This window comes from Lacerta agilis, chromosome Z, assembly GCF_009819535.1.
Source record: "Lacerta agilis isolate rLacAgi1 chromosome Z, rLacAgi1.pri, whole genome shotgun sequence".
In the NCBI taxonomy this organism is placed as follows: Eukaryota; Metazoa; Chordata; class Lepidosauria; order Squamata; family Lacertidae; genus Lacerta; species Lacerta agilis.
The window spans coordinates 29,333,546-29,613,052 of record NC_046331.1 but is presented as its reverse complement, the minus strand read 5'-3'; the positions used below and the strand labels follow the sequence as shown (position 1 = coordinate 29,613,052).

Genomic DNA, 279,507 nt, shown 5'->3' with positions numbered 1-279,507 from the left:
GCCAGCCTGCGTGTTAATTGCTCCACACCTAACATATACGGTAGCATCCTCTTGATGTGGAAACACCCAGTGGTGATTATGAGAGAGTCTGTGTCCATGACAGAAATCCCTGGGACCTGATGACTGTGTACTATTGGCATGGGGGGGAAACTGTTACATGGAGGAGTTTCCATGTAGCAGAACCACTGGAAAGTGACTCATGCTATTGATCAAGCAGTGCATAGCCCACTCTTTAGGGAGCCCAGCATTAAACGTGAGAGGCCCTCACTGCTTCCTGCAGTCATAACATGGTGGCACTTCTGCATTCAACCCCTTGCTTACTTCGGTGGGGTCAAAGAAGTGAAATAATTTGGAGCCCACTTAAAGAGCTTCTTTTCTCCCTGGAGACATCTGTTGACTCTTCCCTGACCCCTGACCCTGTGCTGCACTTGGCTACTTGTATCATATTAGCTGCCTTGTAATCTGATTTTGGGGATGTGGTGAAATTTTGGTTACCGTGAAACCTGTCGGACTTTCTTTTCATATGTAACATAATCGGGGGTTTTGCAGCTTCTTTGTTAATGTGTATATATAAAATATAAATATATATATATATACATAAAAATATAATATATATGTATACGTTCCAGGTGTGTCTTTGTGTGGAGCAGAACATTGGGCATTTGGGCTAAAGTGTGTGGTTATATTTCGGGTGCAGACATTTCGTCCCCTGGTGGCAAAAGGCATGCCCGAGATTAACCAGTGTTAAATGTGACTTGTATGGGGACACACACACACACACACACACACCCCTTCGCCAATTGGTTCTCAGCACTTCCTATGTTCTTCTGCCCACTCCATGTTGGCAGGATCGAAGAGGTAAATGGACAGCTCTGGGTTTAAAGCAGCTTCCTAAATATCCGTAGCATCCTTCTTGTTCCAGACTCTCTATCCCCAGATCAGAGCAGCCAATTTAGGAGTGTCCTCAGAGCACTGAATCTTCTTTTTCCTTCAAAGAGGTCTTAGTGAGTCCTTAACTCTTAGAATAGTATTGGGACTTTTCTCGTCATTGAGCTTTCCCTGGAGTACTGTGCAAATTTCCTTCTCCTTTCCCTCCTTCCCTCAATATTTCAACTATTATGCTGCTGCCGTGGCTGCTGTCCCCTCTCCAGCTTTCAAGGAGGAAGAGAGGGTCCCAGTCCAGCTCCCAATCAAGCCTCTGCCAGCTCCATATGGCAGAATAAAATACACACACATACAATTAAGTTTTAAAAAGGAGAAGGGGCAAGAGATTTAGGGCCTGCTGGAAAAAGCTCCCTGACCCACCCTGTTCTGATGTACGTACATGTAGAATTCCTCTGCAGGAGACGGCATCCACCTGCTTCCCCACTTGTGCTGAGAAGCTCTACATTGGTACACATGGAACTGCTCCTGACATGCTTTGGATTGTAGAAGCACAGCAACCAAGGGTGAGAGGGTGCTGGCAGTAGCAGCTGGTGTGCAGGGGCAGCAGCGCTTACATGACCTCCCATCACTGGAGTCACTAGTCCTTTCTGTCAGAGGTGAGGTGGTAGGGATTTTGGCACAGTACTCCCTTTCACATGTTTTCACCATGCACTTCCCATCCCATCAATTCTCCCTCCTAGAACGGCAGAGTGATGCAGGTGATGGGACCTTTAAGTATGTGCCACTGCCTCTCCACACCAACCGCTACTGGGTGCAGGGCTAGCCCAAGCACACATCCTGCTCACATACAGGGGTGTGTGGTTATCTGAATTCCCCTAGCATTGATACCTACCTGAAGCTGTGTTCTCTGCCCACCTTAAGAGAGGCTTGCAGAATTAGCCCAAAGACCTATCTAGTCCAGCACCCCATCTTACGCAGTGACCATCCAGGTGCCGCAGGGAAGCCCATAGGTAAAGTGTGAGGAGAGCTGCTGCACAAAATTAGCAACTCAGGGTTGCTCAAAGCGATCTCTTTCTGGGTACTTTGGAAAGTACAGGATGGGCGGGAGGGGCAGGGAAAGCATATGTCTCTCCCAATAAATGAGAGCCAGTTTGGTGTAGTGGTTAGGAGCGGCAGACTCTTAATCTGGGGAACCGGGTTCGTGTCTCCGCTCCTCCACATGCAGCTGCTGGGTGACCTTGGGCTAGTCACACTTCTTTGAAGTCTCTCAGCCCCACTCACCTCACAGAGTGTTTGTTGTGGGGGAGGAAGGGAAAGGAGAATGTTAGCCGCTTTGAGACTCCTTCGGGTAGTGAAAAGCGGGATATCAAATCCAAACTCTTCTTCTTCTTCTTCTTCTTTTAATGTGCTCTCCATAGCTGGATCATTATTTCAGAGAAGCTCCTCATATAAGAACAGAATGAGGGCAGAGGATTCGTTTTGGTCTTTTTTGCAAAGTCTAGTGTACCTTTTCACACATCAAGAGATGCATGCTCAAAAATCCCCACCACCAGTCTCAGAGCCCTGTTCATGCACACGTAGGAAAGCCACAAAGGAGAAGAGGGATTGGATCTTGCCAGCAGAAAATGAGGCAGAAACAGCCTACATGCAGGCTTACCTGGATACAGGAACAGGTGTTGGTTTGTTCCTATGGGAAGAGCTCTGCCTTTCCCTCTCTTCCCTCTTGTACTGACACATGTACAGTCTCAAGATCAAAAGATGTTACACACACACACACACACACCATTTCATGTTCCAGGGGGGGTTATTTGCTATGCTTGCTTGTATTTCCATGCACTGGTTATTTGCATCCATATTTTTGTTTAGTGCTTTTTTTAAAAAGGCTTTACACACAAGAGGGAGAGAGAGAATGTGCATGGGTTTTGGTTACACTTTGACAACCTCTCGCAGAAGGAGGGGCATTTGGAACCATGACTGACAGAAGAGCCATACTATCAACAGGGTGCATAGCCCTAGTCAAAGGACAAGAGTAGAAAGTTTCGGGACTGATGCAAGGGTTGGTCAGCTGTGCAAATCCATCTCGCTTGAAGTACAAAAACACTTCCACTTAAGCTTGATCCAGGGGAAAAGATTATATGTTTCATAGACATGTTGAGTGTGCCTCCATCTCAGACTCACTACTGAAATGTACATTACTCCATGTATCCTTCCTTGATTTCCTGCTAGGATGAAGGTGACTAATGGGTGCCCAAAGATGGGTGGTGTCACTAAAAGCTTTTGGGCATTTCTGGCTCTGCAAGTGTCAAATCATACCTGGCATCGCCAGGTAACAGCCACTGCACAAGAAAGTGGATAAATGATTTTACTTGTCTCTAATCCAAGAGAGGAATGATGGGAAATTTGTTTCACTTTGCATTTAAAGGCAAGCCTACCTGTTTCGCACTTTCTTAAACAATATGAGTATTGAAACAGCCATCCTTCAAAACTTGTACCTCTCTGAATTTTGCTATGTTGTTCTCCAGCCTTGCAATGTGCACTTGCAAAATGCATTTACTAGGGTAAAGTTTGCATTAAAATACCCATATTGGTGAAAGTAACATACAAAAGTGCATTATTTTAGGGAAAATGGCACGGGGGGGGGGAATGAGTATATCAGACAAAATTATGTACAAATGTGTATATTAGGAGAAATCCACATTAAAATACTGATGAATTTTCATGGCCTTTTTTAATGTCTTAGACGGATGTGAAAAGTGAGAACTGAATTTAAGATTGGAAAAATGAAAAACCAAAATTGACTTATTTGCCCATCCTAATCCAAGGATGAACCCTCCTCTCTCTCATATCTGAAGAAGTGTGCATGCACGCAAAAGCTTATACTTAGTTGGTCTCTAAGGTCCTACTGGACTATTTTTAAATTTTTTATTCCTTCTCTCCATTCACCTAGTTCAGAGACAGGAAAACTCTGGTGCTCCAGATGCTGTTTGAAGTACAAATTCCAGTATCCCTGACCACTGGCCATGCTGGCTGAGAACGACCGGAGTTGAAATCCCATAGCACTGGTTAGTCACACAGGTCCCCCATCCCTGAACCAGCTGAACATTCCACCTTGCTTAATGTACTGTCCCGTGTATACACTAGCCAGAGCAGGTATGGCAACACACACACACACACACACACACACACACACCCCTAGACCAGCCAGGGTTAGTTCTTGAGCCCACAATTGTCTGCAATCCCATCAGAATGCCACCACCATTCCTTGGCCACAAAGGAGGAACTGCAGGATATACCAGGAAGAAACCTCTTGAGCCATATTAGGCCAGAGAAAGACATATGGTAAGGAGTAACTCTCGATCCTGTCAGGCTGTTCTGAAGGAGAACTTTTGCTTAATAAAGATTCTTGACCTGATTAACAGGGTCCTGTCCTCACAGGTATGCAGGTGTTTGGGGATGCAGATGGCGCTGTTCCTGGGTCACATCCCTGCTCAGTCAAATATTCTTGGATGGCATTCCCAAACCATCCAGGATTCCAGGCACTGTTTGGGCTGTGGCTGCCATGCAAGCAATCAGGGAAAGGAACTTTGTCTTCCCTGGATGAGACATTGGCTGGCTGGGAGGGAGGGAGGGAGAAGTGGTGCTCCTGCTGTTTTGGGGAATGAGATGCTCTGATGCCACCTAAGCCTGGTTGAACATAAGTTTGTAAAATATTTATAAAGTTGGGAACATATGGTGCAAACCCACACAAAATATAAAACATTTTCTTCTTCTTTATTCTTTGCTCAGGGCTTTCTCCCATGAAACATTAATCTCTGAGATGAGGCGAAGGATCAAATAGCGGCTGCTATTATTGGGATAAATCCATGGCATTTTCAAAGGCTGTTTGTAGGGCTGAGCTCAGAACAGCAGCAAATGAGGCTCCTGTGCTATGAAGAACCCAACTGCACATTTTGAATAGGGGTGGCAAGATGATAGGGGTCGGGTGACTTCAACCCCTTTCTCTCTGGTTGGGGGTGGGCACAGAAGGATTAATATAGAAAAAGCCAGGAAACTTTGAGCCACCTCCAAACTTTCTTTCTAAAAGTAAGAGGTGAGCATAGGAATATAGGAAGCTGCTTTATGAGACAGACCATTGGTCCAATGATCTCAGGAATGGATGTCTATACTGTCTGGCAATGGTTTTGCAGGGTTTCAGGTAGGGACAGCCCTATCAGGAAATGCTGGGAACTAAACTTGGTAAGTTCTGCATGCGAGACATTCTCTACCACTGAGCTGCAGCCATTCCCAAAGGTGGCAGAGGGATCTCTTCCCTTTGCCCATCTCTGCTTAAGCTTGGGGACTGGAGGTTTTTCAGCAAAAGCAAAAGGCACTCTAAACAACCTCTGGGGTACCCATTATTTCATGGGTTCCTGGCAAAAGGCCTGGCACTGACTACAAGGAAACCTTCAATTTTCACTCCTAAGATTAGAAAACTGAGGTGTATAAGGGAAAGTTGTCACCTCATGCCACTGCAGAGACCTCTCTCGGTGTCTTTGTTTGTATATGCCACATATGAATGTTCACACATTACATTTATTGAGTGCACAATTTGTGTACCTGCATACGAAAATAGTTATTCATATGTAGCATTCAACAAGTGTGCACAACAGTTGAACTATATACATAAGTGCAAACTCTTTCACACAAATACTTTCGAAAATTCTTTCTAGTAGCACCTTCAGATATCTGAAGAAGTGTGCATGCACACGAAAGCTCATACCAGGAACAAACTCAGTTGGTCTCTAAGGTGCTACTAGAAAGAATTTTCGATTTTGTTTTGACTATGGCAGACCAACACGGCTACCCACCTGTAACACGAATACTTGTACATGTGTAAAGACAGGTGGTACCTGTGTTAAGTGTAATGTGTGAACAAGCCTATCATGTCAAGCTAAATAAAAATATGCTCTACTACTGAGCTACTGCTACTCTTTCATTCCACAATGGAGCTCAAGGCAACATGCATGAAGTTTCTATGACTGAGTTTTCAGCATCTCCATGCCCTGGAAAGTCAATGTAGACAATACAGAGATAGAGGGGGAAATGTTCGGACTCAAGGCAGTTTCATATGACCTCCTATAATATCTAATTCATCTCAGGCCCTTAAAGCCAGCTTCCCAGTTACTATGCATTCTCAGTTTGGCATGAATGATTCAACTCAATCTGTCTCTGCTCTAAGGAGGGCATGCTTGTTCTCATTCTTCTGACATTCTGAAGCAATGCATTTTTTGCAATTGGCTGCTGTTGCCTTGCAGAATAGGCCAAGCAAATCACAGCCCTCCAACAAAGCTATTGAGGGACATCAGAAAGCAGCCTCCTTTTGTGTGCAAGTGGCAGCTTCTGTGTTTTGGACCCAGGCCAAATGCTGGACGATGGGCATAGCAAACAGCATGCTGCTCACTTAAGTGCCAGAGAACATGCTTTCCTTCTGAAAGGAAGGTCCAAGTCTCATTTCCTGGCATCTCTTCTGTAATGGATTTCAGGGACCACAACCAAGAACTGCATAGAACAATGACATCCCATCATTGTCTGTTTAGTCCTTAAGCTAGCTCCTAAGACTCCACCAGAAACTGCTCATACATTTGCAAGCCTATTTTCAGAAACTTAAAAGAGCTAAACTTAAATAAATAAATATCCTTAAGAGGTGACATGCAGCCCTACACCTCTGGCTCCTGCCTTAAACTCTCAGAATGGAAATCTCTAGTACAGGGGTCAGCAAGGTTTACCTCACCTGGGCCGGTTCACTCCAGCGGAGATTCCTCCGTGGGCCGGATTGTGAGCGCATGCACCTGTGATTTCCAGCGTCTGCACAGACACAATTTTCAGTGCCGTGAAAGCGAGTCCCCGCACCATGCTGCGCCGGTTTGGTGCAGCGCACGGGAACTCATTGAGCGGTCAGCTCGGTTCGGGGCAGCTCAGGGGACAGTTAAACAACCCCCGTGGGCCACTTGTGGCTCATGGGCCTTAGGTTGCCGACCCCTGCTTGCCGACCCCTGCTCGATTAACTCTTCTTACCTAGTACGTACTCCTTCCTTTATCCCCCTGTTCAGTGGCGGGCCCAACAGAAATGTTGGAGTTCTCCGGTGACTCCATTTCCCCTTCACATATATACTATCTCAACAGTAGGAACTTGTGCTTTTGACATGGGGTGAGCAGAGTTTCCTTGGTTCCATCTGCACACAGCATGGGCACTTCCAGGCTGTCACTATTTCGGGGTGGGATTCCATCACTTGTCAGCAAGCTCACATTGTGCAATTAATGTTGCTGGCACAACATACCCACTTTCCCAAAAAATATTTTTGTGGTAAAAAAATTATAGGGAAATTCATTGGAGGTGAGTGCATAACACTTGCTTTGATGCAACATCATCTAACCTCCCCAGAGACAAATAAGGATAAATAGCCAACATCATCTAATCTCCCTGCAAACATTAAAAAAAATGCTCAATAAATAAGTCATCTGGAAGCACCCCATACTGTTAACTTAAGAATGCAAGAAGAGCACTGCTGGATCAGGCCAAAGGCCTGCATCCTGTTCTCACGGTAGCAGACCAAATGCCCCAAGGGGAAATCGCAGCACTCTTCCTTTCTGTGATTTCCAGAAACTGGTACTCGGAAGCATTGCTGTGTCCAACAATGGAGGCAGAACATAGCCATCATTGCTAGTAGTAATCAATAGGTTTCTCTTCCAGGAATTTGTTTAACTCGCTTTTGAAGCCTTCTAAGTTGGTGGCTATCCCTCATGTGAGAGTGAGTTCCATAGTTTAACTTCTCACTGCATGAAGAAGTCCTTTCTTTTGTCTGTCCTGAATCTTGCAGCATGCAACTTCATTAGAAGTCCACAAGCTCTAGTGTTTTTAGAGGGGGGGGGGGTTCTCTATGCACTTTCTCCTTGCCATGCAAATGTTTACACATTTCTACCCTGTCGTATCCTCCTCACTTTCCCCCTAAACTAAATAGATTGAGAAGCTGCAACCTTTCTTCACAGGGAAGTCACTCCCATCATTTGGGTTGACCTTTCCTGAACTTTCTGTTGAATGATCCATATAGCACTGAGCATATGGCAGCTTTTTATATATAAAGCACAGCTCTGCGAGTGGAAAAAACCCAGCCTCTTCTCTGTGTTGCACCCATAATAGTTGTTAATTTGTCAAAACAAGTCCAGTTCCAAATCTGCCCACTCAACTTGGAGCGCACCTAGCTTGGAGGAGGAAGTGAAGAAGACTGTGAGGATGATACAGTGAGGCTGATGTCAGTTAAAGGCATTGCTCCTCTTCAATCCCTCCTCTGTCTTCCCTGTGGCTTCTTCACGTCCCTGGTTTTTAAATCTTCTCACACACTTTGACTGGCTTTCTGACAGATGCCCCCACTGGGCTTTTGCAATGGAACAGAAGGACTGGGCTGATGTTTGTTAGCAACAGTTTTTGTCTAGGGGGAAAAAAACTTGCTGTGGCTTATTGCCCTGGCAGGAGAAAGCTCTTTTCTCTCTCTCTCTCTCTCTCTCTCTCTCTCTCTCTCTCTCTCTCTCTCTCTCACACACACACACACACACACACACACACACACACACACACCATCAATCTTTGATGGCAGCAGCTTCAGGCTCAAGTGATAAACCCCACTGCTTGCTTCTGCAAATGTTCCAGCTGCAGTAAAACAGGTTTGGAATTCGACCACCAAAGGGGTGGGGTGGAGTGAGAATAGATGGTGGCAGGAAACAGCACGGCCCAGTTCTCCTGGTCAGTATTAGAATAATAGGATTGAAGAATTTGAAAGGGGCATAGGAGGTCATCAAATCCATGAAAGAATATGCAAACTGTATGCAACTTCCCTGTTGTATGGCTGCCCAGCCTCTGCTTATACACCTCCAGTGAACTTGCACCTACACCACCTCCCAAAACAGAATCATAGAATTGTCGAGTTGGAAGGGACCCTGAGGTTCATTTAGTCCATGAGTAGACAAACTAAGGCCTGGGGGCAAGATCCGGCCCAATCGCCTTCTAAATCTGGCCCGCAGATGGTCCAGGAATCAGCGTGTTTTTACATGTGTCCTTTTATTTAAAATGCATCTCTGGGTTCTTTGTGGGGCATAGGAATTCGTTGTTGTTTTCTCCTTCCAAAATATAGTCTGGCCCCCCACAAGGTCTAAGGGACAGTGGACCGGCCCCCTGCTGAAAAGTTTGCTGGCCCCTGATCTAGTCCAACCCCCTGCAGTGCAGGAATCTCAGCTAAAGCATCCATGGCAGATGGCCATCCAATCTCTGATTAAGAACCCCCCAAGGAAGGAGGTTCCACAACCTCCCAAGGGAGTCTGTCCCACTGCTGTCAGAAAGTCATTCCCAATGTTTAGTCAGAATCTCCTTTCTTGTATCTTGAAGGCATTGGCTTCGGTGTTAGTTTATTCCACTGTTGGAAAGCTTTCAGTGTTAGGAAATGTCTCCTCAACTTGGCTTTCCCAGAAATTTTCAACCGGTGGTTCTTGTGGCATTGATCATAATGTGTTCCTAAAGCTAATGCTGCTTCCTAAAAACATAGGAGGTGTCCATTAGTAACCTTACCTGGCCTTAACTGGTCATTACATTATACCACCTTCCAACTGGGTTGCTTTCAAGGACATTTCAGGATCCCTCCCCTTGCTCTTTAATTTACCCTTCTGGAGAAAGCCGCATTTCGACAGCCCTCCTTGATGTCTGAGTGCAGGCATCTTGATAGATCTAATCACCATCCCCAACCTAAGCTGCTGACCTAGCTTTCTGAAAGGAGGGGGTCCAGTGCTTCTCATTCACAGCTATTAGCCCTGCTGTCAGATAGGATTGCGCTCATGCAGGCCCACCCAAGCCATAGAGCAGGGCAGCCGAAAACAAAGGTAGCGATGGAATAGTAATTAAATTGCCATTAGATGGATAGCAGATTGTCTGGCAGCTGACAGTGAGTGAAAATGTTCCGTTCTGTCATGTTTTATCAGCATGGAAACCATTTGCAAGTTGCTCTAATTACAACCCTAATTGCCAATGTGATTAGGGGCCCTGCAGCTGTTCATTAAATGCATGTCACCCTCAGCCAGCGGGCTGTGAAGGGAGTATTTACTTAATGGAATTGAGCGCAAGGTGAGGGCAAGGAAGCCACGCCAAAGGAGCGAGTTGTTTAAGCTTCAGGATTCCACTGTCAGGTTTGCCAGGAGAGCCTGCTGCCAGGGCTCAGAGTGCCTGGAAATGTTATCACTGTGCAATTCACACAACCTGGGGCCAGCACTATGGTGGAACTTGTGCAAGGCGCTCTCAGGGTCTATCCACCTCCTCCTCTTCCCAGTTGCACCCAGAAGCCCCTGTTCAGTATTCCACCCAGTCTGCTCAACCCCATTCCCCCTACATCTTAGTTTTCCTCCCCACTTACACTGAGCACACTCAGTCCTTTATGAGCCGTTTTTGGTGAATCACTTTGCCTGAAGTGTTAAAGCTTTCTTAAAGCTTTCTAGTACTTCTAAAGACCTTGGTGTTCCCCGAAGCCTAATGATCCATGTGCTTTTTGGCTTTTAAAAAAACCCCAACCAATGGCAGTTGTATCCTGGAAAGTGGAAATAGAGGGAACAAGCCAGATCTGCAACAAAATGTTGCAGCTGTGGTATGCTTCTGCTAAGGATTCTCCGTTCCATTTCTTCCCCCCTCCCTGTTCTTCACCATTTTATCATCACCAAAAGTCAGCATTAAGTTTCCACTGAGCAAGACCAGTCCCCACTGGTCTTTTGTCCTACCCCCACATCCACACAGTCTGTTTCCTACAGATTTCCTTTGTACTCTGACAAATCTTTGGGTTCTCCCCCAAACCTGCTTCTCTGTGGATAGTGCTGTTTCGGCTACCTAAGGACTGGAACTCACAGAATTTGGTTTCCTGTTGGTATACAGAGGGTGGTATTTCATGAGGATTCTACGACCAGCATTTCCTGTGCATTCCCCCTAAGCTGGGAGCAGAATCCAGCAGCACTTGTTCCTGGCTGGCAAGAATTTAAATAAAAAGATATACCGGTACATGAGTGAGAGAGGTGATTCTGAAGAAAGGTAATTAAAGCTCAACGTTTGCCCACAGCAAACGAAGCAGGACTGTGCAATCAAGTTGCAGTTGGAAATATCTGATGTCCCACTAAGTTATTTTGCCCAATTTAGAACCATCTGTTCAAAAGACTCAATGCCACGCTGTGCAGGGGATTCCCTGGAAAGCACTCGCACTGCAATGGAGAGGTACAATCACTCTGCTCCTGTAGGCTGAGAGGGCAGCAATGTACACTTGCCCCAGGACTCAGAGCGCCAACCCATGACTAAAGCAGTTGGTTCATCACGGCCCACATCCCTGGCTGGGAACTCACTGCCTCAGCTGCCAACTCAGACACTGGCGCCATCTTGAAACCAAAGACTCTGGGCTAACTGCTTGCTGCCCCCCCCTTGCTCAGGCCACTTCAGCCACCCTTGTGCCCATGTGACCTCATCACTTGCCTTCCCCCCCCCATCCCATTCAGGCCGCTTTGGCCATCATCCTGCCCTTGGGGATTTCCTTTGCTGGGTGAGTGGACTTCTTGGACAAAGCAGGGTAAAAAAAGAGTGCCAAAACTGTGCTCCAGGCCATTCCAGCCGGAGGGGGGGGGGGTGAGCCCTGGCCCTACAAATCATGATGCTGCTTGCAGAGGTAGGCTGGAGAGACAGCAAGGAATAAAAGAGCTGCTGGCAGTCTCATCATGGCCAAGCAGATGCAGGCACAATGCTGCACACTACACAAGCAGTGAGAAACTCCAAGGGGTGCCAGCTGGCTGTTGGGTGCTTAGGAATCTTCTGCACCCAAAACAAGGCAGGATTGACCTCCCCACATATCTGATAATGCTGCATGGGGAGGTCAATTCAGCTTTCTGCAGGGCTTCAGTGTTCAAAGAAAAGCTCCCAACGGGAGATATTTCTTGCCCATTTGAACCAGGCACGGTTGCCTCCTGTGTGTGAAAATATGAGGAAGGTTTATTCTGAGGAAAATCCTGCCCTTTGCAATTTTTTTTATCATAGGTAGGTAGGTAGATGCTTGATTAACTAGGGGCACGTTTATCATTTATCAGGTTTTAACACTGATTAATCTGACTGGACTGGTTGACTAGACATTGCAGGGCAGAGCCACAATACTCAAAATCCCAAAGGCTGTCACATAAATTATGTAGCAAAATGGATTTCCTGAGCCTAGGACCCAAATCATAGGTTCAAATGACGAAAGGGGATTTCGGCTGAATGTTAGGAAGACTTTCCTGGTGGTAGGAGCTATGGGACTGTGGAACAGACTGCCTCAAAAAGTTATGGATTCTTATTGGGGTTTTTTTTTAAGGGTTTTAATAAGAAGGTGGATGGCTGCCTATCAGGGATGTTGTAGGAGCAGGTTTTCTGCACCAGGAGGGGCTTGGATGGATGACCTTTTAGGTCACTTCCAACTTCACTTATTCTCCATAGCCCCGCTTTCAGGGGAACACTTTAAAATGTAGCTACATGTAGAAAAAACTTTAAAACAGGGCTGACTGCTTTAGAAACAAAAGGTTCACGTGCTGGCTGTTTAATCTGGATTTATTAATTTGCCGTGCAGTTTTCATGCTCATGTTTGCATCCCTGGTTTTGTACATCAAACAGTTGTTTACAATACATGAGCCATGAGGTGATTAAAGACTCTTGTAAATAAATCAAGAGACAGAGCTATTGTCTCAAGCCTTAAGCTGCTTCCACAGCGACACTTACAATCTGTTTTTAAATTTAGCATGTCTCTATTATGACATCACACTGATCCAAATTATGCACATCCCAATATTTCATGTTTATGTGCGCTTAGGAATGGCACACCCACCATTTTATAGGGTGAAAAGAAAAATGAAGATTAAAGTACATAAAAAGGAACAAGGACTATTGCGAGGAAGGCAGCTATTGAACGGACCATTCTGAAGAGCAGTAAGAGAGGTGATTAAATGCTGCAGGGAGCCCCAATACTGCCTGTCTCTGAAGCAAAAAGAAAAAAATACTCAACATGGAAACAAGCATGAGAAGTTAATTAAGCCAAGTCAGGAAAAGGTGCTAATTACCCCCAATAACAAGCTGCAAACACACAGCTCTCTTAATTGGGAAAAGAATTACTCATAACACAAAACGCATGACTCAATTATTGCAGGACACTGCACTGTGTGCTAATGATGCCAGACCCAGCATGGAAAGGAGAAGGTTAGATTTGGTCTGTTTTTCTAAATGCGTGTTTGGGGATGCGGGGTGGGGCGGGGCGTGGGGGTGATGCCACACACAACGCTTAGATTCCTGAAGCACTGGTAGCCATTTTACTAGATCCAAGATGGCTGCTGTCTAGGGCAAGGAAGGGGAAACTGTCCTTAGGAGTTGACCTGGCACAAATGGTGTTGCCATCACTACATTTTACTGCAGTGTGGGGATCCAGTGACCGCTCAGCGTACAATGAAATAAAATGTGGGTGATTTTGTGGGGGGTGGATAATATAGCAGGGTTTAACATTACCTTATTTAAATTTACACAGCAGCAAGCGGATTGCTGACTCGTTTGAGTCCTTTTAAATAATTATATCTTCTACCTTCTACCTTCCTGCCTTCTTGGTTGTTAAGCCCTTTTGTCCCTCGCAGTTAGTCCTCTCTTAGAATGTTGGATTTGACTGACATATCCCACAACATGTTGAATTCCAAAAATGGGACTCATGTCTTTCTATCCGTGCTCCTGCACGAGTCACATGACCCATGTGAGATAATAGAGCCCAAAAGGCACACTTGGGGGGGGGGGCATGGTCTCACATTGCCCAAAAACATTTGTTTTGGAGTGCTGCATGAGATTGCGGCTCTGAAAAGCGCTTTTTTGGGGTGGGTTGGAAAGACCTCAGTGCAAAATCGTGGCGTCCCAAATGGCTGCTGTGCTCTCAAAGGAAAAAACTTGGATATCCTGCTTCTTCCAGGACACTTGCAGGTTATGGGGCTGGTATGCACATAGCTTTGCATGCTTACTGAATGCTTAGACAATGGGCAACTATAGCCACAATGTGAATCGTATATATTTGTGGTACTCCGAACCCTCAAATGTCTCAGAAACTTGGAAAGGAAGGTTGCTGGTTAATAAGGCAAAACCAGGTTCCCCCAATCATGACCTTATCTTCTTGACCAGGGGCTAGGAAGCTGCTATTTAAATGGGGGGTTTAAACCCTGGTCTCCCAGACACTTAACACAGCACTCTAACCACTATGTCACACTGTTTTTATAGTGGATTATTAAAGCTGAAGGCAGCTTCCCAGTGTTGCAATGCCCAGATGATACAACCTGCTATCTGTAAACCTGTCCAAGTCTGGTGATCTCCAGAGGCTTTTCCCTGGAAGGTCAATTAGCACAGGTGAAGCAAGTGGTGACTTGTTTTGAGCATAATATGCTTCTCAGCTCTGATATGTTCTTCTCAGAGAGGCTTGCATGGCACCAAATCTTACGTTATAGCCAATGTGGTGTAGCAATTAAGAGTATTGAGCTATGGTTGTGTACACATTACTGTTAACTCCAGAGTGCTCTCACCACTGGTGTTTGAAGTGAGGTAACAGGACATTAGCCAACCCAGGGCCGTCTCATCATAGGAGCTGTCCCTTGACTTTTTGGATGCATGAACAGTCTCACTCTCACTCTCTCGCACACCCTGCAAGCCGCTTGCCCTTCAAAAATCTGCTGGGAAAAAGGAGGGAATCTTTAGTTAAAGGAGGAGGAATGTGCCCCTGAATCCCCTTCACTGCCTTCACTTGGTTGAGGTTAATGAGATAATTACTCACACGTTGCCAGCTTGTCAGGCCCCAACAACGCCAAGTTCGCCAATTATGAAAGCTGAGCTTATGTCACACTATTTTAATTCTACCCCTCTTGCTTGGATGCCCTTACACACAAACACAAAACACACAAACTCCTTTTGTCATGCAGATGAGGCCATTTCTTTCCCACAGTTAGGTCAGGGAAGCAGGGAGAGCATCTGAGGGAATAAATTAATGATCACTGGGTTGGGGTTAGTTATCGTTAATGTCTTGAGGTTTTCTCTGTGCCTTCCTTTCATGCTGGCCAGCTAACCGTGTGATTCAATTATGATCTTCCCCCCATGAAAGGAGGCCTCCCCAGCTCACTTCCCACCCAGGATCAGAAAGGTTTGCTTCTGTGCCTGGGAATGCTGTGCCATTTTGTCATTTTCCTCACCTCCCCAATACACAGGTGAAGACAAAAGTCTTTGGTCCACATGAAGGAACTAGGGTTGCCAAGCCTCCAGGTCTGAAATGCATACCCTCCAACATTTCTCTGATGAAAATAGGGACGTCCCATTCCATAAGGATAATTTTACTATTTATACCCCACACATCTTACTGGGTTGCGCCCAGCCACTCTGGGCGGCTTCCAACATACATAAAAACATAATAAAACATTAAACTTTTTTTGTTAAAAAAAAAAACTTCCATATTAAAGTCGCAGAGTTCAAGAGAAGCAGAGAAGGGGGTGCTGGATACTGACACCCCCCATGCAGCTTCCGTTGGAAAAGGTGCGTGGTTTAAGCAGTCTGATCGCCCCTTCCCTTCCCATTGTGCCCTGCCCCTTTCCCTGCAAGGGTTCAGGTGAGTGCAAAACGCCTTGGGGTGCAGCAAGCTTTGGGGACGGAGCTGGTGGGAGGATGCAATGTGACAGTCAGTTTGGTCTGTTGGTTGTTAAGGCTGCTGCTGATATAAGTGTTAAGTAGTAAATGCTCTGATGGAGTCATAGAATCATAGAGTTGGAAGAGACCACAAGGGCCATCCAGTCCAACCCCTTGCCAAGCAGGAAACACCATCAAAGCATTCCTGACAGATGGCTGTCAAGCCTCCGCTTAAAGACCTCCAAAGAAGGAGACTCCACCACACTCATTGGCAGCAAATTCCACTGTCAAGAAGTTCTTCCTAATGTTTAGGTGGAATCTTCTTTCTTGTAGTTTGAATCCATTGCCCCGTGTCCGCTTCTCTGGAGCAGCAGAATACAACCTTTCTCCCTCCTCTATATGACATCCTTTTATATATTTGAACATGGCTATCGTGTCTTTTTAGGACTCACTAATATCTAATATATAGTTTATATCTTTTGTAACCTTAAGTGTGTACTCAATGAATCTGACAGTAAACTAGTTTATTTTGTTATCATTCAGATTCATGTGTATTTTTCTTTTAAGAGGGACAAAAGGGATTAACAACCAAGAAAGCAGGAAGGTAGAAGACATAATTATTAAAAAGGACTCAAACGAGTCAGCAATTCGCTTGCTGCTGTGTAAATTTAAATAAGGAAAAGCCCTGCCCCATGCCTGCCCTAAACAATGTGAAGTTTCAGTTAATATTTTGACAGGTCAGCTTACTTGCTAGGGAAGAATAATGGGAATTTTATGGTGATATTCATATATCCTTTATATTAAAAGACTCGATATTTTCTCAAAATTTCCTTATCTAATAATTTCCACGTTTTATGTGTTCTTTCACACAAACAATTCTGGAGACCTAGCTGAATCTAGCAGGAGGTTAAATGCTTATTTCTGTGTTATTTGTTCCCAGAATAAACAAAAATAGCGTGCAAGCCCATTAACCCAGAAAATCGCATTATTATTTTTTTGCATTGTATTTTCACGTGCTGAAATTTGGTACAGTATTCCAGCACACCGTCCCGTCCCCCCCCCCCCGAATTAAAATTTAGTGTTGTATATCAATTAAATTTAGCACAGTGTATCAACTGTAAAGTCAAAGTTCCATCATTCAACAGGCACTACATTCTGGAAGGAAAGTTAGAATTTGGGATAGGAGCACTGGCAGTATATTCAGGAAAACTATCACAATAATAATAGATTCATGGAATCTCACATTCTCAAACTTTTATTAGCATATATGAATCATAGCATTGTAGAGTTGGAAGATATCACAAGGGTTATCAAGTCCAACACCCTGCAATGCAGGAATCTTTTGCCGAATGGGGGGTTTGAACCCACAACTCTGAGTCTCATGCTCTACCAACTGAGCTATCCTAGATTGCTACGTCTAAATGCACCCCTTATGTAATCAAAACGGCATCATCAATGATACATCCATATCAGCAGGCTATGAGGAACACCATGGTTTGGAGACATACCACACACAAAATATTTGCGCTCGGGGAGTCCCAGTGCGGTGGGGTGGGGTGAGGATCAGAACAGCTGGATGAGAACCAAGCATGCTTGGTAGGCATTGAATTATGCACCTGGGGGGGGGGAGGAAATGGAAAACTGGTAGTGGTGGTAGTGGAATGGAATGTCTTGAAAAACAGCATGGCTGTCGGTCTGGAATTCTGAACATGAGCACTCCTCCACACCACCATATTTTGCTGCAGTTCTCATTTATAGGTTGCTTCTTTCAGAAATATATGAGTTGGGCAAGTAGGGGGTGCCCCCCCCCCACTCCAGAAATCATATTTGCTGCACAGCCAGTGCTCATATTACTGCTGGATATGCAGGGTGGGCACTTAATGAAATTGTGCCCTCTGCTGTCAGGGCAGGGCAGAATGGTGCCTCAGAGCCTCAAAGGAAAGCCAACATTTCATTAAAGAAAATAGTATACAAGCAGCGAGCGCACAGGCATGGCTGCACTCAGTTGTGACGTTGCCAAGACTTGCTCTAGGGGCCCCCTGCTTCCTCCTCCTCCAGATGTCTCCCAAACTGGAATAAACTCTGGTGGGGAGAAGAGATTCGTGCTCCGGAACTGGGGGGGGGGCAGAAAGCAGGTGTGGGCAGGGCTGGTGTGCATCCCGGGGGCATGGTGCGCTGCCCGCAGGGGTGTGGCGTGCATCCTGGGGGGTGTGGTGCCCAGCGTGGGCAGTGGGGGCAGCCGCAATGACACCCCACCAGGATTGTGCTGCTGGGGGCAGTGCGCTACCCCCACACCCCTCTTCCTCTGGCAGTGCATCCTGATCCTGGCTGTGAGCCTTCCACCTCTGCTTGCTTCCCATAGGAGGGGGCTGGTTCACCGCCTCCCAGACCTTGTGGTTGGCCGGACTGCATGAGCGAGCGCACATGTGCACATGCGCATGCGGAGGAGGGGGGCTTCTCTATCTCCCACTCTTTCCCCCAGCCCCACCCCTCCCCCTGCTTTCATACCTCCTCCACCACTCTGCCTGCAGTTGGGAGCCGTGGTGGTGGCAGCGCCTCTCCTTTCTGAGCCAGCTTTTCTGGGTGCCAGGCGCAGGGCCAGCAGGCGTACCAAGCTCCAGCCAAAGTCCCACAACGTGCCCATCACAATGCCCACAGCGCAGCCATGGCCGGAGAGGCCGGAGGGCGGGTGGTGAGGCTTTGGATTGGCTGGTACCAATCAAAGCCCAGCTCTCTTCCTCCACAGGGTGGGGAGAAGCCAAGAGGAGGAAGGGAGGAGGTGCCAGGAGGAGGGGGGGAATGCCATAGCCCAAACGATCACGCCAATCCAAGCAGTGATTCCAGGACCGTCCGCAGGCCGGATCCAAAGGGCAATTGGGCCTGATCCGACCCGCGGACCTTACTTTGCCAACCCTAGGGTGTTCTTCGGCCTGTAACCACTCCTCTTCATCCAGCCGGTCCCTGACATCTGGCTACAATGACACTCTGGCAGCTGCTCTCCAATGTCTAAGGCAGGAGGCCTTTCCAGCCCTGCCTGGACATTTTGCATGCAAAGAATGTGCTCTGCTAGTGCACTACAACCCTCCCCTCATGTTTTGTCCTGAAAGGGGTGGGAGGTGGGGATTCGAACCAGCAACTCTAGAAGCATGCCAGTGTGTTTGTGCCTGCTTTAGCAGACGGCACCACAGAATTCTCTGGAGGGGTGGGGGGGTTGAGTCTGCTTAATTGAACATGCTGTTTCTGGGTCCCAGGTTCTAGTTCCATCACTTAGGCTTGAGAAAAATTAACTCCTTACTGTCACTTCCATAACATCTAGCAGCCTCTGAGCTGGCTTTGAACAGCTAAAAGCATCAGCAGGGAGGCGCAGCAAATCTACCACAAATACAATTTTGTACCCAAGAGGAAGCTGCCAGGCACAGAATTGAAAACTAGGTCAATTGAGTGTCCTCTGGCCTATTGCTGCAAGGTTGGAGACCTGTGTTTGATATCCTCCATTAACTTGAATCTTGGCCAATTTGCAACATGTTCATGTGAGGTTTCCTTCCTGAAATGTCTAGGAACAAAGGTGCCCTCTTTTCACTGAAGAACAACCTGCTGGAACCTATGGTTCAACTGCTGACTTTGGTGAAAGGAAAATTGGAAAGATTAACAAGCCACTTTTTGCTGCTGTAAAACCTAATAGTGAGCAATGAATTTGTTTAGTTTCTGCACCAATTTCTGACACAACTTTCAATGAATAATTTTAATGCACATGCGTTATGATTTTTTAAAAAGAAATATTTATTTGATGCAAGTATAAAAACATAGAAAAAGAAATCTTCCTTTGGAAGAGATAAACTGAAGTTTGTCTTAACTATGGTTGATGAAAAGCAGGAAAGCTTTGCAAATTGTGATTTGAAATTGGCTTGTTTCCGCCAACCATCATTAAGATCAACCACATTTTGTCTAGCTTGTTTAAAATGATATGGCAAGGTGAGGCAAATAAAAAGTGGTAGCAAAAACTTCCCAACTCCTCCTTACAGCTACACCAGGGGGAGGGGAGCATCCAAGCCCAGGGGGGCAGAGGGTAGGCTTATTTGCATAATGCTAAACTATGTTTTAGGATAGGAATGTCAAAGATATTCATTAAGTTTACATTAGTGCATGAAGTTGGGGTTTTCCAGTGCCCTGAAGTCTGCCATGGAATGCTCTGATTTGCTCCACCATTTTCTAGGGTGAATTGTTATGTTTGGTTTCTGTTTTGTTTTGAACAAAGCAGCATGCACTCCTGCTAATGTCTCCGTTGTTGCAACTTCCAACTGGAAGGACATTCCAAGCACATATTTCTTGACAATGATGTCAGTGCAGTTCTCTTATAGCCCCTTCAATAAAAACCTAACTAACATGTTATACTTTGATACAGCTCTGGTCACTAGTAGGGTCCTTTATTTCCTTTTCTTGCCTTCTCCCCCCCCCCAAATTTGTTCTATGCATAGTTCTTTGGGGCTGACTGGAAACGCAGCAGAATTATTGAGTGAGCAGTGACTGAACCTCTTTACCGTGCCGATAATAGGCCAATTTACAAAGCGGAAAACATCTGTTCCATTAATAATGGGATGTTTGCCCAGCTACATTACAGGTGCATGACTGAAAATGTTGACTTTGCAGCTAATGGACATTTTGCAAAGCATTTTACATTTACATGTTGAGTTCCAGAGCTGGTTGTAGTGACCCAGAAATCCCCAGTCTTGATTAAACCTGCTGCCTCTTGTGTTGTCAGCAAGGGGATGAATTTTAATTCCCCCAGGGATGCCATACTTTTTGAAGATGTTATGTGGGCTTCTTATTAAATTGAGGATACTGAGGCATGGGAAGGAGCAGCTGACCATGCTTCATGGGGGCGGAAGGAATGAGCTTGTCCACAAAGAAGTAGATAATTCTCTTGTGTGAGCATCTTGCTGTGAGAGTTGCTTTTGCGCTATCGAAGGACATCTGCAATAAGTGTGTATGTCTATCTCCATATTTTTCTTGGAAGGAATATTGGCAGTTCTGTAGTGGAGGGGAAATGTGGGGGAGAGAATAACTCCAGGCCTTTATTATCTTTTACTTCTTCTGCGTAATCACAAGGATAACTGACAAAAACCACCTTGCTCTGGTTAATGAATGGCTTTCAAGTTTTACTATTATTTGTAAGAGATTAGCATAGAACATGGGTTGCCACGCCTTTTATGCCAGAGGACGTATTTAGAATGGGTGCCATGCAGTGCTATTTTTCTAGAAAAAGAGGTGCCGGAACTCACCATGAACGCCTCCCTTGTTCTCTTATACTGGCAGTCACCAGCATGATTATTGCCAAAGAAGCTCTATGGCTATGTGTGTGTGTTCCCCTTATTTTGGATTTCCCCCCTATTAGATATTTTGAGAAGAATTGTATATTTCTACAGCCTTGTCCCGCATCTTAAGTGGGGAGGGTTAGCACTGATTAGCCAGCCTCATCCCCTCTTTGGTTCGCGATGTTGAAGCAAGTACTTCCATGTCCTTTGTAGTTTTCTTCCACTGTGTTTAAAAGAAGAAGCAAAAAAAGCTCATATTCTCTGACTGCTGAGTTTCAGTCTGAAGGACAATCTTATCCAGCTTCTTTAGCCCTTTCTCATTGGATTTAGCTTTGTAGATCCCTTATCATCTTCTTAGCATCCTTTTCAGTTTGTCAGCATCCTTCTTGAATTTGATGCTCAGGTGAGATCAGAGGAATCCAAGTGCAGTCTTGGCTTTGGTGGGCATTCTTGAGTTCTTTCAGTTCCCATTCAAAAGGCTGCTGGGAAGGGTTTATGATCCAAACATCAGACAGGACCCCATTCCTTCTTTCCATTTTGAAAACGGCCAGCGTCGCTACTCCCATCTGTCCTGGCTGTTATCTACTCCACCTTTGATCTCCTCTGTTTGGTTCTCCCTCTTTGTTCTCAAGAAGGATGTAGGTGGTGTGTGTGTGTGTGTGTGGTGTGTGTGCTTTCCTTGCTAGTAAAGCAGTCACAAAATTGCAGTGTTAACAGAACAGTTTTACAAACACAGAATATTGTTTGCACAATACCACAAGCACCACAGGCATGAGATGCGGGTGGTACTGTGGTCTAAACCACAAAGCCTAGGGCTTGCCAATCAGAAGGTTGGCGGTTTGAATCCCTGCGACGGGGTGAGCTCCCATTGCTCAGTCCCTGCTCCTGCCAACCTAGAAGTTCGAAAGCATGTCAAAGTGCAAGTAGATACCGGTAAATAGGTACCGCTCTGGCGGGAAGGTAAATGGCGTTTCCATGAGCTGCTCTGCTGGCCACATGACCCGGAAGCTGTCTGCGGACAAACGTTGGCTCCCTTGGCCTATAAAGCGAGATGAGCACCGCAACCCCAGAGTTGTTCGCGACTGGTCCTAACGGTCAGGGGTCCCTTTACCTTTACCTTACAAGCACCACAAGCAGTGAGAAATTCCAGCAGTTGTCATCTGATGAAGTTAGGTTTCCTGTGGAAGGCGATCACTGGAGGCTTATTGTCTCTTTGTGATATTTGCGTATGTGCACAAATATACAGCTTAAGCTTTGATGGAGAGAGACACAGCTTGAAATTCCAACAGATAGCCAAAGCCCACTGCTCCCACAGCAGGGGCCCTTCCAGACTTCTGTATTTCAGTGGGTGTATTCTGCAAAGTGTCACTGATGAAATAATAGTGCATCAGTGGTGGGTTTATTCTGCACTGTCCACATGTCGTTCTGGTTTATTAATTATTCTGCTATGTTTTTCTGCATTATTGCAGTTTGGAGAGGTACTCTTGCACACCTCTGAACATTTGCAGCATGAAATGTTTCAAGATTTCAGCAGGAAGGTAGGAAATTGCTGCTGTATAACTTTCTTTCAGGGTATCTGAAGAAGTGTGCATGCACACGAAAGCTCATACCAGGAACAAACTCAGTTGGTCTCTAAGGTGCTACTAGAAAGAATTTTCGATTTTGTTTTGACTATGGCAGACCAACACGGCTACCCACCTGTAACTGGAACTTTCTTTCAGGGTCTCGTTTTTCCATATATATTTTTTAAATTGTGAATTGAATCAAACTTTCCCGAACTCCCCACCAAGAATCTGATTAGCCCTGTCTATGTCTAGCCTCATTCTGCTCAACGTGCCAAGTCTGGACCTGCTTTACCTGTTGGAAGTTCACCTGCCTGAATATGACTCTAATGCATCTGCTGCTAGGTCACTTAATCAAGAGATGCTGCAAACGTAGCTCACTTTCCTAAAAGCTCAGAGCTAGCTGGGGCAAGAGAGGCCAACTTGGTTATACTACACCATCTTGTAGCCCTGTTGGAAGGTAACCATCATTTTGTTCTTTAAGTGTGAGAGAGCAGGTTTAGATTTGGCCATTTGCCAGGGAAACCTGGGCTCAAATTCCTGCTCTGGCTTGAAGGCTGCTGGAAGGTCTTGAGCCAGCCATTGTTTCTCAACCCGACCTACTTCTGCAGGATGGCGGTGTAGATTTATTACATTTAAATCCCACCTTTCTTCTATGGAAGTCAAGGGTTTCCCAGGCAATCTCCCATCTGGGAACCAACCAGATAAATTCAAGCCAGCCAGCTTAACACTCTCCAGATCTAGTAATAAAGGCTGAATGAAGATCTTGGGGATTTTCAAGTATATGTAGGAGATCTCAGAATGATGGAACAGCTGCAAGAGAATCCCAGAAGACCCCCAGGTCACACCCAGAAATGTCTGGCAGAAGCAAAATGCCCAGCACCCTCAACACTATTTAAAATTGTTTAATTCATTCACACCCTTCTTTCCTTCTACTAAGGAATTCATAATAGTGTTCATGGGTTTTCCATATACTCTCCTATCCAGGCACTGAGCAGACCAAATCTCCTTAGCTTTGGCAAAGCTACTTGTATCGTATGTCTCCAAAGTTTACAGACCGTACCATGGGATGAAGTGGGTCAATGGCATGTATCTCTTCCAGTGTCCCTTGGTCAAATGGCAGGATACTAATGTGATAAATAGAGCAAATGCATTGTAAAATTGCTTATCTGAGGGCGGCTTAGAATTGGTCAAAGCCCAGCAGCAAAGTATGCCAAGCTTGAAAGGGCAATGCTCATAATTGGGGGAAACAGTGCTCTTAGCTGCTGCAAGAAAGCTCAAAAATTGCATTTGTCAAGGGCTGGAAAAGCACTGAATAAACACACATTGGAGTTTATTAAAAAGCCAAGACTGTTCACTGCCGCTATCCACATGGTAACAAAAGATGGGGTGGGGGTGGAGGCACATTCTCCCTATGCCTAATGGAGATCACGAGAGCTCAGGGCAGACAGAATGAAAGGAAGAATGGTCAAAATGTTGAAGCAGCACATAGAGGAACCTGGCTGTGGAAATGTAATTACCGGTACTTGTATGTGAAACTTATTTCTTTCGGTTTCTTTCTTTTTTTTATATAAAATTGCATTGCTTTTTTATGTATAGATATAACAACAATGCATCAACAAAAGGGACAAGAAATAGAACTCCCATTCCTGCCCATCTTCTTCAGCAACTGTTTGGACATTTCATGCTGTTTCTTCAGTCCACAGAGCAGCTCCATTAGTCCCACAAAATATCCAGTCATGTCAGGTCAATCCTGTCTTGAAAGACTCATGGATAGCTGGCAGCCTTCTGACACCAGCCTGCATATTTATATAAACTAACAAAGCAAAACTGCATTTCACCAAAACCAGCAGAACTGTCCTGATTTCGCAATGCTCGCTTCTCGCTTTCCGTTAGTCTATCATAATTCTAGGGAAGGTGGTGCCATCACACAGTAATGTTTTGCCGTCACCATTCTTGCCACTACTACTAATAATAAAAAATGTTATTAAATCTGTCTTCACACATACCCTCCAACATTTCTCTGATGAAAATAGGGACGTCCCATTCCATAATGATAATTTTACTATTTATACCCCACACATCTTACTGGGTAGCCCCCAGTGGTGTAGGAAGGTGGGGGCGTTGAGAGCAGCACGCCCCCTGTTCCAGACGGTTCCAGACGGGGGGGGGTGACACTCGGCGCCACCCCCACCCCCCGGTGACTGCCAAGCTGCCGCCCGGCACCACTTCCGTGCAACGGCTGCTCGCGCGGTAACTCTCTGAGCCTTACATGTTGCCGCACGGACGGGGTGCCACCCGCACCTGGCATCCGGGACGGACTGTGCAAGTGCGGAATCCCTCACAGACTGCGCATGTGCGCACTTGCACAGTCCGTCTCGGATGCCAGGCACGAGCAACCACCACTCGGACGGGCTGAGGCAGCCCACATGTGCGGCTGCTTGCGCCCGGCAGCCCGGACAGACTGCACTCCATAGCAGGCATGCGTCATGACGTCACGATGCACATGCGCTACAGAGCCCCCACGTTTGCCGCTCCGAGCAGCAAAGCGGCTCCATACGCCACTGGTTTCCCCAGCCACTCTGGGCGGTTTCCAACATATATAAAAACATAATAAAACATTAAACATTTTTTAAAAAAACTTTCCGTATAGAGGATTGCCTTCAGATGGCTCAGGGGTCAGATAATTCCATACCCTCCAACAGTTCTATAATGAAAATATGAATATTGTCCCTGGAAAATATGGACATTTGGAGGGTCTTTCTCACTAACCTGAGGGAGGGGGCCATTCCAGCACAGAGCAGCTTCCTTTGTTATACTAACAACCAATACATAGGCCATTAACTCATGAAGAAGCTTGCCTAGCTAGTTCAGCAATGGAGACCTCCTTTGGGTTTTAACCCCTGTTGGAGCCCAGACCCCAAGAATTACAAAGGACTCAGGAATCATGCAGGCACCCCTCACCCCCCCCTCACAATATAAATGCCCCAACATTTCCAGATAAAAAGCACCCTCTGGAGTCTGCAAATTTTATTTTATTTGTTTATATGCAGCTTGATCAAAAGAATATCTCTAAGCAGTTCACTTAAATCATTTTAAAATGTTCATTTAAAAATAGCAATAAAAATAGATATTAAAAACAGTAGACATATTATCAAAATATAGATATAATTCAAGTTGTGGCTGTTTTAAGGGCAAACTGGAGTAGAAATGGAGTGAATAATATTTCTTGTACACTTGTGGTCACTTATAAGAAATGAAACATAAATTTCTACTTTTACCAGTCTCTTAATTGCTGCTCAGTATCTGCAGTCGATAACCTTGGATCATACAGATAATTTGAATTCCTGTCATCTTCTGTTTAAATTCTTCATTGATTTCCTTAAAGGCACATTTCTAGTCTTTATTATTGTGCATTTTCTTGTTTCTTAAATAATGTATTCAACTGCTTTATCTAACAAAATTGAATATCTGGGTAGGCTCACCTAATCAAGAATTTTTTAAGCTGGTGGCATAGAGGAGTCGTGTAGGGAGGATTTAGAGGTGTTTTATCATTTTTCTCCCTGTCACTTTTCTGCTCAAAATAAAACACAAGCTGCTCTCCTCAGGTACAGGGCTAGGTAAGGGCTATTAGGTATCTAGTGTGATACTCAGGGGTGGGGGAAGGCTGCTGGAAGGCAGCTTCAAGCAGAAAATGTGTATTGGGGAAAGAGTTAATACTGAAACTGAGCCGATTAGAATCATAGAATTGTAGAGCTAGAAGGAACTCCAGAAGTCATCTAGTCCAACCCCCTGCAATGTGGGGGTGGGAGGTCTCTTATCTTGAGGTCCAAGAGAGAAGTCTGAGGAGGAGGGGGGAGTTGTTGTAAGGAGGCTACAACCTAAGAAGCACCAGTCTAATTTTAAAAGTGCTTTTAAAGTCAGCAAAGAGGCCAAAGGTACAGGGATAGCCTGGGAATCTGGAGTTCCCTTGCTCAATCTCTTATAACCCCTCATGCAAAACCCTCTCTGCAAAACAAAACAAAACAAAACAAAATTAAAAAAAATCCTTCCAGTAGCACCTTAAAGACCAACTAAGTTTGTTCTAAGTTGGTCTTTAAGGTGCTACTGGAAGGAATTTTTTATTTTATTTTGTTTTGACTATGGCAGACCAACACGGCTACCTACCTGTAACCCTCTCTGCAAGCTGTTTTAAATTGTTTTTAATATTGTTTTTAATGGTGGAACCCACCCCTGGACTTTAGGGTGAAAGGTATGTAATGAAGAAGAAGAAGAAGAAGAAGAAGAAGAAGAAGAAGAAGAAGAAGAAGAAGAAGGAGGAGGAGGAGGAGGAGAAGAAGAAGAAGAAGAAGAAGAAGAAGAAGAAGAAGAAGAAGAAGAAGAAGAAGAAGAAGAAGAAGAAGAAGAAGAAGAAGAAGAAGAATTTCACCCAAACTTCCAACAGCTTAAGCAGGACAATTATTTTATGCTACCACTTCTTGTAGTCCTGCTGAAAGGTAACAATCGTTTAGTTTTTAAAGTGCAACATAGATGTAGTTTTGGCGATGGACATAGGAAACCTGGGCTTAGATCGCTGCTCTGACTTGATGGTTGCTGGATGGTCTTGGGCCAGCCAACCTACTTTCTTCATCCCACAAAAAAAAAGAATAATTGCAGCCTTAGGGGGCTGATTTATATTTTAAACAAATTCTCTGGGCTTCTGCAATGCATTTTGCCTCACGTGTGTGTGTGTGTGTGTGTGTGTGTGTGTTTAAGCATGAACAGAAACCCAGAATTCTTATAAACAGGCAAGCAGCGAAAAAGCTGTATTGGAAAAACAGGGCTGTTTTTCACTTCTTGGCACTTCTCTTGTTCATAACTCCAATAACCTTCTGAAAACAGTTTAATAAAATTACCTGCTCCTGGAATCCCCTAAGAGTAGGAGGGGCACTGTACTGTTTCGCTGCGATGCTCCACCATCTCCATATGTTGATTTGATTAATTGCAGAGAGGGGGGAGGGTAGGAGAACTAAAAAGCAAGAATGCGAGAGAAAGTAAAAACAACAAACAACAACCACTGTCAGCTCACTTTTGCAAACAGGCACTGAGCTCCATATAAATGAACTACTGGCAGGCAAGAGTTAGTCTTCCAAGACCAGCAGTGGGAAAACCTTTTTATCCTGTTGAGGGATGCATTCCCAGGTGTGCAGACATGTGTCCAATTTGTGTTGGGGGGCGGGGCGGATGCCCATATATGCCAGTGGTGCAGAGGGCTAAAGTCAGAGACCAAGGTGGAGAGAGCCATCCCTCCCCCACCCCTCTTTCCCTCCATCCAGCAGGCTGCCAGGTGAAAGACATGTGGCTTTTGCTAGTCTGATTGCTTGAAAAGAACCATAGGACTCTACAGTAGGTTGCCCACCCATTCCCTAGACTAGGGATGGGGAACTTCAGGTCTTGGGCGATGGGGTAATTAATCCCTCTGTGCCTCTCAGTCTGACCCTCAGGACTTTCCTCAGGTGACACACTCTCTCCCCAGGTAACACCCCTCAGTGGTCCCACTCCACAGCCTCTGCCAGCTCTCTTGTCTGGGCTGGAATAAGTTTACCTTTTTGACCAAACAAGGAACAGTTCCTTGAAGTCCTGGTATGGCTTTAATTTCATCACTTCAATGCGAACAGACCCTCCAAGTGTCCCTATTTTCCAGGGACGTCCCTGATTTAGAGAAGCCGTCCCAGTTTCTGATTTGATCCTGGAATGTTCCTCTTTTCCTTAGGGCATCCCTATTTTCACTGGGGAAACATTGGCGCTTGAGTGTATGTGAGGTGGCCTAGAAGCAGGCAGAGGTCAGAGAGACAAAGCCATGCATGGTTTCTGTTTGAATCCAAGGCTGTGACTGTGGGAGAAGCAAGACCTTCTCTGGGGTGTTAATACTGTGAGCCCCTCCATTGTAGGCTCAGGCTGTATATATGTGTAAATAAACCATATATCATAAAGACATCACAGTCTCTGCTGTCTCTCATTCCGAGGAAATTGGGACCCCTGGAATCTCACACCACTCTAAGATTGGAGTGCCATGCAACAGAATGCATTTCACACTTATCTGCTTTTGCACTTCCACAAAAATTGTGACTTCAACCATCATCCTTGAAAACATCAACTTATTTAAATAAATAAAATAAAAGGTGTAGCCCTTGGAGACTACTTTTCATCTGGAAATGTTTAGGCATTGGAATGTGTGGTTTTCCCTTTTATCAGTGTTGGTCTGCCTTAGTCAAAACAAAATTAAAAATTAAAAAAAATTCCTTCCAGTAGCACCTTAGAGACCAACTAAGTTTGTTCTTGGTATGAGCTTTCGTGTGCATGTATCTGAAGAAGTGTGCATGCACACGAAAGCTCATACCAAGAACAAACTTAGTTGGTCTCCAAGGTGCTACTGGAAGGAATTTTTTATTTTTTATTTTGTTTTGTAAGTATATTTGTTTACTTATAAGGGCGTGCTCTGCCCTAAGGACGTGCTCTATGGGGAGCTGGCTTCAGGCACCAGGTCCATTGCCAGACCATCTCTGAATCACAAAGATGTCTGCAAATGATAGGCAGATAGGTTGTGCATCCATGGCAGTGACTAAAGAAGGAATAACAGCTGAGAACAGCCCAGAGAGAAGAAATGCTGTGCAGCAGCACAACCAGACACCTTCATCTGCCACAAGACATGTCTCCCCTGTATCCCTCTTTACAGCCACAGTAGGAGTTGTATCCTTCCAACAGTTTGACTTCAGACCCAATGGTGCATTCCTCCATTGTCTCCGGAGACAGACAGATGCCAACAACCCGTAAAGGAGGAGGAAATCTTTTAGCCCATCTTGCTGGGGTGTCTACTAGTATGTTACAGTTAGCTGAGAACCTACATTTCCCATGCACAAACATTGCAGATTTATTACAAATTTCTTTTTCTTGTTTTAAAAAGTTTAATGTGTGCACTTGCCTCAAGTTCCTTTGCAATTAATGGGGGGGGGGGAGAGACATAAGCTCTAGGCTTGACAGTGCAGCCCTATATATGTCTGCTCCATCGAAAGGAAGTCTTGTTAGTTCAACGGGGCTTGCTCCTAGGTAAGCAAATATAGGATTGCCATTTAAAAAGTGTTGGTTTCAGGGGGATTTTATTTGATTATTTCTTTTTCAGTGGCAAATAGCAATACATTAACCAACATTTCACTACACAAGTCAACGTATACCAGAAAGGTGAACTATTTCCCCCAAGAAATCAGCCTTGAAATGTGGATGCAAAGCAGCCCTAATCTGCATAAACGTTGCATCCATTTAAGCATTTCCCACACTTTCTCTTAAGAACACAGGCTAAACTTGGCAGGCTGTCATTATGAATAAACAGGCCTATGTTTAACCTGGATCCAACCCACAAACACGTGATAAGAGTTTGTATAATGTCTGATTTAACAGATGCTTCTCCCATTTGCAGTCTTGCCAAAGTGCTTTCGCTGCTTAATCTGGCCAAAATAATCCATCTGAATCCAGTTAAAGCGTCTAAATCCTCTTCCCTGTGATCATCTTTGAGGGCTGGGAACCGTTCCCCCCTCTTTGCAGACACTTATTGGACAAATCATTTACTTCCCTTAAATCTGTCATTGATCAGACTGAGCCAATTTGGGTGCTTAAGTACGACAGGACCAATTTCTCCTCCTGTGTCTCATCTCCAGAAACTGCCAGCAGAAGATCCCTTCCACTTGGTGTTGGAAAGTCACCACCACTCCATGCCAGAGAGAATACTCAGTGTTGACTGAGTAGGTCAGGGGTAGGCAACCTAAGGCCCAGGGGCCAGATGCGGCCCAATTGCCTTCTCAGTCCAGCCCACAGACGGTACGGGAATCAGCGTGTTTATACATGAGTAGAATGTGTCCTTTTATTTAAAATGCATCTCTGGGTGATTTGTGGGGCATAGAAATTCGTTCATTCCCCCCCCCCAAAAAAAATAGTCTGGCCCACCACATACTGTAGTTTAGACCACAGTGCCACCCGCGTCCCTACCCCAGACTAGAGGCAGCATTAAGTGCATATTTGCATTTAACATATACTTTTCTAAATTAACTGGGATCGCAGCAGACAGGGAGGGGAAGTTTAAACGTTACTTCTGTTGGTTTGGTCCTGTTGCAAATTCCTCTCCAGAAACTCTTATTTGCATTAGGATGAAATCTCCCATCAGCATGAAATAGCAGCTGTGGAGCATAGCTGTCAACTTTTCCCTTTTCTTGTGAGGAATCCTATTCGGAATAAGGTAATTTCCCTTTAAAAAGGGGAAAGGTTGATAGCTATGCTGTGGAGGTTCATAAGAACCACAGCAAAGGAGGGCAGGGTTAATTTTTTTCCTCCACATCTGCTGTTATTCCAAGAACTATCACACTCAATCAGCTTCTCTCTCTCTCTCTCTCTCTCTCTCTCTCTCTCTCTCTCTCTCTCTCATCTAGTTATGGGTTTGTAGGTGCTAAGTTCTTGGGTCCAGTAATAGAATTTAATTAGGGCTTGCATGTTAAAATTGCGTGTCAGACTACCAGTTGTCAGAATGTTAACTAGACCCATGTGTATTACAGTGGTACCTCAGGTTACAGACGCTTCAGGTTACACACTCCGCTATCCCAGAAATAACGCTTCAGGATAAGAACAGAAATCATGCTCTGGTGGCACAGCGGCAGCGGGAGGCCCCATTAGCTAAAATGGTGCTTCAGGTTAAGAACAGCTTCAGGTTAAGAACAGAACTCCGGAACGAATTAAGTACGTAACCAGAGGTACCACTGTACTGTGTATTAAGCGGTGTGTTTGGACCCACTCCTAAGACTCAGGAATTAGCATGTGTGGAGGGCTTATGAAGCTGGACAAACTTCCTGAACTGTTTATTAGACACCTCTTTAATCCTAGGGAATCAACATGAGTTAAGTGTTAATTGAGTCAGACTAATTTACCTTGAGGTAATAGCCTGGGATAAGGATCCATTAGAACCATAAAGGATTAAAGGAGTGGGGCCTCTCCCTATGTTAGAAAAGACTAGAGCTTAGCCTCAGCAAAGTTAGAGTAAACTGCACATAATGTGACCTAGGAAGGCAAGCTGCAGAGCAGGGATTCTTCTGCGTCTTTGGGAGAAGCTAGAAGCTCTTGGGACGTGAGTGCTGTGAGCCCCTGCATCGTAGGATCAGGTTGTATATATGTGTGAATAAACAATATGCCATAAAGTCTCTGGTGTCCTTCATTGTCCAACAGGAAACAGAAACCCCAGATAAGCACCTGGAACTTCCCAGAATCTTGCACTGCTGTGGATATTGGGGTGGCATGTAACAATATAATACACACATTAAATGCAAGGAAGTACTCAATGCCTCATCTAATTTGGAATCAAATAAATATGTAAAATGTTTCCTGTGCTCATGTGGGGGGAGGTATGTGGGTGTGGATGTGGATCTGCAGGACAAAACGAGAAGTAGGAGCTCAAAAATCCATTTGGTGAAGGATCCACTGCACAATGTCTGGATATAAGAGCTGAGGCTATGTGTGCATTAAAAAAAAAAAAAAAAACCCACCGATCAGCTTTCTTTTCATTTTGCTGTCCCCTTTCCTTCACTCACTCCATGCACTGCTGACACCAGCCTGGCTCCTCTACTCCTCATCCATCTTTCCATGTTGCGTTTCGAGGAAAAGGATCAAACCATGACAAGAGCATGGTTTAGACACCGCGGTAAAGGACTGATCTCCTTCCTGACAGCTAATGCCATCAGGGACTGTCAAACAGAGTCTTCTATGAAAAGTGTTTCTGCTTCTTCTTCTTTTTTAAAAGTCGTAAGGAAAGGAATGTTCTGAAAAACGAATGTCTCCTGACATCCAGTTATTTTAATGCTTTGTCTGATTTCTCCTCCCGTTAAATATTCATTTAGCTATGTTTCTTACACAGTTGTCATTGTTACTTATATTCTGCATTAGGTTGAATATTATATTATGCATTCGTATTCTGCCGCGTTGCTGTGCCATGCCTGTACCTGCTCCCACAAAAGGTTAAAAGCAGTTTTTGCAGGTGTGGTGATTTAGTCTTGGCAGGGGTAAAAGGGTTAAACATCCCTTACCCTTTTGTCACAGCTAGACCCCCCCTCCCGGATGCTTTAAATAAATAAAAGGAGATTAAAAGGTCAGAGCATCTCACATGTTATGCTTGATTTGACCCTAAGCCTGGAGACCAACATCCTTTCAGATGGAGAAATGAACTAATGTAGAGTTGGGTACAGCGGCAGCAGTTTCTGTCACCAAACCTTGCACAGGTTCCATTGCTGACCGGTGCCTAATGGTAGGCTGAGAGAGGAGAGGCTGGCCGGTAGTAGGCAGAGGCAGAGCCAACAGCAGATGGAGTCAATTCTCCTTTTGCCCACATCCTCGTCCCTGCTGAGTGCAACAAAAAGATTGCAGAGGAGGAAGCTGATTGGCAAGGCTACCCACCCCCTGTGGACTGGCTTGTAAATAGGAATGCAGGTGGGCTTCAAGGAGCTGGGACTGAAGTTAGTGGGGCACTGGCCCCATTTTTGTCCTAATGGCACCTGCCTTCACTGACACTTTTGTTACAGAATGTCTGAAATTAGCCCATGCACCCAAGCCGAATCCCAGTGTCCGCTGCTCCCCAGTGCAGTTGCCAGAAAAGGAAAGGAACTGTGCCCTTTGCTGCAACCTCCTGCCCTGAGTTCTACAAAGACAACACTGAGACGAAGGAGAAGGAGGAACCTAGCAGCTAGGGACACCTCCTGGACAGGCTGTAAGCAGGAAGGCAGGCAGGTGGGGTCTGGCTAAGGGCAGACTGAGGTTGGTGGGGCAGTGGCGTGATTTGCCCTAAAAGACCACCCTCCACTGCCTCTGAGCATGCTGTGATGGGTGACTGATTTCGTGTTGGACAGTCCAGACTGGTGTGCACCACACTAATTGCTCATTGCAGACAACCAGGGTTTTGCCTCACTGCATAGATCACAAAGTGAAGCAGTGCAAAGGTGCCATGTATTAATTATCAGCTGAGCACACTAGCCAATCCCAGCTTATGTATGCATATAGCATCTTGACTTCTGAGCTGGAGCTGACGTGTCGGTTGCTAAGAGCAGCACCAGCATCCTTGTTCTATGCCTTGGTTATCTTTAGAGCCATGGCTATGCCAGTCTGGCCCATACCTCTGGCCCCTATTCGGCTTGTATTGGCCTCACTCTTGCCTCTTGGGAACACACTTTTATCTAGGCACCAAGAAAGGAAGGTGGACCACGGGTAATGGCAATGGCAAGGTGTCATGGACTGGATGGATGCAGAGGAATGATGGGAGGAACCAGCTCGGGAACTCTCAAGGAAAGAAGGCTACCATTAGAACCCAGGGATTGGTGGTGGGGCAACAATGAGTGGTCATGGGGGAAAGGATTGGGAAGAGGAGGTGTTGGAAGCTGAAGAGGTAACGGGGCTTAGTGAGCTAGGAGAGTCTGCGGCAGAGAGAAGTCCAGAATCAGAAGCTGGAGCAGGAGAGTAGGAAGAGGGACATTAAGAGGCAGAGATGGGTCAGGCTGGTGAAAAGTCATGGGTGTCTCTCCTTTCCCTGCTGTGACAAGCTCCCTTCCCACCTGGTCACCCACAACCAGGAGAGGCGTGAAAAGGGCGGAGGAGAGGCTGACTGCACACAGGCGCAGTTTCCGATCGCTTGCAAAAAGCCCTGGAGAGGAGAACACTTAGATGGCTGTGAGGAGGCAAAGACTTCCAGTCTTGGCAACTGATTTCATGGAGTAAAGAATGAGCTGCTGTGCTCATTAGACCTGACACTCAGAGAAGTCTGTGGAGATCATGTTTTTGCTAATGAAGAGTTAACTCCAACTTTTAACTGTGTGATTACTGACCAGCAGGCTCCTGTGACACAAGGACATTCAGGAGCGTTTGTGTCAATGGCTCTAGATTGAGGGTGTGCTGGACTATTGCTGAACTGAGGCAGCCTCATGATTGCCATGGATGCCATGAAGTCCCAAGCCAGCCCATTTGAGGCAACTTTGGCATGGATATTGGAGTCCCCCAGCACCACCGCGTGAGGAAGGTAGTTTCTGGAGAGGCTAATTGGCAACTTAAATGCCTTAAATTGCATCCCCTGCCCATTCCACTCGTAAATGATGCTAATAGTCCAGTCATTGGTTCTCCATAACATTTGTGCTTTCTAATCAAGCTGCCAACACACATAAATGGGCACTTAATTAATTTTGATCTTAACATTAAACTATTACCTCTGCTCAGTCTTCGGGGAGAGACATTAATAACCCTGGTTCAGAAGCCTCCTCTGTGCCCAATGGTGGAAGGAGAGCAGAGTCACCAGGCACATCCAAAGCAGGTGCGAAGTGCCCAGTACACCATATGAACCGGCTGTGAGATCAAAACCTCAGTTCTAAGAGCCACACCTGATGTTGGAGAAGGTGTGCAGTGTGTTCGCATTTCTGGCTTCCTGGTGCCTTTAAGCATAGGGATAGTGAGCCAGTGGCCCTGTGGATGTTGCTGGACTACAAATCCCATCATCCCTGACAGCAGGCCAAGCTGGAAAGAACTGGTGGGAGTTGGAGTCCCAGCAACATGTGCAGAGAGCAAAACGTTCCCCATGCACGTTCTGGCAGCTTTTTGAGAAGGAAGCACTTGGGACATCTTCAGGCGGAGGTTACCTCTGAGAAGGAATGGTCAAATATATCAATTTCAGTTTATCAAAGCTTTTTTATGTTTCCAAGCTTAAGTTCAGTCCTCCACATTTCTGCACCAGTTTTTCTTTTTTTCAGTTCTTATGAAGATGCACCAGCATTTTTGTGAAAAGTTCTCCTGCTATGCATAATTTTATATGCAATCTGACTATAATACACATTTTTGCAAAGCAATTTCCCCTAATATAATGCATTTTTGTAAGTTATATCCACTAATATGTGCATTGCCATAGTATATGCGTTGTTGTACATTGCACTGCAAGCTTTACATTAGAATAGATTTTGAAGGATAGCTATGTTTCAGTTCATAAAGTCTTTCAGAAAATGAGAATTGGGCAAGTTGTCCTTCAAATGCAAACTGATTTGCATTCCCTACCTTCCCCTAGGTAAAGGTAAAGGGACCCCTGACCATTAGGTCCAGTCGCGGACGACTCTGGGGTTGCGGCGCTCATCTCGCTCTATAGGCCGAGGGAGCTGGCGTACAGCTTCCGGGTCATGTGGCTAGCATGACTAAGCCACTCTGAAACTCACTTACAGATAGTACCTAACACCACAGAAACTGGCATTGATATGCCCAGGAACCTCACCAAAACACTGGAGAGGCTGCATCTCTACAGGCACATACCTCCACATGTGGTGGGAATGCCCCCAAACCCAACTCTTCTTGACAGCAATCATACAAGAAATAAACAAAATAACTAAACAGGTACTAGAAGTCACCCCAGTGCTGGCCTTACTGTACATCTTCCAAAATAATAATGCCCACTATAAACCCACTATAAACTCATAAACCACCTACTATCAACAGCCAGAAACATCACAGCCAGACACTGGAGGGACCTGTCAAGAATAAACATGGAACACTGATATCAAGTAGTATGGAAAACAGCCTTACTAGAAAAGCTAACCAGTTGACTGAAACTGACATGGGGAGATATAGAAGAAGATGCCTTCACTCCAGCATGCCTCCCCTTTATCACACACACAGCCCAACAAGACAACAAGACAAACCCACTGAGAGCATATGATTCGATATGGCTAACTTAACCCAACAACCCCCCCCTCCACACAAACAAATCCCACTGCAGCCAGCCAAAGCCACCCCAACCTCTCTCACCACCAAGGAAACATAACAAGCGAATAGAAAGAGAACCTACCCAAGTAACACTGACACAAAAATCCAATGCATACACGAAGTAAAAGAACATAAGCTTTACCACCCCCACCCCCTCTCTCCTGTCCCCCCCTCTTTTCTCCCATCCCTACACTGCATATAACACCAATGTCTCACAAGAAATGTAACTGATCTGTAGAAAACGCAACCTGAAGAAAGAGACAATGCATGTGCTTTGAGGAAAACCTTTAATAGTTTTTTTTAAAAAAAAAATACACATTTGAACCTGATCCAGTCACAATGCCCCCCACCCCATCCTCAGAGTCAAGTCTTTATTTCATATCAAGCATTTTGCTTTGGCATTTTAAAATTGTAAACCACCTTGGGTCCCTTGGAAGAAAGGTGGCATATGAATATAATATAATAAATTAATAAAAGTTTGTCCCAGCTCTGGAATACTGTATATGGCCTCCCTGATGCTATGTGCAGCTAATCTGTATGCAGGATCCTGGGTGCAAATGGTTTGAAAATGTAACTTTCAGGGGGTCTCTTATGTTTGTTTGGGGCCTGGTATACTTTTGACGAAACCCATTTGCTTTGCATTCAGTGCTGTGAAGAGCTCATTAAACCTGGTAAACGATCAGCGCTGGGAAGATAATTAGCACCCAATAATGGAATAAGAATAGATTACAGAAACAATAACATTTTGCAGTTCATCTACCGGAAAAGAGAAAAAGGGGGAGGAAATGAAAATTGCAGTTTTTCTGTTAGGTAAGTCGAGAGCTTGTATAATCTCTCATTACTGAACATTAATGAGGATTGACGGAGTCCTATTCAATTCCAGAGATAACCATCAAATGCTTCTATATTGGGAGGACGGCTCTGCTCCCACCCCTTCCCCCCACCTCTAAGAAAGATCAGGCAGCATTAATACCGACTGAAAAGAGAGAAAGGAGGAAGATAATGCATTTCATTTCTCCAGTTGTCATCGTCATCAGAGTTGCCTTATGCTTCGCCATCCTCCCTCCACCAGTGAAACAGAAAACGTTCTGGCAAAGGCATAGAACATACATTTCTTCAGGGTGAGCCAGCCAAGAGACATTACCAAGATGTATTTCCCCCTTCCTCTCATCTCAAGATAATCTGTCTGCAACGAGCTACCATGGAGAACTCTCAGATCCAGGGGTACAGATGTTTCAGCTGAGCTCAGGGACCAAATGCACACCTCTAGGAAGGATCGGCAAATGTGTCAGTTTGGGTTTCCTCTCCCTTTCTTGCACCAGAAACCCCCACCCACCCATAAAAAGATGGGCTTTTTTTACAATAAGGAAAATGGTAAGAGAAATGCACTGGGAAATATGGGGTAGCAGCTGCCAGATGCGATGTTGTGTAACCTCTCTGCAAACAAATCAAAATGAATGCTCAATGGACAGGTGATCTGGAAGCATAGTTTGGTCCTTTTACTGACTCCAGGACCTACCAGAAGATGCCAGGAATTAAACCTGAGACCTTCTGCGTGTAAAATACATGCCATACCACTAAACTACTATGATGAGTTTAAGCAAACATATGAAAGTGTGCTATACTGAATCAGATCATGGACCCACTTGTGCCAATAGTGTCTACTCTGGATGGCAGGAATCTTTTCCAGTCCTACCTGAAGACACTAAAGTATAGCTAGGGTTGGAAGAATCTGTCATTTTCAGTTTCTCATTTTTCCAGTTCTGTTCTCCATATCAGTTTGCATATATGTTTTTTAAAAAGTCATCATGAAAACTCATCAGCATTTTAGTGACATTTTCCTACTATACAGTTTTATATGCAATTTTGACTACACATTTTTTGCAAAGCAATTTTCTCTAATATAATACATTTTTATATATTGTTTTCACGAATATATGCATTTATATGCACACTTTACTCTAGCACATGCATTTTTATTTTTTTACACTTTCCTTGGCTGGAGAACTGCATTGCAAAATTTGGGGGGCCGAGAGCATTTTGAAAGCTAGCTGTGTATTGGTTCAGTTATTGTTTCAGAAAATGCAGATGTGTAAGCTCACCTTTAAATGCAAACTGAATCAAATTTCTTGCCCATCCCTACCCTGAAGGCATCTCTAATCTAAGAGTGGGGAAGTGGCAGTGCTCTATCTGATAAAAGGAATGGATTCTAACCTGCTTAGAAGTCAATATGTTTTGGGACCAAGTCACACTTTACATGGTCCAGGCCATATGATACATGTTGATATTTGTATGTCAGGAACCATCCAGCAGTAAATCACATGGCGTAGGAGACGTTAACTCTTTATTAGGGGGGGGAAACCACAGGATGTGCTCAGCAAATCTTCCCTGTAGATTTTGCATCCTATGAGGCAGTTGCAAAGTCCTCCCACAACTGCCTTAGTCTCTTTCTATCCAGGGTTTTCTCTAAGCAATCAGAAACTGTGTCTGCACATCACCAATCTCTCCTCCGCTCTTTTCATGCCTCACTTAGTTCTGGGAGATCAAGGGGGAAGGGAGCGTGTTGTAGCAGGAGGGGGAAACACCTGTGACTCTTCACCAGCCTGGGTCCTCTTGGCCTCCCTCCTCTGACTCTCCAGCTTCTGGACTACTCTCTGCCACAGGCTCTTCCTGCTCACTCAGCCCTGTTACTTCTTCAGCCTCTGACACCTCCTCTTCCCAATCTTCTCCCTCCTATCACACATGCCAGTCCCACTGCCAGTCCCCACGCTCTGACCCTTCTTCCCTTGGGGTTCCCCAGCTGGATCATCCCATCATTCCTCTGAGTTCAACCAGCCCATGACATTGTAGCAGTAAATCCTGTAAATAAAGTGTGAAGCTCCAATGCATTCTATTGATGGAAGATAAGGCTATCAGCTATGCTCTGCCTCTGTTGTCAGAGGCAGTATGCTTTCGAATACCAGTTGCTGGAACTGAAAGTGCAGAGAGTGATGCTGTGCTCAGGTGCTGATTGAGGGCTCCCAACCAGAAGAGGCATCTGGCTGGCAACTGTGAGAACAGAGCATTGGGTTAGATCGAGCCTCTGGCCTGATTTAGCAGGGCTCTTCTTATGATGACAAAGGAGAAGGGAATGTAGATCTCAGTATGTGCTTAATTTGCCCACCAAAATAAAACGGGGCTTAATGAATATGTGTTATTTTGATGGGACCATGTTCTTACGTTTCAACTGTTTTAAAACTGGATTGTCTTTTTTTTAAAAAACAAACAAACCAAAATTTCATGCATCAGGTGCCGGTTCAAACCCCGAATGAAGTTCTGCCCAATTTTGCACTGTTTCCAAAATTTTCATTCAAAGTCTCAAGAGCAGGAATGGTTGCCTATGAAGTATTTGAAAAACATACCCAACACCATCCAGAATACATATCTCAAGCATCAAATCAATATAAAACACTTTGCATTTAAGTGCAATTCAAGATACGTTGTGGCCAAAAAAAGTTTGAATGTTTGATTCCCCCCACCTTAAAAAAAATATGTTTGAGCATTGCCATTTTTTCCACAGAGTGGTTTTATGCACTACAGGTCTGAATAAAACTCGCAGAACATGCTTTTGTCACTGTTTTGAGGTATGAAACATAGCCGGAGGACTTTTCCACACTTACCAGATGGGCTCTGTATGTGTGTGTGTGTGTGTGTGTGTGTGTGTATAATTACCACCATTAAGAGTGGTATAGCTACTGTTTTTTCAGGTTTTCTTTCTGGTACGCTGTCACATGACATCATATTTATTAATATAATAATCTGGAAGAATGTGCTTTTTTTTTTTTTTAAAAAAAAGAAGCTTTTTCTTCTAGCACCAAAAAAAATCCAAATTTTGTGAAAAATCTGGAATGGATCTTCAGTACTTTCATTTGAGTGGCATGTATACAAACACTGTCCTGGTTGTTTTTTTGTTTTGTATTGGTGAGTGTGTTTTGGGGACATCTGTTTCATGCCACTTCCCTCTCACTGGTGTGGGCTTTGCAAGCTCAGTTCAGAGGAGAGATGTGGCAGACAGAGGCGAGGGTACCAGATCAAAGCACTGCTCAGGATAGCAAGCGTTATCTGCAGATAAAATTACATCACAATAACCAGGTTTGCCAAAGCTCGGACAAACACGCTGTTCCTCTTAGAGCCGTGGGCATTAAATACAAACAGGGAAAGATATGAAAAGGCTATCCTTGTGTGCATACTCTCATAATGCTGGAGGGATACCTGCGTACCTAAGAGGTGTGCCTACAACCGCGGACTTTCTCAGTTCAGACACAAGCAACCAGTCGTGTAGGAATCAAAACTCAACTCTCTAATAGTCGCCACGTGTGACCACAGGTACAGAGCTACAGATTCGCTCCATAAAATGTTGGCTCAAACGGCAACTACATATGGTACGTCGGGGGAAGCCCTTAATCTCCTCCCAAAAAACCTGTTTGCGAAATGCGCAAGGTGATTTCGTGAATAGATAACCATCACCACCTACTGGCCGGTACAGGAATAGCCATAAAAAAGGTTAGGCTACTCCGGGCTTTGTCTGTTTTTTGTAACAACAACAGTCATTGCTGTTCACAAGAGGTTTTGCTGGGCAGTGATTGTGGGGGAGGCAGCAGAAGCTGGCAGGGAGGAGGGTGGTCATGATCTCCCCAATCTCCCTGTCTGATTCTTCCTCCTACCCTGAATCCTATATTGGAGGGCAAATGTCTGCAGTCTTCTGTATTTATTGAGGTTCCCTGTGACCCTGCATGAATTAGAATAGTGCACCAAAGAGTGCAGAACTCGTCAGCACATCCCTGTTCTTCCCCTTGCCATGGGAGAATCAATACCTGAAGAGGATGTAATTTTAACTTCGCTGGATTGCCAGGCCAGTAAACCTTCGAAACTGAAATATAAGTTTCCCGAGGAAAAAAATCCTGCAGCAAAATTATAACATGAAAGTTTAGGGAAACTGTTCAGTGGTGCAGTATGGGATGTGGTTGGCGCTGTGGTCTAAACCACTGAGCCTCTTGAGCTTGCTGATCAGAAGGTCAGCGGTTTGAATCCTTGCAATGGAGTAAGCTCCTGTTGCTCTGTCCCAGCTCCTGCCAACCTAGGATTTCGAAAGCATGTCAGTACAAGTAGATAAATACGTAGGTACCAAAGTGGCGGGAAGGTAAATGGCGTTTCCATGCACTCTGGCTTCCATCATGGTGTTCCGTTGTGCCAGAAGCGGTTTGGTCATGCTGGCTACGTGACCCGGAAAGCTGTCTGTGGATAATCGTCGGCTCCCTCAGCCTGAAAATGAGATGAGCGCTGCAACCCCATAGTCGCCCTTGACTGGACTTAACCGTCCAGGGGTCTTTTTTACCTTTTCCATGCAGAAGCTCCCATTCCTGCCATCTTTAGTCAGAATGAAATATCAAGTAGCAACTGCTGAGAAAGGCTTCCTCCTGAAACCCTGCTGAACCACCTGCCAGACAGAGCTGAAGACATCAAGATGGAAAGAGGCTGATCTGTGTCCATTGACACAGAGGTTGATCTGGCAAAAGGCTCATTTCTCTGTGTGAAATGTGGGTGCTCTGAAATATTACGGAACTTCAAAGATGCAGTTTTTTTTCCTAGTTGTGGCATAGGAAGTGCAATCTTCTGTGAGTCTCCACCTCCGGGCATTTCCTTGCTGATGTGATTAGATTCCTTTCATAACCAGTTATTTGCATAGATGAGCTGGCCGCAGTTACTTCCGTTCCGCATAGGCACTCAGTCTGATGCTACCTTTACAGACGGTGGGAAGAGGAACAAAGGAAGCTGCCTTGTACTGAGTCAGAGAAGGTCAGTATTGTGTACACTAACTGGCAGCAGCTTTCCTAGGCTTCAGTTCCTACTAGAGATGTCAGGGATTGAACCAAGGACCTTCTGCATGCAAAGCAGGTGCTCTGCCAATAGTCAGGTGCCAGTCATTTAGACTGGGGGTTGGTGGCTGCAGGCCAACTTTGACAACCTGTCCTCTGTGCAGCGTTTCCCAAGCACCCGACAACCAGTTAAATGTTGGGTGCTTGGGAACTACAGTGCAGCCTGTGGACCACGGGGATCAGCTGTGCAATGGGTTTCCTTACAGGAAATTTGGTTTTACGGCCGATCCAGCAGGCTTGAAGTCACTGCCCATCAACTGTTGATCAGTGGCTTGAACTCAACCCCCTCACCCTGACTTTCTGTTACATCTCTGCTGTCACATGAGATCAGTTGTGGGGAAGGTGGGTTGTTGTTCGGAGGAAAGCACCTCCCGAGCCAAATCGGGACCCATCCCAGGCCAAATTTGGCCCATGGGCCAAAGGCTCCTCACCCCTGATTTAAGCTTTTACAAATCCAAACCAGCTCTCTCACTGGTGCCTGTCTGGGAGCTGTTGAGAGGCTAATGCAAATGTTGGCCCAGCAGTGTAATGTGCTCCTGTGGTCTCGTTGCAGTTAGCAGCTAAGCTTCTGCATTGTGCATCAGCCGAAGCGTGTCAGCATTCCTCAAAGGGAGCCCCACGGGGCACACCATGCAGTGCTCCAACCTCTAAATGCGCTCAACGTGCTTTTTTTTTTTTAAAAAAAAGGCCTGTGGGACCCAGGTGCTCACTTGACTTGCACTCAATCAACATAAGCAGAACTGACACTGATTGATCACCACTGAGTGACACTTCTCTCCCTTCCGCATGCTAATGAGAGAAAATCAAAGTAGTGCTCAAAGCAGGCTGCAGCAAAAGGTGGTGTTCCTGCCTGGGCCCCAGACGCAGGAACAGTGATCACATTTCACTGAGGCTTGGTTGTCTGTCTTGCACTGAGCTGTGGAAGAGGCTGCTGCTTTTATAACATAAGGTTTTCCTTTCTTTTCCTTGCAAGTATAAAACCAGCATAATGCTCTTGCATGGATACAGCAGTTTTTAAATACCGTACTGGGATGTAAGAAGGCTTCGTTTCTTTTTCCACAGTTGTTGCCTGCAGAGCTGTTTCCATTCTGTTGCAGTTTGTATTCCATCAAAAATTAGATTATTTGTCTTGCTGTCCGACAGGGCAAAATTACACAACCTACACGATTTACATAATTAATTAATTACATAACTTAGGTTGTCATTATGTTATTCCATCCCATTCATTTCAATGCAAAGGGAAAGCAACACAAATGCAGGGTAAAAGTAATATATTATGTGTCATTTGGGGACTGATAGCAACAACTACATCAAATACTGATCGTATTTGCTGGATTGGTTCCCATTCTGGAGGCGAGATGAATAGGTGAACACCAGCAATTTCCACTCCCATTTAGATTTCTGCCGTTCTCTGACATCCCAAGGAACCACTCGCATTAATAGGCATTGTCCATGTGAATTGAAAACAGAAGTCTTTGCAAAAAATATTGCTAGCCAAAGAAAAATTGAAAAGGAAAGGAAACAGATTGAAGATACCTGATACAGAGTGACAGCTAGATTCTGATCCCTACTCAGCCATGAACCTCACTGGGATACTGAGAAGCATAATTTACCCATTACAGAACTACAATTCCCAGCACCCTTAACAAACTATAGTTCCCAGGATTCTTGTGAGGATGTGCTTAAAATGAGCTTTGGATGCATGATGCATACACAGGCTAGTGGGGGGGGGGGTGCAAGTCCAACTACAACTGGAAGGCCCTGGAAGCTGCCCTGGCGTCTTTGAAGAAGGGTAGATGCAAAAATATAAAGTATGTTGACCCAGCATTTAAACTCTGCCCATGTAATAGCTTATATTTGGCCAACAAATCCAAAGCCAAGTTGCAGCTGTATGTAAATGATTCCCCTGAATTCAAAGTCTCTCTAAAAACTCATTCTGCGCTTCTAGAGGGAGAAAGCTAATAAAAAGGAGCCTAAAAGAACTCTTTCGTTGGAGCTGAAGACTACCTCCTGCAAATGTTGATTTTATATACCGGTATGTTGATTCTTTCCATTCCAGCGCTTGCTTGCCCCATCCAGGTAAGTTGCAGTGACATTAGTCTCAGGAGGGTGGCTGTGCCTCACTGCAGAACTGCAGTGCAGAACTGCATACATACACCTTCCCTCTGGCACGTTCCAGATCTTTTGTGCCCTGCAGCTGAACCTTACTGTTTACTCCTTGAGTTATTTCCCAGAAGTGCACATGTCCAAGGATCCTGCATCTGTGTCTCCAGATTTTTATCAAGCACACACAGATAAGGCCTGTCCATATTTCTGGACTCTGATTTTGTTGTCTCTTATCTTATCTTTTCTCTTTTCTCTTTTCTAAACTGCTTCTGTTCACCAGAATTTGGAGTTCCCTCTAACAGATTTTAAATGTGTGTTTTCCCCCCAACATCATTTTCTTATAGTGCTGTGATTATTTTTCATCCTTCTTTACATTTTTTAAATGCCCCCCCTTTTGTTACTCCCCTTCCTCCCATCGACTCTTTAGTAGACAGTTGTCGGAGGATTTATAAATCAGCAGCTTGTCTTGGAAAGAGTCTCCTTCTGATCCATGCACAAACCCATATTTTTACAACTTTCCATTTGTGCAGTGAACAGCTCCCTACATTCAGACAAGAAGGTTTTAACAAGCTCCAGGTCCTTCATTATCATAATGAATCACTCCTCAGTTGGTAAGTCACTCACTTTGTTTGTCTCCATTGATTAATTATCAATTCCTCGTTGGCAAGTTGTGAGACAGCTCGGGGATCTACTTCTTGCATCAGGTCATCCAGCAATTTGTCCTTTTCCAAAGATTTCTCAAAATGACCCATAAACGCAGGGTGCCTCCAGACTATCAGTATTTTGCAGGACAGATTCAAGTGCAATTACGTATACACACTTTAAATGGCACCTCAGGTTAATGCCTGAGAGCGAGTGGGATTAGATAAAAATAATAATCCCACCACACTGGTGTGTTTTTGCAGGTGAAATCTGCAACATATTAATGCAATAACAGTGCATAGCTCAGTTGGTAGAGCGTGAGACTCTTGACCCTAGATGACCCTAGTGTTGGGTTACCAGACGTCTCCGTTTCCCGGGGACAGTCCCCAGATTTGTGAATAAGTCCCCAGACAAATTCCGTCCCCAGAATGTCCCTGGATTTCATCCAATGTCCCCGGGAAACTCAGCAGCGGCAGTCTCAGCAGCCCAGAGCAGTTGTTGAATGAGCCAGGACCAGTCATGGGCAGCATGGTAGGGTACCACCACTCAACTAACCTCTGGTCAGTCACATTGCTGCTACTTAGTATGAGGAAGCAGGGGGGGTGCAAAAGCAGCAGCAGGGGAACAGGATTGGTTCTGCTGCTGTGTTCACACCTTGCCACTGCCTTGACACTTGCTCTCTACTTCCTCGTAAGCAACAGAGACATAAATGACCAGAGGTCAGGCGAGTGGACCGCCATGCTGTCCATTCCTGGCAGGCCACATTGTACCAACACTTAAGAACTATAAAGACCCTAGAAATTACGGACATATCAGCCTAACTGATAAATCATCCAAACACGATGCAAAGAATGTCCTTCTAATATTAGTGACCTGGGCAGAAGAGAATCCTATATGCTGAACAGTAGGCTTGACTCCAGAAAAGCAAGATGATTGTTTTACAGTATTCCACTTTATAACTAAAATACAGCAAAAGGCAGCCCGGCTGCATTTATTGATCTAAGTGCAGTTTTGATTCTATAAATAGAAGTTGTCTCTAGGAGAAATTATTTTTTAAAAGCAAATATTGATTTGAGACTTCCTTTCTAAAATAAGGGTGCTTTGTGTAGAAACATGTCTGACAGTTCAAACAGGATGGAAATGTGTTCTTGCAGAGATTTCTGCATGTAAATGAGTTCAACAAGGCTGGATTTTAAATCCATTCTCTTTTCATTTTTATTTTAAAAAATATAGTTCTACATTTGTATATATATTAAAAAATCCATATGCCCAAGATTCTGGATAGACTTGTAAATGTACTACTTTGTGTTGATGATTTTATTTTATTTTTGACATCTTAAGACGGCATGAGAAAGTTTTTGAGACATTTATTGCTTTCTGTACAAAAACGATTCTAGTTATTAACAGTGCTAAATCCAAAGCAGTGGTCTTTGGTAAGAGAAAAAACTTTGCACAAATGGTAAATGCTCTAAAGCAGGGGTGGCCAACTTCCAAGAGACTGCGATCTACTCACAGAATTAAAAACTGGCAGTGATCTACCCCCTTTTGCGGGGTTCAGGTCGAGGTTGTTGAGCTTCTTTAGGAAGGAAAGCCATCCATGTTTGGGGGGGTTCGGGTCAAAGTTGAGCTTTTTTTTTAGGAGGGAAAGCCCTGTTTTGGGGGCTTCAGAGCAAAGATGTAGAGCTTTTTTTTAGGGGAGCCAAAGCTGCGGAGCTTCATTGGGAGGAGCCAGTGATTTACCACAGACAGACGTCCAGTGATCTTCCAGTGGATCATGATCTACCTGTTGGATATGCCTGCTCTAAAGAAATAGAGCAGGTGAAATCATACTGCTGTCTTGGTATATAGTTACAGGTAGGTAGCCGTGTTGGTCTGCCATAGTCAAAACAAAATAAAAAGTAAAAAAATCCTTCCAGTAGCATCTTGGAGACCAACTAAGTATGTTCTTGGTATGAGCTTTCGTGTGCATCTGAAGAAGTGTGCATGCACACGAAAGCTCATACCAGGAACAAACTTAGTTGGTCTCTAAGGTGCTACTGGAAGGATTTTTTTTATTTTTTATCTTGGTATAGCCTATAGCTTTTCTGCAGAAACCAGTTGCTTGCATATTTACGGTAAATTGCCTTAAATAGACTCCCAAAATTTAACTTCATGGGATCAATTTGCCCAATTTTAAATGCCTTTAGAGCAATGCTAATTTTGGGAGCAGAAATTCAGGGCTTTGTAAACATCACAGCAGTCAAAAGCACTTCTGTGCATGTTTTTAGATGTATTACAATCTACCCCTGCTTATTTAACTAGAGCAGAGTAAGTGTTGAAGAGATCTCTGGCCTACTGCATGTTAGCATGTTTAATTATTGGTGCAGAATAATTCAAATTATTCTTCATAAGATCTGCCTTGAGGGTGATAGTTTTGGGTAAAATTCAAATTTACTACTGCAATATAAATTCTCAGCGCAGGCATTGAATTCACTTGGAAATGTATTTTTTATTTTATTTATTTAAAACACACACATGCACATATATACTGCTTGTAAAAACAAACAACCTTATAGCTGTTTACAAAAATATAAACTAAGACATTAAAATGTGGGTTGGTTTTTTCTTTTAATGAAAAGTAGGTATTTTAAAATATTCAAAAGATGAGTAAAATCAACAGTAGCTAAAAAAAGAAATAAAATATATGTAACTTCTATAGGTCTGGATAGCCTTGCCTAAACAAAAATGTTTTAAGCAGACACTGAAAAGCATGCAGCGAAGGTATGTGTCTAATTCAATGAGCAGGGAGTTCCAAAGTGTAGGTGCTGCCACTCAAAAAGATGTATTTATTACAAGCGTGGAATTAGCATTATGTGGCATCCATAACAGTGCCAGTTCCACAGATTGAAGTGGTTCAGTGGGCATACACTGGGCAAGTTGATCCCACAAGTAAACCAGCCCCAAGCTGTTGAGAGCTTTCTTATCCTACTTAGCAACACCTTGCAGGTCCTTGCAGAGTGTGGGGGCAGCCAGGTACACTTGCCCTGGGCCTTGAAGTGCTGAAATCAAAGCTAGCATTATTAGTATTTGACTGTCACCTGTTTAGGAGATTTCATACTTGACGATGGTGGAGGATGTGTGTGCATGTCCCATTGGTGAAGTGTTGGTGGCATTCGCCCTTGTTCTGATAGGAAATTCTCAGAGGGGGAGGACACAAAACGAAAGGTGGTCGAGGAGGGTCTGTTGGGGGGGGGTGGAGTGAAAAATGTCCCTATTTTCTCCTGAGGAATGTTGGAGGGTATGGGACCTGTTCCTAGAAACACACCACAAAATGAAGTCTGGATGAGCCCCTAGATAGATTCGCCTTTCAATGTGAACTTAACTGAATTTCTTCCTAATCCCTAATCATGTGAAATAAGGAGGGATGGGGCGTTCTCCTTCAGCTCTCAGGTAAGCCAGCCAGGCTGTTTGGGATACTTGCCTTAATTGTAACGGCCAGCAGACGGCAATCTAAAACTGTTCAATAAATTATAGCCATCGCCCTCTCATTTCATTTCACATTGTGCATTGGAAGATTGCATTTTTGTCTCCTCCTGAGTGTGCATTGTTCTACAAGTATCACACTAGAAGTCAACTTGCAGGTGGCTGGAGGTGGAGGAAAAGGAAGGATCCAGCAGAAATAGCAGTGGAAGGACCTATCAAAATGATATATGCTGAGGTTTATGCTGAGGTTAGGAAATGTGAATAGAAACAAGGCAACGGTTGTTTTTCACTTAGTATTTGTGTATCACCATGAATGTGCTTGGTCAGGGGTCAGCAAACGTTTTCAGCAGGGGGCTGGTCCACTGTCCCTCAGACCATGTGGGGGGGCCGGACTATATTTTTTTTGGGGGGGGGAATAAATGAACGAATTCCTTTGCCCCACAAATAACCCAGAGATGCATTTTAAATAAAAGCACACATTCTACTCATGTAAAAACACGCTGATTCCCGGACTGTCCGTGGGCCGGATTTAGAAGGCGACTGAGCCGCATCTGGCCCCCAAACCTTAGTTTGCCTACTCATGTGCTTGGTGCTTTATGGAGTATAAGAGGACAGGCCCCCATCGACACCCCTATCTGAATGACAGCAGAAAGAAGATCAAAAAGGGACTTAGAATTCTGAGCACATACGAAGTGCTAACTGGTGGTACTTTCACAGAATTACCTCATCATGTGGCACCCACATTTCCTCAGTAATGCTTTTAGCTGCACAGTCTCAATCTGAAGTCAACTTTAATTACTATGGGCGGAATTCAATGCTGCGCTCTTCTCATCATTTTGTCTGAGCAAGCATTTCCATTTGCCAGATGGCACAATCCCCCGCTCTCCTTGCCCTACACTGGGCGAGGGGGGGGGCTTGAATAAAATATTGGGGGTGAAGAAGGTTAGAATGAGAAATAATGGCTAGCCCAAGGTCACCTAATGACTGCATGGCCGAATGGGGATTTGAAACCAGGTCTCTCCAGTCCTCAATCAACAATCTGACACTGCATTGGCTCTCGGGCCATGCAGCTCTTGATGGGCACCCTCAGTCACAAATGCAACTTGTGTGGAGGCACTAGAATGCTATTTATCTACTTGCACTTTTGACGTGCTTTCAAACTGCTAGGTGGGCAGGAGCTGGGACCAGGGTCCATAGGGGCTGGTGGCGCTGTGCACCACAGCGCCGGGCCCCCCAGGGTTGCCCCCACGAGCCCGCCGGCATACCGGGTGCCCCCTCCCCAACCCGCCTCCGCCCCCATGGGCGGGCGGGCGCTCACTCGCTCGCCAGTGGGCGGGCGGATTGCAAGCCGGCCGCCCTCGCCTCCCGGAGCCCCAGCTGGAGCGCTGGAAGGGCGTGCAAAGCCGCTCCAGTGCCACGCCCCTCATCCCCCGCTCACCCACGCCCCCTCCCGAGGGGCGGCCAGCACGGGAGGGAGGCAGGCAGAGAGTTGGCACGCCAGGGGCGCCGAGGGATTGCCGCTCCACGGTGGCCGATCCCTCTAAGATGGCCCTGGCTGGGACTGAACAACGGGTGCTCACCCCGTCCCGGGGATTCGAACTGCCAACCTTTCCATCAGCAAGCCCTAGGCTCAGTGGTATAGACCAGGGGTGGCCAACTTCCAAGAGCTGCGATCTACTCACAGAGTTAAAAACTGGCAGTGATCTACCCCCTTTGCGGGGGTTCAGGTCAAAGTTATTGAGCTTTTTTTTAGGAAGGAAAGCCCTGTTTTTTGGGGTTCGGGTCATTTTAGGGATGCAGGACAAGGTGCTGAGCTGTTTTTTAGGGGAGCCAAAGTTTTTTTTAGCTTCTTTGGGGGGAGCCACTGATCTTCTGGTGATCTACCACAGACGTCCAGTGATCTACCAGTAGATCACGATCTACCTATTGGACATGCCTGAAATATATAATTAGCTGTGCTTAATATGCATTACCCTGAATATTTAATAAAATTATCAACATTTATTTAATTAGACCCACTGGTATGATGCTCAGTTCATCAAAATGCACACACCAGCAATATCATTATCTGTAAATTCTGAAAATGCATGAAGAGTTTCAGTACAGTGGTACCTCTGGTTATGTACTTAATTCGTTCCGGAGGTCCGTTCTTAACCTGAAACTGTTCTTAACCTGAAGCACCACTTTAGCTAATGGGGCCTCCCGCTGCCACTGCGCCGCCAGAGCACGATTTCTGTTCTTATTCTGAAGCAAAGTTCTTAACCTGAAGCGTTATTTCTGGGTTAGCGGAGTTCTTAACCTGAAGCGTATGTAACCCGAGGTACCACTGTACTAATTTGGCAATGCGTTGATCAACAGTAAATAGTGTGACTACATATTATGTCAACCTTGAAAGCACTGAATCTTCAAGAATACTCTCGACTTTTTTTTTCTTAACCTCTTAGTCAACATGCCCTCCAGATTTTGCTGCCCCCCAACTCCCATCATTCCTGACAACTGGCCATGGTGCTGTAATCCAAAAAATGTTTAGCTGTGATTCCTGCATTGCAACTGTACAATTCTGTGAACCTCTAGAGCAGGCATAGGCAAACTCCGGCCCTCCAGATGTTTTGGGACTACAATTCCCATCATCCCTGACCACTGGTCCTGTTAGCTAGGGATGATGGGAGTTGTAGTCCCAAAACATCCGGAGGGCCGGAGTTTGCCTATGCCTGCTCTAGAGGCCCACAATTTCCCCATCCTTGGCTGTCATGAAATTCAGATACAGGTAGGTAGCTGTGTTGGTCTGCCACAGTCAAAACAAAATAAAATAAAAAAAATTCCTTCCAGTAGCACCTTAGAGACCAACTAAGTTTGTTCTTGGTATGAGCTTTCGTGTGCATGCTGAAGAAGTGTGCATGCACATTAAAGCTCAGACCAAGAACAAACTTAGTTGGTCTCTAAGGTGCTACTGGAAGGAATTTTTAATTTTATTTTGTTATGAAATTCAGAGGCAGCAGGTGGTGCTCTTTCCACAGAGGCTGTGCAACACTCCAGGGAAGTCCCAGCTAGCTGCCAGGATGAGCTGGAAAGGAAGAGCATTTAGAGGACTGAATAGAAATCTGTGGGCAGGTCTCAGAGAGAGGGGTGAGCTCCTCCCCACCCTGCAGCCCTGCCACCTGGGGATCCAGCGTTGGCATCATCTGAGGAAACAGGAATGCGTAGGGAGCTGTGTCATTAAACCCTGTAACCTGTTTTGAAAGGGAGACGCGTTCTGCTGGCGTTTCTGGCTGACTCTGTATAATGAAAGATACTCACAGGACTTCCTTGGGGTGCTGGAAAGGGAAAAGGAAGGGAAGAGCATCTGCTTTGTCTGCAAAAGTTCATCAGTGTTTCCAGGAGTCGCTTCTGCTGCCTGTCCTGACTCTTTCCACATTCACCTTCCTTCCATTATGTCGTTGGGGTTGGGGTTTTCCAAACACAAGAGCTGTAGTTTGGTCCTTAAAACATGAATCCTTTGAGGTGTAGGAACCTTTTGTTTCACGTGCCCTAGGTAGCTGTTGGACAGAGCGTCAAGATAGGTCCCTACGACTCCCTTGTTTGTTCCAGAGGTTGGGAAAACCAGGACCACCCAAAGAAGCCATCAAGTCCCTTTATTGGATTGTTATAAATGAAAATTATTATTATTATTATTAATAATAATAATAATAATAATAATAATAATAATAATACAACATAAGCAGCCATCAAGTGTATGATCTGAAACTCCAAATTCCCAAGCACCGTTTTGGAATTCTGTTCCATCGCAAAAGCAAAAATGCAAGACAATGAACATGTATCTTTATTATGATAAACTATTTTTGGGTGGAGGTAAAAGGCACCCATTGTTACCTAAATAACCATAAGCTTGAAGGAAGAAAGGGGTGGGACCCAAATATTGTCACACTTCTCCCTTGTAGAAGCCTCAGTGGGGGCTGACTTTTAGTAAATCGGCAACGTACAGCACATGTCTTCCCTCAAAAGACTCCTGAGAACTGTAGTTTGTTAAGGGTGTCAGGAATTGTAGCTCTTTGAACTACGGTTCCCAGGATTATTTGGGCGAAGTTATGAGCTTTAAATGACCTTTTGATGTATGGTGTATATGCCCTGGAGTCTCCTTATGAACTGTATCTTACAAGGAAGACCTGCAACAAAGTGTTGCAGTGTAGAGTGCTCCTATTCAGGGTGCCAGCCAGCCACGCCCCCTTTCAAGATGCTCCATTCCACACCCTGTTATTCATTTCTCTCTGGATATTCTATCTCACTTGTCTGCATTCTTCTCGTCACTGTGGAATGTCGCTGTGATAAAGCAATAAGCAGGATTTCGGAAACGGAGTGCAAAGCAAACCACTCACAAGGCACGGGATGGAAACTTTAATCTGAGACAATCTGCAGGGTGGAGTTGTGGAAAGAACTCTACGTGGAATAAGCAAGACTTAGTGAGCCCTTCTGCTTTTGGGGTGTGCCGTAGATACAGGATAGAGGGGGTACTTTTAGACTCTGGACTTGGTGGTTCCACAATTATTATTTATGCATTACATTGATATAGCACCTTCAGCCCCCCAACACATTTAGGAGGCCATAGGTTGTTTAACTGCCCAAGGCCTGGGTGAAGAGGCACCTAAAGACACGTAATGAAGATGCAGCCCAGCTGCAGGCGGAACAGCAGGTGCCTCCGAGTTCTGACACAGAAGCATCACCTCTCAGGAGGGGCCAGGTGGGCCCAGGTCCAGGGGGGAGAGTTGCCACGGTGACAAGGACCCACCCTCCTTTGTGACATCTCTTGCTTCTCCTTTAAAAGCCACTGACTTGCAGGCGGCCATTGTGGGTTTGTAGTGAGGCGTGGAGAGAGAGAGAGGAGTTAGTGGCGGTTGGTGGTGGTTGGTGGCGATTTAGAGAGGAGTTTGGTTTGTTGTCATTTTTTCCATTTTCTTATTTTTATTTTTATTTCATTTATTACTTTTATTTTATTTATTTTTATTTTCTTTTATTCTTTTGTTTTAACACTTTTATTTTATTTATTTTTATTTTCTTTTATTCTTTTGTTTTAACACTTTTATTTTATTTTTTATTCTTTATTTTAATATTTTTGTTCTTTATTTTTTATATTTTTGTGCACATCTGTGCATATTTTGTACATATTTTGTACATTTTTATTTTGTACATAGAGTAGTTAGGGTTAAGTGTAGGGTTAGGGCGGGGGTTAGGTGTAGGCTTGGGGCAGGTGTTGCGGTTGGGTTCAGATTTAGGCTTGGGTGGGCATTTAGATAGTTAGCTACTTTAGACAGGAGGGTGGGATCTTTTCCTGGACGAAATGTTCAGGCTGTAAGTAGCATTCCTTCCCTTTCTCTCCATCTTGGGGTTGTGTGTGTGTGAGAGAGAGTCGTGGGGTCCCCTGCACAGCCTTGGCTCTCTGGAGAGGCCTGGTCTTTACTCAATGAACTGTTGCAACAGGACTTCCAACTACCACATAGAAGAAGCAGAAAGAAGCCCATTTTACCCACAACACCTTTTAATAAAACATCACACATATATCACATTTGTGTCACAAACGGGGAGGTTTTTTCCGGTGGAAACCTGAGTATCAGGTTTGTCCCTGTCCCTCCCTTGACCCCCACCTTACACCCATTCAGTAAAGCAAAGGAAAATCTATATATCTGTTCCTGTTTCCCAGCCTAGTTGAGTACCCCCTATTGTCCTGGCCAAGTCCCCAATCCATGTAGGTTGGATCCACTCTTGTCCTTGAGATGGCCCCCTGTCTGGCACTCAGAGACCAGGAGGGCAGTGATGATCACCCAGGCAGAAGGGTTGCTGTGTACGTGGTCTCATGCTTCAGGGATGATGGCTGCCCCTAGCCATATCCCAAGTGCCGCCCCTGGTGCTACAGCATCCTTCTGAGCATAACAGCATTGGAACAGTGTCTATCTGATGTTGGACTGCTTTTATATGAATATTTGATGGTTTTCCCGCTGCAACAGTAGGCGAGACTACGACCAGATATCTTATCTTCTTCTTCTTCTTCTTCTTCTTCTTCTTCTTCTTCTTCTTCTTCTTCTTCTTCTTCTTCTTCTCCTCCTCCTCCTCCTCCTCCTCCTCCTCCTCCTCCTCCTCCTCCTCCTCCTCCTCCTCCTCTTCTATCGCTCGTAGCTGAGTAACATTGACTTCCATGAACAGTGAGTTTTAACCGTGAGTCTGTGAGTGACTGTGGAGGCCAATTCTGGATCCACATGTCCTTCCACAGTGGGGACATAGTTTTCTGGGCGGAAGTTGATCACAGTGAGGGTTTGCCAAGCGTACCTTCCTCTTAGCTCGTTTCTCCCTTGCATCCTGAGTTGAAATGTCTTCAAAGCCCAATAGGCTGTTCTCCTATTGGAGCGCTCGCAGGCCAGTGTTTCCCAGCCATTGGTGTTTATACAACATGTTTTTAGATTGGCCTTGAGAGAGTCTTGAAACCTGTTTTGTTGGCCACCAGCATTAAGCTTTCCATTTTTAAGTTTGGAATAGAGTAGTTGCTTTGGAAGACGATAATCAAGCATCCGAACCACATGGCCAGTCCAGCGAAGTTGGTGTTGGAGAATCATTGCTTCAACACTGGTGATCTTTGCTTCTTCCAGGACACTGGTATTAGTTTGCCTGTCTTCCCAAGTGATGTGCCACATTTTTCAGAGACACCATTGATGGAATCTTTCAAGGAGTTGGAGATGGCATTTATAAGTGGTTCATGGTTCACAAGCGTACAGCTGGGTTGGTAGTACAAGAGCCTAGACTGAAACACAAAAGACTAGTTTCAATGGACCAAGAACGGTTTTCATGGCTGGTTCTGACTTTCCTCTTTTGCCAGTGAGAATTCCTATTTGTAGAGCAGAGGTCATGGCTGGTCGGCAGTTGCAGTGCCTATGTGCTTTGTGCTGGGGGCTGTTTCATGGCGTGCATTGGTTGCTATTGGAAAGTTATTTGGATAGTCTGAGCAGATTGGTGGAGCTCTACCCAGGGGCGTTCCTAGCCCCTTGGCTGCCCGGGGCGGGAAGCCAAGAGGCACCCCTGGGGGCGGGGCGTCGCCCTGCGCGCGCGGCGACGCCCCGCCCACACGGGGTGCCGGGCGGGGGCTTTTGGAGCGTTTTTGGGCTGCAAAGAGTCCTGAAGCCGCTGCTGTAGCACCCCATTTGTGCTACAGCAGCGGCTTCAGGACTCTTTGCACCCAAAAAGCCTCCCCAAGCTCCCATCCGGCATCCCCGGGGGCGGGGCATCGCGGCGTGTGCGTCGTGACGCACGCACACACAGCGACGCCCCACCCCCGGGGGGTGCCGGGCGCGGGCTTTTGGAGCCTTTTTGGGCTGCAAAGAGTCCTGAAGCCGCTGCTGTAGCACAAAGGGGGTGCTACAGCAGCGGCTTCAGGACTCTTTGCAGCCCAAAAAGGCTCCCCAAGTTCCCGCCCGGCATCCCCGGGGGCGGGGCATCGCGGCGTGTGCGTCATGACGCACGCACACACGGCGACGCCCCGCCCCCGGGGGGTGCCGGGCGCAGGCTTTTGGAGCCTCTGTAGCCCGCGAAAAGCCGCTGGAGGGCGCGGGGGCTATTTTGGGTGCTGCCGGGGCAGAGCCGCAGGAGCGGCCAGCGAGGGGGGTGACACCCCGACTCACTGGTGGCCCCTGCGGCTCCACCCCGGCAGTGCCGAAAATAGACTAAAAAGAATAATAATAAAAAAATTATAGAAAAAAAGCCCAGTGGGCGGGGCAGCCCCCCATGGGTCACCCCCAGCAGGGGCGCTGCCCGGGGGCCCCCCGCCCCGCCCCCCCCTGCGACGCCCCTGGCTCTACCCTTATTTACTCTTTGGAATAGAAAAGGGAAAGGACTGTGTCAGGATGTGTTTTGTGGGGACATTTGCTGAAGTGAAGGTGTCGATTTGGGGTACAGTCGGAGGGGCGTAGGGTGCCTGCTAGAGGGGGAACCCCCCCCTTTCCATAAATTCCGGTAACAATGTTAATGAATGACCAAAGCTCTCCCCTCTCCCTGTTGATTTCCTTTGCTTCATGAAATTTATACACTGCTTGACTGCATGAATGAAGGGGCCAGGCTCTCTGGGTCCTGGCATGGCCGTAGCTTTTGAAGCCAGAGCACTTGGGACCTCCTTTCTCTCTCTGCCAGCCCTTCATGCTCTGGGCTGCCTCTTTCAGGCTCTGATGATGCCCTTCAGGTCACTGAAGTGCAGAGAGATGGAAGGAATTGGTCACAGTGGGCTGGCAAGGATATACGTATTTCTGTTCTGTCAATTCGGTGGTGGTTCCCGGTTTTCTCCAGACGCCCCTCCTCACACACAAACACCCCCTAAGAATTGGGGCTGCCAACATCTGAGCCAGTGTGGGATAGTGGTAGACTTGTAATCTGGGGAGCTGGGTTCGCGTCCCCGCTCCTCCACATGCAGCTGCTGGGTGTTCCTCTTTCAGGCTCTAATGATGCCCTTCAGGTCACTGAAGTGCAGAGAGATGGAAGGAATTGGTCACAGTGGGCTGGCAAAGATCGATTAGGCTCCACATACGTATTTCTGTTCTGCCAATTCGGCGGTGGTTCCTGGTCTACTCCTCACACACAAACACCCCCCCCCAATAATTGGGGCTGCCAACATCTGAGCCAGTGTGGTGTAGTGGTTAAGAGTGGTAGACTTGTAATCTGGGGAGCTGGGTTCGTGTCCCCGCTCCTCCACATGCAGTTGCTGGGTGCCCTTGGGCTAGTCACACTTCTTGGATGTCTCTCATTATTAAAAATTTATAAAAATTTCCAATTAAAAGCACAAATATTACAAGGTCGAACATTTCATTTCCCTACTCCCTCCTCTCCCACCGGAGGGAGCAATTTACCCTTGCCCCCCTCTCACAGGAGCCATTAAAATCATTTTAAATTCATCCCCATTCAATATTCTAATTATTGCTTATTCCCGACCCCCCTACTGGGTCAGGTAAACATACATTCAATCCTATTCCATGACTTCACCAGCCCCCCCCTGCTGATTCCATAATCAAATATAATTTACAGTTTTCCTCTCTAATCTTTAAAATCTAGTTTAAATGCCTTTTCTTTCCTTCTAAATAATTCAGTATTTAACATATATATTCTTACCTAATTCAGTAACATTTGTCCTCCTTAGCTTCTTTATGCTTCTGTAATTTTTCTAATCACACTTCTTGGATGTCTCTCAGCCCCACTCACCTCACAGAGTATTTGTTGTGGGGGAGGAAGGGAAAGGAGAACGTTAGCCGCTTTGAGACTCCTTTGGATAGTGATAAAGCGGGATATCAAATCCAAACTCTTCTTCTCCTCTCCACTCATCTCTTCTAGGATCAGGCGCCTTTTCAGCTGTTGCCACAAGGTGGCCCCCCAGCAAGGCCCAGAGCAGCCCGTGGCGCCAGGTGAGCAAGTGGCAGGCATGGGCATGGGGGGGGGCAACTAGTCAAAGGATGCAAAGATCCAGATGGCCTCATCCGAGCCCAACCCCCCCCAGCTGCCAACCTGTTTTGTGGGGTCCAATGAAGGAAGCAGGGGGCAGGGCTGCGGGGCATGGCTGGGGGGGAGCAGTTGTCAGCGGGAGGGGCACCTTCCCTGGGGTGCCCCATTCTGGGGAAAGGAGGCCAGGATTGGCCCCCAAGGCCTGGGGTGTCCCACCCCTGCAGTAGGACTTGGAATCCAGGAGAAAACTCTTGGAATAGCCTTGCCAGGTACTCACCTCTTCCCACGTCCTTCTTTTTGCAGTTCTGCTGCGGTTCCCCATCCCTTCCCCAGAGGTGAGTATCGGAGAAAACAAGAGCAGGGACTGGATCCCTCAGACCTGCCCCCCACTGCACGGGCTCTTTGCCCCCCACTCTGCAGTCTCAGATGCGGAGTAGCCCTCCCCCCACTCGGAACTGACAGCCTGACTTTTGCATTTCAGCTGCTGGAGGATGAACAGCTAAAACTCCTGGGGGTCATCCAGAGCTGCCAGGCAGCTGAGCTCCGAACACTGAAGTGCTCCAAGCAGGAGACGGCCAAAGCCATTCTGGTGAGTGATGGGTGGTGCAGAGCCGTCTCATTCATAGGGGCAGGTGGCGCGGTGCACCAGGGCGCCAGGCCCCCCAGGGGCGCCCCCGCGAGCCCGCCGGCATACCGGGCGCCCCCTCCCCAACCTGCCCCCGCCCTGAGGGGCCTGGCACTGCAAGCCAGCCACCCTCCGGAGCCCCAGCTGGAGCGCTGGGAAGGGCGCGCAAAGCCCCGCGCTGCTCCAGCGCCACGTCCATCATCCCCCGAGGGGCGGCCAGCGCGGGAGGGAGGTGGGCGAGTGGGGGATGAGGGGCGTGGCGCTGCAAGCCGGCCACCCTCCGGAGCCCCAGCTGGAGTGCTGGGAAGGGCGCGCAAAGCTCCGCGCCGCTCCAGCGCCACGCCCCTCATCCCCCGCTTGCCCGCCTCCCTCCCGCGCTGGCCGCCCCTCGGGGGATGATGGACGTGGCGTTGGAGCGGCGCGGAGCTTTGCGCGCCCTTGCCAGCGCTCCAGCTGGGGCTCCGGAGGGTGGCCGGCTTGCAGCGCCACGCCCCTCATCCCCCGCTCGCCCACCTCACTCCCGCGCTGGCCGCCCCTCGGGGGATGATGGACGTGGCGCTGGAGCAGCGTGGGGCTTTGCGCGCCCTTCCCAGCGCTCCAGCTGGGGCGCCGGAGGGTGGCCGGCTTGCAGCGCCACGCCCCCATCCCCCGCTCGCCCACCCCCCCTCCCGAGGGGCGGCCAGCGCGGGAGGGAGGTGGGCGGAGAAGCGGCCCACCGGGGGCGCCGAGGGATCGTCGCGCCAGGGCGCACGATCCCTTTGAGACGGCCCTGGGGTGGTGTGAGGGACCCCCGCGGGGAGGTGGGGGGAAGGAGGGACTTTAGGGAGGAAGGGCTTCTGCATCTGCAGAGAGGACCACCCTGCCGGCTTAGGGCATGGGGTTGCCATTCCCCTGGAAAGCCAAGCCTGGTGTTTGGGGTTGGAGCTGTCCTCTGGAGGCCCTGGAAAGAGCTGGTTTTCCTCCTCTGTTCTCTTCCAGGACATCTTGCGGCCCTTGGAGCACTCCAGGGTTCGGAGCCCCCTGACCCTGGCCCTTGCCTTGGAGGCCCTCCTCCAGCTAAGGTGAGTGGGGTCTTTGGCATGGGTGGGGGGAGAACTCCAGGGGGAGTTCCGGGTGGGAAAGAGCAGGCAGGAGGGAGAAGGGGGCAAGGGAGACTCGGAGGAGGCAGGCAGCGTCAAACCCTCTCCCTTTCATCTCTGCAGTACTATGCACCCCAAATTCAGCAGCGATGTGCTCAGTTTGATCCTCCATAGGACCTTGGAGGCAGTACTGGAGGGCCCAGAAAAGGAGGAGGACCGAGAGGTATGTCCTTTGTCTTGAGTTCCCTCTTTCTTCTTCTTGGTCACACACTTGCAGACTCTAACCCTGCATTCAAACTCTCCTCTCTTTTCCCGCAGAATCTGAAGCAGCACTACCGGCTCCTTCTGGGAAGTCTCCTCATAGCAGCGCCTAATCCTGGCACCCTCCTCCAACTTCTCACTGTAAGTGTCCCGATGGCATCAGGGGTGGTTTTAGGGTTGCCCCCTCCCTGTCCCTCACCCAGCGGACTGCCCTATTTCTGGCGCACAGAGCCTGTTTGGCCCCCCCATTTGGTCCAAGACCAAAGCTGGCAAACCCTCATGGGCCAGAAGTGCCAGGGACTCCGTGGTGGGGGCAGTGGGGGCCACTTTGGCCAGACTGGCCCCTGACTGTGAGGCGCTCTTTCCTCCTGCAGGATCTCCGAGGATACGCCCTGGGGGAAAGCGGCGAGGCTCAGGAATTAGCGGCCAGAAGCATTTCATTACTGCTGAAAATTGCCCGCCAATACCCCCGCCTTAGAGTACGTACCTCGCTTTCTTCTATTCGTTTCTCTGGTTGCTTCCATCCCTCCAAGAGCACATCGCCGAGTGATGCAGCGGTGTGTGTCCCTGGAGCCAGGATGAGGCCAGAGGGTTTTCCTGCCCCCTTCCTGCTGCTGCTGCCCTTCCACCTCTGCCCAGGAGGTTGCAGGACCCAGGGAGGTCCTCTGGAACAAGGGATTGGGCCCAAGACAGAGCGAGGCCTGGCTTTCCTGGCTTGGCGCTGCTTCTGTGCTCTCTTGCTCCCATCTGACCCCAATATTTCTTTCCTCTGCAGATGACGGTTATTCGGCCGGACCTGGCCTGCTTCCGGCTGAAGCCTAAAGAAGGTAAGCCCCAACACCGTGGAGACAGCCAACTCCCTTGTCCCTTCTTTGCTCAAGACCCACCTCCCTGGTCTTCTTGCTGGGAGTGCTGCAGAAGCTGCTCCCTGCCTGGCAGGCCTTTCCCACCTGGCCTGGGAGGGCCGCGTCCGGACTGACTCCAGCTACATTTCCAACCTGGGACTGAAGGATGGGTATAAATGTGGAGAATAAAGGCCTGTGGGAAAATCTAATTCTCATTCTCATTCTCTTCCATCCAGACGACATCTTCATTGAAGAATTATAGGAAGAACTATATTGGAAGAATTATATTGGAGAACCGCATTGCAAAATTTGAATAAATGTACATTTTGGATCAGAGCTGTGGTTTGGTTTGCGTATTGTTTCTAAAAGAGCAGCTTTGATAGATTTGCCTTTACCCGGGGACTGAAACAAATTTCTCCTGCTTCCCTAGGTAAAATGCTGCAAATATTCCGCTCTAGTGCCCCCTTTTATCTCATTGAATGCGATAAGTGGGAAGGACAAATTTTATAATCTCAGAGAACAGTTTCCATCGCACACAATTACCGTACCTATTTTCACACTTGAAAGGCAGGTGAGCCCTGTCTAACTTTGGCCTCGGGGATTCCTGCTATATTTCATGTCAACATCTTTCCATGTTTTGCCTCAGCTTGCATTTTTTCATCCATGCCTGTAGCCCGTTAACTGGAATCTTCTGGGGGGGGTGTGGAAATGCCACGGAAGGGCGCATCCAGCTACAAACTCAGTGGTATCACAAGAGGTTGGTGGACTTTTTGTACACCAGTTCCTGTACGCAAGAAACTTTGGAGGTTATTTCCTGTGCAATGACTTGGAGGAGAGAAGTGCGGAGCAGTTGCTCACCAATGGTGTGTCTGTGTCTGTGTGTGTGTGTGTGTGTGTGTGGAATTAACCAATCATACATTAAAAGAGGATTATCTGAAAACAATTTTGCTGGAAGAGAAGCTTTCAGAGACAATCCAAAAGTCGGTCATCGCCTACAAAATAATTTTGGTGCAACTTAAAGGTAGGCTTCCTTACAGCACAATCCTCCAGTGAATGTGTTGAGAATCCTTTGTAGAGAACCCATCTCATCCAATGCCCTACTGGCTCATTGTCCTGGAGTTTGCAGGGTTTCTGTGTCCTTATTTCTCTTTCCTCTTAATCTATGGTTACCAGACGTCCCTGTTTCTCAGGGACAGTCCCCGGATTTACGAATCTGTCCCCCGACAAAATCCATCCTTGGAATGTCCCCGGATTTCATTTAATGTCCCTGGATTGATATTTTAAGTGTTGTAGATTTATTAGTAGGGAATGAATGTTGCGTGATTGGTTCAACGGCACATATGGGGACTTCCGGCAAGGCAGCGAGCAGCTCCTGAAGCCAGCCAGAGCCAACTGCGCTCCTCCAAGAGATCAGGCGGGGGCCCAGAGGAAGGCCGCACAACAGAAGAGACCACAGAAGAGAAGATATTACTTCTTAATTTTCTTTAAAAATATATATATATTTTGAAATAAACTTTTTTCTGTTTTTTAAAAAAAGTTTCCCCGGATTCTTTGAAAAAAATCTGGTAACCTTATCTTAATCTCCTCACCACCACCTCTGGTTGTTGTTTTTATTATTATTATTATTATTAATAATAATAATAATAATACCCTGCCCATCTGGCTGGGTTTCCCCAGCCACTCTGGGAGGCTTCCAACAGAATATTAAAATACAATGATTCATCAAATATTAAAAGCTTCCCTAAACACCTATGGGCACAAACTCCAGGAGGGGTGCAGTTTATGAGCATCTTGGGTGAATGAAGGGACTTAGTACCCTGTGGGAACCCCCCGCTCCCCACAATTGCTGGTGGAGCAGCAATGGCAGAGGAGATTTCCACAACAACAAGACCTCTGGGGGCCTCCATCCGTGGTCGGCAGCATCTACAGAATGGCAGAGAGACCACAATGCCACCCATGTTCCCCAACTTTATAGAGAAGTGATAATATAGGATACAGCTGCAAAGCACCAAATGCTGACAAGGCCCTGCCCTAAAATAGTTATTTTTCTGAAGTGTAATAATAAACTAAGTTCATCTTATGACCCATCAGCAGTCCCTTTATGTATGCTTTTGATATATCAAGGATCTGGTGTTACCGGAATATGTGCAAATGGTGATGTGTTTTGTTGTTAACAGCTGCTCACATAACAATGTGCTACAACTGAGAAAGAGCACACACACACACACACACACACACACACACACACACACCTCTAGTTAGGATAGGGCTGTGGGAGTAGGCTCACATACCAAAATTAATTACCATAATGCAGGGGTCAGCAAACTTTCAGCAGGGGGCCGGTCCACTGTCCCTCAGACCTTGTGGGGGGCCAGACTATATTTTGGAAAAAAAATATGAAGGAATTCCTATGCCCCAGAGATAACCCAGAGATGCATTTTAAATAAAAGCACACCTTCTACTCATGTAAAAACACCAGGCAGGCCCCACAAATAACCCAGAGATGCATTTTAAATAAAAGGACACATTCTACTCATGTAAAAACACGCTGATTCCCGGGCCGTCCACGGGCTGGGTTTAGAAGACGATTGGGCCGCATCCATCCCCCGGGCCTTAGTTTGGGGACCCCTGCTATAGTGGCTACTCGCAGATGTCCCGTCTATTGAGCATTCACCCTCGTTCACACGTTTGTGGGGAGCTCAGATGATGTCATCTATTGAACATTTATTCAGTGCATTTCCTCCATCACCTTCTTGTTGCCGAAAGTCCCAATTTGGGTGGGTGGGTTTGTTTGTTACATTAAGCGCTTTAAATAAACTTTAGTTGTGCCACTTTAATTTGCTGGTATGTGACTGACTCCCGCTGAAAAATGGTGACTGTCTGGAAGTGCCCGCTGAATGAGGGAAGTTAGCAGGTTCTGGGGAGTTACAGTGTTCCTTCTACCATAGAATTTTGTCTAAAAATGAAGGTGGTTTTCAACATTAGAGCATTTTCCCTTCACGGGGCAGGTGAGTACCCAGCAGGTAGTGTGTGTGAGAGAGAAGTTTTAGCTTTTTATTGCTGCTCCACATTTGACCATTCATTTAGCTGTTGAACCATTTCCCCCACCATTCAAATTAGACCGCAGTAGTCAACACCAATATGTATTTGAATTTGTGTACAAGAAGCAACTCCATTCTTTCCCGTTCATACCAGCAGGCATTCCCCGTTGTGTCTGCTGCCTTCTTGGTTATTGATTCTACGATGCCAATTAAGTACTGACAGGGCATGTGTGCAAAAAGAAAAAAAAAGGAAAGGAAAAAAGCTGTGTACGCACCTTGTCTTTTAAAAATATATATATAAACACACACGCCACTCAAGAAGTGTGCTAAAGCACATAGTCAGGCAATTGTATACCAGTTGTTGTATATTTACTTGTACAGTGGTACCTCAGGTTTAGAACTTAATTCGTTCTAGAGGTCCGTTCTTAACCTGAAACTTTTCTTAACCTGAGGTACCACTTTAGCTAATGGGACCTCCTGTGCCGCCACCGCACAATTTCTGTTCTCATCCTGAAGCAAATTTCTTAACCCAAGGTACTGTTTCTGGGTCAGAGAAGTATGTAACCTGGAGCGTCTGTAACCTGAAGCATCTGTAACCCAAGGTACCACTGTACTGTTTTCTGGTTTTGAGCAACTCTAAGGGATCAAAAGTGAGTTTATCTGAGCTCCTGCCCCACCCTGCCTAGCATGCTGGAAAAGAAATGAGAGCATTTGTAAATTCTCAGCACGTACCATACTTTTCAGATTGCTGCTCAATACATCAGTTATAAGTGACATTTGATCCACTCACCGAAAGACATGGAAACAAATGAGAGTAGTGTGTTCAAGATGGTTTTCTCCAATTTATTGGATTATCCCTGCATCAGGTAAAATCTGAATTGACAAAGCATCGAGATTGGTGTTGTCTGAGGGTAACGTCATGTGAATGACACATATTAAACAGGAGTGCAAATAGCTACAAACACACAATAAATTCCAGGGGAGACAAACTCTGAAAATCCTACTAGCTCTTTTTCTTTTAGAGGAGGAAGAGATATAAGAACTTTAGGAGTTTGGAAATGCCATGCTTCTGTAATCAGACACATACTTCCTTGGGAATAATAGTTCATTGATGACAGCGGGGTGTTCTTCTTCAAATTAAAGATGCCTACATTTTCTAGGAAGGAATCCTCAAGACAGTTTCTAGCTTCTTTTCTGCAGTTGGGGGCGGGGACAGATCTTAAGGGGAAGTTAAGTTCACACATCTTTCCCACCACAGCTTCCCAAGGCTGCCTTCAGCCAAAAGCTGAGGTGACAGGGTGCAACCCTATAGTTGCTTTCTGCACACATAGCTCAGTCCTGTGCATCTTTACTGTGCATTTAGTCCAACTTGGGTAAATGGTTTTTAGGCTGTGTCCACACTCACATTTACTGTACAATCATAGTGCTTCCAGTGCTGGGTTAAGGTTCACATGACGTTATTCAAAATGCATTGTGTATCCTGTATTTTGCTATAAAATATTACTGTTTGATGTTTTCCTTTCTAAAACAAGCTTAACACTGGCAGGCGTCCTTAAGCTCTTCCTAATTCACCTGTAGCCAAGGTGTGAACACCTTTGCATTGGGTAAAAGTATCCCTGCCCCATCAACACAAATCTGACACTAATGAAATCATGATAATCTGAAAGGATAGCAAGCACTGGGTGGTGGACAACTTCTCTGCACCCTAAGGTTTTAATGTGAACACAGACTTATATTCTCAGGTGAAGTGTAAATAGTTTGCAATCAAACCTAAGTTAATGTGTCTTTCAATCTGAAATGCACTTTTTTTTTTTAATGCAAGTAGTTAGCGAAGGGGTGCAGGACCAGGATCGGCATGTATAGGAGCCTAACACTTCTCTCCTGGTGAAAACCACACACCTCTCTCTCTCATGTTTGCCTTTGGCAAAAGCGCAGGTGTTTTAACTAACTCTCCCGGTGGAAACAATGGGAGAAGTACAACTATCTGTGGTGGAACTGTGCACGTTTTCTTGTGCACGTTGCTCTTCACGCGGGGCAGAAAGCCAAACAGAGGAGAATTCCCCCACCCATCCATTAATGTACATTCGTTTTGGCATTCGTGTGTGAGGAACACGCGCCCAGTAAGGCTTCGCCATCCTGACCGGAGTGGATGGAGCTCCATTCAAGGAGGACTTTTTTTTCCTGAAGTGACATAGTATCGGATCCGGCTGGCTCTGAGCTCCGGCGAGGGGATGGTCGCGCTCGTGGGCCTGAGAGAGCAACTCACGAACTGAGGCTGCAAAACAAAACTGATGATGTCAGTACAGCCTCTCGCTTCTCTCTTGCTAAGTCTGCTACCACCGACAGTCGGCCGGTTCCAAAATAAATCTGCTCGGGAAAATAGGAGAGCCGCCCCTTCTAATCCCTTGGGGTTATACTAGCAGCTCCTCCTTGGGGTTCCCCGTCGAGGCGAGGCTGGTCAGGCTCGAGAAGCAGCTCAGGAGAACTCGACTAGCCTACTACTGCCTCAAAGTCCCGGGCAAGCGGAGGAGGAACCGGAGCGCTCCTGGGAGGCCCCGTCGGACGAGCGGCCGTCAGCTTCCTCCTTGTCTAGAAAAGCAGCAGCAGCCTGGCGCCGGCCGACCTCCAGTCAGCAGATCCACTCCGAGGGACGCCCGGACAGCGGCGGCTCCTCTCCAGAGGGCAACAAGGGCAACAAGATGCCCTTCTGGAAGCGCACGGTGGAACCTCGCCGGCTGCTCCCCTCCGCTGCCGTCGCCCCTCGCTTGGCTGCTCTGCCGCTGGCCCAGCTCCACGACGTGTGCGGTCTGGCGACGCTGGCGCTGCTCCGGCAGCTGGCCGATCTCTGCGGGCACTCGGCGGCGTTGCTCGCGGACCTAGAGGGTCGCTTGCTGGAGCTCTCCCGCCGCGCCCACCGGCTTCGAAGCCGCCTCTGCAGAGTCCACGGGCTAATCCGCCCCAGGGCGTCTCGAGAGGCAGGTAAGAAAGAAAAGTCACCGCCCGCCCCGTCGAGGCAGGGCCACCGCGCTCTTTGGGAATAGCACGTGGGCCACTCCCAGAAGGGCGCGCGGATTGTTTCCAAGGCGGAGAAGGCGGGAGGGATTTGCTGTAAGGCAGCTACATACACCCCACTAAATGCAATGCAGCTTACGCTAGTGGTGAAGACTGCGAGCAGGTTGACCTGCATGCGCCTGGCCGGTGTGCTCTCTGGGTAGCAGTCACTGTGACGGGCAACTTTAATACTTCTCTCCCTCCCTAAGTTCTCTTATCTTAAAACCAGACTTGCGTCGGACCGTGGTTCATCCACACTTTCCTTGTGCCCTGCGTAGAAAGCAGGCAGGGTCGGGCAGGGCTCAGTGTTTCAACCACAGGACTCCTTGAAATAGAGGACTAGTCCTCTCACAGCCATTTGAATGGAGGACTCTACTCAGTAGAGTAGAGCAGGTGGCTAGTCTGTGCAAGCAATTATCTCTCTTCAGACCCTGAGAGTGTGGGGGTGGGGGTGGCAAGGAAGGGGTTAACTCTCAAAAGAGTCAGATGTCAGTCTCATTCCTTTCTGAAACCCACCATTTATGTCCTGGACATCCTGTGATGAAAAAAATAGGCCCTCTTCCCATGTTCAGAGGCATTTTAAAAGAAAACAATTATCTCTTTTACTAGCTTTTTCTTACTAGTTTGGAAATGCAAAGGCTTCCAATGCTTCAATCCACACTTATGGTGAGGAGGATTTCTTCCTGACTTGTAGCTGTAGTAGTAGAGGAAAGTTGAGAGTGGGGCTTTCTAACATGACAGTGGTGGTGGTTTTGCTAACCCTGCTTGCTTGCTGCAACTTTGCAGCCACACTCCACCTTCATTGTCAAAGGCAGTAGTGCTTCTGTTTACCTGCTTGTGGACAGATTTCCAAGAGGCTTCTGGTTGTCTACTGTGATAACGAAAAGCTGGACTAGGCAGGCATTTGGGCTGGTTCAGCAGAGCTCTTCTTATATTTTTAAAGATAGGTCACGTAGCCAAAAGAGGATGATACGCACAAAATTTAAAATGATTCGAAACAAGATGCACCTGCCGGGGGGGGGGGGTTGCTGGCAAAGCAGCAATTCTTTACATTCAAGTACTGACACATTTGGCACGTTGAAAACACATGGCTTTCCCCAAAGAAGAATGAGAACTATAGTTTACCCTTTCATTGAGCTACAAGTTTGCAGAACCCCTAACAAAGTACAGCGCCCAGGATTCTTTGGAGGAAGTTATGTGCCTTCTTGGCTGATAGCAATAGCTGCTAATCCATAGGCATTTCTGTAGAGAGGCAGGATCCAAAGGCCCTGGGCAGCAGGATAAAGGTAAAGGTAAAGGGACCCCTGACCATTAGGTCCAGTCGCAGACGACTCTGGGGTTATGGCGCTCATCTCGCTTTACTTGCCGAGGGAGCTGGTGTACAGCTTCTGGGTCATGTGGCCAGCATGACTAAGCTGCTTTTGGTGAACCTTCCCACCGGAGCGGTACCTATTTATCTACTTGCACTTCATGCTTTCGAACAGCTAGGTTGGCAGGAGCAGGGAGCGAATGGGAGCTCACCCCGTTGTGGGGATTTGAACCCACCGACCTTCTGATCGGCAAGCCCTAGGCTGTGTGGTTTAACCCACAGCGCCACCCGCGGGCAGCAGGATAATGATGTGTGAATAGAACAATAGTTTCTAAGTCACAGGAAGTAATAGCCCACTTTATCTGGTATTGAGGCCTCACCCACTTCTGGGTGCCAAATTTTAAGATGATGAAAACAAATTGGAACAGGTTCGGAGTAGGCTAGTGAAGATGATCCGATGTAGGGAATATAAGAACGAAAGAAGAGCCCAGCTGGATCAGGCCAAGGGCATATCTAGTCCATCATCCTGTTCTCACTGTGGTCCAGCACATGCCTTCAAGAAGCCCACAAGCAGGAAAATGTCTCCTGTGGGGAAGGGAGCTGCAGGAACTGGGTATGTTTAGCCCAGAGAAGGGAAAACTTGGACTGTTTACATATTGGACTTTTACTCTGGCTCCAATGCATTCCTGCTGTTAGCATTTGAATCCATGTACACGTTACACAGGGCTGATGTGTCCCTTTTCACCACTTGCGGCAAAATGGGAAGATCTTGCACAATTTTGGGTGAGATCTTGCCCAAAATGGACATGCTCTTGCCCCCCAAATCAGCACTGTGATGGCAGCAGACTTCTCCCATGGGTGTTTGGGGTGTGTGTGGCTTCTGCTGCCTGAAGCAGTAGCTTCACCCTGCCTAATGGCTGGGCTGTGATGTTACTCATGATATTAATAATAAAATATTAAATTTATAACCCACCCTTCCCCTGAAAGGAGCCCTGGGTGGCCAGTAATATGTAAAACATCTTAAGCTTAAAACAGTTCCAGCACAGATGCAGACTGGGAAAGATCTCAGCTTCAAAGGCTCAGATTAAAGCTACCTTGTAGTTTCTGGGGGAATATTGTTGCATGCATGATACTTTTCTTCTCAAACCAGCATCTTACCTTAAAGGATAGCTTAAGCCATGTTCCCTTTATAGCCATTGCACTTGCGTGGGTGGCAGCATATGCTGAGGTGAAGGCTTTGTGATAGGAGCTCGGGGGGGGGGGTTCAAGGGGGGAGGTAATGGGCATCAGGTGACCACCTGCCTTTCCTGTGGTGTGTACAGCAGGGTGCAAAATGAGATTTGAAATGCAGTAGGGAGAAATGACCATGCTGTGTTTTAAACTACTAATGTGTTCATAGCCTTGTATTCTTATTCCCCCGAGGACAAAACGGCTGGTACATCTAACTTTGCTTAAGCTACGGAAAGGTAGATTCTGGTTGAACGTTAGGAAATATTTCAAGAGGAATTTGACAGTGGAACCAATTGCCTAAGGGTGTCCCTTGCTGAAGGTCTCCAGCCAGAAGCTAGAGAGCTGTCTGCTAGGGAAACTCTAGCAGAGCTTGACAAAATGATCTATAAAAACCCCTCCAACTGAGTGTGTTGTAATTTACAGTTTGTTGTCTATTCCCCTTCCCCTTCCCCTCAATCTATTGTTGGTTTCTGGTATGTTTTCCACTGGGCTTTCTGACCAGAGGGGTTTGAAAAAGAATCATAGAGCCTGTGTTTCAGATTGCTCAGCAAAGGTTTTTTTTAAGGGACCCTTTAAAAAGTATGCCTTCTTGGAGAACAGTTCCACTGTAACTCTGCAAGGTGTTTTCAACTGTTCTGACAGTGCCCAGCAAGCTCTCCTGCTGTTGCCATTTGCTTCTCCATCTGCTCTGGGCTGCCATTTGCCCCCCCACATGTCGAGTGAGCCAAAAGCATCTTTTAGGGATGAGCTTTTACTTTGTAGACCAAAAAGCATTTTCTTGTGACTTTGCATTATTCCAGTACTGTATTGAACAAACTACACCAAGTGTACAGTGGTACCTTGGTTCTCAAACTTAATCCGTTCTGGAAGTCCATTCCAAAACCAAAGTATTCCAAAACCAAGGTGCACTTTCCCATAGAAAGTAATGCAAAATGGATTAATCCGTTCCAGACTTTTAAAAACAACCCCTAAAATAGTAATTTAACATGAATTTTACTATCTAATGAGACCATTGATCCATAAAATGAAAGCAATAAACAATGTACTGCAGTCACACAATCAATATATTCAGTAGCTGAACTGGGTTCCACACAGTCACAAAAACAAAACGAAAAGAGCCGCAAAAACAAAAATGCAAAATAAATAGCAAAAACAGACAGACCTCAGCATAACACTCAAATTGGAAGTGTGGCACTCAGATTGGAAGCCTAACACTCAGAATGGAGCATGTTTGGTTTCCAAAAGATGTTCACAAACTGGAACACTTACTTCCGGGTTTGCAGTGTTTGGGGTTCCAATTTGTTTGAGTACCAAGGCGTTTGAGAACCAAGGTACCACTGTATTTTAAAATGTACTAGAGTGCGCAATTGGATTTCCCATCACACCTCTAATGCTGCTGTTATTTTGGTCATGATCAATCTTCTTGCACCAATGTGTTTTTAATAACAGTTCCATAAAAAGATCAAATCGGTGTATTGAGAGATTAAGTCAATGGAGTATCACTGAAGTCATAAGAGTCACACATTAGATGGTTTAGCCATTTAACTGGAGTTGAAAGCAAACATTGAATAAAGAGTTGAATGGACCTACAAGGTCATGGACTTATGGGTCTATTCCCTGTGGAGGTATTCTTTCTCAGCATTTATTCCACATCTGCAAATGGGATAAAAGTGGTCTGCATACTTGTGAACTATGCCTTCTGCTCTGAAAAGCAGGTCCCCCACGGATCCCCAATTTTCACCCTTACAGAAACTTGTGAAGCAGGCTAGGCTGAGAGAGGCTGGCTTAAGATCGATCATCCAGTGAACTTCATGTTTGAGGGGGAGATTTGAACTCAGGCCTCTCTGGGCCTGGTCTGGAACTCTACCACCTTACACTATTTTGGCTCACCGGGAATGAAACTACGCCCAAAGAGAGATCAAAATATTTTTGATCAAAAATTCATAAAACTAAGCAAATAATTCAAAACAATTTTGTGACATAACCCTGACCCCACATTTATACCACTTTAAAAATCATGGCTTCCTCAAAGAATCCTGGGAACTATAGTTTACCCCTCACAGAGTTACAATTGAACACTGCAGCTCTTGAATAATATGAGCTGCTAAATGAAGCACACAAGTGTTTCTTGTAGATGTAGTTGCTGGAGGTAATTTTCAGTCCCTGGGAGACAGCTATTTTTTAAAATGGCGGCAGCCAATTTGAATTTCCAACATTCAAAAGCTTCTGAGGACATGGCTTTCTGGGGGAAACAAAAACATTGCCACCTAAGTTATCTTTCCTCCCCCACCTCCCAAATAAATTCACCTAACCCAAGCAATATTGCCAAAACAAAAACAACCAATGGGTTGTGTATGTGAAACTGGCTTAGAAGTGGCTCATGTCATTCCAGTCCAGCCTCAATGCAGGACTAACCCAAACATTTTTGCTTCCTGAGGTGAAGAGCATGATGGCCCACCCAAATATAGAAGCATGATGGACTGTCAAATCTTATTTCAACAGGGCTGATGGGGTAGTATGTTCCACTACACCTGAAGCAGTAGGTGAGGTTAGAACAGCCCAGGACAGGCCATGTGGCAACACAGCAGAACAGATGTGTAACTCAAGGGGAACAATTGGGAGGCTGGTGCTTCTCCCTAGCAACTGCTACCTGACGTGATCACCTCATTCTGCCTAATATAGGTGTGGGAAACCTTTGCCCATCCAGATGTTGGAGAAGGAATGTGTAGCTGTTTCAGTTGCATATGCTTTGACTTAGACCAGGTGTAGGGAATCTTTTGTCCTCCAGATTATTGCTAGACTGTTACAATGCCCATCGTTGGCTATGCTTGCTGGAGCTGATGGGACTTGCCATTCAGCAACATTTGGAGGGCCAAAGGTTCCCCACATCTTGCCTAATGGTAGGGCCAGCTCTGTTTGATTGAAACCTGGATGTTATAAACTATTTCTAGAAGCAAGCAGTGATGTGCCAGGGCTCAGGCCAGGCTGTGCATGTATAAGACCAAATGTCTGTTCTTATAATTGGATCCTCCCTTTTGTTTTTCTAGAAGATATGGGTGTAAGAGGTTTGGGTTGATTCATAGGTTTTCAGATTCAGAAAGTTATGAGTGGGAGCAGAAGTGAAATCTAAAGCAAGAACACCATTTAAAATTGGATCCAACATACAGGAAGGAACTGTTTCTACACAGGGCAGAGAGTGGATGAGTTTACAGCTTTGGACTGTGGCTTTGGGAACAAACTGGAGGAGATTTTTAAATTGTTGGAGTCTGGGAATGAACTACAGGAAATGGGAAAGTGAATCCCTTATTCCCCTGAGCCTGCATACACAGTCCACTGCAAAACTGTGAAGTCAGCCATGTGGAGACAGGAAGCTGGATTGGAGAGGATCCATCTGTAAAATGGGAACAATGTCAAACAATTTCACAGGGTAGTTAGAGAATAAAACCATACAAAGACTGCAAAGCATGTAGGACATGATCCATCTTAAGTTCCAGCACTTTAAGTCCTTTTCACTTTGGTTGGAAAACAAGCTATGTGCTAAAAACTCACCTACATAAATCAATGAGACTAGGCTATGTACACAACCATACATTTAAGGCACATGATATCACCCAGAGAATCAGGTAGTTTGTTTTGGTTGCTGGGAACTATAGTTCTGTTAGGGGTAAACTACCATTCCAATAATTATTTGGGGGAAGTCATGTAGTTTAAATGTGCTTTAAATATACAGTGGTACCTCTGGTTACGAACTTAATTCATTCCAGAGGTCCGTTCTTAACCTGAAGCCATTCTTAACCTGAGGTACCACTTTAGCTAATGGGGCCTCCTGCTGCCGCCGTGCCACCACTGTGCGATTTCTGTTCTCATCCTGAGGTAAAGTTATTAACCCGAGGTACTACTTCCAGGTTAGCTGAGTCTGTAACCCGAAGTGTTTGTAACCCAAGGTGTTTGTAACCCAAGGTACTACTGTATTGTGTGTACGCAGCCTCCAAAAGTATTTCATTTTGGTTCAGTCAACCCCACTGTTGAAACAGGAGTTTCTGGGGCAGTGGACAATCTGGAAGACCCAAACCATGCCTCCCCCCAGTACATTCTGTATATGCTTAAAGGCACTCTTTTTCCTTATTGTTTTACATAATCTGAGCCTTGGACCTGTGTGAGAGACCCTTTATTTCTCTAAGAGCCCTCACACTTTTTAAAACGCTTCCCCAGACCGTGTCTCTCCCTAGGTTTCACCGACGACTAAAATGAATCCTAAAGCGTTCAAATAGGAGATGTCTTTGGGGTACCTCAGTGCTCCACATTCGAAAACCTCTTGCCACCTTGGGATCTCCCACCCCGGGTTCCCAAACTACTGCAGCTTGCCTTCCCTTTTGGCAACTGCGTGGCACCTTTGGCTTCACTGCCCAGCCCTCTGTATGACAGGAGAATAAGCAACCCGTTCCCTCTTCCACAGGAAAACCTTTGTTCTTTCCCCTCAGTCACACCTCTTGAGGCACTGATGCACTGCCAGAGTCCACGAACGTTGAAACACAAAAAAGTTTATTGAGGTAACTTAAATAACATGGATGTTCAGGTTTAATGCGGTTACAATTCTTCTTTTCATGTACGTTAGCTTTGTTACAACATAGCAAGGATAAAAACCTTCCCTTCCCTTCCCAAAGCCTAACCTCTCACGAGCTCTCTCTAACCCTGCCCAACTGCCCAACTGCCATTCTCCCCTTTTAAAAGGTAGAAAAGCCCCGCCTCTTGCGAGTGAGCTGCCAGTCACCTAGAGTGGGTGTTAACTCTTAATGTGCTGGGCACCTGACCATACCCAGACTCAGGGTTGATCCGTTACAACCTGCTAAGCAGATTAGGGGATAACCTCTGCTGAGCACTGACTCAAAATTCTTTCTTTACATAATTTATATTTCTCTTTCAAGAAGATACCTCCAATCAGTCAACAGCTGAAACAATAAAACTTGGGACACATGAAACAACCTATTCAGTTTAAAATAAAACAACATCAAACAAAACATCCATAAACCAACTCTATAAAAACACCTATCTTCCTTTTAGAAAAAGATGTATTTGTTTGCATGAGGGAAATGAACCAAAACGAGACTGCTGGATCTGTTTGGGAAGGGCATTCCAAATGTGAGGAACCTTTGCTGTGGGCAAAGCCGGGCACGATGTTATAGACCTATCTCCCATCTTTTTAATTATTTTATTACTCATTGTGCAGCAGCTGGTCAGGAATGGATCACTTTGATTTTGATCAGAGCCAAGGGAGCGGCGGGTGTTTAAACTCCTGGCTGTTATCCTAATCTAATTCACCCCTCTGCAGCTCAGTGTTCAAACACCACATGCCTCTGAATACCGTTCACCAGAGAACAACAGCTGTTTGCGATGAAGTCCTGCTTCTGGGCTTCACAGCAGCATCTGGTTGGCCACCATGGGAAACAAGATGCTGGACTAAACAGGCCTTTGGTCTGAAATTGCAGGGCCCTTCTTGTGTTCTTGCTTCTTTTCTTTTAGCTTTGAAAAAGATGGAATAATTTTTTTGAGTACAGTGAAATAAAATGTTTGGTGTCGGAATAAAATTAGCAATCCATAATGCATTGTGAGGCTATCCTGGGTGAGTAGCACTTTTAAAATAAATGTTTTTAATTGGTTTTTTTCAAAAGGAACATGAGAACATAACCCCTATTAACATACATTTACCTTCCCACCCTCCCTCAAAGCACAGAATCCTATGGGAAAACGTTACTGCAAAGTTTCAAATGTGAGTCCACCGTATTTGATGTTCTGTTGAGAATGTGATGAAAAGATGCGATGCCTCTATAAAATCATCCTCTTCTCTCTTTCTTGCTAAGGCTTTGACTTCCTTGGTCAGTTTTTCTGAATGCGCTGCAGTCCAAACTTTCTGTTGCCATTGTGATATTTGCAAATGCTCAAAAGGTTTGGGCGACAAGTTGTTGAACTGCTACTAAAAGAAACATAGGAGCCAACTCCCAGGGGCTGTGGGGCTTTGGCCCCCGCAATAAAATATCTGAGCCCCCTCCCCCCCCTTGATGGGCATTGCCATTCAAATGGTGAGTGTGCACCGACCGTGTCATGTGATTGATTATGTGGGGTGGGGTATACCTAGGCACCCCACAATATTTTATTCAAGTTGGCACCCCTGAAAAGGAATCAATACTTTGTATCTCAAACTGGTGTTTTCATTTTTAAATGTTGTTAACAATAATAAAGTAGGGGGTACAGACTGGGTGGGTGGGTGTTGTGAGGGACCCTTCGTTACACTCCAAGAGCCCTCACACTGTAAAACGTTTCCCAGACCGTGTCTCTCCCTAGGTTTCACCGACGACTAAAATGAATCCTAAAGTGGTATTATGAGAGATGTCCTCAGGGTACCTCAGTGCTCCACGTTCGAAAAAAAACTCTTGCCACCTTGGGACCTCCCGCCCTGGGTTCCCAAACTACTGCAGCTTGCCTTCCCTTTTTGGCAACTGCGTGGCACCTTTGGCTTCACTGCCCAGTCCTCTGTATGCCAGGAAAATAAGCCACCCGTTCCCTCTATCACAGGAAACCCTTAGTGCTTTTCCCCTCAGCCACACCTCTTGAGGCACTGACGCACTGCCAGAGTCCACGAACGTTGAAACACAAAATATGTTTATTGAGGTAACTTAAATAACATGGATGTTCAGGTATATTGCGGTTACAAATTTTTCTCTTCAGGTACGTAAGCTTGGTTACAACATTAAACAGGAATAAAAGCCTTTCCTCCCTAGCCTAAGCCTAACCTCCAACCCGCTCACCCTCAATCCCTGACCCACAACAACCGCCCAACTGCCATTCTCCCCCTTTTAAAGGTCGAAAAGCCCCGCCTCGGCGATTGAGCTGCCAGTCATCTAGAGTGGGTGTTAACTCTTTACGCTCTGGGCCTCTGACCATACCCAGGCTCAGGCATGATCCGTCACAGGTGTCTCTTAGCAACTCTGAGTACAGCTCCCAGCAGGGGCGTCGCTGGGGGGGGCGCTGGGGGCGGTACGCCCCCGGGCGACAGGGGCCACAAGCGGCGGGTGGGGGCGACAAGCGGCGGGTGGGGGCGACAAGCGGCGCCCCTCCCGCCACTCCCCAGGCAACGCCGGTCACCCCGGGAGCAGCAGCGCTGCACGGATGGGGTGCTCCCTCGGCCGTGCGCTGTTGCTCCTGGGGCGACCGGAGCGAGCGGCGGCGCATGGGGGTGACAAGCGGCAGCCCCTCCCGCCATTCCCAAGCGCTGCCGCTCCCTCCGTCACCCCAGGAGCAACAGCGCACGGCCGAGGGAGCACCCCGTCCGTGCAGCGCTGCTGCTCCCGGGGTGACCGGCAGCGTGGGGAGTGGCAGGAGGGGCCGGCGCTTGTCAGCCCCACGCGCTGCCGCTGGCTCCGTCCCCCCGGGAGCAGCAGCGCACGGTGTGTGCGGTGCTGCTGCTCCTGGGGCAACGGAGCGAACGGCGGCACGTGGGGGGGGGCAAGAGGCAGCCCCTCCCACCATTCCCACGCGCTGCCGCTCCATCCGTCACCCTGGGAGCGGCAGCGCACGGCCCGACGACGGAGTGCGCCTGCGCGCGCAGGCGCACTCTGTCATCGGATCGCCGCTTCCACAGCCTCCTTTTGAGCCGGAGAGCTTAAAAGCGAGCTCTTCAGCTTAAAAGAGGGCTGCAGAAGCGGCGCCGGCACCCCCGGAAACGCCCTGGGGGCGGAGCGTCATGACGTCACAATGTGATGTCACAACGCCCCGCCCCCGGGGCGTTTCCTTTGCCGCCCCGGGTACCGCGGAGCCTTACTCCGCCACTGGCTCCCAGGATTACTTGGGGAAAACCGTGACTCTTTTAAGTGGTGTCATATTCCCCTGTATGCGAAAATAGGTACTAGCAGATTGAGTGGACGAGACCAATAGTGGGTTCAATGGTCAAGAAGGCAGTTTCTACACATGCCGTAGAGAGAATTGAGGGGCAGGTGGGGCTCGTCAACCTGGAAAGGTAGCCCATCTAGGAGAAGGAAAACTCTGGTCCTAAACTTCTGTGGCCTTGCAGGATATCTTCAGGAGAAGAAAAGGTTACACAAATCTGGAGTGGAGTCCCTAAGGCAGTTGGATAGCGCCTTGTACGCCTCATTCCAGCAACTCCTGCAGCCAAGCTGGTGCCAAACATAATTGCTCTGCTTTTCTTTGGGCCACATCAGCGAGGCTGAGAAGCGGGTCCATAACCTCCACACACACCGCCCAGCCTTGCGCCCCTGGGGCGGTCACTTGCGGTGCTGCTAACATAGAGAGGTTTGACTTCACCCCCAGAGGTGCACTCCCCTGTTTCTCAAGACAGATGGATGCCGACAAAATACTGCTTTAAATGTATATTGCAGACAGGACTCAAGGGGGTCTCAATTTGCACCAGTTGTAGAAAAGCTGTTTTGGCACAGAGGCTGATGCCCAACAGATTCTCACCCTAACCCTTGCCCTTGACATTCTATGGAAAAGGAGGGTTTCTGTACTTGAATTGGAAACTAGGTACTGCCAGTCCTAGTCAGGAGGATGCCTTGTCCCTCCTGAAGGCCAGAACGAACACATTGTTACAGGATGAAGCTCTCCCGCTGCTTAAAAGGCCTTGGTGAAGGCAGGATGCTGCGAGGCGGAAAAAAGGTGCTGACTTTGCTGATTACGCTGTCTCTTTATTTTCCTTCCCCTTGTAACTGTTTGAGTCAGAGTGGAACTTTTGGCTCTGCATCCTGGGTGAGTTCTGCATGCCGTGAGTGGATGCTTGTTCTGGAGAGATTCGCTTGCTTTCCAACCTGCATGGCGCGGGGGGGGGGGGATTGTGTTGGGGGTGGGAAAGCAGTTTAAAAAAGCAGCAGCCTGACACTCTTGCTTGCAGCAGGCTGTGCTAGGATGTGGGGGGGGGGAAGCAAATTTGGGAATCTCCCTAGCACTGCTGGTCCCAGGATTTGAAGGCCCACCCCCCTGGCAGAGAGGTCATGAATGGACCCCTGTAACATGCAAGGAACAGAGGTGTGCAGCATACACAGAAATGCCTTTTAGATCTTTGTGGTGCCCTGTTTGCATAGGGATCAAGGCTGTAGCTCAGTAGCAGAGCTCATGCTTTGTGTGCAGAAGACGCAAGTTCAGTCCTTGGCATCGCTGGTTTAAAAAGATCAGGTGATAGAATTTTCTCTGCCCAAGACCCTGGAATACTACTGCAGTCGTCATAGGCCAGGGTTCTTCGATCTTGGGTGCACAGATGTTGTTGGTCTATAGATCCCACCTTCCACTGCCAGCTTGCCCAATGGTTAGCAATGATGGGTGAGTCCAACAACACATTGAGACCCAAGGCAGAAAACACTGGTGCAATCAGTACTGAGCTAGGTGGACTCAGAGTCTGCTGCTTCCTCTGTTCCTCTCAATTCTGCATTTTTGGATTATGTTATATGTGCTTCCATAAAATGGAAAACTATATTAAGCAAAGCTGTATATAAAACAGTACAGGTATGTTAGGGGGAAATGCACTAATATGTTGATGACTTTTTGGGTAAATAAAAACAAACCTATGCAGAAATGTGGAGGACTGAATTTAAAACTGGGGTGGAAGAGGAATGTGAAACTGGGAAAAAACACCCATGTGAAATGAACATACCGGTATTTGTCCATCCCTTCTACCATTCCAAGAACAGCCTCTCTTTTCTCCTTCAAGGCATGACTATAGGGGTTCAAAGCTGGCTGGAGCCCTGAACAAGAGCACTCTTGTTTGGGGATGGTGATACACTGCAATATTTGGTTGCAGGTCTCTCCCCGGCATGTCCCTAATTTATTGCACATCCCACCTACAAAAGAAGAATCCCACCATCTTCAAAATGGAATTTTGGCTGAAAAAGCACTCCTCCTCCTCCTCCTCTTGCACCCCACTTCAAAAAGAACAGCTAATTCTGCATGAGTCAATCTCCTTTGGTCCTAGCACTGGATTCAGAAGCCTGTTCTACGCCTTCTTTGAAATAAACTGTTTACTGGTGTTTAGTGGCAAAAAACCAGCCGTTCAGTGCCCTCTGACTTTGCAGGCTTGAGTTCTGGAACAAACAAGAGGGAATAAAGGAGTCAGCTGTATTTTCCAAACATGGTCTATACTATGGGTGTGCAGCTTGAATTAAGTTACTTCCAAGCAGGATGTAGCTTGAGTTCAAGACAAATTTTCAGGCTCATGCTAACAGCAAAAGGATCAAAGCAGTCAGAATAATGCTTTGGATGTGTGCATTGTGGGCTGAGGGCTTATCCACACTTAAATTTTGCTCTGCTCTTTCCAGACACAGGTGAAAAGCAACAAATGGCAATTCGGTTTTTTTGTGGATTGCTGTTTGCTCTGATTCAGCTTTAAAGAGCAGGTTTTTGCGGGAAAAGCTCCAGAGCAAAAGAAAAAAGAGCTTTAAAGTGTGGACTGTGCCTGGAAATCATGGAGGAAAGATAAGTGAGGATAAGCCCTGAGTGTCTCCCACAATAAGGTTCAAGACAAAGCAACTCAGTTCAGCAAAGCTTCCTCTTAATTTGAGTGCTAAGCCACACTCTGTAGTTCTTCATTCTAGGCAGCATCTCTGGTTCTGCAAGCCTGGCTGAGAGATCACAGTAGTGACTTGCAGGGGCTATGCAAAGCTCTTTGCCACACAGCTGAGGTCCTTCCAAAAACACTTTGATTTACAAAGCGCCATTAACTGAAGCAAAAATGTTTTGCTCTGGATTTAGGAAATTCAGCTCTTAGGCAAGCTTTGCAGATCTTGAGATGCTAGAGAAAAGCAAGAATTATCGCCTCCTGCATGAAAGCACCTGGTTGCCCGGGTTATCCTTGGTGGCCCTGTTCCAGATCTGAGAAACAAAACCTCCATGAGCAGGGCCTATTCTGTGGTGGTACCCTGTTTCATGGTTTTAATCTGCTTCCTGCATTTTAATGATTTGGTGGTTTGTTTGTTTTTGAGGTTTGGTATGTAAGCCGCCTTGAGGACCTGTGGCATAAGGGAGTGATGGTATTTAAAATAAATTATTGTAAAATATTCCATTTGTCAAATGTGGAATGTTCTCCCCAGGGAGGGTCGGTTGGTTCCTTCCTTTAGGCACTTTTCTTCTTCTTTGGCGATCACTCGTAGCCACGTAAGATTGTCTTCTGTGAACATGGTTTTAACAGTGAGTCCATAAGTGACGGTGGAGGTGAATTCTGGATCCACACATCCATCCACAGTGGAGACATAGGTTTCTGGGCAGGAGTTGATCACGGTGAGGGTTTGGCAAATGTGCCTTCCTCTTAGCACGTTTCTCCCTTTCATCCTGAGTTCGAGCTTCTCCAAAGTCCATGACACCTTTGGTAAAGGCTGTTCTCCAATTGGAGCACTTGCAGCCAGTGTTTCCCAGTTGTTGGTGTTTATACTACATTTTTACTTATTTTTTTGTGCCTTCCCTTGAAACATTTCAAAAGGCACAGGAGGGCCTGAACTGGGGGAACACTTGAAGAAGGCTAAAGGCTGGAAATGCTTCCTTATTAGAGAGGAATTTGATTTTTGCAGATTTTTTATACAAATTGGACTGATTCCCATTTCCCAGACCGATGCAAACCACAGGCTGTTTTATTCCCCAAATGCTCCAATGAAGTTCTTGAATAAATAAGGGTGCAATACAAACTTGCCTTGTGTTGGGCTTGGGAGAGGCAGGGGCATAGCAAAGGGGGGTGTAGGGGGTGGTCCGCCCCATGTTCCATAATGGAGGGGGTGAAAAATTATCAAGGAACAATTACTGCCCTACTAGGGCGGTTCATAAAAAACTTTTTTTTAAATGCCTGCTCCAAAGGTCTTATCTTACTATACTAGGGATTGTATAGCTATATATGAAATTTCATGCATATCGGTTAATATCTTGACCCTCCTCCACCAAAATAGCTGTTTACTTGGCTGTCTTCCTTTGTCGTGAAGGCTGAAATTTCATTTCAATGGAGCACTTACTGTTCCCAACCCTAACCCTGTGGAAAGCCATCTAATTAGACTTTAATTTGATTTTGAGATGTTTTTTAGGAGGTAATTTAATTATTGTTTGATTTTATACCAATGTTATGTATTTGAGGTTAGCCACCCTGAGCCCAACTTCGGCCGGGGAGGGCGGGATATAAATAAAAAGTTTATTATTATTATTACTTGTTATTATTCCTTTGTAAGAAAATATAAAATAACGTAAAACCATGTTTGCGGGTGAGGTGGAATCAATGGGGGGGTTGACAAGAAATTTTTCACACTGGGTACCACCTGACCTTCCTACGCCTCTGGGGTGAGGGGGCTTGTATTGGGTGAAGGTAGTTTAAAAAGCAGAAATGAGGAACCTCAGGCATAGGGACCAAATGCAGCTATCTAGGCCTCTCTGCCTGACTCTTGGAATTGGCAGGCCACATCCCCTCCCTAGGCCACACCCCTTGAAGGCCCTACTAACTACCTCCTTGAATGTTTTCACTTGGCTGGAATGTGACCCTGAACTCTGGTCACATTGAAGTTGGTGAGAGAGAGAGGTCTGTACAAAAGCAACAACTGCATTAGTTGCTCAGCTCACTTATTCCTCTGGCCCTGCCCATTTTGTGCACGTGTACATATGGGTGCTTCTTTTAGAAATAACTACTGTCATTTTCAGTATGCTTCAAGTCTTGTGTCTCCCAATATCCCTTACTGAAGCATGTCATGCTTATTTTTCTATTTGTAAGGCAGGGGACAAAACAAATCTGCAATAAACGTACTACATGACTTGGTGCTGTGCTTGCAGCTCCGCCCAGAAACATGTTTTGTTATCCGTGGCTGGCTGTGGATTCCAACTGGAGGGAAGCAAGATCTTTCCATCCAAGTGGAATTTGTGGGGGCCAGAGGCTCGTTCCCAAGCAGGCCAGGCTTAGCCGAGCAAGAAAATCACTTCCAGATTGCAGGCTCTCGTCCAATGGGCAGCCCAAGGGGTGTGGGTTTTGGCAGAGAGGAAGCGTGCCTTGGCGCTGAGACAGGAAATGCAGGACTCTGGCTCACCACGTGTGGGCTTGCTTTGCCCCAGAGGAGGGGTCTCCAATGGGTCATTTTTCTTTGGGCCTGAAAGGTCACGCACCTGCACTGCGCAGCCTCTGCCTCCTATCTCTGTGCTGTGAAGCCCTCTGCTGAGAACAGCGTGGTAATCCGAGAAGGCCAAAGGCTGTCACTGGAAATGTTGATGTTGTCTTCATTGTCAAGTGGAACAGTTCTCTCCATTGCTCTCATGCACATATGCCCATTTGCATGCAGTGCAAATCAATGGAGTGTCAGTTTCATTTCATTTTGTGATTTCAAGCTCTTATGGGAAGAAAAGATAAAAAACGATTTGCAATTGGAAATACGTGGGAGAAGTTGGACTCTCTAGGCTCTGTTTCAGCCTTCCTCAGCCAGGTACCCTCCCAATTTTGGACTGCACTCCTTTCAATCCTGACCATTGGGTAGAGCTGATGGGAGTTGTAGTCCAGCAACATATGAGTGCCGCCATTTCCACTATAATCTTTGGCGGAATTCACAGGCTGACTTAACTAGGACACTGAAATAGCTCTGTCGGTAGAGCGTGAGACTCTTGATCTCAGGGTTGTGGATTTGAGCCCCATGTTGGGCAAAAGATTCCTGCATTGTAGGGGGTTGGGCTAGATGGCCCTTGTGGTCTCTTCCAACTCTTACGATTCTATCATTTTATTAGAGTGAGTGATGTACAAATACAATAAAATTAATTTAATTTGGGGTGTGTAATCAGACACGTGTAAAAAGTGTGATTGCAAAAACCAATAATATAATCATTTCTATCTCTTTGATGTGCTTGAAATGTGTCTGCTTCCTGTTCCATGTGCCAGTCTCCTATTTCCACACTGCACCACCAGGCAGAGATGGGTGGCTGGGCCTGGCACCACCTGACTTCCCTGGCTTGCATCTTCCCGCCTGCTTTCTGCCTTCCCTTCCTGCGTGGGTGTCTGGAAAGGAGTGTTTGCTCCTTTGACAGCCACCTCCCCCAGCCCTCCTGTCTTGCCACGCCCCACAGCGTAGCTTTCCTCCCAGTGAGCAAGCGAGTGTCGGGCTGCCTCTCTTCCCTGCTTCAGGCTGTAGCTGAATGGAGCAGAGATCTTGTGATGGTCCAGTCCTTTCTTGGCGAGTGATAAGGATGAGCACCATGGAACAGAGGTAAATCTGCAGAGGAGGACCTGACTCCTTCAGTAGCTTGGGTGGATGCTCCACTGAGGTACGCTGAATTATTTCTTCTACCTGTGCCTCAGCAGTCTGGACTGATGGAATCATAGAATCGTAGAATTGTGGAGTTGGAAAGAACCCTGAGGATCATCTAGTGAGTCCAACCCCCTGCAATACAGGAATATGCAGTTGTCCCATTCGAGAATCGAACCTGCAACCTTGGCATTATCAGCACCACGATCCAACCAACTGAGCTATGTTTGTTCCAATTCATCAGTAAACTTTGGGGTTTCCAGGGAAAGCGGCTGGACATACCTGGGATAGCTCAGTCGGCAGAGCATGAGACTCTTAATCTCAGTCTTGTGGGTTCTAGCCCCACATTCAGCAAAAGATTCCTGTACTGCAGGAGGTTGGACTAGATGGCCCCTGGGGTCCCTTCCAACTCTACAATTCTATGATTACACAGAGGCGGAACACCTCTCAGACCTGTGACTTGGCATTAAGGGACAAACGGAAGTGTGGATGGGAGTTCCAGGGATTCAGACCAAGGTTCTCTCCCTGCCTTACCTGGAGATGCCAGGGATTTGACCTAGGGCACCAGACTCAGCAGGGGAGCGTGCTTATCATAGGCTGTCCCCTCAAATATTTACTCAGCAGCCGAAACTGGTAGCATAAACAGTTTCCTTGTAAAGCTGGCCACACTGGCAGGGGTGGACCTACATTTTGGGGGGCCCTGAAGGTTGGCACTGTTATGGGGGGCCCTTTACAACCAGCAGCAAGGTCTGGGTAACCAATGAGGTTGTTCCACGACATAACACCACATTTTTTTTTTTAAATAGTAACTACTACAACTAAGATTTTGATTGAAGTTGTACTGGATTATCTCACGTGTCCAAGTCACTGGTGTGAATAAAAAATTCCCTATGCCTTATAGTTTTTGAGTTATGGGGGAGGGGAAAATTAGGGAAGTGTTATATACATGCATTAGGCACTTTTTAAAGCAAAATTTTAAAGCAATGTGGGCTAAAGTCATTACTTGGGCCTCTCCAGGATTAGCGTCCCCGAAATTTAAGCTTCATTAATTTCATAGCAGATCTTCCCCTGAAAACTGGCATGCATTCGCTTTCTTTTCCTTTTTCCTTTGTGAAAGAAGGTGTAGCATTGGTGCCCATCTGACAAACAACGTGTGGCACAGTTATCAGATCCATGCATGCACATGTATTATTTTATATGATGACAACTCAGGTGCATAAATTGCGCACTAAAGTTGCGAATCAGACTATGTAATAAAATACTAATACTAGTAACAATAATGGTGTTGGTTGGCTTTTGACTATAAATGAAGGAGGTGCTTTTTCCCCTTAAATATTTTCTTGATTTACAAAAGTGTGTGCAATGTGTCTTTCGTATTTTTTCCATGTAACATTTTTACAAATCAGTTTTGGTTGTTGAGACATTAGGGAGAGAAGGGGGAAAGAGGTGGGTGGTATGGGGGAATGGGTGAGGTGGGGTGACGATGTTTCTATTTTCCTTAATATATGTAGGGTTTGGTGTCAGCGTTGATTGTGTAGGTTCTCTGTTGTTTGCTTGTGTTTCTTTGGTGGTGAGAGAGGTCAGGATTGGCGTAGGGTGTGATTGTTCATTTGTGGGTTGGCTGTGGTGATCGTTGGTTTCCTGTGTGAGTGGGGTTGGTGGGTGTTTTGGATCAGGTTAGCCATATTGATTTGTATGCTGTCCGTAGATTTTTGTCATTGTCTTGTTGGGCTGTGTGTGTGATGAAGGGGAACCATACACATACTTCCACATGTGGTGGGAGTGCCCCAAAATCCAAACATTCTGAAGGTGCTATTTTATTGACAGCTGACTCCATCAGGCTTCCGCTTCAAAATAGGAAAAAGATAAGAAAAAGGGGTCTTTGCACCAGGGTTGGGAAAGGGATCTCTGCCTGAGATGTTGGAGAGCTGCTGCCAGTCAGTGAAGACAATACTGAGTTAGATAGACCAGTGGCCGAATGCAGATTTGGTTGTATACTTTGATTAGTTTGCACAGCAGAGGGAATTTCAGGAGACAGCGCCATGATATGGCACTCTGCACTTGAGAAAATTCCCATTTGGACACAGACTGCTATCTTCTTTAGACACTAAGCCATTTGGATACAGCTGTGTTGCAGGAGAGTTGCCTATGTCATCACATTGTCCCTTTGTTGCAGATTGTTGCATCTGGCATTCCTTCTTTTGTAGCTTTCCTGATTGAAGTTGTATAAGGCTCCTGTTTACATCCATTGCGCTCCTACCATCGGTTTGGAAAGTGGAGTGCACACATTAACCAAAATCCATACTTCTTGTTTCTTATGAAATACTGCATTTTTTAATGAGTTCCCCTAACAAACCAGTTTCAATCCGAATTGAGAAAAATGATGACCTTGCTGTCTTTTAGGTTGGTAATGTGCACGCAGGCTAAGAGTCCTACAAAGGTTAAAACGACAACTATACAGTCCCTGCCTTCAGGGTTAAAATGTAATAGTTACAAGACAATAGCAAAATGGGAGGGAGGAGGAAATAGGAACACAAGCAAATCCGGGAATGAGTTCTTCATAAAACACATTACTATCAGGAATCATGGGTGTCCACAGGGTGATGCGGTGTGTGTGTGTGTGTGTGTGGGGGAATCCCCCTTGGATGAACCACAATCTCCAGATTCCCTGGTTTCTTTCTTCCTTTCTATATCTGTAGAACCTGAGCTATATTTAGGCAACAAGTTACAGTCACTATTCTTTTCATTTGTTTGTGAGAAACCAGCCAGTCCCTGTCCCCCCAACACACACACTTGCAGATTTTTATACTGGGACGCAGGTGGTGCTGTGGTGTAAACTGATCGGAAGGTTGGCGGTTCGATTCCCCTCGATGGAGTGAGCTCCTGTTGCTCTGTCCCAGTTCCTGCCAACCTAGCAGTTCGAAAGCATGCCGGTGCAAGTAGATAAATAGGTACCGCTGTGGCAGGAAGGTAAACAGCATTTCCATGTGCTCTGGCTTCCGTCACAGTGTTCTGCTGCACCAAAAGCGGTTTAGATATGCTGGCCACATGACCCGGAAAGATGTCTGTGGACAAACGCCAGCTCTCTGGAATCTTGTGCTTGAACCCTCAACTCTGACATCAAGAGTCTCATGCTTTACCAACTGAGCTATCCCAGCAGTCAATAAACGATGATGCTTAATGTTTCCATTCTCTGTTTAAAGTGAATCTGTATGTAAGCCAGGTGTGGGGAACCTTTGCCCCACCAGATGCTGCTGAATTACAACCCCCATTAGCCCCAGCAAGCATGGCCAGTGGCCAGGGATGATGAGAATTGTGGCTCAGCAGCAATCTGGAAGGCCAGAGGTTCCCCACATCTGCTCTAAGGCTAAGCATGTGAAAAGGAAACAGCTGTGCCTTGCTCCCCCCCCCCAAACCAATGCACTCTCTTACTTTACTCTGTCTCCAATGTCTCCTCTCCAGCTCTAGTTTGCACTGTTCAGATAATTAGATTGTGACCTCCTTGGGACAGGGACCTATTCTCTTCCACTCTACAAAGCATCACATAAACGGATGAAGAAAAGGCAAAATGGTTTGAAGCACACTTAGGATATTTTGAAAATAAATTCTTTTTGTTTGCTGGGCAGGGAGTGATCTAGAAAGGCCGCAAAGCAGGGAGAAGCCCCCCACGGATTCACTCCCCTGCACACACAAACTCCTTCAGCTCTGCTAATTGGAAGACTAAGCAAATCCCACCTTTTCCAAGTCTTTAAACTGTCCTGATGATGCGAGAGAAAAGTGGTTTGGAAAGAGGAATGGGCAAGACCTGCCAAGGGAGATGAAAGAAGAAAGAATTATGGGGCAAAACGGCTTGCGCTTGTCTGGGGCAGGAACAGTCCGTGCTAGGAGCCAAAGGCTGCGCCAGAAGCATCTTGTAAATCCCACTTAATGGGTGGTCTCTCTTTTGTGCGTGTTTGTGTGTGTGTTTTCCTATCTTGCCAGCAACAGGCTCACGCCATTAATTGTGTCTATAAAAGGGTTACACACAACAGCTTTCTGCTCAGGGATTGCTTAAAGATGCAGAATATTTTGGGGCTGGGATGTGGGGGAGGAGGGCTGGTTCCAGATTTGAGAAGGCCCTCTGGTGCCATGTGGGTTTACATTCCAGTGGCAGGTATTTATTTATTTACTTATTACATTTCTATCCCAGCTTTAGTCCAAGGAGCAAACAACATTGCATACAAGGTTCCCCCCCCCACCGCTCTAGTCAGGGAATCCCCTCACAAACAACAACCCTGTGTAGTAGGTTAGGACGAGAGTGGCTGTGTACAGGTACATACCATGCATTTGACACACATTTAAAGCACATGGCCTTCCCCAAAAGAATCTGGGTAGTCTGTTAAGGGTGCTGGGAACTTTAGGTTTGTGAGGGGTGAACCACAGCTCCCAGGATTTTTTTTTTTGCAGGGGGTAGGGAGTCATGTGCTTCAAATGTATGGGGTGTATGCAAGCAGTGACTGGCCCAAGGCCGCTCCATGAACTTCATAGCTGCGTGGAGATTTGAACCCTGGTTTTATGCGATTTCCTGACATAGTGTTGCTATGGGGCATTGTTGGAAATTAAAATGAGAGCTCCAGACTCCCGGGGGCCAGGCAGCATTTACATTTCCCACAAAGCCCCTGATGTTGCATTCTGGGGGTGTGGACAATGCCTAGCCAGGATCAGGAACTAGGGCGGGAAAGAGACCACACAACCCATCTTGTGGTGGTGTTGTGGTTGTTAGGATAATTGGATTTTGTTGAATGTGTATCTTTCAGAGAACGTTGGGGAACCTTAGGCCCAGGAACGAAATGTGGCTCTCCCAAACAACTCTCTCAAGGCCACATTTCTCACTGGCCCTGGAGGATAAGAGAGGGATGTGTGAATATGGGTGTGGAAAATAACCTACTATACAAAGGCAAAAATGGCATTCATTGCTCCACCTACTTTTGCCTCTGGCCCTGCCCATGACTGGAATGTGGCCCATGGGCTGAAAGTGATAGCCCCCCTGCCCCTGCTTTAAGGGCATCTCCCTTTCTGGTTTGAAGAAACCAAGCAGAAGTTTTAAGGAGGCTGGCCTTGTGGAGAATTAGGCCTTCAAAGAGGCCGCAACACTCATGAATAGTACTTAATAAACACCATCAGTTCTAACAGCAAACTCAGTTGGTATGTGCTGACAGAATTGTAGCCAAAATGAGGCCACTGGGAAATTAAAAAGAGAGGAACAAGCATGGTTGCCCCGTGTTTTGCCAAAGAACAAAAATATGGATGAGCAGTGAGGGACAAAATTTTTCAATGAAGACTGAGCATTCTCAGTTAGGGAAGAGGCAGGAAAACAGGAGAGGCCAAAGAAATGGAGTATCCGTTCAGAAGGCAAGGCTGGCTGAAACTTTAGCAAAAGTAATCCAGCTGCTTATTTGTCTCCCCCCTCTTCCATCACCACCAAATTTAATTCATTCATTCATTAACCTTTATTTATATAGCACCATTAATGTACATGGTTCTGTAGTAAAAAAAAAACCAACCCCCCCCCCAGAAATGATAATTACCTTAAAATCAGATATAAACAAAAACTTACAGTGCCTATATATATATATATATAGGAACAAGTCCTCTGAAGCATACTTAAAGGATGAGTGTAAGAAAGGGTACTGACATATTTTCTAAGTGCCCTCCCAATTTTAAAACCAAACACCTGGGTAAATAAGAATGTTTTTTGCCTGGTGCCTAGAAACAGGCAACAATGGCACCAGGTTTGCTTCCCTGAAAAGAGCATTCCACAAATAGGGAACCACCACTGAAAAGTTGGCCTGTTCTTGTTATATTTACCAGTAATACTTATTGATGCATGTTTCCTGGAGTGGCAGTGTTGTGCGATAAACCTGTGGAAAGGTAGCCTGCACCACATAGCTGTGTATCTTCTGTGTATCAGTAATTTATTATGGTACTCATAACAATAAAACAGGAGTAGAAGTGAAAGAGAACACTTATGACTAAAGGTAAGGCATTAAATGAGTTTTGAAAAACAGGTAAATCGTGTGGCATAAAAATTAAATAAACAAGAGGCTTCTGATAAATTATGGCTCTGTTGTCTCAGGCCTTTGATTTTTGTGGAACTACAGTCAATAGTGGTGACTACTGTGGAGAGCCAGTGTGGTGTAGTGGTTAAGAGCGGTAGACTCGTAATCTGGGGAACCGGGTTCGTGGCTCCACTCCTCCACATGCAGCTGCTGGGTGACCTTGGGCTAGTCACACTTCTTTGAAGTCTCTCAGCCCCACTCACCTCACAGAGTGTTTGTTGTGGGGGAGGAAGGGAAAGGAGAATGTTAGCCGCTTTGAGACTCCTTCGGGTAGTGAAAAGCGGGATATCAAATCCAAACTCCTCTTCTTCTTCTTCTTCTTCTTTTTCTTCTTCTTCTTCTTCTTCTTCTTCTTCATACCTCAGGTTGCAAACGCTCCGCATTACGTACGTTCGGGTTGTGTACTCTGCAAACCCGGAAGTGTAACACGGAGCGCGGATGCTTCTGCGCATACCCGCGCAGTCTGCGCATGCGCAGAAGCATCCTGCGCAGTCCATGCATGCGCAGAAGTGTGGTATTGCGCTTTCGCGCATGCACGAAAGCACCGCCCGGTTTGTGCACTGTTCGGGTTGTGAACGGCACCCCAGAACCAATTGTGCGAGCAACCCAAGGTACCACTGTATTGAAAATCCAATCTTTTATTTTCAGTGAGGCAACTAGGAAGAGATAATACAAAGGCAAGAAAAGTTCTGTTACATTTACAGCAGGGACAGGGAGTCCCTGGCCCTTCAGGTGCTACTCATTTGCAATACCCACCATCCCTGCGGGGCTAGGGTTGATGAATGTGGGAGTCCAACAACATTTGGAGGGCAACTGGTTCCCCACACCTTATCTATAGAGCAGGCATGTCCAACAGGTAGATTGTGATCTACCGGTAGATCACTGGACGTCTGTGGTAGATCACTGGTAAATCACTGGATTCCCCCAAAGAAGCTCAACATCTTTGGCTCCCTAAGAAGAGCTCAACAACTTTGACCTGAACCCCCAAAAAGGGGGTAGATCACTGCCAGTTTTTAACTCTGTGAGTAGATCGCAGTCTCCTGGGAGTTGGCCACCCCTGCTATAGAGCTCCAAAGGTAGCCCTTGCAAGCTGACTTTCCTAGGAGTTGCCCACCTGTTGCCTGGTATTCAGGTAACACACACACAATGGTGGAATCCTCATAACCGTTAATAAATGTTTTTAAGTGTCAGGGGTTTTCCTCTGTGCCCTTAAGCATTCACAGGCTCTGTTAGAATCATGCCTCTGCTTGGTACCTGGAGAGAAAAGGCAGCCCACCACAGGCCCTCTCTGGCAGGCTAGGCCTAGGAGCAAAACTGACAACAGATCCATTGAGCTCCATCACATCCGAGATCCAGGAAGACTTAATTCTCAGAGGCCCTTTCCCACCGCCACCTCACTCCCCTCCCCTTCCTGGCAACACTTCTCTAAAGTACCAAGCACACTGCCCGTTGGCAGCTCACCAGGCAGCCAGCGAAGGCTGTGTGCACAGAAGTATACACAGGGCATTGGCTGCTGGCACAAAGTGTGGCTTCATTGAAGGGTGCTAAAGCTGGCTTGGGAGGCTCCCTTGCACTCTGCCCTGCTGAATGAGCCAAGTGTGCTTGCCCAGAGAATTGGCATTTTGTGTGTGCGTTGCTTGCCTGTTCAAGTGAAAGAGAGCAGCGCACTAGAAGCCTCTTGTTCAGAGGCCCCTCTCTCCAGGGTTCATCGCAAAGCCAGGAGCAGACATTTCTCCTGAAGATGCACCCAGCTGGGAAGTTGGTGCAGGGCAAGAAAGGACTCCAGCGGAGAACGGAGTGGGGCAGCACCAAGCGGTAGATCGGCTGCTGCTTCATAGGTCGGTTCTGAAAGGAAGCAGTTACCCTTCAGGGATGCAAGCAGGTGAGAAGCACCGAGGCACACTCTGTGCTAACGGTATGGCTCCTGTGAGGGGAGAAGCACTTTTTCTTCTGGACGAATTATAGAATACTGTAGTAGAGTCGGAAGGGAAGGGTCATCTAGTGCAATGCAGGGATATTTTGCCCAACATGGGGCTCTGACCCACAGCCCTGAGTTTAAGAGTCTCATGTTCTACTGACTGAGCTATCTCAGCACTTCCCATTTTGCAACAGGCAGAAACTCAGCAGGTGAAGCCTCGACAGCATTGCTCCCCCCCCCACTCCTTTACTTCAAAAACATTTTAGACTTCTGCCTTTCCACTATTAATTATTTTGCTGTGAAGGGGAGAAAATGTACCTTCTAAATTTTGGTGTGCATGTTAAAGGCAGAGAAAAGGGAGTGGAGAAGTTGGCAACCCATGTCTTTGGAAGAGTTTCTGTGTGGCAGTAACCCCCCCACAGATCTGTGGCTGGAAAGAGCAGGCAAAAGTTAAATATGGATAAGCCACCACCGGTGCTACCTGATCTGTGTGGTTTTTACTTATTTCAATAAACTGCATTGAATGCCCACCTCATTCTGGTGATGCATGAATTGATAATGTTGGAATAAAGTGCAAGACAATACGGAAAAAGCTTGATCACAAATGCAAGGAGTGTGTGGAACGAGTCTTAACCTCCCAGGAATCGGCCTTAAGCCGCTGCTGCCACCTATAGGATGTCATGAGTATAGATAGTGAAGCCTGGGAGTGTAGAACGAGAACATCATTAGGTTAGTATGCGGCCATGTCCACACCTTGTATTTAAAGCACATTCAACGCACATTTAAAATGCATGCTTCCCCCACAAAGAACCCCCGGAACTACAGATTTCCTCTCATAAAATCACAGCTCTTGGTACCCTTAGCAATGCACACTTCCCATGATTGTTTGGTGTGGGAAGAACCATGTGTGTTGAATGCTCTTTAAATGTATGGCTTATGTGCAGGTTTGGATGCGCAGGTCTGTTGCTGTTTCGTTGGATCAATTTGTACCCAGTTCATTAGACCTCCCTGGAAAAGTCTGGCTGGTTCTGTCAATAAACTGAAGGCCAGGCCACCAAGATGAAGGATCAATTTAGAAACAGTCCATGGAGATTTATTAATAGGGTTAAATTCAGGACTGTGTTTATTCCCACTTGATACCTTCTCTCTATATCCCTACCCCACCCTGACTGGCCAGAAAGGGGCGATAGGGTGCTTTTGCACTGAGGCTCCTTTTAGCTGACTTCAGCTGCTGGCAGGTTCGTAAAACAACCATTGCTGGCTCTGAATTACACCTTATGTTGAGGAAGAAAAATGGGTTTAAAGATAACTGAAACTACAAAGAGTTTGTTCTGGATCTTGCTGTTCTGTTCCTATTTTAAACCACTTGGAATTTGGTGAGAGAGAGAGAGAGAGAGAGAGAGAGAGAGAGAGAGAGAGAGAGAGAGAGAGAGTTTACAATCAAGCGGTATAGACATTTTATTAAATAAATAAAAGTTGGGATCAATTTGCAGGACGGCAGGAGAAAGTTCCAGAAAGGAGGAGTTGCTGGCCCCTTATGGGAAAGGCTGCAGCTCACCGGTAGAGCAGCCGCTTTGCATGCAAAAGGTCCGAGGCTCAGTCCAGAGCTGTCAACCTTTTTTTTTGCATTGGGAAACAGCCATAGCTGTCAGCTTTCCCTTTTTTGCAATGGGAAACGGCGCTGGAATAAGGGAATTTCCCACAAAAAAATGGAAAATTTGACAGCTATGACTCAGTTCCAGGATGGGAATGTCCCCAGCAGTCAGCACTGAGCTAGATGGACCCACTGCTCTGACTCTGTATAAGGGGGCTTCTTCTGTTATTTCTGTATCACTGTCAGCGCATGGGGCACTTTACAGAGTACAAGGGGACAAGTCCTTACCTACCTGAGTAGCTTACAACCTGAAATTTGAAACTGGGATGGGGGGGAGAAGGGGGGGTGAATGCCCCCACATTTCATGGGGCCACCCTCCCCCCAAAGCAGGAGAAATTTTCAGTAACTTACAGGGGGTGGGATGGCTTGCTGAATGTTAATACTTTTCAGGGTTGGCAGTTTTATACCATAGATCAGTGTTTTTCAACCACTGTTCCGTGGCACACTAGTGTGCCGCGAGATGTTGCCTGGTGTGCCGTGGGAAAAATTGAAAAATTCAAGATAATTACTTTATATATAGTCAATATAGGCACAGAGTTAAATTTTTTAACATTTTCTAATGGTGGTGTGCCTCGTGATTTTTTTCATGAAACAAGTGTGCCTTTGCCCAAAAAAGGTTGAAAAACACTGCCATAGATCATGCATGTGCAACCGGTCGACAACTTTGGTCAATCCAATGGGTAGATCACTGCCTGTTTTTTTAATAGTGGGAGTAGATCGCAGTCTCTTGAGAGTTGGACATGCCTGCCATAGATGAGCCATGCTAAAACCACTTAGAGGCTTCTTCAAGCAGTGGCAGAGCAGCAGCCCAGCGGTGTTATTTGTGAAGCATAGAACTGTAGAGTTGGAAGAGACCTTGAGGGTCATCTAATCTCACTTCCACATAACCTTTGTGCAAGCAAATCAGAACAGAAGCCACAATTTCGACTCACCGCTCACAGGTCTGCAGATTATGTTCAGCTGCCATTTGAAACTGCAGTTACAGGTAGGTAGCCGTGTTGGTCTGCCATAGTCAAAACAAAACAAAATAAAAAATTCCTTCCTGTAGCACCTTAAAGACCACACGAAAGCTCATACCAAGAACAAACTTAGTTGGTCTCTAAGGTGCTACTGAAAGGAATTTTTTATTTTATTTTGATTTGAAACTGCAGTTTGCCTTCAACTCCTGCAGGTGGCACTGTAGGAGAGCAGCTTTGTCCAGCTTCTAAAGGCCTTCTAGGCCCGCAACATCTGTATCTCACATATCCCAAGCCTTGGACTGGAATGTGGTATTTTAGGCACTTAGGAAAGAAATGTTCCAAATCACCTTCCAAATGCACCCACTTTTTCAAGGGTGCAAACAATCCTCTCTATTTTTTTAATGGTGCCATTGTGGAGCTGGCCAGCAGCTAGATCGGCCCTTTGTGTATATGTGATTTTTTGAGGAGGCAGTGGGGAAGAGATGGGTTAAGATCTTGCAAGCAGCCTTCTTAGAAGGAACTAGGGTGGCCAAATGCAAAAGAGGACAGGCAAGGAATTTCAGAAGTTGTATGTGTTGGAATTCTACAACAGCTGCTACAGGCACAGGAGCCCTACCTTGTTTTATATCTTGCTTCCGTAGGCTAACCCTCTCCCCCACATTTTTCTTCATTGGTCCAGGTGCTTCAGGAGCTCCACCAATCTTTTCGTACCTCTCTCTTGTTATCCCTCTTTCTTAACAAAAGAGCTTAAGGCAAGTCTGCTACCGTGTTTCCCTGAAAATAAGACACTGTCTTATATTTGTTTTCCTCAAGAAAACACACTGGGTTATTTTTTGGGGGGTGTCTTATTTTAACTGCTCTGTGTCGGTACGCTGCATAGCCATGCCCATCCAGGCCGTCTTATTTTCGGAGTATGGCTTATTTTCGGGGTATGGCTTATATTGCGCAAATGCATAGAAATCATGCTACGGCTCATTTTATGGGTATGTCTTATTTTCGGGGAAACACGGTAGATCAGACCAATGGTCCATTCTCACAGTGTCCAGCAGTGGCCAACCGTGGGAAGCCTGCAAGCTGGACATGAGCATAACAGCACGATGCCTTCCTGTGATTCCCATCAACTGATATTCAGAGGCATAACACCTCTGACAGTGGCTAGTAGCTGTGGATAGCCTTATTCTAGTTGATAGTCTTATTTTGAATTTGTCTAATCCTCTTCTAACGTCATCCAAATTGGTGGCCAAGACTGCCCACTGTGGGGGAGAGTTCCATAATTTAACTACGTACTTGAACTGGTTCTCTGAAAAAGGATCAGTGAGGATGGAGGACCCCAACTCGCAACTGGTGGACCAAGCATGTAGTACTTGGGAAGCCACCTATGGCTCTGCTGTGGCTGGTTGCTAATCTCCAACACAGTTGCGGGGAACCTCAAAAAAGTTTAAGGAGCTGTGTTGGGCTGCTTGCAAAGGGTTTTCAAAGAGTCCCATGCTATGGTTTGAAGTCCTGATAATCGGGTCCGCACCTCTCAAATTTGGTTCGCCAGGATTGGGAAAATTAAGAAGCAAGAAATAATTTTGTATCAAATTGTGGCTGTTAAGTCATGGGTGCAGTGTCTATATGATTTCAGCTCTTCGTGTAATCAGCTCTGGGTAGTGATTCAGCATGCTAGCAAGGATATGCTAGGAGTCAAGTCTAACAAGAACAATCTCCTTTATTGCAGTAGGAACTTGACTGACAGGAGGGAAAGGGCGAGCTCCTTTTATACTCTCAGGAACAGGAGTTGGGGAAAGGATACATTTAGATTTTGGCGGGACCCAATCAGAGTAAGGATCCAAATTGTGCCAACAAGTTAACCAATAACAACTGTCACCGCACCCGTTTGAATCACCCTGGAGCGGGAAAGGTAGTTACAGAACTAGCAGTGAAACTAATGTATGCATATTAAACCAATACATAACACCGGCTTAGGGTTATGTGTGAGCCCAGGCCAGCAACTTAACAATAATTTGTTTACTATGGTTAAAGGTAAGCTCATTGATCAAGGTTTTTAGTTGGTTTATACACCTTTGTTAACATAGTGTTATGTGCAAACTCAGACCACCTCCTTTAACTATGGCAGGCGTCAACAAGGTTTATCTTGCCTGGGCTGGATCGGTCCAGTGGAGATCCCTCTGTGGGCCAGATAGTGTGCATGCGTGCACGCCCGCAATTTTCGGTGTCTGCATCTGCACAGACGCGCTTTCTGGCGCTGCGGAAGCAAGTCCCCGCGCTGTGCTGCACCAGTTTAGCGCAGCGTGCGAGCGAGCAACTCAGTTCAGGGGCAGCTCGTGGACAGGTCAAATGACCTCCGTAGGCCGCTTCTGGCCCATGGTCCTTTGGTTGCTGACTCCTGAACTATGGTTAAGGAGCTGTCACTTGCCAAAAGCTACAGAGCCACAAATGAATAATGGCGAAAGATTCAAACTGCTGGTTTCGTTGCACTCACTGGTATTCTGTTATGCAATAAAGCAAGGTTTATGTAATCATTTGCCAGACACCTCAGCCATAACTGAGTTTATTAACTGGTGGTTTATTAACAATGGTTCACAACCATGGTTTAGCGTTATGGGCAAACCAAGCCAATGTGTCTTTTTCAGATTGCAGCCTTCATTTTGTTTCACTGACATTTGAGTATGGCTAGATAGCTGGCCATTCTAAATCCCAGAGATGTTGTCTATGGTGAGTGGTGAACACCCATTCTAACTGGATCTTTTCAGCCCATCTAAACAACAAAGAAGTTTGTTGGCTTCAGGGTGTGGCTCACCTACTGCAGAAAGAAATTGCTCCTCTTTAGGTCACTGCTATTCAACTTGATTTGCAAATTCATTCACATCTGGTAGAAGGGGACCACACCCACTTTGGTAGGATCTTATGCTCTTTTGAGTGAATCCTTTTCATCCTGCTTTGCATGGGAACTTGACACACCTCTCTCTTGCATGATTGTCTTGCGGAACCATCAGGATGATTGCTAATTTGAACACCCAAGAGGGTCTGTAAGGAAGAAGTCTTTCAGGTAATTGGGCCACCTCACGAGAAGAGAAGACTCCCTAGAAAAGACCCTGATGTTGGGAAAGATGGAGGGCACAAGGAGAAGGGGACGACAGAGGATGAGATGGTTGGACAGTGTTCTCGAAGTGACTAGCATGAGTTTGGCCAAACTGCAGGAGGCAGTGGAGGATAGGCGTGCCTGGCGTGCTCTGGTCCATGGGGTCACAAAGAGTCGGACACGACTGAACGACTGAACCAATTGGGCCCAGAAACAAACTGGCAACCATTGCAGCTGTTTTAAAATGGGTTATATGAGATCTAAACAGAACCACAACCAGTAATCTGGCTGCCGCATTTTGGACCAAATGAAGTTTCGGAGGCTTCTTCAAGCCTCAGGGATCCAGCTACAGTATCCCTGACACCTCACCACCCAGCTTTCGCTTAAATAAATCCAGCAAAGGAGATATTTGCTAGGGTTTTTTTATTATCATTTTTAAAAATTGCATCTTGCCAGGGGCCCTTGGGATAAGACTGGAGTAAACCCACATCATTAAACACAAACAGCAGGGAGGAGCTGCAACTAACTCCAGTTTGCTGGCACGTTTTGCTGTTTGACATGCATGCTTGCGCATGTGCATTTGCTTGCTTGCTTTACTGACATTCAAGTTTTGCATGTATGTGTAAAAACAAAACCTGAAAAACAAAGTGCACTGGAGCAGCCCACAAACTTATCCCACTCTGGTAGCAGCCAATGGTTAATAGGGAGGAATTATTGCTTCACCACTTTATCTCTTCCCTAAAGCCTTTAGCTCAGGGTGGGCTTATACAGCTTCAGATTCTTGCATGCAGTTACGTGGTAAAGTTTCTGTAGTTTAAAGCAGATGACTTGTGACTCCGCCTCGGAGTATTCAGAGATGCTCTGGCCTATGTGGTAAGTGGGGAGGGCCCATTTACTCTTCGTTGCCTGGAGGACACAGGGTGGGTGAAGGTGGATTTCATAATGTGAAGATAAGGAAGCGATAATACACGAGGTCTTTCCTGGTTTCTGTGACCAGGATCTAGTGGGGTAGAAAGGAAACTGAAGCCCAGCTGTTTTCAGTGTTTGCAGCTTTAACTACTTACAAAAGCTTTGCTACGCTTGAGAGGGAGTAAGAGCTTGAAGCAATACAATATTTCATTTTCCTGGCTTTTGCGCTATTGTGTACGGATCAGGATTTGCAGTATTCCTAACCGGCTGATGAATGGTGTGTAAAGAGCACACCAGGAAACTAAGGTATGTCCAAATTAGCAGTTATTGTGTGGTCTCATTTTGCTTTTTTTTTTGTTCCTTGCTGTCCTGCTGTTAAATACTCCTGTGTTTACTATTTGTGCATGTATCCTCCCTTGCGGAATTGCTTGCTTTGATTTTGCAAAACAGCTGTTGCTAAAACAAAACAAAAAAATCAGCGAGGTTCTAGGTGAGTGAGTCCCAAGGCACAAATTCATTGTAGGATGAAGGGAGAATGGCTGATAGACAAACTAGATTGAGCGACAGCTAGAGGTGGTGGTGGTGAATCTGATACAGTTTGAATTCAAAGACAAATTTACCAAATGTGCACTTTCTGAAACATTCCAGGGTAGCATCCCAGGGACTGACCATAGATAGTGGAGTTTTCTTTTGTGACTGTAGTTTGATGTTAGAGCACCCGCTCTGCATGCAGGATGCCCCAGGGTCAGTTCCTGACATCTCCAGGTAGATCTGGGAATGTCCCCTGCCTGGAGAGCTGCTGCCAGTCAGTGTAGACCAGGCACCCCCAAACTGTGGCCCTCCAGATGTTTCGGCCTACAACTCCCATGATCCCCAGATAACAGAACCAGTGGTCAGGGATGATGGGAATTGTAGTCCAAAACATCTGGAGGGCCGAAGTTTGGGGATGCCTGATGTAGACAGTACTGAGCTAGATAGGCCAGTGGTCTGACTCAGTATAAGACCGCTCCCTGTGTGTTCCCATGAAGCTAGAAGCATTTAGATGGATGGGTGGAAGCATGCAGTAGGTGGAAGCATGCCAGTCCCTTTAGACAAAATCAGTTTTCTGATTTGACTGGGATAGCTCATTTGGTAGAACATGAGACTTTTAATCTCAGGGTTGTGGGTTCGAGTCCAACATTGGGCAAAAGATCCCTGCATTGCAGAGGGTTGGACTTCATGACCCTTAGGGTCCCTTCCAACTCTATAACTCTATGATTCAGCATAAGGTGGCTTACTGTTGTTTACTACCCTCAATTCCATGCACATTATTGACACTGTAAATTCTCGGGAAAGTGTTAAAAGCTTTCATGTGGGAATACCAAATAAATAAATAAATAAATAAATAAATAAATAAGTTGAGGCGCTAGGCAGGTAACAGGAGGAAACCCGTGTCTCTCCAGATATCCTTATAGTACAGTTCGCTTCTCCCATGCTTGCTGGAGCTGATGGGAGTTTGGGTCCGACAGCAGCTGAAAGTTCACAGGTTCCCCATCCATTGTTTATGCAGCCCTCCCTATGTCCTTGCAAGTTGCATGATTATCAATAGAAAACTAAACAAGAGTTGATGTGCAATGAGTGCAGAGACCAGGCCTGTCACTCCAGGGAGCAACATTCCTTAACTTTGCAGCCAGTGCAACAGGCAGCACCCCATACCTCAGCGATAGGTCAGAGCCTGAGCAAGGCTGAACAGCTTCTACTTCAGGTGCTGATAATTGTGTCTGTGTCCTTTTGGCATGCACCTAAAGAGGAAGAAGCTGTGATTTTGGGGGATTCGTGTAGAGCGGACATGTCCAACAGGTAGATCGCGACCTACCGGTAGATCACTGGACGTCTGCGGTAGATCACTGGTAGATCATTGAACAACTGTGGCTCCCCTAAAAAGAAGCTCAACACTTTACCTCCTCCCTGAAAAAACTCAACATGGGCCTTCCTCCTTCCTAAAAAAAAAGCTCAACAACTTCGACCTGAACTCCCCAAAAGTGGGTAGATCACTGCCAGTTTTTAACTCTTGGGAGTTGGCCACCCCTGGTGTAGAGCAGGGGTCGGCAACCTAAGGCTCATGGGCCACAAGCAGCCCACAGGGGTCATTTAACCAGCCCATGAGCCACCCCCCAAACCGAGCTGCCCGCTTGGCGAGTCCCCACACACTGCGCTAAACCAGCGCGGCATGGGGACTCGCTTCCACGACACCGGCAATCATGTCTGTGCAGATGCAGGTGCCAGATATTGCAGGGATCTCCGCTGGAGTGAACCGGCCCAGGCGAGGTAAACCTTGCCGACCCCTGGTGTAGAGTAAAACTGGCAAATCAGCATTCTTGCCCAGGTTTACTTGGAGATGCCAGGGATTGAACACGGGGCATGTTTGCAGGCCAAGTGCATTACCTTCCACTTAGCTACAGTCCTTTTAATACAGGGAAAGAGGAACCTTCATCAGCCCGCATTGCCTCATGGCAATCTTCTGCCAGTGCCAAAAAGGCGGGTGCAGCAGTGCAGGGGGTTTCATTCAGTTGGCTTACATACCAGCCATGCAAAAGTGAGAGGTTTCTACCCATGCCAGGACAAGAATTACCATAGCTCTTAAGACACTTTTTGGCCAGGATATGGGGCAGGGCCAGTGAGAGGTGTCATCTGGGGAGGACCTGTAGGGCAACATCCAGCCCTTAGTTCCTCATCGTTGTTCTAAAATATCTAATATTTTTGTGTGCGCGCGCACCTGACTGCACGTGCTGAGCTGTTATCTGGCTGTCATCTCTGTCACCTTTATGCACCTGGAGTTTTTCCAGAGGCAACCTGGTCACAGAGCATTTGGGTGGTGGGTGCAGATGCTTCTGTTTTGCACTGCATATGGTCCTGCCACCTCATTGGAAAAAGCTTTGCAGAAGGTTACAGACCGCAGCAAAGAAACTGCAAGTCCTGAGACCATCCTTTGCAGAAAGATTTAAATAAAAGAGAGGTGAGTACTCCTGGGGGAGCTGATATGCATGTCCCTGGGGTATGCACTGCTTGTGGGCTTTCCATAGGCAACTGGTTAGCCACTGTGGGAACAGAATGCCAGGCCAAACAAGCTTTTGGTCTGATCCTGCAAAGCTAGTATTGGCTTCTTGCAATCTCTTGAGATCCAAAGATCCCAACTGGAAGTATTTCCACAAGCTAACAAAAGGCAGGGGTGTGCCACTTAACAGAGGAGAGGCAAATTGGGCTTCTGATTTTTAATCGGTTTTATTGTGCACGTCATGCAGAGAACTACTATTATTGGGTGAGTGATAATACCTGAGTTTTGATTTGTTTGCAGGAGGTTAGCTGTGCCCCAGTTACACTGTTATAATAATAAAATACTTAAATCCGCTTTTCAGACTTAGCAGTATGGTAAATTGGAGTTTCGTTATGTTTTTAGTATGTGTTTGGGAATATGATCTGATTGTTAACATGTCTGACCTCATCTTATTGATGTGGTATGCAAAAGTCAGGCCAAGGAGCCTGGAACCTTGCAGTCTGTGCAGAGAAATCAGATTGTGAGAGGAGTCCAGCTGGATCCAACTTGCCCAAAAACCTATGCCTGTGGGGAACCCACAAGCAGAGCATGAAGGCAATAGCTCTCTCTTTCCATTGCCCCCCTTCCAGCCACTGTTATACTGTGATGTTCCTAGGGTTCCTGCCAGGTGTGTCCCTGGGTGGCCATGCAGTCAGTCTCTCAGCTCCTTCACTGAGTCCAGACTTCCCTTAAAATACCTGTTGATGGTAGCGCTCTCCCTTTATGCTCCTTCTCAAGTAACCTTTGAGTCTACCCTGATCAGAATACAGACATGTTAAAACAACCTTTGCCAATTGGGGGCTGATGGGATTTGCAGTTTTAGATCCTACCTTAAAAGGACTAAGTCTTGTATGCATTTGCATTTTCCCTCTCATCTCATCTCCTCTTTCTCTCTTCCTGCTCCAGTCCTCATTTTCCAACCTGTACTCTTCACCTGTCACTCTGACTCCACCCAGTGGAGCATCGCACTTCCTTGTTTGTCCATCATTATTCCATTCATTCTTCTTTCAAGCCTGTTATTGGCATCATCTGTCTCAAGAGACAATGGAGAGTGTGGGGTGGGGTGGGGGTGGAGGGTAGTGAAGACAAAGTCACCTCCCTGGGGTGCAAGCCTGGGCAGTGTGCAAAGAGGTCCTGGACTGCCCAGATGATAAGACCCCTCCCTCGCCCGCCTTGCTGGTGTGGTCCAAAGGAAAGCAGGGCCATGCATTTGACACCAGCTTGGCTGCAGGAGTTGCCGGCCCACCCTTTCGAGCGATTCTACTCCACTCAGCACAGGTTCTGCTAATTCAGGATGCAGCTACAGCAGCATTCCTGACATCCCATCTGGTCTCCATTGAAATATCTCCAGCGAAGAAGAGCCCATCACATAATATTTGTTGCTTTCGTTTTTTTGGGCAGCCCTTGATTGCCTTGCCCTTCGTTATTGGCCATGCACATGGGTGAACCAGCCCCATGAACCAGAGCTTCATGCCAGAACTCAACAGATAAAGTATGCTTGCCCATATTGGAACCTTTTTACAACAATACATGATACTTCCACATGTCAACTTATTGTTGACTTTGTGCTACCCATGCACACAAGATTTATTTTTGCAGCGTTCCCACCAAATTACCACCACATAGGTTGCACACACACACACACACACACACTTAATCTAAGCCACTGAGTCCCATCAAGGAAAAAGGCAATGTATAAATAAATAAATAATCTATATTTTGCACTTCTGGTGGGGGGGGGATTCTACTATTCCCCCCCCCATGGAAGCAGTGAATTGGAATTAAATAAGAAAATGGCATTTAAACTTCAAATAAATAATAAAACGCTAATAAATCTCGAAATAAAATAAAATGGCATATGCACGCTATGGGCAAAATATGTGTGAATGGAACTGACAAAAACCTGCCTGGAAATTACCATGTTGCCCTTGAAAGGTTGAACAGCATTGGGGAGAGTGCTATTGAGAATGTGCAGAGTGTTCCCCTGCCCCTGAACAACAACCAAACTGCACAAGTCTGGGATCTGAAGTTTGTAGGTTTGCAATGTTAGAGAGGCCTAATACCTGTCTTCTCTCACATTAGAAGTCTAATGCTGCCAACGCCATCCCATAATCTTCCTAGCTCTGCGTTTCAAGGCGATTAAATAAATAAAAGGAAATAAAATTTGTGCCTCCTCTTGGGTGCATAAACAGATCCAAGGGTGTTTCTGTCTGCACTACTCATTCCCAATTGGCATTTTATGGCTGGGCAAATTACCAAGCAAATACCTCATCCTGTTTTATTAAAGAAGGGGAGGAGGAGGAGAGCAGTCCCGCACTGGGGTTTCCTCCTCCTCCTCTCTCTTCTCTTGTTTAGTTGTGTCCGACTCTTCATGACCCCATGGACCAGAACATGCCAGGCACTCCTGTCTTCCACTGCCTCCCGCAGCTTGGTCAAACTCATGTTTGAGAACACTGTCCAACCATCTCGCCCTCTGTCGTCCCCTTCTCCTTGTGCAATCTTTCCCAACAATCTTTCCTCTCTCTTCTAGCTCCTTTTAATGTCTGCCTGCCTGACTTTTGTAAACACCTGGTCCCTGGGGTGGCATAGCCAATCTCCTTTATCTCCCCCCCCCCAATGTTCTGTGGTTAAAGAAAGCCCCGTGCCACTTGAATCCACTCTACTGCCCTTGCTAACTCTTTTATTTTTATTTTTACAGGCCTGGCCCCATGTTTTTCAGGCAGCATGACCCGCAGAAATATCCAATATGCGGTGCCCAGATTACTGCCTGGGGTTCCGTTTAGATCTTGCATATAGCCCGTTTCAGAATAGCTGTATTGGCTGCCATTTTGTTTCTGGGCCCAGTTCAGGGTGCTCATGCTGGCATTTAAAACCCTAAAGTACTCCATCCCTAAATACCAGAAAGACTGCTTTCTTCCTCACAGACCCTCTACAGTGCTAAAATAAGATAATCTTAGTAATTCCTCAACCTTCAGAAGTGTGTTTTTTTTGGGGGGGGGGGAGGGCAGTTGTTGGCCCAGGAGAGAGCCTTCTCTGTGGCAGCCCCTATGTTGTAGAATTCCCTCTCCACACCGATGCGTCCTTCATTGTACCGCTTCTGGCAAACGCTGAAGACACAGCTCTTCACCCTGGTTTCCGACAATTTATTACTTATTTATTTTATTTGTTAAATTTGTATACCGCGCTTCATCCGAAGATGAAGTGGTTCGCAATATAAAAATGCAAAATGGTAACACAACATACATAATCATCACACTGATACACCTTATTTCTATTTTTGTAAGTTGCTTTAAACTGTTTTTTTTAATATTGCATTTTAATTGTTGTAACCTTCCCTGGGCCTCAGGATGAAGAATGGGTAGATTAAGAAGAACAGGTGGTGGAGGAGGAGGAACACAGGTCATTCTATCTCCATGCCATGACAACATCTCTGTTTTGTTCCTGCCTGTCAAAAAAGCACACATAGGAAGGGCCAGTGTGTTGTTTTTGAAGTTGTTAACCTCACAAATCCAACAGAGTCTCTAAGATGGTTGAATGGTGCCTGGTACACCTCCTTCCGGCAACTCCTGCACCCACGGTGGTGCCAAACCTATTGCTCTGCTTTCCTTTGGACCACACTAGAGAGGCCAAGAGGGGGTCTTGCCACCTGGGTAGTCCAGGACCTCCATGCACACTGCCCAGGCTTGGGCCCCCAAGGGCACTTTGGTCCTACAGATGCCACAGTCTGACTTCACCCCTGGAGGTGCACTCGCATTGTCTCTCAAGACAGATGTCCATAACTTTATTCAGTGCTGGTGAGACCTAAGGAAAATGATCCTCTTGGCCTGTGCAGTCCAGGGCAGGACTGGGGAATGTGTTGCCCTCCAGATGTTGTGGGCTTCCAGGACCAACCAGCGTGGCTCAATTGGCTGGGGAGGGGGTGGTGGTGCTGGAAGTGGTAGTAGTCCAGCAACTTCTGAAGAGGCCACAGGCCTCACACCTCTTCTCCAGGGACTTGCCCTGTGCTCATGTTCAACTGTCACACCCTGATCCTTTCTGTTCCAGAGCTGGGTGGGAAGGCTGCATGGGTGCTGGGAGCATGACGGGGAATCCCACTGCCCAGCAAATTTAGGGCCTGTGCCTTTAAGAAGGGCCTGGTCGGGAGAAACAACTGCAGGAGACTGCTTTGCCTGAAGCAAATCTGGCTTGAGTTAGGGAAGGCAGTGAAAAGGGGTGAGCTGCTGCAGCCCCCTCCCAAGCCCAGGCAGTGAGGTGGGGAGCAGCCTGCTCCGGGTGGGAAAAGGGCCTGGGAACTGTGCAGGTTCCAGCGGGGGCTTGTGACTCATTTGGGAGATGGACAGCAGTTCCACCCCGCTTTGGGCTATGCTCATCTGAGGCTTCCCAGAGCGGCAGCGGCAGCAGCCAAGTATGTAAAACTGCCTGCATTCAGTGTTTTGGGTTCCACCCCCCCGTCATTCCGTTTCGTGCTATGCTTTTGGGCTGTGATGCCGCTGGCTGTAGGGGAGCGCAGCAGCTGGAACTCCCCATGCGGGCACTGTGGCCCTAGGGGCATGGGAGGGCCGGAGGGAGGGGAGGAAGGATGGTGCTAACAAGTCGTGGCCATATGCCCTTCTGGAAAGGATTGCATGGGAGCCCGTGGGTGTCCTGCAGGGAGGAATTGCTTCCAGAAAAGAGTGACAACTGGGTGATGCCTCCCAAATCTTCAGGCAGGCAGGGGCTAGGTTTGTTTGCGTGAATGTGAATGACTGATTAAAAAGGGGGGGGGAGTACACTCTGCATATGCTTAGAGACAAATCTTTTTTTTTTAAATCATAACTTCAAATGTTTTAGCATTAAAACCAGACCAGCACCCCTAATGAATCCCTGCTCACAGTTGAGCCCTGGGCTCCCATCGATTTTATTTTCCTTGTTTGCGAGGAAGAGAATTGGGTGGTCCTGGAGAGAGTGAACTGTAAGGAAGGCATAATGAAGGGAAAGGGTTGGCCAGTGGTGGTTTGTTTGTTTTTGTTTCCCCCCTGTCTTATATGACATTTGTACCCTCGGTTACTATAGCAGTGTTTCCTCAAAACTTTTCTTTAAAATCAAACTCTCTCTCTCTCTCTCTCTCTCTCTCTCTCTCTCTCTCTCTCTCTCTCTCTCCCCCCCCCCCCCCGCGTTTCTCAACTTGTCGTCCACCCAACCCCACTCTGCCAACCTGCTCCACCAGGGATTGGCTGGGAGTATTGTATGGTTGCATGCAGCCTGGTGCACACACCCTCCTCCTGCTGTGAGAAAGATGCCCAGGTGGGGGATAGCTCAGTGGCAGGGTCCCAGGTTCGATCCTTGGCATCTCCAGCTAGGGCTAGGAAAAATTTCCCGTCTCAAACCCTGGAGAGTCACTTCTCCTTGGAAAACAAGGGTCCATTCAATAAGGGGTAGTTTCCTATGACTTCCATAGAAGCTCCTTCTCCTAAGAAGTTTCCTTTGCTCTACCGAACACAATGCTGGGACAGTGGAACAGCGGGTGGAGCAGAAAGCACCTTTTGTGGCTGGATGCTATCCTTATTTGCAACCATGTGCCCCTGGGATTAAGAACCACTGCATACAATTTTTAAAAATGTAGTTATTATGTAAATTTATATCACTTCTTACAAAAAGTGCTGACGGCAGCTCCCATAAATTTAAAACCAAATGATGGGCAAATAATAATAATAATAATAAAGGAGGAGGGAGGGGTGTTCACAATACCACAGAATCTAGGTAGCTTCCCCTCAAATACACACAGCCAGTTGCAGGTTAGTTAAATCCGGACAGAAAGGTATATTCCCTTCTAATGTTTATGGAAAGCAAACAGTTGGACTTGTGCTGATTACTTAGCAAGATTGCTTAATGCTGCTATTATCACTTCCAAGTGCTGTGATAAATGGTTGAAAAGAAAGTGTTCCCTTCACCACCCTGTCCCATCCTCCAGAAAGCAATTTGAAAGTTATAGATCCCACCTTAACCTAATTGTGAGAACACAGCAGTTTAATTACATAGTTCCTATCCTATGTTGAAGACACACCTCTTTATTACGGCCTTTGACAATATATTGTTGGCATGTCTGCCTCAGGAGACAGTGGAAGATGGCTCCTTTTCGGGGTAAAGTCAGACAGTTGGAGAGTCACAGGGCCTGCTGCAACAATATGGGAGAGACATGTTTTGTTGCAGCTAGGGCAGATGAAGGCATCCGGTTTTACTGCTATAGGTGCACCACGGCATTTCTTGTCTTTTAGGTGGGCACCCTAAATCGTTGAGCATTGTGAAGTGTCCTTTTCAGCTGACAAGGTCAAAGGCCTTCATCGGGTCTTGTGAAGGCAGTGCACAAAGGGCATCTCTTCTCTCGCTCTTTCTCCTGAAGCTGGTGCAGTGAGGAAATCAAATTGACTATTGAGCTCTGAGCTCTAAAGCTGCATTGTGACTCGGGATAGACCCTGTCAGTGAGCGACTGAAATCTGTTGAGAACTGCAATGTCAAAGGCCTTTCCCACAGTACTCAGCAGGGAGATTCAATGGTAGTTGTTACAGTCATGGTGGTCACCTTTTTCTTACAGAGGGTCACCATGTTGGGGTCATGCATGTCTTGTGCATCCGTTTCCCCAACGTTTTGTGAAGGTGCATCTTGAGGGAGGAACTGAGACTGGCTTTCAACACTTCTGTTGGGATTCCATCCTGTCTTGGGGCCTTTATCACGTGCCTGAGAGTTGATGTCATTCTTAGGCTTGTTGAGGGAAAGAGGGAAACCCAGCTCTTCCAAGACAGGCAGAGTCTGGATGCTGTCAGTTCCTGTGCTGGAGACCTTTTTTTCCTGCTAGTACAGTCAGTGGCATAGCAGCGGGGTGTGTGCTCCCAGTGCCACGTCTCCGAGGGTGACAAGGCATGCGGTTTGCCAGCACTGCCACTTCAGCGCTGTACGGACAGTTCTGGGATCCTCTGCCCACGGCTGCAGCTGCATGTAGAGGATCCTCCGTTCGCGGCTGTAGCCGCAAGCAGAGGATCCCGGCACAGTCCGTATGGCGCTGGAGCGGCACCGCTGGTAACCCGCTATGTACAGCGCATGTGCGGTGTCGCTACGTACAATTCATGCGTCGTACGTAGTGACGCTGCGCATGCATGCTACGTAGCGACATCCCGCCCCCGGGTGCACATCATGTTTGCTGCTCTGGGTGCCCAAGCGGCTTCCTAAGCCACTGAGTACAGTTCTTGATAGTGCTCTGCCCATTGGCTCATTTGCTTTCTGCGGCCTGCGATGATCTCACTAGACAAGGTTTTCAGCTGTGCAGTTTTCCTGACTATTGGTCCAACGGCTGTCTTCATGCCTTTGCCACTGTCAGCAAAGAGTTGAATGTTCTGACACAGCTGCAGCCAGAAGTCTTTGGCACATCATCTGGTAATCTGCTGGGCATCACACCTTGCCTTTCTTAGCGCAGCAGGCATCTTCTTGCAGGGTGCGTTCTTGTAGGTCACAAGAGCCTCACACTTTGCTGTGATAACAGGCTCCATGTCCTTAATGCCAGCTTCAGACCAGTTGAGGAGCCTGTATATACACTAAAGGTAAAGGTAAAGGACCCCCGACAGTTACGGTAAGTCCAGTCGCAAATGACTCTGGGGTTGTGGCGCTCATCTCGCTTTACTGGCCGAGGGAGCCGGCGTTTGTCCGCAGACAGCTTCGGAGTCATGTGGCCAGCAGGACAAAGCCACTTCTGGCGAACCAGAGCAGCATGCAGAAACGCTGTTTACCTTCCCACCGGAGCAGTACCTATTGATCTACTTGCACTTTGACTTGCTTTCGAACTGCTAGGTGGGCAGGAGCTGGGACCGAACAATGGGAGCTCACCCTGTCACGGGGATTCGAACCGCGACCTTCCAATTGGCAAGCCCTAGGCTCAGTGGTTTAGACCCGCGTCCCTAGCACCACCCACGTCCCTCTATATATACTAGGGCCCAGCTTATTCTTAATTTGTAATTTGTTTTCAGCTGTTTTTAATATTGCATTTTTAAATTGCTGTGATCTTGTCCTGGGGCCTTATGGTGAAGAATGGGCAGCAAATCAAATAAATAAAAATCCTAATAATTAATCTGGAGCAAGGTGTACATATATCTCCAGGGAAGTGCACTGTAAAAGAAAGGGTTAAAACCCACTCTTTGCTGAGCTTCACACACCCTGTGTTTGCATTTGCAAAGGGGTGTTTAAGGCAGATTAGCTCATCTGGTTTTCAAGCGGATCTTGAAAATGCATTGAGTGGGGGATTCTAATGCAAATGTGTGCTGAGTGAAGGGTGACACTCTTGCTGGATTATTTCCTCAAGAAGAAAAATGGGTGCAGCTAACTTTTTATTTTTCTTGATAGGTTCCTTTGCATGCCATACAAATATCCAGTGGGAGCAGCATTTCCTGCTTTCATGATGCAATAAAGTGGAAAACTCAGCCTGTTAGAACATCTGCTTGGATCTTTTAAGGCACAGGAAGCTGACTTTTCCTCTCCCCCCCCCCAAAAAAAAGGGAGTGAGCAATCTTTGCAGGCAGTAATGCTTGGGAAGGTGCTACTTTTGGTGAAATATAATGAAAGAGCTCTTACCAGCTGCCAATAACACTTAGCTAAAATGGCAAATTTTAGCTGTAGATGAGACAAGTCCCAGCAGTGAAGATGCTGCTGTCAATCATCTATGCCATGGCGTGTGGCCAACCTTCTAAGCAAGGTTTGCATACTGTGAGAACTCAGAATAAAAGACCATAGTTTAGTTGTATGCATGCAGAAGGTGCAGCACCTCCAGATAGGGCTGAGAATGAACTCTGCCTGAAACCCTGGCCTGGAGAGCTGCTGCCAGTCAGTGTATACAGTACTGAGCTAGATGGACCAAGGGTCTGACGCAGTATAAGCCAACTTCCTATGTTCCCATCTAAAGATCCTAAGCAAGCTGGAGACTGGCTACAGCTTATATTTCAAATGAGCAAAACATCCTGGTTCAAAAAAATAAAATAAATGGTCATGGGGAAGTCTGAATGTGCATGGAAGAATGTGACCCACCCACCAATAATATTGAGGACAACCCTTTGCCCTTTTCTGAAAACATTGGTTTGCGGAAAGCACATTTTGACATTTGAACTAATCAGACCTATCCTATGCATGGAAAAGTGTACATTAAACAGGCAAGGAAGGTGTTAATAAGTTCAAGTTGTAAAATATGGTGGTTCTCTCTCTGCCCCCTTTCCATTTCCCCCCTCTTCTATGTCTCCGAAGCCATCTGTTTCCAGTCCTTCTCCTTCCTTCTCTTTGACTCCTCTGCCTCTACAAATAAACCCCTATTTGGACTATTGGTAAACATGTCCCCAAGTGCTGTCCTAAGGAAGTGTTGAACGGAGGATATAGGATGGGATTGGGGAGGAGGGGGGGGGGACTGTGTGTGTGTGTGTTTTAAAGATAAGCTGCCTTTCAAAAGGATCCCCTCCCCCAAGCAATATCATTAAAATATTGAAAAGTCAATACAATCCAGTTGCACCTTGGAAGTTGAATGGAATCCGTTCCGGAAGTCCGTTTGATGTCCAAAATGTTCAAAAACCAAATCGTGGCTTCTGATTGGCTGCAGGAGCTTCTGATTGGCTGCAGGAGCTCCTACAGCCAATCAGAAGCCACAGAAGCCCCGTCGGACATTTAAGTTCCAAAATAATGTTTGCAAGCCGGAACACTCACTTCTGGGTTTGCAGCGTTTGCGAGCCAAAACATCCAAGTTTCAGGACGTTCAACCAACCAAGGTACGACTCTTATCTAAAAAGTTTAAAACCAAAAGAAAAGCCATTTTAAAAATTATTAACCCATACCAGTAGCAGAATTGTAGATTTAAAAACAGGGAGCAACAACAGTTTGCAAAATTAGCCTTTCATTTCAACCAGAGGTAGACTGAAATCAAAAAAGTTTTTAAGCAATCAAGGAAGGAGTCAGGCCCAGACATACCTCCATTGGGTAGGCAGGTTCCATAAATATATATGGGGTCAGCTTTGAAAAGGCCCTGCACATTTTAAAGGCAGTGGAATATTAATCAGCCAGAGGCCTGGTTGAAGAGGGACATTTTTGGCTGGTGCCTAAAGGTATGCAAGGAAGGTGTCAGGTTAACCTCCCTGAGGAGAACATTCCACAAGTGGCTCTCCAGAATTTAAGAGTGTGTGTGTGTGTGTGTGTCTTTCCTAGCTTGACCCGGAGATGACCAAGGACTGAACTGGCATGTTTGGCAGGCAAAGCTTATGCCCATAAAGCTTATAGCCTTTCCCCATTAACAGTTGCCAGACAGGCAGAAATTCAACAGGAGACACCATCCCCATCAAGCAGCACCGGCTTCATTTCTGCCAGCCATGTGCCAGTGTGCACACAGCCAGAGCAGAAGCACAAGAGCAAACATGGCAACTTTAAGCCTTGTCTATGAGGTCACGAGAACCCAGCAGAATTCTGCCTCCAGGGACCTGAGGCTGGACCTGCAGATTCCCCCCCCCCTTCCAAACACAGGACTAGGTGTTATCTTTTGCTCTTTGTGGATGTTACTTGACTTTCACACATCTCAGTTGCATGGGCATTATGGGGGCTCGAAGGCAGCCAAGTTCTGCAGCAGTTGTGTGCCACTTTACTTGGTGGGCTTGGCTTGCAGATTTTTGGCTGCTGTTCTCATTGGGGTGGTGTGTGTCACCTTGAGGGCTTGTGCTGCTGGCATGGCACTGCTGCCTGGGCAGGTGGTTGGGTTTCCATGCACATGCCCATGGAAATGGGCTCCCTCAGCAGTCAATGAAGGAGCTTCTCTGCCAAGGGATGCTGAGTACTGATCCAATTTGTCTCTGTTTCCATAGCAACTTTCCAGTGCTTTATGGTACTCTGTCTTCTTAGCACAGATGATAGTGGGGAATTGGCTTCTGTAAGTGAGGCACAAAATAGCTTTGGGGTGTTTTTTTTTTCCCATATAGACTTCGGCTTTTCAGAAATAACTGGCATCAAAATTTCAGGTTAGGCATCTCCAAGCCTTCCTGTCAAAGGACCCTTTTCTGTCCTTATCTTTCTGTTCTTTAACAGCCGGTATGTGCTGGAGTCTACTCTCTGCCTCCCACATACAGGCAGCCTCTCTCTTCACCCTCCACATCCCAATTTCATAAATCCAAGAGAGAATTTGATGGATTTTAGTGAATGGCAAAATGGGGAACTAACAGTGGTTTATAAAGCAAGGTTAAATGAATGCAGGTGGGTTTTCTAGGACTCTTTGTTTCCTTCTCATTCTGTAAACTCCTCCCTGCAGTTCGACTCTCGGGGTCCTGAAAGCACCCTCCCACCCTTGGTGTGAAAACCTTACTTAGGAACAGAATAAGTTACTTTATAGGAGACCAAGATTATTTGTCTGTCCAGCCCAGTATCATTGGTTGACTTGCAGCGGTTCTCATGGGTCTCAAGCACAGGTCTTCATCTGATCCTTTCAACAGGAGATGCCGAGGTTTGAGGCTAGCACCTTCTACATGCAAAACCATGCACTCTTGTCACCAAGCTATGGTCTGTTACATACACACTGTGTGCAGGACTGACATTTTGATTCAGCTCATTGCTGTCTCCTCTTGTAAAATGCCTCGGGGTGTTTCAATTTTTAAATGAAGAGTGTTCCAGAAATTATTTATAAGTAAATAATCCACTTCTGGCCCAGAGGGAATGTCCAGCAGTTACTGATACAGCATCTTGCATCACTGCTACACATTTTAAGCAGTATCGTACCACTTTAAACAGTCAAGGCATTCCCCGAAGAATCCTGGGAAACATAGCTTGCTAAGGGTGCTGAGAGTTGTTCAGAGACTTGTGTTCCCCTCACACAGCAACCATTCCAAGAGTTCCCTTGGAAGAGGAATTGATGGCTAAACCACTCTGAACAGGAAACCGACCATAAATAGTTGCCCCCAGTTCTCTTGCACAAGTCCCTTCTGTTCCCATCCCTGGTTCTGTGGCTGGAGCAGCTGCTTCACCTGCAAAAGGTTCCGGTTTTAGTCCCTTGCTTCCCTAGTTTAAAGGATGTCAGTACTGTAGAGCAAAACACCTGCTCAGGATCCTATAATGTTGCTGCCAATCAGAGTAGACGTTATTGAGTTGGGTGGACTCAGTATAAGGCAGCTGCTTATGAACATAGGGAGGTTGGATGCAGGCATAAGCTGAAATGGCCTGTAGCCTGGTTTCCAGGGTTCAGTCCCAATGGCGTTTTTGCCCTCTCTCTGGCCCATAGTTATGACCTGAGGAAAAGGCAAATAAGTTTACTGTGGCTCCATCTCCTCATTCATGTCACTGTGTATTTTTATAAACAACAGGTGAACAGGCAATAACCACAAGGGAGGAGAAGGTGAAACAAATCCAGATTTTTTTGGGGGGGGGGTCTGGTATGTGGGCCTTAGCTGCCTGACAGTGTCTACCTCCAGTGCTGGGCTTGCCAGTCCTTATCTCCAGGTAAAGGTAAAGGGACCCCTGACCATTAAATCCAGTTGCGGACGACTCTGGGGTTGCAACGCTCATCTCGCTCTATAGGCCGAGGGAGCCGATGTTTGTCCACAGACAGCTTCCAGGTCATGTGGCCAGCATGACTAAGCCACTTCTGGCGAACCAGAGCAGCACACGGAAACGACATTTACCTTCCTGCCGGAGTGGTACCTATTTATCTACTTGTACTTTGACATGCTTTTGAACTGCTAGGTTGGCAGGAGCAGGGACTGAGCAATGGGATCTCACCCCGTTGCAGGGATTCGAACCGCCAACCCACAGCGCCACTCCAGATAAAAGGATCTAATAGGGCTGGGAGACACCTAATTCCCTATAGAAGCTTCAACCTGATCCTAGATGTGCCAATAGCATGGCTTCATATGTTCACGCTAGGGTTGCTGTGTAATGTAGGATTGCCCTGTGTTTCAATGTAAAATGCTACATTCTGTATTGATAGTGTTTTGTCCTGTATTTCAGGCCTTCTCTCTCTCTCTCTCTCTCTCTCTCTCTCTCTCTCTCTCTCTCTCTCTCTCTCTCTCTGTGCCAAGTTAGGTATCCTCTCTAAATGCATGTGTTTGAAAGGGTGTGTGAAAGGTCATGTATTTAAACTCTGAGTAGCCAAACACAGGCAGATTTACAAATTTGTGTGTATGTGTGTGTTTACACGTACCCGTGTGACAAATTCCAGAGGGGCCACTCAGTTAGCCTGCAATAAATTGTAATGGATTGCTTTGAAGTCACTTCAGTGCCGGATGGAAAAGAAATAGCCCGCCAACTGCCCTGCCCTGTATTTTGCCAGAACAAATGTGGTAGCCCCAGTTCATGCCCACTATAAATGGGTTCCTACAGGCGAACATACCCAAACCAGTAGTGCAGCTATCTTGGGGGGGGAGTGAAAGGAGCTCTATCTAAGGCCTCCGGTCAGAAATTGCTTCCCCACTCTGGTGTAATATAGTGGTAGCTTCTTGTTTTTTAATGTTCTTTTTCTCAGTGGGTTAGGTAGAGTGGCACTACTTCTCACTGGGCTAGTGAAGCACACCCAAGCTATAGTTGTATGGTTACTTACCTAGGAACTGAGCTCCCTGAACTCAGTGACACTTCTGATTAGACATGCCATGTGTGGGGTTGTACTGTTAGTTGCTAATTGATGGAGTTTGTGGAGGAACTAGGAGATGTGTGACCTTGGACCAGAAGCTTCTGGGCACTTGCAGCCTCACTGAGTAGAGTACCATCAGCATCATCCCTGAGTTACATCAGTAGCACATATTTAGAGAAGGCTTCGGAGCAAGCAGGATATGCTTCACAGCTCGCAACCACTCCTCCCTTCCCAATCTGCCCATGTTGCCTTGTCTTTTAGGGACTAAGCACAGAATCCAAAAAGGGTTCTGAACATTTGTTCCAAGCTTTGACTGAGCCAGCAGAGTCATTTCTTTTTATTTTTAAAAAATAAACCTTTGTAGTCTTATTTCTGATCTCCCCCCCTCCCAACTGGCAGGTCTCCTGCTTGATAACAGTTATTCGCATGTTGCATTACTAAACACTGGAATTTGCTCCCACAAGAGGCAGTGATGGCCACCAGCAAGAATGGATTTAAGAAAGGATTAGACAAATTGGTGTAGGATAAGGTTTTCAATGGCTACTAATCCTGATGGATATATTCTTCTTCCACAGTCAGAGGCAGAATGCTTCTGAAAGCCAGTTGCTGGGAATCACTAATGGGTAGAATGCTACTGCACATGAGTCCTGCTTTTAGGCTTCCCACAGGCATCTGGTTGGCCCTGTTTGATGTATCAATTGCTCAATTTATGGGGGACTGCAAAATGCGGGGGTTTTGCTGCAAAATCATGCAAAACAACTGCAAATTTTTGGCCCAGGTTTGGAGGGGATTCAAAATGTACCGGTAATTACCCTCATCTGGTTGACAACTGTGAGGACAGGATGCTGGACTAGAAGGGCCACTGGTCTGATCCGCGCAGCCCTTCTTAGCTGCTCTAGAGACGTGTGAGCTGGGCAGCAGCATTTTGATCGACTAAAAACCTCCCTTGAGTAACTGGCACTTTTAATTTCAAAACATTATCCTTATTATTAATAGAAGTACTTACATAAACTGCAGATGGCAAGTACTGTTGTAGAAGCAGTGTTCCATCCTGTGTGTGTGTGTGTGTGAGAGAGAGAGAGAAGGTGATGGTGGCAAAATGCCTCTGCAAAGAGGATGCTTGCAAATGACAATCCCCATACATGAAATACGTAATGAAAACAGTAGCCCTCCAGTTGTTATTCAACTGCAAATGGAGTCCAGCAACATCTGGAGGGCTGCAGGTTCACCACCTCTGATCTGAAAAACAACAACCCAAAATATGTTATGTGTTTTAGAACTATTGCTCCCCCCCCCACTCATATACAAACTCATTTAGGTTCACTGTGCCGTCCTAGACATACTTATTCAGAAACATTTGCCAGTCCTATTTAGGATTGCAGCCTCTGTTGATGATCAGCTGACCAGCTAAAACTCATACAGTTTAATTGGCTAAGATCTCTTTGATCAGGCAACAGCTTTACATGTCAGATAAAAGGGCAGGTTTGGTAAGAGGAGGGTGATAGAAATAGGTTCAAAGTCTTAGCAGTGGTTTCTCCATGGCTGCAGTCCAAGGCAGTTCATGTGCATGCTCTGGTTTGTTCTTGTGGGGTGAGGGGTTGCATTTGTGTACAAGGTTTCTGCCTGCAGGTTTCTAGCGGCACATATTGCTTGTATGCATCTGTGGCAATTTAGAGGCACACAAGTGCTTATGATTATTCATCTCTTTCTGTGGACATTTGCTGTGTGCACATTTCAGACAAGATACCCACAGACTGTACCCCCCTCTCTCCCCCCCTCCCCTGCCTCACTGCTTCCCAAAATGTCAAGAGTTCCTTCCAACCAAATAGAGCATTTTCTGTGCGTTGCTTTATGTGTGCTGCTTTTTAGGTTAGAGAGACCCAACACAATCTGACACCCTGTGTATTGTGTTCACTGACCTGCCACGTGTACATTTTGCAGGGCACCCTTGCCTCCCAGCTAGCACAGGTTGACACATTAGAGGAGTGTGCTATTTATCACCAGCAACATGCAAGTTGAGCCTCTCTTCTCCTCCACAGGCCCCCCCCACCCGTCTTTGCTCACAGAAGTGCTTCCAGGGTCCGAATGGAGTCTCCATGGGAGAGATGACTAGGGACTCTCTGCACATGCTCTGGGGAGCACTCCTCTCAATGATGATCACTTTCCAAAGGCCCTTGGGTACTGAGCATTGTTTGCCTGCTGCAGAGAACAGTTTCCGAAGGCGACCCCGCCACTGCTTGGCCACCGGGTGGTCCCCTCTCCCATTGAGGCTGCGCGTGGCTTTTTGCACACGCGTGGGTGTGCGGGTGCCTAGTCTCCTGTCAGACTGTCAGGCTTGCGAAAAGATCCGGAGGGAGGAGGCTTGGGAGAATATTTTATTCTCTCCCCCCCTTCCTTTTTTGTGGTTCTTCCCCCCCCTCCTTTCTTTCACAGCCCGCCCGCGGGCGGGGGCAGGTGGTGGCGGCGACGCTGTTGCTGCGGCGCCTGCAGCTGATGCAAAGGCGGCGGCGGAGATGCGAAGCACCCAGAGAAGGGCATGAGCTGAACAGCCGCCGCCAGTCCCGGGCAGAATCGGCGCGCAGGAGCGGCGGCGGCGGCGGCGGCTGGCTGTGCTCGAGCCTTCCTCCCGCCGAGCTCCGGAGCCTGAGCGATGCTCTCCTGCGCCCCGGAGAATCCTGCAGCAGCAACAGCAGCAGCAGCAGCAACAGCAGCGCACCGAGATGGGCAACTCCCCGCCGGTTATGCTCGGCAAAGCGCCCCGCAGCAAGCGACCCCCGCGCACCGCTGCCGTCTCCCCTTCCTCATCCTCTGCCCCCACCGCTGTCGCGCAACCGGCAACAGGTAGGGTTGAGACAGAGATTACGGATGATTTGAGCCTATCAGGTTTTTTGCTTCTCCCTGGAACCTTTGCAGAGGGATGGATGGATGGCTTCAGAGCCCACCACCACCCTGCCACTGCCAGTAACTTGCTCTCCGCGTCACAGCTCAGCACTGCAGGGAGGTTTTAGAGGCCGAGGCTACAGCACTTCACAGGATAAGGAGCTCCTGGGAAGCGGGAGGAGGGTTCACACGTGCACTTGGGTAGCACGGGCACGGCTTTCGAAACACGTTGAGCTTGTGCACGTGCGGTGCCATCAAGGATGGGGCAGGCAGACTTTTGGGGAGGAAGGGTCGGGGTTCCACTAAGCTGAATGAGCCAGGAGGGCTCCCAAATGTAGCAGAGCTGGCTTGGCCACTGAAGTAAGTGAAGTAATAATGCACATTACTCTCTTCCTCCCTCTAAAAAAAGGAAATAAAGCCAAGAGCCTAAAATTAGATAGTTGCACATGTGTGTGCTTGTGAAAGAGGGAAATCTGAAGTGGCAAGATGCTAAAGAAAAAAATCACCATCCTCCTCTTGCAGGTGATTTTCCCCAAGAAGGCTACCTGTCAGGGTTGCAACATTTCTTGCACCGGCAGGGAGGGTTGGGCTTTATGACCTTTAAAGACCCTTCCGACTCTCTGATCTCCTTTCTCACCCAAGCAGCTGTCTGAATCTCAGGTGGCAGGTGAGATGCTCCAGGCTGCAATTCTAAGCTTGCTTACTAGGAAGCTCCTTGGATAGCTCAGTCGGTAGAGCATGCATCGTGGGTTCGAGCCCCACGTTGGGCAAAAGATTCCTCCATTGAAGGGGGTTGGACTAGATGACCCTTTGTGTCCCTTCCAGTTCTATAGTTCTGTGATTCTATATGAACGCAGCGTTGCAGAGTGCATTTATTGTATCTTAAAAGGCTAGTAGAGAAAACATCCAAAGGGGCTGTATCCATGCAGGTCAGAAAAGGTGTGTTCAGAAGATCTCTCTCTTTTCTATTTGCATCATGTTGTGTTTGTGATTAGACTGGCATAGGTTCTTCAGGTGTTGGAAAGACATGTACTGTATCAGGTTCTTTCCTCACCCCCACCCCATTTCCCTTTTCCTCCTCACATCTTTAAGGACAGGTTTACACAGGTGCTCCCTGCTTCATGAGCTATAGTTGAACATGTGAACTGGCTGCATTGAGGAGGTTGTGTGTGTGTGTGTGATTTATGTTTTTATGTTTACTGATTGTTTGCCTGTGCTGACCAATCACTTTCACTCACACACATCCGTGCCATCTTTCAATGTACGTGTACAAATGCCTCCCTGGTACTTAGAATTTAGATCCTATTTTATTCAATGGGATGGGACTTCCTCCAGAGTAAAACGTCCGTAGAATCCAGCTGAAGGGGCAGAACTAATGAAGAGAGCATCCCAGGGCTGTGATCCTATACAAACGTACTGGAGGGTACCGGTAAGTCGTAACTGAACTCATTTGGACTTCTGAGTAGACATGCATAGGGTTGTTCTGTAGGGGTTGCAAAAACCCTTTGTGAACTTCCCTGGGAGGAAGCTGCATTGCACATAGTAGGATTTACTTCTGAGAAAATGCATGTGGCACAAATGCCCTTCTTCCCCCTTCTTTTCTCCTATGCACATAAAAGTCTGCTGTATGAGGCCAACGGCTCAGCTAGTCCAGCATCCTGTTCTCATAGCGGCCAACCAGAATTAGCAGCTGGTAGAACGTAGCCAATATGGCCAGTAGCCTAACCTACCTTACAGGGTTGTTGTAGGGATTAAATGAGGAGGTAGAGAACTATGCATGCCACCTTGAGCTCCTTGGAGGAAAAGGTGCAACATAAATGCAATAAACAAACAAACCATTGTTAGTTTTCTTGTCCCCCACTTCCTGCATTCGCTGCCCCCTTTGCCCCATCTTCCCTGGGTGGACTGCCACTTGGCCACACCAGACTGTCCCCTTATCCCTAATCAATATACCCCCAAAGTATTTGTCTCTCCAGAGGAGATAGCAGGTGATGAAACCTGATGCTAATGACAGCATCAGGATTGGCAGGAACTAGCTGCTTACCGGTATTTTGATGCGTTAGATGCATGAAGGACACCCTAAATCGGCAAGTTTACACATACATGCCACAACCTTACCCAACCAGGTGTCTTCCAGATGTTTTGGACTATAACTCCCATAAGTAGTCCAAAACATCAGAAGTGGGTCTGAACTGGCAGCGATTGACCAGGAAAGAGATATTGGAATGGTAATGAATATCTTTGAGGATGATGTCAACCCAGTATGTGGCAGCTTCAAAAAAAAAGATGAATTCTCTGTTAGGGGTAAGTAGGAGAGACTATGAGAATCTATGGTGCAATTGCCCATGGAATATGTATTGGTGCTGACCTTTAAAGCCCTAAATGGCCTCGGTCCTGTATACCTGAAGGAGCATCTCCACCCCCATCGTTCAGCCCGGATACTGAGATTCAGCACCGAGGGCCTTCTGGCGGTTCCCTCATTGCGAGAAGTGAGTTTACAGGGAACCCGACAGAGGGTCTTCTCAGTAGTGGTGCCCGCCCTGTGGAACGCCCTCCCATCAGATGTCAAGGAAATAGGCAGCTATCCTATTTTTAAAAGACATCTGAAGGCAGCCCAGTTTAGGGAAGTTTTTAATATTTAATGCTGTATTGTTTTTAACACTCGATTGGGAGCCGCCCAGAGTGGCTGGGGCATAAATAATAAATTGTTGTTGTTGTTGTTGTTGTTGTTGTTGTTGTTGTATTCAATTGTATTGCATCCTCAAAAAGGATATTGTAGAGCTGGCAAAGGTTCAGAAAAGGGCAACCAACATAATAAAAGGCATCGAGAAAAGGTTACAACATTTGGGGCTTTTTCGTTTGGAAAAGAAGGTAAGGAATGGACAGGTGGGGTTTTCCTACCATTACGTGTCGTGATGGTCATCAGCTTGTATAGTTTTAAAAGGGAGATGGGCAGATTTGTAAAGGATAAGGCTGTCCATGGCTGTTACTTGTGATATCTGTGCAGTACCTCCAGTATCAGAGGCAGTATACCTCTGAATATCAGCAGCTGGGAAGAAGAAGAGGGCAGAATTGTGCTGTTTCTCTCATGTCTTGCTTCGAAGGCTTCCCATAGGCATCTGGTTGGTACCTGTGAAAACAGGTTTCTGGGTGAGATGGGCCTTTGGTCTGATCCCACAGGGTTCTTTATAACGTTTGCTTATTTATTTAATTTGCAGGTATAGATTACTTTTTACCACCAAAGTGATCCAAAAAGCGTTGTCCTTACATTCTGCCAGATGTTGTTAGATTCCAGCTCCTCCCTCAGCTTCTTCCAGCGTTGCCAAGATTGCCACAATCGCTACCTCAGCGCAAGGGAGTAAGACCTATTGCAGGCTGTGGGGCTCACTTCTGGGTAAAAAAATATGCACAGGATTGTTCTGTAAGGCTGCCATCTTTTTCATATATTCCCTAGAATTGGGTGGTCCGATGCATGCAGCCCTCGAGGCATTTTTTGGCTGCCCTCAGCAACATTTCACACACACACACAGCCTTTCCAAAGCTGGGTAAGCGCTTTGGGATGGAGACATGAGGGCTCTGACAGGGTCCTAGAGCCCTCCCTGCCTCCTAAAATCTAGTTAACGCTTTCCCAATTTACCTGGCTTTGGGAAGGCAGCAGGAGGGGAGGGGGGATGAGAGCAAATTTTGGCCTCGCTCCCCACAACCCAACAAGGGAATGTGCAGCCCGCGGGTTCTGTGTTGAAGCATTCTTGCAGCCCACTTGGTATGAAAAGTTGGACTATCCTGTGCTAGAAGCAAGCTGCACAGGATCAAGCTGTAGGCCACTGAAATGGAAGAACAGTTTGGCAGATTTGGTTAAGGAAGGCTGAACTATGGCAGCAACCTGTGTCACGTGTGGGGAACCTTTGGCCCTCCAGAAGTTACTGAACGACAACTCTCGTAATTGCTGGCCATTGACTGTGCTTGCTGGGGCAGATGGGAGTTTTACTTCAGCAACTTCTGGAGAGCTTGAGATTCCTGACACCTGGTCTATGTGAATGAAGCAAGAGAGCACCATTTCCTTTCTTATCCTGTATTAGCAATGCACATACTGGGCACAACTGTGCTATTTAACCCATACATTATATTAATATTACTTGCTGCTGCTGCTGCTATATTGGAGGGAGGTGCTGCTATTGCTCATTCTGGAGACCTTGCCTTGTATCAGAGTAAATCAATTGTCCATCCTATGAAATCAGAAGCAAGCACCATTTGAGTTCACCGTGGCTTACTCCCAGAAAGCTATGCAGAGCATTGCAGTCATTGATTGCATGGCTGATTGGGGATAAACCCTGATCTTCCCAACCAGCTGTGAACATGCTAACTGTTCCACCTCTCTTTACTAGCTCAGTACAGTATTCTGGGATTGTCAGCTGAACCTAATAAACTGGGTGTTACGCTACTATCCATGGGGGACGTTGGTGGGGGTTCTGCTGCATCTAATGCTAGCTCTCCTTAGAGTAGACTCATTGAAATTAATCCATTCTGGTGTTGTTGTTGGTTTTGGCATTTCATTGCTCACATCCTTACATCCCCTCCTGAGCCTTCCCCATTCTGATATCCTTTAAATGTTTTGGATTACTTATGGGAGTTACGTATTTGTGTAAACTTGCCAATTTATTATGTCATTCATGCATCTAATGAAGTTGAGTGTAGTTCATGAAGCTTATGTCATAATAAATTGGCTAGTCTTTAAGGTGCCACAAGGCTCTGTCCTTTGTAGCACAAAGCACATTTTGCAGCTCAAAGAATTCTAGGAATTGCCCTTTTGCCAAGGGTGCTAGGAGCTGTTGCTCTGTGAGGTAACTACTGTTCCCAGGTTTCTTTGGGGGGAAGCAACGTCTTAAATGTGTTTAAATGTGTAGTGTGTTTGCAACCTGTGCCGTTTTCGCAGAACCCTGTTCTTTCACTACCCAGGAAAAAAATGGAGTCGATGGGGAATGGGCAAAAGTGGGATGAAAGGGATACCTCCAGATTAGATGCAATAAGGACAGCAGTACAATTATCTTTTTAACAGTTGTACGGAGGAGGAGGGAATTTCAGTAATGCCTGCTTATCTTATCGTGTCAGGATGCTCTGCAAGTGCCAGTGAACCTTAACGTAAGATCTTCAGCCAACTGAAAAGCAAACTTCAGCTTTCAATCAGAAAAGCAAACAACCTTGCAGAGAAGTCTAGGGTTGTGCCCTAGGTTTGGACAAATATTGAATTCTGAAGGGGGGGTGCCTTAAAAGGATTGTGGGGTTCTCCAAGGTTAAGAGGGATTTGTATAAAGCACCCTGAGTTGAAGCAGAAAGCATCCCCTCACCCGCCCCCATGTTTGGTGTACTTAGAATTTTTAAAAACACTGCACTGTATTTGGTAAAAAACGAAACTAATGTGTGGGGAAGGGGCGGGGGAGCTCCCGTGTGACTGACAGGTCTCGTTTGCAATCACAGGGAATGATTTTACCAGGACTCTCCAATCCCTGTGCTCCGAGGGAGGGAAATTGATGGAAGTAAATATAGCCTTGATTCACGTGGTTTTCTTTGCTCTTTTGCAGATTTTGTCTCTTAGGAGTAGGAAGGAACGTTAGCAGAGTTCTGCTGGAGCATAGGCTTTTCTTAATTAATTTCCTTTGCTTGCCAGCTTCCAATTCTCTGCTTCCAAATCCTCCCTGTTCTTTTGCTCCTTTTGAATCTGTTGTGCCTTTTTTTTTCCTTAGTAGGATCATTCCAGTTCCTCCCCACAACCATTAGAGTCCTCCTTTTTCACATTCCTCTTGCTGTTGTGGTGTTTGCCTGAATTCAAGCCCTTGTCTGTGCTATACATTTAAACTGCCGCAAAGAATCCTGGGGATTGTAGTTTGTTGCAAGGAGAACCCCACCACCACCTCGGAACTACATTCTCCAGAGTTCCTTGGGAAGAGTGATTGGCTGCTAAATCACTGGGAATTGTCACTTGTGTGAGAGGAATGATTCTCAGGACCCCTAACAAACTACCGGTAGCTTCCAGAATTATTTGTGGGGAAGCTATGACCATTTCAAGAGGAATGATACTGCATTAAATGTACTGTGCAGAATGGCCTGTGTGTTAAGTGTTGCTGGTTGTTTCATATTACTAGGCAGGTCAGTGTATATCCTTCTCCTTTATAGAGTTTGCTCTAAGTTTAGTGTGTGCTATAGTCTTTTAGTGATTTCAGTTTATTTTATAATCAGCTATACAAAAACCTGTAATTACTACTATTTATTTTTAAACAAGTTCAACGTGTGTGCATGTGGTCCATCAGTGATGATTATATCACGCCTCTGAAAAATGTCTCGGAGCTCTACTCCTCCCCGTCCCCGTCCCCCATCCGCCTGCTTTACTGGTTATGACTATTCACGAAGCAGTGTTGATGATAACACAAACAGAATAGCACTGAAAAAAGGGGGTGGGAGTTGTCTGTACACTTTCATAGCTCTAAGCGCTGTTGGACTCCAACTCCCTCCATCCTACAGCATCCTAGCATCTCCAGGTAGCACTGGGGGAGACCCCTGCCTGACACCCAGAGAGCTGCTGCCAGCCAGTGTGGACAATACTAAGCAAAAAGGACTGGTTGTCTCGGTACAAGGCAGCTTGCTATGTTCCTGTACCTACCTGCCTTCCTCTTCCCAGTTTATGCAAGAGAAGCTGACAGGTGGTGCATTTTTTTTAAAAGCTCTCTTGAAAACTCTTCCATGCAATGAAAATAATGGCCTGTGGTTGCCATGGGGCCCAAGTGATTGCTTTCAACTCACCATTCAGGGGGCAGAGGCAGCAACTGCAAAGTGAAAGAGGCAGGCTGATGGACAGCAAGGCCCAAGCTGCTTGGCTGCAGGAGAGAGGGAGACCATGCTCCATCCCACCCCCAGTGAAGGTGATAGAAATGGTTGGGATGAGAGAGAGCTTTGAAGCCCATGTTAGTCAACAGTCTTCCATGGTACTTTTCTTGGCATGAAACGATCCTCTTCGGCAACTCAAGCTGGAAAAATATCAGGAGATGTTTAAATGTTTGGTGCTGATGCTGAATTTTGATAATATCTCTATGCGTTCTCCCTGAAAGTTGGGCTCTGGTGCCAAGGCCTTTTCATTCCTCACCCCAAGCCATAAGGCTGAGCAAAAATGCTGTCTCCTCCAATTGTGCCAAACAGGGGAGAGCATTTCAGATGATTTGGGGAGAAGGATTATTTGCATGGTTTGAGGGGAAGAGTTCAGTGAGTGGTACTAACAGTGGCCTTTTCTTTAGTAAAGTTGGGTTTGCCAGCACCCTGCAAGCCCTTGGAACGATGCAATGTTGTAATGTTGAGGTGTTTGCATGTTACATTTAGCGAGGGTTCAGCATCCAAACCTATGTACACAAATACACTCGTATAGTTATTCACATGTTACCTTCATTGTGTGCACAGTCCGCATACACAATAGCTGAGCAACACGTGTACACTGTCTCACACAAACACCTGTGCATTTGTAGTGGCAACACATACCTGTGTTCAGTGTAACGTATGAACAGTTCTATAGTTCTATTCCAGAAGCGTTGGGGGTGAGGGAAGAAGAGAAAGTGATAATGGCCACCATTTAGTCATTCAGGTTGGTACATGTGGTTCTTCTCTCCCCCCACCCACCCATTTTATCCCCATAAGAACCCTGTCAGGTAGGTTAGGCTGAGAGATTGTGGCTTGCCCAAGGTCAATTGCTGAGTTTCATGGCTGAGTGGAGATTTAAACTCTGGTCTCCCAAGTCCTAGTCTCACACGCTGGTGTGGCAGGAGAGGATGGCAAACGTGGCAGTAAAATTCAAGGACAATCAGTGTTATATTTTGGGAATGGTTCATGTTCTTATGTAACTGCATTGTTTTATACTTTCTGGACCTCCCACGATCATATTAGAAAGTAGTTGTTTTCTATGTTATAAATCAGGCACTGCTAGGAGTTGCTTTCCAATGTATTTCTTATCCACAAAAAAATCAGTGCGACGCAAGCAAATTTCCCCCCTGAAAGTGTGGCCCAGAGGGAGAAAATTGAGAACCACTACTCTAACCCTTAACAAACTACAATTCCCAGGATTCTCCAGAGGAGGGGAGTCATGTGTTTTAAATTTATGGTGTGAGTATGACTTCAGTCTCCTTTTGTTTTTTTGACAGGCAACTAACTGCCATGGGTTTATTTATAAGGGTGTGATTAAATTTCCCTGAAACCAGCCCTTATTGCTGCTTCTCACCCAGTTTCAATTTCTCAGCTGAAAATGTCCAGTTCAGCCCTGGTTAGCAGTGCTGGGCATATTCTGCAATAGTTACCGGTAAGTTCAGAATTTGCCACTGGGTGCAGCTTTCAGCACCTAAAACATCTAATCTTTTACTCAATTTAAAACAAACAAATAAACAGGTTTCTTGCCCTCATGGCTATAGACATGGGCTTGCGAACGTGCAAGCGATTCCTGTTGAAATCTTGAGAGTCGAGGGTGGGAATAGCAGCAAGCAGGATTTCCAGTGGTCGGGAGATAGGGCTTTCACAGGAAAAGGAAATGGGGTGAGGGGTGGGGAGAGAAGTCGATGGGTGGGGTGGGAGGATGATTGGGATAATACAGCCGTGCCTGTCTGTATGTTCAACACTGGAGATTGTTGTCCTTCGCTGTGCATCTGTAGCCTAGAGCACATACATCTTGTTATATCAAAACTCATCTCTGCAGTGGAAGGTTGATAGTGGTGGTGGGAACTCAGATAAAGAACCCTGGGGGCCATGCATGGTTATCTATGCAGCTGTGATGATTCTGGTATTACTCTAGCCAGGCACTTGCAGGAATAGTTAAATTTTATTGCAAGAAAGGAATCTGAGCAGTTGAGTCTCACAGCCATGGAGAATAACAACCTGCAGCCCAGCTCAGGCAGATCCATTCAGCTGAGTGTTAACTGCCATATTCTAGCAAGGAAAAGCCAGGTCGTGTTAATTATTGCATTTATAGCTCAGCTTTTGTCCAAGGCTGGTACACATAGGTTCTCCGCCTCCTCGTTTCTATCCTCACAACACCCCTCAAGGATTGGTTAGGCTGAGAGACGTGACTGGCTCATTGTCGCCCAGGGAGCCACATGACCAAGTGGGGATTTGAACCCTGGTCTCTCAATTCCTAGTCCACCACTCTAAAACCACTACACCACACTGGCTGTAAACATCCTGGCTCTGGTTCTTGCAAAAGCAGTAGGGTCTTGCTGCTGTTAGCTTGCAAGTTGTTTTGAGCGAGGAAAGATGGAAGCTGCCTTATTCCAAGACAGACCATTGTCCACCTGGCCCAGGTATGGTTTACTCCTTAGCTGGGGAAACCTGTGACCCTCCAGGTGTGATTGGACTACAAACCCCATCTTCCATTAAGGGGACTAAAGCAACACTGTTTTCAGTAAGCTAACGGAACCCGTTGGGAGACAATAGACAAAAAAGTAATGTATTCTTCCCTCGCTATAGTTCTCTCAGGCTTTAGTCCCTTCCTGCTTTTTCTTCACTGTTGGGTTGTGGTTGTTGTTGTGGTTGTTGTTGTTGTTGTTGTTGTTGTTGTTGTTGTTAACTTTCATGCTACAGAAAAGCCACTTCTGGAAATCTAAAGGAATTTAAGTGGAAGTTTAGTGCTCGTTCCCACTTTAATTTTTTTCAAGGGGGACAAGTGGAATCCATTTGCAACCCTGTTAACTTGGCAAATCTCAGGAGTTTTGCATTGTAGTTCCATGTGACAGAATTTAGGGCAGTATCTCAGGATACAGTTCTTTCCTGCTGTTCAGAATTTAGTGTGACATGGTGGTGTATTGATCAAAAAGCCAGAGTGCCATAATGCAACAAAGTACTGCAGTATAAAAGGAATGTTAAAAACTGGGACAGAAGAGGTAGCATTGTAACCAGCAAACGTAGCACAGTAACCCACATATCTGAAAGCTGCCTAAGTTAGCAGGTCTCCAGGGTCTTGGACAAAGGGAGGTATTTCCTGTTTCCTACTAACAGATTCCTTTAGGTCAGATCCACATTATAAACTTAAAGCACCCGTACCATCATGGAGCATCCATTTGGGTGCTGGGAACTGTAGCTCAGCAAGATCTTGGCAAACAACAGTTCCCAGAATTCTTTTGGAGGGAGCCACGGGTGTTGTAGTGGTGTAAGAGTACTTGAAATGGATGGTGTGGATGTGACCTTACCTGGAGATGCCAGGGCTTGAACATGGGACCTTCTGCATGCAAACTTTCTACTCCACATCAAGTGACATTCTTGAGCTTGAAATTATACTAAAAATGGAACCGTCACATTTCAGAAGCAATGTTTATTTTCTTTCATTTTAAAGAATGTATGTCACACCCCTCATCACTAGTGATCTCGGGGAAGGTATCAGCAGTTTAAAATGCACTAAGCAATAAAAGTGAAATACAATTAAGAATCTTGGCTATGTCGCTCCTCACACAGCATGCACATACACAGCCAATTCAAAAGGCTGGACTGAAGAACAAAGTCTTCATTTGGTGCTGAACGAGCAGCCTCAAGGCCCAGGCAGTACTATTTGGAGAGATGCATTCCTTCAGATATCCAGATCCTTAGCCATTTAGCATTTTAAACTTGGAACTGAGACTCTGAACTGGGCCTGATGAGAACTGTTGTATATATGCTTTCCTGCAGACATGCCCATTAATAGTTTGGCTGCTGCATTTTGCAATGTCCATGAGCAGTCCTCAAGGGCTACCCCACATGGAATGAACTGCAGTAATCCAACTGATAGGTAATTTGTGCACTGATCTTTATGGCCAGGCATTCTCTTCCCAGGAGTGGCTGTAGCTGGTGAAAAGGCCAGAGCTGGAAAAAGGCACTTTGTACCACTAAAGCCACCTGGGCCCTAGTTACAGAGGGGGAAACCCCTTCAGGATATGTACCTGATCCTTCAGGGGGCGTGAAACCCTCTCTCTGTGTTTCATCAACCCAGGAACTACCAATCTGCAGTATCTCTAATTTATCTAGGATTGACGTAGCTTCAGTGTTTTGGCCTTTCTCCATCTCATTATTGCCTCCAGACACAAACTTCACCAGGTGGCAAGGAGAAACAGAGCTGAATGTCATTTGCATATTGACATAGTTTTCTTCTATGTGTTGTAATTGTATATCTAGCCTGAATTAAGACAGACAAAACCTGAAGTTATACACTCTTCTTGTTCAGGTTATCAAGCATTATCAGTTTCTTTTCTCTTTGGACTCTGTCTGAAATATTTAAATGACTCTGCCAGCAAGAAGGTGCTGGAGGAGTGGCCATGCCTTTGGCTCTTCTCATCTCATTGTTCTACAGTGAGATGGTGGCTTGACATGCCAGCCAGTCTGTAAGGGTTTCCCAAACAGCATCCATCTGTTTTTGGACTACAACTCCCATCATGCCTAGCCAGCAGGGTGGTCAGGGATGATGGGGACTGTAGTCCAAAAACAGCTGGAGAATCCACATTTGGGAATCCTATAAAACTGTTTGTTGGCCAAACTGCGGGATGCAGTGAAAGATAGGCGTGCCTGGCATGCTCTGGTCCATGGGGTCACGAAGAGTTGGACACAACTGAACGACTGAACAACAACAACAAATAAAACTGATGCTGGCAAGAAGCAACAGGATATGGCTTTATTGATTGGAGCTGCACTTGTCAATGCTCCTTGGCTGGCCACTTTTCAGTTGTAGACTTTCAGGATCAGCCCAAAGATCTAACAAGATGATTTAAAATATAGCACAAAGTACATCTTCCTACAGTGCTGAAGAGCTCAGAATATCCTTCAGAGCTGTCAGAAAGGAACCATATGTTACAGCTCATCTTTGTTTCTCCCTGTGATGCTATTGATGATGGTAGCTAAAGTGGGTACAGCAATGAGCACAATTATTATTTTTTACTTTACCTAGTTGGACAATTTCTACACACTCTCCTCTCTATCCTTCATCCAGGCAAGGAACAGGCACGATCAGAATTCAAGGAAACCTTTCAGCCAGGCAAGGTTGCTCAAGAAGGACAATATAAGAGATGGGTGCAGCCTAGGGCCAGATAAAGAGGCCTGATGTGGCCATCTAGGCCCAAAGTTCCCCACCCCTGCTTTATAATCTGCAACCAGAAGCCCTCAAGCCAAATCTGCCTTCTAAAGAGATTCTTCTGGTTCCTCAGCCTCCAGCCCTGAGGCATGTTTGGAAGGAGTAGCAGCTGTGGAAAGGGGACTTGACAGTGCTGCCTCCTTTGCAAGAGGAGAGGGGAGCCAGGCCCAACACCAGGAGGAGGGGGGAAGCCCTAAAGAGACCATCCTTCTGATCTTAGAGCCATTTCCCTAAAGGTGTGTAAAGTCGAGTAAAGGAAGCATTTCGAAAACAAGGTCCCACTTGGCCTACAAGTCTGTGTGCAAACACAGGCTCATTCTCTCTTTTCCCAGGGCCTTGTCGATAGGAAGGAAGGAGGGACAGGCCTGCGACAATGGGCCAGCGGGAGTTGACTCAAACAGCCAATTCCTGGTGATTTCCTCTCCCTGCCGAGGGGGGCTGGAGAAAGTGGGAAAAGGAAGTTCAGCCGAGGAGGACTCGAGGCAGGAGGATCGCTAGGAACAAAAGGGGCAACTTCCTAAACTATTTGCAGCCTTGGCATGGCAGGACAATCCGCCTGAAGAAGCAGCCGCCTTGCAGATTTCACCTTGCTGCTGATTTCAGAACTGGATTAGGCCAAAAGACAGCAGGGGTGGGTGGGTGTTTGTTGCACAGACCAGGGTGCTGTGAAGGCATCTGCGTGTGGTGTGGATGCCCCTGTGGGTGCTTTGACACTGCTGGTGCTGCGTGTGGGACCCCAGCGCTCATGGAGAGGGCAGGATCCTTGCTTATGTCCTTGCACAGGGCAGGTAAGGCACGCCGGTGGGTGGAAGGGGGTGTCAACTGGAAAGAGCTTTGATGTGCATGGGGCAAGGTGTTGAGTCTTGTTACCTCACTGAATGCAGGGATGGCAGCACCTGCTGCCGAGGGTGTTGCTGGCTTTGCGCTAGAGTCATTGTGAATTTGCACCCAGTGGGGAGCTATAAAACCCCCTTTATTGTTGGCATCTTTCTGTCTTGAGAGACAATGGAGTGTGCCTCCAGGGGTGAAGTCCTGGGCAGGGCCGTAGCAAGGGGGCGGCCTGACCCATGTTCCATAATGGAGGGGGTGAGAAATTATCAAGGAACAATTACTGCCCAACTAGGGTGGTTCATAAAAAAACTTTTTAAAAAAATGCCTGCTCCGAAGGTCTTATCTTACTATACTAAGGATTATATAGCTATATATGAAATTTCATGCATATCGGTTAATATCTTGACCCTCCTCCACCAAAATAGCTGTTTACTTGGCTGTTTTCCTATGTCATGAAGGCTGAAATTTCAGTTCAGTGGAGCACTTACTGTTCCCAACCCTAAACCTGTGGAAAGCCATCTAATTAGACAATTTGATTTTGAAATGTTTTTAGGAGGTAATTTAATTATTGTTTGATTTTTATACCAATGTTATGTATCTGATGTTAGCCCTACTGAGCCCGATTTTGTCCGGGGAGGGTGGGATATACTTGTTATTATTCCTTTGTAAGAAAATATGAAATAATGTAAAACCATTTTTTCAGGGGGGGGGGGAATCAATGGGGGGGTGACAAGAATTTTTTTGCCCCTGGATACCAATTTACGTTGCTACACCCCTGGTCCAAGACCCTGCTCCCAGACTAGGTCACAGATGTGTGTTGGGCAGCACAAGCAGGGTGAAATGACAAGATACACAGCAATCTTCCAAGGCTTTGTTTTGGACACAACTGCAACACACAGCAGTGTATTAGGTACAAAGGAAGCTGGCTTCTGCCCCATCAGGCCATTGGTCTATCTAGCTTAATAATGTCTACACTGACTGGCAGCAGCTCTCTGGAGTTTCAGACAAGGGTTCCTTCATGCGAAACAGGTGCTTTAACATTTGAGCTATAGTACTTCTCTTTTATTAAGCACATGTGCTAATTTATGGGTGCAGGTGCAAATTTAGGAAAAAAATGACTGTAATTGAACTAGAAATACAATACATCTTCCGTGAGTGGGTGACCAATTGACCTGTGTTCTTGCTCAGTCTGTAATCGAAGTGCAAGGTCACTGCTCTCCCTTATTATTGCTCGTTATTTTTAGACTGAGCTTTGACTAGATAGTCCTTCAAATAGAGGACTGTCCTCTGCAAATAAGACACATGGCACGCTAATACTGAGAAAACTAATGGGATGTTGTTATCAGTACAAGTCTCTTATTAGGTGGGGGAAGGGGGCAAGAGATTTGTGTCTTCTCCAGGCATTCAACTTTTTGCATGCATATCTGGTACTCATACATCAACAGTGGCACAAATGCACACGCTTGTTTGCTTTGTATCTTTTCTCATGCAACAGCAAAATGGGATCTATGAAGCTGCCTTTGTTTTTCTGAAAAAACAACAAAGCCAAAAATTAAGTTGTTGTGTTATCTATCAGTATTGGGCAGGGACAGGAACGGTGGGTGGGAACAGTTTGATAGGCTTGGATCCCTGACAACATCTCTGCTCTTCTTCTGCAAGAGGACAGAGTAAGATAGGTTGTTTGAAAGATGAGATTGCGGGTTTGCAAGGCTAATCACCGGTGCTGAAGGGGATTTCAGAATGGAGAGGTGGGTTTTCATGCTTTCCCGGTCAGTGGAAACTCTTTTTCAATGTGGTAGGGGACATCAGGTTCAGGGGCCAAATGGTGCCCCCCCAATACCTCTTTCTGCCCTGCCCTCAGGATTCTCCCCAGGGCATGCTTTATGCTTCCTTTAAGTGCTTTTGCCTAACCGGCCTTGAACTAATGCCTCTGGCTTGTCTGGATGGAGGATGGAGAGGTATTGGGGCGGGGGGGGGGGGGAGAAGAGTTTAGAAAACTATGACTTTTTGTGTTGCTGCAATGTACCCTACTAAACAAAGGTAAGAGTCATCCTCTTTGTTATATCTACTTTGCCTCTGGCCCTGCCCACCCCTCACAAATGGCCATATGCCCTCATGAAGCAATGCGGCCCTCAAGCTAAAAAGGGTATCCCCTCCCCCACTTATTTCTGAAGACTCTTTCCAAGTATATAGGTTGAACAGGTTTTTTTTTGGGGGGGGAATAACCTGGCACATATGAAGCTGCCTTGTTTATTAAGTGACACCACTGGGTGGGACATCTTGCCTGGTGCCGTCTGCTGTGGTAGCAGCTTTCTCGGCTGTTTGTCAGGAGTCCTGCTCTTCACCTGCTACCTGATCCTGTTTTTAATGGAGAGCTGCTAGGGAACTGAACCTGGGATCTTCTTCACGCAAAGCACACACTCTGCTACTATCAGTGTTCAAACGCCAACGCCGTGGCAGTACCAACCCCTCTCAAGTGCTTTCCCCCATCCATTTCCTCAAAATGTAAAATGCTTCGTTCTCTTTGCCCAACCTCAGAAACTGTTCAACCTGTTACTCCCAGACTCGGTTTTGCAGGTACAGGTGTCCACCCTTGGGTAATTTTTTTTTAACGGCTGTTGCTAGGTTAAGGAAATCTCAGTTTGGTTATATGTATGAGCTAATAAAGCAATTAATTGTTTCAGCCATTTTCAGACCTTCACGTAAACATCAAGTAGTTAAAAATGTGGGTGGTCTCCTCTCTCTCTCTCTCTCTCTCTCTCTCTCACACACACACACACACACACAAAAGCCCCATCTCCAATGATCCCTTACACATCAGCGCAGCTTGCTCAATTCCCGGCCTTTCCATGTTCAGTGGGACAGGTCTCCAGGAGGCATTTACTGGCATCCACCTGACTCCGCCATAGTGCGGAGAATTCTATGCGCATTCAAGTGAATGCAGCTAAAAGGCCCACACAAACTTTCCATGCTCTACATGTGAAAATCAGGGCTGCTGTGCACAGGAACCGACATACACAGAGATTTTTTTTGGGGGGGGTTGTGTGTGCACCCCTACCCCTATCCCCACCTTTTAACTATTTCATGTTAAGGCAGCACCTTCAAATATGGATATAATGTGATGGACATGTGCATTGATTTTAGTAGGCATCACCTTAGAAGATGTATTCCCTCCTGTCATAATTTCTCTTTTAAGAGGATGCTTTCCAATTGCAGTTTTTACAAGAACTTGAATTTTACAATGTTTTCAAAAAATAAAACTAGTTTTAATCGATCATTAAGAAAACCAATCAGTTACATGCACAGGTTGGGTTAATAGCTTCGCATATTGTAAAATGGTAGAAGCATTTATTTCAAGTTCCTGGCAACACCTTCAGCATTTTAAGAACCTTTGTGTGACTGAAGGCCTAGGGTTTTGCAGAGCGAGATGAGCGCCGCAACCCCAGAGTCGTCCGCGACTGGACCTAACTGTCAGGGGTTACCTTTACCTTTACCTAATGCTCTTCTAGGCTGCAACAACAGAAGTAGAGTGTCCAGATCAAGGGAAGTAATAGCAACACTATTCTGCCTTGGTCAGACCACACCTGGAGTACTGTGTCCAGTTATGAAGGATTATTAAGAAGGATATTGGCAAGCTGGAATGTGTGCAGAGGAGCGCAACCAAGATTATTAAAGGCCTGGAAACCAAGCCTTATGAGGAACAGCTGAGGGAGTTGGGTATGCTTAGGCTGGAAAATACGAGACTGAGAGGATATACAATAGCCATCTTCCAAGTATCTAAAGGGCTGTCACACGGAAGATGGAGCAAGCTTGTTTTTTCCTGCCCCAGAGGATAAGACCCAAACCAATGGATTCAAGACACATATAAGAAAGTAGATTCCAACTAAACACCAGGAAGACCTTTCTGATGGTAATAACTGTTCAACAGTGGAATGGGGACTCTCCTTCCTTGGAGGTTTTTTTTAGCAGAAGTTGGGTGGCCATCTGTCATGGATGCTCTATTTGATATTCCTGGATTACAGTGGGTTGGAGCAGATGACCCTTGGGGTCCCTTCCAACTTTACTATTCTGTGATTCCATGGCTACCATGCAAACTGTTCAGTTGTTACCTTGCAAAACCTACTTTGCTTTTTTTTTGCAATGCAAAGTGCTTGTTTTCCACTTCTTTTCTGTGTAGAACAGATGTTATCATAAATAGCTCATCCCACAAGCAAACCTCCCCAAGGGCTGCCATCATATGTGTGTATAGGTTGGACTTTCCTTCTGAGTAAACATACTCTGCATTGTGCTGTAATTAGGTTCCACTCTCACAAAGTTGGCAAAGGAGACATTCAGGGACCCATACTAGAACAGAAGGGGCACTGCCCAATCAACCTCATTTGCCCTGCCTTCCTACTTAAAATCACTCCAGGGTGAAGTGCTGCATGTCATTTTCATCCTATGTAGTCTCAGTTTGCCCTTACAGAACTCATCAAGGAGGAGGAAGAGGACAAAACTAGAATTATTTGGTTCTGCCTGTCATTGGCTCTGGCTCCACCTACTTCTGGCTTCCCAATAGACCCCCAACCACTACTGCCTGTAGGACTGTTGCTATTCTGTCTGTCTGTCTTGATCCTCTGGGAACAGTGAACTAGAGCTCACGCTTGACATCCCTACATTGTGTGTGGGGGGTGGGGGTGGTCCAGTAATCTTTTGCAAATATCAGGCGCCCTTTTTTTCCTCCTGAAATAGATGGATTACCTCTTCCTTGTAGGGATTCCCTGCCTGCTTGTCCCTGGCTGAGGTTGTTGGGAGTGCGGTTGCTGCTTGCTTCCAGCCAGCCTTGCATCACAGGGAGAAGGCAGCATTCCTGGTAATTCCAGCAACACCAATGAGGTCATTTGGGCAGGCGGCAGGCTTCACCATGCCATTAAGTTGTCTTTCTACATCTGATGTCACCTCTCAGACTGTATCATGGGCCTCTTTACTCCCACTCTGGCTTGCAGGTAAATTGTGTGGAGGTCAACTGCAAAGGTATCTGGATCAAGGGAGAAAGGGGTCCCTGGGGGACAGGGGTGGTGTTAGAAGGAAGGAAGCAGCCAACTTGGTCCCCATTGAGTCACCTGTAAGTCACTCTGGGTTGTTTTTGACCAAGGCAACTGGGAAAGGTAATAAATCATTGTCATGGCTAGGCTAAAGATGTGGCCAGCTTCATGCTCCAGCTTCACGTATGAAACTGTGCTATACCATTGGTCCATCTAGCTCAGTATTGTCTACACTGACTGGCAGTGGCTCTCCAGGGTTTATCAACCCTACCTGCAGATGCGGAGGATCAAGCTCAGGGCTTCAGGTGCTCTGCCAGTGAGATAATGGTTCCTGCTAGTGCATATCGCACCCCAACCCTCAGTTCACCCTAACCTCTTGAAAAGTGCTGGATCCTTAAGTGAATCTTTGCTGTTCCCTAAGAATTCTTTTCTTTCTGCAGCCTTGCCATGTGATATATCTGGAGGCTTTTTTCTTCCCTCCCTGTTCTTGAGGTCTTGGAGTCATGCGATTCGGAGGGCGTCTCTGAATAAAGCAAGCTGGAAGCTGGAAGCTTGCTTGTTTTCTTAGAGGAAAAAAGCTCTGAATAGCTTGCAAGCCTTGTGGCAGATGCCTGCATGCTAGAACAGTAGGGCAGGTGCTGGATACATTGTGATGGGGGAAAATAGGGGGAAATCAGTGCAATTCAGTTGCTATTCATCCCTATAATATAAGGCATGCAGATCAAAGGCTTTGGTTTTTCTTGGGGGGTGGGGTGGGGGTTGAGGGAGGGGTGAAGTGGTTCCTTTTTCATTAGCAATCTAGAAGGAAAGAGCTGGAGATCTCAGATCAGCCAGAAAAGGCATTCTGAATAAACATCCTAGATGCAGGCTCCGTGAGGACTGTTGCATTATTTTCCAGGTTATCTTGAATGAAAATTGCAGATTGCCAAAAATGATAAAAGGTTTCCAACTAGCTGGAAGCTCTCTGGGGAATGCTAGATGTTGCTATGGAATTAGAACTGCTGGCCTGTGTTGCTTGCTTCTGCAGCCCCATGGCGTGCCTGCTCAATCAGCCCCCTTGCAAATAGATGGATTACAGATAGGAGACAGAAAACACAATACCTGGGTGTGGAGTGCTCTTGTTCAGGGTGCCCAGCAGCCATGTGTGCCCTTTCCGAGACATTCCATTTCTATTCCCTAACTAATCCCTTCCTGCAGCCAGTCAGCATTCTGAACCTATTCTCAGTCCTCCTTGGGTTATTCAGGGTTTCCCCCTTACACACACACACACACACACTGCTGCTGCTTTGACTAAAGCTGTGTACACACCATATATTTACAGCATGCCCTCGGAAAGAATATGCGGAATTATAGTTTACCTGTATAAACTGCAGTTCCCAGCACCCTAAACAAACTACAGTTCCCAGGATTCTTTGGGGCCTCTGTGAGAACAGGATGCTGGACTAGATTCCCGATTCCTCAGGGCTTTTAACTGTAAGAAGAAAGTGGTCATATGCAGTGAGAGGGGCAGAGCTGAGAACATCTTGCCCTGCCCCCTGCCCCCCTAAAAACCTGGAACTAGCAGTAGACTAATGCCGGAAGGTCAAAGCATCTGAGAAAGAACAGAGCTTGACACTGGTGGAGAAATATACCAGGAGAAGTGTTGAGGGGGGCAGAAATGTGCTTTAAATATATGGTGTGTCTGCAGCCTATGTAAGAACTGGCACTCAGAGAACAAGTTTGCTGTTGCTATACCTTTGCCAACCTGGTGTTTTAACTACAACTCTCACAAGCTGACTGGGATGGATGGGAGTTGTGTTCTGAACCATCCAGAGGACACTAGGTTAATGATAATAAAGACAACACAAATCAAACAGAAAGTTTTAAAATGCTCAAAATGAAGTGGTTCGCTTTGCTCAAAATGAAACGGAGCCGGGAAGAGGCAGTATGATTTTGTGCATGGGGCAGAAGGGACTTTTAACACAGCACTCCTGGTTTTTAAAAGAGGTGCGGAGGAGCCTGGAAATTGTCTTGATTCTGAGCAGCACCCTCTTTCACGTTGCGAAGGGAGAAATCATGCCAGGCACATGGCGTTCATGCCACGCTGAAGGCTCATGATGTCATTGGAGCATGTTGCCATTGGCTGAACAATGATCCTGAGGGCAGGAGGATGGGTTACTTAGCAACCTGCTTTCAGAGCAGCTTCACCCTGTTGTGGGTGTCACAGGAGGTCTGTTCTGCAGGGGCAGGCTGGCACACGACAGCTGTGCTCTGCGCCCCTCCAGGTTGTGTGCCTGGGCACGGCGCCATCCTGTCGTGTCCCTTTAGGTGCCTCGCTCTCAGCCGTTCCACTCGTCTGTCGGAGCTGTGGTTTGCCACCACAGCCAGCAGGTGGAACTTATGCGCCTCTCAGACAGGCTATTAGCAAGCTCTTTGGCCGCCTGCCCTGGCTGAGCTCTGGAGCAGCACATGGTGTGCTCAAATGATGCTGTGCATCTCCCACGCTCTGCAGGTCTGGACTGCAGGCCTGTGAGGCCAGCACACATATGCACACATGCACAGAAGTGCACACTTCCTGCTAGTGAACTTGCCATGTGCATGTGTGTGTGCACTGTTCCACCCCGTACTTATGTGAAAAGATCTTTAGCCAAGTCCATTAAAAGGAAATGTTCTTTGGGAAGGATTCCCCCTCCCTTTATGTTCCAGTTACTACTTGTTCAGTTTATTCTGAGAGTGTCCACTTCCCCTTATCTTTTCTCCACCAGCATCAAAATCTGTTCTTCTTCAGATGCTTTGACCTTCTGGCATTAGCCTAGTGCTGGGCTTTTTCGTTTTGGAGGGGAACGTTGGGCAAGTTGATCTCAGCGGGCTCCGTCTTACTGATTGTGGCCTCTTTCTTCTGGCACTTAAGAACACAGGAGCCCTTCTGGATCAGGTGAAATGGCCAACCTAGTCCAGCATCTTGTTCTCACAGTGGCCAACCAGATGCCCATGGGAAGCCTGAAAGCAGGACCTCAGCAGAACAGCTTAGAATATTGGAATTGTAGACTTGGGAGGGACCACAAGGGTCATAGCTCACCTAGTCCAACTCCCTACAATGCAGGAATGTTTTGGCCAGTGTGGGTCTTGAACCCATGACCCTAAGGTTAAGAGTCTTCATGCTCTACTGACTGTGCTGTCTCTTGGTCTCATCCCTTGTGATTCCCAGCTACTGGCTTTTGCTGACTGCCAACCTAGCAGTTCGAAAGCACGTCAAAGTGCAAGTAGATAAATAGGTACCACTCTGGCGGGAAGGTAAACGGCATTTCTGTGCGCTGCTCTGGTTCACCAGAAGCGGCTTAGTCATGCTGGCCACATGACCCGGAAGCTGTATGCCGGCTCTCTCGGCCAGTAAAGCGAGTTGAGTGCCGCAACCCCAGAGTCATCTGCGACTGGACCTAACAGTCAGGGAGGGGTCCCTTTACCTTTACCTAGTCCCTTGTCTCTCCTCCTGGGCCTGATTCACTTCAACTCTTAGAATGAGCCGATGAGATGCGGAAGAACGTTAATGCTCCATCTTCTTGCTCCTCCAACTGTTTGCTCACTCACGGTGGGAAGGTGAGCAAGCAAGCAGTTCCAGGAGGCAGGGTGTATAGCTCAGTGGTAAGAGCATCTTCTTCAAAGGTCCCAGGTTCAATCCCTGGCATCTGCAGGAAGGACCTTGTGGTTTTGCTTAGCTGGGAAGTGTCCTTGAGCTCCGCTTCTCGCTGGTCTGGATGGAGCATACAGCATGTCTATAAATGCAAAATTTATATTTGTCGTTCTAACCACTTTTAACTCTGGTGATGAAAAAAGGTTCACCACCAGTGAGCTAGATGGACTGTTTGCTTTACTTGTTATAAGGCCACTTCCTCTGTTCCTAAGGGGGGGGGGCAAAGCTAGAGGGCATAGAAATTGAAAGTGGGTAATAGGTGGCCACTTTTTACTATGCAGCAGAAAATCCAGGATGGCTCCAGGGCCAATCAGATGGTGGGCGGGAGGGCAGGATAGTCATTTGTCCTGGACCTCAAACTCAAAAGGGAACGAGCCTCAGATTCAGTTACTTGCTAATTTATTGGCATTTAACAAGTTTAGCAGCTTCTTTTTATGTGCATTGGACCAAAATAGTAGCATACACTCTCAGAACTGCAAATATAAGGAAGTAAGGGAAACAAGTGATTTGGCAAAAGACATGGGGGTGGTTGTTATTTTTTGGTTGGTGGATATAGATTTCCTCAAATGAAAGAATTAAGAATGTTCATTAATATTAATAATTAAAACTTATGACACAAGAAGCAGTCCGTGATGAATGTGTACTCTTGGATCAGCTGGATTATATAAACAAACTGTACATGTGTATGTGATCTTCCTCCCCCAGCCACCACCTTGCGGGGGGCTACCAAATCATCACATTGCCCCCAGGGAAGATCTAGTTTTGAATAGGTTTCTCCCCACACCCCTTCTAGCATCTATCAGCTGTTTTATTATATACTTTATGCCTTTTCTTTTAATAGTCCTGTGTAAATTGCTTTGTGGGGTTTGCCAAGGACAAGAGGGCTTCTCTCAGTGGGACCCCTCCCTTCCCCTCCCTTTCTGCCTTCTTACTTAAAACCAGTCTAAGCCATGGTCTTGTAGGGGAGGGCAAGGGGGGGCATGCCACCCTTTTCCTCAGCTGCTGCTGAGTGTTTACTCTGGAGGTGATGGGAGGCTCACTCTAAATAGTACAGAAGCCTTCAGGCTGGCTCCAGAAGATGGCAAACCTGGGCATTTGCTAGGGGCCCCAAGTCTAGCAGAGGGCTCACCACCCCAAGGGTGCCGTCATAGTATCATATAGTTCGAAGGGACCCTAGGGGTCCTCTTGTCCGATCCCCTGCAATGCCGGAATCCTGCCCACAGCCAAACCACCCTTGTATAAAATATCCAAGAAGATCAATGGCAGCCTTGGGTACCTAATTCTGTTGTATGTCCTGCTTTTTCCAGGTGAGGGGTCCCCTCTGAGAATGCCATGCCAGACAGCTCCCAAGTTCCTGGAGGAGGGTGGTCACTTACCAGTCGCCAAAAAGAGAAGGCACAGCTTTGCATAAAATTTGCATGGATCACACAAGCTGGGGCTGATGGGAGTTGTAGTCTAAAACATCTGGATGGCACCACATTGGCTACACCTGCTCTAGGGCTAATTGCTGACAGCTTTCTTAGGCAGGCCTTGCTGTCGGGCTGCAATGGTTGCTCTAGCCAAGAAATGTCCTTATCAGAGGGCCATGCTCTGTGTGTGCCAGCCCTTCCTGGGCAGAGGAAGTCCTGGGTCTTGTCAATCCTTGCACTGCCTTGAGCTCCATAACGGAAGAGAGACGAGAGACGAACGTACTAAGTTAAGCAAATTAAAACACCAAAAACAAGGCAGTTCAGCGCTTTCCTAGCAGAATGGGATTAAATGTGGGCATCTAGAGGTGCTTGATCGGCTAAAATCCTATAGACAATGAGTTTTACTCTCTTCTGCTTAATGGGCAGAGTTTTCGTGTTTTTTAAAATGGTTTTATAATGAGCAGAAACCAACAGGTGAATGATTTGTCATCCCTGCAGCTCCGTGCCAATAAAACTTTCACCTGGTGATTTCCGCTTGCTTTGTGACTACTCAGTGTGCAACCAAAGTCCTTTTAAAAGAGAGAGAGGGAAAAAGTTGTAATCTACCATAGCTCACTTCTCCCCTTGTGTATTATCAGAATTGCCCCTTTCTCCCCACAGTTCCCATTTCACAAGCTATTTTTGTAACATTGCGGTTAGCTCATGTAGGGCATATGGTCTATCTGAGGGTGGGGTTCACTTCTACCAGCTGCAGCCCCAGCTGAAGAGCTTCTGGAAGGGAACTTGCAGCTGACAGACATGCAAGCTCTAGGGCACTGGGGTCTGTTCCCATCCCATCCTGCTGGACAGTAAGTGCTTGTGGTCAGAAGAACAGGGACGGAGGACAGAGAACTGCAGAGATCTGGACTCCTTCTGCACCAAGGTCCGTTCTGTGGCTGGGGGCAGGGGGTAGAGAACGTAGGAAGGTGTCATGTGCTAGACCAAACTAATTTGGCTGTCTAGCGAAGTGTTGTTCACTCTGACTGACAACAACACTCCCGCTTCTCAGGCAGAAGGTCTTCCCTATTACCTGCAGCCTTGTCCACGTTTAACTGGAGATGCTTAAGGATAGCTTGGTTGGTAGAGCATGAGACTCTCAATCTCAGGGTTGTGGGTTCGAGCCCCACGTTGGGCTAAAGAGTCCTGCGTTGCAGGGGATTGGACAAGATTACTCTCATGTTACCTTCCAACTCTATAATTTCTGTGATTCCATGAGCTCATCCTAGGGCCTTCGGCATGGAAGCACTAATTGTCACCAGGTACCTCTTGAGAGCTGAAAACCCTACTTGATTTGTGAGATCTGCCAATGCTTTTATTTCCCTTAGCTTGCTGCAAGGCGAAGAGGATTGCATTTCGATTGGAGCAGTGGCAGCTGGGGGAAAGTGTGTGTTTAATAATTTCCCCTGCGCTGCTTTTGTCATTGTTTCCTCACCTCCCAGTAAGCTGCTGTTAGCACCACGGGGGGGTTGCCTGAATCCAGGCTTGATATAGACAACTGCTTTCTTCTGCCCTCCACCCAGCAAAAGGCAATTCAGATCAGGACACAAGCACAAGAGGGAATACCGCCTCTCTCCCAGTCCCATGATCAAATTCAGAGCCCACGCTCCCCATGCAGCAGCTTCAAAATAAGCAACCCTCCTGCAAAAAAAGCAGGAAGTGCAGTCATAGATCTCCAACGCTATGTCCATTTTGGCCGAGATAGCAGGTGTGGGATGGTGCTGAGGGTTTTGATGGGGGGGGGGGGTGAATGGGTTACTAATGCTATTTAAGATTTGCCTATATTTGGGAAGGGCCCAAATATATTTGCCTATATTTGGGAAGGGCCCTCAGTGGGGGAGACCACCTGCTTTGCCTGCAGAAGGTCCTGGTTCAAGCCCCAGCATCTCCTGGTTCGGGTAGAAATTTCACCTCCCTGAAACCCTAGAGAGCCTCCCACGAAGAATCCCGGGAACTGTAGTTTTTAAGGGTGCTGAGAATTACAGTTGTATGATGACTTTTCTTAATGAACTACAGTTCCCAGGATTCTTTGGAGAAGGCGTGACTGTTAGAGTGGTTTAAGGGTGCTTTAAATGTAAAGGTGTGGATGTGACCTGACTCTGGAAACAAGTCCAGGGCTATCCTGCACTCTTGACTGCTAGCAGGAATCATCTTTTCCACCACTGACTCGGTGCTGGTGTTTTGCTGGTCTTCTTCCAGCCTGTAGCCCTTTCTCTGTTTCTCCACACACACCCAGCTTCCCCTCCTTTTCCCAGCCACACAACCCTCCTTAGGTCAGAGATGCTGCCCATGGCCAGGGACTGTTGGGAAATGTAGTCCTAAAATTCCAGAGCCCAGCAATTGAAGCAACCCATATGCCACGGACCAGGAGCCGGTGGCCGTCCAGATGCAGATGTTGTTGGACTGCAGTTCCCACCATCCCTCCCCAACCTAGCTGTGGCTGATGGGAGTTGTAATCCAATAACATCTGGAGGGTCACAGATTCCCCTGTTCCTGACTTGTGCAAATGGGCTTTTGATTTTTATTCTGACCTTTGGGTCCCTGCCTCCTGCCACCTCCTGCCTGCAGCAGCTAGCTGAAATTCAGGCCCAAAGGGGGAGAAATCTCACTTTCTGTCCTCTGGTAGTGGAACGACGAAGGGCTGGCTTATTCCTGGGCTAGCTTTAAATCCCACACTAACTGATCTACTGAGCAGGTGTCCTCTTAAAGTGCATGCAAGGGGCAAATCCCAATGCCTCATTATTACCAAGATCCAGAATGTCCCCAGCAACCAAGCAGCAATAATGCACAGATGTGATGGTCAAAGTCGATGCTTGCACAGCTGCCTCCGAAAGCATTTGTACTGTCAGGTCGTATCAGTATAAGTCAGGGGTGGCCAACTTCCAAGAGACTGTGATCTACTCACAGAGTTAAAAACTGGCAGTGATCTACCCTCTTTTGGGGGGTTCAGGTCAAAGTTGTTGAGCATTTTTTAGGAAGGAATGCCCTGTTTTGGGGGGTTCACGTAAAAGTTGTTGAGCTTCTTTAGGGAAGAAAAAAGCGATGTTGAGCTTTTTTTTAGGAAGGAAAGTCCTATTTTTAGGGGTGCAGGGCAAAGATGTTGAGCTTTTTTTAGGGGAGCCAAAGTTTTTAGCTTCTTTGGAGGAAGCCACTAATCTACTGGTGATCTACCACAGGCATCCAGTGATCTACCGGTAGATCATGATCTACCTGTTGGACATGCCTGGTATAAGTCAATGTCTAGAGTGACAGTTGCCTGCTTGGTACCTGCTTCCCCCTCTGCTGTTGCTGCTGCTGCTGCTGCTGCTGCTGTTTTAAACAGGCACGGTTAAACAGCAGAAATATTTGCTTGCTCCCATTTGAGCAGAGATCCAGCCAAAGGGCTCTTCTACTGCCTCCCAGAAGAGGCTCTGGGCAGCTTTCTTTCTCTGATGCATCCCAGCTGCTACTTAGAGCCTCTGGTGCAATTCACAGAGGAAAAGTTTCAAGAGACCCTTTGGCTGCGTCTAGGAGCAACTAAGGGGAGGTTCTGTCAAAGCATCTGTTGCTCTAGAAACGAGGTGGTTAAAGAGCCCCTTGGCTGTGTCTCCAGTAAAGTGGGAGTGAGTAATTGTGTGGAAAGCCGTGTTACTGGCCCCTTCAGCCTTCCATCCATCCTATTGCGTTGATAGGAATGTGGACTAGCGATTGTATACATGCAGGAAGAAAAGGACTGAGTTCCTTGAGGGCCAGGTGCTACGGTAGGAGCCAAGCCCCAGCAAAATTGCTGGGCAGGATGGATTGAATTATCAGGCTGCTAGTTGCCTATTACTCTAGAGAAGAGAGGATGATGTGGGAGAGAGGATGCATGGATGGCATGCATGCTAATATGTGTGAATGCGAGAGAGAGAAAAGGGTTCTCTGCCCACTATTTGTTGGCCCCTCCTACTGTCAGCATGCAGTCATACCCAAAGGTGGGTACCCATATCTCAGGTGGGGAACCTGATGCTTAGGGGCCAGATTTAGCTCACCAGGCCGTTTTCCCTAAACCTTGCCTGCTTGTTGCATACCTCACATCATATGCGGCACTAGATGTGATGGGACAGGCTGAGTTGCAGCTAGATTAGGTGCCTGCACAACTGACATCTGCAAAAAAATATTAATAGCAGGGTTGAACTCCCTGCGCATCGGCCGATGGGCAGGGGGTTCTGTCCTGCTTAGTCGCTGTTCTGCCTCCATCCCTGTGGGCCAACTCTGACAGGCAGCAGGACCATCCATGTGACCTGTCACCAACTGCCATCATTATGGCATCCTGTCGGGAGTTAAAGATCTGGTCTGCCGGGCCAAAAAGGTTTCCCCACCCCTGCAGTCTTTCAAGACCACAAACACTTCAAGAATTGCGCAGATCCGATGAGTCATCCTGCCTCTCTTTTGTGTTAGCACCCAATGTTCTCAAGCCAAAGTTCTTGATGATATGGGAATAAAAGGCCTGTTTTTTTTTTGTATTTTTCCCCCTTCTCCCACTCTTCAGAAATTTGAAAATGGTCCCATATTTACTGGAAGTGTTTCTGAAATCTAGGTATGGGGCTTGCTTGTTATATGTCTGTGGCTAAACCGCTGGAGCAGGGGCCAGCTATACCATGAGGCAGAGTGAAGCAAGCTTCTTTAGGCAGCAAATGCTGAGGGGTCGGACATGGGAAGCTGGCCTATGCTGTAGCTCCTCAGCTAGCCTGCTGCCTCCAGGAAAAGTAGAGGCTGCTATTCAAGATTCAACGGCCAGGCTGGCTGGCTTTTGTACATGGAATGTGCTACCTCAGGCAGCAAAATGCCTTCAATCCAGTTGAGTTGTCTCCTCTTTTTCTTTATTTCTTCCCTGCAGGATCCAGGTATCTGAACCAGACCAGAAACCTCTGTAGTCCAGCATCCTGTTCTCATAGTTGCTAACCAGGACATGAGCACTTTCCCTGCTTGAGATCCCAGAAACTGGTATTCCGAGGCATATTGCTTCCAATATTTATTCCCCCTCCATTGTCAGTGGATGCATGCCTTTGAATGCCAGTTGCTTGGGAATCACGTGTGAGGAGAGTCCTGCTGTGCTCTGGTTTTGCTTTGCAGGCTTCCCTTGGACATCTCGTTGGCCACCATGAGAACAGAACACTGGATTAGGTGGGTCCTTGCAGGTTTTTATTTATTTATTTATTTAAATCATAGAATTGTAGAGTTGGGAAGGGCACATGAGGATCATCTAGTCCAACCTGCCTGCAATGCAGGAATATGCATTTGTCCCATACAGGGATCGAACCTGCAACCTTGGCATTATCAGCACCACGCTCCAATCACCTGAGCTATCCAGTGTTCTTACTGAAAGCAGGAGCAGGAATGCTTCCCCTAGCATGTGGTTGCAGTGATGGGGACAGCCTCATATGCTGGATTTCTGCCTGTTATGTAGCTGTTCTGGATGTTTTGCCATCAAGAAGGTAGCGCGTGCACACATGCATCAGAACAGGTTGTGGTCCCTCTGTCTATTCAACAATCTCAGTCGAGGCTGCATTCATCCACTTAGCCCTATAGACAATGCCCACCTCCCCCAAGTGCCCTTCTAGATTGGACTCTGTTGTTTTTGTCTCATTATTCTGAGATTCTTAGAACCTGGTGTGGACAAGACATTCTGTATCCATGGATACCGTAATGTTCTCTTCTTCTAGCAAGAACAGGAATATCCATCTTGAGTTGACAGATTTCATATAGTTGTTTGCCAAGGCACGGTGCATCTGCTGCAAGGTGCTCTGGGATATGCTGAGCAAACCTCCAGATGGTGTCTGTTAGCATAAGCAAGGGGCATGCCTGGAGAGAGGGGTGCTTGACCTTTCACTGGTTGCCCAGAAAACAGCTGTTTGAATCAAACACTAACCTTAAAAGTTGCAAAGTGGCAGCTTACCTATTTAGCAGGGTATTTCTACTTCTGACTAGCAGTGGCTCTCTAGGATTTCAGGCAGGAATATTATCCACATGCCTTTGTTAACTGTAGGTTCCAGAAATTGAAAAGTGGGACCTTTTGCATGGAAAGTCTGCACAGAGCATGCATTCTCCCACTGGGTTATAGTCCTTGTTGCACGTTTCGAAAGAGTGTTGGTGGTGATGTGGCAAGCAATGCACTGGGGAGATTTGTTTGCCATTTCTGATGCTTTTTTTTTGGCACAATACCTGGTAAGTTTTGGGTGCCACATTGAAAACTCCTGCTGTCAGTGATTCACAAAACATTAGGGTACAGCAGGGATGGGGAAATCTATGGTCCTCTTGATGTTACTGGACTACAGCTCCCATAATCCTGGGCCTTTGACCATTCTAGCTGGTGATGATGGGTGTTGTAGTCTACTAACTTCAAGAGGGCCACAGGTTAGAGTTTCTGGCTTTGGAGTTGTTCTTGCAGCACAACCACTGATGGACTTTAACACCCCAGGTGAAAAATATATGCATATTGAAGAATTTGGAACAGTCATAACAGAGAGATTTCCCCACCCTTTCCCCCACCCCATTGTGTTAAATCATGCAGGCTTTAAGTTCCTTGGGTGCATCAGTATCTCTGAACTTTCATCTTCTGTTCAGGTTTGGACTCTGTTTGTGCATGAGGCTTGGGCTCCTTTTGGACCCTCCAGTATTTTTTGGGGGGGCAGGCAAGAGTATTCAGTGACGAATCTGTTCCTGCGTACCTCCCTCTGTTGGCATGGCAACAAGTCAAATTATTTAAAGGGGGGAAGTCTTCCATTATGTCAGGTTGCTATGGCAACCTGAATTCAAACGGCAAGTGGGCGCAGGAGGCAGAACATTTCCTTCTGGACTGCAAGTTGGTGAAAACCCCGTTGTTCCAGTAGCCTTTCACTGTGGGGGCAGGTAACCCCCCCACCTCCCAGTACATTCCTGTAATGGAAACAAAGGGATGTGGAACTGGAGAGAATTGGTGGTAATAATACTGTGCATATGGGTGCTGTAAGAAAAATTGGGGAGACCACGGCCCAATTTATATAACCTGTTCTAATGTCCGAATTTGGTGCGCAAGCCTTCGAAGGCAGCAAAGCCCTGCTGTGGAAGAACGTTGGCAACCTTAGATCAAGTTCTTCCAGCCTTTGTGGGGGATTTTGTTTCCCTTTCTTTGGTTTCCAGACATTTTCGCAGGAAATGTGGAGGTATTGCAGACATGACAGTGCTAGAGTAGGACATGTGGGGGGGGGGCCCCTGTGGCCGCCCTCTTACATTGTCATAGAATTATAGAGCTTGAGAGATTTTGAAGGCCATAGCTCAGTTGGTAGAGCATGAAACTCCTATTAATCTCAGGGTTGTGGGTTCAAGCCCAGTGTTGGGCAAAAAGAGTCCTGCATTGCAGGGGGTTGGACTTAATTATCTTTGCAGTCCCTTCCAACTCTCCCATCTCTGACTCTATCCTCACCCCTGATCAGTGCAGGAAATGCAGAGCAAGAGCCAGCCCCCCAAAATACAAGGTGTGCAATACAGTGAATAGGCAATCTGTTTACTGGATCATTCATTCACCCTGATTTGCTTATGCAGTGTTCACAGGGAGTTTATGCCTACGCACCATACACTTAGAGCACATGATCAAAGAATACTAGGAACTGTGCTTTACCCTGGCAAAGCTACAATTCCCAGCACCCTTTCAACTATAGTTCCCAGGATTCTGGGGGTGGAAGGCATGCACTTTAAATGTATGGGATGAATGCACCCTGTCTGTAGATACAGCAGAATGAAATGGTAGAGTGGACTATAATATTTCAGGCAGCAGTTGGAGAGGGCAAATTTTCAATGTTTCCCCATGTCAGAGAGCAAGAGAGAACAATACCTCCTGCAATATTTTTTTTTCTTAACACACCAGAGATCCTATCTCCCTGCTGTCCTAGTTTTCTGCTTCAGAGGAGCTTTTTGGTTGGTTGTGTGTGTGTGTGTTTGTGTGTGTGTGTACACACACACACACACACACACACACACACACACACATTTATATATATATAAAATATGAGCATTTAAAACTCTGTTCCTTTTTAAAAAGTAAAAATAAGATTAAATGATGTGGTCCTCACTTGTCCCCTGAAGCAGTACAGCCCATTCTACCAGCTCAGGCCTCTACCATCTAATTTTGCTGTGCATGAGTCACAAAGCTACCTTCTGAACTGAGAAGCATCCTCCTTCAGCAGGACAAAATTCCAGGAAGCAAGGTCAGCTCCACTATATGTGTGGTGGTTGCCTCCAGCAACTCATTGGGCGCTTCATTAAAGAACTAGCAAGTTCTCAATGACTTGAGTTTTATTTATAAAAACACAATAAAACTAGGTTGTTGTTGTTGTTTAAAAAGTGGTCTCGTGTGCACGGCCTTACATGCAACCTGTTACAACCGCAGGATGTAATTTGTTTGCTAAAGCTAACTTCCGGTGTGCCAAGGTGATGGAGAAGCTGCTTTTCCACATGGGGACAGGGGGTCTGCACCACCAGATTTGGGTGAGGACTTGGCAAGCATTGTGAAGGTGGCTGCGAATCAGGTTTTCCACTTCCAAAAGCCAAAATTTATTAGGCTGCTGCCCATGGAACACAGTCTGCTTCAAAAACGCCTCCAGCATGGAGGGTAACCCTCGTCCACCAAGAGTCACTGCCCTCCTTGAATTGTGCAGGAAATTTATTGGATGGATTTCGTGGAAATGTGCTGCTATGGCACTCTCTTGGTGCGTGGTGGAACAGTGTCAGGACATTAGTTGCTTAGAAGTGTGCAGGTGTGTGTGTGTGAGAGAGCATTTGTTCCATTGTGATGCGAGACTTCAGGGCATGACAAGGCATTTTAAAACTCCATCACTTCCCCCTTTTTCTTTTAACTGATGGTGTATTCTCTGCAAATGGGCACAGATGATGGGTTTTTGATTTGTTTTTGCTAGAGGTTCTCTGACCAAAGGCCACAAAAATCCTACCAGCAGCATGGTAATGGAGCTGAGTCTCCCAAGAGCTGAAACTTCTGAGCCCCTTTCCTGAAACTCCAGAGAGAGAGAGGAATCGCCCAGCTGTAGAGTCAGTCCCTGCTCCCCCATTCTTGGGCCATATCTTCATGAAAAACAGGCAGGAAACTGTTAGCAAAAGGAAATCCTCTTTTTTGCCTGCACAGTGGTTTCTCTGAAGCCAAACCGCTGGGGCTTTTGCTGCAAAGCCAGTGGAGACAGGGGTGCAAGAAAAAAACAGAATGTTTTGCAAGGATTATTTTCTCCAGGCTGTTTTGGAATGGGTTGTGTCTCAGTGGTGGAGAGCATGTTCTGCATGCAGAAACTCCCAGGTTTAATCCTCCTCACCCCCAGGTTGGGTTTGGAAAAAGCCCTATCTCTGGTGAGCTACTGCCAGTAGACCAGGGTGGCTTATTAATTTCAACCACACTTCCAGGGGTGGGGCCAAAGCCCAAATGTGGGCATAGCAAGGAAGAGACTTCTTACATTTCTACAGCAGGATACATTCCATGCCAAAGCCAGAGGTTCCTACACCCACACAAACCTCTCTCCATCCAGGCATGCACGAGGCATTCTCACAGTATTCCAGCTAGACAAGAGCACTTGCAGAGGCCATGAATAGGGTTGCCACCAGTCCCTAGAAAAACAAGATTGCCCTGTTTTTGGACAAAAGTGTCCCCAGACCCATTGGGACTTCAAACACGACACCTTTATTCCTGTATTTGAGCTTGGCCAGAACCAAATGGCGGTTGTGTCACTGTTGGTGCAGCTGATGTGGAGCCCAGTCCGGTGTGAGCAACCATAGAGAGAAGGAGGAAGGAGTGACCTCCTCTCCACTTGCCCCCTCCTTCCTTCCCTCTCGCTGGTGCTCCTCCTCAGCCGTCACGGTCTAGCATGGTGCACGTCCACTGCCGCTTGGCCCCCTCTGACCTGACCATGGAGCCTGAGGAGAGGGGTGTGGCCCGGGATATGAGTGTATGACAGAGTCCCAGTGACCAAACAGACAGACATGGGGGCTGCATCCTATGGTTCCCAACCTCTGTTTTGGATTATACTAGACTACACAGAGCAATTATTTGGCTCTGCAGGAGGTACAATGACCACTTATGCACCGCCTAAAGGCTTGTATACACTTTGCATGTGGTAATTTATGTGTGTAGATGCTAAAATGGAAGTCTTTACTGTTATTCAAAAAGAATTGCAGTACATCTCATCATGTTGAGGAAGACTATGGGCACTTGGCCTGGGTGTCTGATCCGATACTAGCAGCTGAGCAGCTTCAAAGCTCCTTCCCCTGTCTGTCTGTCTGTCTCTCTCTCTCTCTGTCTCTCTTCTTTTACAGTTTTTAAAATCTTTAAACCAGACCAGAACCAGGCATGCCTTCAAATATAAGTGTTCTCTATCAAGTAGCTAACACATGCTAACCCTAGTATAAAGGCAACTTCCTATATTGTAGCTCAGCACTAGAAAACAACCAGGCTTAAATCAATTTTAAAAAATCTTTGGATTGACTAATTGGTGCAATTTAACTCAGCAACAGATTTTTTAAAATCTGGGTGCTTTTAATTCTTTATTACTAATATTTATTAAGAGGTGGGGGATCTTTATGGCCCTGTGGGCCTTACCTGATCATACCCCTTGTGGGCCAAATTAGACAGGTGGGTGGGACTGCGCCCAGTGGTCAGTCACAATGTCACATGGGCACCAGGTGATTGGGTGCTTTGAAGTCCTGAAGTCATTTTGCAAACCCAGGGAGGAGGGTTGTACTACTGATGTCTCTGCAGGGAATATGATCCAGTGCTTTTTGGCTCCAACAGATGATGGGCAGTAGAGCCAGAACCGAAGCCTGCTTTCCCTTTGCCAAAACATAATTGTGCACATTAAGAATCCTCATAGTTTGTTGGCAGCTGTGACTACCTGCCCACACATCTGACGGGTGGGTGTAGTTTGGGGAAACCAGCCTCATGGGCCAAATTCAAACTGCTGGGGGGGCCAAGTTTGCCTTGCAGACCAGATGTCCCTGCCCCCCTCTGTTTTATTCAAAATAACCTTTTGCAATTTGTCTTTCAAACAGATAAGATTGTAGGAAATGAAGCAGGGAGGAGCCTTTAGCAGTACAAACACATCTCAAATCAGCAGTTAAAAATAGAAACTTACAAAAACTGCAGATGGCAAACTCCATCTTAGGAGAGGTTCCCCCCCCCCAGGGAAGCAAGGCCTCTTCAATTCATCATTTTTACCCCACTTTTTATATTGAAGTCTCAATTGTAGCTAAGGGAAGTGAATAAAACGCAGCAACGCCTTATTTCTTCTTCTTATTTTTTTTGTTTTTTAAACAAGTTTTAAAACAATCGACACTGGCTAGCAAATATGCTTTCCAAAATACAAAACAGACATTAAAACGAGAGGATGTCCTTCATAGAACACAATTGTGCATCACCTAAAAGATTTTTTTTATAAAAAAAAAACCACTCTTCCCAACAAAAACAAAACCACCAACAATTATTTTTAGTCACCACCAAACATAAAATTTGATATCTGCAAAGTGACCAGATACAAAAGAGTTTCAGGGTTCCCACACTTTTAATAGTTGTTCAGGAGATCTACAGGTGTTAAAGGTGGAGAGTCCCTGTCCTCTTTTTCAGCCTAACTGGCCAAGAGCCCTTTAAAATTGGGTTCTGTCCGTAATGGAAAGGAAAAAAAAAAATGAGCATGTACAGAACTCCACCCTTTCCTCACTTAACTAATAAAAAGAATGGCTCCTGGGTCTGAGAGCTTCCCTGTGAAACAGGCTGGCTCAGAACCAGAGATGGGCACCACATACTAAGTGAGGAGCTGCCAGCCTGTTACGGAAATTGGCCTTTGGACAGCTAATTACACCATCTGCTGGCTACTGTGGGTAAATGTTGGCAGGAAATTAAAAGCTTTGGCTGAAGTAGCAAGGGAGAGCTCCCCTCCCCTCCCCCAGATGTGATGCTATCTGGGCAGGAGAAAGTGTGTGTTCCTAACCACATGCAGAGTAGCCTTATGACTTGGCCTCCAGCCCACCAGGTGCCATTTCACAGCAGAACGGCCATGGCTCAGTGTCAGAGCATCCGCTTTGCATGCAGAAGGTCACAGGTTCAATCTCCGCCATCTCCAGTTTGGGCTGGGAGAAGACCCCTGTCTGAAGTCCTGGAGAGCTACTACCAGCCACTGTTGACAACACTGGTGCGGCTCAGTACTGCATTAGACATTATTCTGTGTTTCTGTCTCCATGTGTTCTTTCCTTGCGTTCTGTATAATGAAGGGGGCATGAAGGGGGTTTACCTCCAGTTGATGCTCCTGCCCTTATCGATGATGCTGGCAGCCCACAGGTTATGCCAGGGTGCCCTTTGCCCATTGCATCCCTAAACAGGTCCCTTCTCTCCCCATCCCCCCCATGGGAGCTCTTCAGAGGAAAGCACAGTAACACACTCCTACAACCACAAAATAGTGCAATTATTTCCAACTCATCTTGCCATTTGCAGCAACAAAGAAACCCATCAACCTGGGAGAGTGTTGATGGGGAGGGAATCATGCCTTTTGTGCCTGGAGAACAGGGAACAGACAGTTGGCATAAGGACATGTTGGTGCAGGAAGGACCATCCTGCTCTGTTCGCACATTATACAATGCTAACTAGGGATGTGGGAGAAATTTGATACAGCTTGCATTTAAAGGCACACTCATCCAGTTCATGCTTTTCTTAACAATGTGCGGGCTGAATCTCAGCCACCTTTCGAAAGGAGCACTGCTCTGTGAATTTTGCGATGCAGTTTTTCAGCCAAGTACAGTGGTACCTCGGGTTAAGTACTTAATTCGTTCCGGTGGTCCGTTCTTAACCTGAAGCACCACTTTAGCTAATGGGACCTCCTGCTGCTGCTGCGCTTGCCAGAGCACGATTTCTGTTCTTAAGCGGAGTTCTTAACCTGAAGTGTACTTAACCCGAGGTACCTTTGTAATGTGTTCAAAAACGCATATACCATCGAAAGTGTGCATATAAATGCATCTATTAAGTGAAAAGCCAACACGTCCAGCTGTCGTTCAGAAGGTGGGTAGTTTGAGCCCACCTAGAGACGGCTGTGGGCAGATTTCCTGCATTGCAGGGGGTTGGACTAGATGACCGCTAGAGTCCCTTCCAACTCTGATTCTTTCATCACATTTGGGGGAAATTACTTTTTTAAAAAATATGTCCATCAGGCAAAACTGCATACCGGTGTGTATCTTTAAGGAGAAATTGGCACTGGGAAGCTGATGGATTTTCATGAGGAGTTGTTGTTTTTTTTAATAAAAAAAATCAAACTGATAATGGAAGTATGGCGAGCTGAACTTAAGGTTGGAAAAATGAGAAAATTAACATTTGCTCATTCTTAATGCTAACAGTTAAGTTTGGCAAATGACATGAGGAATGGGTATTTCTCAACACAGCTTTCTAGCTATCATGTGAAGTCTCGGAAAGCCAGAGTGAGGCTTAACAGGCCCTGCAGGCAAGCTTCTTCTCTCTCTCTCTCTCTCTGTTAATAATAAAAGCCAGGGATATCCAGTGAAACAAAAGGGTAGGAGATTCCAGATAGGCAGCAAAAAGGGAGCTGATGGAACTCACTGCCACATGATATATCATGAAGAAGTGGGACAACCTGATCTGAGGCTAGCTGTATTAAATCCGTTTATAGATGACTCTCAGAATTTTGCTGTTTAAGGAACTGCTAGTCCTTTTTCATGCCTGCAGCAGAAATAATATCAACACAATACTGGAAAACAGCTACTAACAACTCTAGAGACATGATAGGAAGGACTGTGGAACATACCGCTTATGGAGAAACTAAGGAGCCATCTTAGAGCACTAAGAAACACAAAAACCAAATATTTTTTTTTTTGAAACTGTATGGTACACGTTCATTCAGTACACTGGAAAGGACAGTCCACGAGATACCCACAGCCCACTCTGGGGGAATCCGTTAAAACAGAGAATAGAAGACAGCTAGTGGATAGAATCAACTCTATAAATTATTAAACAATCCATCTTAATTTTTGACTGTATCGTTTGCATCTTATATGCAGAGCCGGCCCAACCATGAGGTAGGTGAGGCTGCTGTTGCAGGCAGAAGAAACAGAAATGCACACATCCAGATGTCATGCCTGTAGGTGCCCTGCATGTCCTGTCACCTGTGGCAGTGGCAGCAGCAGCAGGAGGAACAAAGCAGCACTTCCTGTTTCACCTCAAGCAGCGAAATGGGGCACGCTGCCCCTGTGTATATGCATGGAATGTTTGGGGCAGGAGGGTAATATATGGAGATTGATTGTTGTAAGTATTTTCAGAAAGGGGAGGGGGGTTAGGCAAATGCGTGGTGCATGAGGCTGTCCACAGCAGCTAGTCATGATGGCTATACAGTGGTACCAGCATCGCAAGTAGCAAGCATCTGAATACCACTTGCAATACCTGGAGAGTCTGCTGGTAGGCTCCCCATGGCAAATCTGGATTGCTGCAGAAAGCAGGATATTGGAGCTGTGGTGGCTAAACAGGTTTGAAACTGGTTTGAGGGTATAGCATGGACAGGCCTTAAGACCTCTTTGTGTTTCTAGAATCCCTGCCTGGGGCTGTGATTCACCCTCTGGCTATCTTTTCTCCCCAGCCACTTCTAACATAGACCTGGACGTCAAGAAACCCACTCCTCCCAAGCTGCTATGGCACCAGCCTGTGAATATCTTCTTGGCCCGTCCTGTTGGGGTGGAGGAGCTTCACCATGAAGCTGAACTCAATCTCCAGAGCTTGCTCCAAGGTGCGTGGGGAGTGGGTGAGGGTCTCTGGAAGGGAGTAGGAAAAGTCCGCTTGTCTCTCTGACTTGGAGGTCTCAGCCCCAGGTAGTCGGTGTGTCTGGTCTTGGGAAGGAGCCGGCTGATAACCCTGCGGAAGGGGTCTGCCAAGGACCCACAATGGGTGCAGAGAATGGGGATGTGCAACAATATCAACCCTTGTGATTGGCAAGGAGAGTGAAGCTTCTGGACTGGCTATAAGCAGCATCGCCAAGAGAGGAACAAGTGGTACTTCTTTGTTGGGTAAAGGGAGGCCTGTTTCTGAGCTTTCATTTAGGAAAAGAAATCTTTATCCATTGCTTGCTACAAATAAATATATAAATAAAATGGAAAACCCATAAAGATTTAAAACAACATGAAAAGAACACAACATTATTTACTGAGAGATGCTAATCCTGTGATATTAAAAAGGGGTGAATCCTGCTAAAAGAGGAACACCAAAAACAGGCTAAGATATTGTACCCTAATGATCCCAACAACAAAAAAATCATTCCAGTAGCATCTTAAAGGTAAAGGGACCCCTGACCGTTAGGTCCAGTCGCCGGCGATTCTGGGGTTGCAGTGCTCATCTCGCTTTATAGGCCAAGGGAGCCGGCGTTTGTCCGCAGACAGCTTCAGGGTCATGTGGCCAACATGACAAAGCCACTTCTGGCATGACAAAGCAGCGCACGGAAATGCCGTTTACCTTCCTGCCGGAGCGGTACCTATTTATCTACTTGCACTTTGATGTGCTTTCAAACTGCTAGGTTGTTAGGAGACCAACTAAGTTTGTTCTTGGTATGAGCTTTTGTGTGCATGCACACTTCTTCAGGTCTCTAAGGTGCTACTAGAAGGATTATTTAAAATTTTGTTTCAACTATAGCAGACCAACACGGCTACCTGCCTGTAACTAGACCTAATGATCCCAGTTATGAACCAAACACCTAGGTAAACACTAACATTTTCTGGCACCTAAATATTCACCTGGCACAGTATATCTCTGGATGCCAGTTGATGGGAATCACAAGTGGGGACATCGCTCTTGCGCCCAGGTCCTTCTTGCCATAGGCATCTCCCACTGGTTGGCCACTGTGAGAAGAGGATGCCAGGCTAAATGGGGCACTAGCCTAAGAAAGCAGGCTCTTCCAAAAATGATGGAGCCCGGTGGCCTTAATGAAAAAAGCACTCCACAGTTGGGGAGTCAACACTGAAAAGGCCCGTTCTTATGTTCTGGCCTTAGAGGGAGTGCATGAAGCCTTGGACTTACAAATGCAAGGGCCAAATACATCTCTAGCCCTTGCAGAATGAATGTTTCAAAGCAAAAATGTGCAGACTGTTTGAAGCAACTTATCAATATGAGCCTGCTCCTCACCATTCAGATTCTCTGTGTCTTTATTTCTTCTGCAATTTTATAAACATCTTCAAAGCCCCAAGGCCATTGGATGTGGCATACAAGATAAAAACAGGGTAATGCACAAATAATAAAATAATAATAATAATAATAATTCTAAAGATAATTAGAACTAAATAAAAATAAATAAATAAATAAATAAATAAATAAATAAATTTTATTTATACCCCACCCTTCCCAGCCAAAAACCGGGCTCAGGGTGGCTAACACTAATTAAAATCACAGCAAAAAAAACAATCAATTTAAAATACAGATTAAAATACAAATTTAAAAAATTCAAAATTAAAACTGTAGTCTCATTTCAAATAGCCCACCAATAAAAGAATGAAGCAGAACAGAAACCAACCCAAAGGCCAGGTGGAACAGGCCCTGCGGAAAGATGCCAAATCCTGCAGGGCCCTGGTCTCTTGTGATACACTTCTCCACCAAGTCGGGGCCAATACTGAGAAAGCCCTGGCCCTAGTTCTGCAAACTCTGAAAACAATAAAGCCATTCCTATAGGTGTACAATTATTTATTTAAGCTGGCGGCTTCAGCTATGAATGAAGAATGTTATGGTGAAATTTAAAGTTACACACATATCAGGGAAGACGCCCCCCCCCCCCCAAAAAAAACAGCTTCAGAATGACCTAGGAAGTTGCTTATCCAGACAGAGCTTCCTGCTTTTATCTTTATGCTGTTTGGGGTCTTCTGTGGTAAATGTGTTAGTCGGGATATTTTCCTTTAGGTTCAGGAGAACGAAACTGCCTGGTTCATTTTGAAGGGTGCTCTTTTCTTTCGTATTTTCTAGTAGAGAATTGGTTGTCACACAGAGAAAGCAACTGAGAAATAGAGAATTTTAATGAAGCTGTCACTGGGTGGCAGTGTGTCTACCCAAAAGGGAAAAAGGAGGAGCAAAGACAGAAGTTTATAGTCTTTCTAACACATTTGATTATATGCCAAAAAACAAACAAACTTACTTTTCTGAGTAGGGGACCATTTAAAAATCCCCATGCGAATAAAACTCATCTGTAGTATATTCATATTATGTTGGGAGGGAGAGATATTATGACTGAGAAAGTGTAGGCTACACCATAAATCTCTGGGGTTTCTAACAGGCCACCTTTTGGAGATTAGAACTGAAAAACTGTGCTGAATTTTGTCATTCAACTCACCCACCCACCCACAAATAATGTTCACAAAATTGCACATTCACATGCTGGGTCCCTCCCCACTCCCCAAATCCAGCCGCCTCTGTAATTAGGAGCATTAAGAAAAATGCAAAAATCATTGGGAGGCAGTTGTTAATGACCAGACTGAGCTGATTTCTTTCTTTCCCTCCTTCCAGAGGAGTACGAGGAGCCTTACGCAGAAGCCAGGGCCAGTGGCCAGACCTTCCGCTATGCCAGTTCTCATTCTGCAGACAGGCCCCTTGACTGCAGCCCCCGGCCCCCAGTACCCAGCAAACGCTTGGAGTTTGTGTTCATGGTGAGTCTGGCAAGCTTCCCAGCATTGCATATTCCCCAATACAATTCCTGCTCGGTGCCTCAGTCCAAAGTTCTACCAGCCCATGTCTTAAGGGGCCATATTACTTTCTGGGACACCTTCCGAGGGCCAAGTACCAGTGGCAAGTGAGGCCACAGACCAAAGCGGGCAGAGCAGTGGACGTATACTTTTAACATTTGTGTGCAGTCGCTTGGTTCGTACACACATACATGCATATTCCTCTCTGTCCGAGGGCCAGGCAAGCAAAAGGCATTGTCGGAGTTCAAGGGTGCATTCCAGCCAGGCAAAAGCACTCCGGAAGGGTGCAAAACAGGGCCATGAAGGATTGGGGGGGGGGTTGACTGCAGAGAGAGAGGTGTGACCTGGGGAGGGTTCCTAGGGCCAGAGAGTCCTGGAGCACTGCATTTGGCTCCTGGAAGTTGCTCACTCCTGACTTAAGAGGTGGCAAGTACTTAGAGGGCAACCTCTGATCATCAACTGCAGGAATGCAGCAGGTCACCTGATATCCAAGAGCTGCCTGAAATCCCTTCTGAATCCCTTCTTCTGAATAGTAGCCCTAGTGGAGTAGGGTGCTTGTGTTTGAATTCATTTATTCCCCTTCCTCCCCACTGCTTTCTGACAGCCTGCAAGCCAGCAAGTGAAGGAGAACGAGACAACCACCCTGGGGGTGAGGGCCCCAGAGCCTTCAATTAGCTTGCCCACTACACCAGACAAGCACACCACCTGGACCCGAACTGGCCCTCTGCCCTCCCTTGATGAGAGGAGGTTGCACCAGCCCTGTTCAACCCAAGCCAACATTGTTCCCATCAACATCTCTGGTAGGATTGACTGTCTGTCTGTCTGTCTGTCTGTCTGTCTCTCTCTCTCTCTCTCTCTCTCTCTCTGTGTGTGTGTGTGTGTGTGTGTGGTAGAGAAGAGGAGTTAAAGAGTTATCATATGATGCAGGATGGTTGGGGGTCGCAGCAAATAAGGTTTTAGGTTACCATACTGGCCGGGGTGAGGCATGATGTGTCAGATGCCAAGCAAGATTGAAAATCACAGGAGATGAAGGAGGTTTCATTGGGACTCACATGAACTGGCATTTGTAGTGTGTCCCATCAGGCTAGTTCTTCTCAGAGACATTTCCCCCCTTGCTTATGTCCCCCTCCCCTTTTTTCTGCATTCTGCTCATATTATTCATGCATCTAATGCATCCAAGGTTAACCAGTATGCCTGTCTCTTTGTCACTTTAGTTCTTACGGTGCATGGTGCCCATGTACCACCCATCTCACTTCCAAGCTTTGGCAAGAAGAGAGCTCAAGGATAACAGCAATTCATTGACTGCGCTCAGTCCTAACGCCAAACCATAATTTGGCGTTGATGTTTTAACATAGGCCAGGTTTGCAAACCACGGCTTGCAAGGGACTTCCAAAGCAGGATAATCCACCATGGTTTGAAGCTGGTTTGGAAACAAACTGGGGTTTGCCATTAATTTGTGGATTTAGGCATAACGGCAAACCACAGTTTGTGATAACTGTGGCTTGCTATTAATGCCAAAATTAGCAAACCCCTGAAAAAACCACATTTAGGCCAATGTTCAGTCACAAGAGGTTGATGAACCATGGAAACAAGAGTGTGCTTATGGAAACTGAGTGGTGAGCTCTCAACCATGGTTTGTCTGCTGGAAATCTGGAACATACAGTGTGAGGTTCTTGAACTTCACATTACAAGCAGTGGTTTGATGGGGTGCTGAAAGCCCTCTTCAGACATTACTGTTGGGGTAAAGTGAACACATAAAGTAAACACATCTGCCCTGTTACATTCCTACCGTTACTGGCTTCTACCTTCCCCATGTTCCCAGTAGCATCAACTGAAAAATCTGTTCCCTGCTCTAAAGCCATTTTTACCCCACTTCCATTCCAGTTGGGATGGTGGGGTCATTGTTTCCTAAGTCCATGCCAGTTTTCCATGTGTTCATTCATAAGTCTGTCTTGTGCTCTTTCTGCATCAATATGTGGATTTACTTAATTCTTTTTAACTGCATGAAATATTCACATTATTTTTTTGAGAGTATATTATCCTAAAACATGCATTAACCTAAAACGATCATTTTCTCCACACAACTTTGGTACATTTATATAAGCTGACGAAAAGCTACTTCCAGAAATATAGTGGAATATAGTACAAGTTTAGTACTCATTTCCATTGCTGTTTGCAAATTAATGTTTTTCTGGAAGCACATAACACAGAAATGAGCACTAAACTTGCTCATGTTCCGCCGCATGTCCAGAAGTGGCTTTTATGTTGTGGAGAAGCTCAGATATATTGTGGAAATTAACAGTTTGGGAAATGTTGGGATAACAGAATAAAGTTCCTTCCGTGTGAATGCAGCCCAAATCAGTTTGGTTCGCTTATAAACTCAGGTCAAAGTCATGCAGGACCCCAAGCCACCATTTGCCATCTTCCCATAATGTTGAATTCTCCATCTTTCCCACATCTCACATCACCCTCTGTGTTTTCCCACGGTCAACCTGGACGGCTGAGTGTCTTTGTTTTGGCTACAGGACAGCCGTTCGCTCGGCACGCAAGTACTCGCCACTCCCTCTTTAACACAGAGACAGCCATGAATCCCAAGTCCTTGCTTCGCCGGAGACGGACGGTCATCGGCTTCCCCCACCTCGCCCTGCGGGACCCAGGTGACAAAAGCAATGCTGCCACTCTCTGCCATTACAGAGGAGGGCGAATGGCTTGATGGCTTAGGGTCCCTCCAGACTGGTGTTTTCCGCAGATATATTCTGCAATGTCATTGAAGCTCTGCTAAAGTATTAGTGGTGGAATTGTACTGAGCCATACCATTCTTCTGTATTAGTTGTTTTCCAGCATTGCCACATTATTACCAGCTGGAGGGGCAGTCTTGCAAAACAGCGCAACAAAAGCAGGACACACAAAAAATAAGCTGAAACATTTGTGGTCTAAAATTTACAGGATTTCACCAGCAAATGAGCAGACATGCACTAGTTGGAAACGAAGCAAGATGTCCACCCTTAAAACTTTTGCAGCTGCAAACAGTATTGAAAGCAGCATGGTGTGTTACTGCCCCAATATCATCATGAGCACAAATCATCACGAACGCACAATAAAAATGATGTCTGGAGGGACCCTTTGAAGCACTTGCAGAATCAAGAATCCCCTGACTCTGGCATATGTGAAGAACAGAATGTGAGAGGGGGTGTTTGCCATGGGTTTCTTTATAGGAAAGGGCTCCTCCAAAATACTGAGTTATAGCTACAGGGCGAAAGTAAATTTTTCATGTACACTCAAAATTTGTCAAATTTCAGAAATTGACTTTATGGACCGTTTTCAAGCTTCATTTTTACAATTCTGGGAGCCATCTAATCTATTATTTACTGCTTTTGAAGTAGATTTGAAGGTGGTTTACATATGCAGATTTATAAACCGGTGTCTGCAATGCACACAGAAGCAGAACAAGTCACAGAACTGCAGGATCAGAAGCGTCTTGGCTAGAAAAATATGAAATTGCAGCTTAGCCGGATCTCAGTACCAACAAACAGGATCCATAATTGGAGGGAGGGGGACACACATAAGTATTCCATTTGTGGGGATGTAGGTACATTTTTGAATGGGAAGACTTTGTTTGAGAACCCTCCCCCCCCCAAAAAAGTATTTTGTTCCAGCCCCTTTTTCCTTAGGAACAGGCTCCCTAAGACTTTTCTCTGAATTGTGAATAAATGTATATTGGGATATCCTCCTCCACCGCCAAACACCGCCTTGCACCTATGTTAAGTAGGGAGGACGCCTATTTGTGGGGTGGGGCAGAGAATAGCGACATACCTGTATGTAAGAATAGCCAGGTAAGAGCTTGAGTAGCAGAACTTGCTCTTTAGGGCAGATATGAAGATTTACAACTTTAGAAACTTAAAAAAGGAAAGGAAAAACCTTTTACTAAAGTGGTTCTCAAACTATGAAGTGGGGTGCTATTGGGTGAGGGGCAAAGCAACACCCATGGATGTGTTTTTCTCTTTTCTTTGCACCATCAGATAAAAGTAAATAATGGACCCAGTTTTACTACACTGTCCAAGGCCAGCTGAACTCTTCCCTCCCCGAAGCAGGAGGATGGCCAGGCCTGGATTTCTTTGTGTTGATGGGGGCAGCTGCCCCCCAGCTTTGAAATGCGAAGTTTCTACTGTTGGGGTGGCAAACCTTATCCAGCACGAGGGCCACTTTCTGTTCTGGGAACCTTCCAGGGGCCACATGCCAATCGTGGGCATAGCCAGAGAGAAAAGTGGGCATGGCAATGAATGTAAATTTCACTAGCCCTGGGGAGAAGGGGGCTGGCTATGCAGGGGTGTGGGGTCTGGGGTCCACATAGAGAGGTATTGAGGGCTGCATTGAGCCCCTGGCCTGAAACTCCCAACCCCTGATCTAAGACCTTTCAGTGGCCCAAGCAGGAGATCTTCCAGGCTGTGCTTAATTCCTGCCTTTTTCTGCCCTCCCCTTCAGGGAACAGCAACGGCCCCATTCTCAACCCTCCAGCGACCATCGCAGAGTCAGCCTCTTGCAATTTTGTCCCCGAGGTGGCCAACGGGAGGAGCTCCACCCACCAGGCCCGCTCCCCTCAGCCAAGGCCACAGCTGAGGAAGACCTTCAGTGACCTTGGGGGAGTTCTACAAGGACGGTATTGCCAGGGGCCCGCTGGCCACACAGAAAACCCCGGGGCAATGTATGCTAGCCCGTCATGCAACGGCCCCAAGGAGGACTTGACCTTCTCCCCTGCCTGGAGTGCAGCATCTTTTGGCTATGTGAGCCCTTCTGTGAGCCAGAGTGAGCTGGTGATGGAAAGTGGGACCCAGTCGTCTCCCCGCAGCCAGAGGGGAACCCCAGACTCTGACCGGCCTGCTTCTTTCTTCATCAGCAAAGACAACGCAGTTGGGAGCAATGGGTCTGGGGCGTTCTGCACTTCTCCTGAGTCCCCTGTAGATGCTGACGGAGTCTTGAGGTGTGGGGCAGCGGAGGTCAAGGCTCGTTTGGTCCCCGCCACCCCGAGCGAAGAGGAGTGCCCCCAAGCAGAGAGGCAGCGGGTGATGTGCAAGTTCCGCGAGAGGTCTCTCTCTGTCCCCACGGACACAGCCTCCTTGTGCTCCATGGACATCGGGGGCAGCGAGACCTGTGCCCTGAGCTACCCCAGCGCCAGCTCCGAGGGCAGCACAAGCACAGACAACGTCTCGCTGGCGGTGGAGCAGGAGGCTCAGGCGCGGTCACGGAGGCCGCGCACCAAGAGCATCTCTCTCAAGAAGGCCAAAAAGAAGCCCTGCCCACCTACTCGCAGCGTCTCGTTGATCAAGGAGGGGCAGCTGAGCATCGCAGAAGCTGGTGGCGAGCCGCTGCCACAGGACCAGAGACCAAAAAGTCTGTGCTTGCTGCCCGATGCGCAGGCCCAGAGCCAAGTCCCTGGGGATGCAACCAAAGAGCTGGAAAGCGTGCCGTACTCACAGCAGTGGTACATGCCAGAGTGGAGTCCTGGCGACCCCTATTGCTCTCTCTCTGGCTCCAGCACCGCCACTGGGACCACCGTGATCGAGCTCTCCAAGGCACGGGGTAGCTCTGAGTCCCTCCCCTCCCCTTCCGTCTCCCGGGCCACCACACCTTCCCAGCTCTCTGCTGAGGTCAACTTGAAAACCTCCTCCCCGGCTAGGCCAACAGGGGTGATGTCTCCCTCCAGCGGCTACTCCAGCCAGTCGGAAACTCCGACCCCAACCATTCCAACATCTGCCGTTCTGGGCCACACCCCGCATCAGAGTGGGCGTGCAAGACCCCTTGTGCCTGAGAGGAAGTCCTCGCTGCCCCCAGTCTCACCCATGGAGCGGAGCCCCAAGTCACGGCTGTCCTTCGACCTGCCGTTCGCTCCACCGTCGCACCTGGACCTCTCGGGGCTGAAGATCTCGCTCAAGGCCAAGCCCAAAGTGAGCCGGCACCACTCCGACTCCACCTTTGGAGCCAAGCTGGGGCCGAAGCTCAGCCCCGTGCAGCCCGTCATGCCCATGGTGACGCAGCTGGACCTGCGCTCCGTCCGCCTGCGGTCCATCAGCCGCTCCGAAACAGAGGACAACCTAGAGAGCCTTGAGCCTGTCGAGGAGCCTGGCAAGAAGGTCCGGCCCCCAGTGGCAGAGAAGCCGCCCCTTTCCAGGAGGCCCCCGATGCTCCTGCACAAGACCCCTCCAGTCCAGGAAGAGTCCCCCATGGGCTCCCCAACCTCTCCACTGACACCCCAGGGCTCAGTCGCCGTAGAGAACATTTACCTAGTGGCTAGGAGGCCTGAGCACCAGTGGGATGCAGATGCCTGGAGCCCTATAGAGCCGCAGCCCCCCGTGGCAGCCGTCTCTCCAGCACAAGGGCCCCCGGGGACATTCTTCTCTGCCCGGCGGCTTTCTGAGGACAGCTTGGAGGAGGAGCTAAAACCAAGGCTGCCGTTGGAGAGAACATCTGGCGGGGAGAGCCACAGAACCAAAGTTCCTCCCCCTGTCCCCAAGAAGCCTAGTGTGCTTTACCTGCCACTGGTCAGCTCCCCGCTCCACCCAGGGGCCTGCGTCGGGGATCCAAGGTTGGCTGCCAGCCCTGTCATCATGCTGGACGAGGACTGTGCTTATTCCGAGCTGACTCCGTGCAAGGCACTGACCCCTGTGGCTAATGCAGTGAGCATCAGTCCAACGACTGCAGGGTTGTCTTGGGGAGACGTTTCAGGTAAGTGGCCTTGCCTTTCATGAGTCCTTCCTGGGTTATCTTCTGCCCTAAGGGGGCGTAGTCCAGCAGTAGAGCACCTGCTTTGAATGCTGGAGGTCCCAGGTTCAAACCCACTTAAAAGTATCAAGGATGCGATGGGGATGCGATTGATGCCCCCCAAGGCACTGGAGAGGTGCTGAGACTTACAGTAGACGACCCTCAGATGGGTGGCTGCTTTGCACATTGTGTGTGGATTGGTACAAACATTCTGTCTCCCAGAGAGTATCTTGCACCTGATTTGCTCCTTCTCTGCTCGTTTTGCAGCTGGGCTGCACTGAGCTAAGCCAGTGTTTGGGTTCAAGTGCCATCCCAACCTTGGCTTGTGGTTCAGCTCCCTCCAGAGACTAACGACAGTCTGTAGCTTAGGTTTGTTCTTGGATACACCTTGTGGTTAGTCTGGATAGAGCTTAACTGCCCAGGCAAAACACTTAGCCAAACCTTAGCTTAGCCCAGTGCAGTGCAGCAGTCAAAAAGTCCAGGCAAGGAGTCTGCCCAGTCATGCGTTCACACCAAGCCAATATTTGGCTTCGTGTGATGTACAAACAAGGCCAGCATGAGGCAGCTACACACATGTTGAAACGCAGGGAGGTGCCTTATACAACATCTGACTACTTGACCATTTAACTCTGTCTTGCCTGCTCAGGTTGGCAGCAACTCCTGGGGATTTTAGGCATAGTTTTTTTTTATTCCATCACCTCCAAACTGATTCCTCTTTAGCTGTAGATGTTGAGGGTGAAACCTGGGACCTTTTGCATGGAAGGCATGTGTTCTGCCAATGCACTGTAGCCCCTTTATGTGAAAGAAGTAATGTGTGATTATTGCATTCAGGATGTTGTTGGGGCTTGTGTTTTTTTCTCAGTGTACACAGGCTGGGAAAATGCAATTAGTCCTTGCTTTTGCATTTTGTGCTGACTCCTTGTAGCCCCCCAGGTTTTGTTTTCCTCCTGCTCCCACCTGCCCCAGCCAGCAAGGCCAATAATAAAGGATGGTGGTAGTTGTAGTCTAACAATATCTGGAGGGCCACAGTTTCCCCTTCCTTCTTGCATAGGAAATTTAAAAAAAACAACAACTATATGTCATGTGATTGTCACACATGACCATTTTTATTTGTGCTGCACCCTATAACTTCCTCCCAGGATTGCTTTCACATGAGAACTTGGTCATGTATGAAGAAGCTCATAGGAAGAAGTTCTTCCGTATTCATCTTGAGATGAATATTTGATTTGACTTAATGTTTGTATTCTGCTTTTCCGAAATAATTTTGAACTCAGGGCAACTTGCAATAACAACAGTAGCATGAAAAATTAACAAGAATTATGATCACTTTACTAATATTGCATGTACTTTTAATGGTACATGTACTGGTTATTTCTTCAAATCATATCCTGTCTGCCTTCCAATGAATTCTTCCCCTCCCAGCTTTATCCTCATAGCAACCCTGTAAGGTAGGACCAGTCCAAAGTCACTAAGTGAATGTGGATTAGAATCTGACCCTCCCCTGATCTAGTCCACCTTTCTGACTACTGTTCTGGATCGGCTGTGATGTGATAAGATATGATGTGTAATGCTATGGATTGAAATAGTTAGTGGAAGCTAACTATAAATTAAAAAACACACAAACAACAGCAAAACAAATTAACCCAATCTTGAGCAACTTTTGATTGCATGACAATCTAAAGTTACCAGCTGGATAGCAGCCTGTCCCTCACACCCCATGTGCACTATACATTTAAAGCAGGATCACACCACTTTAAATAGTCACAGCTTCTCCCAAAGAATCCTGGGAACTGTAATCTGTTAAGGGAGCTGAGAGATGTTAGAGCTCTATTCCCCACTCAGAGCTAAGATTCCCCAGACTTCCCTGGGAAGAGGAACTGATGGTAAAAACTACTCTGAGAATCGTCTCTCTGAGAGGTGTCCTAACAACTCTCAGCACCCTTAACAAACTACAATTCCCATGATTCTTTGGGGGAAGCCATGACTATTTAAAGAGGTTTGATAGTCCAAGTGCAGATGTGACCTCTCTCTCTCTCTCTCTCCATTGGTTTCTGTTCCTCTATATGCCCATTCTTCCTATGCTTCCCAACATCTTGTCATCAAATCAAATTTTATTAAACGGTCACAGACCAGATCGAACATCTTGTCTGTTAGTTTTATTCATTCCCCCTATCTCTTTCTCCCTCTGATCTCTCTTCATCTCCTTCTCCAACCATCATCAATCAGCTCAAACCTTCCCACCTTTCCCCTTCTATTGCCCCTCATTCTGTACTCTTGTGGCACTTGGCATTTCTCGTGGCCTGCTGCTCCTACTTGGATCAAGTTTACAGCTCCAACAACAGCAAAACCCATCAGCTTAGGGGGTGTACCATCTTTGTACAAACAAACAAACAAATAGCTGAGCTGTACATTTGTACAGCTATTTACATAGAGTTGTTGGCACACCACATTCAACGAGTGCATAATCTGTGCATCTACATCCACAAACACTTCTACTATTGTTAACATGCAATGCTCAACAAGTGTACACTCTTTCACACAAACAGTTCTACAGGTGTAGAGACCGCTTGTACCTGTGCTCAGTGTGACTTGTCAACAAGCATCATGTATCGTCCAATGATCGTTACAGTCTGTTTTCCTGTGTACGCAACAGCTGAGCTGTGCAAATAAAAAGTGTGTGCTCTTTCACACGAACCCGGCACATGTAGAGAGACAAGTTTGTCCCTGTGTTCATTGTAACATGCAAATAAATCTCCTGTGAACATCTGAAGATCCCCAGGAAGGGAAGGGGATGCCTGTGAATTCTGTGTTCACTTCAGAGTGGATGAAGTAACAGGAGATCTGCAGTTAGGATCTGTCACTTGAGAATAATAACCAGCAGCAGCTTCCAAGTGCTGCTCTGGGAGAGGGCATCACACCCACATCTTCCCTAGCTCTTTCCCCAGACTAAGCCAATTTGGGGTTCCCCTCCTTGGGGTTGCTTATACTTCCTCCTTGTGCATAGGTGTGGGTGTCATTTTGTCTACTTAACAACCAGTAACAAGACTCTGAATACAATAAAGGCATAATATTGTACTCAACGTATCTAACCTAAACTACATCAATAAAGATGCAGCAAAACATAGTTAATCAGAAAACATAAATAAAACAAAGGAGCAATAGCTGGGGGGGGGGAGGTCCAATTTATTTTTCAGTTCCGACTGAATTTCCATTTCCCCCCCCAGCTGGTTCTCTGTTTTCTAATTTATGTTTTCTAATTAACATTGTTTAGCTTCGTTTCATTTTATCTTTCTTAACGTAGTTTATGTTATATATATATATATATATATATATATATATATATATATATATATCATATATATTAATGGTCTTGTTGCTGTTTATGCTTCCGCTTCTAGGTACCCATAGTTTGCTTTGTTTCAGCTAGATAACCAATGACAATCTTCCCCTGAACACTGGGAATAAAAAGGAATGTTGTTTCAGGGTTGCTGTTCTGAAAGTAGAGCCACCCTACTTTGATGTCACATCCATACCATACATTTAAAGCACTCTCATACCACTTTATCCTGTTATGTCTCCCCCCCCAAAAAAGAATTATGGGAAATGTAATTTCTTTAAAAGGGTGCTGCACCTCACTGAGCTACAGTTCCCAGAATCCTGAACAAATTACAGTTCCCAGGATAAAGTGGTATAAGAGTGCTTCAGATGTATGGTGTGGGCATGTCCACTGGGCATACTTCTAAGGTCCAGAAAGTTGTGCTCTGGCAAATGGAGCTTTAACTCTTTCCTCTATATTTCTCTCAACTCCCCTGAAAAGCTATTTTTAGCTGAAAGGGGTAGATTAAAGGAGCTGGAGTTGGAAAGAACGGTACAATTGCTTTCTCTGCCTTTCCCCTCTCCCCTCATCCCTGCAGCTTCAGGGGGGGATGTGCAATTTAGATTTAGGAATGGGCAAGATGGAGAAAGTAGAAGGAAAAGTGGAGCCTATATAAGAAAAGATTAAACTTGTATTTGAAACTCTCTGGTGAAGCAGCTGGTATTGACTTGATATTAATCCCGGCCACCCCTTTGCTCGCTGCTTTCCCATTATATCTGGGTTCACACACCTTTTTGGAGCCTGTGGGTACATATGCAAGCAGGAAAAGTGTAGTAAGGACAATGCACAACCAAGTACACACTACAGACTCTTTTCTTGACTCCAGAAGAATACTCCTTCCCAGCCCAGTTTCAGCATAAGGGACAGGGGGTCCTCTAGGCATCAGGAAAGGCCTCTGTAGGTGGTGGCAAGAATCAAATCAATGTTTTCATGTGCTATATCTGGATATTGAAGATTAAAGGAGCATTGCCTGTCGTCTCTGTCTCTCTCTCTGTCTCTCTCTCTCTCTTTCTCTCTTAACACACACACACACACACACACACACACAATCCTCTGCCCAGGCTTGGTGAACCTGTGTCCCTCTAGGAGTTGTTGGACTTCAGTTCCCATCATCCTTGACCATTGGTCATGCTGGCTGGGGCTGATAGGAGTTGACCTCCAGCAGCATCTGTAAGGGTCCAGGTTCCCCATACCTGCTCTCCAGTTGGCTATTTCTGAAGTGCCTCTCTCCCACCCCCACCCTGCAAGCTTACCGCCAACATCCCAGATCTCACTTGGCAGGAGACCTGTTTGGCCAAGACTCTTGCTTTCTTTTCTTCAGGGAGCTCAGTGGGCTTAAGGGCCGAAGAGAAAAGCTTTGTAAGTGACAAAACCGCCGAGTCGATAACCGAGGAGGACGACGATGTGTTTGTGACATCCCGAACCACAGAGGATTTGTTTACTGTCATCCACAGGTGGGGGCCCATCCAGGTGTTGCATTCTGGGAGTTGGTAGCTCCTCTGAGGGTGTGGGGTGGTTTGCTCACGCCACCACTCTAGCCCCACCATACGCCAGCCTTAACTTGTGGGGGGGGGGGAAGACGCTTCATGCTCTTTGTGAGCTTCATACATACCCCACCCGAAAATCCTTCCTCACTTCATCCCCTGTTCATGTCCTCCAGAATCTGCACAAGTCAGGTCCAGAAATCTCATAATAGTTGCCAGTCACCAGTTTGGGTCTATTCTCAAAGCCGAGCTCCTGTGCCGGTTAGGCATTTCTTTAACAGCTACTGCAGGCCAGCCACTGCATTTCAGGTGGGCTGTTTCGAACCCCACCTCCTGCACCACTTCCAGGAGTGCTTGCTTGTTTTCATGCTGATCTCTGCAGTTTATCATATAAGGACCAGAGGCTTGCATTTTCGAATCGAATGCTTGCAACCATGTCTCAGAGTCTATACCCCTGTCACCTATTTCACCCAGGAATTCACCCAGTTAGAGCTTTGGGGCAGAGCTCTAGGGGTCCACTCAGCAGAACGAGCCAGAGGCGGGTCCCCCTACTGCATCAGGGCTGCCCTACCACATTTCAAAGTAAGCGAAGCTATATCTAAAGAGAGAGGGCTCTGTAACATAAGTAAGCCGAGGGTCCAAAATGACCTAACTGTACTGCTGCATCCTACTTAAAGCCAGTCCCTGTAAATCAAGCAGGTGGAACTTGCAGCCTGCCAGACGCTGCTGAACTACAGTTCCCTTTCCCCCTGGCTATTGGCTATACTGGCTGGGGCTGATGGGAGTTATAGTTCAATAACATCTAGAGGGCCACAGGTTTCCCCCCGCCAGTGCTGCAAAGGGCGCAGTGTTTTCGCCCACTGACGAAAGAAAGCTCACATTCTGCTTCCATTCAAGATAATTAGAGCTAGGTAGAGTTTGGCACCATATGTGCTTTCTTACTTCACTCACTTTTCACAGCACCCACAGGAGGTCATAATCTGATCATTATCCTCCTTGTGTTTTCCGTGTGGTTCCTCTGAGAGATAGCTCAGTTGGTAGAGCATGAGACTCTTAATCTCAGTGTCATGGGTTCAAGCCCCACGTTGGGCAAAACATCAGAGCGTTGGACCAAATGACCCTCGTGGTCCCTTCCAACTCTACAATTCTATGATTCCTCAGACCACAGAAAACCTGCCTTTTTAAAAAGTTAAAGTGCAGTCGCTACAGGTGTGGTAGGTCCTTAGCTCTACTCTTCCATCTTTTCCTGCAGATGTAGCTTTGATGAGCAATGTAAGGTATGAGGAGGTGAACCTATTGCCACTCATCTCCAGTATTACTAGTATCACCATACTTTAAAAAAAAAACACTTTTAATGAGCCATAGAGTGCTTTTTCATCTATATTTTTATCTAAAATTTTCAAAAAATATTAACATATTCACACAGTAGTGTTTAAATGAAGGAGATTTATTTTTAAGGATTTTTTTTTTTAAAAAAAACGCTACATTCTAGCAACAAGTTTTTGGCCTTTCTAACTTTTTAAAAGCATTTGTTTCCACAAGTGTTGAAAGTAATTGGGAAACAGTGCTTATGGTAAATAAGCATTTCAGCACTAATTAAATAACTGGTTTTAAGTAGAAGATGAGTGGCAGAAGAGGGATTTTTAGTTTATTTTATTTTAAAAACTTTGCTTGAGTGAATCGTCACTTCCCCGCCTAGGGAGCTGTGTCCCACCCATTAATGTAGATGGAATGTAGCAGCAAGCGTGTGTAAAAAAAAAAAAAGCACCTTACCCCCGCATTAAGAAAAGGCAGCTGCAATTCTGCTTGCAGCTTACAACAGGAGAGCAACGGCTGGATAGTCCTTGGGCTGCCTTCTCAAACCTGGGCCCCAGCCAGGAATTATGGGAATTGTAGTCCAAAACATCTGGCAAGCACCAGGTTGGGGAAGGCTGCTCTGGAAACACCCATGGCAAATTGAACCATTGCATACAAAGCTCCCATTGTTTCCTCTGGATGGGTCCCATTACACCATTTTAGACAGTTACGGCTGCACCAGCTCTGCCTAACCTCAAGTGACTTTCTGATCTGTTTGTGTATGTGTGTGTGTGTGTGTGTGTTTGCGTGTTTGCATTTGCAGGTCCAAACGGAAGTTGCTTGGTTGGAAGGAATCCGGCGAGGCCTTTGGCAACCGGCAGAATTCAAAGAGCAATGAGTGCGCTCCGACTGGCGTCACAAGAACCTCCAGCAGGAATGAAGATTTTAAGGCACTCCTTCAAAAGAAAGGTGGCAAGGGCGCTTCAGGCATCCGCACGTCTGCGGCTGAACTTCTGAAGACCACCAACCCCTTGGCTCGGCGAGTCATGACCGAGTTTGCTGTGGATGGGACAATTCAGGGCCCTAAGACCCAGCCATGAGTATGTCGATAGAGAGAGAGAGCTTTGTCATTTCGTGCAATGCCCTAATCCAACCCTTGGGGAGATCTGCTTGACTAAGGGTCAGGGTGAGCCTACCACTCCATAAGGGGTGGGGTGGGGTGTGTATTGTTGTTTTTCATCTTTGTTGATTTGTTGGCAGTGGTGCCAGACTTTTTCCTGTTTCTTTTTTTTTACTGGAGGGGGGACTCCTGACCCAAGAAAAAGTGTCTTAAATGTAGAGCACACACCCATCCCCAATGGAATCAACCACACATCTTGGCCCTAAAGGGAGGGAACTTCTATATCTTTTTCCACACTGGAAGAAGGACCTGTGGCGTGGGTGTTCCTAGACAGGGCTATCCTGCATTGGTGTCAGACTTAGGCCTGGCACCTTCTCCAAATGCATGAGGAGTGGGATACCTCCTCTCTTTCTCTTCCTGATCCTCCTGCTTTCCAAGACTACAAATTTGGCGGGGCTGGGGAGTCCCCCTATACTGATTTCTTCTCTGCAGTGAAGCTAGCTTGGAACTGTTCAGAGTTTCTTTGGCATGTGGTACTTTCAGTGCTTGTAGGATACAATATATGGCTGTTGTGGCTTTTTTCCCTTTTTAATCCCATACCCCTCCCCCCCCTGCAGAACCTGACTTGATCATTTTTAGTTTTGACTGCGAAACTCCTGAGGTAGTGGTGGCGGGGTGGAAAGGTGGCCACTTAGGAGGCAGGTGTTGTTCAAGCAGAGGAAGAACAAAGATCCCTGTTTTCGTTGATGATGCCTGACGGTCATATCAGGGCTCAGCCAGACTTCTGTTCATCCTGTGATTCCTAGTCACGGGTCTGAGAAGTTATTTTGCCCTTTCGCTTTCTCTGGGGAAAGCTGCTGCTTATGGCTGAATCGGAATAAACGCCAGTCAGGTTTCCTGTGGGCTGAGATTTGTTTCAATTCAGCAGTGAACAGTGGGTTTTCCCAGGGAAAGCGGTGGGACAAAATTTAAAGCCTCTCAGACCCATGACTAGCAATCATGAAGCTTTTAATCTCAGGGTGGTGAGTTCAAGCCTCACGTTGAGCGAAAAAGCTCCCTGCATTGCAGAGGGTTGGACTAGATGATCCTCGTGTTCCCTTCCAACTCTACAATTCTGTGATTCTTAGGATGAGCCCCATGACTCCAGTGTCCTTAACATATTGCTTGCTGCTCTTTTGCTCAGGGCGGGCAAAATTCCCCAATCTGGCCTCATCGCCCTTCAGCCTAATATTTCTATGCTGGCCCCTGAGAATTTTGAAATATTTGTTCAGCTCTCGGGAGGGCTGGCACCTGGAACATTTTGTTACAGGATTGATTCCCCCACTGCCTTAAATGCAAATATTCAGTTTGGAATCTGAAAGCTTTTCCTAGCCCATCCATACCCTTGGAACCAGAACTCCATTATCTGACCAGAAGCTCTCGTTAATGCTGTTGACCTGCTTCTCTTCACAGCCTTAAATGGAACAAAAGCAAATGGTCTTGTAGCTCCTGCTGGGTTCCTGAGCTCATTGTGTCTTTAGAGCCCAATCCTGCACACAATGGACTCTGTCCGGCTGGGACACCATGAGGCTCTTTGCAGACACCAGACTTAGACTAATGGGCTGGTTGTTTAGTGCCATCTTGAACAGTGGGCCTATGCTTGAACTGTACTCATGGGGTAATATTGTTTTAAGGATTAATGCAAAGAGTTGGGGCTGAATAATGGTTGCAGCAGCTATCTTGGTCGGATTCTTCACTTCCATCCTTGGTAGGATTCTTCTTTTTACATCATGAAGATGAAAAAAGAATTAAAAGCATCTTGCAGCACTGTACACACTTGCAGATGAATTGTGGCATAAGCTGTTATATACAAGAGCCTGCTTATTCTGATTAACAACCATATTTTCCAGCGTATAAGATGACTGGGCGTATAAGACGACCCCCAACTTTTCCAGTTAAAATATAGAGTTTGAGATATACTCGACCACAGATTCTCTACCTGGTGTATAAGACGACCCCCGACTTTTGAGAAGATTTTTCTCGATTAAAAAGTAGTCTTATACGCCAGAATATACAGTAGGTGTTTTCCTAAGCTGGGATACATGTGAGCAAAGGCAAGGGCATACTTTAAATGGTGGAGGCCAAATGGCCACAGAATTTACGGTCTGTGGTCATTCTATGAAAAGGTTAAACCAGTGGTGAACCTTTCAGAGGTTGTTGAAGCTCGGCTTCCATCAGCCCCCGCTAGCGCAGCCCATGTCTCAGGATGATAGGACAGGCATAGGCAAACTCGGCCCTCCAGATGTTTAACTCCCATCATCCCTGACCACTGGTCCAGTTAGCTAGGGATGGTGGGAGTTGTAGTCCCAAAACATCTGGAGGGCCGAGTTTGTCTATGCCTGTGATAGGAGCTGTTGTTTTGTAACACCTGGAGGACAGGTGACATGTGGAACCCTCGGCTCTCCAGATGTTGCTGAGCTACACATCTCATCAACTTCAGCAAGAAGGACAATAGCCAGGGATGATGGGAGCTTTAGTTCAGCAACATCTGGAGGGCTAGAGGTTCCTCACACCTGGTAAACAATGTAACCACATTGACCACCCACAAGATGACTAATAATAATAATAATAATAATAATCCCCAAATGCTTCAAATGCCACAATGAATCTGTTAGTCTTTAAAATGTTGCTTTTGTTACAGCAGGGCTAATCTGGCTACGCCTCTGGAAGTGATTATCTTGCCAATTTAACTTGGAAGTGAGCAAAAATCACTAGATCCTCTGTAGGAATCCAGGGTTTGCCATGCAGCTCCTAAGATCAATCTACTCATGTTCAATACAAAGTTGTTGTTTTTCTCAGGATGCTTTCACATGCTGCAAAATACTGAAGAAAAGGACCAGTGTTCAAATTATGGTAGATGGGGTTTTGTTTTTTTCTGAGAGGGAGTTAGTTAAATTCATGAGACTGATGTCCTAATCCTCCCCAATTTCAGCCAAAACATGTCCCACATTTGGAAAAGCAAGAGCTAAGGGGGAAATCATAAAAAGTTAAGGTGTCTGGGGCTCCTTTGTGTCACCCTTGTAGTTTGGGGACCGAACAGGGTGTCCCCACAGAATGTACATATTAGCGCTTAACACTCTCTTTTTCTAAATGCTGTGGTGAAAATAGGAAGTGCAACTCATTCTTACTTCCTGTTTCAGTGATTGCTAGAACATGGGAAAGGTCTACAGCAGTCACAGATAACTTGGCAAAAGATAATTTCTTGTAGGTATATCCAAAGGGACTTGCTTTGAAAGACTAGGGGCCTATTTACATTGCAAATTTTAGCTAGTTTGAAATGAATGTGGAACGCGTGTCATCACACACATACAAACACAAACACACAAACACAAACACAAACACACACACACACACACACACACGCCTGCTCCAGGAACCCTGGGAGCTGGAGTTGTATGAGGTTCCAAACAATGTTTTTTCTTAAAAAAAAAAATTAATCTCTATACCTATAGCCTGGACCTATGACATTTAAATGGGCCTGAAACTGGTTGCAACTAAGGGATGAAGGAGAAATTTGCTTCTGTTTGGATTGAAGTGCATACCAATCTAATCCACACTTTCTGAAAAATATGTGAACTGAAAAAGCTAGCCTTCAAAATCTGCACTCCTCCAAATTTTGTTGTGCAGTTCTCCAGCCAAATAATGTTTACAAAAAATGTGCCTACTATCACCATCATCATCATCATCATCATATATTTCTTAATCGCCTTCTAAACAACCATCTCAAGTCAATTTTCACTTAAGATAATTTTTTAAAACACACGCACACAAAAACATACAAAACACATTTGAAACAAGACTAAAACCCTAGCAAAACAAACACTCATGGTAAATGCCCATTTATCCCACTAGGAAAACTGTGTTCAATTTTAACTATAGTTACTTGAAACAAGCTAACAGCCTAGGTTGTAAAGCTGGCTTGTTCAATTTACAATTAAAATTAACCACAGTTTAGGTTTCAAACAATGCACTAAACCAAGCCTAATCTAAAGTAGAAGCTTCTGGTCTTCTCACAAGAACATCAGAGCAAAAGAGTGTAAGGTCTGGCTCTTTCTTGAAATCCAAACCATGGTTTAGTGTGGAGGTGAGGAACCTCTTTATCTGGCATTCTGGCCTCTCAGTGAGCCACAGTCTCTTCCCTGCCTTGCTATGTACTCCCCTGGAGAGCTTTTTCTGGCTGGGATATACCTTTTAACTATAATAAAATTACTTGCTTGTCTGGATGAGGGATGGATGTCGCAACATCCATGTTGGGTGTCGCAACAATTATCATGAGGGAATGCTTCCCTCAGGCTGGAACAGGTTCCCCATGCTTGTTTTAATCATGCATCCAAATCCAGCTATATCCTGTGTCTCAAAACTTGTTTTCCATGCAGTACCTGCCTTGCTGGCAGGGACTAGAGAATCTCCTCGTTCATCTGGTCACTGATCTGATTTTCTGATTACCAAAAGTGCCCCTAATGGAACAGGGTAGTAATGATAGCCGATAGCTAATGTAAGCCAATTGAAACTTCATAAAAAGTGAAAACAGGGTGTTTTTAAAATACTGCGCTTAGTTTTGTATGACTTCCAGGGTACCCTATACAGTTGTATGAAATGAAACGTATCCTGCCCAGGATTAATAATTTAATGTTGGGTTGCGGCAGGACTTCGTTTTCTCTGTGTGCCTTCGTGTGAGGCTGTGTGTGTGATATATAGCATTAATGCTGGTCAAATCAAGTATAGTTGCCCGTATCAGCTGATCCTCAAATGACAGTCTCCTCTTGCAGAACTCTTGGTCTTTCAAATCATCAGGTGGAAGGAGGGATATGCATTATTTGTTTGCTTTGCTATGACACTGCTCTAGCCATCTTGGGAGTCCTGCTGTTTATCATTTAACAAATGCATTAATCTCTGTGTGCCTGCTGGGGAGTAGGAATGAAATGGTGTCATGGTAACATAAGTGGTCATATATTGCTCATAGAAAGACAATAGCCAGCATGAAATTGGCTGGAAAGTATTTGTACTCTCAAATCATTATGAAACCGAGGAGGATGACCTGTTGCACAACAGTTGGGCAGAAACTCAGGTGTTCAAGTGTTAAACTTCTAATGAGAAAATTGTACACAGTGTGATTGGTCCTAAGAAATAATGGCACTGAAAGCATTTTTTAAAAAAAAATAAATAAAATAAAATAAAAACCTGCAGAAGTACACAATGCTGCCTGAGTCTGCACACGAAGGTTTGCAGGCACGCTTAAATAAAATTTCTGAAAAAGAAACAGGGTTTTAGCTTAGCCTTATGTGCTAACTTTGTATATGCAGGGAAATTAGGTTTTGAAATTTTACACTGGGGAGCTTTGAAACCTGCTATTCCACAACCAGCAGTCTGAAGCAGGGCAGTCCAGGAAGAACAGCAGTACATTTAAATTGTTCCCTGAGGCTGCAATCCTACCTGGAAATAAGTGCCATTCAGTTGAAGTGTGGCATTCATACACAAAGAAAGGCTTCCTTTTTATTGGTCCAACTTGCATCAAATAAATTTGGATTCTCGTACTCTCAAAGAGCTGGAAGAAAAGCATGCACACTCTTGTGAGCCATTCCAGTCCTTGGTGAAGCATGCAGTTCTTCATCACTTTAGACTCCCATTTCAAAACAACAGTCAGCAATTGTTGATGAGATCTGAATGCTTTATTTTCAGAGGAGTGAAATGGTATGGCTCTTAGCAACATTCTTCCCTCTCTTTGTCTATCTCTCCCTCTTATCTTTCTCTCTGTGTCTGTTCTTTCTTTCTTTCTTTCTTTCTTTCTTTCTTTCTTTCTTTCTTTCTTTCTTTCTTTTGCAAGAGTCTAAAAGATATTTATTGGATTTTGTGCTGCCCACTAGGCGAGAAGGCAATTTGGGGCCCTCCTTCTTCCAACAGTCCAGGAAGCCAAGCTTATAGACAGCTCCCTCCTGATGTTTGCTATTTAAGCCCATATTCATTATCTCAAGACTGGGCTTTAATCTGTGAGTTGAGTCAGCACACTTCCATGGTACCTGTGCTCAAGAACCCTGCTGGATATGTGCCAGGCTGATGCAAAGCCCAGCATAGAGAGGACAATGAGCCAAATGCATCTTCCGAAATTAAATGTGATTCAGAAATGGGAAAGTACCCTGGGAAGTAGTTTTGCAGCTTCAGTCCAAAACAACTATTGAATTCCGCGCAACCTGCTTTCCCCCTCATTACGCTATGAACTGGAATGCACATTGCTTTTTCTTTCTTTTCTTTTTTCTTTTAAAAATAATTTATTCCTTCACTTTCTTTATCACATCAGCCGCATTCAGAGTGATGCCCTGCAGACAAAGGGAGCCTTTTTAGCACCACAGCTGATTATTACCCTTGTCTTTTTGATGCAGGTGAATATCATTGCTGATTTTTTTTCTGAATTTTACCATGCATGTGGATCTTGAAGAAAGCTATCCCCCCATAGTGAGTCCACAGGGCTTACCAGAGGCAAAGGTAACCAACCAATGAGAAAAGGATAAGGCATGACATTGTGTGGCTTTAGGTACCATATTGCTCGTTCCCTGCAATGTTGGCCTACCTTGTTGGCGTTCTAGCTCAGGAGTCTTCCCCAACTTTTCTTCTTCACTTTCCTTTTTAGGGAACATAGGAATCTGCTTTATACTAAGTCAGGCAATGATCCATCTAGTTCAGTATCGTCTAACTGTTCAGGATTTTTGGCAGAAGTATCTCAGCCCTACCTGGTGGGTAGGGGATTGAACCTGCAACCTTGTACACACAGAGGAGACACTGAGCTATGGCTCTTCCTCACCCACTTCCTTCTCTTTACATTCTCCATAACTCCCAAGGATCTCAGAGTCTGAGAAATGCTGGCACTGTAGCTGGCACCTGGGAGTTTGTTCATTGTACTGTCAGATTCTTGCACTGCCTTGCTGCAGATCCTTACAACACAGTGTTTTTCAGGATTCCTGCTTCCTTCTGTATTCTCTATGATACTGTGTAGATCTATGAAGATTCAGTTCTCACACCCAGTTGGAAGATACCTGCTCTGAGATGTTGGGAAGAAAACAGGAGTGTGAGTCAAGAGAGCGGCAAAATGAAATTCCCCCAGCAAGAGCGGATCCCGCCAAGATTTCTCAGTCAAAACATGCAGGGGGTCTTGGAAATGCGTTCAGTATGCTTCAGTGATCCTTGAACGAGCAGCAGAATTTGCAACCGTTAATGCAGTATCTGTAGAATATAGCACGGATCATTTCTGTTGCACTCTATTTCTGAGGACTTCCTAGATCAGTGGTTCCCAAACTCTCCATACACCCATGGACTGATTGATAATTGCTAAGGATCTTGGAGTCCTGCTCCAGTAATTGTAATGTGCTGTGCTGGATTCTCTGTGATTTTTAATTGTACTTTTATTGTTTATTTTCCTATATTGCATTTTACTGTATTATAGTCTGAATTCCATAGATTACAACGCAAAATGCAACAATAATAAAATACAGTGTAAGGAATAAAAGAAGCAACAAAAAGACAATTAAAAATCAAGATGAATGTTTAATGCACTGCACCCACTATTCACAGCCAGTTCTCCTACTGTTCTTCATAGACACATTGTGCACCACCTGAATGAAGTTTGCAGGACACCGGTGGGCCTCTGTCCTAGATCGTTCAATTTCTGATTGAACATATGCTAGGTGGTTTGGACTTTCCAATCTATCAATCTACATAGTGATCAGTGTTGTCTTTGGGCAGTTTTGAGTGTAAATTGTTTTGCAGCAAAATCACATAAGCATTGCACGGTAGCTTCTTCCGTATTTTGTGCTTCTATAGTCCTCAAACTTTTTAGTCTTGCTAAGGATATGATGCTGGTGGCTAATTTGGCCTGGCCCAGTTATTGCCTCATGTTGACAATTCTTTGTCATTTTGCTTAGCTGTGCAGTCTGACAATTCAGTTAATGGCTGTCAAACACCATACCAAGTCCGGAAGTCTATTCAAACCTGTCTGGATGTTCTCGGGTTTTCCTCCTCTTCTTATATAAAGAGAATCACTGTAATCAGCTATTCTGCAGATTTCCGGGTCCACATTATTCAGGAACAGCCTGATGACACATGTCTACTGCTTGATGGTTGCAATATTAAATCATTTGAATGTATGAAGGACCTATCACAGGTATAAGCTTCCATTAGCTTCAAATACACTGGCCACATTCACACAAAACAACAAGCCACACTTTCTGTCTTCTTGTGTTTTACTGTGAACAAGCGGTATTGCAAGTCTGTACGGCCCAATTGCTTCTGATTGAATCCTTTACTGCTACGAACAATATAGTAATGCAACAAGCCATGACTTCTGGTTACATCTGAACCAGGGGGGGGGGTCATGGGGGGTCATGGTTTATTGCTCCTAACAAGAAGCCATGAACAGTAAGTCAAAAACGAAGCATGGTTTAAGGTAGGCTAATACTTGTGGCTTGCTGGTATAATCACTGGTTCAATATGACCAGAAGCTAAGGCTTCCTAGTTTGTGCCAGGGGTGAGCAATCAGGCTCACCATAAACCACAACAAGACAGAAAATCTGGCTTCTTGTTATGTGCAAAAACAGCCAGTGAAACAGACAAAAGCAGCTCATGCATTCATTCATGAGAAGCCAAGCAATAGACTCACGGGTGGACAACTGCTCATTCCATTTCTGATATTTGCCCAGCCAACTCCTTAGACCAATAGCACCAAGGCCTATGGACCTGAATGCATTCATTCTCTAGCCTCTGTAAGCCAAAAAGAAGAAGAAGAAGAAGAAGAAGAAGAAGAAGAAGAAGAAGAAGAAGAAGAAGAAGAACATGGAAAAAGCTTCAATCTCAAGTGGGTCTGACATGACTAATAACTGAATGATTTCATTTGACGTGGAAGATTAATGAGTGACCTATAACTGAATCTACATCCATGGTGTCAAGAGATGTTTCAGGTTTCTTTGGGTTTTTTTAATGTATTCTGGCCAGTGACCTTCCTTTTCTGTGTTTGTGGACATTTCCTTTGTACAGCCCAAAACCAAAGCTCAGGCTCCTTCTGTTCCTTTGCAAAGTGTTTCTCTCCTTCCTGCGTGAAGCACTTCGACAACAGTCATCCTAAGAAGCAGCAAGGCTTCTTTCTATTAATACTCTTTTGTTTCCCAGGAGGTGTTACCTGCCCCTTCTGCTTGGATGAAACAGAATTTGCTTTAAAATGTGCTTGGCTCCAGTTGCTGCCACTGTTAGTTTGGCTTTAATTACATGTTCCTCCATCTGTTGCCATGGATTTGCACAGTTAGGTCTGTAATTAACTTCCCAGCTCAGACGTTCAAGAAAAATATATCATAAAAATGTCCACGCTTCATTGATCATGAGGGTTTTCTCTCTCCCCCCCCCCCCCGCTCTTTTTGGTTCTGCTTGTGCTGTTTCTTTTCCAGTTAGGCTAGAAATATACAAAATTGTGATGGTGGTGGTTGAAGAGGAGGGACTGGCCTCTTCAGGGGTCCCATCAACATGGCTAACTGTTCTGCACCCCCCTCACCTGCACCAGGTGGGTCAGCACCAGGTAGCAGCACTGCAGATTAGTCCCCTTTCCAATTAGAAGGGGATCTGGTGAGGTTCTAGCTCAGGAAATGAGGTTAAGGAGGATGGTAGTTAGAAGGATGAAAAGCTATGAACAAGACAGTGTGCTTTCCTTATTAGAAAAAGAAAATTATATAAGGTGACGCAAGCTTCCTATCTGAATGATGGAAAAAGTGCACTACTTTAACCCACTGGATAGTCTTGAGAGCATCTTTTGCTGCAGAATTAACGAAAGTGTGCAGACCCCACCAGTCTCTTAGATACAGTCCACTGGGAGTCTCCCATAACAGAAGGTTAAATATATAGGGATATATCCAACACCCTCGCATCCACGATCACAGAGAAATTGTGCTAGTGCAAAGGGCAAGTTTTAATGTGCAACAGAGGGATCAAATGCAACTCTGTGGGAATCTGTTGTGCAGTATCCTGCTTGTCAAAGTTATGAGTAGCCTGCATGTGCAAAATCTTGCGCAGCAAAGTTTTGCTGGCACAATGTACCACTAAGTGGCTTTAACTTAACACTATTTTACATACAACCCAATACTTTTTTTAAAGCACAAAAGTGCTGTGTGGTTGCTTAACTTTGCACAACCGATTCTGTTTCTTCTGTAGTCACAGGAAGGCCCCCTCCTTTTGACAAAAGCAAATGAGACTTTAGCTCCCTCCCTGGATTTTGGAGAATCTACCAGGTCTTCATTCCTTCCACCCTCTCTCCTTTTTTCTTAAACAGAGTTTCCCAGGGCCCTCTGTTCCTGTATCCCAGACTTATTTGTTGCACTTGCTGGGTGTGATTTGTAGTCTCCCTAAAGGGTCAAACCAGATATGCATCAGTTTATTAAGGATGTACCTGCCATTTAGGCTGTCCAATGGGGGCAGGAGTGAAACTTTCCCCCTCTCTTCCCCTCCCCTCCTCACACTCTCCTGCTTCTGCCTCTGCTACTGCTTTTGGACTTCTCTCTGCCACAGACTCTCCCTGCTCACTTAGCCCTGTTACCTCTTCAGCTTCTGATACCACCTCTTGTCAGGTTTCTCCCTGTTCTTCCTCTGACCACACATTGTTGTCCCACCAGCAGTCCCCAAACTCTGAGCTTTCTTCCCTTGGGGTTTTTCCAGCTGGTGCTTCCCACCATCCCTCTGCGTCCAACCAGTCCATGACAGATTGCCACTCCCTACCATTGATCCCGCTTACAACTCTTGTCTGTTGCTCATGTCCTCCAAGTCCTGCCCAAGCATGGTTGGAGCTTGACTGGAACAAACACAAGCCAGAGGACCAAAAACGGCCCTCTAGGGGCTCTGGCACCATCCTGTTATGTAGTTCTTTATTTCTCCTCCTACCCACAAGTGGCTCATTTCCAAGGTCCACGTGATTAGCACTTCCCTTTTCCAAATCTAACAGCCAGGCAAATAGAACTTGTTGCAGGGGGAGAAATGCAGGAAAGCTGAACTCTTTGTTGTTGTTTCAGAAATTTCTGCCTACCCATGGTACCCTCAGATGCACACCTTGGTGTCCACCAATATCCTACCCCTCCCAGTTTTTATTTGTATGTGTGTATATTAATAGAGTATTTTTGGTTCTGTGACAAGTTGCCAGCCTCCCAACCCCCGGTTTGGGGGATGTGTGTGTTTTGCCTGCTGATGGGGGGGGGGGGAGGGTGTTGGGATCTGAGCATCACCAGATTTTTCTGAAATGGGTATTTTATGGTGATCTCAACATTTTTCTTAGGTTTTCAAATGTGTCCCTGGGCCCAGAAAAGTGGGATTAGGGGGCTGCCCTTTTCCTTCAAGCAAAACTCAGGAATGTGCTGAAGTACCAATGATTGTAAACCCTAACAACCTGGATTCTTTTTCAGAGCAGGTGTCCTAAGGCCAGGAGCAGATACAATATCCTATGCTTCCCCAGACAAGTCCTGGTGGCAGAATCATTTCCTTGCTGGGTGCCTTCTGTGGTTTTAATTCTCCAAAGCGGGCAATCGATAGAGTAGGGTGGGTGGAATTCTCCAGTCTAGAATCTACTTTGGTGTGGGGCAGGGGATGGATGTATATACCCAAATACCTAAAGTCTGGATCCTGTTAGATTTGGAGGTAGGGAGACTTCTAAAAGTTTTGGGTTTGCCAAGTTTATACCTAACATTATGGGCTTAAAAATCAATCAGATAGACTCAGGTTGCAATCCAATGCATGCTTACCTAGGAAGAAGTCCTGTTGAACTCAACGGGACTTACTTCTGAATAGACTTCTATAGAATTGCAGGTTTTGTTTTCAATGTTGAAATGCTGAATTTTCTTCCTCTTTTCCAAAATGGAAAACCTGCCATTCAGATTCTTAAAAATAAAAAATAAAATTGAGTGCAATTTTCTTCCAGATTTAGGATTGATCCCCTTTTGCCATGAGTAGTTCTCGGTTATTCTTCCTTTCCACCTACCAGCGAATCCATTTGAATTTAACAGGGTAAAATAACTGCGTGGCTTCGCAGACATCTTCCTACATAGATATATGTGTGTGTCCTTTCAATCACAGCTTTGACAGGGGATTTATTATTATTATTATTATTATTTTTGCAAACTTTCTGGCAGCTTCTGACTGTCAAGGCACAGCCTTGACCAACCCTACTCATGATCACTTCCTGCTGTAGTTGAAATCAGACCTTGTGTATGTGTGTTCCCATAAAACTCCCCCTTGAGCATGGTATTAACTATGGAAAGGCAGCATACAAATAGAGGGGTGGGGGTGGTAGTATGACTATCAACAGCAACAGTACCAAGCAGCAAAAGCCAGTGGGGGGGGAGGAATTCGCTGGGTCCACTTTTCAAAACAGACCAGCCCAGTCCAATGGTCCTGTACTTGCTTGCAGATTGGAGCACAACCCCTAATCAGATTACAAAACTCTGGATTTGGTAATGCAGTTTTCAAGTACCAAAAACAAAAACAAAAATGTGTGCACGGAAGTATGTATTTTACAGTTAAAATGCATATTTTGTGGGAACGCACCAGGGGTGGGGTGGGGGCCCGCATTTGTCTTGGGAGAACACATACAAAAATGTCTGCAGTCATGTGAACCATTCAACTACGAAATTTTCATGCATTCTTTTTTTTTTGTTTTAAAGCACTGCACAAAACAAGACAGAACTGACCTATGATTGAGTGTCAGTCTAAGTGACACAGGACAAGGGAGTCCACCCCTAACTGCTGGCAATTGCTGCAGAGACATGAATGTACCATTTTAGCTCATTACTGGGCAACAGGATGAATGTTCTCCCAATGTAACAAACCCGTTGACCAGGACAAGTGTACTTTCTCATAGATGAATCATCGTCGATCGTAGGGGAGGGGTTGGTCTTGTGTCCTTGAAATATATAGATATATTTTTTTGAAAAATCCCCGCAAAGGGCTTCAAACAAGCACTTTCACTTCCAATGGAGATTCATCCCATGAATGTATTTTGACCACACGACACACACCAGAGGTGCAAGGAGAAGCAGTCTGATTTGCTTTTTGCTTTTTTTTTGCTTTTAATTGTCAAGCTCCACCACATTACAGGGTGAATCTACAAAGATAAGTGCCGGATGCTTTCTAGAAAAACTGTTGCCTGAATGTGTGGCCGGTAAGCAATGAAATGCCGTTAAACCTTGTATAGTGTCACATAGGACTGCTCAGGAAAAGAAAAGAAAAACCATTGAAAAGGAGGTGAAATGGAGAAATTAGCAGTGGTGGCTAAACCTTTACTTGATTGCATTATAATGTTGAGGCTGCCGGATTCCTGCTAGCAAGAGATTTGCACATTGGTTTTCATTCATAGAGCTGCCTCAGAACCTCGCCCTCCTCCCTTTTGATTTTCTGTAGAATAAAAAAAAAATCCATTTTTGGATTGCAGTTCTAAGCATATTTACTTGACAGCAAGTCCTGTTGAACTCAATGGTGTTTGCCTCCCAAGTAAACGTGTTTATGCTTGCCCTCTAAAAGGAAAATAATCATTAATCTTGACACTACACCCATAAAATACACACAAATCCTCATTTTGCTAGAGGATACATGTGCTTGTCTTTTCTTTAACTGGGTTACAGTTTAAAAAAAACAACAACGCCTAGAGAGTAATTATTCTTTTTGCAAGCCTGCTTCTCTTCGGAATCCATTTTCCTTGCTCTTCACCTAAGTGGATTTAGATAAACCTTCCCCCCCCCACCCCCGAGGTATTTCTGTACAGCCTAGGTAACCTAAGTCTCCTACCTATACTTTAATCTAGCTATCTCTATATTTGCATTAGTCTGTCTTATCGTGAGCCGGTCACACAAGAATGACGGAAACAGTTTATTGACTCCTTTTGTGCGTGTCAATGAAAAATTGATTTGGGGTGCTCACACCCTCTTTTGAACTCAGATTCTTGCCACTGTACAGTACATGGAGATGCATAGAGAGACTTTTTATATTTCTGAATGTTGTACTTTTTAACTCCTTGCAAGCTTGGTAATACACTATCTAAATGTCTAAAAAACAATAATGATTGTCTTGTAAGTCTGATGTTATTTCCTTGAACCTGTGGGTTGCAGAGGTGATGAGGAGGGCGAAGAGAAGCCCCAGTGGGTGAATTACACTCTGAGCAAAGAGTGGTGGGGGAGTCATGCTGGAAGATTTCAGGCAAGTTGGATGTGTTAACCTTGAGGACACATCTCAGGTTTCCTTCTACAATGCCCTCCTGTGCTCTGCTGTAATTGGTTCTGCCCTTGTTTAATTCTAAGGCTTCCACTAGTTTAAAGAATCCATTGTATGAATGAGTTGATTAAGTGATTGATTAAGCAACTGAATTTACACAGATATGCCAGTGGGTACAGCAAAACTTCTAAAGAAAGCATACTTTTTTCTTGCTTTTAAACTATTATGTGCTGTGTCTTGCAACGGGCACACTTGAATGCAGAAGGCTGGCACTGGGTTTCCTCCATGCTAATTTTCAGCTTTAAAATTGCCTGCTCCCTCTCTCCCCAGCCTCCACTGCTTTTAGCCATATTGAAAAAGCCTGACTAAAAATGTAGGAATGGGGGAGAAAATCGATACTGTTGAAAATGTAATCCAAACATGCCTACACCACAGTTTCCGATACAATATGCAAGTCCTCTTAAGAATCACACCCCAGCAAACTGGTCCCTTCATTGTGAGATGGTGAGGGAGGTTGCCTTTTTCTCCTTGAAGGAGGAAGTTGGGAGAGCAACTCAGGTTAATGCTTCTGGACCTGACTTTTCCTAGAAGAACGCTTCTAAAAGTAGGAGAGCAGGGAGAGACATGGCAAAAGGAGTTGACACCCAAAGCATTCACTCAAAAATCCAAACGTGCCCAAGGGCCTAAAAAAGTTGGATACCCCTAGATTAGTACAAGTGATAAGGAGGTCCAAGTATGTAATGGGGTCTTCTTCTTTTTGGCAGTGGCATTCCAGCCACTTTTAACATAACACACATCCAAGAAGCCTGTGTGTGTGCGTTTACGTTATTTTTTCACATATTGACTGTACAAGCAAACACCTTTGTTGGAAGAAACAAAGATGTCCATCAGCAGAACCGTTGTTGGAGACAAGGAACAGAAAGGGGTGTGTGTGTGTGTGTGTGTGTGTGTGTGTGTGTGTGTGTGTTTAAAGGAACCTAGGCTTCAAAGACTGGTGGAGTTAAGAATTTTTTCCCTATTTGCTTGCAGACATTTGAATTTACATTCCATTTCCCCTCCTTTATTTCCAGTCACAGGTAGGAGGTATTACTAAAGAACAGTAAAGGTAAAGGTACCCCTGATTGCTAGGTCCAGTTGTGGACGACTCTGGGGTTGCAGTACTCATCTCGCTCTCTAGGCCAAGGGAGCTGGCGTTTGTCCGCAGACAGCTTCCGGGTCATGTGGCCAGCATGACTAAAGAACAGAGAGGGCACAAATACATAGGTTGTTCGTCTACACAAGCCCCATTGAAATGAAAAAGAGCTCCCTGAGGGAGCACCAGAGTGTTCCTGCAGAGGTCATATCCACACTCAGGACATTCCTCCCCCCCACCCAGAACTCACTGGAACTCACTTCTTGCATCTCTCAGGTGGGCCCCATTGCTATTCTAAGAGAATGAGGGATGTGTGTTCATAGTGGGTTCCGGCACCTCCTTTTATAAAAAATAGCACTGTCCACATATAAAACAAAAGGCTTTCCCCAAATATTGATATCGTTTTTATTATTAAATAAAACTGTACTTTGTTAAGGGTTGGCTAGGGCTAAATTACAATTTACAGGATTCATGTGCCCTGAATGTATGGTGTGAATGTGATCTCAGTTTCCATTCAGCTGAAGATGTTGGGGATGATTAGCCAGAGAACAGCCAGTTAAGAGCCAATTTAATACCCATTTTCAAATATCTGAAGAGATGTCACATAGATCAAATTGGGGAGGTGGGTTTTAATGCTCCATATAATAGGGCCCAAAGTCAGGTGGCTGAAGTTGTTTTACAGCAGAACAGACTGCCTCAGCAATTGTGGGACTCTTCCTCCTTAGACAATTTTGAGCAGAAGCTGAATGGCCAACTATGTACCTGGAACATGCCCCAGCCCCCTTGAGCCCATTAAACCTGCTGATAGGGTCCTCTGGACAGCAGGAGCCCAAGCTGTGCCAGCCCACCAACTGTGACCCTGCTGACTTTCCACCATGAAATGCCACCAGCCACAGTGGGGTGGCAAACCAGGATTTTTCCTGCATCAGCAGAAGATTTGACTAGACAAGTCTGATTACAACGGGACTTGCTCCAGCGAATAAACCAATGAATTGTACCCACCTTAATTTGCAATTGTTGTATTTATCAATAATGTACATTGAAATCATAAATAAATAAGTCACAGCCTTTTTTTAGAACAACATACTACTATGGCCAAACTTTTTTTAAAAAAATTGCAAAATATTTTTTTTTATTTTCAGATTTACAACTCTTGGCATTCAAGCCTGTTAAACACATCCAGAGAAGGAAGCAGGTGCTGCTGGATTTTGCTCAGGAGCGTTTCTGGAAAATAAGGTTACAATTGCAGTTGGAACAGCAAACCAATCTGTTAAATGCAGCAGCCTCTCCCTGTTTTCAAAACTCGCATTACGTAGTTTTATGTCAAGTCAGCTTCCAGATGTTACATATACTAAGCTAGAGAATTAAAAAAAAAACACACAAAACAAAGGCTAGGTTTCCACATCAATGTTTCTCTGGATAGTGTTGCTGAAGGCCATTGAAACCAGGCAGACCAGGTAGTTCTTCCTCCTGTATCTAACTTGGTCTAGTTTGGCATTCAGAAAATGAAAGCAATATGATAAGAGCAGAGCGATGCCCTTTCTGTTGCTGTTGGACTACAATTCCCATCAACCCCAACCAGGGGTGGTCAGGAATGATGGGAGTTGTAGTGCAGCAACAACTGGAAGGCATCACTTTGCTCCAGCTCCCATCATCCCTAGCCAGCATGGCCAATGGGAAGGGATGGTAGGAGTTATAGTACAACAACATCTGGAGGTCACCACAAGCTCCCTATCTCTGATCTAACTGCTCCACTGTAACTTAAGGTCCCATCTGCACAGTGGCGGTGGAAGCCTCTTCACCACCCAGGGCGGCGGGGCGGAGGCAAGCCGGTGAGCGAGTGGCAGCTCGTGGGGCTGCCCTGGCCGGCCGTAAAGAAGCACGGACGGGGTGCCAGGCGGCGGGGGAGTGGCGGGAGGGGCTGGAGAGTGTCACCCCTCCTCCCCTGGAACCTGGGGCGGCCCGCCCTTCCTACACCACTGCATCTGCACTAGGCATTGAAATAATCCTGGAAACTGTAGTAAACAAGTGCTGAGAGTTGTTAGGAGACCCCCATTCCCCTCGCAGAGCTGCAACTCCCAAAGTTCTCTGGGGAAGAGGACTGATTGTTAAACCACTCTGTGAATTGCAGCTCTGGAAGGGGGAAGCCATGACAGTTTAATGTGGTATAACACTGCTTTAAATGTAGATGCAAATGGGGACCTACTCATAATATACTCACTTATTTTACATTTCTAATCCCTTGCCCCCAAATACGAAGATTGTCGGGGTTTGGGTGCTGGAGCTCCTCGTGCACGGCCTTGGACTGGTTATGCACGAGGTACCAGTTGCGGGGAAAGCGGCCAGCGTTCCGCGTGCTTTTGAGCACGGTCGCCGGCCAAGCCTCACAGTCTGAAGGATGATGAGTAAGCCAATTGAAGACTCTGATGGTGTGTGAGTTCCTAATTGCCTTCTTTAATGAAAAGTTGCCTCGTGAAATAAAATATATACCCTGACTCTGAATAGACGGACCAGTTTAAAGAAATAAAATTTTTACTTTACTCCCCCCTTTAACCCCAAAGGAAGACAGACACCGGTTGTATCTTTAGTGGCTTCGGCAGAACCCGCGTAGGCTCGTCCCCTAAGCTAAGTTCTCCTAAGCTTAAAGACCCTGCGCGCCCAATCTTCCGCGAGGCTAACTAAATAAACTAAAACCGAAATATCTTCCGCGGGCCTAACCCTAGGCTAACCTAAAAGAACCTATCTAAAACTAAAACCGAATAATCTTCCGCGATCTAACTCTAACTAAAGAAAAACCCATCCAACCCGTCCAGCCCGCTCCCAATACCCTTAAACTAAACCCTGAACTTAAAGTAAAAGAACGTGCGACTAACCAAAAAGAACGTGCGACTAACCAAAAAGAACGTGCCTAAGCGGGGTGCCTCTGCCTTTTATTAGGGAACAAACGTGACATCATCATCAATGCCTCAACCAATAACATCACTGTTGCTGCCCTCCAAAAAGGCGGGAAGCAAGTTTAACGCTCATTAACAACTTTGAACATAACCGGAACTATAAAATAAAGGCGGATTAATCTCATAAGTGAACCACACTATTCATTCATGCTTTCACTTTCGCTTTTGCGCGCAATTATACCAAAAGTAGACCTCGAAAAACTCACAAAATAACCAAATAAATGTGAATCCATGGCGGATCCGTGAAACGTATTCCGACAGAAGATAACAAAACCAACTTCACAAAGCCCCGGCGATAAAGGGTCTGGAAACCTTATGGATCTCCTTTATTGTAAGACGTTGAGGGAGTTGGGTATAATCAGCCTACAGAAGAGAAGACTGAAGGGTGATATCACAGCCATCTTCAAATATCTATAAGGCTGTGGAAGATGGAGGAGCAAGCTTGTTTTCTGCTTCCTCCAGAGGGTAGGACCCAAACCAACGAATTAAAGTTACAATAAAGGAGATTCCAACTAAACATTAGGAAGAACTTTCAGACAGTAAGAGCTGTTGGACAGTGGAATAGACTACCTTGGAAGATGGGGTGGACTCTTAATTCATTGGTTTTTAAACAGGTTGGATGGCCATCTGTCAGGGATTCTTTAGATGTGATTCCTGCATTGCAGGGGGTTGGACTAAATGACTTTTGGTGATCCTTTTCAACTCTGTGATTCTATGATTCTATAATTCTACGAAGCCATTGAGCTCAGTCCACCTCAGCTTACAACAGACAGCTCTGACCTTGTTCCCATGGCAAATTCTCTCTCATTTGGTAGCAGACTTAATTTTGTGGATGGCATATGGGCTGGACTCCTTGGGTATCCAGATCTCGTCTCCCTCGTGGCCCATATGGTCTGCTGCTCCTTCCAGGGCTGCAGTGAGCTCTGGCCCAAATATATTGTTGGAGTTGCGGTAGGTGCAAGTGAGGCGGCGGAAGGAGGAGTCGGAGGAGCTGTCATCATGGTTCTCGTCATCCTGCTCATCCTGCAGCTTGGTGGTCTCCAGCTCTAAGCTTTCGCTCAGCTCTGCAGCTTTGAATGCCTCCTTTAAATCCCGGAGGAAGGCCACTTTGGGTGCAAAGAGGAGGAGGAGGAACACCAGGCCTCCTGAGACTCCACACAAGAAATAAAAGCCCACCTTCTCAGGAACGCCTGCAAAGAAAAAGAAAAGTAAGACTCAATGGGGGGGGGAGCCAACCCGCATTCTCCTCCCTTGCAGAGATAGGGTGCTAAGAGGGAGGGGCCAAAAGCAGAAAGGGTATGGTTTGGGGTGTCTGAGCCTCCTGAATGTGGCATCGGCTCCAGCCACCCTCTCCTCCTCATATACCTAAGTCTGCAGTTTAACTGGAGGAAAAGAGAGATTGATTGGTAAACAGAGAGGACACATCCAATTTATTGTGCACTCAGTGTGACTCATGCATGCAAGTTTACAGCGCCTGCAATAGGGATGAGGAGCCTTTGGCCCTCCAGATGTTGCTGGACTACATCTCCCATCAGACCCAGCAAGCATGACTCGTAGTCAAGAACGATGGGAGTTGCAGTCCAACAACCTATTAGAGGAAGAAGAAGAGTTTGGATTTGATATCCCGCTTTTCACTACCCGAAGGAGTCTCAAAGCGGCTAACATTCTCCTTTCCCTTCCTCCCCCACAACAAACACTCTGTGAGGTGAGTGGGGCTGAGAGACTTCAAAGAAGTGTGACTAGCCCAAGGTCACCCAGCAGCTGCATGTGGAGGAGCGGAGACGCGAACCCGGTTCCCCAGATAATGAGTCCACCGCTCTTAACCACTACACCACACTGGCCAAAGGTTCCCCTTCCCTGGCGCACACAATGTTGTCATCAAAACGCCACCCCAAATTTATTTTTCCTGTCTAATTGGAAGGAAAAAAAGGGGGGGACCAACATGCAACCCCTGCCCACCTCCACACCCAGTTTTTACTTACTGCATATCTGCAGAACTGGCAAATCTGGATTAAAGGGGGAGGGGGACAACATGCAACCCCTGCCCATTCATTCCAGTGGGCTTTCCTTCTGCAACTCTAGGATAATGTCTTTAAAGAGGGTGAGGGTTGCACCCACAGAAAAGGCACACCAAAAGGTCAAATGTGATATGTGAGATCCATGATGGGCTCACCCTTTTCTTGTAGTTTTACTTTAAGGTTTTCAGTTTTTATTGGAGTGGGTGGAGTGCTGTTTCCTTTTTCTAAATCCCACTCCCCATCTGAAAGCTGCTAACAGTCTTGCTGTGGTGAGAAGATGGGGATCTGTATTGCCCCTGCATTTCTGCAGTGAGACTAACAGGTACTTCAGATCTAGAAAAGGCTGGGGTAGGAGACATGGGCGAAGCACCTTTCTCCTACCACTGCTGAGCTGATAAAAATAGCTTAAAAGAGCTGCTTAACAGTTAAGGTGACCGTCTATCCTGCTTTACAGAAAGCAGTCCTCTGTTTTCAGGACTGTTAGGAGGACAGACCACTAAGGCAAAATGTGTTGCATTTCTATTTCAGCTATAAGTCACTTCTACATCAGAATCTATAACATATTATTTAGCACGTGCAAACATTTTGCCCTCTCTTTTATTTGCAAGTGGCACATTTCCTCTGTTCTGGCAGTAACTACGTGCCACCCCCGTTTACCGCAAAGGTCGGGGGACCCATTCACAGCTTTGCCGCCCGCATAATGTTCTCCATGGCCCTGGTTGGCCTGGTTTCCCCCAGCATCCCAACTCTGCCCATTTTGCACACCCAGGGAAGTCAGACATACCCCAGAAAAGGGCAAAAGTTTCCAGAGAGCTAGTAAATATCATCAGATTTTCTTGGAGCCTGGAAAGCCTCGGCCCAGTGTACCAGCCACCTGCAGCAAACAAGGGGATAGCACGTTCTTACTGACAAGGGTTTCGGGAGATAAGGGGAGCCTGCCTAACAGACATTCAGCCTTAAACTGCATCTCCTTTATCATGTAATCTATGGAACTCACCATCACAAAGGGGAAGGACCAGGGCTCAGTGGTGAAGCAACTGCTTTGCACGCAGAAGTTCCCAGGTTCATCCCTGGCACCTCCAGGTGGGGCTGGGAGAGACACCTGCCGGAAACCCTGGAGAGGTGCTGCCATTCAGTATAAACGATGCTGGTCTAGATAGACCAATGGTCTGACTTGAGATAAGGCAACTTCCTATGCTTTTAAGTTGTAGTGACAACAACTTCAGAAAAAACAGATTTATCACCCATGTTTATTAACCATGAGAGAACTTCCATGTCCAGAGGCAGTTAGCATGTAATAGCAGGTGGTTAGTAGGAGCTGTCACCATTGCACCCTTTTGGTGAGCTTTGGCCTTGCCTCAGTCTCACTTTCTCTGCTTCCTATTTACTTCTGCTGACCAAAAATGTTTCAAGGGCCAGAAGGATATTATTATTACGTGTGTAGCCATTTCTATCCCACCTAACCCTGTTTTTATCCACATAACATCCCTTTGAGGTAGACTAGCCTGAAAGTGCATGATGAGACTAAGGTCCCTTGGGGAGTTTCAGGGCTGAGTGGGGATATGAAACTGGGTCTGGTCTCTCTGGTCCCAGTCCAGCGCTCTAACCGGTACACCACACTGCCCCTTGCTTTCACGTGAAGTCACAAGAATAAATCTCAGAGTCCTCTGCTCTGCTAGGTGACAGATGTGCATTATGAGGATGAGGTGGTTAAGTTATGTGGCACCCAGATATTGAACCATCATCTATAGCAAGGTAGGGCTGGCTGCAATCTGGAGTCAGTCAGGGTTGATGATACCAAGAGAGATGGACCAAAGGCCTTACACTCAAGGCCACTTCCTGTGCAAGGCCTTCCCGTTACACAATGGGTGGTGGACACTTCAGGCAGCAGGGGCAGAGGTGGCTGCCCCTGGCTGTTTCTCCTACGTCTCCCAACTGCTCCCCTCTGTTGGAGGACAGTGTTGTGTACACCACCCAACCTGTCTTGCCACACCTTTAAACTAAAGAAGTTGGAGTTCTTGATAGAAGCAATGCAGAAAATTGTAGACAAACAAGAACTCAGGCCACAAGGGTACAATTGTGTAGAACTGGTGATTTAAATGATTCAAGCTTTTCAAGTCTCTTATGGATAGATTTATTTCCTGAAGTTTATATGCCAGATGGAGTTAATATGCCAGGACAAGGCCCTGTTTTGGAGATTCTTCATCAGCCAGTAGAGTATTAACGTCTTAAGGTCAACATGTACTAGTTGCTTAGAATACTAATAATGCATTATTATAAAAAGTTTTTTGGGGGGGGGTTAAAAAGTTGCAAATCTCACGATTCTGCTTATAATGCTGATAGCACGCTCTTCTTTCTTTGTGGCCCCAGTTAAGATACAGTCCTCTCAGCATTCACCACCTGAGACCACTATCTGCAGAAGGGATTGCCTGACTGCCTTAGATGGATTGTGGAGGTAGAGGATTCTACCAAGCAGATTCTAAATGCAGAGCTTTACTTGTGATTAAGGTACAAGCGGGGTACTTACCATGTGTGTAGTCTGAGATTAAGAAAGGGTCTTCTTGGGAGTTGCGGCCCACCTCTTCCAGCAGCTGCCTTGGCACTAAAAAGGGGAAGAGGAACCATTGTTTGTGATTGGGGGGGGTCATGGTGGAGGTTTTGCTGCCAACTTTCATAGGACTGATGCCCATTTTATAGTTGCTACTGTGTGCAACAGTGAATGCTTGCGCATGAAGTAGCAGCACACTGGCAGTGTGTTTGTGAAACAGCCGTATACACAAGGCACAAGGGGTGGTATTCAACCCTTTATCAAGAATAAATCCATTAAAATTAATGAACCTAACTTACTCATGTTCGTTAATTTCAGTGGGTCTGCTCTGAATAAAACTTAATTGAATACCACCTTAAGAATTTAACAAGGCAGACTATGGCTTAATAAATAACACAAACATAACATGGCTGCAGTCGAGACAGACTAAATAAAACAGACTATGACACACTGAACTTAAACTCATCAGATCAAAACTATTCTAAGGAGAAGGACAACACCAAGTCTAATAATAACAAGCAAGCAACACTTAGATTCAAATATGCAAGCAACAGCAAGATTAAACTTAAAAGTTTTATCTTAATGAAAAGGAACTATAAAGATTTGGGGTTTGGGTAGACAAGGGACAGTTGGAATAGTACTGGTAAATAGAAACACATGAATAAAATAAGTGCTTCCATCTAGAATTATTTAATGTCATTGCTTGTCAGAGAGAGAAATAGTAAAGTACAAGAAGCACATAAGAGAACATGTATTTTACTTCAGGTAAAAAGGTAAGGTAAAGGACCCCTGGACGGTTAAGTCCAGTCAAAGGTGACTATGGGGTTGCGACGCTCATCTCGCTTTCAGGCCGAGGAAGCCAGCGTTTGTCAACATACAGCTTTCCAGGTCATGTGACGGAAACCACAGTGCACGGAAATGGCGTTTACCTTTCCGCTGCAGTGGTACATATTTATCTACTTGCACTGGCATGCTTTCGAACTGCTAGGTTGGCAAGAGATGGGACGGAGCAATGGGAGCTCACCCCGTCGCGAGGATTCGAACCACTGACCTTCTGATCAACAAGCCCAAGAGGCTCCTGAATGCCAGTTGCTGGAAACCACAGGAGGAGAGGGTGCCGTTGCAGGCTTTCCATATGCATCTGTGTGGCCGCTATGAAAATAAGATGCTGGAATAGATGGACCACTGACCTGATCCAGCAGGCTGGTCTTAAGTTCTTATGCCAATCATGATGGCTGTACACTATCTAATTCTACAGCATCAGAGGGTTTCTGAATTCCAGTCACTGGAAGACAATGGTGGGAGAGGTCTATTGTCCTAGTGTCCTGCTTGTGAGCTTCCTCAAGGTATCTGGGTTGGCCACTATGAGGAACAAGATGCTGGCCTAGAAGGGCCTTTGGCCACAGAGATATTTTTTTCTCTGGCAGTGGCCATTCTTATAGGTAGGAGTGCCATCTATATCTTAACCTTCAGCTCTGTCAAGCAGTTTAAGCATTTTCCTGTCCCTCTTATTTCTACAGTGCCAGTTTTCCAATGAAGCACAATTTGATACTGTTTTTTTACGTAGCTTACCACAAGTATAGGAGACTCTCAGCTGTTTCTTCACTCCAGGGAAGCAGGGGTCTCCGAAAGTGGCTTTATCAGCAACAATGGTGCAGTTCTCCTTCTTGTGACACCTCCGGGAAACTCTCCTCAAGGCATCAGGGGCCAGACACTCTAAAGCATGGACACAGCACATTCAGTCCCAAAGAACGGTGGAGAAGTGCCACAACTGGCTTCAGTTCAAACCACAAACTTAGGGGTAGGAAACAGCATAAAGCAAGTAGGTTAAATCCTGCCTTCCCCAACCCACCACCCACTACAGGCCTGATAATCACCTGATACCACACTTCTGAAATTTCATTGTGACAAACAGCGGCATTCTGAATGTTCTCTTCCATTGTGTAAATTTAAATGGTCTCCATCAGTATGGAGGTTATCTCTCATCACTTAGGCTCTATTACTGCTGGCTTCAGGTTTTGCAAGGATCTTGGGCCATGGCGCCCTTCTCTTCACTTCCATTGCTGCTGCCTATTCACTGACCTCTTCAGCCTGAAGTCTACAGCATATCTACCTCCAAGCACCCTGTTTTAAGCAGGAACCACAGAAGTCAATCCCAGCTTCTGTTTGCATCATGTCCCATTTTGTGTTTGTATGTATTGGATTGTTGTTTATGGTCTTAAGTAAGGAATTGTTCCTAATTGTTTTAATTGCTGGTGTTTGCTTATTTTCATACTTATAACCCATATATATACATACATATATATATATATATATATATATATATATATATATATATATATATATATATATACTGTACAATGTGTAAGAATAAAATCTGCAAAAACTATACATAAAAACATCATTTTAAAAACAGCAAAAGCAAATCAAGAAATATTGAATGGCTAAAAAGGAAAAGGAAATTCATATTGCAAAGTCCTGTTTAAGGAAGATAGTTTTCAGAAGAAGGGAGGGATGGTTTTGGCTAAACATCTAGTGGCAGGAAGTTCTACAGGACAGAGGCTGCCATGATAAAGGCTCAGTCCCCTGTGAAGGCCAACGAAACTTCAAAGCCATAGGGAGCCACAGGACGTGCCCTGTCAGACGATATCAGTGGTTGGGGTTGGAGCATAAGAAATGAGATAGTCTTTAAGGTACTTTGAAATTGCTTTGAAATATTTTGAGGGGAGCATTTCATACCTATGTCAGGTCCCGTCCTGTTCACCGATTCGCATTCTGGCTTTCCCCGCAAAGGCCTCCCATAGATGGCAGAGTAAATAGCAAGGATGGACTTGTTCCGGCACTGCAGTCTCAGTTTTTCATTTTCACACACAGTCTTGAGGCGATGGTTGGCTGAGACACAGGGATGGACAAATCTGTCAATTTCAGTTTCTCTGAAATTTTTCATTTTTCCCCCACTCTCCCGTTCTCCACATTTCCACATCCAGTGCTTTTTTTTTCTAAAAAAAATGTTTAGGGGTACTCTCATTTTGACTCAAGAAAATCACTATTTTATAGTTCAAATCTGGGAAAATAAATATGGTAATTGGACAAAAGTACAAAGATTCACAAAATGTTTAGGGGTATGCATACCCCTGCATACCCCCCAGGAAAAAAAGCACTGTCCACATCCATTTGTGATTCACCAGTATTTTGGTCTCCTAATATATGCACGATTGTTTACAATTTTCCCTATTATAATGCATTTTTGCATGTTATTTTCACCAATAGATGCAGTTTTGTGCACATATAGATACATTATTTTTCAATTTATTTGTGCTTTTATCACAATATGTGCATTTTTGTACACATTGCTTGACTGCAGACTGCTTAAATAAGAAAAGCAAATGTGACTTCAAAGGGAACATCAGAATCATAAACTGCTAGCACCAATGAACCCTGGCCTAGTTAATGCCTTGTTGAACTCACTCACCTGGTCTGCATTTGTAGGAGACCACCAAGTACTTGTGCGTACCTGGGCATGGATCAGGGCCGAACACATGGCTGTGGACAGAGAAATGACACCATCGCTGGTCCTGACACTCATCCATCATTTTCTGTAGGAGAAGGAGAGGCTTTAAAGTAGTACCAGAATTAAGTTCTTTGTTAGAAAGATGATTGCTCGTGCCTAGAAAATACTTTGCTGACCTGGTACCCTCCAGATATATTGGACCACAGCTCCCTACAGCTCCCATCAAATTCCAGTGCAACTCCCCATGCAAGTCAATACCAGGGACATCCAAAGTTGTTGAGCTTTTGAGACTTTTTTTTGGGGGGGGGCACACCATAACATTGCTTGAAAATCCCCTTCCCCGGCCGCATACTGGTGACTGGCTTGTCTCCTGGAGCCCCCGTTAACTCGACAACTGGAGCAAGAACAGCTGCTGCCAAGAGCTGTCTTGGCTACCTCTCCCCGCACTTTCCTTCTTTTCTCTTCCCCCTCAAATCCCCCACCCTGCCCCTGGCCCACTCCCTGCCTTCCTCCGTTCAATTTGCTCGATGGCATGGCCTGGTGCAGAGCAGGCGCTGCCTTCTCCAGGTTCTGCCTCAGCATCCTGCTGCCCTAGCCGTTGCCTCTGAAAGGCAAGTGCAAAAGTTGAGCTGAGGCCCCACATTCACTGTCCCTCAGTCCAGCGAAGCCTTCTCTTGCCTCAGCCACCACTGCCCAACATGCATGCTGAGCACTTTGGGCAAATCTGCCTTCTTTTGGAACTTATTTTCACCACTTTTGGAGCTTTATTTTTCAAAAAAAAAAAAAGGTGTCATTGCCATACATCCGAGTTTTCCCAGACCATTTGCCATGAACTGGAAATTCCCCCCAGATGCAATTTTCAAGGTCAAAATCCCAGATATGTCTGGGAAACCCTGGACATATGGCAGCCCTACTTCTGAGCATCTCATCCCAAGCAGTGCCAGCTTCTTCCAAAGACAGCTGCATCCCTGTCCTGCTGCTTGCCTTTCCCCAAGAATGGTCACATCCCACCTGTTCTAACCTAGCAAACCTAAGCCCTGGTACACCTGCATTCTCCCACCTAGTTCTTTGATGCTTTGTTATGCTAATGGATCATTACCTCCAGGCTCTTACCTTCAAAGAAATTGGGTTGAACTCTATCACCTCTGAACCCCATGCTGACATCACAGAATTAGTGATGTCTTCTAGCACAGAGCCCTGACTCAATTAGCCTTCACACATGCTAATTAAATGATTAACAGACTATCACAACTAAAATACACACATGAATTTCTCTTAAATACACACAAGTCTAGCTATTTCTGCGGGTTCTAACACACAAGCTCTACTTAAATTCTAATGTTTTCTGACAAAACCACAGCTGCCAATTGCTAGTCTTCAGCCAAGCACTAGATGGAGTGATGTGCTTTTAGAAGGCCCTGCAGCTGCTCATATTATCTCTCCTGACTAGATCAAAGCCTGTTCAACTCATGATGACCAAGCAGTCCAAACAGCCAGTGGTGCTGTCAGGGCAGAATCTGGGGGCAGAAATCCAGAGGCTCCATCAGAGGGAGGTCTGGCTTAGCACATTTTTAAATACGTGAAGAAGAAGAAGAAGAAGAAGAAGAAGAAGAAGAAGAAGAAGAGGAGGAGGAGGAGGAGGAGTTTGGATTTGATATCCCGCTTTTCACTACCCGAAGGAGTCTCAAAGCGGCTGACATTCTCCTTTCCCTTCCACAACAAACACTCTGTGAGGTGAGTGAGGCTGAGAGACTTCAGAGAAGTGTGACTAGCCCAAGGTCACCCAGCAGCTGCATGTGGAGGAGCGGAGACACAAACCCGGTTCTCCACTCTTAACCACTACACCACACTGGCTCTTCACTGGATGTGAAGGAATGCACATTATCATTATGGAGTGTCCCCTTCCTTGTAAACTCATTAAGCCCAGAGCTTAAAATAAACTAACTGCACCACTGCAAATAGCTTGTTTCCCAAGGTATTGTGCCCCAAGAACTCATTGATCATTGCACTTATAGACAGGCAGCAAAAACAGTTGACTATTGGATACTGCAGATTATACATTCAGAGAGTCCTCTTCCCAGTAGGACCATTACTGTGAGCCTACCCATACAACATCTCGCTAGGAATCTCTTTTAGTGAATCTGAAGAACATAAGAACAGCCCTGCTGGGTCTAGCCCATTGAGTCCACATTCTGATCTCACAGATGCCAGCCAGAAACCTATAGGAAGCTCACAAGCAGGATGTGAAAACAACAGCTCCCTCCTTGCTTGTGATTCCCAGCAACAGGCATGTAGAGGCATTCTGCTTCTGACCATGGAGGTAGGACTGGCTACAGTGGTGGCTATTGACCATTGGAACTGGTGGAGCAAGGAGATCAGCAGTAGGCAGAACTAGAGTCAATGACAGGCAGAGGCATCCTCACAACTGCTTGTAAGTGAGATGGCAGGAGGTAAGGCTGGCTGAGGTTGGTTGGGCAGCACCTCATTTGTCCTCATCAGCCAGCTTCCATGACTAGTAGCCATTCGCAGAAGAAGAAGAGTTTGGATTTGATATCCCGCTTTTCACTACCCGAAGGAGTCTCAAAGCGGCTAACATTCTCCTTTCCCTTCCTCCCCCACAACAAACACTCTGTGTGGTGAGTGGGGCTGAGAGACTTCAGAGAAGTGTGACTACCCCAAGGTCACCCAGCAGCTGCATGTGGAGGAGCGGAGACGCGAACCCGGTTCCCCAGATTACGAGTCTACCGCTCTTAACCACTACACCACACTGGCTCTAGCCTTATCCTCTTGCCCAGCACACTGAAATGCTTTGTTCCATCCTCTGCATTTTTGGCATATTCTTATTGACACCAGCTACTCCTGCAGCAACCATATTACAGCTGCTACTTGCGGCCATTTAATGAAAGAAAGGAAAATCCCTACCTAGAAACCCCTTCTGCGTGGGAAAGGAGAATACAGTGCTACGTCCATGCTGATTATCACATGAGTGAAATCACACATGTTGTGTGCATGCAATGCTAAGGAGACATAGTAAGCCATGGAAAGAAGGAGTTTCCTGGTGACAGCAGTGAGTCAGATCCTGATGCTGGGTTCTGAATTACTAGAGCACAAGCCTGCTTCTCAGGCCTCCTCCCCACCCTTCCCATAAGACCCGCTCTTTGCCAAATGAATTGTGCAAATGAGGAAATGCCTTAACTTCAATCTTGGATAAACATAGCTGGCTGGCTTGCTTACTGAGCAAACTTTGTTAGTTCACCTTGGATGAGGTTTTTTTACTCGAAGCAGCTAGTATATTGTAGAGTAAGTGGATGAGTCCATCAGTTTTGATTTCTTGGTTTCTTAGTTTTCCAACTGCAAGTTCATTTCACTGCATTTCCATATCAGTTTGCAATTATTATTTATTTCAAAAAAAGTCCTCACAGATATTCATCTGTATATTCGTGGATAGGTGTCCTAATTTTTGTGAGCATTTTTTATAAAAATTGCATCCTACCATTCTTCCAAGGAGCATAGAGTTCACCCCCCCCTCCCCATTTTGTCTTCACAACAACCCTACGAAGATGAGGCTAGAGTAAGAAACAGTGACTGGACCAAGGTCACCCAGTAAGCTTCATGGATGAGTGGGGAGTTGAACCCAGGTTTTAGTCCAACACTCTATCTGAAGCTCATTGGTTAACCTTGAGCCTTTCTGGCCAGGTCTATTCTGATTTCAGATTGGGGACATTCTCAGCCGCCCTACCTAGAGAAGCTGGAGGCTGACATTTCTACCTGCAAAGCAGATATTCTATCACTGAGCTGCAGCTGCTTGATTAAAAAAGAAGAAGAAAAACCTGCACATTTCAATTTTTAAAAATAGCATGTTAATTTCTGCTCAGGCAAGCAGTGCCCCAGTTCTCTTTTATTAATTCTATCAACACATTTTTTTTTTGTGCTGTTCTATGTAAATGTTGGGGCCTTTTACCTGATGGGCTGTGGCAGACACACAATCGGTGCTTTCCAAGGAGTGGTCTTCTGTGGTTGGGCATAGGTTTTGACTGGGCACTCGGCGTCCATAGAATGCAGAAAGGACACTAATGGAAGTCTTGTGAGGGCAAATTATTGTCATCTGCTCCCTATCACAGGCGTGGGCGGTATGGTTTTTCAAAATCTTCTGTAAGTAACCTGAGGGGGGGAAACAAAGCAAATGAGTTTGGGTGTCTCTGGAAAGAAAAGAATACTAAATATAAGTCTGCCAATCTCCTATCATTTGTAAATATAGAAATAAGTGAAATGAAACCATCCACTTCTGGGCCAGAACTGGCTTAGCATAGCTAATTTTTTAGAGCTTGAGTGTCCACCAATCTTCACACTCCTCTATCTCTTGGTGCCACCATCAAGAAATGTGATGCGTTTGGGTTGGTTCTTGAGACATTCATGATGTAGGAACATCACTTAGAGGGGCCCAGCTGTGCATTCTCTGCACCTGTAAAAGTTCTGGGGTGGTTACACAGATTCATTTCCAATCAGTTGCATATGCTGCAACTTCCTGCTAAAACCGCACAACTTTTTATACCACAAATGTTCTGGTTTATATTGGTCCCACTTTTGCTATGCTTATAGCCCTTCTAGACAGCAATAATATGGTAGCATTGGGGAAGCATTGCAGAAGAAACTAAAGCAGGATAAGCTCACTACTAATGCACTATTATTGTGTCCATAACATCTTGCCAATGTGATGCCCTCCAGATGGCACTGGACTACAACTCCTATCATCCCTCTCCATTGGCCATGCTGGCTGAGGCTGATGGGAGTTGGAGTCCAGCAGCACCTGGAGTGCACCACATTGGCCATCCCAACTTAAAATGTTCAAGAATGTCAGCATAACTATGCTGGATTCAGTCACTCTGCAGTCTGTTCTGGCCCTGTAATGGAGCAACAGCTTTATTGAAAGGAACCACAGAAATACCTGCAGCTTGATTTGAAACCACTAAATCCAGCATCATCCATAACTGGGGAAAAAAATTCATTCCAGTAGCACCTTAGAGACCAACTAAGTAAGTAAACAAGTAAGATGACAGTGGGATTTTGTGTTAGATGTTTTAGCTGGGTTTGAGGGGGGCAAGGTTCTAATGTAGTTTTGTTTTAACATTGTGGGTACGTGGTGCAATAGAGCAAGCACTAAAAGAGGCAAAGTGTCACCACATATGCAGAGACTATGATTTCTCATGGGTGCTATTTGCCTACCCTCTACATGCCAAATAAGCAAGCTTTTCTAAAAGAGAAAGCTACCAAATGAGTAGGGCAGACAAAGAGGTGGGTTGCAATAGCACACATTTTTAGTTTGAAAAATGGCAAGATCCTTTCATCGTGACCACCCAAAACCATAGCTGTCAACTTTTCCCTTTTTTTTAAGGGAAATTCCCTTATTCCGAATAGGATTCCTCGCAAGAAAAGGGGAAAGTTGACAGCTATGCCCAAAACGCCAAAGAATTGCAAGGAAGAGCTTGAATCCAACAGAAATTTCATCAGGTTGGATGTTAAGCAAAAGGGGAGGGGTGAGAAAATAGCTGGTTTGCTGTTAGAATCATAGAATTGTATGGCTGGAAGGGACCCTTGCAGCCATACATGTCTGCATTGAGTTGATTTTTATTTTGTACAGCCTCGGAAGAGGTGTGTCTATGGGGATGTGACTATGATCACATTAGTAGTAATCTTAGCTATTTCCAGAAAGGCAGCTGCGTTGGTCTGTTGCAGCAAAAATAATGCATACTATAGCACCTTAAATTCATTGTTGTACTTAGTAATTTTTGCTTTTTGCACTGAGTTCTTTCCTTTAAGGCAGCCCTACAGTGATTTCCTTTAAGGCAGCCCTAGAGTGTAGTCCTGGGAGTAATTTTAAGTTCTAGATTCACTTAGAAACCCCAAATGTGACAAGAATTTCCATTATGGGATGCATAGGGTTGAGGGAAGATAGCATTAAAATTAGGAAGATGTACATATCTACACAGTGCTTTCAAAGGCATTTGAAAAATTCAGAAATGAGCTGAAGGAATCCCCCTCCTAGATTTATGTTGATAATACTCCAAGGCTGCTCTTCAAATGAAGACCAGCATAATGTCACCCAGTTTTCTTTTTAAAGTCTGGAAGAAAAACTTCCTGATGGTATAGCAAAATATCTCAGAAGGTGGTGGGCCCTCCTGTCAAGGAATCTGTAATTTCCTGCAACAGGGTCTGGGCTGGATGACCAATGAAGTCCCATTGCAACTCTGTGATTCAAGGAGTCATCAATCAATAGTCTAAGGAAAAGGCTCTTGGAGCCAGCCTTTCCACTTTCCCCCTTGCTTTCTTCCCACCTCCGCCTCTCTGTATGGAACTGATGTCTAAGGCGTACGGTTAGTGGAAGCTGCCTTCCTTCCACAGCCACTGCCTGTTAGGAGACAGCAGTCGCAGCAGGACAGATGCTGGAGAAGAGCCTCCCCTCTCAGTTTTAGCTCATCTCACAGACTCACCTGAAAACTCAGGAGCTGCCTTCAGCAAAGCAGAAAAACAGAAGAAGCCCAGTACAATCCCACACATCCGAAGCCAACTCATCAGCCAAGATCCAGGCATCGCATCATACACACGGTCCTGGGTTTTCCTGCTGTTGCCTGCCCCAGTGCTCCAGACTTAGTGGTCTCTCTCATCTGTTTCTGCTGCTGGAACTCAAATGCTCCTATTGTCCATTCACAATGAGCTGGTTCTTAGCACTGGCGGCAGTGCGGGTGTGTTTCCTAGTTAACCAAAAGAGGTCCAGTAAGTCCCATCAGGAACTTTGAGGCCCTAAGCCAGGGGTTGTCAATGTGGGGCCCTCTACATCAGCCCCTGCCAACTTGGTCAATAGCTGATAGTCCCAACAACGTCTGGAGGGCATTATTGCCCTAAGTTTAAGAGGCCCCCAAATAACGTGTATTGTTCCAACAGAAAGGACAGTGAAAATAAAAACACTGCAGTAAACATTTATATTTGCATATATCCTGGGAGGTAGGTGAGGGTGCACCTTAAAAAATAGAAATCTAACTAAAACGTGTCTTGCAGTAAGTGTATTTGCACATGAGATGCTTTCAAAATGAAAGTACCTTTATGATTTCGTATTTAGCATATATTAAAACCTTTAATGTACAGCAAACGAAGAGCAGTTACCTGGCTTAGTGACATTTTGATTATGGTTATTTCTTTACAGATTTATAAGCACAGTACTATGGTGTGCAGCTGATAAAATCTAGACCAAGGTGAGGTGAACAGAAAGCCAGGCAGCCGCTCCCTCCCCATGAAAGCAGGGGCTGTGGGGTTCTTGAAGGCTGGTGGGAGTCATAGTCCCAAACATCTGGAGGGCACTGGGCTGGGGAAGGCTGGGTTAATCCCTCAGCAACACATCAATAAGTTTGGTTGAATGCCCCACAGCCAAAGAGATTGTCTCATCCACCACTGCCCACAGAATACGCTGGTTTTGAAAACTGAGGTCAGCAAGGACAAAAAGGCAAGACACAGAGGAGCACCAATGGAGCTCTTTAAACAGAGCTGTGAAAGGCAGCTATTTATGGCAGAACACAACATACAGGACAAACATCAGCCGGTTTTGCCTCGTGGCTTGCTCCGAAGAAAGGCAGCATGGTTTTTCCTCCAGTTTCTAGGCTTTGTTAAATTGTTTAGAGAGGAAAACTTCCTCCCTTCAAAATAAGGGGAAAGATTCAGTTGTGTTGAGTGATAGTTTTTTTTTGTTTTCATTTTGTTTATTAAATGAAATAAAATATAAAGTGTAAACATATTTAGTTTAGTCATGAGATCTGCAATAAAATGTTGCAGCGTGGAATGATGCCAGGGTTCTTGCCAGCCAGTTATCTGATCTTCCAGAATATTCCTTTCTTCATTCCCATCCCTCCCATCCTGCATAGACACTCAGCTGCTGGGGGGTGGCATAAAATGTTGCTGAGGGCCGCTAAAAAAAAGGCCTTGAGGGCCGCATGTGGGCCACACATCACACCCTGCTCTAGCAATAATGTGTGGGGTCGAAGGAAGGGGATGTGGGGTTGCAAGGGATGTGGAAGTTGCAGATGCTTTGCAGTTTGTGAGATTCTGGATGTGAGGGAGTAATAGTTGTGTTTTACCAGGGTTTGTGTTGGTATGTGGAGTTGTGTTTGTATGCACTGGAGTCTGTGGGGTTGCAGGTGTGTGTTGCAGTGTGAAGGTTGGACAGTGTTCTCGAAGCAACTGGCATGCGTTTGGCCAAACTGCGGGAGGCAGTGAAAGATAGGCGTGCCTGGCGTGCTCTGGTCCATGGGGTCACGAAGAGTCGGACACGACTGAACGACTGAACAACAAATATTGTAGGGGAATTTTGTGAAGGGGCTGTTTTTTTCCAGTTCTTTGAGCATCACCAGTGTGTGGAAAGGGTATTTCATGGTACCCATGACAGTTTATTAGATTTCTAAATGAGCCCCATGGGCCCCCCAAAACGGGAGTATCTTAGTATACTGGAAGTGCTTGAGAGAAGGTATCACACACACACACCAGAAAACCCCTCCAAATCTAGGAGCGATATATTAAATAAGCAACCTCTTAAACCATTGCAGGAAAATCTCCAGCTTGTTTCCTGTAATAGAAACTCTGGTGGCTGTGGAGTTGCACTGAAAGAACAGAAGCTATTCTGGGATGTTTCTCAGAGAGTCAGGGCAACATCTGGCCTCCTTGATACACCAGAGGAGAAGGTGGTGTGTTGCTCTTTGATAGCCAAACGTTGCTGACTCACGGCTGGAACCTGGTAGGCCTCTGTGGAAATCCCCCCACCCCATGGGGTCAGTCTGCACACCTCAAAGCTTCTAGCTTAAATAGTCTGGAGGAAGGAAGGAAAGTGACGGGGTGAACTCATAGCCAAGTGACATACAGTCCTGGAGAGGGACTCATCTTCACGGCTGCCTAGAGAAAAACACTGTACTTTTCAGAACTCCCACCTGCTTCCCTGTGGACATTTGTTGAGAGACAACCAGAGCGAAATAACTCTTCACCAGCAGTGTTTTGCAGGCAGAAGAAGAGACTATGGCAAGTCGACTCCGCAGCCCCCTGAAGGAACCAGAGATCGAGCTCTTTGTCAAGGTAAGGGTCAGACTAATGCACTGGTGTCGTCAGGGTGAAGCTTTGGGGCAGAAGCCAGTCAGCAAAATATGTTTAGTAATGGGACCTGCAACAAACCCCCTGGGGTGTTTTTGCATCAGCCTCAGATCAGCTTCTGCTTTCCTTTCTTCCCGGAATGAATAGGAAGGTCCCCAAATGCAGTCTGGCTGGCTTAGTTAAGTGAAGTAATCCTGTAAGACTTATAGGAGTTATTCAACTAAGATTTACTCACAGAAGACCTGTTGAAATTAATGGAGCAAATTTGGGCTCCATCTGTACTACCCATTTAAAGCGGTTTCAACATTCACAGCTTCTCCCAAAGAATCCTGGGAACTGTAGTTTGTTAAGGGCGCTGAGAGTGTTCGGAGACCTCTATCCCCATCAAGGTTAAACCTTGAGTGGTTTAACAATCATCCCTCTTCCAGGGAACTCTGAAAACTGTAGATCTGTGAGGGGAACAGTAGATCCCTTAACAACTCTCAGCAACTTAGTTGAGTACCACCCACTTAGTCCAGAGTTTAAGATTAGCTTAACTGGGCCACTGCATTAATGTGCTATGTTACGTGTTCCTATGTGTTTGTGCAGTTCTGTGTGCTTATAAATTACCTGTCTGACACACCGAAGTTTTGGTTGCATACTTGGGTGTGACCAGTTCACAGACCCAAAAGTTTGGACTTGCTTGGATTTGCACAACACTGAAGATTTAGTGTACTGGTGTGTACACAGTGCGCCCACGGGAGCCAGAGACTGAGTACACACCATACATTTAAAGCCGATTTGCCTCCTAAAGAATCCCGGGAACTCTAGTTTGTTCAGGGTGCTGGGTTGTAGCTTGGTAAGGAATAAACTACAGTTCCCATGCTTCTTTGGTGTCTGTGCTTTAAATGTATGTTGCATGTGCAACCAGACTCTGCCTCCACCACAGATTCATGCCACAGATTCCACATTGTTTGCTTGGCTTTTGGTGCTTTCAGAAGCTTAGTTAGTTTGGGGACCAGCGTGGGGAGAGGGAGTGCTCCTCTCAGGAAGTTGTTGTGCCTGAAGTTCACCCTTAACTTATCAGCCCTGTCACAGAGATCGGTCCCATAGTAAATGTGAATGTTTTTACAGGATACAGATAAGAACTGTGCAACGCCCCCAAAATGGCTGCAGTATATATTTCATTGTTGTTGTTGTTGTTCTTTTAAGGCTATATCTTTCAGCCTCTCTTGCTAAGGCTTTGTGCAAAATGTACCTTTAAAGCCCATTTCTACCCTCACATACTTCTGGGCACTGTGGTTTGTGAAGGGTTGCTGAGAATTGTAACTGAAAGACTGGCAGAAGAGTTCTGTGTGAGAGACAGAATAGAGTGGTTTTTCCTCAGGGTGGGGGGCTGAGAAAGATGGGAGCTGTCCCAGGTGGAAGCTGGGAAGACGTGGATCTCTGTTTGTGAACTGAAGTCTAAGACAGAAGGTTGATAGAATATTTAAAAAAATTCGTTTATATATTGTTGCTTTTTTTTTCTTTTTCCTCTCTCCTTTTCCTTTTTATTCTTTTGCTCTCTTTAGATATTAACTTTGTTTGGTTTTTATTGTATTATATGTGGAAAACCTTTTTATTCTTTTGCTCTCTTTAGATATTAACTTTGTTTGGTTTTTATTGTATTATATGTGGAAAACCTTTTAATAACATTGGTTGTTTAAAAAAGAAAAAAAAGAATTGTAACTCTGTGAGGGGTGAACTACAGTGTCCAGAATTCCTTGAGAGAAAGAATGTGGTTTGAATACGCTTCAAAGTTATAGTGTGCACACAGCTTGAGTCTCTAAGGTGCATACACATGATACATTAAAGCACATTTAAAGCACACATCCCCCCCAAATACTTTTTCCATTACAATACCTCTGGGCACTCTTAGGGGTTTCTAAGAATTGTAATTCTGTGAGGGGTGAACTACAGAGCCGAGAGTTTGAAACAAGGATGTGTTTCAAATGTACTTTGAAGGTATAGCCTAAGCTGCAGCTGTACTGTAGATTACAAGTGTGACCAGTAATGAAATGTTGCAGCAGATGTAGGAACTGAATCACAGAATTGTAGAATTTTAGATTTGGAAGGGACCTCAAGGGTCATCTAGTCCAACCCCCTAACCTAAAGCATCCATGACAGATGGCCATCAAACCTCTGCTTAAAAACCTCCAAGGAAGGAGAATCCACAACAATCCCCATCCCTACCTTGTAATGTATTGGTCTTGTTAAGGGTTCATGGTGACTAGTCATGCCCTCCTCTGCAACGTTACAAGATGTAATTGCATCTTGCAGTTGTTGTTGGACTATAACTCTCATCAGGCAATTCAATTTGCATTTAAAAAGCGAATCCATCAAATCTGAAACAACATATGAACCCAAAACGCAGCTATTCCTCGAAACCAGACAATGTTTACAATAAAAAAATTAAAAAATGTATATATTAGAGGAAAGTGTACATACAATTAATATATTAGTGTAAATAACAAAGAAAAATTTATTGTATTAGGGGAAATTGCTTGCAAAGATGTGTATTTAGTCAAAACTGTATATTAAAAACTGTGTATTAGGAGAAATGCTGGCACATTATCACAATGAATTTTTTTTTAAAAAAACCCCCACAAATTTCTGCAAAATGTGGAGAACTGAATTTAAGTTTTGAAAAATGAGAAACAGAGAGAATTGAACTTGACATGTTTTGCTGAAAGTAAGCAGGTCTTGGTATAGTCAGTGCTCACAGAGGAGACTGCCTGGGAGCAAAAAGTGTGCCATGTTGAGTTCCATGAAAGAAGGAAGATGGGATATTGAATAGGTAAACTCAGATTTTCAGCAGAGGGCTGCTCCTTATGCAGGGTCCATGATCCGTCGAGCTCAGTATACAAGGGATGTGCAATTTCTTTGCCCCTGAGGGAACAGTGACAACGTGGTTGTTGGAGAGCAAGCCATCAGTAAATGGATTATTACTGGTCTGCTTTGCAGGAGTGTTGTAAAGATTACTAACACCACCTATCTGAAGCACTACTGCTTCATTTATCTTAAAATGTAAAGGGACCCCTGACCACCAGGTCCAGTCGTGTTGCGGCGCTCATCTCGCTCTATAGGCCAAGGGAGCCGGCGTTTGTCCACAGACAGTTTCCGGGTCATGTGGCCAGCATGACAAAGCCGCTTCTGGCGAACCAGAGCAGTGCATGGAAATGCCCTTTACCTTCCCGCTGGAGCGGTCCCTATTTATCTACTTACACTTTCACATGTTTTCGAACTGCTAGGTGGGCAGGAGCTGGGACCGAGCAATGGGAGTTCACCCCGTCGCAGGGATTTGAACCGCCGATCTTCTGATCGGCTAGCCCTAGGTTCTGTGGTTTAACCCACAGTGCCACCTGGGTCCCTCATTTATCTTAACAAATCATAATTAAGGTATCAGAGGTTGGGTTTCATGGGCCATTTTGTCCTTGGTTGGTGGATCTCTGACTTCTAGTAGAAAAACAAAGTACACCCCACAATACTAAAACCAGTCTAGGCCTGACATAAGTGGTGTTCAAACATCATATTTAATAAGTGTACATTTTGTGCACCTGTGAACACAGTGGTTGAGCTGTGTGCTCCTGTACGTGTAATGTTCAAATACTTTCACACAAACACTTGTCCACATGTAGGGACAATTTGTCCCTGTGTTCAGTGTAACGTGTGAACGAGCCTATATTGGGAAAGTGGGAAGTTGCCAGGTGACTGTTTCTTTTCTTTTCTCTTCATTTTCTGAAAATAAGTTTCTATACCTTAGTGCTGTACAGGAGAGTGATTTCAAACCAAAGCAGGCTAATGTGATTGTGCAAAGTTATTTCCACCTTAAATCTCAAAGAGTTCAAAGAGGGTGTTGTTGTGGGGAAAACACAGATTTGATCTCTGGAAAAGGTGAATAGGCTCCTTAGCTTCACTAATGAAAAGAAACAGAAATAAAAGGATGGGGATTATTGTTATGGAAAACTTTAGTGTATTATTTCCTCCACACCTTCCCTCTTGAGGTTTTCCCTGGCCAGTGTGCAGACTCCCTTCCTGTTGGACTACAATACCAAAACACTGTCATTCTCCTTCCAGGTTTCCCAACCAAGAGTTCTGTGTATTTTCCTTTATCTCACTTCCCGAGACCCTCACAGCCACAGGCCAAGAAGATAACGTTTTTGCCACAATAGACTGGCAAAGAACACCAAGGGCTTTCAGTATTGCTTTCACCCCTGATACAGCTCCCACCTAAGGAAACGGAAGCAATGTACGGTTTCATTTGAAAGCAAGAGAAAGAAAATAAATAATGCCAGCTTCCAGCTAAGTGGCACCTCCCAGGGTTTGAGATGGGGTGGGCTTAGCCTGGTGATCTATTCATGAGAGCTACTCAGTGGTGACTGCTGTCTGTTGCGCCTGGGGTGGGGGGCAAGGGGCATTGCAGCTGGTGGCACACTATGCATTTAAAACACTATGCATTTAAAACACAAGTCCGAAGCACATGGCTTCCCTCAATGAATCCCAGAAACCATTAAGGGCGCTGCCCCTCACAGAGCTGCAATTCCCAGCACCCTTAACAAACAACAGTTCCCAGGAGGCTTTGGGAGAAGTCACATACTTTAAATGTATGGTGTGGTGTCCTGCTTGACGTCAGGACTCAGGAATAACAACAAGCAAAGCTAATGGCATAATTTGCTGCTGCAACAAAACAATTCTCAAAACCCATTTCAAAGTGGTATGAGAAGTGTAGAGACTGGTAACTTGCTCAAGAATCGGAGTCTAGGCTACAGTTCTATGCACGTTTGCGTTGGAGTAAGCCTCAGCGGAACTTTCATCTGAGTAGCTGCATAGGAATGAGTACCATGTCCCAGCAATGACTCCGTTTCTCAGGTGGCAGGAGAAAGAGAGCTGGGCTGCTACACTTTAGTTGCGTAGAGGAGGGCATTTCAGTAGCTGCAGCTTGCATAACAAGCTACAGCTTCCAAGAGTTCATTCTTCCATACATCCATTAAAATTGCAGGAGCCACCTGTCCTATTTGCATCTGGAACCCGTCCTTCTCTCCCTCACACACTCAGTTCCTGCCTTCATCTGTTCCCTCGCCCCAACATAGTAATATTATGCATGCTTACATGGAAATAAGACCCACAGAACTCAGTGGGACTGACATCTGAGTTGATGCCCATTCATGTACATATTATGTGAAAATTAGGCATAATTTAATTCTAGTTGAGGGCACATTCATCTTGATTTGTTTGCAGGAGCGTTAGATAGCGGTTGCATATACAACATACATGTAAAGTACTTTTAAAGCACATTACTCCCCCCACCTCCGAATCCTGGGAACTGCAGCTTACTCCTCACAGAGCTATAGTTCACAGAACTCCTAGCAAACTATAGTTCCCATGATTTTTTTTTTGAGGAAGGTAAGGTGTTTTAAATGTACTTTAAATTGATTTATTAAATTTCTATACTGCCCTTCATCTGAGGATCACTGGGCAGCTCACAATATAAAAACACCAAAATACTTACCATAATAACCAACAGGTTAGATAATGTTGCATCAAAACAGGTGTTATCCCACACTTTCCAGTGCATTTTCTCCATCACTTTCCTTATTGCAAAAAGTCCAATGTTGGGGGGGACGTGTGTTTGTTGCAGAAGATCTCCCCATCAGCCATAACTATGCAACCTGTATTTGCTGGTATGTGAACGAATCCCACACAGAAATACTGACATTGCACCCTTAATCACTGCCTCAGGTTGCCATACGTAGAGTTTCCTCTGGAGCTAATGTAGTAAAAAACTACTGACTAATGTGGTAAAAACTACTGACATTTAAATCTCACCTCTCCTGTGGCCAGCACCTCTCTCATCCCCTTCTCCAAAATACTGGGATACCAACACTGACCTCCTTTATGGCGTTACTATGATGGATGTAAAGTGAGAGGAGGGGAACTCTCCATCTCTGGGGCTATTTGAGCAAAGGGAAAACAGTCACCTTCCAAGGATGCTGTAGTTGTATCTTATACTTCAGATCCTGCATTAAATGGGGTGTGTAAATTTGATTACCTCTAAGCAGTGCTATTTTTCTGGAAAAAGAGGTGCCAGAACTCACAATAAACGCCTCCCTTGTTCTCTTATAATGGCAATGGTGCCCACTTAAGAGGTGCCGGAACTGAGTTCCAGCAAGTTCCAGCTGGGGGGAACCCTGCCTCTAAGGCCCCATTCAGCTCTAAAATTCTAAGTTCTATGAACACCCAACACTAAATAAATAAAGCATTTTCTAATCACCATTTGCCACAAAGCAGCTGCCAGCATAATCTGAGACGTCTCTGTTGCATGTGCACTGTATAAATGCAGAAAATTAGCCGTTTAGAACTGCCAGAATCTTTCCTTGTCGGTGTGTGTGTGTGTGTGTGTGTGTGTGTGTTTTGTGAAGCCCCTCTCATAGAGGGATGGCCAATGAGTGCTTCCCATTCTGCCTCTAACTACAGGCTGGCTTAGATGGCGAGAACATTGGGAACTGCCCCTTCTGCCAAAGCCTCTTCATGGTCTTGTGGCTCAAAGGCGTCCGGTTCAACGTGACAACAGTTGATATGACCAGGTAAGAGGATGGAGGTGGGACCTCTGCCATCCTTCATGCTTCACAAAAGATTAGAGAAATTCCAAGACCTGCAGTTTGACAGCATCTTTATTAGGAACATTTTTTAAAAATAAAAAAAATAAAAATAAAAACCACATAATAGTGAACAAGCTTCTGAGTTCTCGAGAATTGTTAATCAGGCAGAACTGGTTAAACAAAGCAGAGAGGTGGGCGGCTGGGGGAAGAAAGGGTTTTTCCCCCTGTATTGTAGCCATAAGGTCTGCATCTTTCTAGATGAAACGTCTTTTAAAGTCTGTGCGTCTATCTACACAGACACACACACACACACACACACACACACACATCTGTCTGCCATAGAGGCAAACATCTATTCCAATCAGGCAAAAACACTCAAGGATAATGCAAAGCTGGTTCGGTGGGGGTGTCAACCTGGGAAGTGGGTGTGGCCTGGGGATAATCCCAAAGGCCAGATAGAGTAGCTTGGAGGGGTGCATTTGGCCCCCAGGCCTGAGATTCCCTGCAATACACAGTTAACTTTTGGGATGCCACGTGGAGATAGATGCACAGTCTTTAAAAGAAGCTTAGAGGAGTGGCTGCTAGCCATGATATCTAAATGGAGCCTCCATTTAGGCTCCAATATAGGCAGAATACCTCCAATATAGGCAGAAGGAGACTCTTTTCCTTTTCCTTTTCCTTCCCCTCTTCTGTTGACCCCCATTGTTTAGGAAACCTGAAGAGCTAAAGGACCTGGCCCCTGGGACCAAGCCTCCGTTCATGGTGTTCAACAAGGAGCTGAAAACAGACTTCCTGAAGATTGAAGACTTTCTGGAGCAGACTCTTCCACCACCCAAGTACCTCAATATTTAACATCTTAGGCTCCTTTCATTCCCTCCTAGCTACATATCCCTCTGAAAATGTTAGCCCCTTTGCCCTCATTTCAGATGTTATTTCGGTTGTGCAGAAAAAGCACTTGATGCACTGTCTTCTTCATGTGCAATGCCAGGTGCTGAGGCAGAATCCTGTCGCATTTTCCATGCGCAATGTGGAGAAGCTGCCTTCCTCTAATCGATCACTTGCAAAAGCTGCATCCTGCCAATTCAAACTAAGCAGGGCAATTCAAGCTGTGGTTTTATCTATTGGGTTATTTAATCTGTTTGACTGTCCCTTTCACTCTCACCGAATGTGCAGTGCTCCCTAAATGAGCCAGAAGGATAGGTTTTGCAACCACCACTTTTGGCAGGGCTTCAATTGTCTTTAACAGCTGTGAAGCGCATAGAAAGGCATTGGATAAAGTATTCCCTATCATGATGCTGTTGCTGAGGGAGAAAGCTGCATCTGTTGAGGTTTTACCTGTGCTGCCACGGTTAAAGGGACGTGAGCAGGGCTGTCTCATCCATAGGGGCTACTGGCGCACCGCGCCAGGGTGCCGGCCCCCCCAGGGGCGCCCCCGCGAGCCCGCCGGCATACTGAGTGCCCCCCGCCCCCACGGGCGGGCTGGCGGCAGGGCGCTTGCGTGCCGGCGGCGCAGCCACTGCCGCCCATGCCACTCCCGAGCAGGCTGCGAACCGGCCACCCTCGCCTCCCATCCCGGGAGCACTGGAAGGGCACGCAGAGCCCCGTGCCACTCCAGCACCATGCCCCTCATCCCCCGCTCACCCACCCCCCACCCCGTCCCAAGGGGCGGCAAGCGCAGGAGGGAGGCGTCGGAGAGGCGGCATGCCGGGGGCGCCGGAGGGATTGCCGCGCCACGGCAGCCAATCTCCCTTGGACAGCCCTGGACGTGAGCCTTGTTACCGGCAGATCAGGGGCTGTGGTAATGCTGGCAGTGAGGAACAGATAAAGAAAGGCTGGTCGCAGCTGCACCATGCTTTTAAAACACTATTCTACCATTTTAATAGTTGTGGGGAATCGTGGGAACTGTACTGTGTTAAGGGTGCTGTTAATAAGCTACAGTTCTGCGTGGATGGTAAAGTGGTATAACAGTGCTTTCAGTGTATGGTGTGGATGTGACTAGAATCAGGAACTTGCATCAATCAGACCTTGGAAATAAACATGGCTTGTGCTGCATGCTCTACCCTTTATATAAACTGTAGAGGTATAAATAGATTTATTTATAACACACCATATAAAAGCACTCCTTCGTCCAAAGAATATCTCAACATTCTATTGTTGGGGAAAGGAGAATAAGGCACTATTATTATCAGGCTCCTCCCATCTACTGTAGGAAGCCCATGGCAGCCCTTACAGTGTCTATTTTCTTTGGGCCACTGGGAAATGGTTGTGCCATCGTAATCATCTGTGTTTCGAGAAAGATATATAGGTGCAGAAGCAAACACACAGGCAGGCCTTGCTAGCCCAACATGTAATGTCAGTCTACTTGGAATTTTTTAATTTAAGAAATCCAGCTCCCCAGGTGAAACCAAAAAACTCATTTCTGCATGCTTCAAAACACCCTGTTTATGGAGCATTCACCCCAATATGTATGCATGGAGATTAGCCAATGTTGGCTACTTAATGAGCATCCATCTTGCTTTGTTTGTAGGGAGGTCAGATGACGTTTCATCAAAGCAAGTGTTGTCCTATACCAGGCACCCCCCAAACTGCAGCCTTCCAGATGTTTTGGCCTACAACTCCCATGATCCCTAGCTAACAGGACCAGTGGTCAGGGATGATGGGAATTGTAGTCCACAACATCTGGATGGCCAAAGTTTGGGGGTGTCTGTCCTATACTTTCCAGTGCATTTCCCCATTCCTTTCCTTACTGCAGAAAGTCTGATCTTTCAGAGAACTGGGGTTTTTTGTGAAAGGTCTCCCAGTTACACAGCTTGATTTTGCTGGTATGTGGTTGAATCCCACCAAAAAATAGCAACGGTCTGGAAGTGCCCCCACCCTTTTCCTGTTGTTTTGCTTTCTGTCCTCACCAGACAAAACTGGTTGCTGCCTCCACTGTGGCAGGTATGTGTGACTCAAGGCAGGGCCTGCCCTGCCACAAGGCACAGTGAGGCTACCGCCTCAGGCAGCAGACACTGGTGATCAGTGGCAGCTGCTCTCTGGTTGTTCCCTCCAAATCCACTGGCCATTTTCATCTGATGAGGGGGCAGACCGGTGCATGCTTCTTGGCCTGTCATGCCCCCCCCCCACAAGCTGATTTGTTGCCTTCAGGTGTGCTGAGAGGATTCTGGCCTGTCATCAGGACTGAAGTAATAAGAATCAATTGCCAATCTAGTTGGATTCTCTACAAAGAATGCAGAGGGGGCACCATTTTGTCATTTGCCTTTGGACTAGTGACTTCCACCATCCTTGATCCTTGACCATGCTGGCTGGGGCTGGTGGGAGTTGGAGTGCACAGGTTTCCCATCCCAAAAAATTCCCAACCCCTGTACAGAAGGCGGCAACAACAGGGTCCAGAGAGACACAATTTTAGCTCTGCTAGGATGCTCACCAATGTGATAGTGTAAGCTGTGTCTTTCGGAATGTGAAATTAACATACACAACTTAGCAACGACCTCTTGCAGGGGGTGGAGTGGCCGTGATTTTGGCCTCCCTCCTGTTGAGAGACAGGGACAGCTTGTAAAACCCATCTGTTTCCCCACCAGGATTGGGGAGGAAGTGTATTGGCTGGAGAGATTAAAAAACAATAAAGGGAAGTTCTCTATCACTGCAGGGAAGAGAAGGGGGGCGTTGAGGAGGAGAGAGAAAGACACAGAGAGCCCCAAAGAAAATGGGAAGAGGCACAAAGAAGGTTGCAGATGGGAAGATGACATGCATGCCCCAGTGTTCAATTGTAGGGATGCAATGGCAGGGAAGTTCAATAATTTATTTCCACCCCCCACCCCCCACTCCCTTATGGGGTCTCTTTGCTCCTTAAAGGTCTGTGCATCCATAGCCAAGCCAAGGGAAACAAGGGAGCTAAGGATAGGAGCATAGCCAAGATGCGGTCATAGTTGGCACGTGCTCTCTCAATTCTCTAGCTACAGCTGCAGTAAACAGGAGGCACTTTAAAGGACTAACGCTCTGCAAAGGGTCTCCCTTGCAATCAGTGGAAAGCGCAAGAGAAACGCAGGTGCTTTGCTGGCCGGGGCTGATGGGAGCCGGAGTCCAATATCATACCCAGAGGGCCACAAGTACTGTATCCCAGCTCTAACCACTAGGCTGCAATGGTTCTTAACTTCTTGGGGAGAAGGAAAGTGTATGCCATAATGAATCTAGTCTTTCGGGTGTCACACAAGAGTATAGATTATGCCCAGAGAACTATGCTGCTTTCATGTTCCACATTCCTTTATTGTAAAAAAAGGGGGGGGGAAGAGGAAGAAGAAAGCCCAAAAGACACTTTGGTGTCAAAATTTCAGCTTCGGACACTAAGGCATACCACATATTTAAAGCATGTTTAAACCACATGATACTCCCTAAAGGATTCTGGGCACTGGGAATTATAACTCAGTGAGGGACAAACTGCAGTTTCCAGGATTCTTTGGGGAAAACGATGTGCTTTAAGTACACAGCCTAAAAGGTCAGTGCCAAGGGCTCAAAGGAAATGCAAAGTATTACAGCAGTGCCCTCTGCTGGTTGTAAGTTGCATTGCTGGTACCTACAAGCTTTCCACAAACCAGCACCAGAAGGGCTTTAACAGCTGCGCAGAGGCTGAATGCCCAGCAAATTGCCAGCCAGCCCTGCATGATCAAGCTTTGTTGCCTACTAGCAAAGCTTATTTTTTAAAAGGCCAGCATCATTGGGATTCCAGTAGTGGTCCCCCCACTGCGAACCCCTAGAGTCCTCTGACCCTGAGGAGGAGGAGGAGGAGGAGGAGGAGGAGGAGGAGGAGGAGGAGGAGGAGGAGCATCCTTTTCAGTGGTGATGCAAATTGGGCCCAAGGGGTCCCTTGCGGGTTTCCTATGACAACTGCAAAAACAGGATGCAGGACTAGATGGGCCACTGGCCTGCCTGGTGCAGCAGCAGGGTTTTTTTCTTATAGCATTTTGACAACACAAGCCAGCACACAGTGGCAAAAGCAACGAGGAGGTGGGTGCCCAGACAGTGGTGGCTGAAGGCATCTTGTCCAGAACTTACCCTCCCAGCAAAACTGAAGACAACATTTCCACTTAGATACAGGATTTATCTGTACCATCTCAACCGTTGACTTGAAGCTTCAGGGTTTAGCTTGCCTCTTAGAGTCTTCAGAATGAAGTGTAAAATATTAGTGGGGAGAAGCCAGAATCGGGGGGGGGGGGGGCAGGCGCTGTTTTCTGCTAAGCTTGAGAGATAACACTGTTTACTCCACCACCAGGTATTTCCTATAACCTGCCAGGTGGCACCTCCTGTTTCTGCTGGGTACCACTAGCCTCCACCCTTACCCTACCAGACTCTGCCCCTTTTTACCCTACTGAGGCTTCAGAGACCTTGTGTTCTTCTGCTCAGTTGTATGCCATGTCTCTAGAATACCCTTTTTATGATGTCCAGAATTGTGTCTCTTGTTCTTTCAAGCTCTCATGAGATGGGGTTCGAGACAATAAGATAAGCATGTGGCCAGTTCAATGGAGGCATGAGAGTTCTGAGTTGTTTTCCTGCACATCTAAAATTAACTCTGTACTTCTAATTAAGATACCCACGGCTCACCCCACAAAACCAGGATTCTATGGCTGTTGGCAGGAACATTTTTGCCAAGTTCTCTGCATACATCAAGAACCCCCACAAGGAAGCAAACAAAAGTAAGATTATTAAATTTATTTCCTTTGGGAAATATCTAGAATGAAATAAGCAAGGATAATAGATAGGAGTGATGCTAATTGTATTATCATATTCATAAGAGGGGACTTGATAATCTGGGAGTCATTGCATTTATTTTAGGAGGGCAGGCTTCATGTTAGGGGGGACAGAACCGAGTTATCTGTGATGCAGTTGGTCAGTTAGTTAAGTATTTAAATTTATTTAATTGATTTGTACTTCCCAAAAACAATTCACAAACAATTCACAAACTAAAATACCACTGTCCTTTGCCACGTGCACTTATCCAAATTTTGTGATGCCCCTTTTCCAACCAAACAATGTTTACAAAAATGCACATATTGTGGCATAAAAACAATATACAGTGCTACTTCAGGTTACATACGCTTCAGGTTACAGACTCCGCTAACCCAGAAATAATGCTTCAGGTTAAGGACTTTACCTCAGGATGAGAACAGAAATCGTGCTTTGGTGGCGCAGTGGCAGTGGGAGGCCCCATTAGCTAAAGTGCTACTTCAGGTTAATAACAGTTTCAGGTTAAGAATGGACCTCCGGAACGAATTAAGTACGTAACCAGAGGTACCACTGTATTAGTGAGAATCATATTCAAAAGTGCATTACAAAAGTTTGTATGTGAGTGAACACTGTAGGCAAAAAATGTGTTTACAAGAATAAATTTGCACTAAAATCCAGATTAATTTCTTTCAGGGCTTTTTATTTGGTTTTACTCCCCAAATTGCCTGCACCACCTGCCCTGCCACTTCCATTGATGGCAGAGAAGTGGCACTAGCACCAGCACTGATTTGGGGTGAGATCTTGTCGATTTCAAGTGAGGTCTCCCATGCTCCATGAGAACTTGTCTGATTTCAGCAATATCTTGCCTGAAATTGGCAAGGTGTCAGCTAAAATCAGTGCTGATGCAGGCACCACTTCTCTGCCGCTGACAGAAGCGATGAAAGGGTTGCCACCTGGGGGGCTTCCACCACCTGAGGCAGGAGCCTCACCCCATCTAATGGCTGGACCAGCCCTGATGGTTAAGCAAAACTGGAAACGACAAGCATCCACATTCTCCTCCTGGCTGTGCCAGGGGTGGACAGAAGGAATGGTGTTTGTGCAAGCCCAAGGCTTTCCTAGGCTTGTTCATGCCATGCTGAGCTATGGTATAGCTTGGCAGCCAAATGTAGCCATTATCTATTCTTGCCCATATGCAAAGCCCTTAAAATATAACGGTGTTGACATATTTCAGGGCAGTCCATCAATCAATAGATAAAATTGGTTAGAAAGCAAAAGCAAAATGATGGACTAAAACTGTTTAAATTGGACAAACGTTTAAATTTGTGGCTGGTTCTTACAATTCAGATATGGAAAAGGCTTTGCTGAGAGAATTCAAGCGCCTGGATGATTATTTAAGCACCCCACTCCCAGAGGAAATTGACCAAGATTGTGCAGAAGATGTGCTGGTCTCCAAGAGAAAGTTCCTAGATGGGAATTGGATGACATTAGCTGATTGCAACCTGCTCCCCAAACTTCACATAATCAAGGTGAGCACATTTTCCAGTATACTAAGCTGATGACGTGTGTTCCAGAGATCAAGGCTCAGTTCTCCAAGCGGCTGCTTATGGGTAGGGATGCAAGAAGGCATTTCCCATTCTGCCCCGTGTTTATTATTATTGTATTTTATTTTAGTTATTAAATTTATATACCACCTTTTCCTCCAAGGAGCTCAGGGTGGTGCACTTGGTTCACCAATCTGCATTACATCCTCACAACAACTCCACAAGATTGGTGGGGCTGGGAGACAGTGGCTGGCCCACCCAGTAAGCTTCACAGCTAAGTGGAGATTCAAACCCTGGTCTCCCAGGTCAGAGTTCAACACTCTTATACACCACATCTGTCACATACAGCACTGTTTCTGTTCCACTGCAGCTTGTCTTCCACCCGAGATGTTGCTTGATTGCAGCCTTGACTTGAGATGGGCTAAATATTTGTCACTAGACCACATGATCAGAATTTCCCAAATACAACAAACAATGGCTGGGAAGGGCCTTAGCTCATTGGGAGAGCATCTGCGTTCCATGCAGAATGTCCCAGGTTCATTCCCCAGCATCTCCAGGAAGGACTAGGAATGTCCTCCCTCTGAATCCCTGGAGTGCCACACTGCCAGTTAGTGCAGGCAGTTTTGAACTAGATAAACCAGTGGTCTGACTCAGTTTAAAGCAGCTTCCTATGTTCCTCTACGTAAGCTAAGGCACAGAGAGACTGTGGTCAACTTCTGTCAAGGTCACGCTCTCTACCTTAACTACATCTGGCATCGGCATGCAGCTGGCCAGGCCCACACACTCCAGCAGGGCCCACCAGTGCTGATGGCTGCCCCAAGCCCCTCTCTGCAGTGGGTTCTGGGAGACTGCCATTTAAAATTTCCCACAATGCCTTGGAGTGCCCAATGTTCTGCACTCTGGGCCACTATAGGCAATTTAAAATGGCTGCCTCTCGGCACCAACCAGGGGCAGACAGCTGCTCATTTCCCACTGGAATTCCACCACCAAGGAAGCTTGCTAAGGTGGAGTGCTGGATAATCCTGCCCAGGGGTCATGCCGAACCTGGCACCAGCTTTAATCACCAATTAATTGCCCCAACTTTTCTCTCTCCTGAGCAACACTTTGTGCTTTAATTAAGAGGAAATCAATTATTATTATTTCTCTACATCCATCCTTTCCCCTCAGATCGCTGCAAAAAAGTACCGCAACTTTGAGATCCCCTTGGAGATGACAGCAGTTTGGCGCTATCTCCACAACGCCTACGCCCGCGATGAGTTCAGTCACACCTGCCCAGCTGATGAGGAGATTGAACGCACCTATGCCACTGTGGCCAAGAAGATGAGCTAAGAGCCTGACATTTCCAACTCTTCTTCTCGAGAGGCTCTCGTCAGCAAGTTCTTTTCACCATGCCGGCTTCAAGAGACACCCCTCACATTTGCTCTGGACACTCCACCACACTAGACCTCAAGGAGTTCTTCAAAACTTTTTTAGGGGAAAAGAAGTCTCTTCATTCTGTCTGTTCTGTCACATCTCAGTGCATTCTTCCCATGATGAGTTGCCCAGAAGCGCTATACATTCCACTTTGTGGTGGCAGAAGTACTGTAGCTAACAACTCATGACCTTTGGACATAGTTGGTATGTGGCAGTGGGGGGCTGGTGGCCATTGAGATTAGTATGGCGGGTAGCTGGGAGGCCAACAGTAGGTGGAGCCAGAGCTGATGGGTGGGCCTGGGAAACATACACCTGTAAAATGCCTGCTTGGGGCAGGTGAAGGCAATCATCACTAAATGCTGCCATTTTCTAACCACAACACTCCAGGTTCCCCTTTGGCTGCATCCCAGCTGACAAGATTGTGCCCTAACTGTGCTGGTTGCCCACCACAGTTAATAGCTAACAATACTGTATGAGGGTAGTAGCAATGTTTGCAATGTAATCAAATATACAGGTATGTACCATGCACTGGGGGGCGGGAATTAAATATATCTCTGGCCTTCCTGTGGCACATTGGGTCAGTGCGTCTGGCTGTTAACCAGAAGGTTGATGGTTTGAGGCCACCCAGGGACAGCTGTGGTGGCATCCCTTCCAACTCTACAGTTCTATGCTTCTGAAGGATAAATTTCAGAGGAATAGCTGTGCTAGATTTGTTGTAGCAAAACAAAAAAACAAACACACACACACAGATGTCCTTATGGCACATTAAAGATTTAAGGCATGTATTGTTGCCTAATAAATGCACCTTGGCCAGAGCCCACTTCATCACACATAGGAACATAGGAGGCTGCATATTCTGAAAGTTGAGCCATTGATCCATCTTGCTCAGCATTGTCTGGGAGTGGGTCTTAGATTTCAGGCAGGAGACATTCCTAACCCTCTCTCTTCCCATGAATGACTCTGGGCAAGCCTTTTGAAAGTATTGGTACTAATGCAGGTGGGAGGCAGGCTGCCATTTACTCTGCTTTGGCCAGGAAGCTAGAGTTGGGCTGCCAGCCAAAGGAGGCAATATTACGCTAAATAGGTAACTAGTCTGGTCTGTGTCAGCTGACCATGGTCCCTTATGCCACAATAATGTGTGTTAGTGTTTCAGGTGCCACAAAGGCACTTACTGGTGTGCTTGTCTCTCAAAGGAAACTTTCCACTTAAAAAAAAATAGATGTGCCAGTTTACTTTCTATTAAAAAAAACATTTATTTTATATACAACTTTATAATAAACTTTATTTTATATACAACTTCCACAACTTGGCCTGGATATGTGTATGGAAAATCATTGCTGGAGACTGCTTGAGTATGATTGCTGCATGTCCCATGATGGAGGCAGGGCTGTCTTTAACATATGCGGCACTGGGGTGCAAAGATCCGCCCAGCGCCCCCATCTTGCTGCCGCCGCCACCGCCTCCCAAGTAGTAATAAATGCTACTTTAACAGAGGGAAGACTGGGGTATGTGGCTGAGGGAGGGGGATCCTACATTCAGGCAGGGGAGACTGGGGATGTGGGGTGAGGGAGGGAGGTGCTGCCTTCACGCAGGGGAGACGGGGGGCAAAGGGAAGGCCGACCTGCCGAGCGCCCAGGGCGGTGCTGCACTGCTCCTCCCAGCGCCAAGCGCAGGCAAAACAGCGCCAGCACCATTGCCACTGTCCTGCGCGCTCCGCTGTCAGGGGCAGCAGGGGCTTCTCAGAGGGGGGTTGTGTCCTGAAGAGAGTGCGCAGGACAGGTAGCGGCCTTTGCCTTGGCAGGCCGCTCCAGCGGCCTGGGAAGCCGGCCTAAGTGAAGAAAATGAGCCTTTCCTTGCCTTCGCCCCACCTCCTGCCCACAGCCGATTGGCCAGCTGGGACTCCAGGGAGCTCCCTCTGCTGCTGCCGCCGCTAGCGCCCTTGCCCAAACCCATCCCCAGCCATAGCGCTGCTCTTCGGCAGGGAGGCGCCATCAGCAAGCTCCTGTCGCCCACCTGGCACCCCCCAGAATTCAATGCCAGGGTGCCTTGCACCCCTTGCACCTCCAGGTAAAGACGGCCCTGGATGGAGGACAGAATTAGGCAGACCTTTTATTGGTTTAGCAAAGTGCCTATCTAATAGCAACAGCAAATGAGATGGCAGCACTGTGCCTGGGCGGTATCGCTTTATGATGAAAGTTGGAGCTGCATGCTTACTGGTATATGTTTTCTTATGAAACTTTCCCCCTCCTCATCCTTTTTAAAGCATGAGTCTGGGGACAGGGACTATGTTTATGCTTGTCCTCAATGTGCTGCTTTCAGTCTAGATTCATTCTAGATCCTGTTGTCCACAAGGGTGTGTGTGGTTACTTGATACACATTTGAAAACCCTTCTCTTGATTAGGTTATTCTTCCTTGCACGTGCCTCAGGTGAGAGGGGAGCCAACTTGAATAAAATATTGTGGGGACCCAAGTAAACTCTGCCCTGCATATTCAATCGCATGACGTGATGCAGAGACACTATTTGAATGGCAATGCCCATCAACTTTGGGAGTCCCAAAGTTTTATTTGGGGGGGGGGGGGCGAGGACCCCTTGACCCCTAGGAGTTGGCTCCTATGTCAAGTGAACTAAGAAGGAAGTGGTGATGGCAGCTTTGTTGTACACCTACCCACAACATAATTGGGCAGTTGTGGATATGCTCCCCATTGCTAGGACTGTTTTCAAAAGGGCACCATGACTGGTAATGCAGAATCAATTTGCAATGAGCTTTTATTTTCAGAAAGAAACCAGTTTCTTTCCAGGAGCAAGAAAATATGCCATAGAACTGGACTGTTTGTGTGTGGGCTACGTAGGAAAAACAAATATGGAGTCTTCACTGATGCTGAAATAAAATGTCATGTGTTTGCATCCAGAGACTGACATTATTTTGTTTGCAGGTTTTTATGTATGTGTGCATGCACGAGTAAGAGGTTTTTGTCTTACCCCTTTCCCTCCCCTACATAAAATTCTTTATATTTTGACATTCGGTTTATTGGCTCTTAAAGCACAGTTCTGTGGAAATTCCCACTACAGTCTTCTCCATGTACTTAAGACGGCACAGTTGTTAGGAGGTTTTTTTCCCCCAGATTCTTTTTGCCACGTACGTGCAGCATGAAGAAAGTCTCACACAGTCAATTCACTGCCTTGCAATTGTTTCTATGCAGAATAATTCATACTGGCACCCATGTGCCTGCCCCACCGTGTTTAATATAGTGGTCCAAATAACGCTTAAGTTCAGCCTCACCTTTACGGCCCCCATAAATGACTGGTTTATTTGAGCATTCATCCTGATTTGCTTGTACAAAGTTTATGCAGAGGTTAGATTATAGCCAGTTCTTTATTGAGCATTGCACAACCAAAATTAGCTGAAGGCATGACCATGGAAACAGACAGCAATGCAAACAAAAAGACAATAATCTCTGTAATAAATACAGAAATATTTTAATCAGTACAACAAGGAAAAACAACACAGGCTTGCTATCATAGGGGTCAATGAAGTAGGAAATATTAATGCAGAAGGAGGCAGGATGGGGGGAGATGTTGTCCAAAATCATTATTGTTTGGGGTCTTGCTTTGGATAATCACCTCAGTCTAAACAGTTGTGGGAGTGGGGAACAGGGCATGAGATCTTCACTCCCTTACACAGCAGACTGTGTAAGACCCACAGTGGTCAGATGGGACAGACTATGACTTTACTTGCTCCCTAGGTGAGTAAAGCATTCTATGGCAGACGCCTTGCAGCACTCGGGGAACAAACCATCACTTGCAATTAGGAATGGATGAATCTTATCAATTTCAGTTTCTCATTCACCCTCCCCCACAAAAAATCTTCAGTTCAGTTCTCCGTTTTTCCACATTAAGTTTGTATTATTATTTTTAACAGACCTCATGGAAACCCACCAGCATTTTAGTGAGGACTTATCCTAATACACCCATTTGTGTATACGCATTTTATATGAAGCAACTTCCCCCTTTATTATTATACCTATTTGCATTTTATTTTCACTAATATATGCATTTCTATGCACATTCTGCCCTAATATATGCATTTGTGTACCCTGGAGAACTGGAATGCAAAATTCAGAGAACTGTTAATTTTTAAGGTTGGTTGGGTTTCTGTTCAGAGAAAGTGCATATTAGATAGGTTTGGCTTTTAGTGTGAATTAAATCTAATCGATACCCCAACCCTACTATTGCAATAAGAAGTTAGTGAGCAGGTATGGGGAGGAAGAGGTGGTACAGAACGCACCTCCAACTCCTCCTCTGTGCCAAGCGTACAGTTGGCCTGCCAGAGGAAAGAACATACATTTCCTTTACAGCCAGAATAGAAATACAATGGGTTGCTGAAAGAGGGAGCTCTCTTTCTTTCTTCTCTGCCAGCCTCTAACAGGGTAAAGAATACAGCTTTGCAGGCTAATAAATTTTGTGGGCTTATTTTCAAGGCAGTCTTAAAACAATTCGGTTGTGTCCAACTAAGGTCTATTCAGAGTAGGTCCACGCAGGGGCGTAGCTAGCCGCTGGGCTGCCAGGGGCGGCAAGCCCAGCGGCACCCATGGGGGCGGGGCGTCGCTCTGTGCACATGACGTCATGATGCATGCGCACGGAACAACACCTCCGCGCGGGCCAGTTGGCCCCCCCTCTCCCGCTACGCTCCGTGAGCGGAGCCGTCCCGGGGAAAGGAGAGGGGTTGGGCCAGCGAGAGGGGTGTCATTCCCCTCGCTGGCCTGGCCCTGTCCTTTCCCCCCGGGCTCCGCTCCTTGAGCCCAGCGGGCAGGGAGCGGAGCGGCGGCGCGTGGGAGTGGTGGGAGGGGCCGCCGCTTGTCACCCCACGTGCCGCCGTTCGTTCCGTCGCCCCGGGAGCAGCAGCACCGCACACACTGTGCGCTGCTGCTCCCATGGCGACAGAGCGAGCGGCAGTGCGTGGGGGTGACAAGTGGCGGCCCCTCCCACCACTCCCCACGCACCACCGGTCACCCCGGGAGGAGCAGCACTGCACGGACGGGGTGCTCGCTCAGCCGAGCGAGTACCCCGTCCGTGCAGCACTGCTGCTCCCGGGGTGACGGAGGAAGCGGCAGCGCATGGGAGTGGCAGGAGGGGCCGCCGCTTGTCACCCCCACCTGCCGCTTGTCACCCTGTCACTGGGGGTGTACCACCCCTACCACCCCTCCCGACGCCACTGGGTCCACGCAAATGAATGAACCTAACATAGTCATGTCTAGTAACTTCGATGGAGCTACCCTGATTAGAACTAGTACTGGATACACCCCATTGTTACTTTATGAAGGGGTTTCTGCTTCCATTCAAGCAGTGCTAAACATTGCAGAGGGCCAATCATCCTGATGTCACTATCTTAATCTATATATATAAAACCCAAGTGTCTCTGCGTCCAGTCCCTGTGTCTCTGGGTTTGCGCTACTGAGCATGTGCCCCACGGACACAGGCATTGGATGGAGAGACATCGGGCCGGGAGCAGCGGCAGTTGAAGCAGAACACTGGCACGCCAGAGGACAAGAGGAGACAGGGAAGCTCGGCTGTCCCTCTTGGCTCCGCCACCTCTCTGCCTTTCCTGCCGACATGAGCCCACCCAGGACCCGCCGCCGTCTCCGCCACCTGGCACGCCGCATCTTACGGGCCATCTTCCGACTTTGCCTGTGCGAGGAGAAGGTGGGAGGGAGGGAGGGAGGGAGGAAGGAAGGGTGGCGGAGGCAGAAGCCGATTCCCCTTCTCCTCCCCACCCACCTCCCCCACGACGGAGGGAGAGTGTTGTATTGGGCAAAAGGCTCTGCTACAAGAGCACGGTCAGTCTGCGTGCTGGGCTGCAGGGGTGGGAAGGGGCCGGGGCCGGTGGGGAGCGCCTTCTCAGCAAGCCCCCCCCTTCCGATACCTGCACAATATGATCGCGGAAGTCAGCCTGGGCTCTAAAAGGGGGGCACAGAACGGGGGGGGGGAGACCTGCGGAAGTAACATTAAAAAAACAAGTGAGTTTTACAAAAAATTTGACCACATATGTTCTAGCGCCCGTTATTTTAACGGGCTTAAACCACTAGTAGTATTAATAATTTACATGCATGTAATTTTATTAATGTGGGGGTTTTTTAATTTAAAAAACTGCTGGTTTTATTCTGATAAATGTTATGCCTGCACCATTTTAAAGTTAGCTTTTTCTGACGAATATTTTACATTGTTTTTATAAAAACAGCCTATGGTGTTTTTGTGGATTAAGCAGCAAATAAATATATAAAATAAATACATAAAAATAGGCATCTTGCAACTTGCTGTTCTTCCTCCAGTGCTTTTTTCTGAAGTCTGCTAACTGGAAGGGGTTTGCCTTTGTGGGAGCTTCACACAACAGCCAACTCAGGCTGTTGTGTTTTGACTTCAGGAACAAAGTTTATTCATGATGGAATCTGATTTTAAGCCAGTCCAAGGCCCAGTTTAATTCACCTGCTGCCAAAGCAGGAGTGGGGCACCAGGGGCCTCCCAGTTTTTATTGGACTCCAACTCCCACCATCCTTCAATGCTGGTCATGCTGGCTGGCGCTGATAGGAGTTGTAGTTCAGCACCATCTGGAGGGCAATATGTTTTGGTGAGTATAGGCTTTGAGCTTTGGAAGAACAGACTCTTCCACAACTATCCCACCCGGTTTAATGAAGGTGCAATCTCTTTCCTTGAGCTCTCTCTCTTTTCCTCATCTGCTATGCCATGAACAAAGCCAGCAGCTATATCAGAACAGGTTTCTGTTCTCCACCATGGGGCTGTAAGGTGATATGAAGGATTCTGTCTGTAAGGCAAAGCAAATTCTTCTGCATAACCAAAATGGCATGGCATGATTCAAGGTTAACTGATGCATTGAAGCGCAGCTGTAAGCAAGGAGCCCACATTCTGGACAGACTGGGTTCGAAGGCAGTCTCTGGGAGGCATTTGGGGAGACGGGCACGCATGCGCAGAGAAGATCAGTCGGATCCTGGCCTTCAGTTGGTAACACAGTACTTCCAGAAACAAGCTGGCAAAGAAAAGTGAAACGGAGGGCAGGAAGAAGTCACCACAATTAATGGCAAGAAACACTGCTCTAATTTTGGGATGCACTAACTTGTCTACCAACCGCAAATTGACCTAAAAAAGTGGGTATGTGTGGCTAAGCCTGTGGTTAAAATTGAACAGCACAGGCCAAATACATAGCACCAGCAAAAGGTAAAGGTAAAGGACCCCTGACATTTAAGTCCAGTTGTGGACGACTCTAGGGTTGCGGCGCTCATCTTGCGTTACTGGCCGAGGGAGCCGGCGTACAGCTTCCGCGTTGTGGATAGCATGACTAAGCCATTTCTGGCAAAACCAGAGCAGCGCACGGAAACACCATTTACCTTCCCACCGGAGCGGTACCTATTTATCTACTTGCACTTTGACGTGCTTTCAAACTGCTAGGTTGGCAGGAGCAGGGACCGAGCAACGGGAGCTCACCCCGTCGCAGGGATTCGAACCACCAACCTTCTGATCAGCAAGCCCTAGGCTCTGTGGTTTAACCCAAAGCGCCACCCACGTCCCAGCACCAGCAAAACACTTCACTAGCTGCTCACTGCATGTGACAGTATTCATACAAAAATGTTTGGTGAGTTGTGGGGTTGGGGGTGGTTGGTATCACGGCCTCAGAATGGGGAGAGGCTTTAACCTTTTGTTAGGGATGGGCAAGGCTGTCAGTTTCAGTTTATCTCAGTTTCTCATGTTTCCAGACTCCACATTTCCACATCAGTTGAAGTTTTTTTAAAAAAGAAACTGCTCATGTAAATTTATCAGTATTTTAGTACGAATTTCTTTTAATATACACATTTTTTGTCTGCAGTTTTTGCCTTTCACACTTTCTGCAATGTGGTCTTCCATAATGTAATTGCATTATTGTCCATTATTTTCACCAATATACCCATTTGATGCACATTTTATCCCAACGTATGCATTTTTGTATACATTACTTGGCTGGGGAACTGCACTACAATATTCAGAGAGGTATGAATGTCTTCCCTATCCCTAGCCTTTGCCCCATTCCAGATCCCACCCACCCCTCAATCTGCTGTTTTTTGGGTTTTTTTTAATCACTATTGTGTAAATAACATTCATCTTGTTTTCCCCTATGCAGTTAACTCAGGGGTGGCCCATGTGGTGTCCTTTAGATGTTACTGGGTTCTCATATTGTTTCAGAAAGAGCAAATTAGGGTAACCAATACAAATGCATGCAGAAATAGAAAAAATAAAACAAAGCAGCTACAATGGGGAGGAAAACTTAAAAGCAACTTATTACTTTTACTGTATTTTGTATGTGCTTATATCAATATTTTTCAAAAAACAATTTAATAAATTTGTTGTTTTCAGTGCTTTTTTCTAAAAAATAAATAAATGTTTAGGGGTACTCTCATTTTCCTGCTCATATTGAAATACTGCCCCTCAATGAGCCCAAACTTAGATTCACAAAATGTTTAGGGGTATGCATACCCCTGCATCCCCCCAGAAAAAAGCGCTGATTATTATTATTAAAAGAGCAAATTTGGTAGATTCACCTTTAAATGAAAACTGAATTGAAATTCTGCCCCAACCCTATTTGAGAATTCTGTGAGGCCTCTCCCCAAGGACCTTACATAATCCAGAATTATAAAACCTGCATATTTTAGAAAGCAGCTCAAGTTCTCCTTTCAACCACGTTATTGAGATCCAGGGTCATCTCACCTCTCTTGCTCGGCTTCTGAGGAGACTGGTCTGCTTTGACAAAGGCCTGGCTGCGGAACTTGTCTGCTGCTGCCAGCTTCCACAGAATGGCTTTGATATCATCTACCTGAAAAATGAAGATGGAGAAATCAGTCCACTGGTAGTCCATGTCAGGTTTGCGTGTATTCATTCATAAGACTGTTCTGTCCCTGTGCCACATAATGTTGCAATTCTCCCTCAATCTGCCTGGGATTTTAAAACACATTTTCTATCAAAATACACATTTTTACGTTTCATCCTCTGACATGCATTTTTATACTACCATTTTAATGCATTTTAATGCACATTTTATCCGGGTATCTGCATTTCTGTACACATTATTTGACTGGGAAAATGCATTGCAAAATTCAGAGGTGTGCATATTGCAAAGGATGGCTGCGTTTTGGTTCCCATGTCGTTTTGGAAACTGAACTCGCTAAATGCACTGATCTAATGCTATCCACATGCGGATGCTCTATTAAAAAGACGAAGGTTTAGGAGTTCCAGAGAAAAGAGCTTGAGTGGATGAATATAGGCATTGGAGGCTGAAAAGGTAAATGGGTGATAGTACAGGGAACACCTAGCAACATAGAAGCTGCTTTATACTAAGTTAGACCATTGGTCCATCTAGTTTAGTACTGTCTGCACTGACTGGCAGTGCATCTCCAAGGTTTCAAGACAGGAGTTTTTCCCAGTCCCATGTGCAGGTGCTGGGGATTTAACCTGGAACCTTTTGCATGCAAAGCATCACATTTGCTGAGGGTAGAGATGTTATATGTACACAAGAGTGCCCTACATTATTCTGTGAAAAGTTGGGAGGGCATGCCTTTGACACTCACCAGGTTATCAGCACTGTCATCTTGCAGTGACTCCTTGCCTCCTGCAATGACAAAATACATCTGGAAACGACCCCACAAACAGAAAGAAACTGAGCTTTTGCCACACAGTTATTTTTCAGGGGGGGGGAGGAAGAAAGGGGAGGCAGGCAATGACAGTTGGTCATTTGGAAAGCAAAAGGAAGAAAATGTCAAGCACACACTATTGTTGGAAGCAACTTTTTAAGGAGGAACTAATCTCAGTCCAAAACTGTGAATTGTAATGAGCATCATTTTCTGAGAAGACATTCTGGACATCACAAACAATGAAGGGGCAGGGCCTATCTGGTCTGACAGTTAATGCCCCAGGTAACCAAGATAAGCATTGGAATCTATAATTCTATGATGCATCCATTCTTTCTGAACAAATCCTAACTGGATATGCATTCTGTGAGTTATTTATGGCTGCAGCTCCTATGCTAGTCGGCAAACAGCGGAAGGAATGGAATGTGACCTTGTACCATCCAGATAAACACAGCAAAGAACTGAACAATGGAAGACAGTAATTAATTCTCCCAGGTTTGGAACAACAACATATATGAAGGACTACACATGTGAAATGGGTTACTTATTTATAAGATGTAACGTAGGTGTTTTTTGTAAGGTGAAAAAAGCGGTCAGCTGGAATAATGGTTTAACTGCAAGTGAAGGGTGTCAACAGGACTCTAAATAAAAAAGCATGCCACAATGTGAGGAAACGATGGTGGTCATGCGTTTGGAACAGGAGCCGGAAACCTGATTTTAAGAAACTGTATTAAATTAAATTAATTTGGTTTGATTTGATTTGGAAAATTAATAAAAATAATTAGGAGATAGCAAAAAAAGAATTAAGGGAGCATCTTACTGGCTTAATTCCAGAATTCATTAATATGATGCAGACCTGATGGGGAGGGCGAGTACAGTAAAAGAGGGGATTTTAAGGGGGCTTTCAGTCCAGTTGATTATTTAGCTTTCATGCAGATACATTTGTGCAGAGGTTATACGACGATGCCAGCTAGCGGATGTGATCCTGCACTTTCCATTACCATTTTCTGTCATTTTTCTTATTGGACTCCCTGTGGTTAGAAAAGTGATGGGATGACAGCACTAGAAAAGTGTGGGACGATAACCGAATTTTGTGTGAATGAACAGCCCATCAGGAAGTGCCCCAAATCATGTACCCACACTAACCGTTCCATTGTCTACTTTTCTGGACCTGGTTAATTCCTTCTTCCAGGGCAGAGTGAGCTGCGTTTAGATTCCGGGATGGACGAAGTCCAAAAGAAACTGCATCATCAGGTATGAATCCAACAGCGTTATCCACCAAGTTAAAATCTGTAGGTACAAAATCTGGATAGAACATTTTTTAAAAGTGTGCTTGTAACTTTCCCACTATGGGAAGCAGGACAGATGCATCAGAAGGTCCTTAATGTGGTGCTCTCTGGAAGGACTACAACTCTCATCATCCCTGACCACTGGAGTACAGCCACTAGACTTTTGGACTACAACACCCATTGACCATGTTAAGAAGGATTGAAGAGAGTTAGAGCCTGATAACTTTTGGAAGGCACCAGATTAGGGAAGGCCAAGATGGGCCTTGGTCTGATTTAGCAATGCTCTGGTTATGCTGACATGCATTTGTAGCCTAGCATGAAACCATCACAACAGCACTGACCAACTTCCACCCCAAATCATAATCAAGATTGTTTCTTACCTTGCATGGCCTCGATGTCTGGGTAAACAGGATAGGCCGCTACACAGCAGATAGATGAAAGTGCTACCATGACATACGCCAGAATCTGGAACTGCATCTCCATTGTCCCCCTTTGCAGCTTGGCCAAACTGTGAGGATCTAGCAGCAGCCTGAGTGCTTGGACCCTCCTTTATACCCTCTCCACCCATCTATCTCTGCAGGATCAATATGTTATCATTTTGCAAGAGATTCTCATCATCCCAGTCATCCATCTATCGCCGTGACAGTTTGTCATCCTAATGCACCACCATCCTTTTACACTTCCATTCTATCGTCGCTTGAACAGGTAGCCTTTAACAAATGTTTGGACTAGCTCAGACAGTTCATTGCTGTTTGGTTTGGCTGGGAGAACCTGGGGTAGAAATGAAACGTTGTGACGTCAACAACTCTCTGAAGTTAACAATGAGTTTGGCCTGGACTGAATGGAATGGACAGAAAAATAGATGCTACCTTTTTTTTTTTTTTTTTGGTATATGCAAAATGCAAACCAGCATTTCCGCTTTACAGGATGTTACTGTGCAAAGATTACCCACTTCCCCTGCCCTATGAAAAGCCCTGCAGAGGTGGATGCTTCTTGGTAGAGAATGCCACCTCCTTTATGATGCATTTCCTTCGCTTCCTGCCAAAGTTTTGCTGGTCAAGAGTCTATCCAAGCTGAAAAGGACAGCACTGTCAAATCATGCAGTCTTATAAGTGCAGGGATGGGAAACCCTTTTCAGCCTGAGGGCCGCACTTCTTTCTGGGCAACTTTCTGGGAGCCATGTGCCGGAGGCAAAAGGAGGCAGAGCAGCTTTAAAAAATTACCTTTATAGTGCGACAAACCTCCCTGCCAACTACCCCTCTGTTACTAAGTGTATTACTTCTGAGGTGTTCCGGGTCACTTTTTCTATTCACCCCACCTCGATGCCCTGAGGTCCGTCTGTGTGGATAATCCCCTTTTATTATGACTAGGGATAACTTAGTAAAGGGGTTCTCTTGTCCAGCTGTCGTCCCCACTGCGAAAGTTAGCTAAACCCTTTTAGTAACTGTGTTGCCTTACCAAGGTTTCTGCCCTTTTGCCCCTCCTGAGTGAAACTCCAAGACACAAACTATCAACCTGCAGGTCAGTTTTGTCTTTTGCCTGAGTTCCCCTCCTCATGAGCCTCCATATATCGCTGGACCAAATAAACAACTCTTTTCTCTTCTCAACAAAAACAAGTTTCTATTACTTTCAGAACATCATGTTTCAAGTATTTCAATAGTCCATCAGCTTAGTTACATCTAAAGTATAAACGCTTTCAGTATAACCGACTGATCTTCATCCTATCCTAGCCTAACCACCACTATCATGGCCCCACACCCTTCTTCTTCCCTGTCTCCACACACACCCTCCCTCTTCTCAACTGCCAAAACGGCCGTTCCCTCCTTTTAAACCGGGGACCACCCCGCCCCCAAAGGATGAACTGTCTGTCAAGATGAAGGTGGCTTAACTCCTTCTGAGCTGGGATGTCATAACTCCTCCACCCTAGGGCCAATCCGTCACATATAGCCTTACATGGCTCAGGACTGCAATACCTTAAGCATTGCCTTTCTCCATACGAACCAACCCAGACACTGTGCTTGTCATCTGAGGCCCTTCTCTATATCCTCCAACCCAGAAAGATTCAGAGGGTGGCAACAAAAGAATGGGCCTTTTCTGTGATGGCTCCCCAATTGTGGAACACTCTACGCAGAGAGGCTCACCCGGAGCCTTCATTACATGTCTTTAGGCACCAGGCAAAAACATTCCACTTTAGCCAGGCCTATGACTATTTATTATTATTATTATTATTATTATTATTATTATTATGCCACCCATCTGAATGGGCAGCTCCCAAACAAAAATAGTAAAAACACAATACAACATCACACACTAAAAATTTCCTTGAACAGGGCTGCCTTCAGATATCTTCTAAAAAATCACATAGCTGTTTACAGTGCTTTTTTCTGGGGGGGGGGGGACAGACACTCAGGGGTAAGCATACCCCTAAACATTTTGTGAATCTTTGTACATTACTGTATTTATTTCTCCCAGTTTGAACCATAAAATGGTGATTTTCTTGAGTCAAAATGAGAGTACCCCTAAGCATTCTTTTTAAAGAAAAAAAGCACTGGCTGTTTATCTCCTTGACATCTGATGGGAGGGTGTTCCACTGGGCAGGCACCACTACTGAAAAGGCCCTCTGCCTGGTTCCCTGTATCCTCACCTCTTGCAATGAGGGAACCACCAGAAGACCCTCTGAGCTGGATGATATGAGTGGAGTGTCTCCTTCAGGTATACAGGGTTGGAGCTGTTTAGGGCTTATAAAAGTGTGGGGAAGAAGACTGTTATTACGATACCTTTTTATTATTAGGCTGTCTGTCAGTATGCTTTTTGCTATTGTATGCTTTTATCATTGACATTCCATAATGTATCTTTAATTATGTGTACTGCCCTGGGATCTTTTGGTATATAAATTGAATTTTATATATGTTATGTATTGGGTTTAACACATGTTATGATTCTAACCAATCGTAGAAGCGTAGGTGGACGAAAGTTCTAATGGCAAGCTCTGTCAACTGTCAACTGCCAACTGGCAGTTCTTGTTGGGGCTTTCAGAGTGTGTTCTTGTTTAATATGGAAGTGAGCTGTTGAATAAACGAAGTTACATTGGGCTTCTGACTTTTCCTGAATATTTAATAATATACATAATTATATATCCATCATTCAGCCCAGACACTGAGTTCCAGCACCAAGGGCCTTCTGGCGGTTCCCTCCCTGCGAGAAGTGAGGTTACAGGGAACCAGGCAGAGGGCCTTTTCGGTACTGGTGCCTGCCCTGTGGAACGCCCTCCCATCAGATGTCAAGGAAATAAACAACTATCTGACTTTTAGAAGACATTCTGAAGGCAGCCCTGTTTAGGGAAGTTTTTAATGTTTGAAGTTTTATTCTGTTTTTAGTCTTCAGTTAGGAGCCTCCCAGAGTGGCTGGGTAAACCCAGCCAGATGGGCGGGGTATAAATAATAAAATTATGATTATGATTATGATTAGAGTAGCATCTGCATGCACTTACATACCGGTACTTACTATCCTCCTGTCAGGCAAGCAAGACTCAGCATCATAGGAACATGTAAAGCTGCCTTATAAAAGGTCAGCTCATTAGCCTACTGCATTCAATATTGTCAACCCTGGCTGGCAGTGGCTCTCCAGGCCCCATGGCCTGAGGTGCCCCACCCCATTATAAGAGTCCAAGAAATCACTGCTAGGGAAGTCTACTAGAAGAGTCCCATTGCTATTCTGCTACTGGCAAGTTTCAGCTGCCCATTGCTCCAAGGTTTTAAAGGAGACACCCACCCTCCTGGAACAAATCAAGTTCTAGTTTCAAATAGTGTCCAGCCAGATCTCTGGGAAGCCCTCAGCTGGAGAGACATGAAATCTGCAGCCCCTCCCAACTGTTTTGTCTCCAGCATTGCTATTCACAGGTGTGCTATGCCTAACGGTTGTTGCGAGACCTACCCACCCCAAGCTACCTGTTAACCCTCAAATCAAAGTTCCTCCTTGCAAACTGGATCTTTCCCATTCTTGCCAGCAGAACCATCTGTGCCTATTTCTGAGCCTATTTCTGAGCCTTTTGGGGGGGGGGGTTCTGTTGTGACTTTAATGAGTGTTAATTGGTTAGGTGATCTTTTCCTTGTGCTGGATTAAGAAGTGAAGCCAGTATTGCCAGTAGGAGAAGCAAGAGCAGTCAGCCAAGGAAAGGATAAAAGTTCCACTACTTTTCTTAACCACATGACTGTGAGTGCCTCCAGAATATATGCACTGGATCAGGTCAGTGGCAAATCCAGTCCAGCATGCTATTCTCACAGTGGCCAAACCAATCGCAAGCAGCACCAGAGCACAAGAGCACTCACCCCTCTTGTGGTTTCCAGCAATTGGTATTCAGAAGTATTTCTGCCTCGGCGACTAGTAGCCTTCGATAGCCCTCTCCTCCATTAATTTGTCTAATCTTCTTTTAAAGCTTTGTAGATTGATGGCCATCACTGCCTCCAGTTTGGGCGAGTTCCACAGTTGAGCAGCTTGAAGGATAACTTTCTTTTATCTACCCTGAACGATGCTGTTTTGCAGGAGGGATTCAAGCGCATACCAGGACTTTAGATTGTGTCACTAAAAGTGGATCTAAGGCTTCTTGCTCCCTAGTGCAAGAAATCCAGTGTTCTGAATAATTTTTATTTATTTATTTTGAAGTCAGGAAAGTAACAGGCCAGTGCATTTACGTGTGAGGGATGAATGAATGACTACGAGAAAGATATGCAAATACCCTGCAAGCATATCAGAATGGATGCTGATTGCCATGCAACCACCCCGCAAACAAATCGGAGCAAATGCTCAACGGAGTTCAGGTGCAATCTAATCTCTGCATAAGTTTTATGTGAGCAAATCAGGATGGATGTGCAATAAACTAGTGATTGCTATGCTAGGAACAGACACCAAAGCTCCAACAGCATTCTTGCTTGTGGCTGCCTCTGCCACTTTCTGCTATTGTGTTTCTTGCTGGCTCCACAAATGAGCCATTATCATGTGGCTCTTCCGGCTGCTGGAAACTGGACAAATAGTCCGCATGCATCTTTCCAGAGGAGTCACATCAGCTGCTACAAAACTCGTTTTTCACCCCTAACCTTGACAGGTTCATTTCCCCTTCCACAGCACATCCTGTGAGAGGAAGAAGACAGATGAATCAGAACAGTCATCCATCTTGGCCTGGAGTGCCTGTCATTGCTTTAGGCAGCTTGTCCTAACTACATCTATTCCTGTCCTGTATTCAATTTGCTCCTATTTACTGGATGTCTATTGCCGTCAGATGAAAAATTATTGACGTGATCCTACCACTCTGGCTGGCTCAAGGCAATAGGAGGTTATCAAAGGAGGCCTGAAACGTTCATAAGTGTAGCTTCTATTTATGATGATGTATATAGGACTCCCCCCCTTCATGGATCACTGCCTTGTCGTGGCGAAGGGGCTTGAATTACTCAGGAAGCTATGGACAGGTCAAGATGGACAGGTCATAGTGGAGAGTTTGGACCAAACGTGATCCACCTGGAGTAGGAACTGGCAAGCCACTCCAGTATCCCTGCCAAGAAAACTTCATGGACAAAGACAACAGGCATATAAAAGATATGACGCTGGAAGATGAGCCCCTCAGGTCGGAAGGCGTCCAACATGCTACTGGGGAAGAGCGGAGGACAAGTACAAGTAGATCCAGAGCTGATGAAGCGGCTGGGCCAAAGCCGAAAGGACGCACAGTTGCTGATATGCCTGGAAGCGAAAGGAAAGTCCAATGCTGTAAAGAAAAGTATTGCATAGGAACCTGGAATGTAAGAACCATGAACCTTGGAAAGCTGGATGTGGTAAAAAATGAGATGGCAAGAATAAACATTGACATCCTAGGCATCAGTGAACTAAAATGGACAGGAATGGGCGAATTCAGTTCGGATGACTATCATATCTACTACTGTGGGCAGGAATCCCGTAAAAGAAATGGAGTGGCCCTCATAGTCAACAAAAGAGTGGCGAAAGCTGTACTGGGATGCAATTTCAAAAATGATAGAATGATCTCGATACGAATCCAAGGCAGACCTTTTAACATCACAGTAATCCAAGTTTATGCACCAACTACCAGTGCTGAAGAAACTGAAATTGATCAATTCTATGAAGACTTACAACACCTTATAGAAATGACACCAAAGAAGGATGTTCTTCTCATTATAGGGGATTGGAATGCTAAAGTAGGGAGTCAAGAGATAAAAGGAACAACTGGCAAGTTTGGCCTTGGAGTTCAAAATGAAGCAGGGCAAAGGCTAATAGAGTTCTGTCAAGAGAACAAGCTGGTCATCACAAACACTCTTTTCCAACAACACAAGAGACGACTCTACACATGGACATCACCAGATGGGCAACATCGAAATCAGATTGATTATATTCTCTGCAGCCAAAGATGGAGAAGCTCTATACACTCAGCAAAAACAAGACCTGGAGCTGACTGTGGCTCAGATCATCAGCTTCTTATAGCAAAATTCCAGCTTAAACTGAAGAAAGTAGGAAAAACCACTGGGCCAGTAAGATACAATCTAAATCAAATTCCTTATGAATACACAGTTGAAGTGAAGAACAGGTTTAAGGATTTAGATTTGGTGGATAGAGTGCCTGAAGAACTGTGGATGGAGGCTCGTAACATTATACAGGAGACAGCAACGAAAACCATCCCAATGAAAAAGAAATGCAAGAAAGCAAAGTGGCTGTCCAATGAGGCCTTACAAATAGCGGGGGAGAGAAGGCAAGCAAAATGCGAGGGAGATCGTGAAAGATACAGGAAATTGAATGCAGATTTCCAAAGAATAGCAAGGAGAGACAAGAGGGCCTTTCTAAACGAGCAATGCAAAGAAATAGAGGAAAATAACAGAATGGGAAAAACCAGAGATTTGTTCAAGAAAACTGGAGATATGAAAGGAAGATTTCGTACAAAGATTACCACAATTAAGGACAAAAGTGGAAAGGACCTAACAGAAGCAGAAGACATCAAGAAGAGGTGGCAAGAATACACAGAGGAATTATACCAGAAAGATATGGAGGTCTCATACACCCCAGGTAATGTGGTTGCTGACCTTGAGCCAGACATCCTGGAGAGTGAAGTCAAATGGGCCTTAGAAAGCCTCGCTAACAACAAGGCCAGTGGAAGTGATGATATTCCAGCTGAACTATTTAAAATTTTAAAAGATGATGCTGTTAAGGTGCTACACTCAATATGCCAGCAAATTTGGAAAACTCAGCAGTGGCCAGAGGATTGGAGAAGATCAGTCTACATCCCAATCCCAAAGAAGGGCAGTGCCAAAGAATGCTCCAACCACCGCACAATTGCACTCATTTCACACGCTAGCAAGGTTATGCTTAAAATTCTACAAGGCAGGCTTAAGCAGTATGTGGACCGAGAACTCCCAGAAGTGCAAGCTGGATTTCGAAGGGGCAGAGGAACCAGAGACCAAATTGCAAACATGCGCTGGATTATGGAGAAAGCTAGAGAGTTCCAGAAAAACATCTACTTCTGCTTCATTGACTACGCAAAAGCATTTGACTGTGTCGACCACAGCAAACTATGGCAAGTTCTTAAAGAAATGGGAGTGCCGGATCACCTCATTTGTCTCCTGAGAAATCTCTATGTGGGACAAGAAGCTACAGTTAGAACTGGATATGGAACAACTGATTGGTTCAAAATTGGGAAAGGAGTACGACAAGGCTGTATATTGTCTCCCTGCTTATTTAACTTATATGCAGAATTCATCATGCGAAAGGCTGGACTGGATGAATCCCAAACCGGAATTAAGATTGCCGGAAAAAATATCAACAACCTCAGATATGCTGATGATACTACCCTGATGGCAGAAAGTGAGGAGGAATTAAAGAACCTTTTAATGAGGGTGAAAGAGGAGAGCGCTAAATATGGTCTGAAGCTCAACATCAAAAAAACTAAGATCATGGCCACTGGTCCCATCACCTCCTGGCAAATAGAAGGGGAAGAAATGGAGGCAGTGAGAGATTTCACTTTCTTGGGTTCCATGATCACTGCAGATGGTGACAGCAGTCACGAAATTAGAAGACGGCTGCTTCTTGGGAGGAAAGCAATGACAAACCTAGACAGCATCTTAAAAAGCAAAGACATCACCTTGCCGACAAAGGTCCGTATAGTTAAAGCTATGGTTTTCCCAGTAGTAATGTACGGAAGTGAGAGCTGGACCATAAAGAAGGCTGATCGCCGAAGAATTGATGCTTTTGAATTATGGTGCTGGAGGAGACTCTTGAGAGTCCCATGGACTGCAAGAAGATCAAACCTATCCATTCTCAAAGAAATCAGCCCTGAGTGCTCACTAGAAGGACAGATCCTGAAGTTGAGGCTCCAGTACTTTGGCCACCTCATGAGAAGAGAAGACTCCTTAGAAAAGACCCTGATGTTGGGAAAGATGGAGGGCACAAGGAGAAGGGGACGACAGAGGATGAGATGGTTGGACAGTGTTCTCGAAGCTACTAACATGAGTTTGGCCAAACTGCGGGAGGCAGTGAAGGATAGGCGTGCCTGGCGTGCTCTGGTCCATGGGGTCACGAAGAGTCGGACACGACTGAACGACTGAACAACAACAATAGGACTCCCACTTACAGGCACACTTTTTTTAAATTACGATTTAATGATTATTTGTGCTCTTTATGGTATTGGGGTGGTTATACATGATTCTGGTTTCAATACTGTTTGTGCCTGCAGAAACTTCGAGGTGGATATACTGCTTTGTTTTCGATCAGCCCATGTCCTGTAGCTTCCTACTGAAACACTGTAACTTTTTACACCACAGATGTTCAAATTTATTTCTTGTCCTGCTTTCGTTGCGCTTTAGAATAACGTGTGACTGGTCCAATATAAATCCACCACCAATGCACTATTCTTGCATCAATGGCATGTTGCAGAAAATTACACCTGCAAATACACACACACACAACACACACCAATTTGGACCACAGAAATTCAGTTAGGCTTCTCATGCGAACCTACCTAATTCACACTTTCTGAAATGATATGTGAACCCAAACACAACCAACCTTCTAAATTTGTACTTCTCTAATTTTTACAATGCAGTTCTGCAACCAAATAATGTGTAGATTGGGGTAAGTGTGCATTTATAAAATCATAATTAGGGTTGCCATATTTCAAAAAGCGAAAATTCGGAGCCAACAGTTGTTGAGCTTTCCCCCCCCCCCAAATTTTTTTTTGAACTATTTTAAAGGATTTTTGACAAAATCTAGACTTCAGACACCCAGATACACTGATTCCATGTCAATGAAATATGGCGGCCACACCATGTACCCATGAGAATAACAAAATGTATTACATGAGGGAGGGGAAATTGCTTGCAAACAGGTGAAATTTGCACTGAAATGCTGACAAATTTCATGAGGACTTTAAAAAAAAAAAAAAAACCTGATGCAAAAATGTGGAATACTAAACTTAAGGCTGGGGAAATGAGCAACAGAGAGAAACTGCAATTTATGCATCCCTCCCTCCCTACTGCTGTATGGAATGCCCTCCCTAAAAAGGTCAACCAAGAGACCTCCTTACATTTAACATGCTGGGTAAACACATATGTGTTTTATTTATTTATTTATTTATTATTATTATTATTATTATTATTATTATTATTATTATTATTATTTATTCCATAAAATTTATACACTGCTTGACTGTAAAAAAAAAACCAACATAAAACTCAAAGTGGTTTATAAAAAATTTAAGCAATTGAAATCAAGAAAAACATCACAACCCTACTTTAAAACATACACTAAAACAGATTAAAATCACCTCTGCTTTCTAAGCTGCTGGGTAGGCTTGTCTAAAAAAAATGATTTATTTATTTTTAGCAGGCTCTGAAAAGACCACGGCAAAGGCTCCTGCTCGGTGTCAATAGGAAGGGAATTCTAAAGTGCAGGTGCTGAGTGCAGTACTAAACAATCAGATTCTTACAAATGCAGAATGGGTATTATGTGGCAGCTTTAGTCGTGCCAATTCCACTGATTGAACTGGTTGAGTGGTAAGCTGATCCCAAGTTGTCAATGGCTTTATATGCTAATAGCAGCCCCCTGAACTTGACCCAGTTGAAAATCAGCAACCTGCAGAGCACAGGTGTTATAATCTGACAGTGCCTCCTGTTGTTCTGCTGCATCCTGCACTAACTGCAACTTCCAGACCAAATGTGAGAGAAGTATTCCTGTCATGAAACAACCAGTTTCTCCAGCCCTTTAAGACCCGCTCCTGTAAATATTTTTTCTATGTATTACCATAGGCTGTTCCTGCTTCAGTTTGTGATTTTAATTTTCTATATTCATTCCTATGCTCTACTACTACTACTACTTTTAAATTAGATATTCATTTTTTTCCCTTTTCAGTTAGCTGCCCTGGGAACATCAATGTACCTATGTTGAAGGTGTGGGAAATATAAAAATATGTAAATTAAGACATGTCCCAAGCATATATTTCCCTTCCATTGCTCTGGCTGAGTTGAAGCCATCTAAGGCCATGAGGCCCGTCCAAGATAAATAACCTTGTTTACTCTGCCGAGTTGCAGCCTGAGAGAGATAACAAGATTGGACTACATGGGCAGATAATCTGAGCTGGAAAAAGGCAACTCCCTCCCTATGGTACCATTACATACCCTCCAACATTTCTCTGATGAAAATGGGGGCGTCCTATTCATCATCATCATCATCAACAAACAACAACAACAACAACTTGTGTCCAGCTCATCTGACTGGGTTGCCCCAGCCACTTTGGGTGGCTTCCAACATATACAAAAACATTTAAAAAATTTAAACATTCTAAAAAACAAACAAACTGGGCTGCCTTCAGATGCCTTATAAAGGTTGTATAGTTACTTATCTCCTTGGGCTGGGGGTTGCATAACTCCATACCCTCTGGTGAAAATAGGGACATCCTAAGAAAAAGCAGGACATTCTGGGATCAAATCAGAAACCGAAACGGCTTCTGTAAATCCAGGACTGTCCCTGGAAATCAGGGGCGTTTGTAGGGTCTGCCATTACGACACCTAAAAGGTGCTGCTGGCATAAAATCTCATGTCACACCTGGTAGCTCCTCAGACTCCCATCGTGTTGTGGGAGGAGAAAAATAATGGGAAGATGCTTTGCTGTTATCATTATACAGTGGTACCTCAGGTTACAAACGCTTTGGCTTACAAACACTTCGGGTTACAAATTCTGCTAACCCCGGAAGTAGTACCTCGGGTTGCAAACTTTGCTCCATTAGTGAGAGCGTCCCTCAGGTTAAGAATGGTTTCGGGTTAAGAACGGACTTCCGGAATGAATTAAGCTTGTAACTCAAGGTACCACTGTATGTTGAATCAGTGATGAGTAGGGATGGGGTAGAAATTTGATCCAGTTTCTCATTTAAAGGCAAATTTACCTAATCTGCACTTTTTAAAAGCAGTATTAAGAACTGAAACCCAAGCGTCCTTCAAAATCCTCACCGCTCTCAATGTTGTAAAGTTGTTGTCTGGCCAAGTAAAGCCTTTGTAAAGGCATTTGACTGAACTCTGGAAAACGAATGATAGATGAGGTAGGCCTTGGCTCAGTCAAGGGGGGCTTAGTTTTCTTTCACTGAATACCAGTCTCTGAGGAGAGCATTGTGCAAGCTAGGCCTGAGCACACAACAACACTCTCCTCAGTGAGCGGCATAGTGCCTCTGATACTTGGAATAATGTAGCCAACCGGCATATATTTACAAAGGGTCTGCTTTAATAATATTAGTTTCAACCATATTTGCATATTGTTTAAATGTTTCAATAAGGTATGTTCATTGTTCTTACATGCAGGACCACTGAATAAGTGTGTTCAAAATGCATTGGGCAAATATTGTAGCCACTTTATGTCTGTGCATCCTTGAGATTTAATCTCCCCACTCCCATCACTACTGATGCCTTCCGGCCAAGGACGGCAGAGCACTTTAATCTACTTTAATTGTACAATTTGAATCCCTCCCACAAGAGACTTACAGTCTGGAGACACCCTCCTATGTTCAACTAGCCTTGCTAGCTTCTTCTTTGCAACAGCGAGCACCTTGCAGAAAGGTGCAGAGACCTAATTAACACTCCGTTGTTGAGCTGTCAGTGCCTTCCATCAAGCATCAACCAGGAAGAGTATCTGGTGTAAATGGAATGCACATGCCACCCCAAAAGAATCAATTTATAACCTTCCCCTTAGTAAATAAGATTTTTTTTTATAAATGAATAATGTGTTTTATGAATGATACTCATGTCAAAATGTTATAGTGAGCCAAAAGGGGAATGGAGGAGCCACGTTTGTTCCATATTGGACCCCGGCAGCCACCTATGTAGTCAGGTAGTGAGGAACTCCTAAATGTACTGCTGATGGGCAACTGGGAGGTTTGCTACTTGCCAGAAGAAGGTGAAACCTGCCAAATGGAGGTCTTTTGTGTATAACAGGGGGGAGATTTGAGTAAATGCAAGAAGAATGGGCTAAGAAAGAAGAGGAGACAGGGATGGTTGCAATATCTACTGGAATGGTTAATGTGTCGGGAGTATGAATGGCAGACTTAGACAGGCAATTCATAAAATATAATGATAGACAAGTTGGAAAGCATGTAATCCATGCATGCTCCCGATTTCACAGAACAACTCCTTTTTATTACATTTCTATTACGTTTCTGGGTGGTTTTTCTGTAAAGAGGATGGGACACCCACTTTCTGAAGTTTTAAAAGTTGCTACCCACTTCGTTTGGGGCCCTTCTTCTTCCTGTTGGAGGAGGGAGGAATCTCTGTTGCAACCATTCAATAAGGATTAGGCTTAGCAGCCAGCCTTGCTTTAATTTTACTTGGTTGTCGTCTCCTTTTTATTTTTCTGAGAGCAGACCTGGGGGAATTCTGAGCCCCTTGAGTGGGACTTCAGCTGTAAAAGTGAACCCCAGTTTCTATAACATTGATATGGGAGCTGGGAAGATGATGAGTGCAAAAGACCCACTGGCAGCAGCCATACAGTTTGGGAAGACAAGAGCCACAAATCGAACAATGAATTTTCAAATACAATAATACCCAAACCTCCTAGTTTGGAGTATCCTTGAGGACTTGGTAGTACGTAAGGGTTAACACACATGAGGCACATGAGAAGGAGGAGTTCTACCATTACTCCTTCTTACAATTTTCTGGCTCTCCTTTGTGCACTCCAGTTAGATGGCTACATTTGGATTAGGTAAATTCATGAGTCAGTTTGCTGTCTCACCATCCTCAGGGCCTGTCCTAACCCTCAGGCTGAGTGAGAGCCATTTCAGGCATCAGTTGCCAGGGATCAGGGTGTGGTGGTGAGCTGGAAGAGGGGAGGAAGTGTGCATGTCAGGAAGCAAAATATATTGGGATATAGTGGGAGGAGAGGGAAAGAGAGGCCAGTAACCCTTTTGAAGACCCGTCAGGACAGACCTCGCTCTTTCTTCCTCAGCTCCCACCTTCTCCTGCAGGGTGAGACAGCAGCTGGGGTTTCTGCATTTCCCGGTTGCTTATGTGACACATAAAAAAACTATGGTTCACAGAAAAGGATGGGTTGGTGGAGTTCATAGCCAGGGAAACTCGTTGCCATTGTGTCTTTGGCTTCCAGGCTAGAGCTGCTACGAAGCTTTGCATCTTCTAAGAAACTGCTCTGATCCCAGTACACCTGTAACTCAGCGACCTGCTTGGATGGGGCCTCTGGGTAAGCATCACAGCTTTTCACTATATCAAAAGGTCCTGGACTGTACACAAGGCCTTGTGTGTCTAGATGAGCCTGCAACTTCAAAGAGCTGAGGGGAATATCAGCCCCAGATGAAGGCAGCCATCTCACTTGGCCACTTTTATAGCTAGTTCTGCATTCCCAAGAGACTGTCTCCAAGCCACCAAAATGAAATCCTCCAGGTGATGGCAATGGGTGTTCAGAAGATTCCAAGAGCTCCAGAGCACTTCTGTAGTCCTCATCATCTGAATAATCTTCCTTCACCAGGCCTCCTGATGAGAGGGAGTCTACAACAGCAACTGACAAGCAAGAGGGGTCCTCATTGCCCTTATCAAAACCATTTGGACAATAGTCACTTGATCCCGGGGCACCTAAACTGCCTGGAATCAGTTGGAACTGGGGGTTTTCCTGCTCTGTTGGCAGACCATCTTCCGAGGGCAGCTGCACAGTAGTTGAGATGAAAACTACGGAATCAGCTTCCAAGTGAAGTGCAGGTATCAGAGCAGATGAATTCCTGTTCAGAAAAACCTGTGGACAAATGAATAGATCATTGCTCCTATGTAAACCAGGAAGAAATTCAACAGGGCAGTATGCTACCACATAAAATTTCATGGGCAGAAATAGGTCCATCAGAGGTCCTTCTCTAGGCACCCCTCTCTTCAAAGGCAAGGCAGGAGGTGACTAGATAAAGGGGGGCTTCTCCCATTTGTGGAATACTCTCTCCAGATGCTCAGGCACCACGTGAAGGCTCTCTTATTTGTCCGAGCCTTCCAATGAATAGCACACTGCTTGTTTTGTGTTGTTGTTTTTTCAATCTGCTGCTCCACAATATTAAGGCTCCCCCATTATTTTTTAAACACTGCCTATTAATAAAAGCATCAGTGAAAAAGCTTCTATTCCAGCTTGCTTCTTGCTATGCTAGATGTCTTCTTGCAAGGGGATTCTCCCTCCCCCTCACCCAGAGGGGAGCATTCAAGACTGCAATTTCTTCCACCTGCAGTCTGAAATGACACAGTTCATCCTATCACCTCAGGATTCTTCTCACTACCAGTACCAACTCACTTTGCTGCAAATGTAGATTGAGACTTTCACAGGTGGCAACTGGTTTAAAATTGTAGGGTATACAAAACACTGGTGTCCAAGGACGATACTTGTAAGAATAATAGCCTGTTTCAACAGGCTTTGGGGAACTGACAGCTTACACACACACACACACACACACACACACACACACACACACACACCCAAAAAACACAGAACAACAGTTTTTTGTGTTTTGTTGGGGTGTGTGTGTGTGTGTGTGTAAAATTGTTTTTAATTGTTATTTTTTAAATGTTTTTAGCTGTTCTTATTTTTACCTGTAAACTGCCTTGGGTCCCTGTCAACAACAACAACAACAGCTGTATGTGTCCACAAGAGAGTTGGCCCAAAGCATACATTCTATCAAAAACCGGTGCAGATCTGTTGATATTTGTGCCAAGCTGAAGCAAACAATTGCTACTCACCAGGGATTTGGGTAGATTCGTTTCTGAGGTGCTCAATTGCATGTACTGCTTAAGGAAAGTCTTTCCAACCCCGCTCAACAGGATGAGTCCAAAAACAGAGGCCAACACTATAACAGAAAGGGTCCAGTAGTCACCTGAAATGGGGTAAGAAAAGTTGGGAGAAAAAATAACCTTTCTTCAATTAACACCATTCTATTCTACAGTGGTATGTTGGTTTAAGAACAGCCCTGTTTATGAACGATTCGGTTTACAAACTCCGCAAAACCGGAAGTAGTGTCCCGGTTAGCGAGCTTTATCTGTCTATGAACGGAATCTGAACGGTAGGAGGGTACCAGCGGCGGGAGGCCTCATTAGGGAAAGCGCGCCACAGTTTAAGAACAGTTTCGGTTTAAGAACGGACTTCCGGAATGGATTAAGTTCGGAAACCAAGGTACCACTGTATCAGGATTCTGAATGAGGGCTTTTCCAGGGGAATAAGTACAGTGGTACCTCTGGTTATGTGCTTAATTCGTTCCGGAGGTGAGTTCTTAACCTGAAACCATTCTTAACCTGAGGTACCACTTTAGCTAATGGGGCCTCCCACTGCTGCCGCACCGCCGCACAATTTCTGTTCTCATCCTGAGGTAAAGTTCTTAACCCGAGGTACTATTTCTGGGTTAGCGGAGTCTGTAACCCGAAGTGTTTGTAACCCAAGGTACCACTGTAGGTCCATTGCAGTTTAATCTTTGCATAGCTAATCCTGACGGCCTTGATAGTGAAATCTTAATTTAGTCCATATTTGGAGGACTGGTGGAGACAGCCACCCCACTTTTATGTTTTCCTTATACAGTGGTACCCCGCTAGACGAATGCCTCGCTAGACGAAAAACTCGCTAGACGAATGGCATTCGCTAGCAGAAGGCAGCCCCGCTAGACGAAAAAGTCTATGGGGCTGCCTCGCAAGACGAAAAAATTTCGTCTTTTTTTTCCGTTTTGCGGAGCGCGGCTCCCATTGCCGCTCCGCAAGACGAAAACCCCGCTAGACGAAAATTTTCGCGGGACGAATTATTTTCGTCTAGCGGGGTACCACTGTACAGGTGACTCTCAACTTACGCAGGGGCTATGTTCCAGGAGTTGCACATAAAGCCAAAATCTCATACAGTCAAGATACATTGGTTTCAATAGCAGGTAGGATTGCCAAAGTAATTTTCCCCAGAACCGTGCCCCCTTCCCCCCCTTTTAATTTCTTTTGCCCAAGTTGCGAGTTTTCTGTATGTCACTTCTCAAACCTTCTACAATTTTTCAATACAAATACTTACTCTTCCCCTTCTGCATTTCTGAGACCAAGAGAATGTTGTTGTTGTTATTTATTTATTACACATACCTCACCTTTCCTCCAAATAACTCAAGGTGATGTACATGATTCTTACCCCACCCAACCTCACAACAACATATTATTTATTACCTCTTATAAGCATATTAAATTAAACTAGGAGCTGCCATCCCTGGTCACCTTCTGACCAACTCTGCTTAAGATTGTTTTTATGTCCAATTCTCATCGTATTGTAAATCACCTCAAGGTGCCTCAAGGGGAGCAATTCATAAACAAAATGAAATGAAATGAACTTTGTGAGGTAGTTTAGGCTGAGACTGAGAGAGAGTGACTGGCTCACAGGCACAAGTGAATTTCACGGCCAAGTGGGTATTTAAATATGAATATCCACTGTTCTTCCAGCATAACACACTCTCCTAACACAGGCCCTCATATTTCCAGTGTATAAACTTGCAATCTGCACATCTCCCTCCTCAAATCCTGAGCAGGAAAAAAGAAAAGAGGGAGCAAGAAAGAGAGAATGGAATTGGTAGAAAGGCGATATGGGGGTGAAGAGACTTAACGAAGAGCATCTCCCAGATCTTCACTCATAGTGTCTAGCAATAGATGTAAGTGATGAACTCCTCTACGGTTTAATAGCTGCCCATTAGCAACTTGCTCCATGCTGAGTTTGGTGGTTCCCTGGAAACCTGAGATAGAGAATTAAGATCTATTGGGGTGTTAATGTTATGAGCGCCTCCATCCTATGCTCAGGTTGTATAAATGTGTAAATAAAACCACATCTTCTAAAGACACCACAGTCTCTGCTGACCTTTATTCCTAGGAAACTGAACCCTGGGTAAGCGCAGGCACCCCTGGAGTCTCTCACACATTGAGATGTTGGGGTAGTGCAGAAAAACAGCAAAGATTAGGTAGATTACCCCAGTCCAAAGTGAGTAGGGGTGAAGTCTCTTTGTCTCTTACCTGTTGAGCTAGCTGGCGTTTTAATACACTGCACAGCTTCCCTGGTTGGCTGGTTTGCAACTTCTGCTTTGACACAATAATTGGTATTTGGCTTCACATTCTCAAAGGTGTGTTTTGTTATGTTTCTTCTTCTTTGTTTGCTATCCATCTTGGGAAAGAAGACACATAGGGTATCAAAGCAGTTCTATGCTCTTAGAAACAACAAAAGGCTAGCGTCACTTTTAAGGTCAATATTTAAACTGGAAGCCTTTAGGTAAGGCTGGGGGCAAACAAGTTTTCTCCAACTTAGTGCTCTCCAGATGTTGGACTACAACTCCCATCAGCCCCAGCCAACATTGCCAGTTGTCAGGGATGGTGAGAGCAGTACTCCAATTGGATCTGGTGGTCATTCATGTTGAGGAAGGTCAGTGAAAACCACAATTAGCTATTTCTGGTGTGGCCTAATGGCTAAGAAACTGAGTTGTGGAGCAGGAAATCCCTGATTCAAAGCTAGCCTCTACAAAAAGGAAAGAAAGAAAAGCCAGTTGCACTGTGTTCCTATGCATCTCTTCTCAGAAGTAAGTTCCACTGAGATCCATCTGCACTATATGTTTAAAGCAGTTTCATGCCACTTTAAACAGTCATGGCTTCTCCCAAAGTATCTTGGGAATTTCAGTTTTCTAAGAGTTCTGGGAGTTGCTAGGACACCACCTATTCCTCTCACAGCTACAATTCCCAGAGGCCCCTGCAAAGATGGATTAACTGTTAAACAATTCAGAATTGTAGCGCTTTCTGAGCCACATGCCAGTGCTGGGTGTGACCAGGACAAAAGTGGGTGGACCAACAAATGCAACTTTCCCTTTTGTACAATAGGCTAGTTTCTACTATCTTCCATCTAGGCAAGCAAGAAATATTATTGATTTTAAGGGAAACATTCCAACCAGGCAAAAACACTTGGCATGCGAGACAAGGACAACGAGTAGGGTGGCCAGGGCAGAGTTTCAAGGGCCAAAGAAGGACGCCTTCAGCCTCTGGCCTGAGGTTCTCCACCCCTGTGCGAACCCATTCAATACAATCTGCCTGGTTCAAGGAAATGGGCATTGAGGAAAGGGAGATTCGTGTTCAACAACAACAACAACAACAAACCCAACAGCTGTTCAATTCATCTTCACACAACATTACGTTCTGGAAATCTCCCCCTTCACTACTGAGGATGATCAGGATCTTTAGAAGGGATGTGAAAACCAATGAGTCATTTTCCTCCAGTGGCATCTGGGGCATAGAGATGGATACAGTAATGCTACGATCTGCAGCAGCCAGAGAGAGAATGAGGGGGCCAACGACAGCTGTGAAGAGAGAGGGAAAAAAGGAGATACATTTGGCAGGTTCCCTTTCACCTTTCAGTGCCCCAGACAGAACAGGCAACTTAGATCTCGCCATCATCAGCACTTTTAATCTCTGCGCTTTCTTCTGAATGTCAGGGCTAGATGACGTACTACATTAAATCCATGTTTGCATTACATGATGTTTTAAACCAGAGATGGACAGGACACCCCTTCAGATGGAGCTGCCATTCTTCTGCAAAGTAGTACACGCATGGTCACCTAACCCAGTTCAAGTCTTTGACAGAAAAAGTTTCCTTACTGTCTTTGTACAGCTGCAGCCCATTTGAATAGGTCCAGTTTGAGGACCTGCCTCCATCCTGGGCTCTCACCCTGGCTTGGTAAAAACTGAACAAGTCTGGCAGATGAAGCTGGCAGCTTCGGTTTCCTCCGAGATTCCTTATTTTGCAGGACGGCTCTTTGATCCAGTCAGGATAAGACCTGTTACTTAGAAGCAGAAGATGCAATAGTACCATGACATATCATGTTTTAGCATTTGTTTCACCCTACCCACAACCAGCCTGTCCGTGAAGGGCAGCACCCTGAGAGGAGAAAGAGCCGCCATTGCCCAAAGTGGCAAAACAAACATGAGGCTCGTGGGGTGGGGTGGGGGTGTGCACCTCCTACCCCCACACCATCATGCCTCCGCCCTTGCAGGTGGAGCTGCTGGCCCCAAAGCCATCTCCTGCCCTTCGCTGCTGCTGAGTGCTCCCCTCTGCTGGGTGCTGCTGCCTCCTGCTCAACTCTGGCAGCTGCAGTGGCAGTGGCAGGCTCATGGGTGGCTGTGGCAGGCTCCTCTGCTCACCCCTTCTTCTTGCCTGCCCTCTTTGGGGCAGCCCAGGTGTAAGTATAGGTTTGCTACTGCCATCCATGAGTGTGCCAGCAGTGGGGTAGAGGAGCACCAAGCAGCAAGCACCCAGGAGCAGTGAGCACCCAGCAATGCCGAGTGCTGGGCACCAGAAGGTGATGAGGGCTAGGTCACAGGGGTTGCCATCTGGGGTTTTTGCCTCTAGTGGCAACATGGCCTGGGCCTACCCTGAAAGTTAGTCTGTCTTTTTTTTAAAAAAAAGAAATATTATTATTTATTCATTTTATAAGAAAAATACACACAAAAAATGAAAACAAAAATTTCTTATACTTTTAACATTTTAACCTTAACATCTTAGGGTGGCTTCCCCTGATCTCCTACTGCTGGATTTCATTTACAAACTTCCCTGACAGTTTCTTAACTTTATTTACCCTCTATCATCCTTATTACATCTTAATCTCCTAAACACTCTACTTATCCTACCTATTTTTAAATTTTATCATCATATCATTCAACTTTAAACACTTCCCTATACTATCTTTTCCAACAACTAATTTCTCATTAAACGTCTAATTTCAAATCAAGTTAATATCAAATCAAGTTAAAATCTATTTTTCATTCCTCAAATCTTGAATCATTTCCCTAGTATATATCTACATTAAACATAAATTCTAATCATCATAATAATTGATATTTAATACCGAAAAACCTCCGCTCCCTTCCCTAAGGTATATCCAACTTTAGAAAACAAAAAACAAAGCTTTTTCAAGTCACTCTGAATTCCTTCCAATCTTCATGCACCGTCTCCTCTCCCTGGTCATGTAGTCTCGCTGTCAGCTCAGCAAGTTAGTCTCTCGTTCGTGATTTCAGTTATGATCAAAATGATACTGCTTTCAGGAATACCGTAGCCAGGATGGAGCCAGTGGTGTACCTCCATACCTGGAGCACTGATTTACCCCGTTGTTGCTGTTATTTATTGAACATGATCATTTCTTGTTACGCACAAAGGTATCCAAAAGGCTTGCAACATATTTAAGACCATAAGCATAAACAACTAAAACACATTGTAGGAAAAACACATTTAAATGAAAACATATGCTCTTCATTTTAAAAAAAATTGGCAAGGAGCAGCAAGAAATAAGAGCAGCCGATAACATTGGCAGCCCAGCTAAAAGCAAGCAACATCACTGTAGTCTAATCAAAAGCCTGAAAGGAAAAGTATGTTTTTACCTGAAGGCCTCTGAAAAGAGAGTGGCACAGATGGGGGAGCCACAGCTGAAAAGCCCCTTTCCTTTGTCACCTATGCACCCCCCCTCCCCAGAAAACACATCAAGGGAAACTGTTCTTAACACCCATAGAGACCTTCCTTGAAATCCAAATAATAATTTTCGAGCGGTGATTTTGGTCAGTACTGTGGCACTGGGAGTGGGGGTGGATAGACTGAAACTTACCCTCCCCATCATTCCAGCCTTACAGCTGCTGCACAAGTAACAAAAACCAGGAACATTTGCACTCATGCAGTTAACCTCTTGGCAAGTTTGACCCTCAGTGTTGACAATGCTTAGCTAGGTGGACTGATTGTCTGGTTCAGTGTAAGTTCAAAAGAGGTGGTTCTTGGAAAAGAAAATGTCAGCATACCCATTACTTTTCTCCACCTCATACTGAGTGCTGTTGGTTGAGTCTGGAGACTGGTGCCATGTCAAGGAAGTGTAGAAGTTCTCCGAAATTAGTGCCACGTTTTGTGGAGGAAGCAGGATTCCTTAGAATAAGAAGGGGAAAGTGAACAAATCGAGAACTCTGGAAGGAAAGAACTCTCCAAATATGCTACTTTCACCTGAAAAGGATAAATCCTGATGAAATCCAAATATGCTACTTTCACCTGAAAAGGATGAATCCTGACGAATACTGTATATACTTAGAATTCAGGGGATGGGAAGGCCTGGATTCAAGCCAGACCCAGATGCAGAGTGAGATGGTTGGGATGGGTTTTGGCTTCTCTCAAGTTCTCATTTTTTTCCAGTATTTAGTTAAGTTCTCCACATTTCCATAGCATTTTGCTTCTTCTTCTTCTTCTTCTTCTTTTTAAAGGTCCTCATGAAAATTCATCAGCATTCCTCTAGGCAATGTAGCCTAACATAACATGATTACAAAGCTATTTTTTCTAATATGATGCATGTTTGTAAGTTACATTTACTTAATTTTAACATACACATTTTTGTACCGATATAACTTGGATGGAGAACTGTGTTGCAAAATTCACAGAAGTGTGAATTTTGAATCATGGATGTATTTTAGAAAGAGCAGATTGGGTAAGGCCACCTTTAAATGCAAACTGAATCTAGTGTCTCGTCCACCCTGTGGTTTGCAGATCTGGCTTGAACTCATACCAGGATGCAGATCTTCTTCAAAGATCTACCAAAGAAGTAGCACAGGCACCCCCAAACTTGTCCCTCCAGCTGTTTTGGGACTACAACTCCCATCATCCCTAGCTAACAGGACCAGTGGTCAGGGATGATGGGAATTGTAGTCCCAAAACAGCTGGTGGGTGGGTCGCGTTTGGGGGTGCCTGAAGTAGCAGGACTGCAAAGGAACTTTTTGAATCACCGGATGTCAGATGAGTGATAAGTGGGCAGCCCCACCCAAATGGGCCAATTCCCCACCCATTATATAGGCTGCAGATGTATGCTGTGTATTGTCTGTTGAACAGATATCTGTTAGGAGACATCTGAATGCAGCCCTGTGTAGGCAAGCTTTTTTAAGGTTTAATGTTTTACTATGTTTTGCCATATGCTGGAAGCTGCCCAGAGTGACTGGTGGGGAGAAGAAGAAGAAGAAGAAGAAGAAGAAGAAGAAGAAGAAGAAGAAGAAGAAGAAGAAGAAGAAGAAGAAGAAGAAGAAGAAGAAGAAGAAGAAGAAGAAGAAGAATAGTTGCTCCACACAGCCGATGGTTAAAGTAACAGCTTTATTATGCAAAGCTCTGTGCAGCTTCCTGGTGGAGCTCTAAAAATCCAGTTCTACAGGTTAGGTGGCTCTTAAAGCAACAGTGCAGAGTTTTTTCTGTGTACCTGAAGGTAACATTTCCTAAAAGGATATGAATTCACCTGAAGGAATGGGGTCTGAAAGGATAGGGGTTTGAGGAAACCAGTTTTGAATTGGGAGCCTTGGGAAATTGGAACAGAGGGAATCCTCAATTAGCTAAAGGTGTCCTGATGCTTTCAACTTTTCTTTGCATTGACCCGATTCTCTAATTTCCTGACACATTTCACCTCTGACTGTGGCTGCCTCTGTACTAAGTAGAACTGCTTTCTTCTCTGCTGCCCTCCTTCCTGGCCACCTCTAGCTCCACAATTTACAGGTACTGTAGATTGCCTTTTCAGGAAGACACCCCCCTAGCAAGCTCTTCCCTTACCCTCCTTTGAGGAAATATCAGCTGATCATTTCAGTTGACAGCCATCAGCTTAAACCAATGATAGGGCAGGACACTTCCTTCACTTATCCAAGGTCAACATTTGTGTTGCAATACTCAGAAATGCCTGCATATGTAGTACAACTTCCTAATGCCTTTTAATTCTGGGTCCTGGTAATCAAGTTACCGGTAAATTGATCGCAAAGACCTAGAATGCTGCACAAATCCAACGAGGTTTCTGTGATCTATGTGAACCAATACATCCTCATTAACACCTCACCAGTGTGTGGTCAGGTCAGGACTTTGGGGGCAGACATCCACGGTTCTCTCAGCAGAATAAGGACCCCAGAACTCAGTAGTTCTTGCTTATCACACTTTGATATAAAAGACACTGTCATCTAAAATTAATTGACACGCGCATACATTCCATGCCTCTCTCATAATTATCTTAAATCCAGAACATACAATTACCTAATTGCATCACTTCATCTAGGCTGACCTTTTGCCAGTTTTTGCTTGATGTTATCAAAGCAACATATTCCTGTGCTTGCATGCATGAATTTATTAGAAAACAGGATTTCCTTCTCAGCTTATATCCCGCCCCCCACATGGCCCTGGAAGGACCTTTATCTACAAATAGATAAAAGGCCTTCAGGACACATTCCTTCTTTGCCAGAAATGGGGGTGGGTGAAGCTGTAGCCATTCAGATGTTGTTGGGCTACCACTCCCATCATCCTCCCACTCCTATGCTGGCTGGGAGGCTGGTGGGAGGTGGAGTCCCACAACTTCCAGAGGAGTCCCAAGTTCCCCATCCCTGGTGTAGGCACTAGGAGCAAAGAACAGGTAGCCAACTTTCCTTCACCAACTTAAGGAATCAAAGACTTACCAAGTTGGAAGGAGTGACCAATAAAGAGCAAAAATGCAGGCCACAATGCAACGGCCATGGTTCTTGGCTGGAGGGCTCTGCTCTCCTTCCATCTGTATCCCAGCCATACATTTGAATCATATAAATCGGACAAATGTGGAAGGATGAATTCCTGAAGTTACCACACCTTAAGACTGAGTTTTCTCATTGCATACCAATTACTTAAGTGGAGGATTAGCGAGCAAATTCTTTTTGAACAGGGGGAGGAGCAGGAAGAGGGTGAACAAGGATAGTCCTTTTGTTTACGTGCACATGATCTGTGAGCGGAATGCTGGTTGGGAGCCTGTACGCTGTGAATACTAAACGTCATACCAAGCAACCTAATTCAAACTAAAAAAGCTTTATACCTGCCCCTTTTAATCCCATCAGTCAGTGTCAAACAGAGCTCCTTTTGCAAAAGCAGGCTAACAGAGTGATGGGCTGGGTCTGGGCAGATCCAGGTTGAAATCCCCACTCACAATTACTTCCCTTGCCAACTTTTCACCTTTATGTGGTCATCCACATCTGCAAAAAAGGAAAGGGAGAGTGAGGGTGATGATTGGATGCCTGGTTTTTCCCATGTGGGGGGGGGGAGAATGTGTCTTCCTGATGATGTGCCATTCACACACAAAGACAATGATTTAATTTAAATGGTTTTGTTTCCCACCCCAAGCAAATACCGGTAAAACTTATAAAGTGAAAGTGCCTGGGGGCAATGGCTATCTGATGGTGGGCATTCAAGAACAATAGCAGCACTGTAAATAGCAAAAGGGAAATAATAAAGAAGTGGAGAAATAATCATATCCAATACGTAAGACGCAATCACTGCCACTGTCAGGAAAATAAAAAAACAGTGACATTATTTTTGCAAATCACCACACCAGGACAAGATCATTCAAATTTAATTAAACAAGAACCATTTTGGATAGTATGAATATTGATGAACAGGTACAGATCAGCAAACCTCCTCCCTACTCCTGTGTTAATTAAAAGTAATGAACATATTACCTGCATTATATGATAAAAGCCTGCTGTAATTAAAGGACTTCAATGACCAGCAAAACACAATGGGGGAGAGAGCCAACTGCTGTTCACAGGTCAGAGTGGTCCATAATTGGGCTGCAGCTGCTGAGAAAGGCCCCCCCCCCATCCTACCCATTGCTTCTTACACCCTAGATAGTTCCTTTCTTTCTTACAGCTGTCAACAATGGATGGATCATTGTTTATTGGGAAGGTTTGTAGCTCAGTCGTAGCGGCACGTGACTTGCATGCAGAAGGCCCCAGGTTCAATCAGAATGACCTCAGTCTGAAAATCCCAGAGAGCAGCTGCCAGTCAGTGTGGACAAGACAGAGCTAAATGGCCCCATGGCCTGACTCCATATGAGGCAGCTTCCACTCTTCCTGTGTTGCTCTGCCACTCTTTCAGTTTTCACTCTTATTTTTTATAATCTATGCATTTTCAGTAGTAAACACAGACAAATGGTCTAACTCAAAATAACTCCCCAATTATGCTTGCACCCTGCTCGCCATTCACTCTATGTACGTGATACTGTATTCACATACGGGTGTTTAACAAATCATGTGTAAATACTAAAGGCATTAGGTAATATGATGCTCATTGTCTCAGTGGATTTACGGTACTCCAGCGATTACCATGAGTCAATGGATGTGTCTTTGTCATGTCATGGTTTCTGATGTGTTGAATAAAAATGTACCATGTTTCCTCAGGATTGTCCTTGGTGTGTTCTCCGTAAGTTGCTTAGTTTTTCCACAAGTGCATTGGCAGCTGTCTTCCAAATTCGAGCCAAAACTTGTCTGATGGCCACCAAAACAAGGCTTAGTAATTCTTTAAAAAATTAGCCCTTTAAAACTTCAGTTTAACCATGCTAGTCTGGGATCACAGAGAACCACTTGACTTGTAATAAAGACTTCATCCATTATTAAACTCCAGAAACCTTGAACCACCATGCAGTTCCACATATGGTTGTAAGATCCCAAGCACTGGGCAACCTCTCCAATATAGTGGGTTTGAATGAGGGTTTCTTTTATTGCATATAAGAGGTGTGCAACACCACAAAGGTAGTATATTTATGCTGTTTTCTTTCAACCTTACAGATATGGACTTAGAGGACCGTTTCCCCCAAAGTTTATGCCACTCAGTTGGCTCAGTATTACACTTCAAATCTGTTTTCCAGAAAGATTTTAAGGAACCTAGGTTGTCCATCATTGCCTCACAAATAATTTTATAGATGTGTGTGTGTAGAATTTAGATGTAACTGTTCTATAGGTTTGAGTGGTATGATGGCTTGAAACATAGTTGGATATAAAGTATATTATTTGATGAACCGTCAGTCAGTTTCGTCTCAAAGGCTTTGTATCTCACCCTTCAAAACTTTTACAGTCAAATTATTATTATACATACAATAGTGAAATAAATAAATGACTAAATAATTTTATGATTAGAAGTTTGGATAGGAAGGGCTAACAGAGCCAGGAGTACTGCAGGCAACTGCCTTAGGCCATCTCCAAAATGTTGTGGGGTTTTTTGCGGGTTTAGTCTGCAACATCTCATTGATGCAGTAATAGTGGATTTATACTGGGCTGTGCAGACATCGTTCTGCTTTATTAGTTGTTCTGTGATAGCTCCCCAATGCTACCACCATTTTGCTAGCTGCAGAACTCTTGCACTGTAGCACAATGAAAGTGGGACAAAAAAGTAGCAGACCTGGGATATTTATCGCTATGAAAAGTTACAGGGTTTCAGCAGGAAGCTATGTGGCATGCACCAATTCGCAAATGAAGCAGTATGTCTACTGCAAAACACTGGCAGGTGCAAACAGTCTTGAAAGCATAATTGTGTATATGCAGTTTTGAATGAGTATGAAATTATCTGAAAGGGAATACTTCCTTCCACCGACCAATCCCAGTGGGGCAGTTGGGTGATGTGAGACTCTTAGAGGGTCTCCCCATTTTTTATGGCAATATGAGTTCCTTGCAGTCCTGCTGTCCGCCGTTAATTTATCCCTTTTGCCCTGGACTATTTAACTTGTCAGGCCTAACATAACATTCGCTCTGTTGATTGATTTCAAGAATTACAAATCTACCCTGTAATAACTCTGGGCAGTAGCAAATCTTAACCACCTTGACCAAGTCAACAAAAAGGTGGCTGAAACATGCACCAACCATTTCAGACCCTACAATTGGCAAGTGAGGTCTAATTGGTGGTGCTGCCACCAAGGGCTGCTGGTTGGCATTGACCCATGACAGGGCTTTCTCAGTGCTGTCTCCAAGTTTGTGCAATGCTCCCCCCCCCCCCGGTGAAGTGCACTGATCTCCCTCATTATTGAGTTTCAGGCATTTGATTGCTGAATATTGTTTTTACCATTGATGTTTGGCACCCTAGGCTTCTTTGGGAGGAAGCAAGGGGTAACAAAGGCTGTCTATATTCTGTACTGCATCCAATTCAGGATTGTTAATTCCTTATCCTTGTGGCTGCAAACAGGTGCATCTCAGCATCTCACAAGCCAAAGCAGAGTTAAGATTGTCTGCTCTTCAAAGGCTAAGGTTTCAGTTCCTTGCAGATCCTAGCTCCTTTCCATGGAAAAAGCAGAACAAAGAAAACTGATGTGAATCAGGAAGCCTCTCTTTCTTCTAGGAACCATGTGGCCTCAGGGAGACCTTTCTTGGTCTCAGCCCTTCTACCCACTTGCAATGACAAAGCGTGGGTGGTGTGCCAAATATCGCAGCCCTTTAAAAAGGGCTCATTCCATTGCCACCACCCCCAAGTTCAGGGGGCACCTTTCCTCTCTTTGTATTAGTAATAAATTATTAATGGCATGTTTTGGTACAACACTAGCTTATTTGGTATTTATTATTAAATTGTGTTGAATTGCCTTTGGTTGCACATTAATAACGTACCGATGATTAAGTTGTGGGTTTGCCTGTTGTGAACATCACTTTATAGTAGTGTACAGAATACAGTATAAAGATGTACGAATAGTGACTGGCTTTAGTATTATACTGCATACTGAGGCTATGCGCCCAACTTGGATACATCCTAATTAGGATCCATCCCCAATTAAACATTTGGGCAGAAGGTGGGATGCAGCAAGGAGACACTGCATCTCCTTCCCCGCTGCTCCTGACCACACTGCAGACAGAAGGACTGAAGCTTCCACTTGCTGACTGGAAGCTACTTTCCTGTAGGGAATGTGCTAGTGAAGCAGACCCTGCCTGCCTCTCCTTCCTACTTCCCTCCACCATGCAGCTAGGCTGCCTTTTGACAAATCCTGGCTGGCTCAAGGTGGGGCAACCTGACCCAGGCCAATCCAGAGCTCTCTCAGCCCAAGCCTGGTCCACCCAAGCTGGCCTGATTCAGTTCTGGAGCACAGCCCTGGCAGCACCTCATGCACATGAAGTTATGGATGAAAAGCACAACCTAACTACAGTTGTACCTTGGAAGTCGAACGGAATCCGTTCCGGAAGTCTGTTTAACTTCCAAAATGTTCAGAAACCAAAGCGCGGCTTCCAATTGGCTGCAGGAAGCCCCGTCAGACGTTCGGTTTCCAAAAATAGTTCGCAAACCGTAACAGTCACTTCCATGTTTGCAGCGTTCAGGAGCCAAAACTTTCAAGAACTAAGTTGTTCCAAAACCAAGGTACGACTATACTTAATTATGTCATATACCATCCAAGCACATTTTGGCTCCTTATTGACAATGGCTAACAGCGTTAGATTCGGTTTGAAGAGAAGGAGAGTTCAAGGGAAGCAACAGAACCACAGACCTCAAGTACTATATCATTATATTCTCTTTGGTGCAAATGGCATACATTTCATTTTGTTTGGTCCATGAGAACTGGCCAACGACACACTGTTTTTCAGTGTACCCAGTCAAAAGTTGCTTTGAGTAATGTATGGATTTATCAACATCATGAAAAATAGACATACAAAGCAGGATTTAGAACCACACATCCACAAGACATGGCCCCACAGGCTAAGAAGAGGAATGTGTGTGGGAAAACACTTGATCCATCATATGTTCCATCATGTTCATTTGAACAGTCCTAGATTTACTAAGGTGTGCCTTCCAAGAGATTAAAAGGCTGTCCTTGGCTTCTTCCACCATGAGCCATGGCTGGGAACTCCCAAGTCCAACTTAGTGAGGATTCAATAACATCTTCTCCAGCATTGTTCTCAGTGTTCTGTGCAAATTGTGGGAAGCTGGGGGACCCCAATTTCCCAAATACATTTTCAAGTAGGGGAACTAGTCTCCAGCACAGATAAAAATTACAGATGCCCTTGGCCTGGCCTGGCTTTGAAAGCAGCAAAGAAAAACCACGTTAAGTAGGGGACCAGGAGCCCTATACTACCAACGCCACAGTCAAGGACAGAAAACCCTCTCCCATATCTCACAATATGATTGTCCTGTCAGAACCCTCACCCGCTCCCCAAAAAACCCAATTTCCCTGAGAAAGGAGAGAGCACCCTATTGCCTAAATTTCTCAAGTAATTTTGTAATGAGAAAGGAAGAAAGCTAAAGGTGCAGCTGGACTCTCTATCAACTTTGGCCCTGTGGGAGGCAATTAAGTCCCCTTGGGTTGCAAGTGCGTGCAGGGGGGACAGGCATCAGAACTCCTCCAATATCAGATACAGCTGCCTGCTGCTACAGGTGGGGCACTCTTTGTGTTTCTGCTATCACCAGGACTCAGGCAACGCACGCTAGGATGTACCAGGGAGAACCCATCCTCCAAATGCCTTCTCCAAATATAGTGCCATGGCCAGAGTCAAGTGGTCATTGTAGGGTCCTGCCACCACCTGGATGCCCAAGGGGAGGCCTTCCTTGCTCAAGCCCAGTGGGCACTGGGTCACTGGTAAGCCCAGTATGTTGAAGATGGCTAAAGGGGGAACAGAGAGAGAAAAGAATTAGGGACTCAAAGCACTTCTTTACAACAAACAAACAAGAATCCAAGACATTTTGATTCGCTGCTATCTAGAAACATTCTCTTGAGAATTTGGAATTTATCATACTGGTTTTAAGTGCAAGAATAAATCAAGGGGTTCTGCACTGGCTAATGAAACATGATATGTCACAGAGGCCCCTAATAAATAAAGCACAGTTAGCTCCACACCCAGAGACTTCCCAGAATTAGGAGGTCAGCATAACCCCATTGAAAAGTTGTATCACTTTGTTTGGAGGTAGCAGGACTGTGGAACTATATAGTACATACCCACGTACAGCACACATATGGCTGCATCATATGCTATATCCTGTTCAGTGGGTGCACATGAGCATGCACACATGCAAAGAAAACCAGATTCACCCAAATGGTGAAATACAATTGCTGCATGCTGCTTCCCTTTTTCTCCTGGCCTCCTGCTTCCTCTCCTTTTCCTGTGTTGAATTTTTACATTGTAAGCTCCTTAAGGCAGTGACCTGTCTATCGTCTTGTACTCTGAAAAAGCATCATGTACACTGAAAGAAGTATGTACACGTATACATGAGTAATACATGAATATGCAAAATAGGAACTCCTTACCCGTGTAGGCAAAATTGAAAGGCATCCCCAGAGGAGTGTGGTGCTTGGGAGCAACTACAGGGTGTGAAGGATATAAGAGGACACCATCACTTCCCAGTAGATTCACCATCTCAGTCTGCAGACTCTGTGCCATGCTTGCTAGCTTAGCGTTCACTTTGGGACTGTATTTCACCACCTTCTCAGTTAATCCTAGTGCTAAAGAGCACAGAGATGCAGGTAGGTAAAAGACAAAAAGCAGTCACTGCAAAAGGCTGCATAATATACAACATGATATACTAGAACAGGGGTAGCCGATGTGGTGCGCTCCAGATATTGCTGGACTACAACTCCCATCATCCCTTAGCATGGGCCACAGCCAAGAGCAGGCACACAAGCGTTTGAAAACAACTCTTTTAGTTGCTGCCTTTCACTCCCAAACTTCCATGGTACAACTGGATGAGTTGAGGATCGCCAGACTCCTTAATCAATGTGGCACCCTCCATATGTTGTTGGACTCCAGCAATCTGCATGGCCAATGGTCAGGGATGATGGGACTGGTAGTGCACCAACATCTGGAAGGTACAATGTTGGCTATCCCAGTCCTAGATTGTCAGCATCACCATCTTCTTTCCAAATATATGATGCTACCTTCTGGTCCCAAGCATTACTATATACATTTTTTTGCCAGCACTCCATATTTAGTTACCAGGAAATTGCCGAAGAACCTGGATGGAACTAGTACATCAAAGAAGTGCAACTATTTTAGAATAAAACTCTTAAGTTTAAAAAACAGGACGTTACCAATGGCTGGGATGGTGTGTGAAGACATCCCTATCATCCACTTCAGCAGCTCCCATGATGGCCACACTGGCTTTCCATGATCCCCAAGAAGATCTGTGAACGTTTCCGTTTGCTGTAATATGAATATGAATGGAGAAGCAAGGATGAAGAGAATTCCGTAACATTTTCTGCTTCTAGCTTTTTAAACTAGTGTATTTTAAACATGGGTTGCAGCCTGTACCAAACCTCGTCTCTCAATTTTACAATGACAAATAAATAAATCCTTCATAGTGGAGCAAGAGCTATGGAAGCAGGCATGGGCCTCCATCTGCACCAGATGTTTAAAAGACGTTGTCACCTTGAACCATCATGGTACGGTATCTCTCAAAGAATCTTGCAATGCGTAGTTTGCTAAGGTTTCTGAGCATTGTTCGGAGACCCTTATTCTCCTCGCAGAGCTACAATTGCCAGACTGCTAGATGAAAAGAAGATAAAGTCCCTACCAGAGAAGAATGGCAAACTAAGTTGTTGGATTATGCCGAAATGGCAAAACTGACCGGAAAGCTCAGGGACCAAGAAGATCAAAACTTTAATAAAGAATGAGAAAACTTTACAATCTACCTGAGAGACCACTGTAAGCAGATGAAAATGTTAGCAGGATTACAATAACACTTGTAATGTAGAAATTATTGAGAGATATAAAATTTGGATGATTAAATAATATGCAGTTGAAAAGGTTGATAATAGGACCCATGGAGGGGAAGGTGGGAAGTCCAGAGATTTGGACGAATCTCTAAATATTATGTATTTTGTACTGTTACAATTTTATACTTGTAAAATCAAATAAAAATTATTTTTTTAAAAAAAAAAAAACAAAACCATCAATCCCTCTTCCCAGGGAATTCTGGTAATTGTAGCTCTGGGGGGGGGGGCTAAGGATCTCCTAGCAAATCTCTTAACAAACTACAGTTCCCAGGATGCTTTGAGGGAAACCATAATTGCCTAAGGTAGCATGATACTGCTTTAAATGTTTAGTGCAGATTGGGGCCCATGGGAAGGACTAACTAAGCACTTTTTAGAACCATGCGCTAGAGAACATTGTAAGTGCACGGAAACCTCCATGTGAAGATCAGCATCCCTGAAAGACAATGTGTCCATCACTGCTGTTCTTCCCCTGTTGCAGGTAGGCTTACGCCCTGGTTTGCATTTTACATACCTGCCCATCACTGTCCTTGGAAGACATCATGACAGACCAGATCTGGAAGGAATACTTCATTTTGTGAATATTCACAGGCTGAACTTGAACACCCAGGTCAGCCTCCAGGTGCTTCACCACCTTGAAAACATAAGAGAGAGAAAATAACAGCCATTGAGTAAACAGTTATTAAAGGAGGAACTGAAAGCCTGGGGGCCAAAGGGCATTCAAGAAAAATATAGGATTCTTCTCATTCCACACAAACACAGTACACCAAAACAATATTATCACCACTACATCAGAGTTAGGAGGACTGGTAACACCTGGATATTCACAAATGGATGTCTGAACTTCTGAGGAGCTCCACTCTGCTTCAGGCAACACGATAGGAAGATTGTGTCTGCGGACTTTGCTATGCAACGACTTTTTTCAAGTATGTGCATACATCACTCAGTTGTAATCACGGGGTGAAGATGGTATGCATGTGTGAACTCTCTCTCACACAGAGAGAGAAGGGTACAGTGTGTTTCTCCTTAATCTTTGGTACTTTCACTGCAACCGCTAGTGAACATAGGAGTTGCTTCCTACACTCCAGCTTCAAGGCTTCTACAGCTCACCAGAACATTATGTAAATGTACCCTAAGCTTAGCTATCAAAGCTCCACAGTAGCTCTTAAATTTCCCATTTTGATTTGGCAATCCTACTTCGAGATAATTGCTCTGCTTTGGGGCTATTTTATGCTATTCTTGTATTCATAATCTTGCTGCAAGTTGAACTGAGACCTTTTTCCCTGTAAAAATGCATTTTTATTATTAATAATAAATATAACACAGCCAGTATATATACAGCCAAGGTTTAAGGAAGGGATCATTTCCTATCTGGAGATGCTGGGAACTGAACGGGGCAGGAGGCTTCTGCATGCAAAGGATACACTCTACCACTGAGCTGTGGACCTGTGCATGATTCTGACAAAAACAGTGCCCAGGTACGCTGGGGCACACGAAGGCATGCACAGGCATATTTGCACAGGCTGACTCAGCTGCCATTTACCAAACGCCTACCTAAACTCCCTGATAACTGTGATGGCCCTCAAGTTTTTAAGCTACCAGATGCAGTTTCCTCTTACGTTCCGATGAGCCTCAAGAAGCTCTTTGTCTACTGGGGAAACAAAGACAGAACCTCCGTCATGCTCCATGGAGTAGAATTTCACATTCTTTAGAGATACTTTTTCATCCAGCTTCAACCTGAATAGGAAGGAACAAGATGGCCACAAGTCAGAAGTGAGGAGCATTTTGGTCCCGTCATCAATTCAAGTCCACAGAGTGGACCAGCTCCTTGATGTACACCAATCAACTCTTGGTTAAAAAAAAATGCCACGACAACAGAAGGTGCAAGACCAGTGTGGATACTGTCCTCAGACCAAGGCAGAGGATGCTAGAGGGTACAGAGTAGCAGCAAAGTAATGGATAACAGAGTCAGGTGTGCTATGTAGCCAATGCTGCACCCCCTGGTGCCCAGAGGCGCAGTGAGGGATGCTGTTCCCAGAGCCAGTGTGGAAATGAGATTCAACGACCACTTCAATTGGCTTTCCTACATGGTATTGTGGAGGGGGGGGGGTATTCCGACCTCTGCCTTAGTTAGCCCTGTCCCTCACTGTGCAGATCTCTACCGTCAGGGGCAAAGACAATGACAGGCACCAAATGCATTTGCACTTCCTAGCAGGCTAGGATTCACTTTATGCACTGCAAAAGTAATAAGAACCACCTACTTTGTAATGCCTGACCCAGCCATGACCCTCAACAGGGGTTCCAGGTCCTCTGCGAAACGGCACATTGGGCCAGTGCACAGGAACTTTGTCCGAATGCCCACAGCATTAGGGAATTGGCCGTCATTGGGAACCACACCTAGACGAACACACCAAGTTTAGCTTTGCATGACAAACCACATCGTTTTAGTTTAGTGACAGGGTTGGGTTCATATGCCATCTCTCCCATACACAGAGCACTGTATTCAAGGCTAGTTTAGGTCCAAGCCAGAATCCCAATGAGTTTTCTGACAGAAAGGACACTCCTGCTGCCAGTTACTTTGAGACTGAAGAAGGCACACTCGGGTCCGCCTTCTGTTCTACACAATGAACATTATGGCAACAGGGATAAAGTATCCTGGCCCCAACCTCTGGCCAAAGAAGGAGAAGGTGTTGCAAGTCTTATTCTTTTCCCTCCTCCCACTGCTTTTGTATTAGTCTGTGAACCTACAGGCAGGGGCTTTTAACAGCCATGCAATGCTTTAAAAAAGTTTTCAACAGGATACCGTTGCCAGATTTGGACTTGCTGCCTCCACTACTGAGGTGCCAATTTGTGTAGCCAAGAGAGCCAGGCCTTCAGAAATAGTAGCTGACTCTCCTTCTGAACTGGATGCCCAAATTCCCAAAAGGCTTTTAGTTTAAGGTCCAGCTGACCTTCCCACCCCATGCATGAACCAAAGGAAATAAATCCTAATTCTTGAGAGCATCAAGACAACCTACAACTGTTCTTTCTGTCCTTTCTTTTACTTAACTTGGTGAAAAAGAAACATGAGAAATGGGCATTTCGTACCAGTGGTGGGCTTGTGTCCAAAGATGCCATTGAAGAAAGCCGGCATACGGATGCTGCCCCCAATATCAGAGCCCACACCGATCACAGAACCAGCAGCTGCCAGGATGCAGCCTTCTCCTCCTGGAGGGGAAACAAAGGACAGACTGGCACTGGACCACAGATATATCTGAGTAACCCCGCACTTGTCACTCACAGAATCTGCTCTGGGAGACCGAAATACACATGGAGAAACAGAGTGGGCTAATCAGTTTCCCCCCCCCCCCCAGAGATTGTCTTGCTACTCGGTACTAATCTCAAATACTTGCAGATCCAACAAAATAGAAGCGTCACTGAGGTTCTACACATACCTAACTTGCAAACTATTATAGGTGGCTTTCCAGTACCCAGTCCCTATACAACCCTACCTCTATGCTGTATCAAAGTCAAAAATAAGCAACATATTTCCAACTGCTCTCCATTCTTGCTGAGTTCTGGTCACTTGTTTAAACTCCCATCACATGAGCAGTTAATCACTAGCAGGAGATCTGATCAGCCAGGACCAATTTATCTGTTCAGTGCAGCATGTGCTCACAAATGAGGTCGCCCACTCACCTGAGCTGCCTCCTACGATGCGCTCTAGGTCATATGGGTTGTTGGTTCGGCCATAAACCCGGTTGCTTGACTCAAACCACATGCACAGCTCACTGCAGTTGGTCACACCCAGTGGGATGGTGCCAGCCTGCTTTACCCGTGACACTACTGAAGCATCAGATGTGGAGATTATGTTACGACGGCTAACCAGTCCAGAGGCATTGGGCAACCCTACCGCAATGAGGGAAACAAAAAGGGAAAAATGAGTCAGAGGTTCCACAATAGCCTATTGCATAGCTAAAAGGCAGCTATAAGGCCAAGAGCCAAGGGAGTAGCTACCTCCCAAGTGTCTGGAAAAATGATGCAATATGGTAGGTAAAGGAACCAAACCGTTAGGTCCAGTCGTGTCCAACTCTGGGGTTGTGGCGCTCATCTCGCGTTACTGGCCGAGGGAGCTGGCATACAGCTTCCGGGTCTTGTGGCCAGCATGACAAAGCCGCTTCTGGCGAACCAGAGCAGTGCATGGAAATGCCGTTTACCTTCCCGCCGGAATGGTACCTATTTATCTACTTGCCATTCGTGCTTTTGAACTGCTAGGTTGGCAGGAGCAGGGACCGAGCAACGGGAGCTCACCCCGTCGCAGGGATTCGAACCGCTGACCTTCTGATCAGCAAGCCCTAAACCACAGAGCCACCCGCGTCCCTCTTATATGGTGGATACACTACACTATTTCAGCAATGTTTAATCAAGCAGGAATTTCTGGTTCTATTTGGTAGGTGTTTTTCATTTTCCGTAAACCATTTGCAGCCTATAGTAGGTGAGATAAAGCTCATCTTTATCATCTTTGCAGCTGGGGAAAGCAAATGCTCCTTTTAGCAGTGGAAGGGAGAAAGGTAAGTAATGAACTAAAATAAAAACAAAACCAAATACAGTAATGGTTTTTGCTCACTCTGTGCTTTATAACTCACCTCCTCCTTTCTAGCCAGTTCCTTGATCTTTTACCACTCTCTCTGTCCTCAAGTATACAAGCAAGTACACAGTCCTCAAACCAAGAAGTATCTTTCTTGTTTTGTATATGTGAAGAGAGGTATGGCTTAGCCAAGGAGGAATAGGTTTGTGGGGAACAAACCACAAATAGTTAATCTCATCCCTGGATACTCCAGTGGTACCTCCTTAAAAGTGTAAAAATTGGCTGGTTTTATTGGAGGAGTATCTTGTTTAACAAGTTTGGGACCACACCCTCTAAGCTACAGCAACACCAGAGAATTGCTAGTTCCAGACAAAAACCTGGTGCCCTCAGAGCAGCTGGATTTTAGCTTAGTCTGCAGTACTACATGAAGGAAAATCCCTATAAGGTTAGCAAAGAAGTCACTCACTGAGAAAAGGACGTGGGCTGTACTTTCTACAGCACACCCTATTGTAAGATAACACAGCTTTTCCAAAACACAACAATTGGAAACATTATTTGTTTCCCCTTCTTCTTCCAAGAAGTTCAAGATAGAACATGTCCACCTCTTACAGTGGTACCTTGCAAGACAAATACCTCACGCAACGAAAAACTCGCTAGACGAAAGGGTTTTGCAGTTTTTTTAGGTGACTTGCAAGACAAATTTTTCTATGGTTGTGCTTCGCAAGACGAAAACGTTTTGAGATTTTTTTTCGCACAATGCATTCCTATGGGAAACCGCGCTTCACAAGACGAAATTTTCACAATACGAAGCGAGTCGTGGAACAAATTAATTTCGTCTTGCAAGGCACCACTGTAATTCATTCTCACCATTACCCTGTGATGTAGGGTTAGGCTGAGAGAGCACCATGGGCCACCTAGTGAGCATCATGGGTGAGTGTGGGATTTGAACCTTTGCCTTCCAAGTCCTAGATGAGTCGTCCACTCTTAGAAGAACACCCTTAGGATTCAACTGATCCAAGCACTACTGTTTAGATACATTTGGCAGTCACTATTTTATAAGATCTCATCGACAGAGTTTTAAAAGAATGAAGGAATGCCAATTTAAGAAAGCAACAAACGAAATCTTAAGGGTTGCTCTGTTACCCATTACTGTAAAATATTCATACTGAATATTCATACTGTAAAATATTCATACTGAATATTCATACTGAAAAATATTCATACTGAAACGAATTTATGAAATAGATAAATAAATTAAATGAGGGAAGACTACAGACTGTGGTCAACAGGTGGGTGGAGGTTATACAAGAGAACACACCGTATAGAGCAAAGGCTTCTTTGATGGTGATAGGGACCCCCAAGAAGGGGAACTTTTCCTTCAGTGACTCTTCATCATCTTGCCCCTCAAAGAGCAGCTGGTCGACTTGATGAGCTTCCTGAAGGGCAGCCTCAAACCTGAGAGGAATGGTTGGGTAAGAGCCAGAGGAAATAAGAGAAAACTCGTCAATCTCTACAGCCTGGATCCTAACTGGTCTTCCTACGATGCTCATTTTGTCCCACACCTATTGTTCCCCCCAAGTTCCATCTCTAGAGCCACAGCCAGAGGTGAAACTGGGGAAAGACTTCAGAGAGAGCCTAGAGGAAACAAGTCTAATTGTTGCTGGTTTTTTTTTTTTTTGTTTGTTTGTTTGTTTGTTTTGCTTTCTGATCACCACAGCTTTGCAACTTCTCTAGAAATATTTGCTTAACGGCAAAGAGGTTCTTGACCTCAGATAAACAAAACAGTTCTGTCTCCAAATTTCCCTTCAGGTATGCAGCCCCTTGATATTTCCTACCTGGGAAAGAGGACAAATAGTCAATCGGCTTTTAAAAATCCTTAAAAGAAGAACATGATGATATACAACAGGGACAGAGAATCTCCACCTTGCAGCCAGTCGTGATCTACAGGGGGTCTGACTTATTAGACCACCTCTCCAAACTACAGCCACCTGCCCACCAGCAAAGGATGACATTAGCTGATAGGCATGATGGGGTCCATAGATTCCAGAAAATGCACTGGCAATGCAGATCCCTGCAGGAAGCAGCCGCCCACCCATTGGTTGGTGAGTGGGAGGCTCGTTATTGCTGGGTGCTATTGCCGTGAGATGGGCCACCTATCACATTACTTTTCTCCACCATGCCCCTGCTTGAGAGTCTTCCAGGGGCATCTGATCAGCCACTGTTGGGAGACAGAGAACTAGGAGAGATGAAACTTTACCCCACCTGCCTGCCCCACTCATCCAGTAGGCCACCTCTCATGCTCTTAGTCTGAATACAGGATGCCCAAGGTCAGCGAAAGGTTCAGAAAGCACAAGTACTTCCAAGAATGAGCAGAGCTCCCTTTGTTTGGATTTGGAGAAGCTACAAACTAGTTACTTTTGCTATGATTGTGTAGCAAATCATAACTATGTGAGCGCTTGGAAGAATTCTTCAGGAACAATATTAACTCAAAGTAGGTCAACGTGTGAGGCAGCAAAAAATCTCTATTGGAATGCCACAACTGCCTGCCCTTTTTCCTGTCAGAAGTAGAAACATGTTGTGACAGAAAGTATAAATTTCATCACTCACCTGTCTTTTACAACCGCATTGATCAACGGGTTGACTTCTTTGATCCTCCCAATGTATGTTTCAATAACATCAATACATTTCACCTGCAAGGGATAAAAAGTACTCATAAAATTGCTGCAATCTGGCTAACTTTCAGAGCAGCTAAGGATCGTATGTGCTGAACATTGTGTTTTCATTAGCAATTAGCACTGTGTCATGTATAGAATGCTGGGCTTGCACCAAGGAAATCAAGGTTCGAATACTCTATAATAATTTTAAAATGATGGTGATTCATTCTTTATATGCTGCTCAAGCCACTCTGAGCAGCTATGAACTTTATTTATTTATTTTCATTTCTATACTACTTTATAATTTTAATAAAAACCTCAAAGTGATGTACAGCATAATGGATCAGACCAAAGGTCCAAATAACCCAGCTTCGCAAAATGGCTGAGCAGATGTTTCTGTGAAGCTCACAAGAAAGGCAAAACGTCAATTTGCACATTCCCTGTTATTACTTGCCAGAAAAGTAGTTGTCAGTGGTACACTATCTCTGAGAAAGGAGGCTCTCCACATGGCCATGGAAGGAAGCCTTCAGTCAGTTGCTGTATTTTAGCCTCACTCACCTCACAATATTTGTTGAGTAAGGGAAAATTGGAAAATCCATGCACAGTATATCTGAGTTCCTTGGGAAAGCGGTGTAATATACATGCAATAAAATAAGTGATAAATAAGATTATCATTAACCACTGGGTGCGAGCGGCAATGCAAGGGAAGCCGCAGATAACAACGGATTTCAGAAAGAGGCAGAATTTAGCTCATGCTCACTATTACGAATCATTTCCCTTGCCATCTGGGAACGTGCCTACATTTAACATGCATGTTTTCCCTCAAAAAAATACTCAGAACTGCATTTTACCCACACTGAGCTACAACTCCCAGCACCCTTAACAAAATATAATTTCCCACAGGTTTTCTTTGAGGGAGGCAATGTGCTTTAAATGTTCATTGAATATTAAAGGTATTGACGTAGGGCATAGTGTCTATAAATTAAGGGCATTTGCTGATGATGGGGTGCTGACATGAGAAAAACCTTTGGAGAGCGTTCCCAAAGCATTAGAAAAAAAATAAAAGGTTTGGGGAAGTGGCGGATTTCAAAATAAGCTCAGATAAAACCAAAATGTTGGTCAAAAACATGGATGAGCAGTCAAAAAAGAATTTTTTAGAAAGGATGTCTGATTTAAAAATAGGCAAAAAGGTTGTATTTGGGAATTTGGCTGACATTAAGAAATCTTAACCTATTTGAAAATAATTACTGTATTTTTCCATGTATAAGACTAGGTTTTTTCCCTAAAAAATTAGGGGGCATCTTAAACATGGGGATATCTTATAGATGCACTTCAGCAACATATGATGATGACAAAAAACTTCCCCACCCCTGTGAAAGATGCACAACAGAATGACTCAAATGAGCCCATTTTCCTGTATAACAATGAAAGAAAATTACTGTATGTTATTTGCCTGTGTCAAAAGTCTTTTAGCACAGTAACCCCTACAGGTTTTGGATAAGTTATAATCTGAACAGTGCTTGGAGGCTTATTTGAAAATCTTCTAAATGAGAATGTACACAAGATTTCTCCTAAGATTCCAAACCTCTTTACAATACACACCAAGCAAGTCACTGGAAAAAAACCAATTCCTTTAAGGAAGGGAGGGGCAGGAGACCAGATTCTCAATACCAATCTCTTGCCCTGACACAAAGCAACTGAAGAACAGTGTAATGCTTGTTTTGAAGCAAGTGTTGATGAAACAAATTTGAATTCACTCATGCAACAGGTGTATTTAGAATTGGAGGGGAGGGGACATCAGCATCAACAGTGGTACAGTTTATTACCTTCTTAAATCTAGATTTTCAAATAGTAACTTGCTGAGAGTAAAAATTGCCTCCAGGTGACCAGGCTGGTTTGTCATTCCCCCACCCAACCTAAAAATCAGTAATACAGGTGGATAAAGTAAGGCAGCCAGCATCATTGTGGACTAGCGACTCTCTAGCCCTAATAATGATTTGCATTAATCTGCAAAACAAAAACTAAACCAAAAAACCCTAAAAACAGGATGTTTATAGGTTTCTCTTACTCTTCTCCAGATGCTTTTGGCTATTGCAGAATTGATAGGATAATTCTATGATGTGCAGGTACATCAAGAACCCCAGTGAAAAGTATTCAAGTGGAACCAATCCAAATTTATTTCATCATGAACACCAGCAGGGCTCATTGCAGATTTATCTATATCTGCCACAGAAAAGTAAACAGCAAGAGCATGGCAGGCTTTGCATTTGGTGGGATTTCTTTAAAACATTTATTTAGTGGGTAAACTGAAGGCAGACGAGACCCTTATCAAATGAGTATAATATTCAGCAAATGAACTTTAATGCTGCAGAGATAAAAAGGTAAAGGGACCCCTGACCATTAGGTCCAGTCATATCCGACTCTGGGGTTGTTGCACTTTGACGTGCTCTTGAACTGCTAGGTTGGCAGGAGCTGGGACCGAGCAACGGGAGCTCACCCCGTCACGGGGATTCGAAACGCTGACCTTCTGATCAGCAAGCCCAAGGCTCTGCAGAGATAGTGGCTTACCAAACTTTCTGCAGAATTAGAAAAGTTTCAGATATTGCATTTTTAAGAGCTGGATTTCTGTCTCTCTCCCTCCCTCCCCCCCAGCTCTTGGTCTTTCCCACATGAAAGCTACATGCTTAGAGTCAGTAGACCACTACCATGGATGACTAACTGAGCAATCCAAATCCCCGAATCACTGTGCTGAAGGGAGATTGAATAGGGCCAGAAATGACATTTTAAAGGCTTCTGCAACCAGGGAAGCTCCAACCATCAGTGTGGAAGCGCTTCCAGCAAAGAGCACGCATCCAAACAGTGAGCGGAACCAACCACTAGTGAAATCTCTGAAACAGGGTGCTTCAGGGGTGGGGCTGAGCCAGTGCAGAATCCTACGGATCCTCTGCCAATCCTGCTACTGTCACATAATGGCAACAGGTGCGATCCTGCTCTCTTCACTGTGGTATAAAGAAAGCAAATGCTGCAGATGGGTATTTTTCTGCTCCCTCCACCTTTTGAGTGCCCAATATTATCTGCCTTCACCATTCTGGTTGTTAAAGTGGCACTTTTAATAGTAAAAAGTACTATTAAAGAGTACTGCATCTTTCCTTTAACTGAAAGGAACACTGCCCACATTCTTGCGAGAATTTTTTTCTTTCTTTGCAAAGCAGGTGGGAGTATCTTAACAGAACTACGTGGACTTAAGATTCTACATACAAAGATCCTGGGATTCATGTTAAGGGCTTGTGTTTATTTATTCTGGAAGGTTCACCCCTTGTGCCTAGGCCAAGAATCTCCCACCCCAGATCTCGGTTCCATATTCCACAAACAAGCTGCAAAGAAATTAAAAGGAGAGCACCAAGGATGTGGGAGCCGACATGACCCCGTCCTAGCAAAACTACAGTGCCCAGCAGCCCTTGCGGGGCGCTCCCCTCCCACCTCTCTCTCTCTCTCTCTCTCTCTCTAACTCAGAAACGGGCTGGCCGGGGGCCGGGGCCTTACCTCCCTGCGGCGAATCCGCCGCGCCAGCTCCACTGCGGACAGCAACAGCAATGGGTGTTCCGGCGGCGGGACGGCGCGGACTCTGCTGGGGCCAGGAGAAGCAGCAGCAACCGCCGACGGCGCCGGCGCCCTCAATGGGGACCGTAGGGCTGAGGCGCGCGACGCTAGGCTGAGCAGCGCGAGGAGGGCTCCCGAGAGGAAGCGCAGCACAAGCACAACGCAGCGCTCTGCGCGAGACAGCGCCATGGCAAAAGAGGTCGGAGCTCCGGCCAATGCTGCCGGATCAGAGCGGAAGGTACGCGGCCACGCCTACTCGGTTGGGTGTGAAGGGTCCTCCGGCGCCAAGCTCCGCCCCCTCCGCTCGCCCCTCCCCGTCCCCGAGATTTAAATCGTCAGAAGAAGGAACGGTCGGCTAGTTAGTTTTTCCTCAGTCAGTTAAGAAATAGAAACAAGTAGCTCCTAAAGGACCCTTTTTAAATGAACGAACGAACGAACGAATGAATAAAATTAAAATAAAATAAACAGTACAGTACAATACTGTGATCTTCGGATGAAGGGAAGTATAGAGATTTAAGGCGCTGTGGTCTAAACCAGGCATCCCCAAACTTCGGCCCTCCAGATGTTTTGGACTACAATTCCCATCATCCCTGACCACTGGTTCTGTTAGCTAGGGATCATGGGAGTTGTAGGCCGAAACATCTGGAGGGCTGCAGTTTGGGGGTGCCTGGTCTAAACAACAGAGCCTAGGGCTTGCCGGTCAGAAGGCCGCTGGTTCGAATCCCCACAACGGGGTGAGCTACCATTGCTCAGTCCCAGCTCCTTCCTCAGCTAGATTTTCATGGTCAAGGTGTACCAATTCTCTGTATCTAGCTGAGGAAGAATTAGCGAAACAGGGCCTTGTTCTGGAATTTATTTTGACTGGAATTTGCTTCTATATTAATAAAACTGTTTGAAGACTTTAAAATTGATCTCCCGCCTGGCCAGAGTTCTTGGATTCTTTAATTTTGGACTTCTGGGTATCACCAAGAACTCCAATTTCTACAGTCCCAGCTCCTGCCAACCTAGCAGTTCGAAAGCACTTCAAGTGCAAGTACAGTGGTACCTCTGGTTACGTACTTAATTCATTCCGGAGGTCCATTCTTAACCTGTAACTGTTCTTAACCTGAAGCACCACTTTAGCTAATGGGACCTCCCGCTGCTGCTGTGCCACCAGAGCGGGGGTCAGCAACCTGCGGCTCCAGAGCCGCATGCGGCTCTCTGACAGGTCTCCTGTGGCTCCGGCATGCCCCCTTTCAATGCCCTTTCAATAATAATTAAATGGTTATCGGCAAAAAAAAGGGGCCAAAAAAACCATGAATAATCCGCATCAACGTTGAACAGCTGGGCGGTCTTTCTCAGCCCTCTCGGGGTTCCCGAGGACAGACCCAAGATTGATGTCCACCTTGACCACTCCCAGAGAGAGGAAGCAACTTCTTCACACCAATAAGCGTGTGGGGAGGGCTGAGCTTTTACCACCTCGGCGTGCCAATTGGCAGGACAGATCGCCCGCCTTGGCGCATAGGCTCGGAGCCGGGGCCTTACCGCCGAGGTAGCCACTGAGAATGAAGGCGGGAGGCGGGCACGGGAGAGCGACGCTTCATCCGGCCAATGAGCCGCCGGGATGCCTGTTCCTGTTTGAGGGGAACGTGCCAATGAGGGTGGCGTTAGGGCGGGGAGAAGAAGGAGCTGGGCTTTGCGAGTTATCGAGAGAGAGAGAGAGAGAGAGAGAGAGAGAGAGAGAAAAGAGTCGGGATAATAAAGGCAGCTGGAGGTGGCGGCGGCGATTGGAGCGGCCCCTGTTCTGAGCGGCCCCTGTCGGGCAGAATCCTTTTCAAAGCGGCCGCGCGGAGGGCGGAGCAGGCGGGCCAGGCGTCGCCGTGACGGGAGGGCGGTGATGGTCGCCGACAGGATGAAGTAGAGCTGCTTGGGGGGGGCGGCGGCGAAAACGTCCGGGCTGCTTCTGAAACCTCCGCCAACCGGTGCTTCGCCAGCGCTCGCTGCGGGCGGTGTACATGCTCAACGACGGCCCCAAGGGCGGCTCGGGGGCCTGGAGCCCCGAGGCCGGCGCGCTGCAGTGCCTGGCGCGATTCCCCCCCCCCCCAAACCTGTTTTTTGCTTTTTGGCTTTTTGCCTTGCTCTCCCACCCCCCCTCTCTTTTTCTTCCTCCCCTCCTTTTTTAATCCAAGGGGAGAAATCCCATTTTTAAAACAAACAAGCAAACGAAAAACAAACAAACACCCCCCACAGCTGCTGCAGCCACTCTATTTGAATTTTTATTATTACCCTTTTCTCCCTCTATCCCCCCTTTTTCTTTTCTCTTCCCCTTTTGTTTTTGTTTTCAAAAAAAGGAAAAAGAAGAAAAAGATTTCCCCCCTTTATTTTTATTTTTTAAACTACTACATATTTTTAATAGATATCC

The 279,507-nt window shown here is 45.8% G+C and overlaps 5 protein-coding genes and 1 long non-coding RNA gene across 8 annotated transcripts; 3 read left to right on the top strand and 3 right to left on the bottom strand.

Moving 5' to 3' along the window:
• The first annotated feature begins 58,340 nt into the window (after nt 1-58,340).
• Nucleotides 58,341-59,716, top strand: LOC117040092. Its single transcript, XR_004425822.1, has 3 exons — nt 58,341-58,424; nt 59,439-59,521; nt 59,663-59,716. It is a non-coding gene; the product is annotated as an uncharacterized LOC117040092 (long non-coding RNA).
• Nucleotides 59,717-66,250: 6,534 nt separating this feature from the next.
• Nucleotides 66,251-172,836, top strand: NHSL2 (NHS like 2). 2 transcript variants are annotated; one of them, XM_033137597.1, is made up of 8 exons: nt 66,251-66,665; nt 155,399-155,545; nt 158,296-158,435; nt 159,076-159,271; nt 160,997-161,128; nt 162,954-165,191; nt 169,925-170,057; nt 172,207-172,836. In XM_033137597.1, exons 1-8 carry the CDS (start codon nt 66,386-66,388, stop codon nt 172,481-172,483), a joined length of 3,543 nt encoding a protein of 1,180 aa, XP_032993488.1. In that variant the 5' UTR covers nt 66,251-66,385; the 3' UTR covers nt 172,484-172,836. The 2 variants fall into 2 exon arrangements, with proteins under 2 accessions (XP_032993488.1, XP_032993489.1); XM_033137598.1 differs by lacking the exon at nt 66,251-66,665 and adding an exon at nt 117,406-117,656 and having other exon boundaries at nt 172,207-172,834.
• Nucleotides 172,837-191,552: 18,716 nt separating this feature from the next.
• Nucleotides 191,553-205,657, bottom strand: LOC117040311 (protein eva-1 homolog C-like). Of its 2 annotated transcripts, XM_033138007.1 has the most exons (8): nt 205,411-205,657; nt 202,884-203,083; nt 198,884-199,007; nt 198,151-198,303; nt 196,984-197,127; nt 195,391-195,465; nt 193,648-193,737; nt 191,553-192,035 (listed from the first exon to the last, which is right to left on the bottom strand). In XM_033138007.1, the coding sequence occupies exons 1-8, from the start codon at nt 205,508-205,510 to the stop codon at nt 191,650-191,652; spliced, it is 1,272 nt and encodes a 423-aa protein (XP_032993898.1). In that variant the 5' UTR covers nt 205,511-205,657; the 3' UTR covers nt 191,553-191,649. The 2 variants fall into 2 exon arrangements, with proteins under 2 accessions (XP_032993898.1, XP_032993899.1); XM_033138008.1 differs by lacking the exon at nt 193,648-193,737 and having other exon boundaries at nt 205,411-205,656.
• Nucleotides 205,658-207,538: 1,881 nt separating this feature from the next.
• Nucleotides 207,539-223,871, top strand: CLIC2 (chloride intracellular channel 2). The gene is made up of 6 exons (XM_033137653.1): nt 207,539-208,030; nt 214,538-214,647; nt 215,373-215,498; nt 220,246-220,352; nt 221,728-221,909; nt 223,092-223,871. The coding sequence occupies exons 1-6, from the start codon at nt 207,974-207,976 to the stop codon at nt 223,251-223,253; spliced, it is 744 nt and encodes a 247-aa protein (XP_032993544.1). The 5' UTR covers nt 207,539-207,973; the 3' UTR covers nt 223,254-223,871.
• A 23,459-nt stretch (nt 223,872-247,330) lies between these two features.
• On the bottom strand, nt 247,331-258,580 carry LOC117040374. The gene is made up of 7 exons (XM_033138106.1): nt 258,271-258,580; nt 255,616-255,736; nt 253,432-253,616; nt 252,934-253,133; nt 251,809-251,956; nt 249,535-249,668; nt 247,331-248,557 (listed from the first exon to the last, which is right to left on the bottom strand). The coding sequence occupies exons 1-7, from the start codon at nt 258,326-258,328 to the stop codon at nt 247,841-247,843; spliced, it is 1,563 nt and encodes a 520-aa protein (XP_032993997.1). The 5' UTR covers nt 258,329-258,580; the 3' UTR covers nt 247,331-247,840.
• Nucleotides 258,581-263,073: 4,493 nt separating this feature from the next.
• Nucleotides 263,074-277,330, bottom strand: FAAH2 (fatty acid amide hydrolase 2). The gene is made up of 11 exons (XM_033137604.1): nt 277,050-277,330; nt 273,460-273,542; nt 272,171-272,307; nt 269,964-270,173; nt 269,373-269,492; nt 268,547-268,682; nt 267,905-268,022; nt 266,800-266,919; nt 265,605-265,716; nt 264,825-265,019; nt 263,074-264,182 (listed from the first exon to the last, which is right to left on the bottom strand). The coding sequence occupies exons 1-11, from the start codon at nt 277,293-277,295 to the stop codon at nt 264,007-264,009; spliced, it is 1,653 nt and encodes a 550-aa protein (XP_032993495.1). The 5' UTR covers nt 277,296-277,330; the 3' UTR covers nt 263,074-264,006.
• Nucleotides 277,331-279,507: the final 2,177 nt, after the last annotated feature.

Bases quoted from the DNA above. Each gene is read 5' to 3' on its own strand.
- NHSL2 (XM_033137597.1), top strand. From the start codon at position 66,386: ATGCCCTTCTGGAAGCGCACGGTGGAACCTCGCCGGCTGCTCCCCTCC. The intron at 159,272-160,996 runs GTAGGATTGACT...TTTTGGCTACAG, and splicing joins TGTTCCCATCAACATCTCTG to GACAGCCGTTCGCTCGGCAC. The intron at 161,129-162,953 runs GTGACAAAAGCA...CCTCCCCTTCAG, and splicing joins CCTCGCCCTGCGGGACCCAG to GGAACAGCAACGGCCCCATT.
- LOC117040311 (XM_033138007.1), bottom strand. From the start codon at position 205,510: ATGCCTGGATCTTGGCTGATGAGTTGGCTTCGGATGTGTGGGATTGTA. The intron at 197,128-198,150 runs GTATGAAATGCT...TCCATGCTTTAG, and splicing joins CAGGACGGGACCTGACATAG to AGTGTCTGGCCCCTGATGCC. The intron at 192,036-193,647 runs GTATGTCTGACT...TTTTCTTTGCAG, and splicing joins AACTTTTGCCCTTTTCTGGG to GCGTTCCTGAGAAGGTGGGC.
- CLIC2 (XM_033137653.1), top strand. From the start codon at position 207,974: ATGGCAAGTCGACTCCGCAGCCCCCTGAAGGAACCAGAGATCGAGCTC. The intron at 214,648-215,372 runs GTAAGAGGATGG...CCCATTGTTTAG, and splicing joins ACAACAGTTGATATGACCAG to GAAACCTGAAGAGCTAAAGG. The intron at 215,499-220,245 runs GTACCTCAATAT...CTTCTAATTAAG, and splicing joins CAGACTCTTCCACCACCCAA to ATACCCACGGCTCACCCCAC.
- LOC117040374 (XM_033138106.1), bottom strand. From the start codon at position 258,328: ATGGCCGTTGCATTGTGGCCTGCATTTTTGCTCTTTATTGGTCACTCC. The intron at 253,617-255,615 runs GTATGCTGACAT...TCTGCTTCTAAG, and splicing joins GAGGTGGAGAAAAGTAATGG to TAACAGGTCTTATCCTGACT. The intron at 249,669-251,808 runs GTAAGAGACAAA...ACCCCATTTCAG, and splicing joins AACGCCAGCTAGCTCAACAG to GTGACTACTGGACCCTTTCT.
- FAAH2 (XM_033137604.1), bottom strand. From the start codon at position 277,295: ATGGCGCTGTCTCGCGCAGAGCGCTGCGTTGTGCTTGTGCTGCGCTTC. The intron at 272,308-273,459 runs GTGAGTGATGAA...CATTCCTCTCAG, and splicing joins AATGCGGTTGTAAAAGACAG to GTTTGAGGCTGCCCTTCAGG. The intron at 265,717-266,799 runs GTATGTAAAATG...TTCATATTACAG, and splicing joins CCAAGGACAGTGATGGGCAG to CAAACGGAAACGTTCACAGA.